The sequence below is a fragment of the Grus americana genome, chromosome 3, assembly GCF_028858705.1.
Source record: "Grus americana isolate bGruAme1 chromosome 3, bGruAme1.mat, whole genome shotgun sequence".
Lineage (NCBI taxonomy): Eukaryota > Metazoa > Chordata > Aves > Gruiformes > Gruidae > Grus > Grus americana.
In genome coordinates, this window is record NC_072854.1 from 562,051 (window position 1) to 769,377 (window position 207,327).

At 48.8% G+C, this 207,327-nt stretch overlaps 1 protein-coding gene and 1 long non-coding RNA gene across 19 annotated transcripts; one reads left to right on the forward strand and one right to left on the reverse strand.

Moving 5' to 3' along the window:
- Positions 1-1,383: 1,383 nt before the first annotated feature.
- DTNB (dystrobrevin beta) lies at positions 1,384-206,259 on the reverse strand. Of its 17 annotated transcripts, XM_054820024.1 has the most exons (22): positions 206,055-206,253; positions 205,297-205,375; positions 189,085-189,152; positions 184,509-184,589; positions 182,338-182,551; positions 177,357-177,442; positions 168,118-168,272; positions 159,998-160,103; positions 147,396-147,562; positions 136,415-136,539; positions 104,220-104,297; positions 85,738-85,827; positions 78,939-79,026; positions 65,930-66,015; positions 63,997-64,110; positions 62,047-62,143; positions 55,755-55,775; positions 18,294-18,453; positions 11,123-11,212; positions 8,018-8,071; positions 3,669-3,704; positions 1,446-1,790 (listed from the first exon to the last, which is right to left on the reverse strand). In XM_054820024.1, the coding sequence occupies exons 3-21, from the start codon at positions 189,149-189,151 to the stop codon at positions 3,700-3,702; spliced, it is 1,884 nt and encodes a 627-aa protein (XP_054675999.1). In that variant the 5' UTR covers position 189,152; positions 205,297-205,375; positions 206,055-206,253; the 3' UTR covers positions 1,446-1,790; positions 3,669-3,699. The 17 variants fall into 17 exon arrangements, with proteins under 17 accessions (XP_054676005.1, XP_054675999.1, XP_054676004.1 ...); XM_054820030.1 differs by lacking the exon at positions 11,123-11,212 and having other exon boundaries at positions 1,384-1,790; XM_054820029.1 differs by lacking the exon at positions 85,738-85,827 and having other exon boundaries at positions 1,448-1,790.
- LOC129204323 (uncharacterized) lies at positions 7,993-20,006 on the forward strand. 2 transcript variants are annotated; one of them, XR_008576332.1, is made up of 3 exons: positions 7,993-8,116; positions 16,806-16,920; positions 19,036-20,006. It is a non-coding gene; the product is annotated as an uncharacterized LOC129204323 (long non-coding RNA). The 2 variants fall into 2 exon arrangements; XR_008576333.1 differs by having other exon boundaries at positions 8,036-8,116; positions 16,803-16,920.
- Positions 206,260-207,327: the final 1,068 nt, after the last annotated feature.

Here is a 207,327-nt window from a genome sequence, read left to right on the forward strand (position 1 = left end):
AAGTCGCAGGGTGAGTAATAACAGGAGAAAAGCAGCAAACGTGACGCTCCCCGGTGATCCAGGCTTCGTGTGTAACATGCTCCCCGACGGAGACGTGTATTCATCCCGTCCCTTCCCTCCCACGGTTTGGGACCCGGGACCTCTCAGGAGGCGACGACTTCCATCCCGCCATCCCACGCGCTGCCACGGGCTCCCCCCACCGCCCCGGGCTGCCCCGCGGTGCAGCCCCTGCGCCGGCACCGCCGCCGGTGCAGACGCTCGGTCACTGGAGGATGCCCGCGGCTCTGCCGCCGGACGGGGGGGGGCTTGGCTGGGAACCCCCGGGCTCTCACCCGCGCCAGGCGCCGGGACGTCCCCCCGGCACGATGCAAACTGCCCGTCCCTCGCGCCGCCGGTCAGCAGGAGGAAGACCCCGACGCCTGCACAGCTGCAACGGCCCGCACCACGCCAGCAGGTCCCCGAGCACGGCCATCGGCAGGACATTCCTGTCTCGGCGCTCGAACCCGCCTGCAGCTGCGGCCAAAGGCGCCGCGGGTCCCAATTCAGCAAATTCATCCGAAAGCACACGGAGACGACCACGAAACCTTCCCGGTCCCCGCGGGCGCGCTGTGTTTGGCAGGCTAAAGCTAACACGCCGCACCAGGTTATCATCACTTCCCTTCCCTTCTTGACAGCTCATTCACAATATTTATATTCAGCTAAATCTGTGGCCACCACGTCTGTTTATTTTCTCTCTCCCCGAGGGCTGTAGGTACCCAGCGAGCACTTTCCGCCGAGAACCGAGGCCACGTATCGGTTCAGACAGGAAGAAAAGCTGAGGGCTGGTTTCGGGTTTTATCACTCCTTTCCATTCATCACCCTTGATAAATATTTATAGATGCATTAGGGCACTCAGCTCCTTCCACTAAAAATAACATTCCTAAGCACCAAGGGACAAAAAAAAAAAAGGAATGGAATCACTAGTGATTGGGACTGACGACAACGTTTTTGAAGCAGCTATGGCAGAAAAGGCGCGGTGAGCTGCCAGCCGCAGACTGCGCGGCTCGGCCGTTTCTCTTCGTTTTAAGCAAAACGGAACTCGGCTCCCCCGAGTGAACGCAGAGGTGCCAATCGGAGCCCAGCAGCGGTCGCCCCTGAATCCCCGAAATTTCTGGACGGTCTGGAGAGACGCGGTGCCGGGACTGCCAGTGGCCCGTCCCCGCCGCCGCCGCTCCTTCGGCCGTGCATCCCCGCACCGTGACGCCTGCTCCCGGGACCACACGCGACACGGCACGCGGCGGCAGCCAGACACCGACAGGCAGCGCAGGATTTTGGGAACTGGGTTTTTTGAAGGCAGCATCCCCTTCGTGCCACGCGCGAGGGACCCCAGGAGGCTCCGCACCCGTCCTTTCGTGCATACTGAGGGGCAGGAGTCAAGAGAAATAACCCGCTAGTGACGCGATGATGACACCGCTTGGGAGGAAATAAAGAAGATGCGTACGCTTAACAGGAGCAGGGAGTGTTCGCTTTCCTTTTTTCTTTTTTTTTTTTTTTAAACCTCCCATAAATTGCAGAGTTTGATGGGGCAATGTCTGAATACCGTTAGTAACAGATGGAGGAAAACGGGACATGCAATGGCCGAGGAGACGAGTGCCCACGGGCAGAGCCCTCGGGGTGGTTCGGAGGAAGCCGCTGTCGTCAGCAGGTGGTGGAGATCGGTCGCAGTTGCACGATGGTGAACGTATCAGCGGAAACGCGCCTCTTCCACGGGACGGGAGACGCCTCTCGGCCGTGAGCGTAGCCCTCCGTGCCTGCGCCGTGGGAAACACACAACGCGCCGTCAGCGCCCGCCGAGAGCGGAGCTCCGGCCCCGCTGTTCACGGCCCCGCTGAGCTCCTGTGCCGGGACCTCCTGAACCTGCTGGCCGGGGCTCTGCGTCTCCGGGGCCTCGGCAAGCTCCGCGTGCACCGGGCGTGCAGCGCCCGCCGCGATCTCACCCAGACCCCAGAGCTCCTCACCTCGGGCCCCAGGGGAACAGAGGAACCGGAGCTGACGCGCTTGACTCTGCAAGCCAAGGGGAGGTTGGTGCCGGGCGCTGTTCCCCAGAATTGCCGAGGTCTGGTGACAGAAAGCCCCCGACGCTGCTGCCCATCCCAGCCCCCTCCGTCGTCAGTGGGCGGCCGGAGCCCCCGGTGCGGCTTGGCCTGCCCCTGCCCCCCCCGAGGTTCAGGAGGACCCATCACAGGTCCTAGCACCACCGACGGGAACGCAAGGAACTGGAGAAGAACCGCCACTGGTTTTGGATTTTTTTCGTTCACTGACATGTCTGGTTACATTCTTTCTGGAGGATAAAGAAACCTGAAAGTAGCTCTTTTTCAGCTGTCTCTAATTCAGCGCTCGTCAGCACCGGCCCTTGGTGTTGTTGGAGGCACGGCCGGGCTTCTCGGGGAACACGGAGCTTCTCATCTCCAGATCAGCGGCTACGGGGTGACCAGGGTCAAAGCCACCCTTTTCTCCAAAGCCATTAGAGCTAAAGGGACATTAAGAAAAAGCCACACAGAGCCAGTGTAACAGCTCTCCGTTGCTGGCTTCCTCTCTAATGGTATAATTTCACTCCTTCTTGAGTTACCAGATTGCTTCCCAGATGAGGCAGGACTTGAATTTCTAATGTAAAAAACTATCACAAAAACTCCCCGGCCACTTTCGGGTTATCTCTATCCGGCACTAGAATGGCAGGGAGGCAGAAAGGGCAGAGCCCCTTTTTTTTTTTCTCCTTTGCAAACCCCCTTTAGAGGACAACCGGGCTGGTTTTGTCATGCAAAGTTGCGTCTGAGATCCATCGCGACTAATTCGTCCGGCCCGCTATCACCGCGGGCTGGGTCTGGGCTGGTAAGTTAAAGACAACGGACCTTGTCCCGTCCGCCTTCTACAGGTAACCGACCTCCCGTGCAAAGGGACAGCTCCTCCTCCTCCTCCTCCTCCAAAGAGGAAGAAGAAGGTTTCCGACCACGCCAGCCCCCGTCCCTTTCCGGCTCATTACGCGCGTGTCCGCGCCGCGTCCTTCTGCCAGGAGAAGGCTCCTTCTCCCCCCGGGAGGGGCGAAAGGTGGGCACCGCGGCTACGGCGGATACCCAGGGAGCGCACGGGGAGTGCGGACACCCGATCCGGTGCCTCCCACGGGCGGCTCGGATGGGGAAGATAGGGATCTCGGAGGCATTGTCAGCGCGGGGCCGGGGCTCGCTGCCTTCACACCGCCCCATGCTCTCCAGCCACCTGTTTGGATATCCATCTGGCGTGCCTTATTATAACTTACAGCGCAGGCTCTTTGAGGGTAGAGATCGTATTTTTAGTACATCTGGAGAGTGTCCATCACAATAAGGTCCTGTTTCCTGGCTGAGGCCTCTCGGTATAGAAGCTATACGAATAAAACAGCAGATAATGCTGCTCTCGCTGGAGTTAATGATGTTTTCCCACTGTCTGCAGCAGGAGCAAAATTGGGTCTTAACAAGAAAAAAACCGAACGTCCTTTTGAACGGTTGCGGAGCGATGGGCGGGGGGAACCTTCCTTGCGCGGCGCGGGAGATAAAGGCCAAGGGCAGGAGGTGACAGGGACCTGGTCCTCGGCATTGCAACGGTGCCCACAGAGCAGCGCTGCTGGAGAGGGCAAGAAGAAAGATACCCGTCCTTACCTGAACCGCTGCGCAGCCTGCCGTCGTCCCTCTAACCTGCAACACAGGGGAAAGGCGCGTTTAGCAAGGAGGTAACTTTATTTCCCGTAAAATGAAAAGACCCACCCGCCCCAACCTCTTCTTGCTCTAACGGGAATCTCCTCCGAGGACGGCGAACAGCTTTCCAGGCATGGGGATGAACGGCAAGTCCTGTGAAACAGCAGGCGGGTAGAGACGTGCTCCCGACCCCGCCGAATCCCAGACACGCCAGCGTCGCTGGGAGCGCCCAGTCCAACCCCCCCAGCGCAGGGCCAGCACCCCAGGCTGCTCGGGACCTCGACCCACCGGGTTTTGGGTACCCGCAACTCTGGGCAACCCGTGCAGCGTCTGACCAGCCTCACGCTAAAGACGTATTTCTTACGTTTAAACAGAATCCCCCTGAGCCCATCGCCCCTCGCCTTTCCCCTGGGTGCCGCTGAGAAGACTCTGGCTCAGTTTTCTCTACTCTGTTCCATCAGTGGTTTACACACGTTGATCCCAGCTCTTTCAGCCTCTCCTCGTGTGACAGACCCTTCAATGCCTTAATCGTTGCTATCGCTGGACTCTCTCCAGTCTGTCCGTGTCCCTCGTGGACTGGGGAGCCCGGCACTGGGCCCAGCACTCCCGGGGTGGGCCCAGCACTCCCGGGGTGGGCTCACCAGCGCTGAGCAGAGGGGCAGGATCATCCCCTCCCTCGGCTGGCAATGCTTTGCCTAAAGCAGCCCAGGACGCCACTCGTGTTCGCCGCACAGGGGCACGTCGCTGGCTCATGGTCAACTCAGTGTCCACCAGGACCCCCAGGTTCTTCCCTGCAAAGCCGCGTGCTGGTGACCTCCAGCCTGTCCTGGTGCCTGGGGTTGTTCCCAGGATTTGTTTCCCCGACATAAGAAGGACATGGAGCTGTTGGGGCCAGGCCAGAGGAGGCCACGGAGATGAGGCAAGGGCTGGAGCACCTCTGCTCTGGAGACCTCAGGCTGAGAGAGTTGGGCTGGTTCAGCCTGGAGAAGAGAAGGCTGCGGGGAGACCTTAGAGCCCCTTCCAGTCCCTGCAGGGGCTCCAGGAAAGCTGGAGAGGGGCTGGTGCCAAGGGCAGGGAGTGACAGGCCAAGGGGCATGGCCTGAAGCTGCAGGAGGGGAGATGGAGATGGGATGTGAGGCAGAAATCCTTCCCTGTGAGGGTGCTGAGGCCCTGGCACAGGGTGCCCAGAGAAGCTGGGGCTGCCCCTGGCTCCCTGGCAGTGTTCAAGGCCAGGTTGGATGGGGCTTTGGGCAAGCTGGGCTAGTGGAGGGTGTCCCTGCCCATGGCAGGGGTGGCACTGGGTGGGCTGTGGGGTCCCTGCCCACCCAAACCCGTTGGGGATTTGGTGATTCTGTGACTTTGTGCTTCTCCTTGCTGAACTACGTGAGGTTCCTGCCAGCCCGTTCCTCCGGCCTGTTGAGGTCCCTCTGGATGGCAGCACGACCTCTGGGGTATCGGCCGCTCCTCCCAGTTCGGTGTCACCTGCAAACCTGCCGGGGATGGACTCTGTCCTGCCCTCCAAGAGCAGATGGCTGCACGGACTCCAGTTCTGATCAGCACGGGCAGGTGTATTTCAAATTGGATATTTTTGTCTAACAAATTTTATGTGGCTGCAAACCACGCGCTTCCTTCCAGCAGTTTGAGAGAGCAGATGGCGGCACTTTTGTCCCTTTTCTAGCGGTTCGGGGGTTATAAAATCCAAATGGCCAACGCATGAAGGGACCAGCTCACGGAGAGTCTCATTTCAGGTGGTGCTGTCACGGGTCCACCGCGGTCACCAACAGGAACACGCCGTCTTGGAGAGGGGCAGCAGGACCACGGCAAACAGCGACTGCAGGACGCCCAAGCGGGCATCTGACCTGCAGTGACGTCTGGCACACGTGTAACGTATGGACACGTACCGCCAGGTTTCAAAAGGGGCAACACAAAGAGTGGCTGAGGCTGGCCGCACCGCCCTGGGGTGACGTCTGACGCGATGGGACGGACGCGGCTTTGCCAGCTCCCGGCTGTGCTCTTCCGTGCCAGGAAAGCCATGCAGACATCTTCTCTGGAGATGCTGCTTCATTTGTACTCCTGACCACAAAAGACACAGCCAACTCGGAGTCTTCCCGAATGATTTCATCCTGCTAAAGCCGTACCACGCCGCTGCCGCATCAAGTGCAGGAACGTCAGCCTCTCCAGCGGGGAAGCGAGTTCTGAGGTTGATTAACGGGGACGCAGAGAAATACGAAATGACTTTGTGAAGAAACTTGTGAGGAAGCCCAAGGGCGATGCTGTCCCTAGGAAACGCACGGCAGCAGCGTCCCTGTGTCTCCCTTGCCTACGCCGCTGCGGAAGCTGGGGAATACACGAGCTACGAGTAATTTTAATTCCTGTCCATGCAGGATGGGAAGAAGTAACGGGCTGAGGCTGCGGGGAGGGAGAGCTTTGCCGAGGCAGGGATGCACGCAGCGTCCCTGTGCAAAGAGCGCAGTCGGGGCAGGTGGAGCTCGGCGCGGGTACAGGGGCCGTCGGACGTGCCGCAGCGTCCCGGCCGTGGGTGCCCACGCGGGGCAGAGGGCAGGCGCTTTCCTGACGCCCGCCCAAACCCCGGAGCCGGACTCACAGTCACCACGCCTGCTCTGGGGTCCGGAGCAGCCCCGGCAGCGTGCGCGCTCTGCAGCAGCACCGCAGCTTAGGTATTGATCGGTCCTTGGGTTTTCTGCCAGATTTTTATCTCACTAACTCTGTGACATTAAGAAATCGCTTACTCCCTGGCAGAGGTGATATTTACATTCCACACGAAGGCTTTTGGACCAAGTTCTGCTTTTGGTTACACGTCTCCGTCCCCCCCCCAACTCCGATGCTGCTGCAATGAGTAACAGAGCTGAATGTGTCTTACTACGTCTCCGCTACCATACATCACATTTCAGCTCCTCGAAAATCCCCCTTTCCCTATTTCCCATGCAAGACACAATGCACATTTGGTAAAAAGCAGACGGGTCATCTGCTAAGCATCTAAACTATTTAACTGAAGAGGAATGTTCTAGGGCAAAGAGGGTCCTGTGATTTAGAGCCAATGCAGTTCTGCTTTGAAAACTCCCGTTTTAGCTGAAATCAATCTCGCTGCACTTTTTCCTACAAACTTGTAATGTCTAATAGCGATGCACTTCATCACGCAAAGTTACAACGTCTAACGGTGACGGACACGCCATCAGGACGCAGAGCGTTTCCACACTCCCGAACGCTTTGCAGAACTCGCTGGACAGGAAAACTCGGGCAGAGCAGCTCTTGCGGTGAGAAACGCGAGCCCGGTCCCTCCAGCTCAGCCAGAAGGAAAATGTGCGTACAACAGGAAAAGGATAAAAAGTTCCAGTTTGTTGATGCTGAAATTAGGTTTGGCTCAAGCGAGACAAATGCTCGGGCTGATTCAAACCTGTCCAAGTCCGCTTCTCACACTTCGGCGTAGAACGCAGAAAGCAAAAGCCGGGAGCCCCCGAGCGAGGTCCCTGCCCCAGGAGGGTCCGGGAGCTGCTTGTTTGTTCGCCCGCGCAGCGCGGCAGGAGGAGCGGCTCTCCTGCAGGCCCCTCCGACTCAACCGTACGCCGCACGGTCGTTCGCGAGCCTCGGGGCCGCGCTCCGCACCCGCGACGATCACGTCCAGCCCCGGGAATAACGCTGCTAGCACGTGGCGCGGAGCGGCTGGCACCGCGGGCAGACGTGGTCTGGGCAGGGTCAGCGTCCAGCCCTGCACACCGGGGGCCGCAGAGATGAGAGCGCCCCGTGAAACCCCGCTCGGCCACGGCACTGCCCACGGGGGTTACCACCGGCACAGCGATTCCCAACGTTTGTCCAGCCAAGGTCACAGGAGGCGGCGGCTCAGCAGATGACGGTCCCACCGCCCAGGAGCGTCGCTGGGAACCAGCCCACGCTGCGCGTCCTTTCTGACATTCATCCGAACTGGATTTCTCGCGGCACTCAAAGTGACTCCTCCTCCTCTTACGCATCCCAGAGATCCGTGCGTGACCTTTGCCGAAAGAAAAACATTCTCGAGAGCTGAATACGCACGCTGAAGAAACCCTGGCCATGACGGCATCTCGAGCCACGGCAGCTGATGGAGCGAGCGACCTGGCAGCGCGGCGATGACGGGGCGGGCAGCTAAACCTGTGCCGTGTCTGCAGGTGCCGCGGCAGCGCCGTGGGCTGCTTCCACCCGGAGCCATCCGCACCCAGAGCCCTCGCTGGCGGCTCCAAACGGAGCCGGCAAACTGAGCTCCTGCAGAGGAGCGGGTCCGAAACGCTCCACAGCTCCGAGAACGGAGTTTGTCCTCTTACCTCGGTCCTTCCCGTTCTGCATTTTTTCTGTTTCTTCGTCATCTTCTTCCTCCGCTTCAAAAAAAAAAGAAAAAAAGAAAGCAGACATGAGCCGAGGCGGTGAGAGAGGGGGTACCTGGGGAGGGCTTCTGCAGGAAGGAGAACTGGGCAGGGGTGCGGGGGGGGACGGGTGCTCGGGGCCCCCAGGGCAGCTGGACGGAAGCCACGGTGGCACGGTGCCTGCTCACCGCTGGCCGCAGAACCGTCCCCACTCCGTCCTGCTCGGACGGGTAGGGGCTGGGGAAGGGCCGCAGCCCCTCGGGCACTGCACAGTGTCCGCAGCGGGAAGGGGCCCCGGCTTTTGGGCTGAGGTCAAGCCTAAGGAGGAAATGCGGAAATGGTTTCTGGCGAGGCGAAAGCCTCAGAGGGTCCCCCCTGGCGTGGCAGCGTTTGCCCGCGCACGGCGTCCCGTGAGAACCGGCGGGGCAGAGCTGCGTAACTGGTGACCGGCTGTGCCCCCAGCGCCCGGCGCTCGTTTTACGTCCGAGAGCTGGCGGTTCGTTAAATTTAACTCCGGTGAAGTTGAAGAGCATTTCTGGCCGGGCTCGTATTTACGTAGCAGGGAGCGGGAGCAGAAGGTCACGTTGTTCTGCAGGAGGTGGCTCCTATCGCTGCGCGCGACCGCGCGGTGAGACCCGTGCCCGCGGGCAGCGGTCGTTACGAGCAGCGACACCCAGCTCCGCCCGCCCCGCAGCCCGCTGAGAGCAAAGGGAGGGGGAGACCCCCCTCAGGAACGGCACCGTTTGCAAACCCCGAAGCGTTTTGAGCTGATCTGACCAAAGGGGACCTTCCGAGCGCTCGCTCTCTGCGCCGCTCTGACAGCGGGGCCCGTGAGACGCCGGAGTCACACAACCTCTGCCCGCTCAGCGCCGGCTGCCAACGAGTCCTCGGCGTCAGCGCAGAGGAGATGACTGACAAAACCAAACGCGTGTTTGATAACGAGAGATGTGACCCGGAGCTCAGCGGTCGCTGCGGGTCCTGAACGCGCCTCCGGGTCGGCAGCGTGGCGGGGCAGGCGCGGCACGCCCGGGCGCAGTTTGACCCCGGTGGGAGTAAAACCGGCGTCGGTGCTCCCCAGGCGCAGGAGAAGGGGGACGGTCAGCGCGTCTCTGGACGCCCACCCGGGCAGGGGTGACCCTCGGCGGCGCTTCCTTCCCACGGGAATCCGTTCCCCGAGCTGGTGCGGAGGCACGGAGGCGCACGGAGGCGTGGGCGGTGCACGCACCGTGTCTCACAAAAGGCTGCAAACACAATGCCGGCAGCTATATCGGGCGAGCCCGGGGCTGGAGGAGGTGTCTGTTCTCACAGCTTACCTCCGGGACAACGGGTGTTAAACCCACCGACTCTCATCAGCTGAGGATAACTCATGCCCTTCCTAATCTACACAAACAAAATGCTTTCAGATACTCGCAAGGGAGCCTGCTTTAGTATCCGTGTATCCTCACGTAGGAGACGGTAATTAATTCCATTTTCGCTCCCCGGTGAAGCATCGCTGCTTTGCAGGCTCCCCGGCAAGCCCGAAGGGGCTGTCGGTAGCCCTCGCCCGGCTGCTGGCACGTGCCAAGCTCCGGGGGCTCTCAGAGGAGGGCAGGATTGCCGCGGGCCCCGCCGACCCGGACAGACCCTGAGCTCGGCCACGGCGCTGCGACGGCGCTCTTCTATTAAAAGCAAAAAAATAAATTACTGCAGACATCTGTTTTGGGCAGAGGGTTTGTTCAGCGGGTTTCAGCCCGGAGGGAAGCGAGCTGTGCGTCTCCAGCGTGGTGATTTATGGCAGAAACAGAGGGCCCTTCCCTGCAATGGCACCAGCGACGCTGCTGTCATACATGAAAGACTTTATTAACTCACAGCTGCCTGTGCAGCCAAGACACGGGGCTTAGGCTGGGCGAATTTACTGCTTAGCAGTAAAATATCAACCCGGTTTATAACTGCGACTTCTCCATCAAGGGCAGCGGGAACAAAAAGCCCAACTGGTTTTAACGTGGAGCTTGATAAGTTTATGGGGGGATTATATGATGCAACTACCGGATACAGCACAGGGGCTGGGGGAGGCGCGAAACGGAAACCGTGAGGTTCAGTCTGAATGCAGAATGCCCTGCTTCTTTCTCAAAAGAGAAGGCAGCCCACAAGCAAGCTGCTGGAACCCAAAATGATTGCATGCTCCATCGCCGACCAAGCTCGAGAGCCGCGGGGTGCATCCCTGGGTGGCCGGAGCCGCTCCGGTCCCATCAGGGTGTTTACCTCCACCGGCACAGTGACAAGGCACAAAGGGAATAATTATCTTTTTTTCCACATCGCTGTTTAATCCTTTGTTGCAACTGGCAACGCGCACACTCACTACACCGTTGTGGTTACGGCATCTGACGGGGATTCACCGCAGAGGAGTCTCATCTGCGCTCAAGGATCGCCCTCGCTGAGCCAGAGTTTGGGGAAAATCACTCAAAAATCTGCCCCGGCTCCGACGTCCCACGGTGGGGCTGGGAAGCGGCACTTGAGGCCAGCGCGTGGTGCGGGTCCGGCGCGCGGGGCTCTGGAGCAGCTGCTCGGCGCTGTTACGTCGATGCGTGCCGCAGCGCGGGAGCTAGACCTGAGGCTGCTTTGGGAACCGCCGCCGGTGCGGTCGGCCAGGGCTGTGTCCGCAGAGCGCTGCCTTGGCCATTGGTGGCAAAATCACGGGAAAGCCTGGTCAGAGGGTACCTGGAGCTCTCAGCGACATCAGCTATAAAAATTATTTTTTCATTTCATCACTGAAAAAGTGAACACCTAACCTCACCGTGCGCTTTAAGTAGTTTTTATAAAAAGTAAACCTAAAGACAAATCTCCCACTTGTGGCTTCAAGCTCTCCTTTTCCTGCTGCGCAGATGCGCCGCTCCGCTAGAGTCAGAGAACAGAGTGACCTCAACTCCCCCTTCCCTGCTCGCCCTGCGACACCTGGGGAAGGAGGAGGTAGAGGAGGGGAGAACGGAGGAGTGAGGCTGAGCCTGGGAAAAAAGAGGTGGGGGGGGAGAAGGTGTTTTAGGTTTTGCCTTTGATTCCCACCATCCTGCTCTTCAGGTGAACGCTTACCTGAGTGAAGCTCCTTCACCAGCGATGACATGGTGTTGGTGATGGAATCGGCCGCTACCAGCAGGTCGTTGCGGAGGTTCCTCCTCGTACCTGGGAGCAGAGCAGAGACACAAACGGCGGAATCGCACGTGCCACGCCGCCAGCGCCCGACCTCCTCGCGCCACGCCGCTCAGCCGTGCATCCCCCGCCAGCGGGGTCCCCCCTCGGGACAGAGCTGGGACGCGCAGCGGAGGGCAGGGCCCCATCGAAGCGCCTCGGTTAGCGCGATGGTGACCTGCTCGGCACCAGCCCAGTTCCGCCCGGCTGCCTGCCCGGCTGTTTGGGTCCTTAGCTATCGCGCCGCTCTCCCCCTTGACGAGGACAGCTCGTACGGCAGCTCCAGGGCAGGTGCTGCTCCCCGCACAATGGGAGTCGGTGCTGGGTGCTGGGTGCTGGGTGCTGGGTGCTGGCCGTGGCGTGGCTCGTCCATGCTCTTTGTGCAGAGTCGTCATCGCTGCCGGCTCCTCTGACGCAACCGATACGGCTGAGGTTTGAGGGGAACACAGGATGAGTTCTTGCCCCCTGCAGAGCTCCCCTCGGGCATCGCTGGAGGAAGCACTGCTCCTCCTCCTCGGCGTGCCCCGCACCCGGGGGCACAGCACCCTGCCATCACCCCCAGTCACACCGACCTGCGCGCTTCCAGCCCGGACACTCGGCCGGTTTGAGCCTCTGCCCAAGGGGCCCGCGCGCCCCGTCACCAACCCGAACACCCGCCCGGGCTCTGCAGGAAGGAGTGGGAGCAGCGAGGGGCCGCCGTCTGCAGAGCCACCCCCCACGAGCTGAGCGAGGGCAGGAGGAGCTGCCGCGCCTCGGGGACGATGCTTGCTGCCGCTTGCTGCCTCTTGCTGACGCTGGGAAGACAACGATCTTCTTCGCCATCTACTCTGGTTCGCCGTGCCGGTCCCTCCGGCGGAGCCAGCCACGTTTTTGTGGCAGAGCGTCCTGCCGACCGCAGCCCGGTTTTGCAGCACCCCCCCCGTCCCCGCCGAGCCCCTTTCCCTCCGGCACCTTTCTGCGCTGCACTGCTTCAGTTTTATTGGAGGCTTTGATGGCGCGGGGCGACGTTTGCTGCCCCGGCAGCTGGTCTGTAGCCAGTCTCTCGGGTTTTGGAGCCGACGGCCCCGAGCTGAAGCTTTGCTGGGAGCAGGTCCCCGCGAGGGTTCACTCCCCCACCTCCGCCGTCCCGTGCTGTAACTGCGCGCAGAAGGGGACTTTGGGCGGCCCGTGATCCCAAGAGGCACCAGATGTCCGCACCGGCGCAGCCTCTGGGAGCCCCGCTTTGATGGCGAGCGCCTGACAGCGCTCTAAGATCTCGGCGTTTGGGATCCCGTCCTGCCAAGGACTCCAGCGAGGGCATGAAGACAACACATGTGGAATCGCCGGAGACATCTGATGTGACATTTTGCAGCTGTACTGAACTGCAGCAATGACAACTGTACATTACACGTTTACTTTCGTTTGAAGTCGGGTGCCTCTTTCATCCCAGCCGTGCTGCTTTAATCTCCCTAATGCCGTGCTGGTTTCTGCTCCGTCCTTGGCTGGGGTGCATCCAGAGTGCCCGCTCCTACATTTTCCATATGGATTTTAGCACTGTTTGAGCCCTGCCAGAGCACGCTACCGAGCTGACCTGCTTTCCGTCAGCATCCTTCTCCTCCGGGTTAGGTTCCCCGCTGACCAGCACCGCTCCCGAGGCAGCAGCAAGGTGCTGGGTGTTCCTGCGCGTGCACAAACAGCGTGCAATTCCCAGGGAAAAAAATGCAGATTGTGGCCGACGAGCCCGGGACCGGTGACGTAGGGGACTCCTCTGCTCCTCCTGCACCACGGAGGTTACGTCATCCGGGTCTCCAGACGTCCCGGGTCGTGTCACCGCATGTGCCAGCGAAGCACGGCCACCCCTGCCCGGCGCTACTCTGGGGAGTGAAGGTTGTAAATTCCAGCCCGTGTCTCCTGTGGGGCAGGTGAATAACGGTAACGAGCTCGTCTGGACATCTACGTGCAGAAGCCGCCCGAAGCCCCCCTGGCTGGAGGCGTTCAGTTACGTTAGATTGTGAAAAGACAGAAATTTTACCCTGTTTCCTGTGTTCTCCACTCGCCTTGAATTTGTCTGATTAATATGAAATAGCACTAATTGTGCTGATTGCCTTGCTGGAAGGATCATTCCAGGAAACGTATTAGGGAGTCTGTTGGCCGTTTTTCTCTTGCGCAGGTCGTTCCGGTAGCCGAGCAAGCCATCCCTGTGGCCATCACGAGAGGAGCTCTCACCTTTCTGTGGGCAGCGGGGGCTCGTCTGCGTCTGGGAAACCCCGAGCGACCGTTTCCTTCTCTTTCAAGAGGATGAACAGCAGCACGAGTTTTCCGGTTAGGTGGTGGCCTCTGTATCTATTCCAGCCAGAATGCCATCGCCGCCTTTTATTCTGATACTGTGTGACTCCGTTCTCCCTCTGGCCAAGCGGAGGATCAAGAGATCAGCTCCGGAGGAAGCTTATCTAACCTTAAGACTATATGATCGAGATCACTGGGATTCAGGTCTTTACAGGCTTCCCTCTCTCAACGTTCCCGTGCTGACGGGGAAGCTCGCAGAAGACTCGTGCCCTGGGAGGAAGGACGAGACGTCGACATTCCTGCCCGCTGCGAGGTCACGGCAGCGAGAGGTGGAACAGCACCGAGCTCTTCGCTCCCCTTTCCTCCTCTCTCCCACCGTGACATTTGATAAGGATCTGGTGGATATGCAAAACTCAGCAAAACTAATTGAAGTGTTTTTGTTACCCCCCCCTCCCCAAACCATAAGGTAAGTGCACTGCGGGCGTTGCCTATGGATTCGTCGCTTCCGGGCAGTCACCACCACCGCCGGCACCAAGCTGCTGGGATGCGGCTGCCGCACCAGTCCTTAGCCCAGCCCCAAATAGTTTTATCCCACACCTGGTTCATCGTAACGTCTATCTGAGATGCTGTCAGGTGTTAAAAACCTAGAAAAACCAAGATTTCACTTTGGGCAATATCAACAGGTCCCGACGAAGACCAGCCCCTTACGAAGCAGTCATTCAGGTAAAAGGCATGAACGAGCCCTTGATTAATTACATCAGCTTCTGCCGGAGCCAGGAGACTGAGGAAGGCGGCTCTGATGGTTGTAAACCGTGCAGAGAGGGGTTTGCTGTGTCATGGCTTTTGCCTGTGTCTCCAAAGAAAAAACCAGATGGGTAGAGAGCAAATTTGGATGCCAAAGCAGTGCTGTAAAATGAAAAAAAATCAAGTAGGACTGTTAATGTACTACTATAATCACGCGCTCATTCCTCCTAGCAGCAGAAAGGAGATCATTTCGTCTCTTTGTGCTTTCCTAATTAAAAAAGGAAAGGGGAAAACGATGAACCAGATAGAGCAGATTTTCCCAGTAACCGGCAGGACTCATTGCGCTGCTGTTCCACTTTCCACAGCCCGGAAAAAGAAAGCCAATCTGCAAAGGGGGGAAGGAGAGGCAGCTGCCAAAGAAATCAGTTGAGAGCTCTCGGCTGTACCATCAAACTTGTTGTAGAGATGAAGAGGAGGCGACTGGACCACCCACAGCAACAGATGGAGTGTTGTGCCTCTGGTATTTGGCATCCTGCCTCCCTGGAAATGCCTGCTTCTGCTGTCGTTTCTGGAAGTGTTTAGAGAGATGAGGAGCTTGTTCCTACCGATGGGATCGGAAAAAGGCAGATCCTGCTCACGGATGAGTTGTAGATACTCGGTGTTTTCAGGCGGATGTCCTCCATCACCTGGCCTGTTCACCGGCCGAAGTTCTGGAGAACAAGTAACAGCCCTTCCCTCCGTCGAGTACGCTGGGGGCCGAGGGCTTGCAGTCCTCGCTGCAGCACTCCAGGCATTAAATGCCAATTAGAAGCATTCACCGATACTTCCTGCTCCTCCGCTCCCATTTTGCAGCCTCTTTCCTCACCTTCTTCTGGCAGCAGCCCATTTAGGCAAGGAAGATCATTCCAGAAGGATATATCCTACGAGCAGCCGAGGAACGCAAATTGTTATTTAAAGTCTGTTTGGTTTCGAGATACATCATCAGTTCTGGGAAGTTTATTTTGATGTTTTCTTTGTTTTGAAAAAGAGACTGTCCATCTGACAAAGGTATTTGACGCTAATATTCATGATCTTCCCTACGCAGAATGAGAAAACACCACCTCCGCTTTTGTGATTCCATATGATACAACTCGTCATCGTTTGAAGAAATGAGCAACTTCACCTCTGGAACAAGTCGAGGGCTCTCGTGTGCTGCGAAGGACCAACGCACAAGAGAGGCTGCAGCACCCCGGCTCTACGGCTCTGGGACTTCCCGCGGGTACCAAGCATCCGTAGGAAGAGTCGCTGCCCGTCATTGCCTGTGCATTAGGGAGAGGTGGATTTTCTGTCCTTCCTTCTTTGATTGTCAATAAGAGGACTACGAAATACGAGTGGATGTCCATCTCCAGAAACGTGGCGCATGTTCAGAAACAAGCTCTGTGTCTGCCAAGGTACCCGGGCAGACCAGGTCCTGCTGCTGTTTTTCTCACAGCTCTACATCCCAGGATATTTCTGGAGTACTAAAGATGAAGACTTCTGGACCAAAACGGGCAAAAGAGAAGGAAAGAGCGCATAAACCCCGAGTGACACCACTCCTGAGGAATACAGGCACCCGTTCCTACTGGGAATGGCTTCCTTCCCCACGAGCAGAGCTGAAGAGGTAGGACTGAGGAATAACTCATTTCCCCTGCTCTGCAGTGAGATGGTCCCTGAAGGTAAAAAATATTTGCCAAGTTTCTTGACATCAGCCTGACAGTCATGTCTTTGCTTGCCGCCTTCCAAGGTCGCCAGGTAGTCAAAGCTCTTCGGTGTTTGAGGAGGAGGCGGTGGTCTGCATTGAGCTGAACAAGTTTCCATTTCTTCGGGTTGCCTTCAAATTTTGGAGCCCTTCTTGAGCCCACAATGGCTTTGACATGGAAAAGTTTGACTTCTTTGAAATGCGTGACTGTAAAACTTTTTTTTTTTTTAAAAAGCAACAGCAGCTAAGTATAAACTCACACTACCTACAGAAGTTGGGGAATAAAAATATGTGTGTCAACTGCTGCCCTGATTTTCTACAAAGCGCGATAAGCTGTATTATTTGCAATCGGACGGCTTACCCATTTGATCCAACTGTGCCGATTTTACCGAAGAACTGGAGGACAAGGTGGACAGCGAGGAATACAGCTGAAACTACCTGGCAGTCCGGTGCTTCTCATGGCTACTTAGGGAGCGGTCGGCAGCAATGGGTTTAGGCCAGAAAGTGATATTTTTTACAAATGCTGAGGGGAGTAACAAGTAGAAAAGGTGCAAAAGAAGGAGCTCTGACTATTGCAGCAAGAAGAAGTTCATTGTCCTGTGTGTCCTGCTGCTTCTTTGTTATGGTCTTCTCCTCCTTCTCCTCCCCCTCCCTCTTCTCTCTTCTCTTCTCTTCTCTTCTCTTCTCTTCTCTTCTCTTCTCTTCTCTTCTCTTCTCTTCTCTTCTCTTCTCTTCTCTTCTCTTCTCTTCTCTCTCCTCTCCTCTCCTCTCCTCTCCTCTCCTCTCCTCTCCTCTCCTCTCCTCTCCTCTCCTCTCCTCCATCCATTTCTCACGTTTAGCACTTTTTCTTCTCCCCAGCAGATCGACTGAGCTCTTCAGCAGATGTGCACAGCCACCAACCGCTATGTTAGAGCAGCCTTCACCAAGTTCTGCTGCAAAATTTCAGCTTCCTTTCTGTCTCATTACCAGCAGAGAGGTGAGTAGCTGTTAGATAAATATTTTGCATAAGAGGACTGCTTGCTTTCCTGCTTTTGGTCATTAAACTGCTTTTTTCCACCAATTTTCTTTTCCTTCCAATTTTCCTCTTGGAAATCATAGCACAGTTCAACCACCAGAATTGTAAACATGACTAGTTTTTAAAATCACAGAATCACAGAATCACAGAATATCCTGAGTTGGAAGGGACCCATAAGGATCATCGAGTCCAACTCCTGGCTCCACCCAGGACCAGCCAAATCAGAGCATATGACTGAGAGCGTTATCCAGACGCTTCTTGAACTCAGTCAAGCTCGGTGCTGTGACCACTTCCCTGGGGAGCCTGTTCCAGTGCCCGACCACCCTCTCGGTGAAGAACCTTTTCCTGATACCCAACCTAAACCTCCCCGTCACAGCTTCATTCCGTTCCCTCGGGTTCGGTCACTGGTCACCACAGGGAGATCAGCGCCTGCCCCTTCACTCTCCCTTGTGGTGTCCCCATCTTTGGTGCCCTCCTTTGGACACTCTCCAATAGGTTTATGTCCTTTTTGTGCTGTGGTGCCCAAGCCTGCACGCAGTACTTGAGGTGAGGCTGCACCAGTGCAGTGTTGAGTGGGACAATCCCTTCCCTAGACCGGCTAGCGATGCCGTGCTTGATGCACCCCAGGGTACGGTTGGCCTTCCTGGCAGCCTGGCTACACTCTTGACTCACGTTCAACTTGCTGTCGGCCAAGACCCCCAAGTGCCTTTCAGCACGGCTGCTCTCCAGCGTCTCATGGCCCAGTCTGTGTGTACAGCCAGGGTTGCCCCTTCCCAGGCGCAGAATCCGGCACTTGCCCTTGTTAAACCTCACGCGGGTGGTGATTGCCCAGATCTGAACTGAATGCTTGCCTGTTACATTGCTTGCGGGCGTAACTTTCTGGGAGGGAAGATCCCTTCCTTGGAGGGAAGATCATGATCACAGAAATCATTTCATTAAGTTGTAAAGGTTAAAAATGTGCCCCTGATCTCTTTGGTCTAGAGCACAGGAAAGGGGTTCACAATTATTGGTGCGTTATGCTTCTGCTGTACATCGAATCCCAGAGCCCCCAACGGGTTTAGGTGGGCAGGGACCTCCCAGCCCACCCAGTGCCACCCCTGCCATGGGCAGGGACACCCTCCACTAGCCCAGGTTGCCCAAAGCCCCATCCAACCTGGCCTTGAACCCTGCCAGGGAGCCAGGGGCAGCCCCAGCTTCTCTGGGCACCCTGTGCCAGGGCCTCAGCACCCTCACAGGGAAGAATTTCTTCCTTCTATCTAGTCTGAATCTCCCCTCTTTTCCGGGAAGATGGCAGGACTAACCCCAGGTGTGGTTCTGCTCAGTGTGACACTCACCTTGTGTGAAAGCTTCCTGCACGTCTCCCCCGACGCCTGCGAGCGAGTCCTGTGGGACGTGAGTTGGGGTAGAGCCGGCGGAGGTGGATCTGACGGGCATGGGCATGGGGCGGCCGGCTCCGTGGGTGGGCGAGGAGTGTGCCGAGCCCACTGCTTGCGCCTGCACGGGAGACACGAGACACAGTTTCCAAATTTTTTACTTTTTTTTTTTTGTTTTTGGGTCAATGTCTAAAAATAATACTGGAAAAAAAAATGCATAAGGAAAGACGCTTCACCAAAACACTCTCAATTTGAGTAATACGTGATGCATGATCGGTAGATGTCGTGGGAGGACCCCGCGGCGGTGGCGCAGCGCATCACGCGTCGGGCACCCAAGGTTGGGCCGCACGTGGTGCTCACAGCTGCGCTGCCTCTGGCGCAGGATCTGACCCACGGCTTCCGTACCATACGCTCACCGTGCCACCGGCCAGACGTCAACCTGGACAAACCCCGGGGGGGCACGGGGCGACCTCCCTGGCCCTGGGCTCCCGTCAGCGCTTGGCACCTGCCCGTCCTTCCCGCAGGACGCAGTGAGGAGACCCCCACAGCTCCGCGGTGCCACCGAGGCTCTGCTGAAGGTCCATCCCCTTCTCTCATTTATTTTTACATATTTCATATGTTTTTATATATTTTATATATTTGTGTTCATTACTAAAATAGTGATTTTTTTACATTTTTTTATTTATTTTACATTCTCTTCCAGCCAAACCCGCCCCATCTCTGTCGTGCCGCTCCAAGATCCTCACGAGCAGCTTCTGCATCGCGGGTGCCGGTGCCTTGCTAGAGAAAACTTCCGGAGCTGCCCTACGGCTCTCCACGGACGGCGAGTGATGGTCCCAAGGGTCGTTTAGGTGCTGCCTATGGACTCAAAGTCTGCCGAATTTCATAGCGAATCACAAACAAATAAAAAATATTTTTTTCTCTGTGGTTTGAAGGTTCAGAGAAAACTGTTTTAATATTCACTCGGGCAAAACTCCCGCTGGCTTCAAAGACGACGCTGCCCAGCAAAGCGTCCGGAGCACAACGGAGGTTAGGCACTGGAGCGATGAGCAGGGAAAGGAGAGGCACCGACGAACGTGCGCGGGGCAGATCAATCGAGGAGACTACGGACGTGCGCTTATTGGCTCCGTGTTTTCAAAAAAATCATCCCACTTCAGTACTCGGCACGCGGTGCCAGCAGCAGAGCGAGCAAGGCGGCGTTCATCACGCGATGCACCTCGCCGTGGCTGAGGACGTCTGCAGGGAGCCCGGGTGCTCAGGGCAGGGGGGCTGCACAGCCCGGCCGGGCCCCTCGTCCCCGGGAGCCGCTCGCTCCCCCGCGTCCATCCTCGCCGCCCGGGAGCGAAGACGTCACCCTTCCCCGAGCATCGGCCATTATTTACGAGTGCTCTGAATGGGCACAGGGCTACTTCCTTGTTCATAATCTGGTTATTCTCTGCAGCCACTCGTGCCTTTCAACAGCCTCTGAGCCCTCTGGCTCAATTACAGAGTTATTAGTGATTAGAACCCTTTGCCAGCAAGGGTTTATGATCTGCGACTGTATATATATATGTAAGCACGGTCCCTGTGCTGCCCTTGATTAAAGGAAAGCTACTTATAAATAATTGCACACTGAGGGCATTAAAACCGTACAACCCCTCCGAGCAAATACCTGGTTTGTTTGTGCCATTTGCTTTGTCGTCTTTTTTTAAGCCTGTTCATCGTTTGCTCCCTTTGACGTGCATCAGTTACCGGGGCAACCCGGCCGGCGCAGCGGTGATGCTGCACAGTGACACCGCTGGCACCCTGCGCAGCCGGTCCTCGCGCTGCCGCAGGGCGCAGCATCCGCGGCCGACACGTTTCAGCCAGGTCACATCGAGCGCTGCCCTGCTGCAAGGTGCTGCTCCCCCCCGGAGCACCCAGGACCGGGATGCTGCTCGGGACCGCGTGGGGACGGCCGCAGCTCCTGGCTGGTGCCTGTCTCCCTGCCAGCCCGAAGTTGATATTCTTATTAATATGGAAACCTGGTCATATGTAAAATTGTCATTTTGAAACTGTGTTAATAATAGGGGGATTTAAAGAAGTGAGTAAAATATTCTTGTGACAGGGGTGTCTGCAGGGGAGAGGGCTGCAGGAGGGACACGGCATCTTTCGAAGGCAGAAGCATTAGAAAACGCACATGCCGCACCAGCAACTTCACTTCCCTGCACCGAAACCTCAAATAAAACCTTAAAAAAAGACCTGAAAATGCACAGAAACAGGCGGGAGTGACTGAATTTGCATAAATTTGTGGCAAAAGATGCATGCCCACCGCTCAGTGCTCCCAGTCCGGCACGTGGGACGTGACACGGTGAAACCGGCAGCGTCCCCCCATCCATCCCGTGGCTTCGGCTCGGAAGAGCCGGCTCATTCCCTCTCCTCCTCCCAGACTGCGTCAGCCTCGGCTGAGACGAGGAAAAACCAGCGTAAATAAGACTGCAGGCCAGGAGGGAAGGCAGCGCTAACACACAGCAGAGGCCGCTGAGCCGCAGCTCCCCTCTCCCCAGGAGGGAGGCAGAGGAGGGTGGGGGGATATTTTACGTTTGGCAGCTCGGTGCCCAGGTTGCACCTTGCGCCGCGGCGCCGCGGCACGTGTTCCGGCTATAACCACCCGAGGCCACAGACGGGGGCAGCTGCGAGAGGGATTCCAAACGAGAAGCCGCCTGGAGACGTTGTGATTGGAAAAGCGAGAGTTCAAGCAATGCAGCCAGACCTCACCGCCGGCCTCCTCGCCCCAAAACACACACAACACACGAGGGGACAGATTTTACCCTGGGCGGCAAACGCGACCATCCCACCCATCCCCACATCTGGCCCACGGCGGGTTTTGCAGATGTGCTCGCTCCTTGGACCAAGGGCAGCCCCCGGGCCCCAGAGACGCCCTCGCCGCTGGGCTGGCAGCAACAGCCGGGAGAGCAGCACCGGGGCACCGCCGCGCACAGGAGACTTCACCCCGGGGAGGGGGACGACACCTTTGAGACATGCTGCCTACGTTGATATTCTTAGAGTAAGTGCCCAACCACTTGCATTATTTTTTTTTAATTTTTTTTTAACTGCTGGGCACGCAGATGGGCCGTGCCGATTTGCATACTGCAGCCAGCGGAGCAGAGGGGCTGGGAATGTCCCTCGTCCGCGCGATGACACGGTTCCTGGAAACCGTAGTGATTTTGAGAACAGCTCGTGAGGTCACACACGGACGACGTATCTCGACAGGGAGCAGTTACAGGGCAGAGCTGCGTCTCCCCGCCGCCCCTTCCCCGTGCACGCTCAGCGGCCCGTGCTCAGCGGCCCCAGGCGATGCACCCCACGGCGCTCGGTAGCTGAAGGAGGATCTGAAAGTTCTCGGTTCAGTGAAGACTTGAAAATCACCTTCACAAGAAACACGCGCCGCCCCAGACTGCCTGCTGGGAAGGCGGCTGCTGCTCAGCGCCGCAGGGCTGCGGACCCCAGGCTGCCGGTGCTCCCGCAGCGGCACGGGGACCGGCACCGGTGGGCTGGCCCCAGCCAGCAGCCAAGCACCCCCCCAGCCGCCCGTGCACTCCCCACCCGTGGGACGGGGGACAGAATGGAAAAGCAAAAGCAAGAAAAACTCGTGGGTTCACCTGGGGTGGACTTCCTAGGCAAGGAGAGCTGAACGAAAAAGCAGCTCCTGGCCACCACCGACACTAAACCTCCCTGGGCAGCATCTACCAAAAGACAGGTCTGAGCCGCCCCTGCGCGCGCGCTGCATCTGCAGGCTGGCGGGGGCTGTCACAAAGCCCCCCCAAGTTTACGTCTCTAGGAGGAAAGAAAGAATCTAATCTCCTTGTGGGCGATTGCCTGGGAGATCTCTGTGCGGCCACGGTCCGCATCAATTGGCCGTATTTTTCATGAGTGGAGACGACACCTGAGCAGGTCCAGAATGGGACAGAGGGCCTGGGCTGAACGAAAAGCTGAAGAGCTTTGGGATGACGAGTCCTTTCTGCTTGTGGCAGGACCTGACACAGACCGAGCGCTGGTGGAGCTTTCCCAGGCCCACTCAGAAACCAGGCATCCAAGAAAAGTTGCGACCATCACCGCAGAACCTCAAACCCAGAAGCAGCACCGACATCACGGACGCGACGGACGGAAGCCTTGGGAGGGGAAGGAAGAAAGCTCGAGTCCAAAGCAGACGTGTAACGATGCATTTGCGGAACTACAAGCCAACAAGTGTCCATTCGACCTCAGCAACAACCTCCGGAACGTGTGGGGTGTTCGCTGCTGCACGCGGGCTGGGCGAGACTTTCCAACCGTGCTCTGCAGGTCATGCTGGAGCAGAACCTACGGCTGCCTCCGGCGGGCAGAGATACTCCAGCGCCAGCGGGCACAGCAACCAACACCCGTGGGAGAGGGACCGGTGCTGTTCAGGCTCAGGGCTGCATGTGGTTCTCTAGCACCTGGTAATATCTGGTTTTGTCTAACTCCAGATAAAATAAAATATCTATTTTACATATTGATCTGGCTTCTTGTACTTTATACGGCATAGTCTTTACATGTTTGCACGTTTTTCCTCTGCGCCGAATGATGAGTCCTGTGGAAAAATGATGCACGTGGAAAAATGGTGTATGACCTCTGGCTGTGATGCAGATACATACAGAAAGCAGAAATAAGAACGTATGAGCTGGCGTTTCCTAACTGTCGACACTGTCTGTACCACCCCTCAGCCCACGGCTCTCAGGCAGCGCGTTGCCCGTGGGACCCCGATGGCATCTGCAGCCACGAGGAACCCGGAGGGTGACCCAAAGCAGGATGCTTGAGGACACGAGAAAAAGCCACAGGCACCGACGGTGACGACGAGCCTCACCGACAGCCGGGCTCACGCTGCACAGCACGAAACCAGCCCTGTCCTAGAAAGCACTTTATCTGCTGAGAAAGCAAGAAAGACACCTGGGGCGGCCGCGCAGGGAGCGGCGCAGAGCCCTGCCAGCAAAGGCAGCCAGCACCCGACCCACGGGTGCCACGGCGCAGTGCCGGGGCTCGGCCGGGGCAAAGGAAGCCGTGGGAGGATGCGGCGGGTGTAGCTGTGCCTCTGCAGCCGGCGGAGGTGAACCGGGACGGCCCGGAGGCAGCTGGCGACCGTTAATGGGTACGCTGGGGATGGACGGCTCCAGAGGCTGAACCAGACGGCATCGCCGGGGCGGGGGGTGTCAATAAATCACTCTCGCAACCTTCCCTCTCCAACGGCTGAAGGCAAAGGGAGTGACGGAAGGAATGATGCAAGGGCCAAGAAATGCCGGAGCTGAGGCTGGCCCTCCGGTTTCCGAAGCTGCTGAAGGGAGCCCGTGCTGGGGCTGTTGTTCCGGCGGCTCCGTTCCCCAGCACGGGCACGTGCTTCTGCAGCTCTGCCGGGTAAAGAGATGGGTCCAGCGAGGAGCCGTGCGTGGCCGCCGCCGCCGCCGAGCTCACAGGACGGGAAACTCCGGGATGCCTTTTGTAAACAGAGCAGAGGCAGATTTGAACAGGTTTGTAAACTCCTCCTGGCTCCGCTGGAGTTGCAGCCTTACAAAATCCTGGGAATTATTGGCTCAATTGCCCTGGAAACTGCACTGGGGAGGACACAGAAGACGGATTTCCATTTAGAAAAACAGTGAAGGGAACCTCTGACCCAGCTCCTGAAATGTTTGGGAGCTGACTTCGATTTATTGGCCCCAGCTTATCAAGTCTTGTATACAAGAGTTCTGAGGTTTAACCTAAAAATCTTTAATATTTCCTGAAGAAAAGAGGCAGAGCTCTGGCCTGTGCATCAAAACCACTTCAACACAAGTACAGGAAGCCGGGACCGCAATAGCATTTAGCAGGTACACGAAATATTCTTGCACCATCACCTTCCTCATCCCGGCTGCTTAACTGGAGATCCCCCACCTCCCTGGTGACCTGCTGCCAAATTTTCTACCATCACCACTGGCAGAGGAGAGTTTTAAAGGAGAACAGGATGAAACAAGCATCGAAAAATTCAGGTTGGAAGGAGCCTCAGAGGGTGTCCAGTCCAACCTCCTCTACTGAGCAAGGTCAACTTCAAAGTGTTGCTCAGGGTCGTCTTCTGCTGATCTTTGAAAATCCCCCAAAAGGGAGATCCCACCCCCGCTCTGGGCAGCCCACTCCAGACTTTAACCACTCTCATAGAATTTCTGTCCACACCCAGCCAGAACCCCCCGGTCAATGTGTGGCCATCTCCTCTTGCTTTCTCCATGCACCTCCAGGAAGACCCTGGCTCTGCTTTCTCCTCAGTCGCCCATTAGGAGACAGAAGATTACAGCTGGATTTCCCTTTTGCTCCTCTTCTCCAGGCTGAACACAACCAGCTCGTACGTCGCCCTGACTAGAGGGTTTTGTAGGACATGGACATTAGGAAAAACTTCTCCATGGGGAGGTCCACCTAGGGAAGAACAACCCCAAGCACCAGGACAGGGTGGGGGTGACCTGCTGGGAAGCAGCGCTGCGGAGAAGGGCCTGGACGTCCTGGTGGACACCAAGCTCTCCATGACCAGCGGTGTGCTCTCGTGGCCAAGGCGGCCAACGGTGTCCTGGGGTGCATGGAGAAGAGCGTGGCCAGCAGGTCGAGGGAGGTTCTCCTCCCCCTCTGCTCTGCTCTGCCCTGCTGAGGCCACATCTGGAGTTCTGTGTCCAGTGCTGGGCTCCCCAGTTCCAGACAGACTGGGAACTACTGGGGAGAGTCCAGCGGAGGGCTGTGAGGATGAGGAGGGGCCTGGAGCATCTCTGGTATGAGGAGAGGCTGAGAGAGCTGGGGCTGGTTAGCCTGGAGAAGAGAAGGCTGAGAGGGGATCTGATCCACACTTATCAATAGCTAAAGGGTGGGGGTCAAGAGGACGGGGCCAGACTCTTCTCAGTGGTGCCCAGTGACAGGACAAGGGGCAACGGGCACCAACTGGAACATGGGAAGCTCCATCTGAACATGAGGAAAAACTTCTTCACTGTGAGGGTGACCGAGCCCTGGGACAGGCTGCCCAGAGAGGTTGTGGAGTCTCCTTCTCTGGAGAGATTCAAAACTCACCTGGACACGATCCTGTGCGACCTGCTCTGGGTGATCCTGCTCTGGCAGGGGGTTGGACGAGATGATCTCCAGAGGTCCCTTCCAACCCCTGCCAGTCTGGGATTCTGTGAATCTGTGAAGTTGTCAGAGAGGTGAGGGACCTCCATCCTTAGAGGTTTTCAAGGCTTGCCTACATGATGCCAGAACTAACTTCATCTGGGGCCAGCAGCAGCCCTGCTTCAAGCAGAAAGTTGAGCTAAAGATCCCCAGAAGGCCCTACATCTCTACGATCTACAGACGTTTACTGAGAAACCAAGAAACCAAGAAACCTTGCTTTGCAAGAAATATACATTGATTTTAATGCATTTTATTATGTAGCATATTCCTATGAATAGACTAAAATAAAAGGGATCTTGCATCCATATAAAACCATAGAGCTAACAGATTTTAGGTAAGTGACTTAGACAAGTAAACATCTCATCATGCCCAAAATAACTAACTCCGGAAAATATGGCAGAAACAGAATATGAGCACACGGCCTACAACTCTCGTTTTTTGTTCTGCATCTTTGCTGCAGGAGATGAAGCAAGCCAGAGGATGTCAAACGGCATCCAAGAAAAAGCAGAGGTCTTCATTAGAAAGTGAAATGGCCTTGGGTTTTTCATCTGCATATCACGCACATGCAATGTCTGATTCACATTTACCATGCTTCCCCTTGTCTTTACTCAAGAATGATGAGATGGCTCTTGAGCCCGGCTTCCTCACATCAAGGATCGCGGGGCTCAAGCTGAAGAGCTTTTATAAAATTCACTGTACGTAACTGGAGCTCTGCTCCATGCTGCAGGGGCTCTCTTGGAAACAAAAGCCCCTCTCTTCTCGCCCAGGTGTTCTCCCCCTGGCACGGGCTGGGGGGGCAACACTGAACCGAGCCCCCCCCCGGAGCCGACACTGCCCTTGGCTTTCTCTGTGGCTTCTTCAGCCCCGCAGACCCCCTGTATCCCCATGTTTCCAAACAACATTGACACCAGCCCGCTCGAACGGGCAGAGTAACCTCTGCTGATGTTATCGCACGTACCGTGACCACAAAATATCATGTAGCAGGGAAGAAAAAATATGCTTTCTGCATATTTCACCAAAAACCCTGTCAAGTAGGAAATCAGGTTATTCTTTGCATGGATGTATAGGTCATCCGTCTAGCCTACATCATCTGTGTTTAAAATTTCATGCATACGTACAGCCCAAAAGCCGCAGTGCCCTTGCATTCCTCTGCTCATTTTGGGGCTGAGCCAACTCAATAAACAGCATCGAGGAGCCCGAAAACAACGACCAGCGACACTCCTTGCACTGAGGTTAATTCTATTTAGAAACATCTTGAAATATTGGGGAAATTTATGAGTCCCGAAGAGTGCAAATATTTTACTGTGCAGAATATGATGGAGAACCGCAGGCAGGTTGGGCAGACAGCGATCCTCGGCCAGCAAACGCTCAAACCAACCAACAAACCCTGAAATTTTTAATGACGAGGGATAAATGACAGAAACACAGCGGATGTTGGACATGTTGGTTTTGCTGAAAACGGGCCTCGCGAAATAACACTTGATTTCCTTCCCTGAGAAGATTATGAGTTTTATTGACGAGGATAATTACCGAGAAATAATATCCTTCATAAGGCATTTGATTTAGTAATGTGTGACTTTCTGATGAAAAAAGCGAGCCGTAGGCAGCAGCAGCAAAGCGCGCTCTGCACGGATTAAGCAGAAGATGACTGTCAAAACCTGTACCACCCAAGGGCTCGTCTCACTGAAGGTGATTTGGTCTTCAGAGCAACGCGTTGCCCAAGTCCTGCCTGACCGCCCCAGCCACAGCCATGTGCCACGCAACTCCTCCTCCACCCTGACCACTCGCTGGCATCATTTTCCCTGTTTTTTTTTGCAGTTTTCGTGCACACTTCAATGTCCTGCCTGTTCCCTGCCGCTGGAGCGAGAGCAATCCCTTTGTGGGCACGGACATACCCAGCGTGGATGTGGAGCACCTCTTCCACTAGAGTCTATCGTAGAACCAACGGGAAACTTTGCACTATTGCCACTGAAGTCACAAAAATAACTTGTGTTTCCTGTCATTTCAGGCACTTTTTCCGCACTGAAGAATTATGGAGGCTGCTGTTTACCACGGTGAGGTGCAGGGGAAGGACGTTACTTGCTGTCACAGAAATGAACAGGATCGTAGGAAAACGAAGCTGGAAGAAAACACCTCATCCGCCCCTGTGCACCACAGCTGGACCCGCTCTTCATAATCCTCTCCTGACAGATGTTTATCTGACACGCTCTTAAAAACCTCTTCAAGCAGATTTTCCTAAAGTCTAAACCAAACTCCCTGATGAAACTTTCAGCAAGCGGAGCCCGCGGCATGGCCCAGCCCCGCGGGGCAAGGACAGCAGCTCTTCCCTCCTCCGTGCAGCGACCCTTCTGTGTCTGGAGCCTTCTAAACCTGCTCTCATCCTCTCTTCTCTGGTAAACCACTCTGGTCCTTCAGCCCTGCCGGGAGAGCCAGCGGTTCGGCCAAGATGAGCTTCCTCACCGTCCTCCTTGGGACTTGCCGCATCTTTTCGGAGAGCTGGAGCCCAGAAGTGGACCTCCTGGTTCAGGTGGGACCGCAGCGAGGGGCGGTGGAGTAGGAGCCTGGTTTGTGGGTCCAGTGAACCCCAAAGCCATCTCTAGTCTTTTTTGTTTTTTTAATCCCATTGACTCACATTTGCTTTGTGATCGGCCCCGGCCCCCGGTGCTTCTCTGCAGAATGACTATCCTTCCAGCTGCTCCGTGTTTCGTATTTGCTTAGCTGATTTTTCCCGCATACGTGCTGCATACGTTCCTTTGTACATACTGACATCCAATTTTTTCCCCCCTCCAAATATTCCTGCAACTTTTCAGGATGATTTTCAATTCTCATCCCCTTCCCTAAAGCCCCAGCAACCTCCTCCTGCTTGATGTCAAGAGCAAATCCAAGTCCCTTGCAGGAAGGCTGAACAGTAATTAATTCAGAACAGAAATAATGAACTACAGAGGAATTTCAATTTACACGTCTTTCTATTTTAACAGAAAGCCCTTGACAACTGATCTGGGAGAAAACTTTCCCAACCAAATTTATAACTGCTTTGCATGAGGCTCATCTAGCCTACGCTGCTCCGGCTCTACGGAGGAAAATAGGAGTTTGCTCTGGAGTCGGTCTGCAAAGGGGAACTACACGGGGGATGCTCACCGTTTGCTGCCGTTTCCTAATACACACGTATCTGAATTGCTTTAACCTGTGACAGAAACTGGAATGCCGTTAAGCCGGTTTGGCGTAAGACGGTTTGGTCTTGTCCTTACAGCTTTCACGGACACATCGGGTAGGTGCTGGAAGCAGACGACACAAGTGCACAACAACCGCGCAGCTCGCAGGTACCAAATCCTATTTTCCGGGACACCACGGGAGCCGTCCTCCCGTTCCTGCCCGCAGCCCCTCGTGCAACTCAATATCGCGACTGCAGTCACCGGGGCTGTAACTTCCCCGCGAGGTTTTTCTCCAGAATTTGGGTCTGCATCGCCATGTTGCGGTTTTTCCTTTTTGCTAGTAATTTAAAAATTATTTATGTTAACCAGAAACGGAGGAAAAAAATCCTTTCAGTGCTGCAAATGAAACTACTGCTGCCTCTGCCTGAATAATTCCAGCTCGATCGAAGCGTGTGCTAAAAATAATTCAACCCCCTCTCCGCAAATACTCTTTGAGGGAAATACTTAGAAAATAAGGTCACTAAATCAGATCCCCACCAATCGGTCCTGTTGACCTTATTCTTGTAGGAAAATTAAATTTCACTGTCCTCCGCGGCACGTCAGCCAGGGCTATCGGCTCCAACAGGCCTCACGCTGCCCGCCGCCCCTCTCCAACAACAGCCACCTCCAGGAACACGTGAAAGGCTTTTTAGCTGGGAAGGCTAACAACCTCTCTGAGGCGTTAATAAAATCCCCCGAGCAAAACCCAGCGCAGGGCTGTTCTCAGGGAAACAGAGGGAGAGAGGCACGATGCCCGCCCCCCCGGCCCCCCCGGCCCCCCATCCCCAGTTTCCCCCCACCCCGGTCTCCCCGGTCCCCCGGCACGGGCGGCAGCTGGGGAGCAGCTGGTTTGCGGGGACAAGGACGTCCGTCCCGGTGCAGCCTGTTTGAACACATCGCACACTGCACACGCTGCGCCGAAACGGGGACAGAAAAGTGCTCTGCGCGGACGGAGCGCTGCTGGCACCCCGACTTCTGTCTGTGTCCCTGGGCATCTGTCTATAGAAAATAAACATCGGTGTTTATACAGAGGGCTTGCGTGGGCCTGCCGGGGGGTACGTTACAAATATACAACCGCCGGCCTCCGAGGCCGGGCTGCGCTGGTTTGGATCCCCGGCGACGCTGGGCCTGTCGGCCATGCCGACGCAGTGATGGCGACTGTGCAGCCCCGTGGCGCGGTGCAGGGGCCGGGCCGGGTTGGCAGGATTATTAGACAGCACATCGCCCGTCGCACCGAAAGGTTTGCGTTTAATTGTTCAAAATGACATAATTAGATTAGGTACACAAACGCACCTCGCGATACTGCGTGGGCTGTGCGACGGGCAATCTGGCGGGGAGGCTGAGCGTGCCGGGGGGGCACGCAGAGGGGAGGAGAGGGGGCCAAGACCGCGCACGGAGCGGCTTTTGTTTTTCAACCCCAGTGTTAATTAACAACTAGTTTGCTCAGGAAGAAGGTGGCTCTGCCATCCCCAGCGCAGCTCCAGCCCTCGCCGCAGGTGAGAGCCGTGCACCGGGCTGGGGGCTGCAGGGACCGACACCGCCGGGCTGCAGCGCAGCTACCATCGTTAGCGCTAAATTAAAACCGCTTCGCCAGAGACCCCGCTCCCATCCCCAGGGCTGGGCCCAGCAGTGCCCCGGGAGCCGCGGAGCCTCCAGCGCAGCCAGCAGCTGCGGCAGCTGGGCAGGGCCCGGCGCGTCCTTTTGCCAAACTGGGAGACATCTCGCCTCGGCGCTATTCCCACCGCCGGCCTGGCAGCCGGCTTGTATTACTCAGCTCTTTTTACACTTTGCTTCTTCAGCTTTGATTCTAACGCAGGGATAACCCGTGGCTTCAGGACAGCTATTTTATGCAGCTTCGCTGTCACCACTCTGGGAGGTGAGCGTTTGCCCATCGGACCTGGGCAGCTGCTTCGTGGCACTGCCGAAGGCACCGGCCGTGCAGGCAGCCCTGCCTGCCCTGCCTTCCCTGCCTGCCCTGCCTCCTCCTGCACAGCAGGCAGGGCTGGTCCTTTAGTGGAGCCATGCACAGCCCCTGCAGAATTAAACACCATGTCTTACAAAGGAGAAGAGCGACGAGGACGATTCTCCCTGAATTACAACAGAGAAAATGGAGGGGGGGGCAGAAGAGAGAGCTCCACTTGACTTTTCCGTTGGTCAAATTTAGAAGGATCCATGTTTTCCAGCAGCCCAATCCTGTTATTGGTACAACAAAGCAGCCGATGTGATCTGTATTGGCAGCTCCTGCCTTTTTTGGAGCGGTTACTGTCCTGAGGATACCCTCCCTACGCTTTGCTATCATTTGGCTTTTTCGGGGGGGGGGGGGGGAAGCAAAAAGGAAAAAAAAAGAGCAAAAAAGCAAAAAGCACCTTGTGCTGCCTGTGCTGCCTGGCTGCCGAGGAGCCCAGCCGCCGCTCTGAGACCCCCCCAGAAGCAGGTCTGCTCCGTCTGCAGCGCCAGCGAGTGCGAGATAGCTGTTTGAACTCCTCCATTCATGAAACGCTGTTTGTTTTCATTCCTCTCTATCCCCCCAGCTGTGGGATATAGAGCAGGGATCAGGAAACAATAAAATCTCGGTTACCACACAGAATGCCTCCTTCTCCCTAGCTCCTTTCAAAGCCTGACATTTTTGCTTTCATCCGCCATTTCCACAGTTATGGGGCATGTGCGGGGCCTCATGTGGGAATCCCGTAACTGCGCTCAATATGGACCAGATTGCTCCCCCAGCATCCAGCATCGCCCCCACGCCGCCCTGCCCTCTCCCTTGCAGCAGTTCCCAGGACTCCTACAGTTTCCATTCCCACCCGATTCCCCACCGACTTGTATTACAAAGACTAAAAGCAAGTGTTATCTTTCAAAATTATTCGAGATTTCTTTTCAGGCTTCTTAGCTGGCACTTTTATCCCTTTAACCCATCGGCATCGCTGACGTGGCTGGCAAGCTTTCCGCGGCGTCTCTGGAGGCGAGCAGAGCGGCTGCGGTGCAGGAGGGCTGGAGGAGCTGCCCCGCGCCCCGTCCTGCGGCATCGGGGCAGAGCAGAACGTCTTAATTCTGGGAGCACCCAGACCGACCCCTGCAGCTACCCTCTGCGGTGCTGGCTCTGGGTTTCTCTGGTCTGCAGACACTACCAGGGGACACGTGAAGTGCCTCGGGTCCAACTTCCTTCCCATTAAAAAAAAGGCCACAAAGGTTCGCCGGAGCTGAGAAGGCAGATCTGCACTACCAGAAGTACGAAGGTGACCTGTAACTCTGACTTTCAGCACGGTTACACCGCGGCAGCAGTGTAGGGACAATACACCCATCGGACGCGGCAGAGAGGCCATCTCCCTAGAAAACACCAACAGCTCGTGTCGGGAACTCGTGCCCCGCAGAGCAGGTTGCTGCCAGCACACCTCTTGCCGCTCTGGCTCCACACCGGTCACTCCACGCACACGCGGCCTGATCAAAGTGTCTCTCCTCATCTGTGGCTACGTACGAGCGGGCGGCCATGGACCAGCCCGAGCGCTCCAACACAGTGTCACCGCCGAGCCGCGGGAGGCTGCAATAGTCAGCATGTTGTAGCACAACGACACTCGTCTGGCTTCCCAAGGACAAGTCCCTTCTCCCTCCGCAGAGGCGGGTCTGTGTTGCTTGTGGTGGCTCCCGGGCAGGATGCAGGTACCACCATGATGGAAGGCACCCAGTGAAAGAGCTTATGGGGTAAGAACCAGAACTAATGGGTCTCTGAACAGATCCAGCCCTTAAAGTCACTGATGAAATTCTTCCTTGGTAAAAAGAGCAGGAAGCTAAACAGAGAGTATATAAACAAGTTTGCACATGAACTTCTGAGCAGGCAAGGGCATGTGACTTGCAAGAAAGTTGGACAGGGACCATAGCTCTGTCTAAATGCATGACAGCTATTGACAACAAAGTGCCTTTGTAATCCTGGATGAGCTGTGCTCCCCTTTCACAGCCCAGAAAGAAACCTTCCAAAGCCTGCAGCTTCTGGGGGCCGCCAGACAAAAAGATACACATCTAGAAGCACAGGCTTAAACACCGCATCCAAAGGATAAAGGGTTCTGGTGAGCCCGATGTGATAACCATTGCCAGAGATACAACAAAGAGAAAGATAAGGGAAACAAGCATGCCTGAAAAGATGGATTGTCGACTTGTGACCATGAGACAGAAGCGTGAAATCTTCAAGCCAGAACAGAGAGTCGTTAGACGATGCTCAGAAAATGAACTACCAAGGAATCTGCCCCAGGCACCGTGCAATAACAGGCTACAGGAGATAAACCTGGTATTTGGGTTTGTTCTCTGAAACAGTTGTCAACACAGGTCAACTAGCAAGGCAGGGTGGTGATTTGTGGCTCTATACCCCCCGTAAAAAGTGAGAAGAAAATGGGTTCTGCTGAAAGACAACCTGCAGGCTGGAGGATACGCGAGGAATTCCGCAGGGATTCATCTATTTAATATTCTAATTACGTGCACAAAAATAACTGCACTCTAATGAAACTTCCTGATGACATAAAGGTTAGGATGAATCATTAATACAGAGGCAGAGCACATGAACTGGAGGCTCAGAAGAACAGAGATGCCGTGGGGCGCACGCACGCATGGCAGAGCAAGGGGTTCTGACGCCTGGGCATACGGGTGCCCACGGGATAGGGACCAGGGGCTGGTTACCAGGCAAGTACAAGTTACTGGTTACTAACTCCAAGATAAGTACTAGTTACCAGGACAGCGCAGTCAGGCAGGTACCCCCAGGGCGCGCTCTGAAGGTATCGCCATTAATACGTCCTCACCTCTATCCCAGCATCCACAACAGGACGAGACACCCTGAAGAAAAACGCCTACGATCCGATCCGGTTAGTCCTGTTCCAGAAAGAGGAATTTGAAATGGAAAAGGAGAAAACGGGGGAGACACAAGCTCTGTTTTCCACCTTAGCAAAAGCAAAAATATTATTGGTACATAAGGACAACAGTGTTGTGAAAACTCAGATATAAAAATATGAAAAGTCCTTTGGTTATCTGAAAGTCCAAAGAAGAAGCAGAAAGCCCCAGAAATTGTGGTGAACGAGACAGTAGAAACCAATGGCGCTGACACTGGGTTCACAGAGAATTGGCAGGCTTGGCGCTTTAAAATCCAACTTTTTCCTGTTTAGGAAAGGTGAAGAACATAAAGACCAAAAGATGTGTGTGGGTGGTGGCACATCTTCTCCGATATTTTTCCTTTAGATACATCATTAACCCAGAGTTCCAGGATCTGAAATATGAGGGAGCCGTTAGGTCACCGATACGGACGAAGAGCACTCATGGAATTAAGCATCACAGCAAACGAGGGAGCATCACAGCACCCACTCGCAAAGCGCAGAAGTGAAGTTGCCTGGGTTTGGAGGATTTAAATTTGAAATGGGTCTGTGAGAGTTCCCCTAGGAACCCTGCTGGTCTTCAGAACGGTCAGAGATCACCGTTTGCTTCTACAAAGTGTGCCATACCCAACACAAGATTACCGCTTGGACTTCAAAGATGAAATAATTGGTGCTGGGGAAACCCATCGCTGTTCTGGGGCCAGGTTTTGACCTGATTGCAGCATGGTATTTCAGTGTTCAGCGCTCTGTTCTCTGAAGATACTTTTAGAGGCAGCAGGATGGATAACTTAAACCAAAGAGTCCCTGAAGAGTTGCTTGAAGAGTTTTTCGGCCTACTGATATCCATTTTTAATAAATCTTGAAGTAACAGGGAAGTTCCAGATGGTGTATTAGCATTTTCCTGGATAATATTGAAAAGGAAAAGCAGAATGGTTGGGTAGCAAAGACCAGTTAGCCTGATGTTGAAACCAGGCAAAATAATAGAAAAATCTGGTAGGAGATTCTACTAACAAAAAATTAAAGGATTGTAACTGATGACCGTTAACAGGACCTTTCACTTGGCTGGTGCGGCAAGTGGAGCCAATAACTACCGATGGTGCTACGGGTGATGATACTGGAATGGCTGAGCAAAATACTCTTAGAGACCACATTGTAAAACGGAGAGCGAGGAGGAGAAGGTGCTCACAAGAAACAAAGCCAAACAGAGGCATTAGTTAAAGATTTGAAAAGATGAGGCGACATCTACCTTCTTAGGTTATTCAAAAGATAATTAAGAGCTGACTTTACGGAGGTAGGTACATTCACAGGATGAAAATACAGAATACCAGAGATGTTTAATCTAGCAAGGAAAGGTAAAATCAAAACCCGGTGAAGCCAGATATGTACGAATCCTGGGATGGGTACAACACGTTTTTCAACAACGTGCAATGCAGCAGCAGGATTACTTGCAATGCAAACCGACGGATCCTTTGTATCATCATGTTTTCACAATAACATTAGAGACATTTCACAGAATCATAGGATCATTTTGGTTGGAAAAGCCCTTTAAGATCACCGAGTCCAACTGTTACCCTCACCCTGCCAAGCCCACCACTAACCCACGTCCCCAAGCACCACATCTCCACGTCTTTTCAATCCCTCCAGGGACGGGGACTCCAGCACTTCCCTGGGCAGCCTGTCCCAGGGCTTGACAAACCTTTGGGGGAAGACACTTTTTCCTAATATATTATTATATAATATACAGAATGGATAATATACATCATATAATATAATATAACAGAATGGACTTTTACTGGATTCAAAATCTGAATTAACCAGGTGAAATGTCCTATGATGAAAAGGACGTCAGACTAGCCAGTCAAATGGTCACTCGCTTTCGGGAGTCCGTGACCTGCTCAGACTACTGTCCAAGACAGACATTTGGGCAAGAAACTCAAGTGACACGTGGGAGCCTATAAGGGTCCATGCCAGCCTGAGCAGAAAGCCAGGAGGTAAGACCATCAACCCTTCCCTAAGGAGCACTGATACACAGCACAGCCAGAGCGAAACACTCCAGCCATGCAGGTGGTCACCCATCTTGGACAGCACGGGCTTGGGAAGGGGAGAGCAAACTCCGGTCTCATGCATTTTCTATGTCACGTATTGCCTACAATCTGATCCTTCGGAGCAGGTGTAGTGCATTAGCCTAAGAGCACCATGAAATCCATACGTGCAACACAATTTTGACATTTCTGAATACTTGAGAACCTTTGCTATGCAAATGTAAATGTCTTCTGAACATAAACGCACTCACTGAAACGTGAAGTTCCTGGCCTTGGGGAGGTTTTTGAACAAAAAAAAATGTTTTCTACATTTAGACAACACAAACTTGGAGGACTGTATAAAAAAACAGTGGGAGGGGAACAGTAGTCTTCCCAAGGAATTGAAATGTTTCACTCACTTAAAAAAGGCTTCTTTGACGATAAAACACCTGCTTCATGGAAAAGATCAATGATAAAAATGCATTAACCGGATACTGTTTCTTTCAAAAGAGGAAACGGTTTCTTACAGCACCATGCAATTACTGAAAAATCTGATTTCTCTGAGCCTGCAACTCCTGTGTTATTCCATAAAGCCATCCAGAATGGAGACTTCTCAAGTCAACGCTCTTCTTTTCGACCAAATAAACACCTGCATTTGCTTCATGGTTTGTTTCAGACTTTATCTGACCTGTCCTGACAAGAGCGTGAGATGCTCCGTATTTAAGAGCAATACGTCTCTCCAGGAAGACTTGTTCCTCTTGATGCATGCAAGGTGCCTCTTGATGCATGCAAGGTGCCCAACCATGAGAATGCTGCTCCTCCCGGGCTATTTCTTGCACTGCACTTATTTTATATGTTACTCATTACAGAGTAAGGCTATGTTGAGTCAACGAATGAATTTGCCATAGGGGAAGAAGCCCAAAGCTGGGCTCCCAGCCTCCCTGACACATTGCCCCTGCCCATCCTCGCTGCAGAAGGTGCAAGCCGAGCACCATGGATGAGGAGCCAGCAGCGTGCCTTCACAGCAAAGGCCAGCCACCTCCCGAGGTGTGCTAGCAGTCGGCAGAGCCAGAGAAGGGAGCCGTCCTCCCCTCTCTGCACGCCTGGTGGGAACAACCTGATCTAGCTGGACCTGCTCTGGGCAGGAGGCTGGACCGGGGACCTCCAGAGATCCCTCCCACCTCCAGGAGAATCATCCAGAGGAGATCTTCAGAGCCAGCTCATGAGTGAGGAGGAAGGACCATGAGCAATTTGCAGCAGGCATTGCCACTTGCCAGGAGGACTGTGTAAGTGCTACAAGTCACGGGGTGTAGACGCTCGTAAAGGGACCCACAGTGGCCATCGGGTGAAGGAGGAGAACGGTAATTCTGGTTCCAAATTGAGCCCTTGAGACTTTACTGACGTATGCAGAGGAAAAAAGGTATAGAGTCGTCCCAGGGGAAGACTGATGTGGAGTGGTGATGGAAACAATTACTAACCGCATCTGAGAATTAATCATTAATTAATGATACGGCTTCGGATGCTGAAAAAGGAGAAAACACTGGATGGATTTGCAAGGTTGTTCATCTGTTGTTTAAATCTGTGGCTCTCATGTCAGAGAGGGAGTGTAAAAGCAAGGACCTTAAAACACATGGCTCAAGGTTTGAGTTTGTTGGCAACAAGGAGAGGAAGCTACTGAAGACAGAATGTGGGCGAGGACAGAAAACTCGGGAAAATATTTAAATTCTTCACGGCTTCCATCATTTCCTGGAACACTCTCCCAATATTTTATGCGGTCCTCAAGGACACTGGAGACTGTGCTTGGGAAGTTCTGTGTTGGTGATGAACACTGCCAAGGCAGGTGTTGCCGTAGGTTAACCTGCTGCCAAAACAGCGCAGTCCTGTGCGGTGCCATGGAAATGGCTGAAAGAGGCAGGATTCAGTTAGAAATACGGGCTGGAGCCACACATACGTGTCCCAGAGCTGGCCCTGGAACAGAGGCACGCGGGCCAGCACGAGCATGGAGCACGCGAAGGCTGTGCAATACGCTGCTCGCAGGGCAGGGACTCGGAGCTGCCTGGAACGTGAAAAAAAATAATGCGTTATTCACGAGAGAGATGAGCACTCGGTCTGCAACCAACAGTGCTGACAAACTGCAGAGAGTCTCCAGGAGCTGAACTGGGAAGGTTACCATGCCTGTTAGGGCTCAAAGAGTCAAGACATAAAAGAATGGAAACAGTCCTCAAATCTTACCTTTTTGGGCTTTACGTAAAGCTTTATGCGATCAAAACCGCAAGGAGTTAACGTTGGTGGAGCACCCACTGAGTCTCCCTGCTGCTTCACGTAACTGAAGCACAGTCATCGATACCAGGGTCTGGAGATGACTTCCACAGAGTCTGCGAATGGTGACTGAGAAAAACACCGTGCTGCTTTGGTGTTCCCAAGAACTGCGCACAAAGTTTTTGCTTTTTCATCCACTCTTCCTTTGAGAAACTTTTATGTGCCAAAAATCAAAAGAGAGATGAAAACTACTCGTCAATGGACTAAGAATAGAAACTATGCGGAGAGCTGGGGGCGGCAGGACTTTTTGTGAAGTCTAGTTTTGCTTAGTGGGGCATGAGGTCATGCTGAAGTCAACAGTGGGAGGGACAGCATCTTCCAGAAAGTGATTCAGAGCAGGAGGCTGGTTTAGCCTCTGACTTGCTCTTTGGAGGACCACTGACTGCAGAGAGAGTCACAGAACCACAGAATCCCCAATGGGTTTGGGTGGGCAGGGACCTCCCAGCCCACCCAGTGCCACCCCTGCCATGGGCAGGGACACCCTCCACTAGCCCAGCTTGCCCAAAGCCCCATCCAACCTGGCCTTGAACACTGCCAGGGAGCCAGGGGCAGCCCCAGCTTCTCTGGGCAACCTGTGCCAGGGCCTCAGCACCCTCACAGGGAAGGATTTCTGCCTCACATCCCATCTCCATCTCCCCTTCTGCAGCTTCAGGCCATGCCCCTTGGCCTGTCACTCCCTGCCCTTGGCACCAGCCCCTCTCCAGCTTTCCTGGAGCCCCTGCAGGGACTGGAAGGGGCTCTAAGGTCTCCCCGCAGCCTTCTCTTCTCCAGGCTGAACCAGCCCAACTCTCTCAGCCTGAGGTCTCCAGAGCAGAGGTGCTCCAGCCCTCGCCTCATCTCCGTGGCCTCCTCTGGCCTGGCTCCAACAGCTCCATGTCCTTCTTGTGCTGGGGACCCCCGAGCTGGACGCAGCACTGCAGGGGGGTCTCAGCAGAGCGGAGCAGAGGGGCAGAATCCCCTCCCTCGACCTGCTGCTCACGCTGCTGGACACGCAGCCCAGGACACGGGTGGCTTTCTGGGCTGCCAGCGCACATTGATGGGTCATGTCCAGTTTTTCATCCACCAAGAGTGTCATGAACACCAGCTTCACCAGCTAAACTTAGTGGCTGGTAATATAGCTCGTGTTCTTTGAGAAGCACTGGCATTGTTACTGTGAGAAATGTGGAAGTTCCCAATTTCCACAGTCTCTGGTGGGTTCAGCATCTCTGCTGAGCTGTGTCTGAAGTTGCATGCTGAACTTCCTCTGCACCTTCTCACCCTGAGCTTCTCCCAGTCTAAAGACCTAAATCCTCAGAGAGTCACGCTCCGGGTCCAATTTTCAGTTGTGAAAATGGGTGTAGATGGCAAAATATCATTCCCCTCTTCCAATTAAAATGCACCAGTCCTGCTCACAGTGCTCTTATCCCTGGTAATGAGAATACAGTGAGGACCAACCTGCATTTCTCCCAGATGTGGACAGGAACGGGCTGCACTGAGACCAAGCTACAAACCTTACCTGAGAGAATAAAGGGCCAAGAAATTGCCATGTGCTGAGTATCATTCCTAAGCTCCTTGTCCTGCAACGCCTTGGATGGTCCAACCACCCGGGAACACCCCGCAGAGACCCCAGGTGATGCCCCACGGTCCAGCACAAGGACTCGCTCGGAAGGCACGTGAGCAGGACCGTGAATTGCTCCGTGCAAGGAGCTCGGCAGGGAGAGGTGCGACGGCCGAGGGCACTGAGCTCTCTTCCAGGCTCTTTTTATTCTGTCGCGTTCCTAGAGAAGGATTTGTCCCTTTTCTCTCTGCTGTCCATTTCCTAACACTCCTCCTGAAAGATGTGGAGCTGACGTGCCACAAAAACATAAGGAAAAAACCTCTCTGGCCATGAACTCTCTCGGAAAACATTACTTTTATGAAGATAGTGACCGTCACAAAAACTGAACTAGCGTAAGAGCCCAAGCGTTGGGTGCTGTGCGGCACCACTGGAGCCAACACCATCGGTCTCACTCTTCGAGCGAGACGCTGCTCAAGTCTTTGCCTTCTCCTTCCAAACGAGGTGAGTTTGCTAAATGCTGGCGATGTCTACATACAGCTGGTACACACAGCCGAAGCTCGAAGAAGAAAGATTGCGAGGAAGAAGTATCTGACCACAGACTAGCGTCTTAACAAGGGTACGGAAATGCATATTTTACTCTCAATAAACTTAAATCTAACCACTGAATAATAAAATACGCACACAGTTTGGTTCCTGTAGCTGAACGTTTTCTCTGAATAGCTGTAAAGTGGTTAAAATAGATTAAAAGATAAAGCGTTTGATGAGAAGGATACAATCCAACGAGGACCAGAGTTTCAGGAAAGCACATCTCATTGCTAACGCAACATTAAGAGTTTCTGTAGGAACTGATCAAAGTACAGTTTTTAAACCCATTTCAGGAAGACTGTGATTACGAATAAATATTTATTTTGGGACTGAGAAAAATTGCTGTGCCTTGATGAAATTTGTAGTTCTTTGGATAAATATATCTGTGCTTGATGCAGAAAGTGGAAGGCTTGCAGTGCCCCTAACTAGTCATTTCCACACTCTTTGAAGCCACGGTCTTATAAATTTTCATAGGTAAGTAGCAGCTGGTTACTTAGCAACTTTCACTACTTTTCTGAAGTGCGCTACCTATAAAATTCTCAAGGATTTGTCATCCTTTTTTAACATGCTTGGCTCTTAAAAGAAGCAATAAGAAATGCAGATGGGTTGTCTGTAAGGCGCAAGGATGCTGCAAATACTTCACAAATGAATAACCTCATCCATTTGAGTAATCAAATGATCTGTGTGTGGAGTTACTCCCCGGTGTATGCCTCCACAGGCAATGGCCTACACAACGAGCAGAAAAGCGTACGCAGATGACAGAGGAAAGAGCCAGCAAAGCCGCCTCGTCCCGCTGCGCCCGCGGCACGAACCTCATTCCTCCTCCTCCTCCTCCCCTGCCCGGCAGTACTGGTGATGATGCTTGGAGGCTTGGCAAGCGCGGCCACGCGGGCAGCATCCGCAGCGAAGGAGAGAGGACGGTGACTTACCTGCCGAAAGTGCCGGTTTGAGGCCGGCTCTCGGGGCGGGTGTTTAGGCACCGCTCCTGAACGAGATGGGACCAATCTTCTCCCGGCATGGGGCAGGTGCCCGCGTTTGCTGTGGGCTTAGACAGTGAGCAACGGGAAGGACGCTCATGGGATTCATGCTGCTCACAGGATTCACGCTGCTCACAGGATTCACGCTGGTTCAACAGCCCCTGCGAGGGCAGGAGAAGCACCGGCTCCTTTCTTCTGAGCGCGTGGTAGAGCGAATCCCATGAGCATGCTTCCTTGGACCGACAAAAAGCAAACAGGACTTACACCCTTAGTCCGAGGTGGAAGATCTACGAGATCTAAGAGAAATCTGAGGAAGCAGAATCCTCTCTAGATGGACGGGAGAAGCATCAGCTGCCACGTGAGTTTGAGATGGAAGAACTGCTCTCCCCAAGGTTGCTGAGACCCAAACCAAGGATCGCACGTTAGCAAAAGGCAGTAGGTCGCCTTACAGCTGTTGGAGGCATGTTTTTAAAAGCAAGCTCCTCATGTCCTGGCAGAGCTCCTTTGATCTTTGGAAGGAGTGGCTCGCGAGCTAATTAATAACACACAGACACGGAGTACGATGCGTCACGAGAGCCTCTGATGTGATGCTGTGGTCTTTCAGTGAGCTGCAAATAGCCACAAAAGGAAGGGAGATAATCTGGCAGGCTTAGTCCTGTCACTACAGGAGAGCGAGGCCCAGGGAACGTACGGCTTCTCTCCTCCCTCTCCGGACCTTGCTTTCCGATGGAAACCCGTGCGTGCTGATGTACCACCTTGCGTCCCGTGCGCAGAACACAGGTTGATGACTGGGGTCAAACCTAAGTGTTGTGCTTCCGATAGGAAATTTCTTGCTGATTGAGAGCAGACAAGTCCCTGCAGGTTTTGCTCCCTATGACGACAATACGAGCCGTTCTGCAAGTTTTCCAGGAGCATACATAGGAAAGTGAGAATGAGGCATACTCTGGGCATATCGCGCCCGAGCTGGAGGACAGTAAGACAAAAAGCAAGCACTACCATCCTGAACCTGAGACAGAGGCACCTTTTTTGCATCTTCTTGGGTCAAGCACCAGGACGAAAGCTTTCCTTCGTCTTTGAATGAAAAAACCACTGGGAATAAAAACTGTAGTTAGCGCCTGTGTACAGCAACAAGCAGATGCTGTTTTGTAACAGCTTCAAGGAAGAGGCACCACTTGAGAGAAGCAGCATCCTGAGAAGCACAGACTGGCGCACACACGGACACGGGAGGCAGAGGCAATGGGTTCTGCCCTTGGTGCCTGCTGCCGTGGGCAGAGCAGTGAAGTTTCTTAGATTTCATGCTCCCTCATTCTCAGACGGCTCACAAAACCAGCATCAAATCTGCGGGGCTGTCAGCTGAGCAGCATGCACCGTTGCGGATGACACAGACTGATGATCTCTGCTGTATTTTGGGTTCTTCCCTGTGGGCAGAGCAGCAGTTGCCTGCGACGCTGCGCGAGCAACTGCTGCCTTGGCTGAACCGATGGCCTGTGGGGTTTGCAGCAGGGAGCCGAGACGGCAGGCAGGCAGCGCACGGCACGTGGCAGCACACACAGTCCACCCGATAAATACCAGCTCCTTAAAGATCTAGACCTTTTCCCTCACTCCCTTTTCTAGGGAAATCCAACGCTTGCGGCCTTGACGTTCTACATCATCATTCCGTGCTGCTCTTGGTCTCAGAAACGTCTCCTGCTGTCTGACCCAGCTGCCTTCGTAGCTCCCCTGCGTCTCTCGTTACCACCTCAGAGTTATAAGAGGAAGAGAATCACCCTGCTCCGGTTTAAATAAAAGCTGGGCTTGGCTGTTGTGGTCTGGCACCTTGCGGATGGGACGCAGAAGAACTTGGGCCTTTGTCGTCACCAGCCTTTTAAAGGTGCCCTTCAGCAAACGGGTTCTGCGACACGCAGGGAGCGAGAATGGGGGTGGGATAAGATACACCAGTCCTGGCAGATGGGCTTAGCTGTCATCTCCAACCATTTGAACATGGGTGGCTTGAAGGCCAGTACAGCAGCATGGCTGAACATCATCCACATTATCGAATCTCTTAAGAGGTTTCACTGATGATGACCAGGGCCACCATCAATAGAGTCTCTAAAACTCGAAAGTTCTTCTAATAATCTTCAGTCACCTGCTGTTTTTTAGGGTAGTACAGAGCTGGGAAAGACTTTCTAGACATCAAGCCTGATCTCTTATCATGTAGAACCACGCCAAGGAATTGTGCTATAAACCTATCAAGACTTTGGCGATGGCTTCCCTGGCAGGGAGGCTGGACACGATGGAGCTCAGAGCTCCTGCCTGTTTCCTCCTGATGGCCTTTGCCTCCTGTGGTCAAAGGAGATGATGATCCCACGAGGCATTGCCTAATGTCACTGGTGACGTGTTGTCTGTGACCATTCTTGACAATGAAAGTAAGACTTTGGATCTGAAACTGATGGTGAAAATTCTTGATATCCTTGATATCGAGATGACGAACTTCTTGATCTCAGCCAGTATCGGCAGTGGGAGATTCGGGGACCAGAGGACTCCAGACTCCGACACTGAGGAAGAAGGATGTCTGAAGATACAGGCTGGGCTGGAGTGAACCTGGCTGTCAGCATCCAGCTCAGACAGGTCCAAGCCAACTACTGAGGCTGTACATCAGCGGGCGAGAGACACTGCAGAAATTTCCTTGAGAGAAATCATCGGAGCTAAGAATTTGGCAACTCGATCTCGCCAAGTGGGCAGCGCTGACCAAGGCTGCCACCACCGCGCCGACCACGCGGAGACAGGGCGTACCTGACCTCTGGATGCACAGCTCGACTTCTTTTACACACAGGAGCGTTCATAACGCTGCAACCCAACTGACAAGATTTACAACTCCTGGAATTCTGCATCTTATTTAATCTGATGAACTCATTAATGTTGTCAGAAACACAGGATTAAACTGCCAATGATCCGGAGAACTGAGGCTGCTCGAAGCAAACATGTGATGTTTTCCAATGAGTACAGACGACGGGGTTTGACTGCACCAAGGGCGCACTCCTGCTTTTATTTTTTTCAGTCCCAGGAGACTACTGGAATTCAGATCTTTCTCAAAGCAAGCACCCCCTCACCTCCACATGGTGAATTTATTTCAACAGAGAAAGGTTCAGAGAAAAGAAAATTAATTTTCACGTTAGCAGAGATCTTCCTAAACTACATTAGTTAAAATACCGAGATTTTCTATTTCGCTGCTGTTTTAATTCTTTGTGGATTTAAGCACATCTGCTTTAGGCTTGCAAAATTGTAGGGTTATTTACAGTAGTCAGACTAAATCACAAATACAATACAAGCATCTCTAAACCAAATTTGGATTACATGATGATTTTAGTAGTTAGAACAACTTTCATTTCACTTTGATAAATACAACCGCCAAGACGTTTCAGTCTGAAAGCATCATGAAAGGCTCAATCTACAGCTGGAACAGATATTTCATACAATCAGGCTCTTAGGTAAGACTATTTTGATCTAGCACGAAGGATAAATTGATTCCAGGTATGGGGTGGTTTTTTTTTTTTTTTATTTCTTTAGTACAGTGTAATATTTACACCGGTGTTTGACTATGTGAAGTATTCTGCTTTTTTGATAGTGAGGTTGTAAATATATGTTGTCGCATTGCAGTAGCCATCACTGTACAAGAGGAAGCTATCACGATAATGGCTAACATAACATCCAAGTAAGCAAATACTGAACCTCGTCTTTTCCATGGTCTTGAATTCATAATATTTCTTTAACGCTAAACAGCACTTCATCCATATTTTCTAGGTTTCTTTATCTTACTTCTAGCATGCTTCAAATCAGCTATAACTACACCCCCCCCCCCCAAAAAAAAAGTAAAGCAAAACACATAGCTGAAAGGTTTTACCCTTTCAAGGGCACCACAAATTGTCCCGTTTGGCCCCAAGCTCCACGGCCAGCAGGGAGGACACCCAGGCACCTTCCAGCCAACCTACGGACCTTCCAGCCAACCTATGGACCTTCCAGCCAACCTACAGACCTTCCAGCCAACCTATGGACCTTCCAGCCAACCTACAGACCTTCCAGCCAACCTATGGACAAGCCAGAGCAAGCTGTGCAAACATCTCCTCTTGGCTGCTTGACTTGGGACGCTTTTCAAGGATAACTGAGTCAACACCAACGTGACAACAGCAAGGTAGATGCCAAAATGCAAATCCTTTCTATAGGTGTTATGCGCTTGTCAAATCCAGGCTGGCTGGCACGTGGCTCACTGGGGCACATCATTAAATATGACTTCAGTGACACGAATGCCGGTTTGAGAGAGCACGTAGTGTCGACAATTACGGGGTTGTGTCTTCTCACAGCTCTTTCATTTGCTCCAAGCCGGAGTGCAAAAGTGTATTTGTGGGCTGGGGACATAAAGAACAAATTGGAGAGAGGCCAATAACCCAGAAGAAACTACCAACTTCAAAAAGATAAAAGTTTACAACACAGTTAGTAGAAGAGTGATTTATGCTCAAAGGGATTATTTTGTTGTATCAGACCATACCTAAACCCTTGTGCTGCATATAACATGCTTTAACAAGATGTTTCAGGACTCCCTTTGAAAAAGACAACCCTTATAAAGAGATGAGGTGGAAAAAGGGATAGCTTCTTACAAAGGAAAGGGCCAAAACGAGCAATAAAGTCTGTGTAACAGATGATGAAATGCGCCCCAAATTGCTGCCATCTGTTAGCAACCTTTGCCCAGTGAAATGAATTTCATGTGAGGTCAAGAAATCCCAAACTGCCATTTCCTCATTACTATTAACTAGGGCCAGGTGCCATATAAACCAACACTGGATCCAGATGTCCTTCATGTGGCTTTGATTACCCTTCTAGGCTTGGATAACGATAGGAGGGAAAGTATTACAGATGGACACACAGAAACACGTTTAATATTAATTTTTCTGCAATCGAATTACTGGGCATTAACAGCGTTATACACCTTCCACCCTTGCGAGTGTCTGCAGGTCAGCTATGTGGACGGTACGTACTCCTGCAAGGTGTAGAGCAGGCAGTCCTTCAGGGTGAAGTTACAGCATCTCCACTTGCAATGTGGGTTTCTGCCGTATTTATCGCGATTCTGTATGAGAAGCAATCCTTTCTACAAGTGACAGCCAAGATACAGGCAATAGCTCTCATCTGAATTTCATCAACATCTTGCTGGATAGTCTTGAATGTCTAAAAAAGCATCGGTTTTCCCTATCTCTGAAATGGACGCACTCCATTTAATATAGAAAGATGTGACAATGTATGGTTATGTAGCTTGGTTAAGATTAAAATGCCGTGGAAAAGCTAAGCATATCCCCTACTTATGGCATCAATCAGTTGTATTTGGGTGCCAACCCAGGGCTACAGCACAGTAGAAGGAATTAGTAATTGCAGAGAATTAAGCTTTATGCTGGATCGTGTCCTGAAGGAGCGTGCATGCACTGTCTGCACTTAGTTAAGCTTATTTACGTACTGGAGCAGGTCCTTGACTACAAAGTGAAGAAAACGTTGGTTTAGAAGAGTCACCACGGCTATGAAATTCAGCAGGGAAGCAATAAATATTTCACATCCTGGACTCTACAAGGATAATCATTTAACCAGTTAAAAGCCATGCTCAAAGAAAATACGGTAAAATAAATTATTCCAGAATTTTGTCTTCTAGCTTTCAGTCTTGCCAAACTCATCATCAGCATCACTTTTCTTAGGGACTAAACAAACATCAAGTAAAATTAGATCTTGCCAAAACAAATGCAAATCCTTGTAGTACATCGTCGCCAGTCATCCTAATGATATCTCCACAACGGAAACACAACATCTATAGGCTCATGAATATCTATCCCCAAATGTGGCAACAAATGCTTTGGTGGAAACATCTATGTGAAATGAAAAATACCACCGACACACCACAGCGAATTCTCATGAACAAGTGACAAAGGACAGAAACACCCACGTAGTGGGAAAATATCTTCAACCAGAAAAAAAACCCCAACCCCGCTCTGGCTTTGCACGTGAGATCTTTAATAGTGACTGATGAAATATTCCTGCAGGATAAGCCTAAGCACTGGTTCTGAATAATCACTGACTCCGGAGAGACATTGCTCCTCAGCCTTTATAACCTCCTTTCTCATCTGCCGTTACACAAACTATCCTTCTCTCTTCCTGCTCCGAAGGGGCACGTACCTTACCGCGTCCCTGCCGCTACGCCTTCCCGGCGCCACGGGTGCTCATGACCTGTCTTCTGCCAAGGGGCTTAAATGATCGACACAAAAAGATCAGTCTCGGGAACCGCATCCAGCCTCTTCCAGTTTGGATCGGTGTTTCTCAAAGATCCGATGCAAGGTCAATGAAGGTGTAGTTGCAAAAGCTTCGGGTTCCGTCTTTTTTCTAGGAACGCTGTTTTTAAGTAGGACGACTTCAGTGCTCTGATTCGTACCTTGGCCCCTCAAAAACTGCATGAACATAATTCCTGGAGCAGGGAATACTGGCAGAGGAAAAGGAATGTTTCAAGCTGGCTTTGCTGTCAAAGACAGCTTACTGTAAAGCTGAACCCTGGGCATTTGACAAATCTATCCGGGCATTTGAGAAATATTACTAAACTGCCAGGAAGGAAAATGTCTCACATCAGTGACTCGCAGAATAAAGCCGTTGTTAGTAGAGCCCAAACCGACAGCCCGTGCTCAGACACCTCTCAGACACTGTTCTGACTCTGCGGTCTCTGGGGCACCACCAGCTTCTTCATGTCAAAGATGCAGAGACCGCTCAGGTCTGGTGCTGGTCAGCACCGTCCCCATGCACCCCTACCCCCAAGGTAAGTTTAGGCTTGAAGGCACGACGCTCTTCCTGCCGCCGACTACTTTGGCACGACACGGAGACCCCGTCAACGGACGCTGCTGCATTCGCTCTGGTTGAGCCCAGCCTGGGCACCCCAAAAGTGGGTGCTGTGGGATGGTGCTTGCGATTCCAACGGGATTCTTCGTCCCAGCAGGTCAGACCCAGGCTAAGGCTGAGCAAAGCCGTAGTTTCTGCAGCAGTTCCCCCTGATCTCCACATTTATTTGCTGGGGCACACTGTGATGCCTGAGCTACGCCGCTGCTAAAGGACCCCGGGGAGCGCAGGAGCACCCCCAGACCCGCTGGAGCTACCCCGCAGCCGGCAGGACGGGCGCTGGGCCCGCGTTAGGGAGGCTGGCGCAGCACAGGGACACGGGGCTGCCTCCGCACCACCTCCCCATTGCAAGACCTGGGTTCTCCTGGCGCCCGGGGAACCCCGGGGTCACGGCGGAAATCAGGAAGAACCGGCTGTATTCACCCGTCCCGAAGAAATGTACGGATCAGGCGCTACGTTCCAGACGAAATCCAGCTCCCACACACACCTACACACGAGCTCTCTCAGAGCTGTGCCCCTCGCCCCCACGCCCCATGGCAGAGGCTCCTTTGGCACGGGACGGCCCTACGATTTCGGCAACGACCCAGGAGCCGGCAGGAACTGCAATCAAAGCGGTGTGTGAACCAGGGTCATTCCACCCGAGGGAAATGCATCTCGCCGCCCCCCGCCACCGCACGGCCGGCGAACAGCGGAGCTGCCACGGCCGGGGGCGCACGGCGTGCCTTCTCAAAGCGGGGACGGGGACGCTCCTCTCCTGTGGCCGCTGTGTTTCAAATGTATTAACATCAAAGTGGGACATCGGAAGGAGGGGGAGAACATTCTGAATATGGAAATAAGCTCTCGGGGCTCTTGGAGCGCCTCTGAGCATGTGGCACATGACCAAGCCTCGATTTTCCTTATAACCGCCCACGATAAATCTATAGGAGCTGCTGGGTGCAAGTACTGCGCGTGCTGGTGTAAACGCTACAGCAGCCTTTCATTTCTCATCCTCTTCTCACAAATAACGTGCATTAAAACAAACAAATATGCAAATAAACGGAAACCTCTAGAAGATAAAAATTGAGAAATTTTCATGCTGGGCGGCTTCTTGACAGAGGATCTGTCTAGAGAATAAACCCAAGCCCTTCAGCTGGCTGTGAAGTACCGTAGAACAAATAGGCATATTTTTACCCCGAGTCAAAAGCAAGTGTAGCCGCAATGCTTCTGCACAGAGCTTTGTTAAAAATGGTAGCGGCTTAAAAGTTGGAACTTGGCACACGTGTCCTTCTCAGCCAAGGCAGAACTTGGAAGACAAGAAACCGAACAAACTCCTGCCTGTTTCTAGCTGTGCAATCCAAAATGTGATTAAGTAGGGAGGAATGCGATTCAGGGAAGGCATGAATGGAGCGGGCGCTCTGCGGGGACGGGTCTGCGTTACGGCTGTTACCTCTTCATGGGACAGCGGGAGACAGGAAAAAAACCACACTTCTCCCTGACAACTTTCTCAACTGCTATTTTGGAAAATATCTCTGGTTACTACAATTCAGGATTAAAAACATCTACGTGCTCACTGCTGTTTTAGTCTGACAGCACTCACTCCCTCGTGCTGCTGGTGCGCCCTCGTCCCAAAACGGGACAGGACGCCTGGATCCGCTCTGGGCTGACAGCAGCAGCCCACCAGGTCCCCAGCAGAGCACCACGAGAGGCTCTCGCACCTCCTCCTCGCCCCCCCTGCCAGCACCAGGTTAATGCAAAGCCACCAGACCCGGCCGCTGCAGGGCTGCGTTTATTCGGGAAGGCTCCGGGCTCAGACTCCTGCAGCGTTTGGCCTCCGCCGTCCGCCGGACACGGCACTAGAACGAAAAGCAGCAACCCGCTTTGCTCTTTGGCTGACCGAGCTCTGCCCGCCGAGCGTGGCACAGATGGCAAGGGGTGGCCGGGAGGGCGGCATGAGCTGGGGACACTCGCTAACGCGCCGCTAGCGCGGGGAGAGGGATTTGCTTTCTCTTCAGATGGAAACCAGGTCTTCTGCAGACACCAGCTCCACACCTCAGTCGGCATTTCCCTGCACTCATCCCGTTGCGGTAGGACCACCACCACGTGACTCGGGGATTTGTCTCTTACCTGACGCTCGGCCACCGCAGGACGGTGTGATCCATCAGAGCAAACAGACTTCCAAGGAAGTAATCCTGATGCATATCCACGGCTACTCCCTGCCAAACCTTCCTCCCTGTATCCCAAAACGTCATCTGCTAGGGGCAGTGCTGCCAGCTAAAGAGCGGGGTAAGGTCGTCTTCACCTCCAACACCCGAGGTCAGCACAGACCCAGCTGAAATGTCTACTAACAGATAAGCTCCATAGGTACGGAGGGCTGGTTCCCTACACGACTCCAAATCTTTAACATCTAAATGGCTCTTTCAGGAGCCTTCCTAGGTTTGATTTCCTCCCGGAGGCCCAGGAACATGGCGCTCAGTGTGGAGGCACCAACTCAAAAGCTTATTCTAAAGCTATGTCTGTCCACATCAGGGAGTTGAACCATACGCAGGAGTGTTTCTGGCACTGGAACAAGATAATTTACAGTATCTAAGTGTTAGCGTGCTCTCTGTGTGACACACTTCAGCTAGCACATTCCCCAGCGGTTCCCAGGCACACCGTTCCCAATGCTGCATGCAGCCACCAGGTCTTGGAGGCTAAGAGAACCCGCTGCCACGGAGGCAGGCGTCTCCATCTCCGTTGCTCTCGGCATCAGAGAATTTTTCCGTGTGCATTTACTAGCACGGGCAGAGCCTACATGCCATAATACTTGTCTGCTTAACCAGAGAAGGCATTCAAGGCTGCTGGCATGGCGGGTAACCAGATTTGGTCCTTAAATTTATCCTGAATAGGCGGTTTTGTCTTATTCTACATTATGCTACTTGGGCTGTCCACTCCCACCCTCCAGGAGGTGGGCTTCCACTTCAGGGAAGTTTTTCAGTATAAACGAATGCCACCCAAGCAAGTTGGGTCATATCGGCTATAGAGCCGGCAGACACAACCCAGCAGCGCTGCGAGTTTGCTAATCACCAGCACAGACCAAAGGCATACCCTGCAGGTGAAGGAGGCCATGCAGCGTAAGGCGGCAGCTGACTTGCAGTGTTGAGGCGTTAGGAGGAATTCTTCATATTTTTGTTAAAATGCATCGGTACGCGATGGTGGGAGTCACCCAGACGTGCGTCAGTGATCCACTCTGACCTTTAGCTGATGCAAAGCTGGATGCAGGTCTGAACAGCACTCTCAGATTCGGATATCAACATGATGAGACTTCTTCGGGTGTTACAGGGCTCTTCAGGGTCAGGAGTTCCCCACCTGCAGGTTTCTACACCTCTGGGGAAGGGACGCAGGTATCACCCTGGCCTGTTGTCTGGGCTCAGCTTTGCTACAGCCATCGGTTAAGAAGGTTGACCTCATGAAGGTGTGTGCACTGCTGCCCTTGCACTTCTCAAGCTGACTGAAAGGCATCCTCTGCACACTCTGAATCATCTGAACGATGGAAGGACAACGGGAACTCCTGACTCCCTCTCTGCCGGGTTAAGGAGCCACCCTCCCACAATTTCCATGCCTTCACGAGGATTGTTGGGTGAGACCGTGTCCACTTGTGCTGACTGGTAACATAACCTCAAAATTCATGAGCCCAGTCTGCTCTGCTATGTCGTATGGTTCCCACCATCTTCTGAAAGGAAAAGATTTCCATTCCAGTGGTTAAACACTCCCATGTGAGCTCCTCTGCTGCGAAGCCATTTCTGTGCCTGTTTGGCATTAGAGAAGTTCTCTCGTGTTGCAGCACGAGTGCTTGATGCTCTTCTGGATTTGTTGTATGAATTGTACTACACGCCAAAGACATCGTACATGTGATGTACATCTTTGTGAATTCCTTTAACGTTCTTCTGAATATTGAACAGTACAGCTCCAATGGCTGTTCATTTGACTATAAACCAAAGAGGTTTTAATATTTAGCAGATTATTTAAGCCTCTCACCAGCTGTGACATGAAAATAAATTAGGATATGTGCTAGCAAAGATCTTTATTAGCTGGGGCACAACAATCTTAGCAGTCAGTTGTCACACCGTTTTCTGTAGGCACTTGGTGGTAACCTCAGCAGTCAAATAACTTTTTAGCCTCCCAGGAGCAGCAAAGAAAGACCCCTACTCAATGCTTACACATGCAATCACTCTGGCTGCAAATGCCTGGACAAACTGCCCCTCCGGGTTAAGTGTCTTGCTGCACCAGGTGGAATGCTGGCTCATGACGACAGTCAAGCCATTCAAAATGGCCACGTCAACCCCGGCACCTTCAGCCCCTGGAATACAGCGTGTGTTGTCTCAGTTACACGCAGAATGAACGAGATGGCTTTTTGTTCAGGAAGCCTTTTTTGCTGGCCAAGCGACTTGCTTGAACACAGCCAGAAAAGCCGATCCTCTTTGACCCATCCCTGTAAATCTTACTAGCCGCGTGGAGAAGGCAGAACGGGACCTGTGGCTTTAGCAGTGAAGGGAGCTCAGAAATTCCTAACGTGGATGCTGATGCTACTGCTACGATGTGCTGCCAGTCCTGACCAGTGACTGCTATTCTGCCCGTCACTCACTTTAACCCTTCTTGTAAACTCATGACGTCACCACATAATCAGTCCATCTCGTCAAGGGTTGAGATGATCGTCACTTTAGATCACTACGGCACTTGGGCATTCTCTTCCACAGGACCCAGATGGTGCTCCACATTTTCCCTCATACGTGGTCCTGCTGTTTCTGGCCTAGTCTGTAGACCTTTGTGAGGTACTAACCAGACTAGGCTCTTCTCCTCTACCTGCTTTTTCCAAGGTGCATACTTGTGGACCCAAGGATGGGGCTGGCTGAGCACACAGTAAACTGTACCCTCTTCTAGCTGCTGTAGGGTTTTATACACATGTAGAGGAAGATGCGAGTCTAGAGCCACCAAAACTGGTAGAGGTTCTAAAGAACAGTGGGATGTTTGATGATATTTTTAAAGTTCTTCAGTTGGCTGTGTTTCTTCAGCCCACACTCTCACAGACATTCGGCCCTTTATTCAAGTATTCCTGTTATTGGAGTACATGGATGACCATGAAGTCCTGAAGACATCTGGAAGCCAGTGTATGGTCCAATGAGTTCTTCTGGACTTCATGCTGCAGATATGCCGTTACCTCCCTTCCAGAACGGCGCCCAAACCAATACAGTGTGTGATGTGTAGGATTGTTATCAGCCACATCAGTCCAGATGGAGACCAGTTACCAGTGCTGTGCCTCAAGGTTTGATACAGGAGCCAGTTACTGTTTAACGTCTTCAGTAGTGGCCTAGATGACAGGACAGCATGCACCCTCAGCAAGTTCACAGACAACGCAAAACTGGGAGGAGTGGTTGATACACCAGATGGTTGTGCTGCCATTCAGAGGGACCTTGAAACGCTGGAGAAATGGGCAGACAGGGATCTCATCAAATTCAACACAGGGTGCAAAGTCCTGTTCCTGGGAAGGAATAACCCTGTGCATCAAGTGCACTCTGGGGGCTGACTGGCTGGAAAGCAGCTTGGCAGAAAAAGACCTTGGGGTCCCGCAGAGAAGCTGAACATGAACCAGCAATGTACCCTTCAACAGCATCCGGGGCTGTGTTGGAAAGAGTGTTGGCAGCAGGTCCAGGGAGGGGATCCTTCCTCAACTCAGCACTGGTAAGGCTGCACCTAGAGTGTTGGGTTCGGTTCTGGACAACCCAGTCCAAGAAAGATTTGGAGCAAGACTGGAGCAAGTCCAAGGAAGAGCCCAAAAAAGAAGATTAAGGAACCAGCGTACCTGCCGTACGAGGAGAGGCTGAAGGAGCTGGGACTGTTTAGCTTCAAGAAGAGAAGGCTCAGGAGGATCTTATCAATGCATACAACTCCCTAATGGAAGAAAGTAAAGAAAACAGAGCCAGACCCTTCGCAACGGTATCCAATGAAAGGCCCGGAGGCAAGGGAATAGAAATACAGGCACAAATGGAAATTTAGGAAATTCCATTTAAAAATAAAGAAAAAAACTCTCCTATGGTGAAGCACTAGAACCTGTTGCCCAGAGAGGTTGAGGAGTCTCCATCTTTGGAGATACTCAAAACACAATGGGACAAATTCCTGAGGAGCCTGCTCTTGTTGACCCTGCTTTGAGCATGGGGGGGGGTGGATGAGCTGATTTCCAGCGGTGCCTTTCCACCTCAGCTGTTTTGTGATTTCTGGTGCTTCTCAGGCAAGTGGAGCACTGTATCCTGGGATTTCAGCTTTTTCAGGCTGCACCTTTACAGTTTAGAGGAGAGCAATCTCAAGCTGCTTCAGTCCATGCAAATGTAAGGAAGTTTTAATTCCTACAGATCAGGTTGGTCAAAATCTGCCACCTTGAGTTTCAAATCCTTTTTGGCTCATTCATCATTGATTCCAACAGAATGGGACTGGGCAGCAAAATGATGTGTCCACATTATCTTAGCAGTCAATTTTGGCTCTCTCATCCTCCTACTAACATAGTGTTCCAGGGAAAGAAGGGAGGTAAAATCAGGCAAATTCTTCCTTTGATCTCCTATTCACCATTCTTCTCCATCCACAATCAAGACGAACATCAGAGTGCAGGAAAACCAAGCTAAAATAATGCTGCATTTCCACGCAGGTGATTATTCCTAGCAATGATGCTGGGTAAGAGAATGACATACGGTACAGCATTCCACTTGCACAGTTAGAAGTCAGAGGACAGGGACAGTGGAGGCTTGGTTGCTTTCCTTCCTCCAGGAAATTCCTTGACGATCGCTGCCACATGCTGCAATCTGGTCCCTTCACTACGCCAAGGAATTTCTGCAAGGTGCCTTAGCAAAGCCGGGGATAAATCTTCACCAGCAGCATCGGTTAAAGATGAACTGGGCTCCAACAGAAGATGCATACTTATCACCATCTTCTTTTTAAATCGACGACAGAACTTTAATAAAAGGCCATCCAGGAGCCACCAAAAGCCAATTTCAGCACATGCAGCACCAAAGCATTTTCAGCAATAGAAGTTATCCAGAAACATATATTATTTCCTTACAGAAAATAAGGCACCAGAATTTCCAATCCATGTATCCAATATCCAATTTAGGTGTCTGATAAACAACATGTAAAAAACCCCCAACAATGGGAAACACAGGATTAATCTTCATTAAAGCTTTGTCTATAAAGACAATCACGTTCGAAAACACTGAAAATTTGTTCTGTTGGAGAGAAGATATTGAACATCTGGCTATTTCTGAGAAAAGCAAAAGGGCTCCCTCTGGAGTGGATATTGAAATCAACACAGGAATCCGATTTTAATAGACGGGCAGAGAAAATGAAAATCAGTAACAAAGCAAATGCATTCTTGTCTCTTGTTAGTTTACTCATCCTCTTTACAATGAACGTACTGGGACTAATTCAAGGAGACTCTATCATGATTGAATGATATGGATCCATGCCCAGAATATTAAGTCATTAATTAGTTTTCATGCATGGACTTGTATGTGGCAAGGAGGCAAATGAAAGGATTCCTGAAGAGACAAGAAAGCTTTCTTAGCATGGAAAACACCCCAAAGAACCTCCAACAAAATAGATTATGAAGCCAGCTGAGAATCCACATGTTCAGCCCTGGATGATCATGCACAATTCTATAAAAACCTAATGAAAACAGCCACGGGTTGTGTACCCACGGCAATAAACTTAATTGGAAAGGGAGAGAGGAACAGCTTTAAGGACACACACACAAACATGCTCTACTGGAAACCGATGAGGGCTGCTTTCAAATTTACAAGTGCGAAAGACCCCGCGTTCCCGTGGTTTATTTGCATCCAAGCCAATTAACAGAAAATTGTTTTCATGCAGAAAGAAAAGAGTTAGATCACCTACAAATTGAAGTCAACTTACTGCCTGCTTTTGCTCTTCTTCCTATAAGGGTTGGCAAAAGAAAAGAGTGAAGAGAGAAACAGGATAGATTAATTATCATATGAAAAGGAAACACAAGCACACAAAATACGCAACAGACCCACTGGAGGAACAGAACATGGCAAACTGCAGAAACATCTGCAGACACCAAAGGGAACAAGGAGGACGGATGTGAGAGCTGCGGTGGGAAAGCAAAGGTGTCATTCCCTCCATTCCCAAAAGAAGTCTCTCGTCTAAAATGGCCCTCGGCTTTGGTGAAAGTCAGATACACAGGATGGCTCTCACGGTACGGGTATCTTGGGTGTAGGACAGGATATCCAGTGGATATCTTTTACACAGAACCTTTCCTGGCTTCCCTTCCTGCCCCGGACTCAGAAATGCCTCTCTAGATGCCCTCAAGGCAAGAAATACCCGACTACCGTCCTCCAGTGCCTGGGAACACCACCTGGAGCGTGCAACACGAACCTGGAGACCCAGGCTGCCGCAGCCCGAGAGGCGAAACATCACCTTTTCGTCAGAGAGTGCCTGGTAGCACCGGGCCCGCAGGGACCTCCGCAGACGGGATTCCAAAGGGCAAATTAACGAGTGGCAATCCACCAGGTCTGGGAGGGGAGGGGAGAGGCTGGGGGGCAAGAGCAGCAAAGATGCGGAGTAAGGGACAAGATGCAGAGAAAACAATTCCCTAGCTGCAACGCAACGTTTGTCAGGATCACTATTAATTTGGAAGCCCCAAAAAAAGATGAAATATGGATGAATTTATCCTCTTTTAGAGCAGAGAAACGTATGCTGTGATCCTGCTGGGCCAGCGGGGCCACATTCTGACTTCAACGATACAGCCTTCCTGGGAATGAGCAAAATATCCCATAGTGGAGAGCTGCTTTCATAATTCAAAAGTTTTCAGAGATTTGTCCTCGCATATCTAACGACCATGGCGAGTCCTACGTGCTGTTCTGTCTGCTCGGTTGTGTGGAGGAGCACGGCAGTCGTGGTGCGGGTAGCAATGCCGTGCATGACAAGTAAGGCCGGCAGCGTGTTTTTGATGACTCTCACATGCCGAGAGCGCAATTACAGCTTTTTCAGGGTAACAGCGTGTGTCCCGTTCGATGCCGGCTTGGCACGGACCACCAGTGCAGAGGGCAGCAGGACCATTGGTAAGCACGTCTCCCCAGAAATTCAGGTCATGGGATTAAAATTCATGGAATAAAAGCTCCTTCTGGCTTTGAAATCCATGAACCTGTCTATCCACCTTCCCTCATTTATTTCCCGTCCGAGTGGGATTCACCTCAACCTGTCCCTTAGTTCAGAGCAGCTTCTTCTCACCGAGCGCTGCAGTAAAAGCTGTTTTCCCAACTGCGCTGAGGGCGCTACGGAGATATCTGGGAGCGACTGCAGAGAATTCACATTTCTCAGCACATACTTTTGTTTTTTTCTCCCAAGACTTGGGGTTCTTTCAGGCGAGTGTTTCGGCACTGATGCAGGGTACGGCTCCACCGAACCACGGCTCCACATCCGCTGCGGGGGCCGGCGCTGCCCCCCCGCACCCCACGTTCCCAGTTGTTCCTCTGACCAGCACTGGGACTCGCAGGAGCAGATGGGGAGCCAGGTCAGGGAAAAGATCTTAAATGATCTCCACTCTACAAAAAAAGTTTTTACTTTGAAAAATGAGGCTTTAGCATTAACTACAGATGTGAAGGAAAAAAAAAAATCTCTGGAGGCGTGGAGCTTTGCTAGAAGGACTGAGCAGTTATTAGATAAATCATCAAATCGGCTGGTGAGGAAATTACCGCTGAGGAAATGGAAGAAGTGAAATGGGATCCGTCTGCTGAATATCCGCGGAGCTGCAAGCAAAAGCCCTGCAAGAGGGCAGACAGTCATCGCTGCGGACTGCTGATAGGAGAGTGCCAGCTCATGGCACGAGGTGTGTTACGGAAGGCTTCGGGAAAGAAGGGAAAGCTAAGCCAACGGCCTGGGTGAGGAAAAGGAGATAAAAAATGTTGGAAGAAAGTCACTGACGACAGTACTGACGGGCTGTGGCCACCGATCAGCCCAGACGGACGGGCTGCCTCTCGTCCGCGAGGGGCTTTGTAGAATCATGGAATCCCCGACGGGTTTGGGTGGGCAGGGACCTCCCAGCCCACCCAGTGCCACCCCTGCCATGGGCAGGGACACCCTCCACTAGCCCAGCTTGCCCAAAGCCCCATCCAACCTGGCCCTGAACGCTTCCTGATCTGCTCCATCTGCTTCACTAAGGGCTGGCTGGAGCGGCCAGGAGGAGACAAGATCAGTAGCCAACGGGGAGCTTGACGGTGGCCACTGCAGCGGCCCCATGGACTCAGAGGCTACAGGACTAAACCAGCTTGTGCAAGGGCCTGTTCTCCGGCACGATCCGCACACGTCTGTGCTGCTAAAATCCCTTATCACCCCAATCGGGGTGGCCTTATCCACACTGCCCCCCGGGAACGGGTCTGGGCACCAGATGACCCGGGGTGGTGGTTGGAGATGGTTTGGGAAAGCGCCGGTCGCCCTGATCCAAAGGCACGTCGGCATCCGCAGCAGCAGCAGAGCAGGCAGGCGGGTGCCCATCCAAGGACAGAGACAGCCGGCGTCTCGCAGCGCCAGAAGATACCAACAACAGCGCTTTGTGCAGAGCTGAACGACCACAACTTCTCCTTCGGGGACCACCACCGACAGATTCCTGTAACCGAACCCCCCGACAGGGTGTCAACACACGTTGGCAACGAGATGTGGAAGGACACTCGATGCAAAACTCAACCTCAACTCTAAATTGCAACGGCGTGGGTAGGTCACTGCGCGGGCTAATGAACATCAGAGCAGGACACTGACCATGGGGTTTTGATCACCTCCGCACTGGCAACCCAAATCGTGGAGGGCTCTTCTCTGCTCCGAGGCCAACTATCACAGCACGGCTCGCCATCGGAAAATGGATGAACTTCCCGAGAACAATTTTCCTCTCTCTCCTCTTTTTTACAGAGGGAGCTGAGGTACCAAACTTTGGGATAACCAAGGTTAGGTAAGCTGAATCCAGCTCCAACTGGTGAAACGAAGGCAGCATTAAAAATGTAAAAAATACCGCACAAGAAAATGGAAAAAACCATAAAAGCTTAACAGCCGATGTAAATTATAAATGAAAATTTGTGAAGTGTACCAAATGATGAGAGAAGCTAAAACCTTGCAGGAAAAATTCGCATCTGGCAGGGCTAAAACCACCAAAAAGGAGACTTTGAAATGAAGACAAATACCAGAAACAAAACAGAGCCTAGAGGTGGTGCATCCTGCTTCTTGATAATGGCGGTAAAATTCTTCACACGGGAAGGGGAATTAGGATTTCGGTTCTGTTTGACTAACAGCACTTTCCCCTTGCAGTTTCTATCGGCAAACAGTGCAGTACTTTCTGCTAATAATGAGAGAAGGTGTTTAAAAGTATCTACTCGAAATACTGTTTTAGGTCAGCGGGCCTGGGTAGCTCGCGGCCGGGATTCTTACAACAATTACCCGAGGGGTCACCCGGTCCGGCGAAGGCAATTTCTAACAGATCCTGGAGCACCCAGGGCTGGAGGGTGCTGTGTGGCACTCGTACTCAGCAAGGGAGGTAGGACAACGTAAATAAGCACAAACGTCCTACCCTGCCGTTAACTCGTTCGGAGTAACAGAAATGCTGATACAAGACCCAATAATACGTAATACGCAAAGCATTGTAACGTCACAGAAAAGAGGTCCTGCCAAATAAATCTGATTTTGTTATTTGAATGTATTACAGGTTGGGCTTCTAGAGGAACCGCACGGATGTAACACATTTTCATATCTGCAGTTCCTTTAGAGGCCAAACCTGTAATGCACTGTCATTAACCAGTTCGCACTATGCAAAATAAATAAAGCACCTGACACGAGCACGATCTGGATAACTGGCAGCTTTCAAAGAGCACTCGCCGGTGCGGAAAGGCACAAAAAGGAAAACGGTGATGAAGAGCAATGAAACTCCTCCTGTAACTCCTGCGCAGTGCTGCTAAGATTCAGAGAAGAATTCAACATACAGTTTGTTTTTTCCCCAATTTAAAAAATGGTCTTAAAAATCTGGAGAAGGCAAAGAAATCAACCGTAAGAAGTACTGAAGTGCGGGACTGTGAGAAGCTCAGAAAAGCTCCACCTGTTTAACTGATTTAAAAGAGAAGATTGAGAAGTGCCTTCACTGAGATGAGTAAGTATCTGCGTAGGAAAAAGCCAGGGGTGCTAAAGTACTCCTTAATTTAATGGAGGCAGAACCCCGCGTACCAGAGCCAATGGGCGTAAACTGAAGCTAAATACATTAACTGAAAATGAGGCATAAATTTTTAACTGTGCAAGCAAATTTGCATTGGCAGTGATTTTTCCATTTTTGATTTCTTCAGCTCAAGAACAGATGTCTTTCTGGAAGATGCTTTAACCAAGGAGAAGCTGCCAGGCTCCACGGAAAGCTCCTGAGGGGAGACGCAAAGACCCAGATTGTGCGACGTGCGGAACCGGATGACTCCAACAGCCACCGGCTCACAGGTAATTCAGGCTGGAAGGGACCTCAGGTGGTCTCAAGTCCAGCCCCCTACTCAGAACAGGGTCGACTTAATCTCAGACCAGGTTGCTTAGAGCCTGATCCAGTCGGGTCTTGAAAACCTTGAAGGCTGGAGATGGCACCACCTCTCCGGTCCCTGCTCCACCGCTTGAGCATCCTCACGGGGAACAAGTTTCTCCTTATGTCCAGTTCTATCTGTCCTTACAGCCTGTAAACAGTTTTGTTGTACAGGGTCAGAGCAGGGCATTGAGAAAGACGGTCCACCTGGCCTTCAAGGCTTTCGAGATGGAAGAGCGGAAAGTCAGGCCAGCTGACAGAACTGAGATGACAGTGTTCACACCCTGCTGAGATGACAGCATTCGCATCAGCTCGTGCCTGGGAGAATTAACTTGTGAAGGCTTGCGAGTGCTTTGAAAATAATAAGGGCTACGGAAAATCTCCCGTCAGAGCTCGTCACCACGTTAAAGCAGATATCCAAATGATTTTGTTATAAAGAGCCTCCTCAAGCGTGTGCGAGAAAACCGCTCAGACTGTGGCCAGCTGACCCACAAGGAATCACACTTTCTGACGCAACAACTTTTTTACTTTCCTCGATCCGTAATTCAGTTTCAGATGTCCGTTTTCAGAGATATCACACCCCAACTTACAAAGGTTCCGGCTCTGAAGAAATCAAAGGGAATTTAGCAAGTGATGGTCTTCAATATTTCTAGCAGACAGACACTGAGAGGCTGAAGAGGAACACGTTACAGCGTGCAGAACCACCGAGTTAACCCCCAGCCTCCCAGCTGCGAACGCTGACCACGTGCCACGTGCCCACGAAACAGTCCAGGCGCCTCAGGAGGGCATCTGGCCACAGCCTCTGGGCTGCGCCTTCCTGCTCCAGCACGCAAGCCTCACCTGCAGAGCGACCGCGCTTTAGGTGTACAGGCGATGCCAGTTCATTATCGCTGTCAAGTGCAGACAAGCTCTACGTTTCTCTGGAGCTATGAAGATGTGCCCAGGGCTGATCTATAGACCCCGCGCTGCTCCTGTCACGCCAGCGCTGCGATCTCTCTCCCGCGGCTTCCGTTGCCCGCCCTACCTTTGTCGCATCTTGTCTTAGATCAAAAAACCTTTGAGCAAGGGCAATGTTCTGCCGCTCGCTTTACAGAGAGACTCTTGTCCCATTTAAAGAACCGAAAGAAGAAACTCATAATAATATTTCATCAACCATGAGCTCACCTCTAGCAGGACTCTATCTCACCAGAGATCCAGACAACATCTATCACAGAGCACAGCCAACACCATCACGCTCAAGCGAAGCCCCAGACAGGGCCGGGCTGGTGCAACGTTCCCTGGTGACACACGGCACCGCGTCACGGGGAGTTGCGTTCCGCACTGCAGCAACTGCGGCTTCCAGTTTGTTTTCCAGCTAAGGCTGGAAGAGCTGCCCGCAGCTGATTACCAAATCTAATCCCTCACGAAAGCCTTCCGCCTCTTCCGGGCTCTTGGCACTTTCGCCAAAGCGGCAGCACGCGAACCCGAGAACCCATTAGCCAGCTGCACCGACGCAGAGCCAGCACGGAGACGACGGTTTTGCAAATTCCTCCTGTTCCTCGTGGAGTATTTATAACGGTACGGCCGCGCAGCAGGAAGGTCAGAGCAGCGACAGCGCATTCCCGACCCGGGGAAGAGAAGGATGCTCTGCGTCTCTGGCAGGACATGGCTTACTTTGAGCAGTTTCATCAGCCCTTCGAGCTGCACCATCAGTTCTCTTCTGCTTTCTTGCAGTGCAGACATCCTCTGTTCCAGTTCATCCTTCCTCTGTCTGTTCAAGGGACATGAAAGAAAGAGTCAGAAAATAAACTTTGGGTACTTCAAAACCACTTCAGGAATTTCACCCCTATAAGTCTTTGGTTTTCATCACTCCCCCCTGCTTCCAATTTAACAAAACAGAGCAAAGCACAGTGCAATGTCCGTGAAACCTATATTTAACAATCAGGCTTTTCACGTAAAATCCAGAAACCTGCACTCAGCACCTTTGCAAGAGCACAGCGTTTTGAGAAAAGCCGCCCAATTTTCTCTTCCTTTTAAGAACTCTTTCACCGTCAGACCCAGCATCCTGCAGCGCTTTCAGAGAAGGAAGAACGAACTACGGGAGGAAAGGCAGAAGGAAAAAAAAAAAAACCACAAAGAGGAGAAAAGGCTGCAGATGTTTGGGAGGGAAAAGCTATCACCCGTCTGGACGGAGCCTCGGCAGAGCTATTTCTGTCCACCAATGCGACGTATAATCTTTGACATATTTGCTGTGCCAGAACCCAGGTACCAAGAAAAGGAGACAAGAAGTGACCTTCCCCTTCCTTGGCATCAGGAAACCACGGTATCCCTACAGATGCCTGTCTGTGAGATATTTAAGGAAATATGACTGTTTGGTTTTATTTTATATTTTAAAAAATAAGTGACTAGCATAAGGAGAAATTCAGTGATGAACCACGAAGTTCGGTATCTTATATGATTTAAGAAACGTTGGGCCCCACAAATCCCAATCATAAATAATGATAAATAACTGTAAGAAAAACCCCCACCCAGATTAGAAAGGCTTATTTGTTCATCTACAGTTATTTTTGTGGACATCACAATGTCTTAATCCAAAGTTAAAGGCACCACATATGACATGCAACCTCCTTTTTCTCCACCTCTTTGCATAACATTTTGTGTAACATCTGTGGGTATCTTCTGCATCCTCTCCAGCTTTTTAAACGTAATTACACGTAGCTGTGCAAAGTGTATAGCTAGAAAATCTATGAGCTATTATCATTAGGTAACAGAATGAAAAGTATCAGCGAGATACCAAAATGTACTATAATGCAGCAGATTCTATACGAAAAAGCAACGAAAGAAGTCGAAAGCCTTCGATTCTGCAATCGGGGCTGGCTGATAGCTCGCGGACGCTGCCTGCAGTTGCAGCAGCTCCATCCCAGAGCAGCGGAGCTCCTGGAAAACCTTTAGCCACGAGTTCACCCCAACGCACGACACACAACGCAGTTTGCAAAGAGCTGCTGCTGCCAAGAGCTTGAATTTTAGAACCTACTTTAGGTTACGGATGGCATTTGTGAAGGTTGAGCTCTGAATTAACTAGTAATAGAAGACGAAATAAAATATAGCCAGAGAATGCCCTTGTGACCACCCAACTATAACCACTTTATTCCATAAATACTGACAATTTTTCCCTGTCACTTCAAAATGCAAACTTAATCAAGGAGGCTGTGAAGAGTGTTCTCCAACCCTGGATGTATGTCTGACTACCTGCAGGTATGAACCCAGGGAGTTTCACTGACTAATCACATAACTGACATTCACCTTCACTCCGCTCCTTTGGCCAATAAATGGCGAGCGGTTAACGCCATTTCTGCTAGTTTTTCCTATCGGCTTCCTCTTTACAGACAGTTTTCCAAACTATACAAATAGGATTAATTTTAAGAGACATTTTTAATTACTTCGAAATCCCCTGAAAGAAAAGGCAAATTGCAATATGCTGTCAGTCTTCAGACTTCAGCATCTGAAGGTAACGGCGTGAGGTCACCGAAGCTTCGCTGGCGTTACCCTCCGCCCAGCACCAGCCTGCGCCACGGAGCAGCCCCGCGGCCCCCAACGCGCACGAGCTGTAGAGGGTTCTTTTACCGTAGAAGCCTGAGTTCGGCCAACAAAGTTGGGTTCTGCTGGGCTTTCTCAGGGGTGGGTTGAGAGGCTTGTTCATGTTCCAGCCTGAGCCGCTGAATTTCTTGGAGTATCTCTCTACAGAAACGACAGAGGGAAGATTGAAGAGGAAAAAGGTCAGCGGCCGCACTGCTCTGAAACACTGTCGTAGCCCTTCGAGCGCTTTCTGTCGCTCTGCAGCTTAAGCACAGCGGTTTTGTTCACGTATGACTGGCACAGATTGAAAACCGAGAGAGGTCAGTTAGCGCCGTCCTGTGAATTGCTGTAACACACAAAGAGACTTCGTTACTTAATAAGCAGCATGAAATCGCTCATGTGCCGCACGCTGGCAACGTCTCCCCAAAACCCTTCCTGCAGAGTGGGCTCGGCGGCTGCTCCACGAGGAAACGGTTCCACTGTCAGCACCAGCCGCATTGCACACGCCGTGGGGAGGGCTCTGCAGCTGCATCCGCAGCTCTGCCAGCGCCGCTTAGCCTCCCGCTCACCTTTCCAAGGGCTCTGGCAGGGCAGCAGGAATAAGGAAAATAACAGCTCATAGTAAGAGAGACAAAAGTCCCGAGGTCTCGCAGAGGGAAGGCGATCAGCCAGCAGCCCAGTGAAAGGCGCTGCGTTCTGCGTAGCCGGGGGCGAGGGAACGCAGCACTGATGGCCAAGGACTCGCTTCTTGCAATGGAAATGAAATCCTTCTGAGAGTGAAGATTATGATCTCTAATTCTCCCTCCCCTGCTCTTGTTTAAAACTGCTGAGCTGCTCTCCCTGCAAGGGTTCATACCAGCACCGACCGAGATCTCCCTTATCTGTCATCTCCACGAATAATTTCAAATACCTGCCAGGTCTCTCGGTAGCGTATTGAAGCTACGGTGCCTACATGCTGCAAGGATGGAGCTGTTCCCGTGCTCTCCAGGAACTGGTTCTCCTCCAAACGAACCTGAATTTGTACCGGCTGTGCTGAAGGTGCCTTGGCAAGGGGCCGGGCAGGCGGCGAGCTCAGGCACGCCAGCTGAGCTGCAGCTGGAGCACAGGGAGACCCACGCACGGCTGCGGAGCCAGCACGTCATCGGGCACCCGGAGAGGCTCCGTGGGCAGCCGAGGGCCTGCCTGTGTCCTGCAGCACACGGGGTTTGCAGCCCCTCAACGGCTTGGTCTTTGGAGCAGCACCCTCTTGGCTTCTCTCCGCCAGAGAAACACGAGCTCAAAGGTGGGTGCTGAAGAAGCAGGCAAGTGCAAACGCAATACTGTAATAAACCCAGGGCGATCTCTTCTTAACAGTCCCTCTGGAGCAAGAAAAAGAATTGAATGGTTTGGGTGGGCAGGGACCTCCCAGCCCACCCAGTGCCACCCCTGCCATGGGCAGGGACACCCTCCACTAGCCCAGGTTGCCCAAAGCCCCATCCAACCTGGCCTTGAACACTGCCAGGGAGCCAGGGGCAGCCACCTCCTATTTCTACTCCCAGTTTCTTCAGACTGTTTTGTCTCCCAGCAGAAGGAAAATCCCACTCCTTCTTCTCAAGCCGGCTTTACCCACCAGCTTTTCGAGCCACTCGCTCCAGCACGGCGCAGCTGCTTTATCTTCCTGCTGCCACCTGGACGCCTCGCCCTGCCGCGAGAAGTTTGCGGGGTCTGCAGGCGGCAGAAGGAGACGGCAACGCAGCTCCTGACGCCCAGCGGCAGTTAAGATGGTTTTAAGAAGGTCAGAGAAGACAATCAACGTGCTCCCTGGGGAATAAGGGCCCCGCAGCCGCAGCCGCGCTGAGCTAAGGGTTAACGAGGCAGCTACACCTTTCACTGACCAGGAAAACAATCTGGTTAATCCAACACAAAAGGATAAAACCAGCAAAGCACGCGGACTCCTCGGATGTTGTTCCCAAAACAATACTGATCAAAGCTCGCTTTTTACCTGTTCTTGTTCTCCAGCTCTGCTATCAGCTGTCTTTGCTGTTTATTGGCATCAAAGCTGAAACCCAGGTCTGTTGGCGGGCGAGGCTGTGGATGAGGAACAGAGAAAAATTAGACAAGATATTCACGACCCGTGAGCACACATGACGCAGTTTGGCTCCGGCCCCGTATTTCCTGAATGCCGTGGTACGATGCCCACAGCCCAGGCTGCGAAACCCCGAGAACAGCGGTGCTGAGACGGACCGCGGGGCACATCGGGATGTGGTTTTACACCTGACCTGCTCTGATCTCAGGGCGGGTGGCTGCTGAAAGGGTGACCGGGCTCAGCATCCTCGCTATCTGTCTGAAGAATTTATTTGCCTTTTTTTTTTTTTAAAGACCTTCAGAAAAAAAATCCACATCCCTGTCTGTTCCTAAAGCACCGACAGGCTTCCCTGGGAAGAGATGGAGTTACACCCGCATCAAAAAGCCTTTAGTGAAACCTTGACCTTCCCCTATGTCGGCTAGTGAAGAAAAGTTAGAATAACTTCTAGCTTATGGACCAGATTATTCACAGACATTACACGAAGCAAGGTCGCTGCCTCTGGAAAACCAAATTAATTCCAACCCCTCAAAAGCATCACTTTGGGAGGCTGCTGAAGAGCTGCATTTTCCCAGTGAGTCCCGACCTTGGTGATCCCTGTGCTCGGCACTTTTCATCGGCAGCCAGCACCTCTGCTGAGGAAAGGGCTGGGCACTCAAACGGGGGCCTGAAGTTTCTGGGAGAACCTGCGGGCAGCTGGGCTGGGTGGTGAAGAAGCCGGTTCCATGGACCAAGAGGGAGAGGGAAAAGAATGACAGATGCTGCTTAGGTCTCGTATGAATCCAAGCCACCCTTCTGGCCATCAGACACAAGAAGTTGTCCACTCGGAGCTGGGGAGACATCTTTTATTGTGGACAGGTCTGCCTGAGGAAGGAGACGGTTTGGAGGGTCTCCTTCTAACACCAGGTCATTACTGACTCACAGAACGGTTGAGGTTGGAAGGGACCGTGGGGCCTACCCAGAGCTGGTGGCCCAGGACCGTGTCCAGGCGGCTTCCGAGTATCTCCAAGGTGGGAGACTCCACAACCTCCCTGGGCGACCTGTGCCAGAGCTCAGGTACCCTCGCCCTGAGGAGCATGTCCTGGGGTTCAGAGGGACCCTCCCGGCTCCAGCGTGTGCCCGTGGCCCCCGGCCCCGTCCCTGGGCACCACTGGAAGAGCCTGGCTCCTCTGCTTCATCCCCTCCCCGCAGGCGCTGCCAGCCATGGATTCCATCCCCCTGAGCTGCTCTGCTCCAGGCTGAGCCGTCCCAGCTCCCTCAGCCTTTCCCCACAGCAGAGATGCTCCAGTCCCCACGTCAGATTTCCTTATTCTGGGGGTCTTGGGCCCCGTGCAGAGAGGGTGTGTTCATACGGGTAGCGCAGATGATGAAGGCCACGGTGCCTCTGCCTCTGACCGTGTACTTGAGACGTGGGTTGTCTTCTGACACAGCAGAGCACGTCTGTGCTCTCCTTCTGCCTTTTTGTTTTCAGCTGACCTCAAGATTGCAGAGATTTTTACCACAACATTTTCAGAAGGACCTCAGATTGGGATCCTGGTTTGAGAAGACACTTTCACAACCATTTTCGGAAACTATGTGGTAGAAAACCAGCAGTCAGATGGAAGAGCTTGGTACCCATCAGTGCTCCTGGAGACAGGGTGGAGAGTGACAGATCCAGGACGAATGGGACAGACACTGCTAGGCTTTCAGTTTTATTCTGCTGTGGAGATCTGGAGCCAACCCTGACTGGATTTAGGCCTGAACTGCAGATAGCACTTCTCTTCTTTGGGCAAAACCCACATGGTGGGTGGGCTTGCTCAAGGTAAATGAGCCTTGCTTGCAAGACATGCCTACAAGCTGGTCTTCTGCGTCCTCCTGGGTGATCTGACGGACTCTTCAGCAGTCTCCTAATGATGGGGAAATTGCCTGTGCAAAAAACTGCTTGGTAAGACAAGTCCCAGGCAAGAAGAAACAAAATATCTTGGGAGATAAACAGTGTGAAAAATAAAAATAAATCAACCCAGAAACCGAAGTGCAGAAACACAATTTGTTGCAGCAGGGTCAGAAACCCTCCTCTTCCCCCCAGGCAGCGGGAGGAGCTGATGGTGCAGGGTGGGCTCTGCTCTCCCATCGAGGAATGGGGCTGGTGTGGGTGAGGAGCTGGGATGGACCTGCCAGTACAGCCAAGTATAGCGGTAGGTATCTCATCTCATCTCATCTCATATCATCTCATCTCATCTCATCTCATCTCATCTCATCTCATCTCATCTCATCTCATCTCATCTCATCTCATCCAACGTTCAGGGCAGGTGCACTGTGTAGGCACCACCACCACCACCACTCTTTCCATCTTGGGGTGACCTGAACAGTCTCACCGTAGGTAACACTGATCGGACCTACTGGTCCCCCAAAGCCGAGGTCCATGGTCTCTCCCTGCATCCTGGTACAATCAGCCATGGGGACAAGTGCAGGTGACGTGTTTCACCTGTGGGGCTCTTGGGGCTCCAGCCAAAGCACATGAACCTTTGCTCTGCTGCAAAGTAGGACTCTGCCTATGAAAACACAACCTTGTCCTTAATCTCTTTCTTCAGAAATCATGTCCAAAGCCTGAAATCACCCTCATGACCTAAAGTACTCGAGTCCTCAGAAGCAAAGACAACACTGCGGAGAACTTAGAGGAGACACATCCCTCATGCTGCTCACTTTCAAACATCGCTAGTCACGAGGTCTTTTGGAAACTGTGCCTATTTTGTATGACAATTCAATGTTCTCTTATTTGTTCTATTGCTTTCAAGAGTCTCTTTAATTTTTTATCGTAACTCAGAGTCACAGAGTTGTCGTGGCTGGAAAGGCCCTTTTGAGATGGTCTCATCCAAAACCCCTGCTCAAAGCAATGTCAACTACAGTGGGTTGCTCAGGACACATTGTCCAGCTGAGTTTTGGATACCTCCAAGGATGAAGACTCCACAACCTGCTGGGGTGACCTGTTCTAGTGTTTGAGCACTTACATCATAAGAAAGTTTTTTTTTCTTTTGTTTAAATGGAAGTGAGCTACTGCCCGTTGCCTCTTGTTCTGTCATGGCACCACTGAAGAGAGTCTGACTCCATCGTCTTACTTGCAACCATCATACATTAAATCACAAAAAGACCCCAAACGAGTCTTCTCACGGTTAAACAAGCCCAGAAAAAAAAAAAAATCAGGCTGCTGATTCGCCACCAACATCTAAATCTTCCAGGTTCTTAAACTTAAAAGGCACCTGATGCTCAGCCTGAAAGTTTGCCAAGGGAACGCCTACACCGGTGGAATACAAAGCACCAGGCAGAGGAATTTGATCACCCGTATTGTTAGAGATTTAGTATGGCCCCTGCCTTATTTTTAGCCCAGACTAACTAGCTCTCTCAAGCAATTCTCAGCATGGTTTGGGATTTACCCTAAGCCGAGAACTATCTGCAGCAGATGGTTTGTATGCAGCTGCACTGCTCTGGAGGGTGGGAGCGCTCAGTGTTATCGATGTGGGCACCAGAAGTTTTTAAGAACTGCTGTACATAAGGTCTAGGTGTCTATCACACGCTCAGCCAGCGAGAAGTAGCACTTACCTCTCCCTAATCCATCCAATGGGCACTCAGGAGGAGAGGTATCTAAACTCTTCCAGATCCACAAGTGAACCAAAGAGTCACCTGAGACAGCACTGAGCCTGCTGAAAACACCAGAGGTACGTGTCTAACTGCCAGCGCGCTTGTCCAGGAAATACGTGAGACCGGCCCCAGGCGATCCTGACCTGGCATGGGAAATAAGACGCAGCTCCTGTGCCGCACGCCCAACGAACAGGCGTCCTGGGAGGCAGCAGGCTCCATCCCTCCCGCAAAGCCCAGCCGCAGGCAGCAGTGCTGGTCGGGATGCAGCCCGGGAATTCTGGTTCGTGCTGTCTGGGTTAGGCTTTATAAAAAATATCCAATGGTGGTCTAGTATTAAAAACATTAGCTGTCCAGGACATGGAATCTACAGCCCTGGGGTGAAAACTCTGATTAGAAAAGAGAAAACAGACTGAAGACAACAGAGACTGAGGTTTCGAGTAGCCGGGGTATGAGGAAATTCATCAGAGGACTTAGATCTTAAATAAACCTGAGGCAATCTCAGAGTTTCTGTGCTCATCTCCGAACGCACTAAGTTTTGTAAGGTGGCACTCCAGATGCGGCTATCCATAAAGCTTACACCTAGAAATAATGCGAGAAGGAACTAACGACTCCAGACATTAACCTCAGCTCTTGAGGAAAAAAAAACAAAATAAAACCACTTGCAAATACTTAGAAGACAAAGTAATAGTCTACATGGAGTTCTAAAGAACAAATCATGCCAAAGCAAACTACTTTCCTTCCATAGTAAAAAAATTAAATCCTATGTGTAGGAGAGAAATGTGTTTATATTGCATTTTTGCCTGGCTTTTCTAGCAGCTCAAGCATTGCCTTTATTTCAAACTGGTTTTTTCTCCAACTACAAAAGCCTGGTAGTCTTACACAGCACGATTGTGCAGCATTTGTACAAAATCTGACGTTCTGTCCACAAAACCACACCTGAGTTCCAGGCATCCAGCGTGCTGGGCATCTGTATTCGCTTCTTCTCACAAATGGAAAGTTATTTAAGAAACGGAAAAATTCGTATCCGTTACTTTGCTCACAGGATCAGTAGCCTTAATCTTTCCTTGACTGATCCTTGATCAGTAATCCCCCAAGTGCCTTTACAGCCTTGCTGGGAGATGGAACTATTTTCTCTGTGACAGGCAAGTATCTTGCTGTAGCCTGTGCAAAAGTGCAGCGTCACGATGAAAGAGTTTACAACGGACACCCGGAGTTGAAGAAGTTTGTCGCTACCTTTCTCAAGCCACGATGACTGCAGGCTGTTTTACTGAGTAGACAGTTTAACGAACCCCGGTCCATCTGTCGCAGCAATCTCAGGATGCCCTCATCTTCTGCAACATCAGATTTCATGGGTCAGAGGAAGTATTACTCAGGGTAAAAGGATTCTGAGAACAACTGAGAAGCTGGTGGACACGGCGTGGGACTTGTTATAGATCTAAGAGTTTCACATGGGTATCGCATTACCTCTTGTGCACGTATTTCAAATGCATCTTCTAAATATGACTATTAGGAGATAATTATAAAGTATGAGGTATCATTCACATGTGCAGATACCACTCTGGGCTTCAGGTTGGGCGTTGGCGGGACAGCCAGACTGTATTTCTTCAGGGAATGACCTCCTCCGGAACACAGGGAAGGAAATCTAACTGTAGTCACTGCTCTCATTTCTGCCCAGCATTTTATTAACACCAAATTCTTACTGTCGTCACCTTTGGAAGAGTTTCAGGTATGTGCTATAGGATTACGATGGCAGATGCTATTCTTCTCGTAAATCCAGGAGGCAGAACTCATTAGAGCATTTGCGTGCTGCTATTGACCTCCATGAGAGGTACCTGTCCTCTCGGTGAAGTTGTATGTGGTAAGTTATACGTAACCTCTGTGCTTAAAATAAAAAACCCGACCCAAACCATTGATTTACTAGTCAGCACTCTTAGATTTGCACTCCATCTTACCCGACAGGTATGAACGACTTGTGTCTTCCAAGATTTATTACTACAATTCCTTTCTTTAAAAAGCCCAGCAGTTTCAGCTCCCTACCTGCTCAGCAGCACTGAACACCAGGGACACATCCCCCTTCTGCTCAACTCTTGCAAACGCTTTCTACTACAGAGAGCAAACACCCGGTGGGAGACACCAGCATGAGAGGTGGGGCCTTCAAAGTTACTACAAAAAACCTCCACAAACCTCATTTTTCCATGTGCAAGAGAAAATGAAGAGAGTTTATATTGTTTTTTGTCCTCTGAAGCTTTCCTTCTCAGTAAGGAGTAAATACCTTGGGAAGAGAATAGTTCTACTACGGCACAGAAGCATCGTGGAGATCTTTTCTTGGCCCTGTTGGATGCAGCTCCCAATTTTCTGACAACAATGTCCTATGACCAAACCCCAAACATTACAGATCCCTACAGAAACAACCTACAGAGTTTGTTCAGGGTGAAGCGTTTGGACGTATGGTGGAGCTTGAAAAGAAAAAGGACTTTTTGGCACAGTCACTTGTAGCGTAGGTCTCTCGTTTTATACCAAACAGCAGCGAGACCAAAGCCGAAGCTTTTCGAGTTGAGGACTAACATTGTAAAAGTTAAAATGTTAAAAGAAGTTTAAAAGCCAAGCAAACTCTCCAGCACGGCTGAAGGTGTGGTTGCCATTGTCTTCTGCTTTCCCGGTGCTCAGCAGGAATGCCGAAACCTCAACGGTTTTGAGAAGATCGTCCATGTGGCAAGCCCCATCTCGGTCAGAAAATTCATAAGACGATGATCATAAAATCTACTTTAAATCCTTAATATCCCCTAGGAACAGTAAAACCTGCTAGCACTGTAATTTAGTTTTCCTCTGAACAGGCCATTAAACTTGAGAGAGTGCCATGCTGGAACTCCAAGTCAGACTGGTATTTGTAATAAGGAGCCTTCAGACCTCACCTACGGTACACCTGGTTTTTTGAGTGACAGCAGAGGATTTAACGACAGCTTAATCGAGCTCCCAGGAGGCCAGTTTGCGAGCACACTCCTCCATCACCCTGATTTGGAAGAAACTGTCCAAGAACTGTAAAGCTTGCGTCTCACAGGCATCAGATTCCAGGCTCCTTGGTGCGAGGGCCTCGTGGTGTCATGGAAAGATGGACCAGTACTTCACCTGCCCACCTCTGTGATATCACAGTCTTCTTTATGATCGACAGACAAAGAAGAGGAGGAAACAAATAACAAAACTGGTTCATATAACTACTGTATCCAGGAGAAGAAGCCAAGAACCAAGCTGCAGATTTATCCTGCAAACAGGAAATCTGGTTTACTTGCTCTTTATGTAAAAAATACTTGTGAAATAATGCTTAATGCCTAAAAGAAAAATTACATGAAGGGAATATTACAAATATTATTTAGGTTGTAGGTACAGGAGCTTTAATTAGATGAGATGATGATAGGCTTTTAGCAGTGCTTCATGTAGAGGGAAGAAGAGCAACCACACACTCTTTTCAAAAAAGACCAACGTGGGCAAGAACCTAATTATCGTAACTCATCCACATAACTCAACCTAATTATCCACTCATCCATAACTGAATATTATCTCATATTTATTAGGTGCTCGTGCTTCTCCTACCACCAAGGCTGCACAGGTCAGCAGAGTCCTGCCAAGAGTGCACGGTCCCTGAGGACCTCTGCTCCGGCCGAGGCCACCGGCTCCTGCCTGCCACGGTGGGTCACCCTCCATCAGAAGTCAGCGGGGAGCAGCAGGCACGTCTGGCTCACGGACCAGGCACCGACCTGTGCTCGTACGAACCAACCTGCTGAGGTGCATCAGCAGAAATTGAGGAGGACCTGGGAGAGTGCTGCCAGCGGGAAATGGGGAAAGGGAGCTGAGGGAGAGCAGCTGGGAGAGGAGGTGAAGGAGGTTTTGGCTTGGAGAAAGGGAGGTGTAGGACATCGATAACAGAGGGCCTAGGGTTGCTTTATATACATATGCCCGTATATACATACGCTCCCCTAAAACACAGGTAACCACCCCTCCTCTCCAAAGTACGCAGCCACCTGATCTGCGGGATCGCCCGTACTCACGTAAGAGGGCAGTACTGAGGTGGGCTCTGGTATCTGTCTGGAAGGGACAGATTTTGGAAGGGACAGAGGGGGGTGGCACACAGGAGATCATTTCCAGCCCCCGCCTTTACCGAAAAGCTGCCGCTGGATAGGAAGTACCGGATTTTTTCTTACCTCAGACTGAGATTTTGGACAGATCAGCAGAGGGAGACAACAGATGAAGCTGTGATCTTGAAAGTTGTGATTTAAACGAAGTTTGGCTTGCTTTCCATTCATTTCCTCACTTTATTCATCTAATCTCCTCCTGCTTTTCTCTCTCGCTTTCTAGCTGACCGGTCTGGCAGAGCCAGCCAGCAGTTACCGTAACGCACAGCACTCTGCTGTGGCCAAGCTGGCAGGCCAAGCGTAGCCCTGAGCAACTCAAATGCAATAAAAGGGATTTTGTCTTCCGACGACCGGCTCGAAGAAAACAAGAGTAGCCCAGTCAGAGCTCGCTGGAGCGAACACAGACGGAGCTGCTGTCGAGCAGTGGGTAATTGCACCAGTTGCGTGCCATCCGCCCCGCCTGCGCCACCAAGCAACTCGCGCGTACCAAGTGACAAACGATGCATTCTCCTTTCTTCTCCTCCCTCCCCAGTTCTTCTTCTTCTTTAAGAAGAAACAGACTTGGATTTCAGGAATTAACTCTGAGATCTGCCTCAAATTATTTCGTCCCAGTAAGACTTCAAGCAAAGGCATTTCCCCTAAAAATGTCAACGGAATGTATTTGCATTCATATGGCGAGAGGCATTTGTTATTGCAACCAGCCTGCAGAAGGCAGTTCTAGCAGTTTGTCTAATCTAAAAAAAGCAGAAACTGATGGACCGAGTCGGATCCATGGCCACGAAGGCCAATGTACAGTTTCCAGCAGTGACCACTGCCAGCGACTTCAAAGGAAAGAGTAAGGAACTTGGCATCAGGCTGTTGTAGTGTGGCCAGTCCGTATCTGGGATCCTCTTCTAGCAGTTAGAGCATGTCAAAAAATAAAGCACATTACACCCGAGAGGCAGGGCTGGAGAGGACATCAAGAAAGAATTTTGTTCACATCAACCTCTGTCAAGTATTCCCAGCAGACACTGGTCTATCTTGCCTCTAAAGTCTCCATTGACAAATATTCCAGAACTCCTTTACGGTGCTTTGTTTCAATTCTCCACTTTCATTAAGGTCCAGATTTGTAGAAAAATAGAGGTGGGAAGGGACCTCTGGAGGTCCATGCACCGCTCAAAGCAGGCCCAATTCACAGCAGGTCGCTCAAGAACCTGTTCAGTTGAGCTCTGAATGTTTCCAAGATTCCAGTTCTTCTCTGGACAACCTCTTGGACAACAATATTTGACCATTATCGTGGTGAAAAAGTTTTTCTTAATATATAGTTGGAATTTCCCTTCTTGCAACTTCTCATCTGTTGCTTCTTGTCCTTTTGCTGTGCATCTCTGTGGCGGGTTGACCTCGGCCGGCCAACGGGCACCCATATGTCTGGGCTCATCAGGTAGCTGCAGACAGCGGTAAGATCCCCGCTTTGCTTTCTCTTCTCCATCCTGAACACGCCCGGCTCCCAGCTTCTCCTCGTATGTCGTGTGCTACAGCCACCAGCCATCCCAGTGGTCTCTGCCGGGCTTGCGCCGACACGTGCACGTCTCTCCTGCGCTGCGGAGCCCCGAAGCAGACGCAGTACTGCTGCCGCGGGCTCACCAGCTCTGAACGGAGGAGGAAAGTCGCGTCCGTTGGACAGGGACCCTCCCTCTGCCGGCTGCCCTCTCACCGGAGATGGGCTGCTTTGCTGCGCGGGCACGCTCCTGCTCCTGCTGTCCACCAGGATGCCCGGGTCCTCGCCTGCTGAGCTGCCTGCTAGCCCCTGCGTGCAGGACTGGCGTGGGGATGCGTGCGACTTCGTCGTAACTGTCAGCTCGTGTCTCCAGCCTGGCAAGGCCTCTCACGCAGCTGCGGTGACCGACCGACACCTGGTACCTGTTGTAGAAGTTCCTGTACACGGATTTTGAACTGCTCTGACTCCAACGTCTCTGCTATAAAGAGCCACGCCGTGAGGCGCCTTCGGCGGCAAAGGCTGATGCAAACAACGCGTTGGGCTCCTTTGCTATGGTCTTTTCATTCCTGACCTGGGCACCAAAACCTCTTACTGATTCCCTAGTTAGATTCCTACTTCTGATGGTATTGAAAATCTTTTTACCAGAGACTTCAGCATCGCTTGTGAAGTGCTCGTCAAAGTCTTTTCCTGCCTCTGAATCTCCTGTTAACATTTAACCAGCCGTGTTTATAGCCTTTCTTTTTCTCTGCATTTGGGCAAGCTCTGCATTTCTTTAGTGCCATCCTTTCCTTGGGACATCCTCACTGACCCATGAAAAGAGGTTTTGTATGGTTTTGTTTTCTTTTTCGGTTTTGACACACAGATCTCCTGAGCCGCTAACACAGGATTTTAACAGCCCCCAGGCAGCTTACAGGCCTCCTGCTTTGTGCACTGATCCTTCTAGGATTTTTTCTAATTGTTTCAATTTTTGCATAGTTCCCTTTCTGGAAACGGAATACCCGCACACTGGATTTACTCGGCGTGCTCTCTCCTGCTGTTGAAGGTAAGGGTGCGACGGTTACCGCTACGGACCAGCTGGCACCGTTCACACCACTCAAACTTGTCCTGCACCATCCAGGACCAAACCCAGGACGGCACCTTTTCTGTGGATTCTAAAACTAGTGGCTCCAAGAAGCATCGCTGATTGCATTCCAACGTGTTTCCACGTCTCCCTCTGAAAAGGCGTTGATTTAGTCGCTATGTGGCTACCTGAAATCTCCCACTGTTACTTACCTGTCCAAAATTCGCGGCTTGTCTCACCTCACGTAACATTTCCTCATCACTACTATTTCTTTTCTATTAGCAAGAATTTGGAATTTCCACCCACAAGGATTCTGCAGTTCTTCTCTTTTTCCATGATATTTTTACACTGTTAAACTGTGTATTTCCCTTCTGTACGACACCGTTCCCTTGCCTGCACATCCTACTGCGTCATCCCCGTCATGCTGGAGCCTGGCCACCACATTCTCCACGAGCATCTTTCTCCTGCTGGATCTCTGAGATGTGTATTTATTGCATTGGGGTTTTCATGTTCCCCATTTTAATTCCATATGGGAAGAAAAAAATTGTTCCTTTTTTCCTGTTTGTTTGTTTTGAATTTCCCAGCCTCTAATTTCCTCCCGTCGCTGTGTTTTAACCCTCAGAAGCGAGCCCTGCAGACACGGCACGCCGTCCCAGAGCTCAGCGGGATGTTCCTGCACCAAGTTGCAATGGCCAACTTGGACACCAGTCATACCAAGTGCTGGCTTGGGAAGGGGGATCTCCCGTTGGCAAGCAATAATTAGAACCTGCCATGAAGCAGAGCCTTCGGAAGGGGGCCTTTCAACTCAGATTCCTTCAGAACATGAAAAATATCGCCATTTCAGCTGATTAGTGGTAGGACTGTGAATAACCAGCGGACCCAGTGAATAACCTTTAGATTCCTTGCTGCTGGGCTTCGGTCGCAATGGAAACACACTATTATTAGGCTGACATCCTTTCTCTACCACACTTCAGTCCCTGGCGGCCCTTTGACATCTACCCTACGACGTAACTTAATTGATGAAAAGAAAGCAGTAATTTGTCAAAGGTCTTTGGAAAGTCTCAAGAAACTCTAACCGCTGCTTTCTTTCCATCCAACTAAGCCGCTTCATTTTTGACCTCTTTCCGAACTACGAAGTACACACAAACAGGGTGAGGTGATTTACAGATTTTTAAACGATCGGGTTCTTTCAGAACCAATATTGTGACTCTCCAGTTTTCATAATGCTTCTTTGTTACTACCAGAAAAAGTCAAGGCATGAGTAAGAATTCTTCCACCATCTTCCAGAGGGAAACTGATTCAGCACTTAGCATCTCAACAACTTCCATTTTATACGAAGATTACATAGAAATCCCCTCCTTTTCCATCTAAACCAGAAAGTTTGCACTGGTTTCCTTTAATATTTCAACATGAACGTAGTTCCAGAGAACTGAATAACTTCTTCAGAAATGCAAATATACTATTTGACAGAGCTAATGGGAACTGACAGTTAAAAACCTTTAAAAAGCATGGTTCTTTTTTCCTGAAGTTTTACAGAAGGGCAGTATCTGGTCACACGCGTGTGACAAAACCAGATCACTGGTTGAACGCACACTGAAGGAAATTGTGAGGACGCACGAGCCCACCTCGCTGGGGAGGGACTCGACAGTATTTCTACAACAAATACGTAATGAAAAGGTGATGAGGACACTGTCGTTAAGCGTCACTAGCCACGCTAACGGGTGGCAGGGCACACATTCTGCCGTAGTGCTGAGATACGTAGGAGAGGTCCCTGCTGCTGCTGGAGGCTGTGGAAGGCCAGGACTATATCTGAAACGGCGTATGGATAATAACGTTTTGCAATAGCGATCCCGTAGAGCGGCAACGAGGGGCGACGGCGCGCTCTGTCCGGCGTCGTTCCCAGGCCGAAGGACCTTGGGCAGACAGCAAGCGTAGCCGCGTTTCTGAACACGTGTGAGGCAGCGGACTGGGCGGAAATGCTGTAAAATGGCAGCCGAAACTGGAGGGAGATCCCCCCGCTCGGGAAGGAGGAAGGTTTTTCCTGCAAACGCTGCTCTCCGTTGGTACGGACAGCGCAGCAGACAGACAGGTACCTCCCCAGCCAGCCAGCCCGCAATTATTCCATCGAATTTCAGTCAACTCTTAATTGCCACGATCTCCTGTAGCAATTTGCTCTTAAAGCGGCATTTATTTCTACCAATTTAAAAGCGGGTGTTTCCTTTAGTTTCTTCTATTATAAGAGACTGCAAACATAAAAAAGACCTTCCTGTCTCTCTCTCAGGCTCCTTCCCTCTGGAAAAAATATATTCCACAACATTTGTCCCATGGCTTGTTTTCCTCAGGTATCTACATATTTATCTCTTCTCTAGACTAAGTAGGACTAATCTGCTTATTCTCTTGCCTCCTCTGACCTCGTTTCTAATAATTCGTGTTGTCGTTTCCCGTTTCCCTGCTCTTCCCCCGCTGCCCGAGAACGCAGCATATTTCTGCTGAAAATGAGGAAAGCGTGCTGCTCTCGCATCAGCTGAATAAACAAAACCCAACAATTTCACGCAGCTATTAGCAGTGAGCTACTAATTAGACTCCGGAAACCTCCCCCCCCACCTTCCCTATAGCACGGTCGGTAAAGAGGGATGAATATTCACTTACTGCATTTCCAGCTTCGGCAGCCAGCCGGGCGGCGTATCTGGCAATCAGCCGGTGCTCCTCGTCCAGCCTGCCGGGGCTGTCCAGGACGCTGCCGGGGAAAAGCCAAAACACCCCGTCAATATCCGCCGCCTCTCAATATTACTCATACCGGGGGCTGACAGGGAAAAGGATGTATTATTGCAAAGAGACAGTCATGGGAAGTAGAAGAGTCACGCTGGAAATAATCTAGATCATTCCCTTTTTCGTTCCGCTTCCGAAGGGGGGACTGCTCTCAAGGCTTCCTGCCCAGTAGCGTTTTCTCCAGGATTCACATATTCCAGTGTGAAATGATTAAAACAATTTGTTTTCCACGATTCATAGCTACATATCATTACGAACAAGTGTAATTTGCTTCTGAGGAGCTTTTCCGCAAAACCCTTTTGGTTTACTCAAGGTAAAAAGGGGGCAAATAGGTGAATGATGGAGAAGAGTTTTGTCCTCAGGAGATGTAGGACGACAAGTGTCAAAGTCAGGATGACTTCCAGGAGGAAGAGCGGGGGGAACCATGCTGACCTGAGAACGGACTCTGTCCCTGAACAGCATCAACTTAAACGCAAATAGTGCTTTGGAAGTCAGCCTGACTTACACCTGACTTACTACTGCCTTACAACACCCGAACGTACAAGACGTGGTAATTCGAGGCTTGGTCCTTCCCACCTCAGCTAGCAGAGGATGCAACAGCTCCAGCTGCCTGGCACTGCCTCACGCACACAGCCGGCGGCTGTCCTGGAAGTCTTGCTGGAAGGGTATTAAAACTATCGCCGATAATCATCAGCAACAGTGACAGCACCACGAGGTGAGAGAAGAAAGGGACGCTGAGCTGTGAAACAGGAGAAGTAGAGACAGCGAAGGCGACAGACCCCACGATCAGGGCGTGAAGGGCAACACCGGGAGCTTCCTCATGTTAAACACCAGCACCGTCCCCTCTGCGCGTGTTAATCATTAACGTGATTAATCCAGTCTGGCAATCAGTTTCCAGCCTTCACAAATAATTGTCTTTTCAACTAGAAACACGGGGGGGACAAACGATGGCTTGCAAGCTGTGTTAATTGGAACCAGCCAACGCTAAGGTCTAGCACCAGCTCAGCGTCGGTGCCACAGCGGCCGTGCCACAAAGAATCGGCAGGGAAAGCCAAATGAAAGAGCAACTTTTGAAGTCAACATCCAACCCAATTTTTCAATAGCTGCTTGTTGTCTCACTGCCGCACAAAGATTTCTCACCACGGTCTCCCTTTGCAAGGGAAGCCACCGAATCGGTTAGTTAAACCAGGCCATCACTAACCGAAACCAGCCAGGATTAGTGTGGAAACGAGCAAAGCGCTTCACGTTGCAACGCAGCCTTCCTAGCGCCATCCTTCGTGTTCTGCGGGGACTCACAGACACGTCGGCTGCGGCAGAGAACACAGCGCTGCGCCCGCACGTGCTTACGGTGGCGCTCGGCATCGGGACCACGCCACGGGCGGTAGCACAGAACGAGACACGTGCCTCGTGCACAGCAAACACTACTTTTAGTCCATGTTACCACCTCACAAGATAATTTACATTTCTTTAAGCTTAATTTCACAGAGTTCTGTTTACATTATTTAAATTTCACAGATTTATGTTTACCTTATCTAAAGAATCATCGAATCCCCGACTGGTTTGGGTGGGCAGGGACCTCCCAGCCCACCCAGTGCCACCCCTGCCATGGGCAGGGACACCCTCCACTAGCCCAGCTTGCCCAAAGCCCCATCCAACCTGGCCTTGAACACTGCCAGGGAGCCGGGGCAGCCCCAGCTTCTCTGGGCACCCTGTGCCAGGGCCTCAGCACCCTCACAGGGAAGGATTTCTGCCTCACATCCCATCTCCATCTCCCCTCCTGCAGCTTCAGGCCATGCCCCTTGGCCTGTCACTCCCTGCCCTTGGCACCAGCCCCTCTCCAGCTTTCCTGGAGCCCCTTTGGGGACTGGAAGGGGCTCGAAGGTCTCCCCGCAGCCTTCTCTTCTCCAGGCTGAACCAGCCCAACTCTCTCAGCCTGAGGTCTCCAGAGCAGAGGTGCTCCAGCCCTCGCCTCATCTCCGTGGCCTCCTCTGGCCTGGCTCCAACAGCTCCATGTCCTTCTTGTGCTGGGGACCCCCGAGCTGGACGCAGTACTGCAGGGGGGTCTCAGCAGAGCGGAGCAGAGGGGCAGAATCCCCTCCCTCGACCTGCTGCTCACACTGCTGGACACGCAGCCCAGGACACGGGTGGCTTTCTGGGCTGCCAGCGCACCCCCAGCAAGTTTCCTGATGACACCGAGCTGTGTGGTGGGTCGACACGCTGGAGGGCAGGGATGCCATCCAGAGGGACCTGGAGAGGCTGGAGAGGTGGGACCGTGTGAACCTCATGGCATTCAAGTACATCTCAACACCCTCCTGTGTATTCCTTAATATAAACCAGTTTGAACAAATGAACCACTGCTGCAACCTACAGCTCTGCTGCATTAACAGAGAGGGCTTTAAACACAACCTACAAAACACCACAGAATTATTTACTTCGCTTCACGAAGAAAAACTCACTTCTTTGTGGTTTTAATTTCTGTGGAGACATTGCAAAGGATTCCTACCCTGAACACCCTCCCTTGAGAGGAGCCCAGCAGAGCTCCTGCTCCTTGGGGACAGCAGCAGATGTGAACCGTGAACCTTCCCCCTGCTCACCAAGTCCTGTCGGTACCCAGTGCTGCCTGTGCGAAAGGTCCCGGGGCCAGAGCCAGCACACAAACTAGAGGACAGCACTGCGAGAAGAACAGGAAGGGCAGCGGGGGAAGAATAAGCCTGGCTCAAGCCCAGAGCTCAGAAGGGAGGAGGGTACGGGAGTGGGAGTTCGGAGATCGTCACAGCAGCAGCAGCGTTTTGGAAAGGCAATAGTCTAGATTTCCCTATCTTAGAAATACGGTGCCAGGCGGTTGGGTCCCTTCTGGCAGCGCCGTGCCATCATCCAGCACCGGTTAGTCAATCCGTGACTCTCCCTCTTCTCCCTTTGGCGATGCGGGTGGTGGGTGACACACGGGCAGCACGGGTGGGAAGGTCTGAGCTGGGGGGCTCTGACACGCGCAAGGAAGCGTCATCCGCGGGACAGCCCGGGTCTGCGGCAGAGGCACCCAGACGGTGAGACAGCACCGAGCTGCTCGGAGCCACACAGGATGAGCACCCCGAGGCGGGGCGGGGGGGCAGCAGGGTGGAGTGATGCTGATCTTCAGGTGTCGATGGAAGCATTTGAGATGATGCGATAAGCACGTACAGCAGGTATTGCTTGGGCGGTCACCCCGGCCTGACCCACGGAAAGGGATGTTGGCAGCCTCTGCCCTCCGTGGCCGTGCTGGCACAAGTGTCGGGGCAAGGCGGCGAGGCAGCGAAGGAAATGGAGTTGGCTTAGGACTGGCCCGACAGAACAATAACGTGCTTTCTGCCAGCTCAGCGGGCGGCTGTGCAAACCCAGCGTGTGCTAACACAAAGGCAAGAGCACCGGCAGGATGAACGGGGCGGGGGGCAAGGGGAAAAATGGGCACCCTGCGCTTACGCTGGCTCGAGGCTCTCGTGAACCCACGCCCAGCAAAACGGGGGCAAACAGCGCAGTCGGAAAAGAGAAAGGCGAGACACCGGTGCCCTTTGTCAAATACTAACACAAAAATGAGCTTGGACAACCAAAGTGTAGGCTAGAGACGAGTCAAGGATGTAAGAGAAGATGATACAGTGTGGGGGGAGGTTTGAGATCTTCGGCTCCTTCCAAAACTGCTGAGGAATTCACGATGCTGCGGAGTGGCAGAGGACAGCAACAGAAGGCACGGCTTGTTCTTCAGCACCGACCTCAGAGGCCACACGTCCAGGTGTCACCTGATGGCGAGCCAAGAGTAGGGACCTTGGGGATGGAATAGCTTTAAGAAAAAGGACTTTTTTCCTTTCGTTCTCCTTTAAAACCAGCAGTGCTGCAGACAACGGCAGTTTCAGAGAGTCAGGAATTCAAAGGGCACCAAATCAGACCAGCCAAGCAGCTAACCACCCATCCAGCCACCTAGATCAACCCACCAAAAGTGAAACACATAAATCCGGTGGCCAGTTGTCTTCCGCAGGAAATGCAGAGTACGTAATACATAAAAGTAATGACACTCCGGGTAGGGCTACTTAATTTTTCTGGTGAAAAGTGGAGCTGAAATAGAGGCGTCGTGGGGAGTGGGGACAAGCAGGCTGGCTGAATGATGGGGAACGTGAGTTATGAATGCTGAGCTTAAGAAATATGTAACGAACAACCGTCCAAGTAATACAGCATAACTCGTCAGCTCCGTAAGCTTTCTAACCCTATACGGCATAACTTGCTCCACTCCGCAGCTGTCTTTGCCTGCAGCACATCCTTTAGGGTGGGGATTTTCTATTATTTCTTTGAAAAGCACTTAACCAATTTCACTTGCTACCACAATAATACAATAGGCAAAAAAAAAAAAAGAAAAATATGTTAGTGTAAGATAACTGAAGTCCACTGAGCTCTGTTTGCTGTATTTCTTATGTATTTGGATGGATTTTTTTGTTGGAGGACATCAGTGAATTAAATAATTCTTAATATGACAAAAAAATCTCAGGGATCCAGCTAGCCACGGCTTACGGGGTCTCAAAGTTTGGCTTAAAGCATGAAAAGATACTGGGTGACAAAGAGCAAAGGTATGAGATTGGAAGTGGAAGAAAGATAAATTAAAATTTGAAGTAGGGCTCTTTTAAATAGTAATTGCAATTAATCACTGGGACATACTGTCAGTGAAATGAGTGGCTTCTCCATCATGGTCTTCTCCAAAAGCTGTATCTTTAGAGAAACAAGGTATTAGGTTCAGCCCAGGAATGAATAGGATAGGGTAGAATAAGAGCAGAGCGGAGCAGAGCGGAGCAGAGCAGAGTAGAACAAAACAGAAAAGACCAGACCAGACCAGACTAGAATGTCTCCGTTGGAAGGCACCTACAATGGTCATCTAATGTCACACCAGGGCTGACCAAAAGTTAAAGCATGTTAAGGGCATTGTCCAACTGCCTCTGAAATGTCCAGCTGCCTGGCCACCGGTGGGGGACGGCAGAGCAGATGCTCCGACGGTCTCTCCGGGTCCCTGACGGGCGAGGGGCCGTGCGGGGCGTAAGAGGCGCAGCTGGCCCAGAGCAGTCCTGGCCCTCGCCTCCAGCGGCAGCCAAGAGCAGGCGCAAACAGGGGACCGGAAGAGAGAAAGCCAGCGGTGGTCACTACAGGAAATGCCGTCCCTAAGCGAGATTTACTGTTATTGCCATCAGCCAGAAACAGAGCCGGTCGGCAAGGGCGGGCTGGAGCACACCGGGGGTCTCTGCACGGCCGCCAAAAGCAGAAGGGCACAGCGACGTGGGAGATGGGGCTGAGGGGGGAAGGGCAAAAGAAGTGGCAACAGAGCGCAGATTCCATCGCGCTCTCGTGCTGACCTGGAAGACACTCCCATGGACAAGGAAAATAGGATTGAAATGAGTTTCTTTGCGTTTGGTTCCTTCTAGGAGGCCGCCGTTCCTGTGGGAACACTGCCAAGGGACTTTTTTAAATTGGAGGACCTCTCCTCCAACTGGTTGTAACATGGCAGCTATGAGCTACGCACAGTATTTCGATCTGTCATATACTCTTCAAGATGCACTCCTTTGTATCTCAAAATCCTGTGATTACAGTAATTGAGTGAAGGCGAGAGTCTGAAATTCCTCGGGGTTTATTGCCTTGTGGACAACATTACAGGCTTGCAGCTCATAGCAGGTGACGGCAGACAACAGCGATTCACCGCCAAGGAAAAAACCCGACTTTGCCCAGAGATCCAGACAGCCAGGATGCACTTCAGCAACACAGCACTGGAATACAAATTTCTGCGTGACAGAGGGATGAAACAGGACTCTCAAATGTTATTCAGAGGATGACAACACGGCTGGAGCAAGGCCTTTACAGATAGCCTCCAGACCACTGAACCTCCTTTTCCTTTCCAGCGCAGCTCTGGCTCTGTAAAGGCACGATTTAATTAGGTCCAAAAGTGGAATACGGAAAACCTCCCGGCTACGTCCTGTGAGGAAATGGGAGAGCTGTGTTTTGGGGCTTTAGGGTAAAATTTCTCTATGTAGACACAGGCATGAAATATAAATGCGCACAAATACTAAAGCTGAGATAAAAGAAACTAATTCTTCAAAGCATTAACACTTTTTCGGAAAGGCACAGAAAGAAACAGTCGTATGAAGCAGGTCATGTCGATGGGATGGACAGAGCTTGCGCAGTAGCCCAGGTAACAAAGATGGTGACAGGATGGGACATCGGTCTGCGACGAGAGGTGAAGGCAATAAGGAGAAAGAAGGACAGAGCTACAGGATGATGCTGGCACAAGAACTGGTGGCATGAGCTGGCTGTGAAAAAACTTAAGGTGGAAATCAGACAGTTTCCTCCCAGTGAAAAGAGATTCCAGAATGGTCATGGAGAGAAAAATTCTCTAACCTGTTTGGGATGATGTTGCCCAGTTGATGTAAGGGATTCTGTAACGCAGTGACTGCAACAGGGCGGGACGGGACACAAACTGCCCCCGGCGTTTCCCCATACCCGCGTGTGCAAGCGCGCCCACGTATCTCTGCATTTTCAGAGGATTTTGGAGAACGCTAAATCCATTTCCCTCTATTCGCCAACGGAGGCCAAATACCTTTGACTGGAACGTGACTCCCCAGAGGAAGCAGCGTTACCGCGCCCGTCCCTGCTCCAGGAACGCTCTCCTAACACTAACCGTGCACCGCTCTGCAGCCGGCTCACATAGGTTGCTATGAGTGCATGCTCGTCCGCTAATCGGCTGGCAGCGTCCACGCCGCACTGTAACCTAGGAGCAACGAAGGCAAAAGAGAGCAAACAAAACATAACATAAATACAAAGCAAATAACTGATGAATGTTAACGAAACAAACAGTTACAAATTAAAACAAACAGATGAGTAATTAAAAATGTAAATAAGTTTTGGTCACATGGAAAGGATACCTCCTGGAGCCGAAGGTCAAACCACAGCTTAGGGCAACACCGGGGTATGTAAGCACGTGGAGCTTCCCGAGGCTGCCGTCACTCCGGGAGAGTGGGACCGCCCCGAGCCACGCGATGGGAAGCATCAGGCGGCCCCGAGCCTTCCACCGGGATCCGCCGTCCTCAGGGAGCCGCAGGGAACAGCGGGCTGAGCCGCACCGTGCCGGGGCACCGCAGCCTCCAGCCCGAGCAGAACCTCCCCCCCTGCTCCAAACCCTCCAGACCCCCCCGGCCACGCTGGGCGCCAGTTCCATCACCAAATCTAAACCCAGAGCTGACAGCGTCCAGTCTCTTCTCTGCCTCCCACACACAGGGCCACCAAACAGAAATACGAGGAAGGAGGGAAGGAACTGAAAGATGAGCGGCTGGGCTCGGCAGAACTGCCCTCCGACAGGGGTTCATGAAACGCCGCAGGGTTTGTTTGGAGGACTCATAAAGACACTGTAATTTTGAATATTTCTATGAATAGAAATTAAATGCGAGAAACATTTGTCAGAAGTAATCCCACAGATATAACTATTTGTCTACGTGGTGCAATTAAAACCTGCTGGTTTCTACCCCGCTTGCGACAACAGCGCCTCAGAACCCCCGAGAGAATACAGCCAAACGGCTCGTTTTACGCCCTGGCGCTGCGCACGCGGGCAGCACCTTTCCCCTCCGGCCCAGAGGAGAGGTGCGGTGCGGCTGCTGCGCTGGGTCTCCGCATCCGCGCCACGCTCTGCCTGCGGGTCCCCCGCGGTGGGCGCGTGGAGAGAAAGCACCGCGCTCTGCCGGGGGACGGGGAGTCCCGTGCAGGTCTGAGGTCAGAGCGTTACCTAGGAATACATCTCGAACGTGCATCACCACTGTTCTACTGTAATACGTATTTCTTCCTAAAACGCGGGTGTCCCAGCAATCCCGTTTTCCATTCCTCTGTCAGGTGTTCGAGTCGCTCTTTCAGTCTATAAACCGCAGCGAACTCCTCCTCCACACACGTCCAGGAAATATTTGCTTTTATAAAAATGGCATTTCTTGCTTTCAGCATCAATGTACTGATACTACGACAACAGAATTCACGTCTTTCAGACATACGAGCTCTTTTCTTCTCTGTTATGTGCAGCAACATGTCAGAGAAGTCTGCCAGAAGCAGAATAAGAGCTTATAAAAAATATACCCACGTCAGCCCCTCCGGGCAACGAGCAACCTTTGTAATCGTGGGTTTGTAATAAGGAAGAGGCTTAACATTAACCACCGCGCGGAAGAATTTTTAAGCAATCTACGCTTCGTGAAGCCCGACTACTGGCAAGTGCTGAAAAGCTTGGTTTTAGCCGTGCCTTACAGCCGGCCCATTGCTGCGGCCACGATTAAGATTCCAGGAGCTTTTTCATTATAACTCATCACACACGCTCTTTTGAAAGGGAAAAAGCCCACCAGAAATGACCACGCTCGTAACTCGAAATGGCAATAGCTTTGACAATGATTAGCGTTCCTGGTTTTGGAAGGCAAATGAGCGTTAAACGAACGTGAGCCTGACCGCCACTCCTAGCACGTAGCTGATCTCCCATTCACATTCCTGAGCCCAGGGAAGCTTGCCGAATGGTGCTCCAGCACATCGCGCAGCAGCCTCCAAACCTCCGAAAATCGCAAAATGCAGAGCGGAGGTGGGTGCTGACAACCCCCGTCCTCTCTGCCTGCTCCCGGGATGGCACTAGGACAGCAGGAACCGCCGTGTGGATCCGTCAGCTGCAGCGGGAGGGAGTTGCGGACAGCGTGGAGACACGGTCAGACCAAGGCTTTTGGTTACAGGAGAGCTGGAGGAAGGCTCACCGGGGGGAAGCCCTCTGCCCCGATGAATCCATCACCAAGAGAAGCGGATGGATCCTGGGAAGAGTTGAGCGCTGTGTTTGCTGCTCAGCTGCAGCGTACAGGTATGGTCTCACCTAAGCGCGGTGGGCAGGAGAAAGCGCAGGGCTCAGTTCTGCGCCTTGCACCGGGGCATTGTAAAAGTCTCGTAGGTACGCGCGCTGCTTTCATAGAGCAAAAGTAGTATTAAAATATAAAAGCTAGTGGAGCCAATCCTGATCTGCAAACCCCACATAAACACAGGCTTCGAGGTTCAAAAAGGATGAAACCGTGCCCGCTGCCCCAGGAGCTCCCTGGCTGAACGTGCCGCTCTTTGCAAACGGCAGCCTGCGCTGGTCCCCGAAGCAGAGCCTTCACGGCAGCGCTCAGCACGCAAAGTCACGCTGCCCCGTACCTTTCACTCGCGTTTCCAAAGGGCCTGTCTTTCACCGAATTCAGCTCCTCTGGGAAAGCCTGGGATAACTACGGACAAGCTTGATTCTTCGGAAACGGTGTCAGTGGAAAACCTCCCGAATGTCTGTAGTGCAACTGGTGCTCGTTCAAAGCAGCCGTGCCACGCGAAGCAGCAGTGCGGATGGCAAACAGCAGAAGCCATACGAGACAGAGCTAGCGACAGGGTGGGAAAAGAAACCACAAACCTAGTGTATATACCTCAATCTTACCTGAGCTGGGATCGCTGGGCTGAGCTGGGATCACTGGGCTGAGCTGGGAGTGCTGGGCTGAGCTGGGATTGCTGGGCTGAGCTGGGATCACTGGGCTGAGCTGGGAGTGCTGGGCTGAGCTGGGAGTGCTGGGCTGAGCTGGGATCACTGGGCTGAGCTGGGATTGCTGGGCTGAGCTGGGAGTGCTGGGCTGAGCTGGGATCACTGGGCTGAGCTGGGATCACTGGGCTGAGCTGGGATCACCACCTCCCAGCTTCTCACCTCTCCCCATCGCACCCCAAGGCTGCTGACTCGTCTCCTTCCCTCTCCCCGCCTCATCCAGGGATGTCACACCTCATAATTCTGTATTCACTTGCTTTCGGATGTTTAAACCTTTCTAATCCTCTACCTCTACATTTCGGGTGTTCAGAGGTTTAAGCGCAGTCACTCTGTATTTCGGAAGGCTGTTAGCTACCCTTGTATTAAAAACGTTCTGAGCATTCCGTTTCCTGGGCCGAGCAGAGCCCTGCAGCACCTCCGTCCATCAGAGCCCAGCTCCGTCCTCCCGCAGCACCCCGGCTCTTTGCCGAAGGACATCCCGCCCGAGCCGAGCTTCCCCCGGCCCTGCTGCACCACACGACCGTGACACAGCTCTCGGTCACTGGCCACCGGGTTACGGCTCCCAAGGACACCTCATCGTCCTCTGTCCTGATTAGAACAAATGCTCCTCTCCGGCCTTGATAAATGCAGCTCTGACCCTCTCTTCTCTATTCTTCCTTTTCCCAGTGCATCACTTCTACGTCAGAAGGCAATTCTGGAGTCGCCCCAGCCACTCGTGAATTTGGACAGCATTTGCTAAATAATTTGAAGCAAAATGAAAATAACAAAAACTTAGGAATCGCTTCTCCATATTGCTCCAGCCATATTGCTAGTGAACGTTTGGTCTCCTGTTGAAGTTGTTTCATCCAACACACTTAGATACACTCTTTAAAGAAAATCCGAACGGCTCTAGGGTTTGGTAATTAATTTACTAGAACTGTGACGTGGGAAGGACGTCCAGAGGTCTCCAGCCCACCCTCTCCTCAAAGGGGGGGTCAATCGGATGAGATAGGAGATGTTTTCTTAAACCATCCTTAGACCTGCCGTTCCCACCACTCATCTCAAACTTCTGTGGCTGAGAACTAAACCTGGGGCTTCCCCTCCCCGCTCCCCAGGCGGACCCCGAGCCCCGGGGCTCGCCGCAGGAGCTCCGCCACAGCAGACGACTCCCCTTCTTGAGTTGTCACTACCATCGGCTGCTCGCGGACCGGCAGCGCGCCTACCGCCTTCTCCGTATCTGCTGGCCAAAAGCTGACTCAGCACATCGGGCGGAAGCCACCGCTGCTGACTCACCGAGCTCCTGGTGCTACCAACCCCAGTCACATTTTCATCTCCTTTTTGTGGGAAGTTTGTCGATTCGCATTCAGCTCCCAACCCGCTGCAGCTCCCCAGAGACTTGTCAGCAACAGGCCCGTCTAGTCGGTCGTTCTCTACTCCTTTACGCATGCATTGTATTTTCTTTCCCGTTGCCCAAAGCTGCTTTATTAATTTCAGGACTGTTCTGAATGAGACACTTGTCCTCTGGAGGATGCCCAGCACCTCCCTTGCATAGCGTCGGTATGAAATGTCTGTACGCGCGTTCCCTACTTCATCGTGCAAGCTGCCAAGGACTAAACCGCCTAACGCGGAACCGGGAGTGGACCCTGCGGGATCCCACCTGACGCGCGCTCCCTCTTTGCTAGGAAAATATTGATATTTTCTTCCTCTGACCGTAATTTTTCAACTGGTGTTGCACCCACATAACAGCAGCTTCAACCAGTCCACGTTTACCTGGTTTATTTATGAAAACACCATATGGGATAGTGTCAAAGCTTTATGAGTCAATAGCGTTTGAATTAGTGCCTCCCCCTCTTCACGAGGCCGCCCACCCAGGCAGAACCACCCAACTTCCATTCGCTGACACGACTGGTTCTCGACACAGCTATGTCAGCTATTTTTACCCCCTACCCCTCTACGTGGGTACGGACCGATTGTTTCATAACGTGTGCAGGCACCTGAAGGTACCCCTTCCACTTTCAGACATATATTTCGGCAAAAATACTTCTCCGTACAGCCTGGGAGCAGAGAAACGGCGACGTCGTCTCTTGACCCCACAATGTCAACCCTCTCTTGGCTTTTTTTCCACGATTAAACCGCAAGCGTACAGGTGAAGGGCGGCCGGCTGGTGGGGCAGGGACACCGCGGGGCGGTTCTGCTGCACCTCTCTGGAAATGCCTTTAAAACCTAAGGTCTGGGAAAGTTTTTGTCGAAAAAATGCCTTTAGAAAGCGACTTTCTATTCAGCCGGCACTCTGAGTCATATCGACACCTTCCAAGAAGATGCGTAGGCGTCCTCAGCTTGGCTTGAGTTCCGACAGCGGTCACACACACCGCTGAGGGCTTGTTTCCTTCTGCTTTTAAAAAAAATGAATATATCCCTGGTAGAGAAACTCAGAATTATACTATAACCACAGAATCTTTCAGTTTGCAGAAGGTGGCATCAGGGACAAAGAACCACCTTCTCCCTCCCGAGTGAGCCACATGCTGCAACCGAATTCTTCAAAGCAGCATTAAAATGTCATTTTATAGTACGTTTCCCCACCCTTTTCATACAACAACGGCCACCGCAGGCCAAATCAGGTTACGCCATGCGAAGCGCTAGTGAAAAGACAGCGAGAAAGAAGGCTAACCGTGCTGCTTCCGAGGGACGGAGGGAAGCAGTGAAGTGGGGACAGAAAAGCGAGGTCACCGCTCCTCGTGCCGCTTCTCGGCGGTCATGGCTGGAGGTCGGGTCTGGGTGCCCAGCCGTGCCGGCGGCTCCAACGCGCGACTGCGGCGCAGGGAGAAATGGGCTCTGAAAGGTTCCTTGGCTCCTGCCCCAGAACTTACACACTAAGACGTGGCTCTGCAGCTTTATAAGCAACTCAATAAATTACTAAGGTATTTAAATGGTGCTTTCGGTGTCTGAAACTAATTTCTGTTCTGAAAATCTACCAGGAAAGCTGACTGAAATAGAGAGTTTATTTAAAAACCTGTAATTTACAGCAAGAAATCCCTGCAAATTTCTATTATGCTGGCTCACAACTTTGTAAATCATTACAGAATTGCACTCTGCTGCTCTGGCTACTGAGAAGGGAAAGAACTCTTGAAAGAGTTGCCAGGACATAATCTAGAGGGATCTCTTGTTTTCTGTCACGTTACTTTCCCCCATCGTTCATTTAAATAGATGTGGAGGTCAAAAAGGATAATTACCACCATTCTCTGCATCATACAGCCTCTGAAACGCAGCACGGCAATTCCTGGCTGAAAGCCGTGCTTGTGCCTGACCCGCGGCGCTCTGCTCAGGCAGCGATGGAATCCGGCCGAGAGACGTGAAGTCGCGGGGAAGCCACCGCGTCCCTTCGACACCACGAACCACCCTTTGGTTTCTCCCGACCCCCACCTCCAGCTGCCATGTGCGGGAGAGGCGACGGGGCGTACATCCACGCCGAACGTCACACGATGTAATTACGCAGTCCAACAGCAGCCGCGTGCCGGGTGGTCGTCATTGAAGCAGAGAACACAGGGCAAAACGCGATCTTGTACCACCTGAACGTAAAGCAGACACGGGACGGGGGAAGCCAAGCGGCTGCGGGAGGACAGCAGCGATAAGAGCTGGCTGAGTAGGGATGCTGCTGTCAAGTTACTTGAAAAAAAATCAAAATCTTAATCAGGAAACTTATACCAAATATGTGGAAGAGCACGTGGAAGCGTAAAAACAGACGACTCGAGCAAAATGAAAGTATGGGCATCACAGTGCTGCCAGGAGACGGAGGGAGGGGATGATCCTGCCCCTCTGCTCAGCGCTGGTGAGCCCACCCTGGGAGTGCTGGGCCCAGTGCCAGGCTCCCCAGTCCACGAGGGACACGGACAGACTGGAGAGAGTCCAGCGAGGGGCCACCGAGATGCCGAAGGCCTGGAGCATCTCTGCTGTGGGGAAAGGCTGAGGGAGCTGGGACGGCTCAGCCTGGAGCAGAGCAGCTCAGGGGGATGGAATCCATGGCTGGCAGCGCCTGCGGGGAGGGGATGAAGCAGAGGAGCCAGGCTCTTCCAGTGGTGCCCAGGGACGGGGCCGGGGGCCACGGGCACCACGTGAGAAATTCCATCTGAACGCAAAATACGCATTTTTACTACGAGGGTGGTCGAGGGTGGTCAAACACTGGCAGAGGTCACCCAGAGAGGTTGTGGAGTCTCCACCTGTGGAGATGTTAAAACCCAACTGGACACGGTCCTGGGTGACCTCCTCTACCTGACCCTGCTTGAGCCAGGCTTGGATGAGCCGATCTCAGGAGGTTCCTTCCAACCTCACCCAGTCTGGGATTTCTGTGACTGCGTAATATAAATATTGAGGTGAACTAGGCTGACAAATCTTGGAGCAGGTAGCTAGGGGAAAAAAACATGTAGGCAAAATGAATCATAGAATCATAGAATCTTTAAGCTTGGAAAACACCTCTAAGATCAAGTCCAACCGTCAAACCAGCACCACCATGTCTACTAAACCGTGTTCCGAAGTGCCACGTCTACACGTTTTTTGAACACCTCCAGGGATGGTGACTCCATCACCTCTCTGGGCATCCTGTTCCAATGCCTGACCACTCTTTCAGTGATGCAATTTTTCCTAATCTCCAATCTGAACCTCCCCTGACACAACTTGAGACCATTTCCTCTTGTCCTTTTGCCAGTTACTTGGCAGAAGAGACCAACACCCACCTCACTACAACCTCCTTTAGGTAGCTGTAGAGAGCAATAAGAGTATGAAGTTAATGGAGTAAAAAAGAGAATGGAGCAAAAAAGAACTGAAGAAGGAACAAAGTGTTTGAAAGCGATGAGAAAGGTGATTGCGAGCATATCCAAATCCTGAGAGTGCAGCGCTCTGGGGTGCTGCTGATGGACAGTCCCGCTGCCATGCCCGTCCTGCCTGGCATGGTGCTTCACCACCACCGCTCAGCCGGACCCGGCAGCCCCGTGACAGCAGTTAGACTGCACTGCTCTTACGGGAAACGCATCATGAACCGGAGGGAGGAAGAACTGGAAGGAAGGAGACAGATTCCTTCGGCGGCAGCATACAAGATCAACTGAAGCAGCACTACTGGAGAAAGGAGAAAACTGCAGGAAAGGTGAAAGTAGCCGAGGTGAGAAGCGGTGTAAAGGTCGACCAACGCCAACACAGCAGAGATGGGTTAGAAGATACCATTAAAGCAGCACCAGGACTAAGCACAGCTGTCCTGCCCGCAGGTCCCGTGTCTCCTGTTCCCACCCAGCAGCACCACGAGACGCTTGCTGAGGGCAGGATGAGGCTGCAGAGCACGGTGCCTGCAAACCCTCCCAGGTCTGCATTAGCCCCAGGGCAGCTGCATGCCAACACCCTTCACATCCAGGTTCGAAACCCAAGATTTCTATTTTAATCAGATGTTTTCCTCCTGATCTTGAATCTTCTAGCCACTTAAGAGCAGTGTCTAAATGTCCCAACCATTCCCCTTGCTGATGCCTTCTGACCATTTTTTCCTCCCCATCAAACTCTCCACGCTCTCACCTAATGCATCTTCCTCAACCTGCATCCCACAGACTTGTACACGGAGGATTTTAAACCACAGGTTAAAAAAAAAATACCTATAGGCATCTAGATATCAGTTTAAACCCCTAGATATTTGGTTTGAAATTATCAGGTTGATTCATTATGCTGACCCTTGTCCTCACCCTTCCTCCCTCCTTGCCATCCCTTTCTCTTTCACCTTGTTATAAAGTATTGTCACATCTTCACTGAGCACGGTTATAGGTGAGCTGGGATCTCCCTTGCCTCTAGACAAAGAGATACTTTTATCCCTTTTCTAGGAGAAAGTCTATTTTGGTATCATGTAGGCATATTTAAGGTATTATGGTGCAAACGTGCCTGACCACCCCGGCCGCATCTATCCCAGCGATGCCCCCAGTCCACCCAGGCTCATGCTATTGAACTCTCTTCCCCAAAAGCTTTTTGTGGCTGAAACTACAGCTAAAATGGATCTAGGATCTCTAGAGGTCACAGAGGTCTAAGGGGCAGAATATAAGAAAATGAATGTACTCCACCTGTGTCAAAGAAAAACAGCGGAGCGGACAGTAACAGTAGTTTCAGTCACTTTCAGGTGGAATTGGTGACTGGACAGCTAGAAGGAAATGTCAGAGAGATGAATGTGGACATGGGAACAAAGGAGAAAAAAGGCACATTGGAAATTGTCAGAAGATAAATTAAGCTAGCCAAGCAAATAAAAATCACCTTGGGTTTACAGAACTTAAAAAAACCCCAGAAAGGACAGCATTGATGCCGTAGATATGAAATCTGCGGGTGCAGAGCTGATGGCAGAGGAGAGTTCCCAGAGGTCTGACCAAAAGGCTGGGAACTGCCCTGACGTGCCTACGTTTGCCAGCCCCGAGCAGGGCAGGACTCGGGGGGCAATCAGCAGCACTGGAGACGGCCAAGGTAGACAAGGACAAACAAAAATCAAGGCAGGAAGAGTACGAAGGACTACAAAGAGCAGATAATCAGTGACTTAGGAGCAGAAGACTGAAAAAAAATCCAAGTTAGTGGAAATAAAACCTCTCAGATAGGAAACCAGAAGGGTTTTGGATGTCGTCTAGGCAGGTGACATCATATCCCTTTCAAGTGCAGTTCTTAAGTTGCAAATAACTTTGTCTGTAGGCTGTAAGAACACGTTTCACCTGACCAAACGTAATGTCTGTAGCCTCCGGGCTCCTTAGCTGCAGAGACCAGAAAAAAAGAATGCATCATTTTGTTGTATTACAGGTAGCAAACACGGTGACTGCTTTCATCGGCTGTTGGCAAGGACTTCTATTTTAAAGACCCTTCTCAGTCCGAGGGCAATTATGGGGCTATAATGGCGACAGAGACAGATACGAGCCTTTAGGGAAAAACAGAGAAGGATCCGTCTGTCTGTTCACACAGTATATACATTACCAACACCGAAATACAATGCATTTCAATTCTGACGTGGATCTGCAATGTGAGAGATGCTGCACAACCTACAGACTGACCACGGCTGCTGAGAAACCAAGTGTGTTTAAAGAGGGCAATACTCGTCGTTAGCCTAATTGAGGACAGGCTGTCTTTGGGAACAGAGTTACTGAAAGAACAGCACACACTGACCACAGCAGGAGGAAAAAAACCCTAGTCCTGAAGTAATTTAAGATAAATCAGCTAAACCAAATAACATTTACTGGGCCTGGCCTAGCCTTACAGAAGAGACATAATCATCTCCATTTATTGAGAAAGGCGCGTTGGCTGTAAAGATCAGAGAAATCCTGTGTGTTGTTGTATCATAGGTAACAAATGCAGGCAAGGGTGCATTGAAATTGCCCCAATAAACGTACGGAACATCTGTCTGCCACGTCCGACACAACGCTATCAAATGCGAACATGCCATTGAATCAGTCGGGGTTTTTCGTCTGGAAACTTACATTTTGCAAGATGAAAAATATCAAAATGTCAATGTTACATATGTGAATGTGAACCCCCCCCCCCCCCCAGCTGCGCGTGGCCATAGCTACGCTTCTGTTCCCACAACTCCCTGCTTACTAGAAAAAAACTTTCTCTGACCTCATTCTGTCCACAGCATTTCAGAGACGACAGAAAGTTCCCTGCCTCGTGCAACGTGCAGTTACTGAAATGCTGGGATCTGAGGAGTTCATTGTCCCTCTGGATATTTGCCCACCGAAAGCAGAGGATGAGGAGGCTGGAAATGCTGGAGGTTCCTCCGAGAGATGTGCACGGACTGAAGAGGAGCGTTGGCGAGGGCTCCTCTGGTTTGTTTGTTTTTCACTTTTTAGTTCACCAAAAAAGTGAGCTCAGGCATGAAAATCCTGTTCGTCCAGCTCAGTCTTATTCCCAACAAACAGTTGTCAAAGGGAGATTATTTCTGTGTTTTTAACAGCAGGAAATCACAAAAAGAGGTTTCCATCCTGCTCTGCCGCCGCTGAATGGTGGCATTCACTGTGTCCTGGAAGAGCGAGAAGCTCGACAGTGCAGCTGGCCCCCGTCCTGCCCTTGTGCAACGCATGGAGGGAACCATCATGAGGATCATCACACCCCAGAATCCCCGACTGGTTTGGGTGGGCAGGGACCTCCCAGCCCACCCAGTGCCACCCCTGCCATGGGCAGGGACACCCTCCACTAGCCCAGCTTGCCCAAAGCCCCATCCAACCTGGCCTTGAACACTGCCAGGGAGCCAGGGGCAGCCCCAGCTTCTCTGGGCAACCTGTGCCAGGGCCTCAGCACCCTCACAGGGAAGGATTTCTGCCTCACATCCCATCTCCATCTCCCCTCCTGCAGCTTCAGGCCATGCCCCTTGGCCTGTCCCTCCCTGCCCTTGGCACCAGCCCCTCTCCAGCTTTCCTGGAGCCCCTGCAGGGACTGGAAGGGGCTCGAAGGTCTCCCCGCAGCCTTCTCTTCTCCAGGCTGAACCAGCCCAACTCTCTCAGCCTGAGGTCTCCAGAGCAGAGGTGCTCCAGCCCTCGCCTCATCTCCGTGGCCTCCTCTGGCCTGGCTCCAACAGCTCCATGTCCTTCTTGTGCTGGGGACCCCCGAGCTGGACGCAGCACTGCAGGGGGGTCTCAGCAGAGCGGAGCAGAGGGGCAGACCCCCCTCCCTCGACCTGCTGGTGACAGCCTTTCTTCCCCCGGGACGCCCCAGACCGAGGACGGCCTGCTCTGCGGCTGGGAGCCAGACCGGTGCCTCGGTTTCTCAAGGCCAGAGCTGTCAAGCAGAAGCTAGAGAAGTCTCTCGTTGTCCCACAGCAGCAGTTACTGATTTCAGGCTCTCTTCCGTGCGTCTTGTGGATGCGCTCTGGCTTAACTGTTTTTTGCAGAGGTCAGTATGGAGCCGCGGCCCACGGCTGGGCTCTGCACTAGCTCCGGTTGCGTGGAAGCCTGGGGACGACGCAGGAAACCCGTGTGCCTCCCAGAGAGACCCACACCCTCCCCGTGCCCACCGTGACAAACAGGTTACAACTGGAACAAGGCCGGTCTTCACAAATAATCTAGTGCAATTCACTATTATGACTAAATTCCTTCTCTTATTAAAAACTTAACTAGGAAACACATGAAAAAGGCTTTTTAAGCCATATACATTAATCTGTATGGACTTCCACTGAGGTTCTGCGTTAGCTATACTACCCAGACAGCTATATCTATATCTATATCTATATCTATATCTATATCTATATCTATATCTATATCTATAGGAAACCCTGTGAACAGCAACTTCCTAATAGTATGTGGATGCAATTAAAAAATTGCAGCAGCAATTCTCTTTTTCCAACAAAATCAAGTACAGGTATCCATGTACTATCCCTTCCAACTGCACCTTCCAATAAATTTGCTCCAACTTTTGGGGAAAGGAAGCAAAGCAAAACAAAAACCTGACTCTTGGATTAATCTACCGGTGGAAGCTGAAATATTTTAGCGTGAAGGAAGAAAGTTTGATGAAGGTAGGAAGAAATGTAAAATGCTCTTCAGAAGGCTTTAGGCAGGACACTACCTTTGGCTCATACTCTAATATCACTACCACAGAAATCAAATCTATTTCTGGCAAATGCCATTGTGCTTTGCTGACACCCGTTCATTCTTCTTCAGCTCTGAGGACACTGAAAGAGGGGCCGAGCCCTATCCTTCCTGTTTGCAGGACGAATTCGGTGTCCACAGACAGGCAAACAGGTAACCTCTAACGTATTCATCCATCATTTATTCCAGGTGTATAAAATACAGTCAATTTTAGGAAAAAATTTGGCTTTCAAAAAGAAGCCAAGGCACTGAGAGGTGGCCAGTTTGAGCAGCTTCAGCACATTAAAATGCGGCTCTGAGCCCTGTTTGGCTCACACAAAGCAACCGCAGCGACCCTGCCGTCTTTATCTCCCACCGCTGAGATGCGGTGGTGCCTCCGGCCAGGGAAGCGAGGCCTCAGTTTGAGTCAGTGATGATCTTCTACATCACGGATTAACCTAGAGCGATAGGAATAAATCTTGGGGAAAACACTGCAATCAGACATATATGAACTGGCAAAACAGAAATATAAGAAGTTTTCAAAGGGGGAAAACCCGTTTCTCCTCTATCATTGACTACGACACCTGTACATTTTCCAGATTTACAGGAACGGAGGACACAAAGACATCGCAGATGCGCGCTCCTACGCCCCTGGCAAACTCGATGACACACGAACCGACAATGCGTATTCAGTGGCTCAGCGCACCGAACGTCTCACGATACTTGGAAACAGTACACCCTGCGTGGACGGGCGTATGCTGAGACAAATACAAGCTCTTTCAGGCTGAGGCAAGAGCCAAGGCTTCACCTTCCGCACCTTTCACCTTCCGCGCCTGCTCTAAACGCCCAGACTCTGTAACCGTCTGGCCCGGCCGCTTGCAGAGGCTGTGCAGAAGTCAGTGGACCTTGCGATGCCCTTCCACGCAAGGCTAAAAACCCTGCTGCTGGATGGATTTCCATGTGTAAGTATTTGTAACCTAGCAATCAAGCCACATCTCTACCTTCCCTAATAAACTGAACAGATAATGCTCCTTCAGCATCACATTTCCAGCTTGTAGATTTTTCTGTCGCTCTGCTTTAATTAATTTTGCAGTGTTTCCGTATTCTTTTTGAAATATGTATTCTTGACCTGAGCCAAAGTTTTAGCAGTATCAAGTAACACCTGGTAAGCAGCATTTCTTTGGTATGCGTGGACACGGCCTGATTAAGATAAACTATGCTACTTCAGAAGTGCCTTTCAGTGTAGTTCAGCTCAGTAACGCCAGCAGGTAAGCCCTGCAGAGACGGAAACAGTTTGGATCACACAACTGCTATAGTCTGAAATGGCTTTCACCGATCGCTCCTTGTAGAACCTCAGCTGAGCAGGGAAGCTCTGATGAAGACCTGTATTTCTCATTATTCTGTGATTAAAACCAAACCAACCCTGGTCAGACTTGGGCAGGCGTACGTAGCCACCACGCCTAGACATTTTGCAAAGAACACAGGCACTAAGCAGGGTCTGAATGACAATACCTTTCGAGAGATGTGTTTGGGTCCCACTGCGAGCCTCAGGTAGATCCCCAGGGGCCTGTTGAGTGGTTATGGAGGAGTATGCGTTCTGCAAGCTGAGAGCCTGAGGAGCTGGAATGATGGAGGCAAACATTACTACCTGAGCCTGAGGAGCCTGTCCATTCCCCCCAGGTCCAGGAAAAGCTAAATACCCCCTTCCTTCTCTGGAATAAGCAAGTATAGAGAGAAGAAGCCTCCTCCCACGAACTCTTGCAGAATCTGCTAGATGAAGTAACCTTGCCTAACAGAATTCTGAAAGTGGGATCCTCGAAGAGGGATGAGCCAGGACCTTGGTAAGAGGCAGGTACTAATACGGGTACGGCACTCACAGACGATGGCATCTACCACGTATTTGCCGCCTGTGAATTCTCACGATGCCTGACGGAAGATGACACTTGAAAGTAAGATGATTTCGGCTTTCTAGAGATGCGTTCTGGCCTGGTCTAGTGCCACTCCACATTCTGTGAACGTCTCGCCTCTCACGAAGAGCAAACTGTGCACAAAGAATGACACCAATGATCATTTTGCAGAATCAGGTCGTTTCTTTGGTGTTTATTCCATGTTTATTCCATCTTCTTTTCTTAGCCTTTGCTGGGGATGGTACCTGTAAAGTATATGTGCTATAGAGGTCTTCATCCTGAGTCACCTCAGTGCAGCCTTTGAATCGCTGAGGAAACAACTTATTTATCAGAGTACAGAAAAGTTCTGTGCTTTCAAATGGGAAGCCATCAATAGTTACTTGCATATTTTTCACAATACGAGCTGCTTGCAATCAACTGTGACCAAGGATCGGCCCCAACAGCTGAAGTAGCCTATCTTGCCATTTTTGTTACCATCCAGGCTTTCTTGATAATCTCACTCAGATCCCTTCTGCAGATGTAATGAGGTCTGAGTTAGCAAATGATAACTGATTCTCACGAGGAACTTTTTAAGCAAATCTTGGCAGCTGACAGTTGTAGGGTGCGTAGAGGCAGATGACATGCCCTAAGTCCAAACAGGTCTAATTTCTCAAATCTTTATTTCTGAATTATCATCAGTCTACCTGATCTTGTCTTGGACAACAGACAGAAGAGAGACCTTGCTCCTTTATAAATACAAGAATGCTCCAAGCCAAAGGGTGTTGCTGATTCTAAAGCCCTGTTGCCGATTCTATCCTGTCCTCATTGGTCAAAATACTAATCATGGTAGCACTGTGGAAAAGCTATTTATGTTTCCCTTGACCACTGCAGTTTCTACATCCAATATTTCTGGTATTCTTGTGATCCGCTCCGGATCTATGTATATCCCTGCCCACATCAGAGAAGAGAGAGACTTCTTTAGTTGCGTGCCTTTGGGACAGTCTCTGCTCACAAGAGGTAGGTGAATCCCCGCAATTCACACAAGCAGAAGAATATGGGACTGGAACACCAAAGTGGGCTCAGATTTGACTATTAGGTGTGGTTCTGGTCATCCTGCACCAAAAAGAAATGTTGAAAGAAGAAGAGGTTGTGACAAGGACAACGAGCTTCATCCAAATTACAGATTACTTTCTGTGCAAGGAAAAATTAAGTAGATGAAGACTCAGGCTAGAAGCAGGTGGGATATATACAACCTTCAATAGCACAAAGGTGGTGAATGTTAGAACAAAAAAGGAAGAGCTTTCTTAAACAGCTCATAGTTGTAGGACTCACTTGTGGATGCTGGATTTACGAAGCAGTGGTCTCTCTATATACTGCAAATCGGGAAGTAAACTGATGAGGGCTGCAAGATGGGAGCAAGTGCAAAAACCAAGAGCAAAATTTGCCTTACTGATTTGACTTAATGACTTGCTGCTTATAATCCTAGCTAAGTATCTGCTACTTGTCATCATGGGTGACAGGATACAATATCGGCATGAAACTCTTGTACCCTTAAAACCCCTGGCAATGTAGAGGTCTTGTCATAATCTAATTAGTGTTACCATTCAACACTACTTTACCTTCTAATACCTACTTACCATAAGCTGTCGATTTTCTTTCCCTTCCTTATCCCATACAAAAATGCTGTTCTACTATTCCTCATCTCAGCAGTGTATTGTAAGGTCTACATGGCCAAGAAAACAAGTTGAAGGGTCAAGTCGTAATATCCAGCCCTCTTCTTATTTTGGACTAGTGCCTGATACGGTATTTTCCCAGCATTTTCTATGGCGTCCCCCTTCTGCAATTAAGGGAATAGGTAGGCTAGGCCCTGCCTGCAGAAGAACAGAAGCATTACTGGCAGATTATGATCTAAAAGATGTATCCTGAATGAGTTTCTGGATGTTGACGTGGAAAAAAAAAAAAGTGTTCCCTTAGGTACAATGTACTTAAGGATCAAAACTGGTACTTGGCAATAAAGCCAATACTTGTTTCATTTTCTCATTTGCTCTTCTAGCAGTACAGTATTTGTTCCCGTGTGCTTGAACTACATCAGCAACTGAAAAGCGTACCTGTGGAGGATTGCTTCACCTCCTCCATCAGAGACCATCCTGCAGAACGCTCACTGCTAAGCTTATATTTTGCGTGAGTCTGTCTCTTGGCGTTATGCAAAACAAAAAAAGCAGAGATACTTGCTGGGGATAAACTCAAGTTTCACTCTGTCCTCTTCTTCTAGATCAGACATGATATTTATAGGTAACACAGTAGACACAATCTGAGAAAGAAAGGAATCGCCAGGTGGAAAGAAGCAGAGGAAGGAACAGTTCCTGGGACTCCATTATTCCCTGAGACAAAAAGGCACCTATCGCCCACTGACCAGCACAGAAACTCTTCATGTACTGGCAAGAGGTGGAACACTGGTGAGCCAGAACACGACCGGGTGGCACCAGGAAGCTCAACCTACCAGACAGGTGAGATGGTCTTGATGACTGTGGAATTAGAGATTTTTTAAATGTAAATTATCCAGTTTGGATTAAGCTTGGGAAAAACCAGTTAAATAAAGCAGTAGAAACTACGGAACTAGGTGATCACTACCCAAATTAACTGTTGCTCCTGAGCCAGAACTGACCGAGGGTTGTACCATTCCATTCTGTAAGACCTTTTATGCAGGAGGAGGAGGAGGCTGCAGGAGAACCTTGCAGACTTTGCTACTCAGGCAATGTTTCAAGCTTGTGAGCACAGAGGACGTGTGCCTACAGCAGGATCTTCTCTGACAGAGATTTGAAGACGATTGTTGTCTGCACTACAGCAAACAAATTTGGACCCCCAACAGAGGTTAAAAGCAGAGACAAAGAAAAAGACCTTGCCCATAAGGTTGCTTGCAACTCAATAAACGAGAAGATGTTACGGGTCATGTGCTTAAGGACTGCCTACGTGCATACTCTGTAAAGCACTGCCTTTGGCAATCATCTGCTCTCTCAGCCTCTTCGCTTCTAATTCAGCAAAAGGTGTATTGCACAGAATAAGAAGCATTTCATAGAACCACAGAACAGCCCAGGTTGGAAGGGACCTCACAAGATCATCTGGTCCAGCCTTTGGTGGGAAAGGTAGCCTAGATAAGATTATCTAGCACCTTGTCTAATTGCATCTTGAAAGCCTCCAGTGATGGGGACTCCACCACATCCCACATCTGAAGTCATACAGCATACCGTATATTGTGCAGTGTGTGTAGCCACTACAGGGGACAATTCATAGACAGACTTTGAAATAATTTTAATGTAGCCAGTTCAAACCTGCATACACAACCGATTTTTTTTTGGTCTTGGAAAGTAGAAGGAAAGTACATGGGTTTTGCTTAGTTCCGTTTGAAGGACTGCTGCTGAAAACGAGGGCTCTGGCTTGCCTCTTGAGTACCACCTTGTCACTGCAATAGTGACAGTTCAGTCTCATTCCTCGCAAGGAACATTTATTCATTCACAGCTTTGGACAAGTGAAGGCTCCAGTGAACCACCTTGCTATTCTCCCTAGCATATCTTAACAAGAAAGAAAAGTGCAAATACTGGAGTCAACTAGTTTTTTGCATGTTTACATACGTACATCCATACAATAATTTACATATGTACAGCTCAGTAAATGTACCCCCAAATTCGACTCAAACCTAAATGCCTCCAGTAGCCATGGGCAACTTGAAAGAACTTTGGCAGCTCAACTGTGTTTGGCGTGGAGAACAAGCGTTGGCAACGGCACGGCAGTATACGCGTGATGTGAAATGTCTCCAGCAGAACGGAATTACTCTCCTTTGTAAGCAGAGGAGCCTATGATACAACAAGACCAGCCTTTCTCAGAACAGCTTGGGAAGTAATGCTCTATTTAAAAAGAAAAACAATCTCTTCAGCGCTCTTTAGATATTTCTTCAGTCATGCTCATGTAATAAATAAGATCTATTCCAATAAAAGAAAATCACTCTTCAGAGAGAACAAAACGAAGCACTGCAAACAACCCCTTATATGACGAATGCTGCGTAGCCACTTTCAAGTGGCAGTGTTACCTGAAATCTATTAGAAGAGTCCTAGTGATACAAAATCCATACTCTGCATTTTTTTACCTCTCACAGAAATAAACAACCGGTACAGTACGGCACGCATACCTTTTTGTTGGCGTAGGTGCTCCAGAGGACATGTGGGTCACCATGGTGTCGTTCATGTTAGCCAGAGGCCGAGGAGGACTGAAACAGAAATGTTCCTTCCAGTTAGAGATCGAACAAACGGAAAAGGAAACAACCCAACACTAGGGAAAGGACATCACCGCGCTCGGGGACAGCGTCGTGTCCCAGCAGCAGCAGCAGCAGAAATTGCTTTGCCCAACGGTCCTCGAAGAGCTTGGTCTACTCTAGTCTACTTGCTTCTCACAATTCATGTGTTACACTGAAATGAAGATAAAACTAATGTTTCTGATCACTTAACTGACCTTTGGCATTGTCTAGTGGTTCAAGCAAGGAACCATTCAAATTAGGGCAATTATTTGAAATGTTCAAAGAAATTAGGCAAAGATTTGTCATAACGAGCAATCATTCATACAACCACCACATACACCATCCGTTTGGTTTTTATTTTAGTAAGTTAAAGTGAGCTGGAAAAACCAAATCGATAGAGCCTCGTGCTCCTTGCTGCCCCAGGAAATACACCCCTGGACTGATGCTCCCATTATTTGGATTTTCAAACCGGAAAGTTTCCTACTGCCACGGCCACCCGGGCTCCGTGTGCTTGTGGCTGTGCGGGGCGTGGGAGGACATGGGACGTCCCCAGATAGCTCTGCCGGTGGATCCGAGCCGTGGGGAGACGACAACTACAGCAGCTGCCATCACAGAATCAATATTTGCCTACGTTCACCCTCCAGTGATATCCAAATACATCCACCATCCTTTAAAATGCGACTTGCAAAAACGTGCAGGGCTGTCTGTGCGCAGACGAAAGCTCGATTTGCACATCAGACAACGCAGGACTCGTGCGGTCCTAACGGAGAGGGATGCCACGCTTCCCTGCGTACCTTCCTGGAACACGGATTCAATTCTTCACAGGTTTGTCTTTGCCACCAGCTTAGCATTCTCTTTTGGTAAGGCTTACTGCAGCTAATACTGAAATTAATTCTTGCCAACTTCAGCCGTCTACGGCGCGACGGTGCAGAAGGCGTTGGGCAGCTTTTGCCTCCCCTGACATTGCCAGCGCGGCCGCGCGGGGCCGGCTCCTCGGCCGGGCGCGTGAACGCTAGAATCGCCTTCAGACTCACTAGCTTACTTCAGTCGACAGCTTTCAGAGCCCGGTAATCCGCAGAATCAACCAACCAGTAAAAAAAAATCACCTGGGTGTCAAACATACAAATCACAAGGAATATATTCCCTGTAGGTCTTACTGCGTTCCTTCTCATGGAGGGTTTGGGTGCAAAGCACTGCAGCTCTCAGTCCTCGTTCAGGACAGGTTTGCCCAGAAATAATTGTGCTGCGTGTTTTATGTTAATGTTCTAAATGTAACATTATGCCAAGAAATGACTTGCTCATTAGATATTTAATGAACGTGTTCCTTTGGAAAAGGAACTTCTTGCTGTATGAAAAAGCAGAAATAGGATTATAACGGGCTGGAAAGCTGACGGACGTGCCACGCCGTGGTACATTTGGAAGCCATTAATTTTGCTAGTGAAAATACAAACACATCCTGTGGTAACGAGCAGTTAATTAACAGCAGTTTCCCTCTGCCCCTCTATCTCCCTACTTACTTCTTCCCGACTGCCTGTGAGGAACGCTCTGTCCACGTCTCCACTGCAAAACTCCTTTTTCCCTAAAGATTTGCTTGGCAGCGTTGCATTCTCCTGCCACGCACGCTTAGACGCGGTGTGCACCGCGCTCCTAGACACAACAAATGCCACCTCGGTGCTCCTCAGAATGGCACGGGAAGGGGAATTAAACGAACCGTACGGCATTGCATGTCGGTGGAAGGGATGAAGCAAGGTCCCAGCAAAGTGCTTCGGAGACACGGCAGCCCAGGCGCGCGCCCTTTAACGACGGCATGGCGGGCATACGGAACGTATAGACCAAGAGGACAGCACGCATATACAGTCCACGGGATGTATACAACAGGCAGCATGAGTTTTCACAGAATTAATTTTACTTTAAACAACAAATTTTACATGAGACCACATTTTCCATTATCCCACAGAAGTTCTCCCACGTGGGTCTACTATTTTAAGTCAAGGATAACTCTTTATTTTATTACAGTATTGCTTTTATATGACTCTTCTAATAAGAAGATGGATGTAATTCCCCATTTGCAATCTGGTTTTAGTATCACTACGAGACATTTCCACAGGCTCGGTCCAGTTCTGTAAATACCAGTGTCCTCAACTTTCCAGCTAAATCCTCGCTGACAGTGATAAAGGCAAAGAAAAAAATTAAATACGAACATCTGGTTAAAAGATTTCTAATTGCACAATTTCGTCTTCTTTATTACGCACAAGAAAGCCTTTCCCAGTCCAGAGAATTTCTGGAGGCCATTGATACATTTTTGGGGAATATCTTTTCAAAAAACCGTAACTCTGTCAAGATGGCACTATAGTTTCTTGTGTAACCGTGACAGAAAAATCCCATTGTTCCTGAAATCAGGAGGATGCTGTAACCGTGTCCACTGGAGAGGTAAGAGCTGCTTTAATAAACCTGGGACTTTCTGTGCAGGTCACCCTTATCTACCAAAACTTCTAGTTTTGGAATTCCCCCCCTGGGGATGCTCATGATAGTTGGCATCTGCTACAACCTATTGACATAACAGAAAAAATGACAAATGTTCTTGAATCAGCTTTTCTGCCCCTGTGATGATCCCACCAGAAAACATGACTATGGGATGCCTGCGGCGGGAGGAACCCCAGACCATCGCTGGCAGAGACGGTAAAACAGCTAAGGGACATCCACGTACAGCACAAACAGCTTGCGACTTTCCTGCAAAACTTTTGTTTTGCTCGGTTAAAGTTTTCAGGTTTAACTTATCTGGCACTTCAGGTGTATTTAACCAGCCTAGGCTGCTCCTGGGGAGAAACGTGCCGAAAATAAGCAGTGAAATAACAGAAATCTTTCAGACACCGGGGAGCTGGGACAAACGTGGCAGCCATAGCAGCTGAGGAATCAGACTCCTCAGATTCTCTTTTTTCACGACGCCCACAAAAAGCGACATTAGCCCAGCGGCTGGGAGGCCAGAGCTCCGCCTGAGCCGGGGCGTAAATCAAGACGTCGGCAATCTTTACTCCCATGCCACACGGGAGCTCCCAGGTGTATATCGCATAAACCTTTAGTAGCTTGAGAAACACGAGAGTGTCCTTTGCAACACTAAAGTGCTGCTTTTACTTCCTTCACTGCCGCTGAGCACTGCAGTAGGTGCAAGCCCGTTCAGCCACCACGTCGGAAACTCCTACGACTATTCCTACAACCAGACCTGGAAATAACTGAGGAAATAACAGCACCGGCGGTTCAAAGGGCCGGGACTCGTCTTACACTTGCGCTGGGGAGAAGCACCTAGCGGTGGCGTGCTCCTCTGGCCAGGGATAGGGAGGAGAAAACGCTCAGCTTTGGGTACTTGGGTTAACCCTGGGTTTCACCAGGGACTGCACGCTCGTCACGAACCCGAGCATCGCGCGGCCCTGGAGGTGCTGTCAGCACACGGAGGTGGAGAGGGCTTGAGAGTCCTCTGCGTTCAGCACAGATCTGGGGCGGAAGGAGTAAAGGCTTGACAGAGTGACCCATCCGGTTTGAAGCTACGTCATCACCTGGAAGCCATTTTAAACAATTTACTCACCCGCACAATTTTTTTAAATATTTTTTTTACACAGATGTCATAAACTTAATTCTGAAGCTAAAACACCTTAAATCATCTTTATAGAAGGTATCACAGGTTTGAGCTTTCCAGCCCAGGCACTTATCTTCCTTTATTTTTTCAGAACATATTTATGAATGAATATTACCTCCGTCTCTTCTGCCATGACCAACTCCCTCGCTACGTGTCCACTTTTGGCTACTACTGGAAACAAGACATTGGACCGAACATCCTTAGTCCCAGGATGGATGATATTCTGTTCTTAGATTTCCCCATCATCTTCCTAAACACGTCAACAAGCTTTTATGGGTAATTGCCATAATTCCAATAAAATCAGCAAAGATCTTGACTGCTCTCTACCTCTAGTATTTACTCTTACTAACTACTGTCTCCTACCTGTAGTAAAACCTATGAGATCCAGATGTAACTGCAGGTGCTCTCACATCTGTTCTCAGTAACCTTGTCTAAGTATGAGAGTAACCTTGTCTGAAAATGAGAAATAAGTAGATTAGTCACTGCTTTTTGTGTCAACAGTCTTCCTAAGCAGGAAAATCAATCATTGCACATTCTCAGGAAAAGCACAATTAAACCTTGGTCTGATGACTTGCTTGTCTTCTTTCAGACTTGGTTGATGAAGGTCCAGAACAAATCCAGGACAATTCTGCGACCTCAGAAGTCTAAAAACTCAATAAGTAAAAGGAACTAAGTCTTGAGACTTTTTGCTGCGCTGGACAATCAGCCTGTAAAGGGACTTTTGCAAAAAAGCCACAGTAAACAAAATTTACCCAACCGCCTTCCGCTCTAAACACTTCTCGTGGCTGAGATTGCTGACGTGCAGCAAAGCAACATGATTTATTTGCTTCCATCAGAGCACAGAGCCTCGGAAAATGCAGAGCTCAGGAAAAGCAACCTGCTCTTGAGGGTTAGGGGCTGTCACAGCAGCCAATTGAAAAAAAAGGAAAATAGAAAAAAGAAAGAATGCGCTGTCGGTCGGATCTGGAATTGATGAGTCTGAAGTCGATGACTGACACTTGAAATTCTGAAATTTGAGAAATTTCAGGAAGGACAATGAAGCAGGGTCTGAAGGGTCCCGAGCCAGGTAAGGATTTCCAGCAGCAGAAGTTAAAAGCGTACCCGTGGCAAACGTGTAACGGATAACATTTCCTGCCTTTACCCAGCGTTTGGGGAGTAACAACCAGTGTGTACATCACACACAACAAAAAGGCAGTATTTTTCAGGTGCACCGATCAGCACTGTCATAAATGCCAGTGTTGCTTTAATTATATAATAATGCCTGGAATTAAGCTATGTTTTAATTAGGGATGGAATTAATGGGGATCATGGAATCCCCGATGGGTTTGGGTGGGCAGGGACCTCAGAGCCCACCCAGTGCCACCCCTGCCACGGGCAGGGACACCCTCCACTAGCCCAGGTTGATGATAACTGCACGACATCCGTCAGCCTTTTTTGTCATTTTTTTCTAAAACTGTAGCTATTGCATTTATACAGATACAAACTGAACAGCTATATATTTGCTAACTTTATAGCTGAGTTTTGCTCTATAATCCAAAAAGTTCTCAACTGGTATGATTTTATAACATACGCTATTCTCAGTCCCTTTGGCGCTGCTTAGGAGCCCCGCTCACAGGTCGGGCTGTTTCTTTGTGCAAAGACAATTACAAAGATTACAACTAAAACCAGACAGACACGAGAAGGTGGCCACAAACCGAAGGCAGACAGCTATATTAGATATATGAAACTGAAAAATCATACTGATGTTACATCTCACTGCAGAGAGCGGTTGACCATAGTCTATTATTATTATTATTATTTTTTTTTTTTTTTACAGGCATGCTGATGGACTTTTAAGGGGCGATCTAGAGGAAAACAGATAGTTTTGTGGGTGTTTGTAGGTAAAGGCTAACAGCAACCACTGCTAGGTGCCAGGCAGGCTGGTGTCGCAGGTAGCACACAGCGTAGTCAAGACCTTGATATCACAAGAGAGATTTGTATGAAGTTAAACAGAGGGGCTCTAACAAAGGAATAGCAACCGCATCCCCAGGGAATCCTAGTTCTGATTATTAACTGAAAAACCCCACCATAAATGATAATTAACGGCTGATGAAACGTAGGTGCGAACGGACCCTCCCAGCTGGCACGGCAGTCTGCTCGCTTGTCTGCGACACGGAGCCCAGGGCAGCGGGACGCCTCTCCCGGGAGCCGCTCCGCTTCTCGTACAGCGGCTCAGGAAGCGCCGGTCATCCGAACTCATTAGCGCCGTTCGTTCCTAACGCCACACACGAGTAACGCTGTTCTGCTTAGCGCTCCCCTCCAGGTGAGACAGGCGTTGGCTACAAAGCGCAGCCTGATTTAATATAACTCTTGCTTTGTACCGCACGGCAAAGAAATGCCCGAACAGCCACCTGGAAGTCCGGTGGGAGACTCCCACGAACCATGTACAAACGGATCTCTCTCTGTTGTACCAGGAAGGATTCAAAGCAACAGAAGCGTGACCTGCTTTTCTCACATCTTACACCTGGAAGGACTATGTCCATACCTTTTGATAACAGCACAATGACGTTACGTGCTCCGCCTTAGCTTTGGTTCTCAGGAGACCAAAAAGATTCCTCCGAAGAATACTGACGACTGAAGTTACACGCAGTAAGCACAGTCCTGTCTGTTAGCAGTGCCACCCAGAAAGACAAATGCTGTGATGGTTGGAAGTGACAGAAGCAAGGCTGTGCCCCCAGACCCACAGTGCTTCCTTCCTGTTATGGCAGCTGATTTAATAAAAGAGATGACCTCTCCCTCGCCCCTCTTTGGAAAACAAAGCCACTTGCTGGTAACCCCAGGTGGGTAACTCCATATACAAGGTTTTGATTAGTTAAACGTAAGGTTGCAAAACCACACTTTGCTCAATACATGCACACATCAATACGACACATCACAGACACCGTCAGTCAAATCACGACGCTGTCCTTCCTCAACTTCCATGCTTTGGCAATCTGTACATCGTGGCGCACATCAAACTTGTACTGCCACTCGCTCAAGGAATGCTGTTGGGTTTGGGGTGGAAGCACACACTAAACTCTCATGAGCCAACAACTCACTTACCAGAAGGACATTGAGGTGCTGGAGCTTGTCCAGAGAAGGGCAACCAAGTGGGGCAGGGTCTGGAGCACAAGTGTGATGGGAGCGGCTGAGGGACCTGGGGGTGTTGAGCCTGGAGAACAGGAGGCTGAGGGGAGACCTGGGCGCTCTCTACAACTACCTGGAAGGAGGGTGCAGCCAGGTGGGGTCGGTCTCTTCTCCCAAGGAACAAGCGATAGGACAAGAGGGAACGGCCTCAAGTTGTGCCAGGGGAGGTTTAGGTTGGAGATGAGGAGAAATGTCTTCCCCCAAAGGGTTGTCAAGCCCTGGGACAGGCTGCCCAGGGAAGTGGTGGAGTCCCCATCCCTGGAGGGATTGAAAAGACGTGGAGCTGTGGTGCTTGGGGACGTGGGTTAGTGGTGGGCTTGGCAGGGTGAGGTTAATGGTTGGACTTGGTGATCTTAAAGGTCTTTTCCAACCTCGACGATTCTATGAACTGCATCCATATCTGAGGCCATGTCGCTGAGGACACTACACCAGTTTATCACACTAACCAGAGCTCAGGCCAAATTCCAGTAATCCTGGACTACTACGTACTGCTATCGCAAACTCACAACAACCTAAATACTGGGGGCATGAGCACGCTGTGGTATTCTACGTCGAGGACTGTGTGCATGTGAAGTTGTTACTTCTCCCAACACTATCACCTCACATCTCAAAGTGCAGACGTGGACAGAGCCCATTCTCCTGCCCGTCTCCCTCCCTTACTTTGCAAGCTTAGTGCTAACACTGATGGGAACGTACATCGCTGCACTTACAGTCACCAGCTCAAGCCACGCTAGGACTTGTGCTCCAGCACGTTGTGGCAGAAACCACTCGTTTTCCATGGGATCCTCTGCAGCACTGCTCTTCGCTTCTTAATGCACCACTTGGCTGAGGACCTTCAGGACCAGTGCTCCCTCCTTGTCCTTGCTTCACACAATGCCAAACCACAAATGGCCCACCACTGACTTAATGATGGTCCTACTATTGCAGAAGGACTGAGAAAAGACTCGGCAGCGATTTCTGGTCATCGGCAGGCTGGGATGGCTCCTGAAGGGGAGTTCTCAGGGTGGGGACATGTATCGCAGCTCCAGTTACGTAGGGTTTGTGTGCGAGGACTGGCAGTTCTAGACCAGGTCAACTAGAAAGGGCAGTCTAATGTGGAAGAATCCCGTTGAGACACCGACCTGGAAGAGGCAATGGCAATTCTGGTACCTCCGCAAGAAGAGAGAGTGTTTTACCGAGACGTATGAACAGATTATCTTGTCCCTTCATTGTCCGGATGCAAATAAGGATGAGGCAATATCCCTTCTAAAGGAGGCTGACGTTACCACCAGGAGCTGGCTATCATATTGCTACTACCCTGTGGCACATCAGTGTGGTGACTGCCTCTCAGTTAATGCAGTTATAGTACTGATTTATGAGAAACCGGGACCTTTTCACAGATGATAACTAGTACATTTAACGAAGCAGGGAATGTGGTTTTGATACTCAGAAACTTGCTGGTTTGTTTGCCAGAAGGAGCAGGTGCACGTTTCATTCCGAATGGCTGTTGCTCTGTCGTTATGCATAGACTGGTAGGTTCATCAACACCAGTAAAGGCATTATTACGCTCGATGCTGGGATGATATGTCATTTATTTTACTGGGACACCATGGACATTATTCATACCAAAGATGATTAGTGGGTTGCCTGTGCTTCCTGTTATTCTAGCAGGTCTTGTTTATCTTTAAGATGACGAGATACAGGATCCATTGCTACTGTTTTGTTTTTAAGCTTCCTTTCCAGCCAATTTTACTCTATAATAATCCAAAAGCCAAAGGAGGACATACTCTTCCAGGCTAGTGTATAAAGGAGATTTTGAGGAGATTGATTAAAGGAGATTGACTAAAGCAGGGGCTGGTGCCAAGGGCAGGGAGTGCCAGGCCAAGGGGCATGGCCTGAAGCTGCAGGAGGGGAGATGGAGATGGGCTGTGAGGCAGAAATCCTTCCCTGTGAGGGTGCTGAGGCCCTGGCACAGGGTGCCCAGAGAAGCTGGGGCTGCTCCTGGCTCCCTGGCAGTGTTCAAGGCCAGGTTGGATGGGGCTTTGGGCAAGCTGGGCTAGTGGAGGGTGTCCCTGCCCATGGCAGGGGTGGCACTGGGTGGGCTGGGAGGTCCCTGCCCACCCAAACCCGTCGGGCGTTCTGGGATTCGTTGTTTCGCTAGCTGACTGACGACCCTCCCCAGCAGTGGCCAAGAAGACAGATACAGCGACAAACACCTGAAATGCACTTAGCCTGAGAATCTCACCACTTCTCCTGTTTGAAATCCTCCCATCTGTCACAAACAAGACCAGCTTTGGTACACGTTCAGCGCAGTGCAAGGACACGGGGTGGCTCTAAGGAGAACAGTGTCCCTCCCCTCCCTGGTAAGATGCCAGACACTGCAATAGGACAACAAGGCACAAGACACAAGTGTGAAAAGAAAGCGTTTCCAGGCCATCGAGGTCCAGTGTCAGCAGCTGTACAAGTCTACTTGCTCTGGCAAGGTGATCGTTGGATCTAAATGACCAGAAGGAAGGGTGGAGTGGGGGGAGAAAGTTCAAGGGAGCAAGGGAACGGTTAGTGTCCTCCCCCAGTGAAAGAGGATAAAGCCATTTCACCACATGCAAAATGCTCTATATTGATAATACAATTGAAATCTCCCCCCACCTTGCATTGCAAATTCTCCAAAACCAGTAATAAAACTGGGAGATACCCTTTACCGAGTCAAAGATTCAGAGCCCACTCCAGCATGCCTCAGTTTCGAACTGTTCCTACGGTTTACGTCCCGCAAATCTTCAAGAAGGTAGTTTGATGGCCTGATCCAGAGCCAGTTTGGCCCCACTTACATTAGTAAATGAAAGAGTGCCAGGGAGTCCTCCAACGTCCCGGAACGGGATCATCTGCACGTTTTAATTGTCAGCAGACCCGAGCGCAGTTTTGGCCTGGGTCGAATAGCTCTCTCCCAGACAATCCCTGGGAGCAGTTTGGGAGTTAGCAGGAGCCAGGAATGACTCCAGCAAGCAGTTCAGATGTGGCCAGACTCTTCTGGAAGGTGAGAAAGATGAACAGCATGGATGTGACGGTTCAGAGCCAGCTGGCTTCACTGGCAAAGAACGGTCCCAGGCACATTCAAATTAACAGTATACGCAGCACTGGGACTTGATCGAAGGCTTATTCCTTTGACTTTGCATCTTCAGTTCTTCCTCTGATATCAAAGCCACACAGCATTTAATCAGGAATCATCGAATCCCCGACGGGTTTGGGTGGGCAGGGACCTCCCAGCCCACCCAGTGCCACCCCTGCCATGGGCAGGGACACCCTCCACTAGCCCAGCTTGCCCAAAGCCCCATCCAACCTGGCCTTGAACACTGCCAGGGAGCCAGGGGCAGCCACAGCTTCTCTGGGCACCCTGTGCCAGGGCCTCAGCACCCTCACAGGGAAGGATTTCTGCCTCACATCCCATCTCCACCTCCCCTCTTTTAGTATAAAGCCATTCCCTCTTGTCCTGTCACTCCCTGCCCTGAATCTGCCAGAGGATGGTGTTTGATCAGCAGCAATGATCCAGGCAAAACCCCGGCATCGGTGGTGGCAGCCAGGGAACTCACAATCACGAGTTCACCGATGATTTTTGGCACTGCTTGACTACCCTGCCCCCAGCATCTTGAAGCTGGTTCCTGCAATTGGGTATTTCAGACGACAGAATCGCTAAGGTTGGAAGGCACCTCTTGAGATGACCCAGTCCAATGTCCCTGCCCCAGCTGGACCAGCCAGAGCCAGTTGCCCAGTTGGGTTCCCAGTATCTCCAAGGATGGAGACCCCACCACCCCTCTGAGCAGGCGATGCCAGTGTTCACCTACCCTCACATACCTCATCCCGAATCAGGCAGCCTTTCCTTTTTACACCAGAGGTTTTGATCAGTCTGCGCTGGGGTGATCTGCAGAACCAGAGCAGGCTGCACCACGGTACTCACCAGCATCACAGGACCTGGACTCGATGATCCCTATGGGTCCCTTCCAACTCGAGATATTCCATGATTCTAGGATTATAAACCCACACTTGCTCAGGAGGCAAGTGGTGAGCAAGCAGCTGGGAAGACCAGAACAGAGAAGGCTCGTGCACTTCGCAATGGCCTTTCAGGCCTGACTTCACACCAGCACTGGCTATCGTCTAACCAAACCAGGTCCAGGTTAAAGCACGTCTAAAAGCGAAAGCTTTAACCCACGCTAGGCAAGAGAACATGCTTTCAAAGAACACGCTGGGACGTACTGCAGAGCTCGTGTGCAAACGGGAAGGACGCTGGGGCGGTAACGGGCTGACCGCGATACCGACGTTCGTTACGTGAAAGGAGGAGGGAGCAGAAGGGGTAGTGAGGAATGCTGCGGGGCACTGAAGCTTCACGTGGCTTCAGCAGCAGCCCACAGCACTACTTCTCAGTAAGATTAGGTGAAAATGCTTTCAGGCTTCTTTTTTAAACATCGTCCTTGCTATTCCACTCCACGTGCCTGACGAGCCCAACAACTACCTGAAACAATTCTGGAAGTTAATTGTGTCAGATGCCTCCTGGCTTTGCAATCCATCAGCTCCGACGTTAGTGGGTCACACCACACGCTTGGAAACAGGGAGCCTTCTCTCCAATGTTCTCTCTGCCGAACAAATTTGTTCTACTCTTTAAGCGGGTGATTCTTTTACTGTTATTTGCTGCGTGAACTCTTATCCTCTAATTACTCAAAAACTATCATTAAGTAGGCGGAAAAAAAGAATGACTTCTTTTGTACAGCGTATTATATATAACCAAAACCATAACTAAGGCCCATTATTTATTACTCAAATCTAAATAATGATCTCCTGCTGCCTCTTTCCTCTGACTACGTGCCTGAGTAAGCAGAAGGTAAGATCAATACGTCTGTTCAATAGGAGGCACGGGAGGCAGACCCATGAAGAAAAGGAGAACCTATTTAAAAATGCAATAGCTGATAACGAAAAATAAAAGTTCACACCAGAAAGCAAAGAAGGGGGTGCTAGAATCACCCCTTTTCACACAGAATTAACAGGCTGGGGACACAAATAGACTTCGTCTTGGGAACATGACTGCAAAGGGCACGAGGGTTCACGGCAGTCGCCGAGCACATCCCTGGGGAGATGCTGCAGCGAAACAGCCACAGGCGATAGCCCCGTGCAGGGGTAGGAGGGCACCTTCTGGGGCCGCGGGGCTTTCTGCTGCATTCGGCTCTCTAAGGATAGGAGCGGAATTACACTCAGGTTCAGGAACCACAGCTCAAGAGGGAGGCTGGAAAGCAGAGAACCACGGAACAACCGAAAGCTGGAACACACGCCTTCCACAGAGAGAATCGGAGTTCCAAACCTCCTACTTAGCAGACAATTATGTGGTGATCTGATGGCAACCTACGTACAAATTTGACTTATTTCTAATAAACCCAAACTGCAGTAGACGAGCAAAGACGTAACAAACCCCAAAGAGCAGAAAGTGCAAGGACCAAAGTGCAGCCAAGCACAAGAACTGCTCCTACGGCTCCGGCACCCTCTTCCTGCCGGAAACTTTAATGCTTCTTATAAAATACCTGAGCTTTTTGTTTTGCACAGGAAGTAAAACAAAGAGATCTTCTGATCTCGGTAGTATTTGTGGTTCAGGTTAAATATCTGCGGTGATTCACTCGGACTTCATGAATTAGGAAATAATTGTAGTGACATCTGTGTCTATGCTTTGAGCGCCTTTGCCCAAAAACGTGTGGGAAAAGCCTCGCAGCAGGAAAAGTTCTGGAAACATTTGCTTGCCATGTATCTGTGTGATTTCTTACAAGGACTGAAGACAAACCTACGGCGCAAAACCCCCATCGGACACAAAGGTAAGAATTCCCAGCCAAACGCAAGAGGTGAAAGATGTAAATTCAGGATCAGGCTTTGGCAGCAGCCGCGTCCTCCCACGGCTCCCAGCCAGCCGGGAGACGCTGCGGGGAGCGGGTCCCTCCAAAATGACCTGGCATGGAATACACCGCTCGGTGTTTCCCCACCACACTGCATGTTCTCCTCATGTAACGTACTGCCCGACAAGTTCTCAGAAAAGACCGCATTTGCACAGGCACAAGGCAGGGTGTGAACGACGCAGTGAGAAGATGCTGCAGAGCACACGAACCATCCCTCAGAAAGAAACCCGCTGGATTTTGAGAAGGGTTTGCTCTTTTTTCTTTGGGGCTTTTCTTTCCTTTGCACCATCCACGCATCAAAACCCCACGGCCAGGGCCGCGGCCGCTTGCAGCCCTCGTCACCGCACAGAGCTCCCCGAGAGCAGCTCTGGGCAGAGCCAAGCAGCCGGAGGGCTCAGCGCCTTGGGCAGCCGCGTTTGGACCCGCACCGTGCACGGCTCGGCGGGCCGGGAGGATCTGGCCCGAGGTTTCTGATTCCTCCTGGCAGGAGGACTTCGGGGGCGATATTTCAAACTGCTGACTGCAATCCAGCCGCAGGCTGGAAACGGAGCTGGAACACTGCTTGCGCCTAGAAACCAGAGGCGGCTTTCTGGCTACTTTTGCAGGAGAATATTTGATAATAGAAAATATTTTTTTTTAGAGGTACTATGCACAAACCAGAAATACATGAAATCTTTCCTTTGTGGGTTTTGTGGGTTTTTTTAATCTTGGGTAGGAGTCTGGATTAAGAAACAAGAAACCTCCTCCTCCCTCCTTATAAAGGAAGGGAGGAGGTGAAGGATGGAAAGCAGCAAGCGATAGGACAAGAGGGAACGGCCTCAAGTTGTGCCAGGGGAGGTTTAGGTTGGAGATGAGGAGAAATGTCTTCCCCCAAAGGGTTGTCAAGCCCTGGGACAGGCTGCCCAGGGAAGTGGTGGAGTCCCCATCCCTGGAGGGATTGAAAAGATGTGGAGATGTGGTGCTTGGGGACGTGGGTTAGTGGTGGGCTTGGCAGGGTGAGGGTAACAGTTGGACTCGGTGATCTTAAAGGGCTTTTCCAACCAAAATGATTCTGTGATTCTATAAATAATTTAAAAGTCTTACTCTGCTTTACATTCAGGAACCCCACATAATTAAAATATGCTGCTACAATGAGAAAAGTTTAAAGAGAGTAGAATTGTTGGAGTTCTATTTCTATTCTGAAACTATTTCAGATTCAATTTCTTCCGTTTCAAATAAAAAGGGCATTCTGAGCACAGGCAGGACGTGGAACCAAAGCACCTCAGTTTTGTCCGGTCTGTGCTCTTGCACGGAGCCCAGTTCTACGTGTAGGGAGAGTGGCACAACGGTTTCCTCCAGCGAGTGTGTGCGACTGCTGCGCTGTCAGTGGTGCACGAGCCGCGGCAGAGCACGGCTCTCGCAAGAGTACGGGGAGTGAAGGGCTATAACCTCGTATTTCTGAGGAAGTGAGCAGATACAGCTGTGCCGGCACTGGAAGCTGTGAGAACACGAACGGAGCAACAAAGCTGAGGGCACGGACTTGGAGAACACGACGCTGTGCTGCCTTGGTGGAAACGAGCAGGTCGTGCACAGGACACACCAGAAACAAACAGACTCTGCGCTGGAAACAGACATTCGAACCCGCGGCAAATTTACCCCCGATTCATCCAAAGGAAATTTGCTGCTGCTGGACCAGAGCTGAATTGCGCTGGGGGATGACACCGTGCAGCTCTTCCAAAAACCAGTTGCCTTGACTTTGCCACAGGCGATGAACCCGCGTCCTCAGGAGCAGCCCCCGCGCAGGTGCCAAGACTTCGTACAGCTGCGGTCCGGCTAAAACCACACCGGCTTCGGGCTCCCCAGCAAGCGTAGGTACGGCCACAGGGCAACGAAAACCTCCTGCCACCTCTTACCTCACCGCTATTCTGCTCGAGGGCTCCTCTCCTCTCCTCTCCTCTCCTCTCCTCTCCTCTCCTCTCCTCTCCTCTCCTCTCCTCTCCTCTCCTCTCCTCTCCTCTCCTCGGGGAGCCAGGGCGAGCAGCTAGTCAGGGTCAGCCTTGAGCTTTGCTGTCACCTGCGAGATGCCCCAGTAAATTCCCCAAAAACTCCAGCAAAAAGCAGGAAACGCTTACCCGTTATTTCTACTGTTAAATAAAAAAGAAAGTCTGCTTAAAGTCCAAGTGCACTTTCGGTAAGGAAAAGAGATGTAAAGGTTTCTGGTACTCGGTCTCTTTTCTGAGCAGGGAACCCACCCCAGACCACAAACGGGGGTAACGTGCCTTTACGGGACACGCCAACCAGTTAATTGTGCGGCTGAGCCAAACGCGGGAATGGAAACGCGTCGTGGCTGTCCTGAACGGCCACGAACCAGCGGAAAAGCCTCTGCGGCCCCGACCCGCCTTCAGCATTGCTCAAACATTTCTAAAGAAGCGTTGCATTGTAATTAAAATCGCGTGCACGGCTGCAGTTTCAGGAAGGCACCGAACTCCTACTCTGCACAACTTTTGTAAAATTCCAGGCACAAGAACCGTCAGCAGCTCCTCACTGCGCTACCTTCTGACAGCGCATTTGCGACAAAAAAATCAGGAATTGTTTAAAAATAGCTGCTGACACTTCTCCAACGAGAGCGCCAAGGGCAAACACATCCAGGGGTATGCTGAGCCAACGGGGTTTTTCCTATCAAAAGGGAACACAACAGCCGTAGTATTAAACTGGATCTCACCACCCCGTTCCGGTGCAAATCATGGGAGCAACTTCCAAGAGAATTTGCATGTATGGATTACAGACTAGTTACTCCTTTGTTCTCTCTGTTATTGTTAACAGTAGAAAATAGGCAATTCCTGTTCTTATACTATTCAAGAGTGGGTTTTTATTTGTGGACTAGGAATGAGAAATGTGCTCTCTGCTTCCCTTTGAAATTTTGAGCAAAGTTTTCTACGTGCCTTTATGCAGCTTTTACATCTGGTTTTTTTACCGTGACTAATTTTCCTAATGCCACTGAGTAGTGAACCAGCCAAAAGCTCTCTTGATGCAAAGGAAGGCAGAAAAAATAATTAACGATGTATAATCCAACAACGATTTAGGTTAAAGGCATATAATCCAAACAGAGCAGCCTAAACATTTGCCAAAGGGAACCATTTTAAATGCGTTTGGATTACGCAGTTTTGTTCCCCGACCTGAGTCGTTCCGAACGCCGGGCTAACGGCCCCCGTCGCTGAGCCGGGCTTTGCGCTGCCCTGCGCCCCGCGAGGGCACCCACAGCTTTCATCTTTTCGCTCTGTCCTCTGGAAAACTGCAGCTTTGGCTATTTTAGCAGCAGGAATGACGAACGGGCTATTTCGATTTTACAGGGTTTGTGGCAATTTAAAAACTAGTTGAAGGTGTTTGCTTCTGTTAAGATGATCAGAAACAAATGAGACATGCTAAGGAGTTAAAACCCATCACAAACCTGAAAGTATATACGGATATGTGAGATTTTACAAAAAGATGAGTACTGAGGAAAAGAAATCTCTGAGCACTATAATAACACCTAGAGAAAGGTATACAATCTATTGTTTCTGAGCAATTTTAAAATGAAGTCTTCACTGGTTTTTTACATAATAGCCAGTTTATTTGTATGCAACATCTCTAACAAAACCATTAGAGCATTCTTCAGCTGGCTGCTCTCTCTGGCACGTAAACGGAATAGCAGCAACTGTTCAGAGACGCCGACACAAAAATGAGTTCGTTATTATGCCTATTTATTTCCAGTAATTCGCAATACGCGTATTACTTACCATGACAAAACGTCACGGTCGGTTCAGCTGTTTCCCACTAACACGTCACACGGGTCCGAAGGACCGATTACTAACAGTTCCCAGGGTAAACGAGACCTCAGGTGAGGCATCGCTTCCGAATGACTTTGTTCTTGCCCTGTTCAGCAATGACTCACAGGGAAGATGGAACCGAAGCATTCGGGAAGTTCCCGGCTCCGGGCTGAGCAGTACGACATCCCGCGCCGCGCCGCTCTCGGAGCCGTTCCTACGGTCTGCTTACAACAGCCAGAAACAAATAAACCCTGACAGCACGGCCGCGCTGCCGCTCCGCGCCGGCAGCATCCCTCTCGCTGTCCCCGAGAGCCCCCCCCGGCCCCCCCAAAGCCCGGGGTTACGTTCCAAATACCATTCAGCAGTTCCCTCCGCCTTAGCGACGCGCTCCTGCATCCCGACAGCACGCAAAAACCCGGCAAACGCTTTCAGGCTAAAGCAGCGAGACGGCGAGGAATGCAAATCCAGCAAACCTTTGTGGTCCTGGCGAACGCCCCTCCGGTCCTCCACCGAGCTGGCATCCCGACGCGCGGCATCCCGACGCGCGGCACGGCGCCGTCTCTAAGGAAACGGAGCCGCCACGTGACCCGGCATCTCCTGGGCGCAAGGTACGTTGTCCCACAAAATGTTTTCAGCTCGGCCAAGGGTGAATTGTCCAGCTACAAAAGGACTGGGGATTTTTTAATTTTTTTTTTTCTCTAATCTAACCCATTTTGAGCTGCGTGAAGGCGAGGGGGCAGACACCCCTATCAGCCAGAATGCGCGCCGACGCGTGCGCAAAGTTTTTTAACAAACAAGCAACACTTTACATTCCACTACATTCTTCCCCTCGAATAAATGAATATAAAAGTGTAAAACTTGCTCTTCAAAATGCAATGCTCATCAAGAGAAGCACAAACCCGTAAGAGAGGAAAGGTGGCAGCGAGGTGGCAGCGCTGGCTCCGAGGGGTGTCGTGGCTCTGACGGGGCCGCTCCAGCCACCCAACGTCCCGCCTGGACGCAAGAGAGGGGGGAACAGTTCCTCTCCTTTGTAAAAATTCTGGGTCCCTAATTATTTGCCATATAAACATCGGTGATTTTAAAGTCTTCAGACTTCTCTGCAACGCAGAGCAGCGATGGAAATCGAAAAGGAAGGAAGGAACAGAGATAAAGACCGACGAGAATATAAGCACAGATCTAACCAGCGTACATGCAGTAAAACGCAAACTCCTGCACGTTTTCAACTAAAAGAAAAAATAATATACGGTTCATAAATTGTAAGTATAATAAAGATTGTTCCACCATGTAATCTGAATTCCTGCATATAAAAAACAAACAAAAAAAAATTTAAATTTCACCCACTTACTCCGGCATTGAGACAAGTTATTTAGGTCTGTCTAAAGCCTGATTTCAACAAGTTTGGATCTAAGGCATCAAAGAGAAAAAGTCACAACAACTTCCCTTAGCGGTTTGTTCCATTACTATCTGCATCATAAAAAGCAGATTCTTAACTGAAATTTGTTTGGCTTCAGCATCAATAGTTTGAGCATTAAAAAAAAGTCTCAGCTCCTTTTTCATGTATAAAAGGAATTCTAACTAATGCTCCGTATTCCGTCCCAGAACAGCAGCATTATTTCTGGAACCGTGACGGTGAAATAACTATTATAAGGTGTTAAATTATTGTTAAAGAAATATTGACGATGTCCCGTAACTCGACGATAGAACATAGTACCTGTACGATATCGCATTGCCAAGGGATGGGTGAGAGCTGCTTACTAATGCCGTCAAAAGATCGTTACAAGACTGATGTACCATATGAACAAGAAAGAATTCAAAATAAAACCCCCAGAATTATAATCCCCCCACGTGGAGGTTCCCATTCCTTTTGCTGGAGAACATCATAAGAACCTCCCGCCAGCCTGAAATCAAGAGATTTCTCTCAGCCAGCAAAGAACGCACGTACTCACAGCCTGCCGCGGAACAAACAAAAAGAATTCAAACCAAAGAAAAATCTTGTTCCGCCAGGGAGAATACGGACGGCTGCAGCCCAGAGGAGTCCATCACGCAAGGCTGGCTGCTCCGAGCTCTGCAATCGCAGCAGCGGCCAAAACAGGAACAGAAAAGCCCACGGCACCCGTCGATCCCCTGGACGGGGCGGGAGGGACGGCGGTCCCAGGAGGGACGGCGTTGGGTGGCGAGCTGCTCCGCGTTCAGCCAGACCAACGCCTTCCCTACGTACAGCAGCTCAACGATTCGAGAACCAAACGTCAGGAAATCGGCCCCGTCCTCCAGGACTGGCTGCCTCTCCAGCAGAGCACGCCAACCTGGGAAGAATCCCTCTCCCGGCGAGAGATGCTGAGCCCTCGTGCGGAGGCGGCTCTGGGAGGGAATTTCAGCTCAGTCTGTTCAGAAAAGGCGCCTGGGGTATCAGTTAAATCAAACCGCCCATGCGGAGGTGCCTGAACGCGTTTTAATTCCGAAGGAGCGATGATCAAGACGACTACAGAAAATACAGACCCGTGCCTCGCTCACCGGGAGACGAAGGGAAATTCTGTGGAGCAGGTGGCGTGTTCAAACGCAAAACCTAGCAGAACACCAAAATCAAGGGGAATACGCGTTTCAAACGTGTTTAGCTTTATAGCCCTTTTATATAAAAAAAGATGTAATCTGTCTTCTGTTATACATCTTTACATTTTTAAAATGTACATTTATGCAATTTTGGTAAAAACTGCCTATAACGTGACAGAAGCAGACACCGCTCCTCAGCAGTGACAGAACGAGCATGAAAGTTAAAAATAAGCCATCGTATTCCAGCAAAAACCATTCACACCACGCGCTTATGCAGATCGTAGGAAAATACAGCAAGTTTCAAAAAATGCCAAAAGATGAAAACAACGGGATGCCGAGACCTCACAACCGCGTGCAAGCATCTAACCAAGGGCGATAACAAAGATGCGCTTTTCAGCGTCCCGCATCACCTTCTTAGGTCACGGCGGCACCAGCGCAAGCGCAGAAGGACGCTCGCCGAGCTGGACGCGGGCGGGATCCCCGCAGCGGAGCTCTGGCCGGGGATTTGCAGCGGGTGGTGCAGAGCTGGCGTTTGCACACCCCAAACGAGCGCGCTCGACCGTGGCGGGGGAACCTCGAGCTCTTCAGGCCGATGGACGTGGGCAGACGGGTCCGCGCCCCGCGGGAGGCTGGCTGCCTGCCGCTATTCATCACGCGGGCCAGCAGAAACGGCGGCCGTGAAGGATGGCGACTGGAATCGCTTCCAGCACAAAGGGTCAGAGGAGAAAAGCAAGCGGGCGACGCTGAGCTGTGAACTCGTGCACGCACCCCGCGCAGACTCACCTGTGCGGACACACGTCGGTGCAAGGAGAAAACCCCTGAGGTGCCAAGGCAGCAGGCTCTTCCCCCTCCTGCTCTGGGAACCAGAGCGCATTCGCTGACAATAATTTACACGCCGCAGGTTCGGGATGCTGAACCCTGCGCAGGAGGAACCTCCTCGTCCTCCCCACCCCAGCCCAGGAGGAACTCGGGTCTGTCCTTTCCTGCGGCCACCGAGAGCGGCACCGAGGGATGCGGGGTGCTGCCGACCCCCAAACACGCTGCCCCAGGCGGGACGGGACGGCAGAGCTGGGGTTTGCAGGGGGGAACGGGCGCTCCCCCAGCCCTGCCCCACCGAGCCCGGGTGGGAGGGAACCCTCACCCCCCCACTGCCCGTCCCTGCAAGGTGCCTGCAGGAAGCGCGCAGGACATTTCCCTGCCACGGCCGGAGCAGCACCCGGCTCTGCCAAGGGGCTGGCGCGGTACAGGGAGCGCACACGTGCTTTCAACTTCCTTTTCTAGGGGAAAAGCGTCCTGAATGCTGGCGATCCCAAACTGGGAGGAGAGGCCGACAGAGCAGGAGGCTGCGCTGCCATTCAGCGAGACCTGGACAGGCTGGAGAGTTGGGCGGAGAGGAACCCAATGGAATTCAACAAGGGCAAGGGTAGGGTCCTGCACCCAGGGAGGAATAACCCCAGCACCAGGACAGGGTGGGGGTGACCTGCTGGGAAGCAGCGCTGCGGAGAAGGGCCTGGACGTCCTGGTGGACACCAAGCTCTCCATGACCAGCGGTGTGCCCTCGTGGCCAAGGCGGCCAACGGTGTCCTGGGGTGCATGGAGAAGAGCGTGGCCAGCAGGTCGAGGGAGGTTCTCCTCCCCCTCTGCTCTGCCCTGCCCTGCTGAGGCCACATCTGGAGTTCTGTGTCCAGCTCTGGGCTCCCCAGTTCCAGACAGACTGGGAACTACTGGGGAGAGTCCAGCGGAGGGCTGCGAGGATGGTGAGGGGCCTGGAGCATCTCTGGTGTGAGGAAAGGCTGAGAGAGCTGGGGCTGGTTAGCCTGGAGAAGAGAAGCCTGAGAGGGGATCTGATCCACACTTATCAATAGCTAAAGGGTGGGGGTCAAGAGGACGGGGCCAGACTCTTCTCAGTGGTGCCCAGTGACAGGACAAGGGGCAACGGGCACAAACTGGAACACAGGAAGTTCCATCTGAACATGAGGAAAAACTTCTTCACTGTGAGGGTGACCGAGCCCTGGGACAGGCTGCCCAGAGAGGTTGTGGAGTCTCCTTCTCTGGAGAGATTCAAAAGCCGCCTGGACATGATCCTGTGCGACCTGCTCTGGGTGATCCTGCTCTAGCAGGGGGTTGGACGAGATGATCTCCAGAGGTCCCTTCCAACCCCTACCAGTCTGGGATTCTGTGGGGTTCTGTCAGCCCCAGAAAACGCCCCAGCGCTGGCAGCTGTCATCTCACAGCCACAACAGTCTCCTGGAGCAGCATCTGCTCAGCCGTCCGGCACAGCCACGTCCCCGCTGCGGCACAGGCATGGCTTCAGACACCCCGTCCGGCAGAGGCAGCGCTCGGGGGGCTGCTCCTCAGAGCCAGCTCCTGCCGCTTCGCCCGACGCTGGAGGCTTCGACATCTCCCTCGTGCAACCTCAGGGGTCGGATGCTGCAGCGACGGCTCCAGCTCTGGCTGCTCACCCCGAGCCTCCCGCGTTCCGAACCACCTTTGAGCCGTGCTGCCGGTCCGAAGTGCTGCACGCCACTGCTGCTGTGCCAGGCGCTGCCGAGCTCAGATGCTGGAATTTGCCATAAAGTTTGTGGTTTACTGCTACAAAACGGCCTGTTTGAAAATATGGTCTATATAACATCAACAAAGTCTTTTACAATGGATTAAGGACTGTTAGATCTCAAAAACATCTGTCAGTTAGTAATCTTTGAAATGAAATGATCCTAGCGAGTACTGTAAAAGATTTGAGACTTAATTACAGGTTCAAAGTACACAGAAAATGAGCCTCGATAAGCTGTATTTTAAGACTTTGTTTTGATATTATACTGTATTTAAATACGGCCAAACGTAAAATTATACATCTAGGACATAAAAAAGCAGCCTAGATGCAGGGAAGAGCACTCTGTTTCCAAAAGCAGTGACTACGAAAAGGGATTAGAGACCTTCGCCTGGGCAGGTAAGGCAGTCTGCTGGAAGCAGAGCTAACCTGGTCCTTGACCATGTCGGGGGAAATGTGGTTAGGGACAGAAAGAAAAACAAAACAGGAGCGGGAAACGGAACATAGTTTAAGAGAAAAAAAATTGAAATAACCCAGAAATATTAGACAGAAAGACAGACTAGCCATTCAAACTGCTATTTGAGAAACTGCATTTACAACCGCTGGAAATCAGGAGTGAGCGCTTTTATGGAGGATAACCTTTCCCAAACACAAATTACTGGGCTCACTGCAGAAGGGAGGTGGTGACGTTTAGTGATCAATGAGATACACGTCAGACTGGGTGATTTAATGTTTTCTGACCTTAACTTCTATAAAAAGTCATCTTTGATATATGTTTGCAATAAATACTGGCAACCTAAGCGTATTTCTCCTTCATTTCCTTTGTGTTCAACGAGATTTTACTTAATATATTGAAGCAGCTGATTTGGATCGGGAACCCTTGATTCCAAGAGAAGGGATCTGTGCTTTCCTGGAGGTTTTGGAGGCCACAGAGCTCCTACAGGAAGGGTTTCCAACAAACGCCCCTAACTGGAAGAAGACCTGCGATCTGTTTGCAGTTATCACTCCCGTTCATCAGTTGGACAGCCAAGCCCCGCATCAAGGAAGAAGGAGAATAAAAAGAGAATTGCTGATCAGACAGTCTCTGCTCCGGTCCCAGGGAGGTGCTTTCAGCAGCAAAGCATTCCGTGACATTTCACAAAGCCGTTCTCCAGCAGACACCAGCAGCAGCGGGGACATCCCACCTCCTCCCTTTGGGATGAGCTTATGGACCCCAGCGCTGACCCCCCTCCACCGCAGAACTCACCATGACGCTCTGCCGTTTGCTCCCCTAACCTCTGGCGCTTCTCAGTACATCCAAAGACCTTTTTTCCATTCCCACAGTAACTTCATTCTTTAATAGCCTTTGACAAATTATCCTTTCAAAGGCTTTCTGAAAATCCAAATACACGAAATCCACTGGATCCCCTTTGTCCCTGGTCCTCCATCGAGGACCGTCACTCTCACAGAAGTCCAGTCACTGAGCCAGGCTGGACCGATTTGTGTGAGAGGGGCTGGAAACCCTCAGCAATCACAGCTGTCATGTACAAAGCTTATCCTAAAAGAGGGTGGGGTTGGGCTCCTGAGGGTTTCCACGCAGGAAACAATAGTGAAGCATTTTGGTTTGCTCTATAATTTATTGCTGTTACGTACAGTTAACCAAAATTCAACACGACGCTATTTTTCTTGCCAGGAGTATTGGGTTTTGAGATATTTCAAACAGAGCAGTTTAGAAGGACAACCATGGCAAGTAATGCACAAGACATTAACTTGATAGCCAAAGAACCCGCGGTAGCCGCAGCGGAACGATGCCCAGGGACAGGCCACGACACCCGAATGCAGTGGCCAGCACTGCCGATGTTGGGTGCTCTCCCTTCTCCTCCCGGGGAAAGGGCTGACGAGAGCATCCGTCTCCTCCGAGCCGCGTGAGCACCCCTGGTGCACCGTACCTCAGACAACGAGGTGTCTCGGCACCTCTGAACCTCAGAGCTTATCTGCAACTGCGAGAAGAATCGATTTCCACCAAAAGCAGACTCACTACCTTAGCTAACGATGTTTTAGCCCCACTGGTAACCACTGTGGAGGCAACGGGCAGCCTGGGCTAAGCAGCAGGCAGTTGTGTAAAGCTATCAGGTTTTGATTTCCACTGTCGTCCCCATGTCGGCCAAGCTCTTCAGCAGAGCTGTCCATAGCAGCGGCAGGCGATGAAGGGGTATGGCTTGTGACAGGTCATCGCTCCCTCCAGCGCTTTGAGCTGAAGCAACGCAAGAGACCCAAGTCATCGCTGCCTCAGGAAGTCTTTGGGGCAAAAGGCAGGGACACTCAATAAATAGGTGTTTAGTGGTCAAACAGGAGAAAACTTCTGGCCACGTAGACCTGCGGGTCCAGAAACCCCTTTGTAACCTGCAAACCAGAATTCTCACCGTAACTCTTCACAAAGACCTTACAAAACCTATCGTCACGTGCAAAGGCCGACCTTTCGCATGTTATCATGGTGCGCTGGGTTTCGCTGGGACAGAGTCAACGTGCACAGGGAGCTGGGAGGGGACACACAGCTGACCAAACCAGCCAAAGGGCTACTCCACGGCACGCGGCGGCACGCGCAGTCTCTGCGGGGGAAGAGCCGCCGCTCGGGGCATGGGGATCCGGACAGCGAGCGAACTGCACTGTGTGTCACCCGCTTTCTCAGGCCTGTTGTTGTTCTTCCCTCTCCCTTTGCTGTCCCAGGGAACTGCCCTTACCCCAACCCACCAGTTTTACCTTTTTTTTTTTCCTCCGTTCTCCTCCCCACCGCACCGGGGGAGGAGGGGCGAGCGAGGGGCGCGCGGTGCTCAGCTGCCGGCTGGGGCTGAACCACGACGCACTGCAAAAGTTTCTGGGAGGAAATATGTTCCGTGTCAAACCCGAATCTCCTCCCAAATCAGTCATAGCGCTGCTGGCAGAGAACGAAACGGTGACTGCGATCTCTCGGAGGAAGCGGGCGGTGCAGAACCGTGCTCCATTTTAAATTCAGCAATTTCTGCCCTTCTCAAAGGGTTAAACCGATTGTCTTGGTCTTTTGAACTCAGGTAAATCTGCAAAGTGACCTTTCGCTAGAAACAGCATCTAATTCACATTCTAACTTAATGGGACATGCAAATAAATTAGCGTAAGGGGGAAGAACAAGAAGTCAGTCCGTAGGCAGTTTCCCTCATTCAGCCCCCACTGCTACACCGCTCTGCCACCGTAAAGAGAAATTGTACTTTGCTGACAGCCGGGGCACGGCTGCACGCACTCTGTGCGGTATATACAATATATACGCTGCTAGCATGTGTCGGCCACATCCTCTTCTATGCAGACAGAGCAGAGTATTTCCCCCCGTTCACTGTACTGAAGTAAATATTAGCAATAACAGTAAATATCCCAGCTTCCCTTCGGGGGGGGGGGGGCAAACTTCTACATGGAGATTATCACTCCCTTACGATATTGGCCTCGCCTGAGCACAAGGAAAGCACAGTAACGTAAGCACCAACGGCCCCCAACTTTATTTTGGTCAGCCCCGGCAGCAGGAGCGTGAACGCTTGGCGAGTCCCTGCAAATGCCCCCTCATCCCATTTTCACTCCCCCGCTGAAGGCTTAAAGAAGCGTCTCCAGCCCTCTACGATAAAGTTGATTTGAAGTAACCCATTGTCCTTTATCTCTCCAAGGCCTCACGCATTCATCACCCAGAGAGCCTCGCGGCATTTGCTCCCTTCCCGTGAGCCACCGGCTGCTCGTCGGCTGCCAGGGGCCTCGGCGCAGCTCGTTAGCACAAACCCACCTCCGCTGGCGTCACGCCGAGCCCCCCAGGCTGCGAAGGGGAACGGCTGTGGAGGGGACACGCGCCACGTTCTGCCGCCTCGCCCGTGACGACACGGATTTCTCACAGCAAGGAGAGAGGAGCGGCTCAGGGCAGCAGCATCGGTGCCGTAGCCGAGCGCGACGCAGCTTGTCCGTCACCGCAGCGGCGGCCGCGCCACCGAGGACGGCTGTGTCCAGCTACAGCGCGACAACACCCCGGCGCTGCCGTGGTTACTGCGGGACGGTACGGGCAGCGGTAGCGCCTGCCGGCGTGCTTATTGCCATTAAGAAATGGCGATTCACGTCCTTGTGCAGCAGGGTTGTGCCACCGAAAGGACCCATCTCCGAGAACATCTTAAAATAAAGGCTTCAACGGGAGGGCGTCGCGTGGGATGGGGCCAGGGCCAGGGGCCAGCCATCAAGTTATAACCTGAAATAACCCTGCAGTGCAGGAAAACTTTAAATGATTTCCCCCAGGCAAAACGATCCATGTCAAATACAATCTCACCTTTATCAACTATAAACTAAGAAGAGTTTTTTAATGCCTGTTCCATCATATAGACTGTAATTCCTTAAAAAAGGGGAGCCTTTGGAGCCTGCGGGTTCCAGCAATCCTATTCAGAAAGCCAACTCCAAAGAGGATGATTCACGCAGAATTACTCCAGAGCAGCCAGGAAGCTCCCACCTACACGCAGCTTACAGCCTGGAGGAGGATGCAGGGAGAGGTAAGGGGAAGAGCAGCAGAATACACCAAAATAGCAGGATTTCCACTGTTTCTATTACTGACCCCGCACGGCTGCAGGAATGCAGGTAAAGTGAGGGAGAGGCAGTTTCAGGAACACTTATTTCTGGAAATGTAAGTAAAGCAAATCCATCATTGCCTTATGGAGCGTACGTACGGTGCTCTAGCAGCGGATTCTGAAAAATTCCTGACTCTGAGACCACATTAAAATTTTTGCATGCGTTTTTCACATAGAATCATAGGATCATAGACTCACAGAATCGTCGAGGTTGGAAAAGCCCTTTAAGATCACCGAGTCCAACCATTAACCTCACCCTGCCAAGCCCACCACTAACCCACGTCCCCAAGCACCACAGCTCCACGTCTTTTCAATCCCTCCAGGGATGGGGACTCCACCACTTCCCTGGGCAGCCTGTCCCAGGGCTTGACAAACCTTTGGGGGAAGACATTTCTCCTCATCTCCAACCTAAACCTCCCCTGGCACAACTTGAGGCCGTTCCCTCTTGTCCTATCGCTTGTTCCTTGGGAGAAGAGACCGACCCCACCTGGCTGCACCCTCCTTCCAGGTAGTTGCAGAGAGCGACCAGGTCTCCCCTCAGCCTCCTGTTCTCCAGGCTCAACACCCCCAGGTCCCTCAGCCGCTCCCATCAGACTTGTGCTCCAGACCTTGCCCCACTTGGTTGCCCTTCTCTGGAGAAATAAATCGCCCATAAAGCTATAAGGAAATGCTGCAATAATTGAGCTTCTGTCAAACACAGAACATAAGACTGACTGGAATTCCTACTTCATTTAAAAAACACTCTCCTCTTGGTTTTAAAGATTCAGTGGTGGACATTCCACCACCGCTTTTGATTTTGGTAATCTAGTCTAACAAATATTTGCTTATATTCACTATTAAAAACATATTTCTTACTTTTATTCTGAATTTGTCTAGCTTCAACTTCTGGTCTGTGCCTTTTGTTAAGCCTATCTGCTAAAGCTCCCTGGGATTATCTTGAGTTTCTCTAGGATAGATATTTTTAGAAATATCAAATCATTCCTTAACCTCTGTGCGTTACACTTACATTACTTGAGTCTTTGGATGTAAAGCTATGCATCTTCCCGTATCTATTTCCAGTCCTTTAATCGCTTTCATGCACCTTCTCAAAGCCTTTGGTCTCTCCGCATTTGCCGCGAGCGTGGGTGCTGCAACTGCAGCGTTTTCCGACCGGGAGGCTGCCACCACCACGCACAAGGGTAAACTCTCCCCTTCGCCCTCTCAGACCCCGTCAGCATCCTCGGTTACAAAATTGTCCCGAAAACGCCCCTTCGGCCAAGTGCATCCCACGAGCTCCAAAGATTTGAGTCACCCTGCCCAGCACACCGTGCTTTCAATCTTCCTCATTCCTCCGGTATTTTTCTCACTTGCCTACCTGGCCTATGAGTAGTGCCTTTGTACGTTCTCCTGCTCACGAAGACGAGTGTTAATAGCGCAGAAGCTAGGCTCGATCTCCGCAGGACGCCGCTTGAAAACACACCCTGCCCGCGACCTCCCTTCTGCCGTTACTTTGAGGACAACGAGCCAAACAATTTTTTCCTGACCTGCTGCATATGTGCTGTACTGATTACTGTTTTCTAAATTATTCCATGCTCATAATAAATGCATTATGCCAACAGTATCGCTTTATTAATCAAAACCAATCTCATTAAAAAAGATACAAACTGAGTCTGAGTACACCAAACTGCCAAAAGCCGACGCTTGACTGGCATGAGTTACCTTTTTATTTACTGATCAACGAAACAGCTTATCTACTGCTCAGTTACTTCATTCGCCACCAAAGTCATGTCGGTAAACATAACACGTCAGAGGTTGCCCTGTTTGACTTCATTCCTCGCCTCCCCAACGCCTTGAAAAAAGAAATGAGATCACAGGGATCTTCTTCCCGTGCTCTGGGAACGTCCCAATGCTCCAAGCCATATCAACCCTCAGCAGCAAGGGTCCAAATGAAGAAATTCTTTCAAAATGCAGTTTGGACTCAAAACGTGGGCGGTGCAATTCAGCATCCTTTTGGATTGTCTCTGGAAGGAAAGCATCTCACCATCAGCACGTCGCACAACTGCTGTCCCCCTGCCACAGCACAACCTGAAAACTATTCTCAAATAACTTTGAAACCATTAGTTTACTTTCTTTGCTACCAATTTCTGTCTTTTCCCCTTCCCTTGACAAGTACAGTTGGTTTTTCTTCCCTTCCAAACCTTGTTTTCCCCGGGACATTTGGCCAAGTATTCTTAAACTGTTCCTAGTTATTAATATTTTTACGTTCACATTATTTCCTCAGCTGAAGTTGATTTTAGCTTTGTGAGACAGTCTCCTCTAAAGCATTTTTAGATGCTGATGTGCACCTTGGTTACATGAAAAAACGACGATCAAGTCATGATCACCGACCCCTAAATAACGTCCCACTGTGGCCCTGAGCAATTCCTCTCTATAAGTCGAGTTCAATTAAAGAATCTCCACTGGCTACGTCACCTTTCACACTGAAAAACTGTCGCGAGGGGGTTGTGTGTCTTTTTTGTAGGTTTTTTATTTATTTATTTCAATGGTATCGCTTACACAGAAAACCCCAAAAGTCTTACATCACTTGTATAAAAACCCCAGTAGGTCATTTCAGTCCCGTGTCCATTTCATCTTCATGTGATTTAGTGCTCAGTGTAAATCACCTACTCACATTATTTTTACACCAGACCACTATCTGTTGTTCCCGCAGTCATCCTTGTAGCATTAGGCACTATCAGGATTTCCCAATATTTTGGCTTCTTAGGGCATTTTTTTTTTTTTAATTAGCTAAGGCTGGCAGCACAGAGCAGATGTCTCTGAGCTGTTGTGCTGCTGCCGAGAGTGGCTGGGCAGTGGTCCTGGTCACTGCAGAAGGTGCCGTGCCGTGTCCTGCCTGGTTGCCGTTGGCATCCCCTGCCCACCTTCCCGCAGCGAGCCCCTCTCCCAGCTGGCTCCCGCCGCTGCTGTGGCACGCAGAGTCCCAGAATCCCAGACTGGTTGGGGTGGGAAGGGACCTCTGGAGATCATCTCGTCCAACCCCCTGCCAGAGCAGGATCACCCAGAGCAGGTCACACAGGATCACGTCCAGGTGGGTTTGGAATCTCTCCAGAGAAGGAGACTCCACAACCTCTCTGGGCAGCCTGTCCCAGGGCTCGGTCACCCTCACAGTGAAGAAGTTTCTCCTCATGTTCAGATGGAACTTCCCGTGTTCCAGTTTGTGCCCATTGCCCCTTGTCCTGTCACTGGGCACCACTGAGAAGAGTCTGGCCCCGTCCTCTTGACCCCCACCCTTTAGATATTGATAAGTGTGGATCAGATCCCCTCTCAGCCTTCTCTTCTCCAGGCTAACCAGCCCCAGCTCTTGCAGCCTCTCCTCACACCAGAGATGCTCCAGGCCCCTCCTCATCCTCGCAGCCCTCCGCTGGACTCTCCCCAGTAGTTCCCAGTCTGTCTGGAACTGGGGAGCCCAGCACTGGACACAGAACTCCAGATGTGGCCTCACCAGGGCAGAGCAGAGCAGAGCAGAGGGGGAGGAGAACCTCCCTCGACCTGCTGGCCACGCTCTTCTCCATGCACCCCAGGACACCGTTGGCCGCCTTGGCCACGAGGGCACACCGCTGGTCATGGAGAGCTTGGTGTCCACCAGGACGTCCAGGCCCTTCTCCGCAGCGCTGCTTCCCAGCAGGTCACCCCCACCCTGTCCTGGTGCTGGGGTTATTCCTCCCTGGGTGCAGGACCCTACACTTGCCCTTGTTGAATTCCATTGGGTTCCTCTCCGCCCAACTCTCCAGCCTGTCCAGGTCTCAGAAAAAACGCAATGCCATGCTTGCCAGTCAAGGTACGGTCTGCTACCGGTTGGAAGCAAAAAGCAGCTTGGAGGCACTTCTCTACCAGCCCCTTCTGTGGGTCGTGTATTACAAATACAACCACAAAACCAAGCCGCCCGCTCTTGCCTTTACCATTTCCTTGTCTAGCTGAGGGCTGAAACTGGTTTGATCCATTAACAAATTAATGAGTCCTAGCAAAACAAAGAAGTAATTCATCAAACTTTGTAATCTCTGTCAGAGGTAAAACTTTGGCTCGTAGTTGGGGGATCGGTTCCCGCAGCCTTCCTTCAGGCAGGCAGTCACGCTACCACTGCTGTCATTATTTCCATACGCTCTACTTATGCAATTACATAGTCTGTTATTTTTTGTAGAAGTATTACATTGTAAACTACTCATTTTCTCTTGGGAATGTTAGTGTGCTTCAACATGAAAGCGGCACAGAGGAAAATCTAAGAAAAACGTGAACGGATTCATGATCTGATAAGATTCTAAACACGAAATTGTTTTCCGTGAGGCTGAGCAGCAGCCTCACTACAGAAAACCCGGATTTAAGCTAAGTGACAGGCGCCACAACACATCCCGGCCAAGGCGGGGAGATAATTCTGTGGACAACGCACAATCTTGTCCCTGAGGGTCTGATGAGCCGCTCATTTAGGAGAACATAGACTTCAGCTCGGAGTTGAACAGTAGCATGACAGACTAGTATTTTTTAAAATTTAAGTGCAATTTCACAGAGAAAATCAGAACAACTCTATTCCATTAAATCAGATCAGCTCCCCTCGCTCTAGCAAGCATTATAAAAGCCGGTAAATACTCAGTGATGCGAGGCCTGGAAAAAACAATCACACCGCTAAGCAGAAACGGGGAAAGCCCAGAGCTCTGCTCTCCAGGAGTCTGGCACTGCAACGACTCTGCCGTGCCGTTACGGACCTTCTCTGCTTTTCACAAAAGAAAGCCACCCGCGTGTTTTACCGCACTCCGTCAGGCTTTACAATTCTCACCTTGCCAACACTTTGACAAGCTAGCCTCCAGCTTTTCCTTAATGACTGCGCAAGCGTCCAAAGGAGCGCGCCGAAGAGCCGGTCAGCGGAAATGGCAGGGCGCTAGGAGAGGTCGCGGCAGCGCATCCCAGCACCGACCCGCCCCGCGGTACCAGGCACCTCGCTTCTCCATTCGGGGACTGCGACAGAGGCAATGCTTCAAGGAGAATCTGGTATTGCTGACGTCTTTAAAAGAGCATCAGCTCCACTTCCTCGCAGAACTGCAAGTTACTCAATACTCACGAAAATAGGAGTGCTCCATTTTATATAAATGATATCTCTTTGCTTTGCTCCTCTCTCCTTGCTCTTCTCTATAGCACGTGCTTAAATTCAGATATATGCAAAGACCGAAACTTCTTCTCGGCTCTGTAGCACATTAAAGCAGACCTATTTGGAGGTGTAGGTTATTATACACATCCAGTAACAGAATTTGTTTGGGGTTTTTTTGTCTCGGGCTTCACTTTTGATGTGGAAACTGGCAAACAGGGAAGCAGGCTGATTCCAAGTCTGTTCAAACCGACACCAGTACAACGGTGTTTCATGAAAATCATTCCATCGGTTCGACAATAAGGTCAGAATGAAAGGGTGACACAATGCCACTGAGCAGAAGAACCCAAACCAGTGAGACCAGTAAGAACACAAAATCAATGCTCCCAGGCAACAGCAACAAGCTAAACCCCACTACTGCTAATAGCAGGCAACACTAACTTGCAAGTAAATACGTTTAACATTAAAATCATAGAAACAAAACAATTGACAATAAGTGAGAAAATAGCCAGATCCAATACAGTGAAGTGCAAAAGGTAAGACTCGTTAGTACTTTGACACGCTAATGGATCCAAGGAGAATATATAGTCAGGCCTTAGTCTAACTGCATATAAACAAGATATTCTTACAAAACAATACGTTTCAAATCATTTTTCTGAGAAACACTTGTAACAGTTACAGCATTGCAACTTCATAATTCTAAGGGCTCCTTTCTGCTGGCCTCTTCCAAAGGCAAACACGGCCAGAAATACCTTGCTTCGTATCACTGATGAAGCGGAAGACAGATTAAAATAGATACTCACACTATATGTGCAAGATCGAGTGGCTTTTCTGGCTGCTCGGGAAATACAGGACGAGGTGGTTCTCTACTTGGTACACAACCCAGTGATTTACTAATTGCATGGCTCAGCTTCTTCGCAGGAGATTTCTGTTTTTGAAAAGAATGACAAAAATGAGTTGACTATTACCAAGAGCAGGGTAGTAAGTGCAATCAGATAACAGAGAGGTGTGGAGAGATGCACAGCACTAGAATATTCAGAAATGTCCGGTGACGTTATACCGCACCAGCACCGCTCCCATTTCCATCGATGGCAACCAGTAGAAAGGTGCCGCTATGCCCCTCCCTCGGGCCTTTGCAGAGGCAACTGGTTTCCAAAGACAACTTCCACATTTTTTGTTCATCATGGGCAAAGCCAAGGTGAAAGCCAGTGCTGAGACAGACACGAATGACCCGTTTCTTTACTCTTTTTCCCAAATTCACTTGGCTGTGCTAACGAACCCCACAGGAGCAGCTATCCTGGGATCGCCAAGGAATGGAGAGCTGGCCTGAGTCATGCGCTTACACGTGCTTTAAGTCCAACGTTGACCTACAGAATGGCATCTTAAGTCGTGATTCCATCCACTGAACCCGGCGCAGTGACGTGGGAGGCCGGGTAACGCTTTTATGAGAGCTCAGGACTAACCTGGCAGCTCTGTTTTTCTGATCTAACTCACTCAACAACCATGTATGTGTAACCTAGGGGCTACTTACTCCTATGTCATGTTTTTACTACTCCTGTAAGACATTCCAGAGCAGAATTAGGACCAATTCTCAAGGCACATTGAAATTAAAATGCAGATGAACACTGATTTAATTAGGAGGCAAGGCTACTCAGGATGGGAGTTACACATATAGCTACAGTTAATATAAACTAGTAACTAGCAATTACTAACAATTACTATCAATTACTAACAATGAAATAAACAATTAGTAATTAGCAAAGCAGTGAGAATCTTCAACTCTGGGCCTCTTGCCTTAGCAAGAAAAGCTTTTTGAGAGGAGAACCTGTGTGTGAGGAAGTTGTTTCCCCGTAGATTTACATGGTTTGTAGTATCATGGAATCCCTGACGGGTTTGGGTGGGCAGGGACCTCCCAGCCCACCCAGTGCCACCCCTGCCATGGGCAGGGACACCCTCCACTAGCCCAGCTTGCCCAAAGCCCCATCCAACCTGGCCTTGAACACTGCCAGGGAGCCAGGGGCAGCCCCAGCTTCTCTGGGCACCCTGTGCCAGGGCCTCAGCACCCTCACAGGGAAGGATTTCTGCCTCACATCCCATCTCCATCTCCCCTCCTGCAGCTTCAGGCCATGCCCCTTGGCCTGTCACTCCCTGCCCTTGGCACCAGCCCCTCTCCAGCTTTCCTGGAGCCCCTGCAGGGACTGGAAGGGGCTCTAAGGTCTCCCCGCAGCCTTCTCTTCTCCAGGCTGAACCAGCCCAACTCTCTCAGCCTGAGGTCTCCATAGCAGAGGTGCTCCAGCCCTCGCCTCATCTCCGTGGCCTCCTCTGGCCTGGCTCCAACAGCTCCATGTCCTTCTTGTGCTGGGGACCCCCGAGCTGGACGCAGCGCTGCAGGGGGGTCTCAGCAGAGCGGAGCAGAGGGGCAGAATCCCCTCCCTCGACCTGCTGCTCACACTGCTGGACACGCAGCCCAGGACACGGGTGGCTTTCTGGGCTGCCAGCGCACGTTGCCGGCTCATGGTGAGCTTCTCGTCCCCCAACAGCCCAAGTCCTTCTCCTCAGGGCTGCTCTCCATCCATTCCCTGCCCAGCCTGGAGTTGTGCTTGGGATTGCCCCGACCCACGTGCAGGACCTTGCCCTTGGTCTGGTTGAACTTGATGTGGTTCGCACGGGTCCACCTCTCCGGCCTGTCCAGGTCCCTCTGGATGGCATCCCTTCCCTCCAGCGTGTTGACCCACCGCACAGCTTGGTGTCATCAGCAAACTTGCTGAGTAGGTTGGGATGCATTTTGAGTATAAAGTAAAATACTAATATCAATAGGAAAACAATTAAAAAAAGAGAAAAATTCCTTTCAAATTAGAAAAGAAAGATGAGCTGGATGCCCGTGAGAATATATTAGGGTGGCTGGTTCTTAACTGAAGTTTTATTATCCTCCTTCAATTACCTTACAACTCAAAGTCAATGCTAACTGAGAACTCTAAAAACCATGAAGGAAGACTGCCTCTGAATTCGTGATGAATGTAGTCTTGGGCAAAAAATAATTCCTCATGATCATATTCTTCCCTGGAGTACATGTCAGAGAAGATTCAAGTGGTAGCTACAGTCAAAGTCCAGTCACACGCCTCCATCAGCACCTAACACTGCTTTACAGCGTGCACTCTGGCCTGGTTACCATATTGAGACCATATCATTTCACAAATTAAACCGATTATTAAACCTAATTCCTTCCAGATTCTGGAATTCTTATTCGTCAGCCCACAGACCCAACCTGCGAAGCAGCGGAATGCGTGACGGCCACGGAGAGCAAGCCATCTCACCGCCTTCAGGTACCAGGCGGAACGGGCAATTCCTCTTCCCAGTACGTTATCTTTGGCGCTTGCAGACAGAGACTCTCGGCCCTATCAAAGTACCACCGCAAAAACCTTGTGACAGCTGTAAGATTCTTACCTCCTCTCACCACGAAGGGCTGCAGTAGATAATTAACTCCTTCAGGTGAGTCCCCGTAGGGAGCTCTGTAAAAGAGCATGTTCAGAAGCGCTTCAGCTTACTAATTCACTAAACGTAAGTGCTAAAAAGACTTACTGATGGGAAGCTGATGGGTTTCTTTTTTCACTTTTTTTAACGTGTTGACAAAACCTGGTAGATTGCAATCAGTGGATGATCCTTGCAAACAGTGTTGGGATGCGTGGCGCTTTCACTATGAAAGGTTCTACAGATGATCAGCAGCCTTTAATTATTTTAAAATCCTACAAAAACCACAATCCAATCCTTATAGTGCTTCTTACTAAGTCCACAGTAAAATTTAAATTACGCATACAAATGTGATGATACCTAAAGTAAAATTCTAGTTTTCCTAAATTAATTTTTCTACATGTTGAAAATTTCCACATTTATTTCCCTCTCAACTTGTTCTCCACTTCTCCTTTTAGAGTATTTCCTACTTTACTCTGTTCCCCATTCATCTTTCGGTTTCTGCACAGACCATCTATTCTCAGCGTGCCTTTTCCGTGACCTCCTCTTTGCAGTATTTTTAGGCTATTTTAAAGGTTTTTTCCATTGTGGTAACAAACACTATATCCTCTTGTGCTACGCCGCCATTTATTTTGTCAAACAAATGCAGTGCTGTCTAGTATGCTGTACAATCGAGCCACTACTGCAGCTTCACTTTCTGAAAATTATAGGGGAAAGATAATTTCCATTGATCCCAACTTTTTGATAATGCTTCTCGGTGCAGCTGGCAGCAAAAAGAGCACAGCAGGCTGAATGAGCATGCTACTCACAGCAAGGATACCTCTTACAGGGATCTCGTTTCCCTGAGAAATAGCTGGGTTTTCTTTCAATTACCTGAGTTTTGCTTTAGAAATTTCTACTAAAAACCACCTCTCTTTTATCACTGTCGTTAATCTTGACCTCCTGCCTTTGATGTCGTCTGTAAGCACCTTCGCGTTCTGCAAAGATGGGGCACTCTCCCCTTCAAAAAAGCAGAAGATGCAAACGGAAAGCCCCAGAGTACCCCAAGCCTCTCATCCGCCACCGCAAACCCTCAAGTCCCCGTCACCGCGAACCTCCCCAGACAACACCATCACTTGCCCATCACTACCACTACTGTATTTTTACCATCTTCTTCCTCCCCAGCCATTCATCTTGTTTCTTCTTGACTTTAATCTACGTTTGCCAATAGCTGGGGGCAAACCGTGTTTTATGAAGTATCCGTAACTTCTGTCACAAGAGGACCTCAGTCAGTTTGCACCTTGGAGGTACTACTGCAAAATCCCTAGGAGTAAATTTCAACTCCAAATACGGAGTTAAAACTAATAAAGAATTTCAGACTTTGAAAAGGTTTCACGCATCCTAGAGTCCAATTTATGGTCTTATTTACCTTCAGCTTTAGATGGGAAAGCAGTTTGGTGTGCCTTTATTTTCAGAGACTTTCAACCACTTCACATTTCCTTCGGCTACAGAAGCATAACTGTAGAAACCAGCCAAGAACGCGCTGCTCTGCCTTCCGCTTCATCCAGACGCTCTCCTGGGAATGGCAAGCAGGCAATTCATTTTTCTTTTACTTCCTAAATGGGCACGGTACATGCCTCAGCGGGATTTGCACTGCTGTGGCCATTACATCAGTCTGATGGTAAGCGTGGTTGATGATCCAAAAAAGTCAGGCACTTAAATGAAACACGTGGTCTTTATCCGGACACGACGCTTCAGCAACCTTCCTGGACCCAGGTATTCAAGGCTTTGGTTTTCCTCCAAAATGTTGAGTCATATAGCAACCTTCTTTCCCCTGTTACTGATCATCTAATTGCCAAGGCATTCACGAAAGGCTCCTTCTCCGCATGATTCCAAGAGGTCCACGAGGCGCAGGGGTCAGTCTGGCTCCAGCAATCTGCCAGGAGCGCTTTGCAGTTCTGGGCGCATTAGCAAAGAACAACGGCAGCACTTCTTGCACAACTCCTGCTTTTCAGCACAATGCCTCTTCTTAAATTTTAGTCTTTCTGAGATTCCTTCTTCAGCAAGCCCTCTCAGCCTTTTACATATCTAGACCTATCAGCGGAGGATGCTTACCTTTTTCCCAAGTCTATCAATAAATATCCAAAAGAAACAGTTTCTGCTCCTTTCTCATCATGCACAGAATACTAAAGCTTGTGAGAAACGTTTGCCACCAGTTACTGTAAGTGTTTAAGGAATCAATGAAGCTTCTACGTAGTACCAATTGAGTACGCAGTTACCAGACATCCCAGTGGATCCCCTTCCTCTTGTGCAGGTTATCTGAGATTTACATTTCTGGGTCTCCTGTCTTCCGAAACACCTATGAAGTCCAGAGCCAGAGGCGGACTGCTGAATGAGGTACGAATCCAGATAGCCAGAACTGTTTCTATACCACCACTTCCACCACTTCCACCACCACTTTCTAGAGAACACGTTTTAATAAATTTTTCAACTGAACAAGAAATGGAGGTCAGGACAGACGAGGTGGATATTATGAAAGCTGTCTTTCTCCAGGCCCAGCACCGGCTGGCACGCACGCATCCTGCAACCACCGCGGCGGTGAGCTGCAAAACTGCATTCCTCAGCGGTGCTACTGGGGTTCAGCAGCAAACACAGGTTTCGCGATCCAAACAAGTGTCTACCTACCAGCAAGCACATCTGGCTTCTCCAGGCTCCAGAGAAAGCTCAAAAAAAAAGTAAAATAAATACTTCAGAGAGGCTGGAATGTTTGCTCTCTTTCATAATGCAGAAAGCTGAAGGAGACCCTGGCTCTGCTCTGTGCGCTCTTCAGGTGATCTGACATTCTTCTTGTCCAGCCACAAGGCGAGGTTAAATACCTTTCCTATTAACTGCTGGATCGCTTGCCCTGTGGCAATCATCCTCAGCTAGAATCAAATGCAAACCAAACACTCGGCCTTCGGTCATTTCAGTAAATGTATCATCGATACATCAGTCAAGGACTGTCCTGGATTCTACATTTTTATTTAATGAACAATCATGGGTTTATCCGACTTAGTTATAAATCAAGCCCAAACAAAATATAACTTATGTAGTGATGCCTGCATAAGTGTGCAAATAAATAAAATAAAATAAAAATAAAATAAATAGCATTCATTTTCAGCACTAGAACAACTATTCAACTGATTTTTCCCAGACATGCAGAAGGCAGAGCCAGCAGGTCGCTGCCCCGTGCGGGGCCGGGCTCTGTGCGGCAGTGAGCCACGCACACCGCTCCGCAGCCCCTTTCTGATGACGGGGGTTCGGCTCGCTAACCTGGGAGATTAGGGAAATCCTGCGAAGGGACCTCCACAAAAAACACGGCAAATGCCGAGCACGTACGCTCGTAACCAAGTTTAGACAAAACTGAGTCGTGCCTGCATTCGGACAAGCATCACCCGAGGAGTCGCCTAGATCTGCACAAACGGCCGTGGCTGAGGTATGCGCATCGAATGCAAACGGACTGACCGCCTTCTGCTGGGAAAACTAATGTTATTGATGGAAACCACTGACAAACTGTTACACGGGCAAAAGACGTGATCAGTAAAACGCAACCGTGATGTTCCATATGTTTGAGAACCCACTGCATCTGTATTGTGTGTTACCAGATCCTTTTCATTTCAGAATGGTTTAGAGATCCTGTCTCTGTCCCCCTGCCTTCCTGTCAAAGGCTACATCCGTTAAAAAAAAATAAAAGTACCTCCATCATGGAATTAAAAAGCTGGAAACTACAAACTACATTACCAAAAGTTCTCTTTGTACCTTTTTCTAATTGTCTCCTTATACATCACATCCACCTCCACCAAAAGGGTCTCGTAAACAATCGTTACGATGGGCTTAGAAATTTGTAGGTAATAAAAATGGAATTGAAACTTGGTTGGCAAGAACACTTGTTTGAAAATTGAGGTTTTAAGTTACCCGTTTCCCTCTTCCTTTCCCCCCTCCCCTCCAACATGTGCCTCATTTTACTGACATTACTTGTAATACGATAAAATACGCAGGACGCAAACACAAAGTAAGGGAGCGCATCCACCCTTCTGCCATACTGAAAATGGGTAAGCAAGCGAAAAAATAAATAAATTTCCAAGTCAGTGCCCAGAGAGCCTCCCCTCTTCTCCCAGCAGAGGAACTGTGCCGAGCAGCCGGGCAGATTAAGCAGAAAGGAGCCAATACGTGTAACGGACACACGGCAATGGCATCGCAAGGAGGAAGCTAGAGCCCCCCGTCCGCCCCCGCTCAGCAGGGAGGGCAGCTGTCACCCGGGTGTCCAGGCCTGTATCTGTCCGTGCACGAGGGCAGCGTGCCCTCTGCTGGGAAATGCCGAATTATAAAAGGATTTCTCACGTCATTTGAAACTGGGAGCCCATGTGATGGTGGAAGCCCACACGTGGACAGCAACGTGACAGGGATGCAGAGCACCCGATCCGATACCGTGGTCCCTTTCGGCTTGTTTCTGGGGGACTGAGTGAAAACGTGCTCCAAAATCTTTAATAAATTTAAGGTAGTCTAAATGGGAAATTAAATGAACCAGAAATATGAGAGATGTAATTTTGAGAGCAAAATCTGATTAACAGCTACTTACAGGATTGCTAGACTTTAACTCGGGAGATAAAAGGGTCTGCCTTTCGGTTCAGATTCAATTAGTACCCACTCTAATGACTTCTCAGCGGAAGCCACGGCTATTATCACTATAGAAACAACTCAGCATTCGTTTGGTTTGTTGATACATACTCCAAAGCCACCACCTTAAGGGTGGTTATAACAAACATTCCATTATTTACAGCAGGAAGAGCGTTCTAACTCAACCACGGTTGGTAATAAGCCAACAAACCTTATACCCCAGGGTATGAGCCTTTGGGGTAACCTGGCTCTTTTATCAGTTTACCCGGAATTTAGAGATGACAGACGCTGCTTAAGTTTAGCAGACTAAACAAAAAATAAACAAACAGAAAGAACGATGACTAATCTACACACTTTCAACATGAACAATTTGCTTTGCAGTTCTGCTGCGCGTACATAACTAAATGAATCAGTGTTTAAAGCTTTAAGAAAAACAAAATTGAAATAGCCCAGAAGGAAAAATTTGGAAAGCGTTTGAAGGTTTTTCTCCCCAAACAGGCCCCAACAAGCAGCGTGTTTGTGCAGCAAAACCTCTTTCAAAAACAGGCTTCTACCTGAACTTACATATAATCACTATAGTAATACATGTATTTATATATATATTTAAAAATCACTGTACTATGTGACTTGTAGTATCAAAAATATTATAAAAGGCACTTCAGAATTTCAGGAAAAAGAACCGCATGAAAATACTTATTATTAATGCTTATTCTGGGTCTTGGGGCTCCAAAACTCTGAAAATACACCATATGAGACTGAACTTAGAACTGGCATGATTGAAAACCCAGGAAAAATAAATTTTTTTTAATTGTATCAGAATCTCTGCTAATCTCTGCAGATCTGGTCAGCAGGAGTCTTTGGCTCTTCACTCAAGAAATTATTGTTGAGTAAACACACGAGAAGGTCATCCTACTTCAGCCGAAGCCGCACCGCTGCTGAGTAGAGTGAAAGATTTATGACGCGCATTTTGCAGTCCCGTCTTCCTTTCTAGACACCACTATAGTGTTTTCACAAGAGTCTGACGTTGCTGACGCATGTCCAGTTCATGAGCCACCGTATTCCCCAACCTGCCGTCGGCAGAACTGCTCTCCGGCCGTGCATCCTTCACGGAACTTTGTGGGTGCTTAGTCCCATCTGAGAGATTTGCTGTTTTCTGTACTGAATGGCATCTTTTTTGAAAACCTAAGTGATCCCGAATAGACACCTTCAAATTCATCCCCTCGCCTGGACGTTCTTTGTCGCTTTATCACGTTCAGCTTCGCCCCTTTACATGCAGTACGAGTCACTGGCCAACGAAGGCCGAAGCGTCCAACTGAAGACACTTCTGATTCCCTGACGGATTTCATTGTCTGCCATTTAACCACCAATACAGTCCAGATCCAAAACTAAGATTTTTTTTTTTTTTTTAAATTAAGAAAGACTAATTTTCAATTTTCATAAAATTAACATACAAGACTTGCAAAAGTTAAAAAAAGATTAAAAAAAAAATATGTGAGAGACATCTCTCTCAAAAGATTCCTCTTCCAAGCTCAGTTTGTAGGAGACAACCCAGTCTGTAATGGGGTTTTATATATCCCTGAATTTTTCAGTCCATGTAAAACACTTAGTTGCTTAACAAACCCAGCAAACGGTTAAAAAGGCTCAGAAATAAGTTTCTAGAGCTAGAACCAGAAATATTACTTCAGATGACAGGAACACAGATGCTCTTTATGATTGCCTTATTGTTTGCTGAAATCCCTTAAACTTCTCCAGTTTTGTCCTCGATTTCCATCTTTTGTCTTTGCTTGACCTTTAGATAACCTTTTGCCTCGTAATTTCATCTTTCTTTGATTTGCATTGGGACGGTGCTGAACAAGAAACGTAAATATCTCTGCCACTCCTCATGCCTTTTAGTCTTTTGGCCCACGACCAGGCCTAACTCCATCGCTGTCCCACAAATGGATTGACATAAGCACGCCCTACAACAGTGCTCCTTCCATGTCACCTCCTGCTGCAGTTCCTCACCGGTATGAGTATCTGGTTTCCGCACAAGGCAGCCAAATCTGCTGCTACTGCTAAAATTCCTTCTACAGTCTTCTGGAGCAATTGTTTTTATCTATCAATGTTTTCATTAGATATGATACTAAAGTCTACTCTCTTTCAAGGTTCCCAACTATCGTTATTTTCTTTCATACATTCCTTTTGTTCTGTAAAAATCTGTTTCCCAATACTGTTTCCAGTAATCTTCTGCTTCCAGTTCCGTGCTTTGCTGCTTCCAGTTCCGCGCTGCTCCTGTACGTGCAATTCCCCCTCCTCCTCCATGAAGAGTACGGAAGGCAACACGTCCAGAGCCACCACCCGGTCCTGATGGCAGATAATTTGAATCCTCGGCCTCCACAGCAAGGTGCCTGCACCCAGGTTGTCCAGTAGGCATGGTTCCTCGCCTGGGGCACGTCCCAGACCTTACCCTAGGAGCTGCGGGGGAGAGTGCCGCTTGGTCCCCGCGGAAGCTAGGGGTTGTCCCCACAGGCGTGCAGTTCAGATCACGCAGCAACCTGCACCGTTTCATTTACCAGCAGGTCTGAATATCCTCCTTTTCCATTATACAACTTCCTGCTCCTCCAATTCACAGCATACCTTACAATCGGTTCAATCTGTACAGCCTCAGAAGTTAATACTGACACAAAACGGGGCGACAATTCACGGATCCTAGTATGGGCACGGGCACAGCCCGCCGTCTAACCTGACTCGCTGCAAACACAGGCCGGAGGCTTCCGAAGGAAAATACCCACATTTCAGGTAGAGCTGCTATTTAGATACGGCTTTGTATTAAAAACTCCAGACTGGATTTATACACTTCAGGAGATGATGAGCTACTGGTAGTGCAGATTAAACATTCCAGAAGTTTATTACCCATGTAGTTAAAAACCGACAATACTTAGGACTGTATTTTCCTGTCTTCGTCTTCCAACTACTGAATGGTATATTAAGCCTCAATTTTCTAAATTAAACAGTAATACTATAATGGCTCTTCCTCACAAAGGTAATTACTAATTATAATCCAATCATAATTTGAACTTCTCTTTGAATAAGTAAAAGGTGGGGCTTAATCTTTTGCCATAAAATAGGTTTTTATATCTAAAATTGTCTATTATTTCTTGAGACGTGATTATCATATAGTCATTTAACTGAACATTATTTCTCATATAATTTCTTTAAGGTTTTTTAGTTAAGAGTTTTCAATGCATATATTCACAATTGCCAGGACAACGACAATACTAAATTTTTCTCTTAAAGAAATACTATCTTTAAAGATGCCACTTGGATCACATTCCTTCTAAGCACAGCATTCACGCTAACAGGTTTACCTTTCTGGGGAGGAAAGGGATTGCAACCTTTAAGTCTTGTTAAGCTAGAAGAGAGGAAAATATAAGAAAAGTGGGACTGAGGTGAAGCAGGGAAGAAAACACACGTGTTACGGCCTGTCTCGTGTGCTTTAAACAGCACTGAATACCATGACAATCATCCATAAATTAACTACATGACTTGTAGTAAAACCAGTGCAGTTTACCTATTTATACGCTTTTGCTATATGAAAACCTTTAAGAGTCCTACTGTGCAGCTCTACTATAAAAACTTTAACTTTCAGAATAAACGAGTACACAGGTGGTTGTTTCAGCATGACAAACAAAGGCGAGTTACCCAAGAGGAATGCTCCTTCATCTGATGCTGGTTGCTATGAGGACCATTTGCATGGCCACGCCAGAAACAGTTTTGACAGAGCTGGTAGTTGTGGCACTGCTGGCATCGGTACCGGAAACCCATCATGCTCTCACACCGGCAGTACGAACATTCCACGGGATGGAAGACTTGGTGGAGGTGGGAGAGGGGAAAAAAAAAGAAAAAAGAAAAGTAATAAGTGAACTTTAGGAAAAACTTGACCATCAAATCTCATTGGAGCTTCAAAACCCACCCCCAGGTTCTTAACCACTAAACCCACTCGTTATTCTGGGCAGGTCACGGATTTTGAGTGCAGAGCAGGTAATTTCGGTAAGATTAACCATAAGTGTAAGTTGATGATAACGCAGCAGTTCCATCTGACAAGTTCAGTATTTCTTCTTCAGATTCCTCCCTCCTCAGGCCCAGGAGTCTCCACAAAAGTCCAACAACACTGAGAGCACACGAGTGGACAGCGAAAGCAGAAGGGTTATATTCACACAGGTTAACTTCCGCCCAAGGAGATCACTTTGCCCTAGAGGCAGCTGGGAGAGCTTTTCGCAGAAGAGGTGACTTCAGACCACCAAACTTCCCTCGCTCTTCCCCGACTGCGAGCTGCCTCTTGCACCTCTACAGCTTAACCTGAAGAAATCCCCAACGTGCCTCTAAATCTTAACATCTCGAGAAATTGAAAACGAAATTAGGTGTGACACGCAGAGTCGCCATCAGAAGTAGGCCTAAATAAATAAACAAACGAACAAATTAATTCCCTGTTCTTCTACCCACAAACAACCAACCACAGACTCGCTCCATTTAAGAGTTAAGTCTTCAGAATGAACAAAAGAGGAAAGTGAGAAGGAGGTAAAGGAGATACCTTGCCACGTCAAATGCATCTTAAAAGGTGGAGGGTGGAAGGGTGGAGGTGAGGGCGAATTATAGGAGCAAATAGTTTAGCATTGCTGTGGGTCTAGAGCATAAGTAATTACAGACAGGTATAAATAACGCTGCTATGGAGAAAACTACAGGAAAAAAGAACAGCTCACTGGCCAACCGGCTGAAATTCCTTGATATGTCTATTACAAACCATTGAAAGATGTAAGAGTAATAATTACAGAGAGTCTGAAGTCTTGATCTACGATAAAAATGATGTAGCTGTTCTAACTGAGCCTTGGTGCAATACAGCACAAGGCAACAAGGTTAATGCAGGGAGATACGCTGCTACGGGAAGGTCTGGCCAGTTCGGCGGTGCAGAAGTGCTGGCTACCTCAAGAGCAGATGCGTGTGCCAAAAGCGTTGAAAACGCCTGGGTAACTGTTAAAGCAAAGACAACTGGAGCATTGACCGGGTCAGGAATGCCATGGATAATTAAGCCAAGACGCTCGGGTGGATGACGCTTTATTGCAGCACACTGCAACGCTGTATAAAGCAAGGACTTGGTTGTGGTAGGCGATTTCAATATACAACGCCCCATGGGAATGGCCTCCAGAGGAACTGGTGGCTTAATTCCTTTTTTTTTAATACAAAAGGTGGAGAGAGCAATGAAAAGAAAGACTTCTTGATTTGTATCAAACAGTAGAAAAGAACTGGTTGAAAAAAGATGATGACAAGCGACCTTAAGTTAACACGCCAACAGAAGAATTTGGTGAATTTTAGGAAGCAGGGGAGAGAGAACCTGACTTCGATGCAGCACATTTCAGTAAACTCATGAGAATTAGTAGGTAAGCTACAGGAAGAAACAATTCAACAGGAAAACTGAGTTAGAAGAAATGTCAGTTCCTTAAAGAAATTATGCTAAGGAAACTAGCTCAGTGCAGAGAAAAGAGCAGGCTGCAGTAAAACACTGCTGGGGCTAAAATTCAGAGCTCCTCAATAACCTAAAATTCAAAAGGAAGCCTACAGAAGCAAAAACTGAGACAAAGTACTAATGAGGGTTAAAAGAATAACTCCAATATCCAGAGACAAAGTCAGAAAAACAGAAGGAGAGAAAACGAGCAGGGGATTTAAAAGGGACATGACAAGAATTGTAATCAGGATCCTTAAAAGGGTGTGAAATTATACTTATGTAACTACTGACTTCTCACGGTGTTTTAACTTGCAGGATACATACTGGAACAAATAATAAAGGGAAGTACTGTAAGGACCTGAAGAAGAACAGAGAAACGAGCCACGGACGACATTTGCCAAATCAACGTAATGTCTTTCCACGACAGAGTAACTGACCTTGAAAACAGGAAACAGGCATCTTGTGTCATCGATTTTTCATTTTACTTCAGTAACTCTTACAAAACTGGTCTCCCATGATATTCTCATGACAGAGGGAAATACACAACAGATGAAAGGACTGTAACTTAGATGTGAATCTCATTGGAAAAAGACCAGAGAGCAGTTAATTGTCAAAATGGAAAGATCTAATGAGCAAAGGGCTTTATTCCAGGTCGCGCACTGCTCGATATTTTTCATAAACGTACTGAACGATCACCAAAAATGTCCGATTTGGGGCATCACATTTCAAGGCAGATGTGGGTTAATTATATGAAGAGAAGAAAGCGATAGAATTGTCTGAACAATATCTAGCAGGCATCTTAGCTAGGAGCAGACTGTGAGAAGGCAGCATCAGATGTGCAAGAGGTACTTACAAAAACACCGGTTCGCTCTCCAGAGCCAAACCCCCGGTACTTAAGGGTTTAAACTGCAATAAGAAAAAACTCATGCTAGAACATTAGGAAAAAACCTTTCTCACCCTAAGAATATTTAAACACTGATCTCACCCCAATGTCAAGTCCAAAGAGGCATCGAAACTTTTCGATAGAGAGAGGATTTTGAGAAGCAGTGAGGCAAATCTTTAAAGAACTTTTACATACATTCAGGTTTCCCCACCTTTTCAGAAATGCCTCTTCTCTTCCCCGCCTCCATGCATTTAGAAGATCTCCAAGATGAAAAGGGGACAAAAGGACTACAGAGTCCTGAACCAAAGAATCAAAACCTTGAAAGTGATATGCCTGATTTGGGAAAGCAGTAACAACATTCCGACAAAATACAACATGAGGCAAAATAATAATGGTGACAGCACTCAATGTTCCGCAAAGAGCATGCTCTAAAAATGCCTGGCTAAGAGAAGAGTGGGACACTCAGGATCAGAGACTGTTAGATCACGGGCAAGGTATCTGGCCATCAAGACAGAAACCAAAGAGGTGCACTTCTTGGTTTGTTTGTGGATTTTTTTTTTGTTTGGGGTTTTTGGTGGGTTTTTTTCTTTTTCTGAAAGTGACAAAGTTTAGTTATGGGTGGGAAACAAATAACTGAAGTGGAACAGCACGTTTCCTCCCAGCACCGACCCGCTCTCTTCCCCTTCCTGGCTTACTGGCAGGTGGTATGTCATGATCAAATGTAGATATTACTCTTTTCCCATTTCTTTGTTCATTTCTGAATGCTGTAAAATACGGTGTTGCAAACTTTATTTCTTTCCTCTCCTGCTCAGATGACTTTCCAGCTCCCACCTGCATAAATCCAACCGGACCGAAGTTGCCATGAAGTGGCCAAGCGAAAATGTTTTCCACGTCATTGACGTGCCCAACTCCAAGTCACACTTGAACCACCACGACCCCTCCTGCCTATGGACTGTAAGAGTTCACCTCATGCCCCGATCCATTTTTCATCTCTCCTTCCTACTCCTCCTTTCCTGCCTCTGAAATACTTCCAATCACAATGCTCATGCTTCATTTTTCTCTGCCTCAGTGATCGGAACATCTTCATTGTTGTTGGCACCTCCTCTTTTGAAGGTTTCCCTTTACGCAAGGCTCCCTGCCACATGTGGGAGTGGGAATTCCAGCTTCTTTCCACTTTTCACTGCATCCAAATCTTCAGCCTTTCCCCTTCCTGGCTGCCAGTACTCCAGACTCAAACTTCCTACTGGGTCTTTCTTGAGAGAGACAACCTGCTCCACCCCCCGTCCCGCAGCCCAGTTCCCTATGGGAAGTGCAGGAAGGGCAGGGGAAGGAAGCAGCTACAGAGACCAGGAACCCAGTTCTCCAGTCTGGCTTTTCCTCCTTTTCCTGACTCCAGATCCCATATCTATATGCAGTGAGTTTTTGCTTTCCCTTCTTTTTCTTCAACTGACACAGCCAGTGACTCTCCCTGTAGTAGATTCCCTCGCAAGTGTTCTGCCCCGCACTGTGGGACACGTCCTCCTACCTCCCATCCCACCTGACCCGTCCCAGCATCACTAACTGCTCAGACTCCTGCATCGCAGAGAAATCTCACCACAACACTAACCTCACCCATCAAAGCTGTGTCCTCTTCTCCTTTCAACTCTGCCAGCCTCCAAAATTCTCCTGGAAGTAACCTTTAACTCTCCGCTGCAACCTTAACAGTATTTTTGCCATCAGTATTCAAACCTTCAGTCATCAATCTTCAAGTCACTATTCAAATCTCCTCTCTTTTCACTCCAATTTCTTCTGTGATCAGGACATGGGACATTCTTCCAAATGAAAACCGGAACAATGTGATGTGACCTTTCTCCTCTTCTCCCCTCCTCTATCACACTATAAATCCCTCACTGATGCAAAGACCTTCTTGTGCCGTTCCTTTTTTTAGTATTATTTTCTTTAGTCTGTTCCCCTTGCTCTCCAACATCCAAATATACACATGATTTAGGTTTTCAGGTTCCAAGGACAAAAAACTTTGACCATATTTTCTTCTCTAACCCCAAGTTCCTTTGTCTCTAGGCTCACTGAATGCACGCTCACTGTCCGATGTCCCTCTCCTCCAGTCCTGATCTTCGTAAACCCCTCTGCCTCCCTCATTTCCACAGAAGCCATTCTGGCCAAATTCCCTTATTACTGTTTCCCACCCAAATGTAGGTATCTTTACCACCAATCTTTGAGCTGCAACCCCCAAATCTGACCTTCCTCCTTGTCTTGAAATCTCCATATACTGCCCTGGCTCCATGTATTCATCTTTTATATTTTGACTACAGATGCCAAAAAACGCCAGTCTTTGCTCTGTCTGGACAATGCCCTTCCCATGGGGGCATATGACTGGGGCTTCCAAAATAGGGCAGCAGCACAAATGATGGATTGCTAAAATGAAATAATGAGGAAGAGTTTTGGAGGAAAGTGCGGATCCATATTTTGGACATGTTGTTTCAAATTACCCTAATTTTAAAGATACATGAGAGAGCTAAGAGAGATGCAGGACTGAGTGATCAGAGACTGGTCTGGAACTGAGAAGCATATCCAAGTGGTCTGCTTACACACAACCGAGTATTTCTGTAGGAAGAACAGTATCAATAACAAAATGTAGATAGAACTAAGTGGGGGAAAAGAACAGAGCCTTTATTACATTGTGTAGAAGAAATTCCCAAAGACATTAAAATCTAGCAGGTAAAGGAAAACGAAAATGACAGCTGCAAAATACAAGAGAAGAGGAGATGATAAAAGTAGAGAGCTAAAGCATGATGAAGACGTCATGATTCAACATTTTCACAGAAAAATGTTGCAGGGAAAACCTGGAAAAACCCCACTGCTGAAAACCCTGGCTAAGGCAGAATTAATGTTGGGGGAGAAATGTTCTTTGAAGAACTTGCCACGACTATAAATACAGACTTCTATTTTACTATTCTGTTACACGTGGTACTCCTAGCTACATCTATAAACAAGACGTACTGCTACAAGACTTTGCCTTGTGCTAGTGGACACAGGGCAGCAATATTTGTGCACATACCCGTAACTTCTCAATTCTGTTACTCCAGCGTAAACCACATACCAAAGACACCGTTAGCTAGGAGACAAACCCCAAAAAGCCTGGTACTCCAAAGACAGCGCTCCCTACCAAGCTGTATGCACTTGTACCACAGCAATCACGCCTAGGATATAACGCACATGCCAAGCTCCAGGTTTCAACTCTGATTTCAGATTTTTCCATGGAAACTATTCAAATGAGTGGAAAGAGAACTCTTCCAGGACATTAAAATCAGTGGATAGAGGTCTGCTCAGGTGGCAGTCAGAGCAGGATTCTCCACCTTCCTATTGACTGCAGCAGGAACCTGACCTCCTCGCTCTAAATTAACAGTTGTGAATACGCCCAAATACTCTTTGGTCCTGCGTTCTGCTGCCAAATCTCTAAACAAAATCTAATCTCTGGGACTGAACATACTCTGCTCTGCTCATTGTGGTGGAACACTGCTTTACAACCTCTGATCTACAGACCACGAGGATCCGATGGACTACTTCCACGGCATCAGAGGCTATGAGGAACAGAAGTGATCTGGCACATGCTATGCAGCAGCCTATGTAGAAGAACCTTTTAAAATGATCTACGTTCCACTGGAAAGCGTAGGGACCAGCACAACAGAAGAAGACTGAAACGCGTTACAGAATTTGTACCCAGAAAAGAAATGATGGGCTTAAACCCTCACAGAACACCACCAGCGGGACACGCTCCAAGGTGCCAGCTCCGATGATGGCTCTAACCAGGGCACGGAAAACCACAAGTGTATCTCAGGACCCAGCCTAAGTTGTGCAGAGACTCTGCTGAGGAGTAGCTTCACATCTTCCTGTACGCTGTGAAAACACTACACAGAATTACCAACTTACGCTACCTAAGTTACCCCAGACAGGAGTTAACGTGCCAGGGCAGCATGGACTGAAATATCTTTGCAGAGGCTGCTTGTTGAAACGTGCTTTGAGGTGTTTGCTATCACTGGTACGTAGACACTGTGCCTCCTGGAGGGGTACCAGCCTTCCCAATTACAATGATGTCTACGGCAGTTTGTAGCTTCCTTTCCCTTTCTTTAAGGCGACCATCTGGGGAATCTAAATAGTTTACAACTGGTCTTTAAGGGCGAGAGCTCACAATCAGCAGAGTCTTCCTTAATGACAGCTTACAATTCAGGCAGTGCAGGAAATTACCTATTGCTGGTACAGAAGATTTTAATGCTACATTTTTCTTATTAAGCCTTTTTTTAACCTACTGAGAAGCCAAGGACAATGCAGACCTCCATGATCCTCCAAGATGCAGCCCTCCCAGATCCTCTAAAACAAAACCTGAAAAAGTTCTGGCTCTTGAGTATTCATAAAAACGTTGTGCCAAAATCACAATATGGAAAAAAGAGACACCAGTTTCTTGGTGGACGTCAGCGATACATTCAGAGAAGCAAATTATTTTGATCTTCTGGGAAAGGTAAAGATTTATTTGTCACAGACGGCGGCCAAAGCTTGACTTATAATACCTGGCTGAAGAGCAACTTGAGACGGTTAAAAAAAACATTATGGAAGATTTTTTAGTTGGGAACTCCTAACTAGGAACTGCATTCTCCCTACCACACATCTGGTTTTGTAAAATTGTTGTATTTCAGGTAGGATACAATCCTTACCCTAGAGAGTCTATGAGCTAGCAAAGTATTTCTACAAACGTTAATACAAGCTTAAGATAACAGCCATGGCAAGTTTAAAAGCTAGATATTCTTTTCTATATGTTTCCCTTGTTATAAATGGGAGAGGAAAACACCCATAGCCTGAAGACTTCTTCCACTTGCATTTACAAAGGATCCTATTTCTACAAAAGCCTAACTAAACAGATTAGGATGCCTGCACAAAAGCATACTGTTAGTGCGCTGCATATTAGCATGCAAATTGAGATGATGGTTCTCAAAAACCCCGCGCTGGCCTATTTGTTTAGATCAATACTAGCAATCCGTGGAGTTTATTTGATGGCTTGAGAAAGAAGATATGTTATTTTTTACCTGTAAATGCCATTTCTCCAACAAAACAAGCTCCGTTGAGAGCTTAATTGCCTTTTGCTTATATCAGAGTTGAAAAGACAACCAAGGAAACGGCAGGATTGTTTTGTGGTTTTTTTTAAAGGTGTCAACTGAGGTGTTCAAGTGCCTCTGAAGTAACTCAGCAGTGACTGCCAGAGCAATTAATGAGAATATTTACAAGCTGTGAAGGAGACAAACATCTGGTTGGGAGGAAAGGTTAAACAAAAGCACTACGCTGACAAGGGGCAATGAAAACTAACTTGCAGTGGAAATCAAGAACTGCCTCCAGAGCAAGGCTACCGTTGAACACTACATGGAAACGTGTTCAAGATGGCAGTACCAAGGACACAAACGTAAAGGATGGATCTTCAGGGACTGAGCCTGTTTTTATCAGATAAACGTTGCTTACAGACCGGTGCTGGAAGAGGAGAACTTCAGGGGATGATTTAGTGGGATTTCCATTGCAATCATACCTAGAATCACAAGATTCCTGAATAGCTGAGGCTGGAAGGGACTCTGGAGATGTGCTCAAAGCAGGGCCAGCCAGAGCAGCTATGGTCAACCTGGTGACCTTTTCTGCCAAATCATTTTCCAGGCAGTCAGCCCCAGCCACCCGTGTCCTGGGCTGCGTGTCCAGCAGTGTGAGCAGCAGGTCGAGGGAGGGGATTCTGCCCCTCTGCTCCGCTCTGCTGAGACCCCCCTGCAGCGCTGCGTCCAGCTCGGGGGTCCCCAGCACAAGAAGGACATGGAGCTGTTGGAGCCAGGCCAGAGGAGGCCACGGAGATGAGGCGAGGGCTGGAGCACCTCTGCTCTGGAGACCTCAGGCTGAGAGAGTTGGGCTGGTTCAGCCTGGAGAAGAGAAGGCTGCGGGGAGACCTTAGAGCCCCTTCCAGTCCCTGCAGGGGCTCCAGGAAAGCTGGAGAGGGGCTGGTGCCAAGGGCAGGGAGTGACAGGCCAAGGGGCATGGCCTGAAGCTGCAGGAGGGGAGATGGAGATGGAATGTGAGGCAGAAATCCTTCCCTGTGAGGGTGCTGAGGCCCTGGCACAGGTTGCCCAGAGAAGCTGGGGCTGCCCCTGGCTCCCTGGCAGTGTTCAAGGCCAGGTTGGATGGGGCTTTGGGCAAGCTGGGCTAGTGGAGGGTGTCCCTGCCCATGGCAGGGGTGGCACTGGGTGGGCTGGGAGGTCCCTGCCCACCCAAACCCGTCAGGGATTCTGTGGTCCGCCTTTATAATTTCCACTCACAAAGGTGGAAATGTTTCACGGTTCTCACAAGTTCTAGTATCAGACCACAACAGAACAGAGGTCCATCAGCTAGAGAGCCCTTCAGTGGCAACCCTAGCAACCAAGCTCCAGCATCGGGGTGGTATCCGTTACCCTCCCTATGGTGACTGCTGCTGATCTCAGCTTACCCTGGATGTGAGAACCTGTTGCTACGAAATCGCACAGTGCTGAAGCCTAGGCGCCAGCTGTAACTTAAAATGTAAACACCGACTGTACCAAATTAATTAAGGGCCTAAATCAACGTCTGAAACTTAAGCCCCTTCACTAATTGTGGAGCACTATGAAACAACTCCAGTATTTTGTCTGGGAACCTAACGCCTCAGATTTCAGCTCCAAGATCTCCGCTGGAAGATGCCAGTCCCTGCCCCATCCAGCGCTGAAGTTCCCAGCGTGCCAGGCCTGGAACAGAGCGGTCCCGCACACGGCACTGAACGGCGGCTCAGGAGCAGAACCGGAGGCAACGTCTCCAATGGCAGCAGCCCATTATCAAGTGATGGGTGAAGACTGGAGAATCTTTGTGGCCAACTCTTTCCTCCAAATCAGCGGACTGGTTTTAGCTGGCTTGTAAGGCTGACAAAAGTCTGATTGAAGGCATTAGCACAACACACCATCACACTCAAATAAAAGATGAGCCTGGTTTAAACCAGCATTGATTTCTGTTTCTTTCATGTTTTTGCCTACGTTTTGGAAAAGTTTTCAATTGAAAGCAGGGGACGGGCACTCCTGTAACCTCCCACGAGCCTTCATTTCAACAAAAATTATGGGGTTTTAATATATGCAGATAGTAAAACATACACAAGCCTTACAAAGTAACTTCATATTAATTTGACACAGAATCCACAGCAGCAGGCATTGTCAGCACAAGCTTCACATCTTCCATCTTCTGCTTTTTAAACACTGAAAATGGCCATTTAGTAGGAGATACTCAATGCAGATCTATAGCAACAATGAACTCTTGCATATGTCCTGCCCCAGACTTTAAACTGCCAAGGCTTCTGGCTTGCTTTTTCCTTAGCGGCACATCTGTAATCAGAGCTGTGTCTTCCCTCAACATTTCTTTTCCCACCACATGTCCCAGGAATCCCAAGCTCATTCCTTCTACTGTCCCCATCCTTCAAATCTGCTGTTTTTACCTTCCGTGGTCAGGCCCCCACACCAAGCCTCCCTTAACTTCTTTTCCTGTGGGGACACAATCCAGACTTGCTCTCGCCTACCAAAGCCTGCTGTGGCTCAGCACATCCCTCTGTACATCAGCTGCAATGATTTCTCATCAGCACTTTTAAGCAGAAGAACTGCTGCCTGACTCTGGAGCAAAAATACCACTTGCAACAGAATAAAAGTTTCTGAGAACAAAAAAAAAAATTGTAGTAACTTAGAGGGCTAGAACACTGGTACGAATTATCGATGGTAACATAATTCAGCAAGCAGCTTGGGAGGGAGCTGTAGAACAGGCTGATAAGAATTAGAAACATATTTTTAATGCCACAAACATTAAAAGTTATCCTATCAAGTTATCTGAACACTAAACCTACGTGTAACAACTCCTGCGTGTAACGTAGGATTAAATCTGGTTGGCAGAAGAAATGAATGGGGAGAATCTCAGGCTGCTTGGAAGAAAGCGTCAGAAAAAGGGGCACTTGTGCACCTGCTCCCAGTGCAGATGGCTGGACTGGGACCTGCACATGATGGAGCAGCCATATCGCACAGCGGGGGTGAGGGGAGCTGTCAGATAATATAGGAATGCACGCACTAATCTCTAAGGATGGTATTATTCTGGGTATCTAGTAATTTCCTCCAGGTACCTTCAAGCAGAAAAAAAGATGAGACTATGGATTACCTCCAGATCTTTCCAGTGTTGCACTTCTGTCCAAACACTATGTTTAAACATTCTACCCTTGCCTAAGCTCTGTGCGATTCTATCCTGACCTGTAATTCATATAAACAGTTTTACTGCCTGTTTCCTTACTGTATTTATTCCACAGTGTGCTTTCCTTGAAGAACAATTTTATAAGGATAAGAGGATAAAGGAAGAAGAAGAAAGCAAGAAGTCCTTCCCTTCTGTTAGTGCAGCCTGTCCCGTAAGCGTGGCAAAGACACCCCAGTACTGTAGTTTACCCGACATTTTAACCAGATCAACCGCCTCACCTTTTTGCTAAGTTTTCCCATAAGATTTGTCTGTGTAAAATTGCTTCCCTCAAAATTCTTTTAAAAAATCACTTTTTCAATGAGACCCTCGGTTACCAGGAAACATCTGTAAACACATAGAGCAACTGGGAAATTCACCTTCTCTTCTGCTGCAATGAAGAAGAAAAGGCCCACTGAGCACCGCAGCTCCCATCTCGTTCACTGCTGAGCAAACGCAGATTAAATTCACAACCAGATACGCTTTGCAAGAGGATCAGGAGGAGACAACGAAACAAATGCCAAAACCCAGCATATCTAAACCACAGCAATACTTAACCACGTCACAGGCATAAATGTCAAGAAACAGAGAATGGAATATAAATCATGAAACTCAGCTAGAGCCAGGCTGCCAAGCTGTGCCTGTAACCAGCCAGGCAAAGCCAAGGGCCCAGAGCTTATCTACCTGGGTTTTAAACGGGAGAAGTCTGCACACCGTGAAAGGACTATAAATGCATTCAGCGGAAGAAGCAGCAGCAACTAGAAGGGCAGGGGTTTTGAAGGATGGTAACATGATTTTACTCTTTGGGAAGGAAACAGAAGATGAAGTTTAGTTTATGGGTGAAGGGAAAAAAAAGGTGTTTGTTTTTTTTTTCTAGAACCGACATACAAAACATCATACACATATACTGTGTGCAACCGTACAATAAATTAAACACACCACTTTTTTGGCCACTGAAAAAAACAAATAGTTTCGATACATGTGCACCACCTTCTGCAGGAAACCTTTTTCTTCCCTGAACTCCATAAAGCCCCCTCAGCCAGATGACTTTTTCATCACTCCTTCTCACTGTTAATCTTCACTTTTCCATCCCTTATTGCTCCTTAAATACTTTCCATAGGCAGGAAACCCCGGACATTTTAGCTAAGAAAAGGTCTGGAAGTGAGAGGAGCCGAGTATCTAGCTCCCATAGTGAGCACTGAAGTGCCTCGTGTGCTCAAACGCCGCTCAGGACAGCCATTTGAACATGTACCAAAATCTCTGGGAGTTAGCACTTGAAAGCGTACGTTAAAGCATTGTTCAAGTGAAGGTTTTTAAAAGTTGCAGAATAAACATGAACATTTAGAGAATATCATTTTTCTGCTGCTTTTTTTATCATCTTCCACTACTAGCAATGCTAGAACTCTCAAACTAATCCTGTTTTGCATTGTTGCTGATGATTTCATAAAGTCAGTCTTTATCCCAGAAGCACAGAACGCTTTTCACTCCAACAAAAGTCTGGGCTTAAATGCTCTGGAACTAAGACCGCGGGAAGGATGAAGGCATTAAGTGCTTTGTTACGTGAGAAAGGACAAGGTATTTACACATGTTGAACAGAAACCCTGCTCTGACTAGATGTTTCAAACAAGAAAATATTCCATTTACCATTTTCAACATGGGCAAGTCTGTGCATGAGAGGCAGCCACACAAGGCACTGAGGAGGTGGATCAGCCATCAATGTGTCTAAAAACATGTTTAGCATGACCTTTTTCTGCAAAGAAAAGAGAAATAGAACTTAATTATAAGAAAAAAAATCAATTTTATATACCAAAAACTACTTCAGTCTTAAAATCTCTCTATGACTCAAATTCTGTCTACCGGGAATATTTCATCTGCTATAAAGAGATAAAAATCACAACTTCTTTGCTCAGGGAGTTTCCATCTATGTTAGGCAAACAGTAACACCACAAAGAAGGTAGTGGTATAGACGTGATATGATCATGCACAAATCAACGATAAACAGACAACAGAAAGCTCCAAGAAACGGAGGACCGGCCGGTCGGGATTGGCTCCCGAGTTGCAGTTAGAGATTCTTGCTTTGAAGAGGGATACAACACGTGGGAGCGGAGGTTCTTTAACAAGGGAGAAAACGTTATTTCAAACATACAGACAGCACTGAAAAAAGCAGACACACAGAAAAGTGTTATGACAACAAATATTAATACACAATCCATGCAGTAAATGGGGTTTTTTTAAAGGTAAAATAAGAATAGTGGGAGGGGGAGAACTAGGCTAAGTCAATAAAAATGCAATTGAGGTGAAATCATTAGGAGAAGGAAGTCAGGCATGTTTAGGGTAACATTTTCTACGATTTCAAATTCAAGCGAGCAAGAGAAAATGCCTGCTGCAAATACAAACAGATAGGGAGCGCTGGTAAGAAAACCAGCTAAGGCTGTTACGGGTGCAGAAAGAGAATATGTTGGCTGTTGCATACAATCGGCTCGACGCTTCAGAACTTCTGACAGGCAGAAGAGCAGCCGGCACGTTCTTCTCACCTCAGCGTACGGCAGCGCTGCTCCGCAGAGCGTCCTCGCCGGGGAGGGGACGCAGAGCTGGAGGAGAAGCCAGCCTGCTGTTCTCACGGCTGTGAACTCATCGTAGCTTTCACTTGTGACTACCGGGCCAAAAATTAAGGTCTGGTTTTGTTGGTCGTGGGTTGTTTGGCTGTTTGGGGGCTTTTTTGTTTGGTTTTTTTTTAATTAAAGAGAAGGTTTATATTTAAAGCATCAATATTTTCGTGATTAGTGGCAAATGTATACATCAAATACCTCTGCAGCTAACTACCCTGGAGAGATAAAACGGAATTATAATCATCTATCCCAGTTACCATTAAGGAAAGTTCTAAGAAATATTTAATCTTACTTCTTCCAGCTTTTATAAGGTGTCCTTGTTCCGGTCTCTCTGCTTAGTAAATGAAAAGCTTTTCCCGAGTTGTTAACTGCTGCTCCACGAGAGCCCAAGGATTTCCTTTGCCAGACACCACGCCAGAGGCACGACCTGGGCTGGACCGAAGGCACGGGTCCCGCCTGCCCTCCCAAAGCCACGCCATCCTCCAGGCTGCCAGCGGCGACACACAGCCAGCCTACCTCCCCTCTCTTTGGGGGAAGAAATCCAAACTCTTTTAACAGACCCACGCCTCGGTAAGGCCGTGAAACACTCCCAATGTGCTGAACCAAGCCTTCCGACGGAAGAGAAGCACAGGTTTTAACTGGGAAGGGAGCGACTGCGGCGTGCGATGTCTGCTGCCCGCGTAACCAGGAACCGCTGTGCTGCGGATGTTAAACGGCAGCAGCCTCTGTCATTGATGTGCGGACTGTACGCGTCAAATCTTTACATAATTACCTAGTCGCTTCCTTGTACAACCTTATAACAATGCCTCCAAGGTTCCCAACTTGGCCCTGGCTCTCACCTCTCATACAAGAGTAGGAAGGTTACTTCGAATAATAAATACTGCTCACAGACGGACAAGTTGTCTGGAGACAAGGCTCAGGATCCATTAGACATCACACCCATGTTTAAAAAAGGAGGGTTCTGGGAACTCCCAGTCAGCCTGACCTCCATGCCTGTTAAGATCTGGAGCAGATCCTCCTGGAAAACACGCTGAAACTTATGGAGGACGGAGGTGATGAGAGACAGCCAGCATGGCTGCATGAAGGACGACTCACGCCTGATTAATCTAGTGGCCTTCTGTGATGTGACTGCATCCATGGACAAGAGCAGAGCTACGAGGGCACGTACCTGGACTTCTGTAAGGCCTTTGATACCGTCCACCACAACATTCTGGCCACTACATTGGAGAGATACGAGCCTGACAGATGGACTGTTAGATGGATCAGGAATTGGCTGGATGGCCACAGCCAAAGAGTTCCAGTCAATGGCTCAATGTTCAAGTAGAAACCAGTAATGAGTGGCATCCCTCGGCGGTCTGTACTGGGACCGGTACTGTTCAATGTCTTAATCACTGACATAGACAGTGGGATTGAGTGCACCCTTGGCAAGGCCATGGGCAAGGTCCTGCACGTGGGTCGGGGCAATCCCAAGCACAACTCCAGGCTGGGCAGGGAATGGATGGAGAGCAGCCCTGAGCAGAAGGACTTGGGCTGTTGGGGGACGAGAAGCTCACCATGAGCCGGCAACGTGCGCTGGCAGCCCAGAAAGCCACCCGTGTCCTGGGCTGCGTGTCCAGCAGCGTGAGCAGCAGGTCGAGGGAGGGGATTCTGCCCCTCTGCTCCGCTCTGCTGAGACCCCCCTGCAGTGCTGCGTCCAGCTCGGGGGTCCCCAGCACAAGAAGGACATGGAGCTGTTGGAGCCAGGCCAGAGGAGGCCACGGAGATGAGGCGAGGGCTGGAGCACCTCTGCTCTGGAGACCTCAGGCTGAGAGAGTTGGGCTGGTTCAGCCTGGAGAAGAGAAGGCTGCGGGGAGACCTTATTGTGGCCTTTCAATACTTAAAGGGGGCTCCTAAAACAAATGGAGAAGATTTTTTACTGGGACCTGTAGCGACAGGACAAGGGGCAATGTTTTTAAATGGAAAGAGTGTAGGTTTAGCTTGGACATGAGGAAGACTTTTTTTTTCATGCTGAAGGTGGTTTGACACTGGCACGGGCTGCCCAGAGAGGTGGTAGATGCCCCATCCCTTGAAACATTCAAGGTCAGGTTGGACTGGGCTCTGAGCAACCTGATCTAGCTGAAGATGTCCCTGCCCATGGCAGGGAGTTGGACTAGATGATCTTCAGAGGTCCCTTCCCACCCAAACCATTCTGTGATTCGATGACTCTATGATTAGACAGTGATATATGATACTCACAGTGGCAGAAGAACCTTAACCTAGCAGGAGAGCTTCTTTTTGCTACAGATAAGGATGTTACTCAAAGAAAAAGACTGGTTCCCTTTAAGCAGTGAGAACCTTATGAGTTGTCAAAGCCCGTGTATGGAGTGATGCAACTTCCACGTAATTCACCAGAGGGCAGTAGGGACACAGGCTTTGGGGTTTTTCCACCCATACAGGTGGGATGTTTTGCAACCAACTGACCAAAAAGACTCACGTAGCGTTATCAGTACTGCACCTTGTCTGTCTGGGCATAGGCATTCCCGGTAATGGCTGAGCTGACAGGAAAGCAGACAGCAGTCGCCGCCTCCTGGAAATTACAAACGTGTCAGAGAAGGAGCCTAGGTAAAGCCCTTTCTTGTAACTGGTCTAGCATTTCCTACTGGGTTTGGAACCCAACCATGGAGCAACCACAGAAACATCGCTCGGTCACCATTCGTGATGCAAAATGCATCAAACAATCTGATGGCAGGTTCCAAATTCCAAGAACAGAAACTGAAAATTAGTAATTATGAAGGCACCACCAGTCAGGAGGGTCAAATGCTCCCCAGGAGAACAAACACATTTCTGCATAGATCCTCTCGGTAATCACCTGCTTACTCTCTATCCTACTGTAATAATTGTTTATACCAATTGCTGTTAGCATACCCACTTGTTTAATAGCTCTGCAGGCTCAGATCTTCTCGCAGGCGGGTGCAGTGGCAGGTTATACCAATGCTATTCTTATACCGAGAAGAATACCACAGGCTTGCTTCAACAGCAACAACTCAGCCAGTTTTATTGTTACGCTGCCAACGTGCTTGTTTCAACAAGATGTTAATGCATGTATTTCCCCACAAAATACTGGCAGAAAACCACATCCCCTGAGCCAACACAAAGATATGTGATTTTTAACTCTACAGTGATCAAAACAAGTTACACCAGCCTAAGCAGCTGGTCTTAGACCCCACCTGTATCCCTAACTGTCCTGCAACTCGTGCTTTAATTGCAACTCTGGAGTATACTCACACCGCCCTTTATTCACAAGACCATCCTCTCCTCAATAACTATATCCTTATCTCACTTTGACAAGACCGCACACCCTGACCCTCCTTCTGACCCTGTGAAGCTTGGGCAGCCGGTTCAGCTATCAGCCATACCATCCATGACGCCTAAGCCCGGCGATGCTTTAGCAAAGCTTTTACATGAGCAAGGTACGCGCAAGTCAACGCCTCTCTAGGCCTGCTCGTGTAGTTTGTGCTGCTGAGTTTCAACAGGATCACGTGCAGTTTGACCCCACAGAAGCCAAGCTCCTGGCTCCCAAGTCTCTGAAGCGAACTTCTCAGCTCACACTGCAATTAAACTGCTCCGTAAACGAGGGATGAAGTGGACACACCTCTGCAATGACAGGACAGGCTGTGATACGAACACAGACAGATTCTGACTAAGGCAGGGAATGTCATGGTGATCCAACGTCTCTGACAAATAGATGGACTGTAGCCAAGTGAACAAAAGTCTTAAGAAAAGTATGACATGATATCCTACATCTGCGGAAGCCCCCACTTGACCCAGAATAGTAAATTATTACTGGAAGCTCTTTATACATCTGGAAGCCATCACAAAGAATGCGGCTCTTGCCAAAAGCATCCCAACAAACTCCATTTTGTGTAGGCAACAAATTTGAATTATTCCATCTGTGACCCAAGAAATGAAACCGAGTTGTGGCATGTATACAATCCCTGACACTTTGCCTATCCGCCCTTTCACCACTCAGACAGCAGTAAATTATTAGCCTTTTGCGCCTCAAAGAAGTGGCTCCAGAACCAGGACCTCCATGAAGAGCCAGGAACCACAGCTGGCCAGGAAGGATTTGTCTCTTGGTAGTTTAAGTAACATGAGGGAACGTTCCTGGCACTAAAACTCAAGCAGGCATGCTTTTGTGTTATTAAACCTGTGCCTGGTTTAACCACTCACTCTCTCAAATGATTCCAGCATCCAGATCAGGTGTTAATATCAGCTAGGAATCATTTTCAATAAACAGTTTCCACGTAACCACCCTGCTTGAGGGAATAAGAGAGTTTAATAGCATGGATGTGGTTAGACCATTCCAGTCAGCGTTAGGACCACAGAACAGCTTAAGGCACTGTTTAGTTAACTACTACAGATGTAGCTTAGATGTCCGTCATGTCGATGCCAAAGTCTGAAACCCCACAGCTTTACCAATGCCATCTGGAGAGAATTGCAGCAAAATGATAGGCTGTAAAAGAGGAATATCACAGAAGTACCTCTGGGAAGCTTATTTTCAGATCTGAGAGGTATAAGAAAATAGAATGAAATCTAAGATTATCCATCTACTTCCCAGGACCTGTTTGTTTCTGTTTTCAAATAAATGAAAGAACTGTCTTGGGGTACAGTGTATATCTGGATTAATTAAGAAAACATTACCACTCCCTACAAACCTGGCCTTACGCTAGGGATTTTGTTTTGCTGAATAAAACTAGAGCAAAGGAACTTCTAAAAGTGAATCAATATGAAGAATTAGCTTCATGGGAGCCAAAGTCAAAGAGTGCTAAGACATGCTGCAGGCAAGCCACGCGCAAATTATAGAATTGTAGAATCATTTAGGTTGGAAAAGCCCTTTAAGATCATCAAGTCCAACCATTAACCTCATCCTGCCAAGCCCACCACTAACCCATGTCCCCAAGCACCACATCTCCACGTCTTTTCAATCCCTCCAGGGATGGGGACTCCACCACTTCCCTGGGCAGCCTGTCCCAGGGCTTGACAACCCTTTGGGGGAAGACATTTCTCCTCATCTCCAACCTAAACCTCCCCTGGCACAACTTGAGGCCGTTCCCTCTTGTCCTATCGCTTGTTCCTTGGGAGAAGAGACCGACCCCACCTGGCTGCACCCTCCTTCCAGGTAGTTGTAGAGAGTGACCAGGTCTCCCCTCAGCCTCCTGTTCTCCAGGCTCAACACCCCCAGGTCCCTCAGCCGCTCCCATCAGACTTGTGCTCCAGACCCTGCACCACTTGGTTGCCCTTCTCTGGACACGCTCCAGCACCTCAATGTCCTTCTTGGAGTGAGGGGCCCAACACTGAACTCAGCACTTGAGGTGTGACCTCACCAGAGCTGAGTACAGGGGGACAATCACTGCCCTGGTCCTGCTGGCCACACTAGTTCTGGTACAAGCCAAGATGCTGTTGGCCACCTTGGCCACCTGGGCACACTGCTGGCTCATATTCACAGGCAGTTACTTTACCTCACTTGGCCACCAGGCGAGATTTGCATCAAGTGTCTTGGAAATCTCAGTCAACTGTCAAAATCTAACTAGCTACACTAGCCTCTCTTTATGGGTAAGAGAGAAATGGTCGCTTCCAGAGTGTGGGCTTCCAACAAAACCAAACCCCCATCCCCTTTGCAGACAGTTGTTCAGCCTGGAGAAGAGAAGGCTGCGGGGAGACCTTAGAGCCCCTTCCAGTCCCTGCAGGGGCTCCAGGAAAGCTGGAGAGGGGCTGGTGCCAAGGGCAGGGAGTGACAGGCCAAGGGGCATGGCCTGAAGCTGCAGGAGGGGAGATGGAGATGGGATGTGAGGCAGAAATCCTTCCCTGTGAGGGTGCTGAGGCCCTGGCACAGGGTGCCCAGAGAAGCTGGGGCTGCCCCTGGCTCCCTGGCAGGGTTCAAGGCCAGGTTGGATGGGGCTTTGGGCAAGCTGGGCTAGTGGAGGGTGTCCCTGCCCATGGCAGGGGTGGCACTGGGTGGGCTGGGAGGTCCCTGCCCACCCAAACCCGTTGGGGATTCTGTGGTTCTATGAAAGAGCACGTAGAGCTTAGCGTGCGACGTCTGACCTCTCCAGCTCGTAGGCTGAAGTTCTGCATTCAACAGCAGTGCCACAAACACGAGACTTGACTGATCGCATCAGTTTCCCTACGTGCGCAATCAGCTTGCCCTGACGTAGCAGAAAGGGTGGCATGTCCGTGGGAACAAGTGTGGCCCACAAATGCCTCAGCCAGTATGGAAACAGAGGGAAAAAAATTTCTTAATTACACTATTAGTAAAACAAAACTCTGTTCTCAGTAACTCACAGATGAGCTGGAGTCCCCATCGTTTCCTAAATCAAAGGCTGTTTCCTACTGTGTTGTATTTGATGTATAGTGATTGCTAATTAAATTTAGCAAAAGTGACTATAGTTTCTAAATCTATACATTTCAGAAATATTTTCTCCAGAACACAATCATGACCAGAGTCTAAACATTTAATTTTAGGCCTAAGATTATCTAGGTTCATGTTTACAGTTGATTTAAGGACTATTTATACTATTTACACTATCTCAAATTAGAAACAATTCCTTGGAACAATTAAATCACAACTAAAACGTGTAAAGAAATTAAAAAAAGCTCTTTTAAGATCATGACTACATCACCTACTTCAAACATTACATGTAATGGAAATATTTAGGAAAAAACAGCTATACCAGTAAGCATAACAGTGAAGTTGATTTAAAAATAAACTATGCGTACACAACATATTTATTTTGTTCAGATCCAGCCAACTAGCAAGTGATTTGTTGAAACTAATACTCTTAACACACTGAGAAAGCTTAACAGAAAAATCAAAGGAGAGTAGTAAAAATGCTGTGTTTCGTGTTTAAGACTTAAATAGGTCACCCTCGCTGTTCTTCCGACGGGGAACAGAAGCGCCCCTTTAGGGAGGGGGACCAGACTAAAACTGTGCAAAATCCTTTAATTGCCTAAAACCTAGACATACCATTTTAAATTATCCAGACTGTCTTAAAAGTGCTTGTACAGCATGTATTCCCCACCCCCTCCCTCCAAACCCCGACAAACTCCAACCAGCTTTTTCAGAAGAAAGCGCTACAGGAGCAAGCAACACCGAAATCCTGTGGGGTTAACTCTTACTTGTTGTGGGAAACAGGTCCGTACAGAATGCTCTGTGTATCCAAAAGAAGGCCCCTCAAACACAGCTGTTGGAAGTTTTAGAACTTCTTTCAAAAACTGATCAAACTTTGTAAATATCATTAGTCCATTTGAATCTGATATTTGTGAGAAAATATCTGTAAGAAAAATATAATAAAACCCTACAGTAAATACATGCTTACTACAGAAAAGGAAAAAAAAATATTTCAACCCATTTAAACCCCAAGAAACTTATGCTTTTTTTTTTGTTTTATTCTGAACATAATTTCTTATCATTTGCCACCAAGATAAAATTTATAAACAAATGTATTCGAACATGCTACGATACAAATCTTCCTGTTTCCTCCATCCCGTCTCACCCAGTCTGGAGAAAAGATTCTGCCAGTGCATTAACTGTAACAGGGAGCAAGCAGAACTTGGAGGCATTCTGAAAGTTACAGAACATTACATCTTCGTGATTACGGCTTCGAAATAGAACCACATAAAATCCTTTGAGAAGTCTCCTACAATTAAAGAAAAGCCGTAAGAATCACAAAGTCAAAACTGGCAAAACTCCTGGTCGATCTGGGGCACGTCGACGGCCTCTTGAGTTCAAGCGATGGCGTCAGAAGTAAAGCAGCCAGAAACTGGGGTGCAGCGAGCTCCATCTCCGAGGCAAAACCCGCGAGCCGAGCAGCTGAGCGGGATGGGGAAGGGAAACCGGATCTAATCTGCTCTCAGAGCTGCCGCGCGCGCTGCAGAGCCACAATAGGAGCTTTTGTCTCTATGCAAGGAAAATGTTTGTGATGAGACGAGGTATGCTTTTTGAGCAGCTACGCGGGGCGAACTGTATTTCTGAAACCAAAAGGAGATCAAGCAAGACGTTGAGCGATCTGGTGCACACGTGGAAAGAGGAAGGTAGGGAGGGTCCCGGAAGGCGGCGGGGAGGAGGGCAGCTTTGCCGGTGGGCTCTCTCCCACACCACGCTCCTGGCCTCGGCCACGCGGATGGAGGGACGTGTCCCCAGCCTCCCGCTCTGGAGCCCTCTGCCCCCTTACTGCACAGGGCCCAGCGCCTCCAGCCCCTCACTCCGGCCATTCCACGCGACCAACCCAAAGCTCGCACGTCTCCGGGAAGGTAAAAATACAGGAGCAGCTGTGTAGATAGCACTGTAAGAAAATGATGTCTTATCAAATATTAGGAGAGCTGCATACAGATAAAGCAAAAATGTCTTTGGAGAAGACAAATCTCTCAAATAGCAAAACTGGGTCTCTGATCTACTTGCAGAGTCAGATTACTCGATAGAGGAAGATTTCTCTAATAAGAGCACTAATATTAGTAAGACCAATCATTTTCCAAGATGTGACAGATATCAGAATTCTTCACTAAACAGCCACTGAATCATCTATGAGGTTATTTAAGACACCATCAGTAATTAAACATCAAAAAGGATACGTTGACAGGAAATAAGTGATCAAAACTAGGTCCGTTAAAAAAAACCCAACCTATTTCAGAAAGGCGTATTTTGAGTAAACTAGAGAACTTGTTCCAATGTCCTGAATGAACGAGCTCATGAAGAAGCCTGCAACATCTAAGTTAAGGGTGATAAAGCCATCTGGAATTTGTATCCCTGGCTAAACGGACAAGCCTGAAGTGAAGGTCTGAAGCCCTTGTTGAATAATCTTTCAAGGCACATTAAGGGGGAAGAGGAGGAGAGTGAAAAGATAAATGGGGGTCGAGGGGAAAAGTCAGGCTCCAAACGCACGCCAATGAAAAGAAAACAACTAAAACTCATTAGAGAGCCGACCTTCTGGAACTCTAATCCCTCTAGATCAGAATCACTCCGGAACTGCACACGCACAGACCCTGAAGGGCTAGGAATGAATCTGCCCAGGTGGGACCGGTAGAACATGACAGTACTTGTATTTAAAAAAGGACAGAAATCTTCTGGGTAAATAGAGTCTAGTAATCTGCACTCAACGGTATGCAAGATCTAAACCATTTTAAGGAGAAAGTTAATTAAAGCTATGGAAATAAATTGAAAATGAGATAAAATAGAACAGGCTATATCAAGGGTAAATTAAAAAACAAAGCAAACCCCACTAACCTCTATCTTGCAGTCAGAAAAAAAAGTGGGTTTATAGTCAAAGTAAAGTTGAACTCATTTATGCCGGAAACTTCCACATGGGAAATCACCAGTGAAATTGGAAAAGACAAAGATTAGTAGGATAGAATTATACAGTTGCCTGCCCTTTTAAAGGGCAGTCCATTACTCTCAAAGAGAAAACCTCACACTAAACAGCGGCTAACAGCGTCATTCGCCAGGGTCACACCAGGCACGTGCTAATGCCGTTTCCTGACGACAAGGTACGATACTTTAATTCTCACACAACGTTTCAGTTCAAAGCTACTACGCTATATTATTTTTTTTAAACCAGAAAGAATCAAAAATTTAGAACTACAAAACACACTGCTCAGTCGCCATATACCAGCGTAAAACGGTACTTGTGCAACTCGCCATTTCCTATTTTCAAAGGTTGTAGTAAAACTTTTACATTAATTCCAGAGCTCCTCATATCATCTGTTAAACCTGCCCAACGGTTCCCCCGAGCGCCTCTTTTCGGCTGTTTAGAACTGCCAAACTGACTGCGCTGTGTTTCCCATCAAGGCATTTGCCTGCTGCTTTGTACGGCTCCAGCTGAAGGCTCCACCGTTTCTCCGGGTGAGAGAAACGCAAAGCAACAAAACCCCGGCACCCGCATTTTCCAGGGTCTTGACCTCGAGCGTACCCTCCATCTCCATGAAATTGTCAACTCTTATCATACAAATTCATAAAATATTTCTTAAATCCTAGGTTTAATATCAGTAAAAGCCAAAAAAAATGAATTCAATAGATGAATTAGTTTGACTGTGCTTTTTGGGGTGGTGTGTGTGCAGGTTTTTTGGCATTAATCCCAAGTATGCATTAAGGTCAAAAGGACAATCCAAGGGAATACAGGCCAGTCAGCCCCACTGCGGTTCCTGGGAAAATCATGGAGCAAATCCTCCTGGCACATATTCCTGGGCACAGGAAAGGAAAGGTGACTGGGATCCGGCAGTACAGATCTGCCAAGCCTAAATCACTCCTGGCCAGCTGGATTCTCTTCTGCGATAAGATGACAGAATTTGTAGGTATCACCTCAACTCGAGCAAGGCTTTTTGCTTCTTATTTCCCCACAACATTCCAGTATTCCCCCTGGGATGTCACAGTCTGCATGGGTGAACAACCAGATGGGCAAGCAGCTGGTTGGAAGATCAGCCTTGGGGGCCAGTGGATAATGGGTCAAATTCTAAGCAGAGGCTTCTGCTGGAGCCTGTCCTGAGGCACGTCCTGCTCAACGTGTCTGTCGGTGATCTGGGAGGTGCCAGAGCGCACTCCTGTCGAGTTTGCAGACGATGCCAAGTTGAGAGGACCAGGTGATACCCCTGAGGGCAAGGGCTGCCATCCAGCAGGACCGAGACCAGCTGGAGGAGTGGGCTGGCAGGAACCGTATGAAGTTCAGAAAGGACGAACGCAAAGTCCTGCCCGTGGGAAGGAAGAGACTCCGACAGCGATCCAGGCTGGGGACCTGGAAAGGTCCTTGTGGGTTTTGAGGTCACAAGCTGACCGTGAGCCAGCCGCGCACTCTGGCAGCAAAGGTGGCCAACACCATCCCGGGCTGTACGAACAGCAGCTCGGCTACGAGAAGGAAGTGATTATCCTCCTCCTCTCAGCACTTGTTAGACCTCTGCTAGATACTGGGTCCAGTTTTGGGACCCCCCCAGAATCAGAGAGTTGTTGAGAATCACAGAATATGAAAGACACAGAAGAGGAAAGAAACTGAAGCGAGCTCTGTAGAGGGCTACAAGGATGGTCAGCATGCTGGAGCTCTTATCCTGCAAGGACAGGCTGAGGAAAGAGTCATCATTCAGCCTGGAGAGGGTAAGACACTGAGAAGGCCTAATTCCACCACCCAAACACCAACAAGGAGATTATGAAGATGCTTTTGGAGGAAAATTTAGTGATTGGAGTTTGAGAGCTAGGTATCAGAGAGGTCATAAGTCTGGGACACATACTGGAGAGACCAGAGGACCTGAGAGGCTCCAAGGACCAGCGAGTCAACAGAGGAGCATCTAAGGCCAGTCACTGGAGGGATCCATATCGTACAGGCACGTGCATACATGTACATATTTATGCCACTGACAGGCTTTCATCCTGATCAGGCAGAGGAGGGGACAGAACCAGGTCACTGGTGCTGTTCAAGTTCACACGGGTGTTTGCTGTCTGCGTTGATCCGTTCCTACTGGGAACCACTGGTGGGCTGGGGACACGACATGCAGCAGCCTTACCTCTGTCAGACCAGCAGGTGTTGTGGCAACTCCTGACATTTGGTATAAACAAATGAGATGTAAGAAAGCCTGTATAAAATCACGCACTGAGCCCGTTCAGTGTGAGGAGACGTGACACCACAACAAACCACATATTACTACTACTACTGCTGCTTTGGTCCACTGATTAGGACCAGGACAAATAAGTCCCCTTTCACCTCTACTCCTCCAAAAAACCAAAATACCCTCTCCCCAAAATCAAAACCTCACAATCGGGCTAATTCAGCTACAGCAGATTAACCTTCAGGACCCTTATTACATGAAACGTGGTATTTAGCATACATTCTTGTCTGAATTTTTGGGGTGAACTTCAGTAAGCACTGAAGGCTCGTCAGAGCCAGATGGCAAGAGGAAAATGGAGGTAGTGAGGCGAGGGAGCCAAGGAGTGCCGCACAGGTAGAGCCAGTCGTTAGCGAAGTCAGACAGCCCGTAAAATGAGCAGGATGGAGCCCTGAGTTACTTGAAGTTCTGTTTGCAGTTTACTGGAAGGAAGCACTAATTACTTCACAATGAATCTGCTCGAATGCCAAAGTGAAGTCACCCGAACCCACAAAATTTGACATTTTTATACAACATTTCTTGGGCTTAAAAAGTTACGACAAAAATCATAGAGTCCACAGCAGCAGGCTGGGTTTACAACTCCTACCTTGCACACGACATAAATGAACTCCTTTGCAAGGAGTGTCGTGTCTCAGGAAATAATCTTTTCCAGAGACAGCAAAGTGGTATCGTTGGACAACTCCCACTTCATACGTGCTGCCAGACACTGTATGGACTGAAAAATGCTCCATTTGTTCACACTTCAGGATTTAAAAAACATAAGCCTGTACCTATGCAAGTATAGAGACCAAGTTACTATCGTTCCCATAAATTATGAGATGAGGGGAAAAACATGTACCACTTTGAGGATTTGCAGAAAGCCTGGCGTGCCAGCTGAGCCAGAGCTGACAGCCTGCTTAGGAACGGGAGCGGAGGTGGGAGCAGGGGAACAAGTAAATTGGAAACAGAAGAAGTTCAGTGATGAAATGGGTCAGTAATCAGAGAGACAGGTGGGAGAGACAGGAAAGGGGAAAAAAACCACAAGACAGCACATTCATAACCATCAGAAGAAGAAATAAAGACTACGAGAACAGCTGAGGCAGATCAGATCACAGGTCTGTTTATCCCAGCAGCAGATGGCTCGGGCAAGCACGTTCCCCAGAACATTCCTCCGCTCGCTGAGAGCGTCTCTGCACTCAGCAGCCTTTGCTGAATTTGCCTTCGGTTCAATTGGTTCAAGGAGTAACTGAGTGGTGCAGATGTTTGATGCCGACACCATCCTTTGGTGAAGTTTAAAGAAGAACTGGGTTTTGTTGTTTGAGTCCGTCACTGCTAATGTCAGTTACTGCCCTGTAGTCCCGGCACTGGACGGGGAAAGGAGCAGCTGCTGTCCATTCACCACCAACACGCTGCTCGGGATTTTGGAGAACACCATCCTTTCACCACCGTTTTTCTTTCCAGGTTGAAGAGTCCTGCTCTATCTAGCTGTTCTCTACCTTTGATGATCTTTGTTGTTCTCAGAAAAGACGTATCAGAGCTGGAAAGGGCAGCGTACCAGACGGGGCTTCTAGAGCAGCACTTGTTCAAAGCATAAAGACCCCACGGAGTTACACAGTGCCTTTACCTCTCCGCTTTGCTCTTCACGTCCTTCCCCTCTGTAACATTTCATGGTTTTAAGCCATGACTAAACAGAGCATCAACACCTTCACAGAAGTATAACTCCAAGATCTCTCATCTGAGCAACAAGAGCTTTCTCAGCTCACCTTCCCATGCATGACACTTCCCCCTCCAGCGTGCACCGCTCTACACACGCTCACACCGACTTTCACCTATCATTTTATTTCACAGTTACTCAGCGTTGTCAGATGGTACTACAACTCTTCAGTCTATTTTAGCTTTTACTACACTGATTTACTTTGTATCAAATCGTCACCTTTCACTGTATTTTTCCAGCTCGTTTGTGACAGTGTTAAAATCAGTTTAGGTCCAGCATTATCCACCAGTCCCAATATACAAAAAGGATCTTTATTGCTCTCTTTCGGTTCCTTTTAGCCAATCTTCCACCTGCGCAAAGACCCCAAGCGTTTGATTAAGGGACCTTCTCAAATGCCTTTCAGAAATCCAAGAAGTCTGTATCCCCTCCCAAACCTCACACGACATTTTCTTCCTCCCATTCCCTTCCCCCTCAGAAAGTTTTCAGAAGACAGGTAACCAACAGTTAATCGTTCAGCTATTTCATTACTTCCTATTATTCCCCTAACAATACGACCCACTTCCTCTCTTCTCTCTGCCCTCAGGTTTACAAGATCCCACCATCCCACATCTCCGATTTTCTCCCACATCCCACAGAAAGCTGTCCTATGACCTTGTCTGAAACGTCAACAATTCTACCCTGGTTTAGAGAAACATTTCCCCTCCTGCACAGATTTCCTATACTCCTAAAATCTCATCCCAAATCAGCTAAAATCCCCTTTTCCTGGCCAATTTTGTTAACCGCGCTCTGAGACTCCGTGTAACCTTGCACATGGCACCGTCAGCATTTGAGACTCTTAGTGCGGCGGTTCCAGCCTTTAACCTTCTCTCCAACAAAGCGGAGACAACAACGACCGCACGAGGGGACAGAGGAGCGTCCGCGGCAGATGCTGCGCGTGAAGAAAGTGCTGTGACCGTACAAAGCAGTGGCAAATCACCGTTACCGTTACAGTTATGGATAAAGAAACGCTTCCTCCTCAGTTGACTCGTAAGGTATTATACCTAACAGAAAAACAAAAAAACCCCTCACCAAAAGCAGGTTTTAAATAGGTGTGGTCAGCAGTTAGTACTCTGCCATGAGTGGAACTGAGTTTCAACACTGAATTAAAAAAGACAGAAGCGCTTCTGTCCAAACCACATCGAATACAAAGTCACGTGCTCTTTGAAAATGATGCTCCACATCCAAAGAGAAGTGCACCAAGAAAAAAGGGGCAGCAGATACTGGGGGAAAGACCCCAGAAATGCAACGCAAACTGAAGGTCAGCTGACAAGGTACAAGAAAGAATAAGTGAAAGGCATGACACCAGAATATGACAAAGCTGTAAGAAGCAGCACTATTCTGTGAAAGCAGTCAAAAGCGTTTCCTCCAATGTGTATGCACATCAGTTAAGAATTTTTTTTTAAATAATGTCAGTTAAGAATTTTCATAAAGAAGAAAGTTACAGTGGCAAAGGAAATAGGAGCCAATAGAATAAGAAAAAGAAAAAGGAAGCTTCAAGTGCTATGAAGAAAATCAGACATGATGAAAAGACAGAGAGGGAGCAGGACATTAAATGCACAGATTTTAAACTTTGAGACTGGACACACTTGTTAAACAGGACTATTAAATGAGGTGTCCTTAGGGTGAGAGCGTCTTAACTGGCCACCTTCTGAATCAGTGACTTGAGGCTTAATATAACCTCCAGAACGATAACCAGGTCTCTGTCTGAAAACATCCAAAGTTAGCTGATTCCTGTAACATTTAATTCCAGTGGTTAATTGCCTTTTCCACTAAAAGGAAAGCACTGTCTTGCTACTTCCAGAAATAATGCTCCTTTTCTGTCCCAGGCTTATGCTGAACTGCTCATCTCCTGTAACCTCCTCAAATCTTGTCCTAATTAAACCCAAAATGTAATCTTTTCCTGAGGAGATAGAGCTTCTAGCTTCTTCTCCCACTATTTCATCTTGCGTATTTTATAGAGGGAATGCAGTTGTTAAAAATGCTTAAGAAGTCTTAATATCCTCTGTCATACATTCCTGTCCCCTTCACTTAACACTAATCTTTGGTCACTCGCAGCTTTGTTTTTAATTGGAGAGTTTTATAGTTACTACCAGATATAAAAAATGGCATTTCCTGGTACTGAAACCTGTGCAGCCTTAATATTAAATATGTGCATGCAAAGATTTCTCACTAGCTATTTTTCAGACCTTGTCACGTAATTTAATTCAGCACACTAGCATTTCACGTTGTGAGTTTTAAAGCAAATACCATAAAGAAGCTTAATGATGCAGAAAAGTCTAAAGAATTCTTTACTGTGAATGACAACCATAGAGCTGAGGAGGAATGAATTATTACAAGATAACTTTTTGAAAGGGAATTTAGGGTCAGGTGAAAATGAGAAGACCTGAACAGTAAGCCTGGCACTGACAGTAAGATTAACTTCCCAACTTTTCAGGGTGGAAATGAAAAGAAAAAACACCCCTAAGAACAGTACGCCTTGCCACTAAGAAAGATGAAGGAACAGGAATTGCTACTAAAGGACAAACCCAATGTTTATGGATATCACTGATTCTCTACTGAGACAGCAGAAGGCTCATAGAAACAAGAAAAAAAGGAAGTAAGATTGATGAAACGAGAATAAAAAAAGGATTAAAAAAATAAGAACTGAGAAGCTGGAATTACAGAATGAGAAGATGCAGAGAGCGCCTCAGATGAAGCAGAAGATATACAAAAGTCCTCCAACATCCTCAAAACAGAGGAAACGGCAACAAATTTCCCATTACTATCAGAAAAATCAGACCTGAAGTTTTACACTGAAAGAAGCGCCCAGGTTTCTGAACAAACGCACGCCTTGCAAAGCCTGCTCGGTGCCACACTCGATGCTCTGTGGCCAGCAGGCGGCAGCTGTAACAAACCCAGCGACACAGCAAGCCTCCTTTCCCTGTAAACATCGCTAAATAAGCAAAAAAGTTAGCTTCCAGAACTCAATACAATAAAACATATGCGGCCAGTAGTGAAAACACAGTATTTCAGAGAACAGTTTGATTTGCTTGAAAATACTTACATCTTAGTTTGTCCAGTATTTTACCGCCACACATTGTTGCTAACATAGCTTTCACGGAAAATACCGTCAGCTTCCCATGGCCCTCACTGTGAAAAAAAATACATGGTAAGTATTACTACAGAGCATGAGAAGTAACAAAAATACTTGAGGCCTAGGAAGGAGATGCATAAATGCCCTCCATTAACTACTAAGCTCTGCCACAGCTATTAAATATAACATTAAAACAGTGTTAACACTAGCATTTTTAGCATACTGGAAGAGTTAACAAGTGTCTAATCACAAATCAGATTTTCTTGCAGAATTATGAAAAATGCACCGATAAAGAGACTATGATTTGTCTTGTTCACCCCATAACTGTCCTATAAAAAAGTAATGTGCTCATTTATTTTTTCCACTAAAATATATTTGTTCACCATAAAACATCTCATTTTTTCCTCCGCTACCCTTTGTCAGTTACTTTAAATTTTTACTCCTTGATTTAAACTCTGATGTTCAAATACACATTTCATTCCAAAAATAGTACAGTAATTGACAGCTAACGGAGAAGTTGTACAATATCCCGAATACACCACCCAGAAGAGGAACAATGTGAACAACGGTTTAGTCCAATTTAATAAAGCTGCTGTGCTATCAGAACAGACGGCACACTTGGAGAATTTGTTTTCTAATACCAGTGAGAGAAAATGAATTTGTCTCTATGGAAAGTACAAAAAAGCCCATTCAGCCCTGTATGATACGTAGAAACAGCTACGAGCGTTACCCCCGTCACGGAACGCAAGATACGGATGAAATGATGGGGGAAGCAAGTCACACAGAACAAGGCTCGCTGCATTAAAGCGCAGCAGATACCAGCAACAGTTTCTCCCGGTTCAGGGCTGGCCCGGTGTGGCTATCTCAGTGTAAATCCACTGTTACCGTGAAGGTGGTTGAACCTTGGTTTAGCGGTGCGTAGGGCAAAAGATCCGTGTGTAAACGTGGGTAAGAGCTGTTGGAATTCTGAGCAACTTATTGCCAAACAAAAATATACTGAGCTGTTATCCTTAACTATGAGCAGCAACAGTGGTACAGACTGATAAACCACCAAGAAAGTTAAAGTCCCATATAAAAGGAGAAAAAGAACTAAAATACATTCCAGTAACTGTAATTAAATGTATTGGACAGATAATTCATACTGTTGTAGGAAATACGATGATGGGGGAAATACACGATGAATGTTAGAAGAAGTCTAAAAAAAATCCAGAATACTTCTCAGTGGAAACGAGAGGCATATTTAACATTTGCACTTGGACAACTAGCACTTGGAAAGTGTTAAGAGTAAAATTATTTGAAGTAACTATTGGGTCATGGCATTGAAGTAGTGACAAGGTCTGACGTCCACAGCAGATGAGTAACCAGGTGGAGACATCTGGAAGTAACCAGATAACTTTTTTCCCCTTTCACACTCAGAGTTGATATGCAAATATTACCTTCTGGGAACATTTCACACTCTACGGTGAGGTGAAGGCTCTCAACCTTTCTCAGGCTGAGAAGTACCTGAAACATAACAGACTATTTCTCTAATAAAGACGCAGAACGCCTTTCAGATATTCCCTCTACAGAAGAGAGGCAACCTCTCCTAGAGCTACAGCTGCAGGAGGATCTGTGAAGAGGAATGGCATTCAAAGGCCATCACCTCCGTGATATCCAGTACCCTTTTAACTGCTGGTTAAAGAAACTAAACAAAGGGAGAAAACTAAACACATTAGATACTTATTTCAAGCTATATAAAGGCTATAGAGTTAACAACAAGGAAAAGATCTCAGCTATCCAACTTTGTTGCTGTCTTTTCTCTTAAATAGCTTTCTCAAAAGTGTAAGTTGGCACACCCCCTGTGTGTAAAAAAAAAAAAAAAAAGTAAGACTTGATGAGATCTGAAATTGGTTGTCTGAAAAGTTCATCCTCTTCAAGCCCTGACCTCCACTTTCATCTGAGCAATCTTAGTAGCTAATTCGAATTTCCTTAAGTTACAGTCTCAGCCCCCTCCCCCTTTTCTTTTTAACAGACATTCATTTTCTCACAAAACAGAGTTCAGCTTTGAATTCATTTCCAGAAAAAACCAAGCAACCGAAGCCATCAATACCTACTCACAGGACACAATCTTATTCTTGCAAAGATACCTCATGGTGCCTTAGACATTAGGCCTGCTTCTGCTGACATCGTTTATTTGTAAAGCAGCCAAACCAAACCCCAAAACTCCTGCCCCTGCAATCTGGCAGAGGTGTAGTTATTAAGCGACTTGCCCAAACCCATTTTTGTACCAATGCCATTCAACCTGCTGAACTCCCTATCAGAAGGAAGAAGGGCAAAACTTTTGATATGATTTTGAAACTCCTATGACAACCAGGAGTTCTCAGGACTGGAAACAGAACTGGGGGACTTGTTTAAAACAGACGGGGCTTGCGTTCCCGAGGCTTCTTCCAGTTGCCTGAAGAAAGCCTGATCCTCCACGTCCTCCTCACCAGGCGGTCCGCAGCAGACTCCCGCAGCAGCGATGGCCACGGCCATCTGCCCACTAATCCCGACTCAAGCTCCCAGCTGGCTGACCATCCGTCCCAGGCAGAGCTCCGTGCGCTCCAGCTGCTCTCCGACGTAAAGAGTGACTCCCCCTTGTCTCTGTCCCCCCCAGGGAACCCACCGCAGCAGTCCAGTTGTGCCAGCTCTCCCACCGCGTCCTCGCTCGAGGAATCAGTCCTCTCATTCCTCCTGTTTGCTCGCGCAAGCCTGTGCAGCTACTGCAGAGAGGCACCCGGTCACGATGACCTCCCAGAAAAGGCACGAGAGCTTTCTGCATAACGCTGACCTGTAGGCATTTCCTTACGCATACACATATGCCCTTCCAGCTCTGCCGTGCCTCCTCACCGCATCGTCCACACTTTGCTTGCCAACTCACTTCCTCACTTGCTTCTTGGTCATCCTCTCCCTCCCCCTTATTGCACGCTGCTTCATTAGCAGCGTATACTGTGGTTTGGTACCTACAATTTCAAAAGAAAAAAGTTGGAACAACTAAACCCACTGTTAAATTAAATGTGATTTCTAGAAGTGAAATAAAAACCTGACTGCTCTGACACAGTCAAGTGGGGTCAGGGAAGGAGCCGTTACTCTGGGGTGCCAGGGACTTTGGAATGCCAGGAGAGGCTACTGGAAAACCAGACCAGGAGTGAACTGTCAAACAGCCATGCAAAGCTCTGGGGGAGAAGGCAGCGAAGAACATCACACCACAGCCGTCCCTCCTCACAACTCACCACTGAATGCGGTACGAGCCATCATTTCTGCACCGTCACCAGTGCTGTTCTGTGGGTCCCAGCACCGTGAGGTTCATTGTGAGCCTTTTTCACACTTAGCTGACATAAGGGCTGACTTAAGTATTTCCGGGGGAAGATGCTAGTCGAATCTCCGATTCCTGTACCTCTGTGGTGGAATGCTAATGACTGTGACGTTACCACCAGCACCACGCTGTGAGGAGCTATGGCACTGTGTGCATTCTAGCAACCACACAGCTACCCCAATGATGCAACCCCAGCACAGACGTGTACTGTTTTTAAAAATAACTGTCTGCCATGTTGATGAACTCCTGGAGAGGGAGCCTCAGCCCTGCCTCTCCTCTTATTCTTGGTTCTCCCACTGCACGCCAGCAGCGCAGCATCCCAGCTTCTCTCGGTCCCACGTGCCAGACAGAGGAAGCTGAAGAGAAGCTGTCGCACTGTGCTGGGATCGAGCGTGCTGCTTGGGTCCCAGAGAGGCAGAACTGGGGGTAGTGGGGGAGAAAAACCTATCTCTAAATAAAGTCTCCATCTTTTGAGCTAGCTCCCCAAAACATGACCATTTCTATTTTTAAATTCTGTATTTTCTAGTGTGATCTGTCTCCAAATAACTAAACCCATCGGCTAACCCTTACAACTCGGCTCACAACTAACACCAAATCAGAACTAAACAGAAGAATACACATTTGACTCTGCTACCATAGCAGTCTTCCTGCTCCGAGCTTTGTGTTGTTTTCATCTGTCCATAGTGAGGCAGGGATTGTTCTGAAGTCTTGGACTTTTTTAGGGGGAAAATCCTAGCTTCTGTTTGGTGACAATAAGAAGGATCAAAGTCTGGACATTACAAACAGAACAACTATTTGGCTTATTCAGAGCTGCAGATTGTCCTGGGTAAAACCCCTCCATCTCTGTGACAGTGTCCTGGCCACAAGCAGTTCTCCACTGCTAGGAAAGAGGGCAAAAGCAGAAGAAAGATAAGACTGAAATAACAGCTGACTGTGAGAAAGAGAAGACAAAAAGTAAGACGTGCTAAACAACAGCAAAAGGTTTGCAGTTGCTACTCAGAGAACCCAGAGGCACATCTACTCAAGAAGATTAGCAGACCGAACCCTGAAGACAGACACTGCAAAAGAAACTCATAAGACTGGACACAAGAAAATGCCTAGACAGTGCCCTGAACAAGAAATCAAGCTGCTTCCAGGCAAGAAATGAGAATTAGCCTTTATGGGGTCACAGCATGTTAGAATGGGATGCAAGCTGACAAACAAGGTAGCATTACAACATGGTCTTGTTGATCAAGATTCAGTAAAACACTTCCACTTTTTACACCAGTGCTATACCACCATGAGGTTAACATTATGTTCTATCACAGGCTGCAGAACAGAATTTCACTTCATCTGCAGTTCAGATACACGGCTTACAGCAGTCTGCAAGTTCCAGAAGGCACTAACTCATCTTTCAAAGAAAGCCATTTTTAAGACAAAGCGTTGCTGCTGTGGCAATGTAAATCTCTGCAGGCACTACCATGATATTAAATATAGGTGTGTATGTGCAACACACAATTTCATGAACTTGAGAAATAGCATGCGGACAGTCCGTCAGAGACGTGTGCGGTTGTTGGCTGCATTCATCTAACTAAAAGAGAAAATTAGTTTAAGAATACAACTAGAGGAGTTACTAGCCTGTCATATGCTGCTATCATGAAGTTGAGGAGGAGGCTGATGGATTGCTCTACACTGATTTGGTGAGTAGAAGGAAGGCGTTTGTTTAGCTGGTAGTAGATGGATGAAATGATTGTTTCTAGTCGAGACACGTTGATCTCTGTGTTATGATCCAAAGTGTTAAGGCCATTATCTCGGAAGGCTTCAATCATATTCCAGATATCAACAAGATGAACTAAAAATAAAGGAAAAAAAATTAACTTCTATACTGTAACGCATGCAAGCTTACTTTTATGGTACTGTTTCTGAATACTATGTTAGCTTTTATTTTGGAATGAACAGTTACTCATTTGTACTCAAAGTGAGAGACAGACTCTTGATATTCATACTCATAGTTCGTGTCAGCTAGTTTAAAGTAACAGAGCAGTGCCCAGACATTTTGCTTGCCTTTTATTCCACCCTTCAACACCTGGCTGCTCTGACAGAAAAACTTCATATAGGAGAAAAGCGATCTTCCATCATCATGCAGCGCGTTTTAGCAGAGTTAGATATTTTCATTTCAGAAAGACATCAGCCATATTCTAAATCCACTACAAATTGGTTACAATAATTCTGAACATCCTCAGGCTGACTAGTAGTTCAGTATTGAAGGAGGAACTTGATGTTCCAGTTAAACTATGACTGTTTCCAATTGATCCAGTTGCCAAGTCCAGAGCATAATGCTTTGTAAACATAGGGCTGGAACTCCAAAGCGTTTCCCTAAATTATCCTGTCATATCCTAGCGCATATCTAACAAGCGTTAACAACTTAGAGAAAAAGTTTTCCAAAACCACAGTTAAGTGATCTGCAGAACCACATTAAATAGTATTTTAAATGTTTCAAAGCGTGAAAGGTATGCATGACAATGGGAGAGAACATCTAAGGATTGACAGTAATCCAGCAGGCCAAACTGGACGTGATCCAACAGTTACAAAGGACAGACTCATTTGCTAACTTCACAACTTTTCTTATCTTCCTTAACTTATAAAAGAGGGTCTGAAGTAACAGTGTGATCTTTAACTTTTCTTACATAAAACCCATCTTTATTTCTCACATAGAGCCCAGACAAGGATAAAAGCCGCACTACCTATTCACACCAAGCATATGCCCCCGGATCACCGTGTGGTCCAGACAAAGACCACAAGTGTGCAGCCTCATCTATACATACACGTACGGTAAAGGTTATCCGAGGCATATGCATGGCATCAGTGAACTGGGCCCAAAGGGTGCAATGCACTATAATTAGCATTTCTTAATACCTCTCTACTGTTAGGAGAGATCTTTAATTCAAAAGCATGAATTACAGACAAGAACTAAGACTTCTGCACAGGAATGAAAAAGTTGCAAGCCACCCATCGATACTGCCACAACAGCCCTAAGACACACACGTCCCAGGGTCAGCTGCACGACGGAGGAGCTACGGTTTGCAGTGCGTAGCTGCACGTGTGCTCTGCAGGAGTTCTCACGCGTTCTCAGCTGTTCTCCTGTCCTCTTCCACATCACCCAGTAACTCCACTGCACTGGGAGGAGGGACCTATTCCTGCGCACATTAGTCTGTTCCGCTCTTTGCTCTGCCCAATTCAACACCAGGAGCAGAATGCAAAGTAGCATCACCTATTCACCTTCAGATGAATCTTTGCTTTGGTGAGCTATCCAAGGCCAGAGGACCATGGAAGAGAATGAGAAAACTTACACTGACTAGTACAGTACTAGTAAGGAACTTTGAGAATTCTGTCCGGTTGCTACGTTACAGATACGCCGCCCTGACCGGATCCAGGCACTTCCATTCTGCATCACCAAGCTCATTCCTGTGCCCAGCTGCCAGGCGCTCTGCGGAACACCCTGATGGAACGGGAGCTCAAACAGCTTGAGGCTGCCTGCATCCAACACTTCGGGCAACTGAGATACGTCAGGCTGGCCCGTGCATTTTTTAGAAGCGTTAAATAATAAAACTGAAGATACTATACAGTATTGGGCAAAGATCACTGCCTCTTTTTAACTGGATATTTAATCTCTGTTTACTTTAAGTAACAACTACCACTGTGTGATAAAATATTTGTTTCTCTTGCTATACTTAAAATTCACACGGGTAAAATATTTGGAACAATCATGCATGAGAAAGTTTTGAAGATAAAGAGTAATTATAACTTACGATTACATCTTTTTTGTACAAACCGCAGTTTACAGGCTGTTCGATACGTTGAAAGTCTGATGACATCAAAATTCTGTGCTCCTATGAATAAAAAAAAGTTTGTGTTTTTCTTTCCTCTATAACATTCAGCTTATCTGACAGAATTACTTCAAAAAATGGTATGAGTGTTTCTTCACATACATCACCTTTGTCATACGAAAACGACAAAGATTTTTATTAGGTATCTCATGGTAAAGCGATTTCCAGCAGTGGATTATAAACTGACCTAGGTTTGAGACTGATACGAGTACCTTGGAAGGAAGGAAGAATTAAGCAGTGAGTGGTAAGGAAGAGGATTGCGCTGATGTTGGAAGACGTGCAAACAAAGATAAGAGACAAAGAAAAGGGGGGTTGCGACTCCTACCACCAGGAGCACGCTTCTGGTCTCCCAAATAGACCCAAATCATGTAAGAAGCAGGAGAAAAAGCATAGAAGAAAAAATATCTTATCTCACCAACAACCTCCCACTTCAAGATGTGTAAGCGGTATACCTTCAAACAATACCACGTCACGAAAGATTCGAATGCCATCATCTATCACTAGTCCGTACCGCATCTACCAGACCCAGCAATTCTCTGAACATTACAAACCTGAGCAATTTCAGAAAGTTGTGTTAACCCTCTGCCAAACAGATCTGCGCACCTCCTATACTGATCAAATAAGATGATAAATGATGTGGGGGTGATAAATGTTTAAAGTCTAGTATTGATCATTTCTAATTTGGAAGCGGCCAACAAATCAAGTCTTGAAAATCCCATTAATGGTAAATCAAAATGCCTTTTAAATGGCTCACATGTCGACAGCATTAGCAGCTACGTCCTATAATCAATACAATTCCAAGGTGTAGTCTGAAACAATCCAGTTGTCGTGGGCAATGGCACAGATGCACATGGCTCCTGCGCCTCTTGTTTTCTCACGGGAGTGCAGAAAAGCAGAATCTGCTGCAATCTTTCATACTTCTCTCAAAAGCCAGAGCCTAGATGAGTAGAGAACTGAGAAACGGGGATAACCGTGACTTACAAAATCCAGACTTCTAAAAGATACTTAAAAACAAAACCAAAAAACCAAACCCACATCCTCCTGAAGAAGGCATCTGATTGCTATATTGGGAGGTCTTGCTCAAAGGTGGTAACTTATTCCCTCCTACATTCTGAATTCAGAAACCAACTTGCAAATACCTCACTTGAATTACCTTTCTGTATGCACCCCTGACTCACAGTCGCAAATATAAGGAAGAAAGTATTCTTGTCTTTTCAGTATTTCATTACAATTTCACAAATACAATGCCAAAGTATCTGCTTGTTCTTAGAGACCTACGTACTGTGCCTGGAACGTGACACACAAGGAACATTGCTCTCCATCACTGATGTGGAACATGAGGTGCAAAAGGCTGTCATAAGATCAGGGAGGAGGCTGACGGATTTCCCAATCCAAGGCTCCCCATGACAGCTCACCTAAGAGCAGCACTAGACCAGCCAACATCTGAGGAGCGTTCTGCTCGATACTATGGTGCAACAAACTCAGCTGGATTATTTCACACTATCTTCTTTAGAAAACCAGTCTCTGACATATTTCAGGGAAGTGCTTGGCCAGGTAATGTAAACTGGAGTATTCAGATTAGGACCAATTCTCAAGGCACATTGGAATTAAAATGCAGATGAACACTGATTTAATTAGGAGGCAAGGCTACTCAGGATGGGAGTTACACATATAGCTACAGTTAATATAAATTAGTAACTAGCAATTACTAACAATTACTATCAATTACTAACAATGAAATAAACAATTAGTAATTAGCAAAGCAGTGAGAATCTTCAACTCTGGGCCTCTTGCCTTAGCAAGAAAAGCTTTTTGAGAGGAGAACCTGTGTGTGAGGAAGTTGTTTCCCCGTAGATTTACATGGTTTGTAGTATCGTGGAATCCCTGACGGGTTTGGGTGGGCAGGGACCTCAGAGCCCACCCAGTGCCACCCCTGCCATGGGCAGGGACACCCTCCACTAGCCCAGCTTGCCCAAAGCCCCATCCAACCTGGCCTTGAACACTGCCAGGGAGCCAGGGGCAGCCCCAGCTTCTCTGGGCAACCTGTGCCAGGGCCTCAGCACCCTCACAGGGAAGAATTTCTTCCTTCTATCTAGTCTGAATCTCCCCTCTTTCAGTTTAATCTACCCTTATTCAAAACTGAATTAAGGTGCATACTTCTATCTTTCAAACCACAGAAAGCACTTCCTCAGTGCTTGTGAAGTATCTTCACAAGATGCATTGTCTATATAAAATATATCTATAAAATATACACGTGTGTGTATATATACACACACATATAAAAGGTCATTTAATAGCCACATGCTAAAACAAAACCAAAAAGTTGCCCGTTTTCTGTTCTTGTCTTCCTGTGCCAGATTACCACAAAAGCTTCAATAAGGTCATTCTTCTAACCTATCTGAAGACAAATGGGATGTGTTTTCAAGGCAGTCCATACAGCTCAGAATCATAGAACAGCTGAGGCTGCAAGGGACTGCTGGAGATCATCCAGTCCAACCTCCCTGCTCAAGCAGGGTCAGCTACAGCAATTTGTCCACGACTCTGTTCAGTCATAGAATCATAGAATCTTAAGGTTGGAAAAGACCTCTAAGATCATCAAGTCCAACCGTCAACCCCACACCACTATGTCTACTAAACCGTGTTCCGAAGTGCCACGTCTACATGTTTTTTGAACACCTCCAGGGATGGTGACTCCACCACCTCTCTGGGCAGCCTGTTCCAACGCCTGACCAAGAAGAGTTTTGAATATCTGCAAGGATGGAGACTCTACAACTTTGCTTGGCAACGTCTCCGAGTGCCCAATCACCCTTACAGTAAAAACGTTTTGTCTCGCATTCAGATGGAATTTGCTGTGTTTCAGTTTGTGCCCATTGCCTTGTATCCTGCCACTGGGCCGAGAAAAGTCTGGCTCCACCTTCTTTACACCCTTCCATAAGGCAAACTCCATATGCATTCTGCAGTTCAGAGAAATTAGAATAGCTTGCCCAGATTTCTTGCCTGTTAGACAGCTCCGTATGTACTACAAACCCAACAAACACCTCCTTGGGTAGTACATCCAAGGTGGGCGAGTGCCAAGGTCTACGCTTTTCTCACATGAGCAATCATCTAAACACTTCAGCAAATTTCTATGTTGACCGACAACAAATGGTCACTGAAAGCATCAATTTCACACATCACACATCTATGCTCTACATGAAGCTCACCTAGGAAGGAAAACATTTCTGTGTTCACTTTTAGAGTGAAACGTTCCACCACAGGACAGGTGAAGTTGAAGACCTTCTATTTCTCATACTGGTGCTAAAGAGCCTTGCACAGAAAGGCAGGTCAGAATGTCTGTACACCAGCACTTTCACTGGCAACGAACAGCAAGAACCGCAGCTCCAAAGAGAGACACCTTGTATAAAGAGAATCAGAAGTCTGAATATTTTAACAATTTGGCCAAAGCTAAAAACTAGCAAGTCAATTGCTGAACTAAATGATCACAATCTGAGTACAACACTTTTAAGTGACGGGAGAAATGTAATATTCTGATGCGCCGGTGACAGCGTTTCTTGTGGAGAAGTACTATCGTCATTTCACAAGGTTCTAACGAGATTTCATCCGGGATACCACATACAACTCAAGTGAACCTGAATGGAGGCAGAGAAGAGCAGGAGACAAGGTGTACAGCAGGGTGACTACAGGAGTTAGCTTGTGCCATATGCTGAACAAGCCAACAAGGCACATGACTATAAACTCAAATGCAGAGCAAGGTGGGAAGGTGGGGAGAAATACTGTCCCAGACAGGCCTCAGATGAGAGGAAGCAGATATAAATTAGCCAGAAATGAAACTGTTCCTGAAATTGTAAGATACATACAACCAAAGAAAGAATGTTACTCTGGAATTCCTCCAACAAAATAGCACAAATACACGATTTGTTTTAAGACAGACCTTCATCAGCCTGTGATTGGCATTACAGGATATGCTTGCCTAGCCTAGGAGTTTCATTCAGTCCTGTGTTCCCGTAGGAAAGTGAAATAACATGATGACATACAAACATACAATCTTTTACTTCTAACTGCACATATCTTTTTAAAAGGCTACGTCTCATTCCTTCAAATTATATTATCTCTGGACAGACATTTGATTTCCAGTAACAATTACAACCTTTCTTTCAGAGAACGGTCCTGTACAAAAACAACGCCCAAACCCCTCAAATGGTGATCTGTCTGCTGTCACTATTTATTTTAATAGTTGTCCACAAACTTTAGATATTACCATAGATAAGAAATGTGAATATTGCTTAAAAAAGGAGCTTCACAAAACCTAGAAATGAATGAGCTTGTAGGCAGTTGTGACCCACCTCTTGCACTCTCCTCCCGACCAGCACCCAGGATGCTTTTCGCTAGATGAGGGAATGGTCTTGTGGAAATGAGGGGTAAATGATCTGGTAAAACTATCAAAGTGAAGCTCTCAGTAAAGAATAAATGACATCATGTCTTCAAATTTCTTACTTACTCATTTCCATGAAGAGCTGTCTCTTCTCTGCCATTGTCCTCCTCCTCTTCCCACTCTCCTCAATCATTCTGAAGACAAAAATTGCAAACACTGTTTGTGCTGGCATTTCTGTTACGAGAGCAACTTACTGTGAACAACATTATTTTACCCCTCAACTGAAACAGCTTGAGTATATTTGGTAAATGAAAAGACGAGTAGAAAGACATCTCTTCATAACCATCACATTCCATAACAGAGATGCACTGTAGACTTGTCAATACCTTTGAAAGCTGTGCACAGTACAGGAAACATTAAGAAATCCTTCCCTGTGAGGGTGCTGAGGCCCTGGCACAGGGTGCCCAGAGAAGCTGGGGCTGCCCCTGGCTCCCTGGCAGTGTTCAAGGCCAGGTTGGATGGGGCTTTGGGCAAGCTGGGCTAGTGGAGGGTGTCCCTGCCCATGGCAGGGGTGGCACTGGGTGGGCTGGGAGGTCCCTGCCCACCCAAACCCGTCAGGGATTCATTTAACTTTGAAACCTGATGCCTGAGGTTAAATTATATTTGTCAGAGAAGTAAAGATCTTAAATATAATTAAGGTTGAAAGAAAAAAAAAGTCTAGTTTGGTCACACAGGCCTCGCTTTCTTAGGACAGGAGATTAAAGAAGTGACAGCGACATAGTGGAAGGCATAGGGACAGTTTAGAACCTCTTACAGCTTACTTCACCATGCAGTCCTAAAAGACATGCTAAATTTCAGTCAACTCCAGCCAAAAAAATAAAAGCTACTTAATTCAGTATCAGTGTAAAATTTCACTTAAAATTACTACATTGTATTATTCTTTTGTTACCAGGTTCAACAACTCATTAAATATGTTTTTTAAATTTAAAAAAAAAAAAAAAAACCCAAACAATTTTTCCACAATTACACCAGAATCTAATTCAAAGGGAATTAGTCAGCTCACCCGCATGCAACATGGCAGGACAGATTTCATTGGGTTTAAATGTCAACCAAGGAAAAGAAAGTCGTGTCTTGGCACTCAAGATACACTCTCTGATTAACAGTTCCCTCAGCAGTTGTCCATTGCCTGTTAATTATTCTCTGGTGAAGATCTCACAACACACACTCATCTGAAAAGCCACCAAAACCTTTTTCCTTAACTGTTCATAAAAGGAAAATAAGTGTATGGTGGTATAAAGTAATCTGCAAATACATTTTATTTCTTTATTTTCTCCTACTTCAGAAAACCATAGACTCAGAACCAATGTGCTTCTGTATTTTATTTTTTTTAAAGGAAAAAACCTCAATGGCATTTTTGCGATATGTAAAAGTTCCTCTTTTTTCCAGCTTCCTAAAATAAATTCAGTTTATTAAGTTAAATAAATACATGCAAACGGAGTGTCTTATCTTCTCAACCAAGGTTCCCCACAATGCATTATCTCGAGCTGTACTTCGCTGTAGACTGACGCAGGCGTTCAAAGAGCCGGGCACGGGGAAGCTGCCCCTGCGATTCATTTTGTTCCCTCCGCTCCAAAGTTCCAGCTATCCTCATACACTGCCCCAAGCGTAAGAGGTTTTGGAACTAACGACTGTTCCCTTTACTTCCTCATCACATAAAACATGCACGTCACCTTGAAGAATGCCAGTTAGCTTTATTTCGAGTGCTAGCGCCTCTCTAAATTCCACAGCAGATGGACTCCAAGGGGTAGATTAGTTATTTGATCTTTTAAATTGTTTTTAGTAGAGTCTATTTTATCAAGACATAAGGGACAATACCACTTGAATCTTCTGCACCACCAAAAAAATAACCCTGACAATATCAGATCTTCTTGTCCTTGGGCTTTGGGTGCACATGTCCCTCACTCCACCTTCCTAACCCTCTCTTTCCAAGCCAATCTCATTTTTCTGCAAAGCTGGAACCAGTCCCCGGGGAACTCGTCTCACATCAGAGCAGCAGGATAGAGCGATACTAGACATACCGTAACTGCCACTTCTCCCAGCAATCACCTGCCGGAGCCCCTGATTCCAGCTAAACCCACGAGACAGGCTTCCTGCCCAGCTTTCATGAACGGCACAGAGACGTGCTACCAACCCGCAAGAAACAGCGTACGGCAGGGCCAGACGCTGCCATTCACCACCAGCACCCAGAGCCCGTGCAGGCAGCACAGACGGGGCCGAGGCAAGGACCAGAGGCAGAGATGAAGCAGGGGGTGAGACTAATGCTGCGTATGAAGGGCTGCAGTTAGTTTTGCTGCTGTTGGGCGACACGTACATTTAAAGCCCTGATATTATCATGGCATCAATCTCTTTCCTTACAGACACTTTATGGTTTACATGTGTCAGGATTTGGGTTTTTTAAGAGGTCATTCAAGCTGCATGGACCATGGTCAGAGAACACTATCATACATAATTCATAGCTAAATAGGTTAGATTGACCAAGATATACACTTCTAAAATTTTATAGGAGCTAGCATTACCCCTCATGCTCTCTGGAAAGCAAATGAGTGAATTATCTGTTCAGCAATGTCCTTGAAATGAGATCTGAATAGTAAACTGGTCTCTCTGTGATTACGAAGTGCTGCAGGGACACACTGACGAAGCCTGATTAACCCATAGCTCAGGAATTATCTTGTACAGATTTTTCAGGTATGGTCTCAGGAAAACCATGTCCTAAGGAATGTTGTGTCAGGTCCTCCTCCAAGTCTCTTGCCTTTCTTGAAGGAAGCAAAAGATTTTCAGTTTTTATTAGATGAACAGTTCAACAATCCTGTTCCTGCTCACCAGAAAAAAAAAAATAATCAAATGTTACTATTTAGATTCACAAGCTCTCCTTGCTGATTCTTTCCTGCTGTTATCTGTGAGGGGGCAAACAGCTAGGAAATGATCTTTCTGGGCCAGAGTTACACATTCTAATGACAGAGTGGAGAGAGAAAAGACAAGCTGGCAGGTATTTGGAAAAGTTGTGGAAATTACATTAGTCATATGAGATCTATTAGAATAATTGACAATCTCATTTTTACAGCCTGAACAATCGGATACAGAAGGATCCCTTACTGATGAAGCTGGGAAGAAGAAAGATGGGAAGCCTATATTCACCTTCGCACTTAAACTGATCTCAAGTTCAAAACAGGAATGAACTAAAACCAGAATAAATGCAGTTATGCTAAGGATGCAAATTGCAGTGCTCAACATCACAAAACAAGAAAGGTAAACTGCAGTTTGTCCTGCACTGGGTTTTGGTTTGGTTGTTTGATGGGGGTGGGGCGTTTGGTTTTCTGGTGGGGATTTTTTTGTTTGTTTGCTTTTAGTTTGTTTGCTTAACATTTATGGCACAATGCATGAGAAAAGTGCCAAGAAGCACGCATGGATTGAAAGGACAAGGCAGACAAAAATTCTCAAGCAAGATGCTCACTCACAATGGACATATGTGGAGAAAAAACACTCAAATATATTTATGTACCAAGAGAGGACAATGTGAATGCACTGGGGATTCTCCAGTAGCACACTACGCGTTTACAGAGGTACTTATGAGGCTTGTTTTCATCCAGTTTTGTCCTTTACATTGCGTGATGAGCTGCTTCTAAACGCTTGGTATCTACTTCATCATTCTTCAAAACCCCGACAGATTGGCAATGCTTGGGATAAGCGGTATACACAGACCAAAGCCTGTCTCAGAGACCAGCACTGTGGTTTTGTGCTCATTCTTTAGCACGTGCTACCATTTTAGTATGTGCTAACTATTGCACGTTGGGAGAAATGTCTTCCCCCAAAGGGTTGTCAAGCCCTGGGACAGGCTGCCCAGGGAAGTGGTGGAGTCCCCATCCCTGGAGGGATTGAAAAGACGTGGAGATGTGGTGCTTGGGGACATGGGTTAGTGGTGGGCTTGGCAGGGTGAGGTTAATGGTTGGACTTGGTGATCTTAAAGGTCTTTTCCAACCAAAACGATTCTGTGACTCTATGTTATGTCTTTGCTAGTTCAGCTTCTACCTCCCTCGATCCTTCAGTTTGCAGCATCCTCGTGGCTCTTGGGCCTCTCACGCTTATTGCAAAGTTCTACTAAGAGAATACCAGCATGTTACTGGGCCAAATCCAGCTTGCCAATGCAATATCACGTCTCCAAAAGGAACCCAAAGCAGATGCTCACGGAAGAATACAAGAATGGGGCAGACATACAGCGAATCTTCCCCAGAACTTTTTAGTTTGCAGTGCCAAGACTTCCTGAACCAAAGTGATTCTTCATATTTAGTAACCATCAACAGCTTTCCCCCCACAAGTCTGTGTGTTTGTCCTTTTAGTGCCCATAAACTTTTGACATTCACAACACTCTGCAGCAAGAATTCCTGAGCATGAAACCCACATCACCTCCCTGGATTTTTCTGCACCTCCCTCCTCCTATCAGATTCACAAGCCTCCTAATTCTTCTGCCAAGAGATACAGAACAATCAATCACTATCCACCCTCTCCACGACATTCATGATTTTACAGATCTCCAACATATCTTCTCTCCAGCTGCCTCTCTTCCACATTAAGGGATCTCAGCTTATTTTGTCATTCCTTGTACTGAAAGCACTTTGTGCTCCTCCGAGTCCAAAGCAAAACATGCGTACCAGGAAAGCCAAGCAGCCAAGGAAAGGTCAAACCAAGAGCGGTGACTAAAGCAATTAATGGGCATGTAACCAGGAAAAGCCTAGGATGGAAAACCACAACAAACTGCACAAGGAGGTGGGAAGCAAAGATGAGCGGGGATCACGGCTTTGCTCAGGAATGACTGGAACGGCCGTGAGCAGCAACACAGAACACACAGATCGTTATTTGACTTGGACAAACTGAAAGATGAGAGGTAAGGATCAAATTGCTACAGACAGCAGAAAAAACAGCTTTTCCAAAATAAAGTAACTATGAATTTAACTTTTCCTCTATCCATGAAATATAATAAGGAAATGCATTTCATTTTCCCGTAGCTTTTGGCACATGGAGGTACCTGCTACCTGAAGGTGCAAACTGGCACATGAAGACCCATGTAGGAATCAATGTGGACTCAGAAGATGAAGTTAGCAGGGAGTTTTAATATAAAACTACCCTAAGTATTAATCAGACTTTTATAACAGTAAACACTATCTTAGTGCATGTATTTGAAGGGGAACAGCCAAGACTGAAAGGGAAATGTTAAATCTTAACTTCAGTGTTTCTTTAAGGACGGTCTTAAACTGCATACACAAATACCGAGAATGCCAGGCAGTTTTCTGTGGTTTTGGCCACAGTACTAAATGCCCAACCTCCAGCCAGCCTGAGACTTTCTACTGCTAGACAGTACAATTATTTTCTATAGACTGGGCCTAATGATTTTTTATTTCTTCCCTTACGCTTCCTGCCACCTATCTTCAAGTGCCTCAAAGGTAAAGTTCATCAAATGAGCCTACACATTAAGATACCAAGACTTGGGATGAGTAGTAGATTAAAGAATCTGCTTTCTTCCTTCCCCAACTCTGAATCGCCACTGAACCTCAGAGTAATTACACAGAAGAGCGAGGTTCCCCAAAAGGTCCTTGCAGCAAAGTAAGTCTCACTTGCCAGCAAAGATACTTCAACTTGCTGAAAGCCAAGCACTTTGAGATCCAGGCAATACTTCCTGCTATTTGTATAAAGCTAGAAATCAAAAACCTTTGAATTTCACAGAAAACTCTAAAAACATTTCTAATTAGATTCAGAGATGTTATACCTTAATTATTCTGAAAAGGCTGGATTTTGCTTTTAAGGTCAGGGTTAAAATTGTAGTACCAAGTTTTGTCTTCTCCATGGTTTTTCTGTATGAGCAAGAAACCTGCAAAATTCCGTTCTGCCCTCTTGGAAATTTGCAGGGGTGTGGGTTTTGTTTATTTTAAATAGAAACATAAGAATGACCATACTGTGTCAGACCAAAAGAATGGTTCCTCATCATCTTTCTGCTTCTTTTAGACTCATTACTGGCTGCTTCCATTTCATGCTTCCTCCTGCCTTCACCCATTTCTGTATCAGACATGAACAATCCTCAGACATCATCTCTTTTCTAGGCAGAACCTGCAGACTAGCTGTTTCTTGCACAGAAATCACTCACACTTATGACTGATCTTTATCATCTTCTGCTGTCCCTTTTCTTGTTCCATCATCTGCTGTCAGAGATGAAGGAGAAACAGAAGAGAGTATTCAACATGAAGGCACACTGCTGCTTTATACAACAGCGGTAACAACGTTCTTGTCTTCTTTTTTAAAAGACTCTTAATAATCTTAATAGAACATTGAGAATATTTATTAAGCTTTTTTTTGCTGTTGACCATGACTGGGCATTGGGCTGAAGCTGTCGCAGCACTATACTAAAGCATGAGAATAGTGTTCCTGGGGACAGCTCAGAGCCTGGGTGCAGACATATAAATCTAGGACTGCCTGTTTATCCTCTTCCTTCTCTCAGCCCTTCATTTGCACAACTTTACGTGCCTCTACAATAAAAGAGGAGATGAAATTTGATTGCTAACAGAGTCCTTCTAACCTTAAGAATTGCCTTGCATTTTTAGCATGACCTCCTTCCTTCAGCAGACCCCTCGCTGCTCACCCTCTGGATGCTTACCGTTTGCGATACACTGCTGTTGGTGACTGTGACAGAGGTAACCTGGGGATGGTGAGACTTCCCAGGAATCAATTTCTGACTCTTTAGCTACATTTGCCTTCTGCCCAAAAACCTTGCTCAGAGTAGAAAGAGATGTTTTTCTTACCTCTACCCTATCCTGAGGCATTCTTAGCAGTCTGATAATGTGTTAGTCTAGTTTTCTTTTGCTTTCCCTTTCCCCACCCCAGTGTTTTCCAAATTAGAAATCTATATTGTGTGATACAAAACAAACCTATTTTCTCTCTTGCTGCTAAAAAGACACAGAAGTCACGGTCAAAGTAAATACTATACTCACAACTGAATCAAAATAAAAATCAGAGGTCTACAGATTGCTTCAAGTGCTAAGTAGGACTAGCAGATTTTTCAAAACATATGGAATTGGTGCACACATAAATAACTGAATAACACCACTAGAATTTAATTTCTTTAGCTTTAATAACACTCATTTCTACCAAAGGCTGAAACTTCCAGTGCTTACAGAAATATGCCTGGGCACTATCTATCTGTATCACCACTGGTCTTTTTAGAGAGGAAACCCTAAAATCTGATAAAGATGTGAATTTCACACTCAGAGGTGCTTCACCATGAACATCCTGTTTTGCTATTCTAGTAAAAGCAGTATCATCAAATAACTCTGCTTCCACTCACGGTGATGTGACAGCGAGTCTACATGGTCTGTCCTGGATGATCTTCATAGGTATTTCTTCCTCAAAAAGCCTTTTGTAAACTTTAGCAATCCAGAGAGGACACTTGCATTACAACAGCTCTTGCTTCACTTAAGGACAGGACTAAGAGTAGGTTCAACCTACTGCATTTTTTCCTAAAGGCTGTTAAAACCAACTGCAGTTGAATTTGCATGCCAGATCCAATCTCTTCTGGCTGGACATCTCCCAAAGTTTCAAGGATTCTGATAAGCTTGGAGAGCTGGAAGTAAGTGCGAGTTCCACAGGTTTTGGTCTTCCCATCAGTTCTTGCTCTGATGGCCTGGGCTAAATTTACACTCACCACCTAAGGTGGAAGTACAGAAAACTTGCAGGAGAGCGCACAAGTGCTCTGCTCAAGTCTGACTCAGTGAAATACAGAATTTCCTCCCTGCAGTGACAGAACAGTGCTTGAATTTAGAGTAAGAATGGTGCTGGTTGCACAGAATACGGTTCTGCTTTATGTCAAGAGGCAACAACTTTGTTTAAGGAAGAAAATCTGAAATCAGTCAGCTGAACCCAGTATTGGCAAAGAGTTTATCTTTTATGTGCCAGAGAAGTCAGTATAGGTACTAATACTGACTGCAGTCTACAGGTCTTAGCAGTCAAGTATGCTCAAGCTGAAATCAGAAATGAAAATTTAAGAGTCAAGGATATTGCTGCAGCCAGCACTGACAATGTGCAGATTGCCTTTGCTGATTTAACTTCAGAGAACTGAAAGGAAGCTGCAACCTGCTCCAATTTCAACTAGTTCTGTCGCAACGTGTGTGCTCAACTCACTTTTCTGAATATTCAGATTAGAGGCTAAGGTTGTTGGAAATTAAAGATATAGTAATATTATAATGATAATTTATTTTACTTACACATAAGCGTGTACATATATCTGTATGTCTATATACATATACAAAAAAGGAATTTTTTTTTTTTTTTACTGTAATGGGAAGACTAGCCTCAAGTCCCATGGGAGGTTTTAGTTCGAGATGCTATTCTTTAAATTCATAATGTTGAGAATCAGCAGGGAATTATCTGCACTGCAGTAAAATATTCACTAAAGAAACATAGTTTAATTATTATTAATATTAGGGGAAAAATCGTTAAATGCTAACAGTTATTTGTATACACTTGTTGCAAAGTACCGTTCACCTTAGAGCACAAAAATTGTGTAAGATACAGTACCTTACAAAACTACAGCTGAGTATGTTTGATGCAACCTTCTAAAAGTTTACCACTTCCCTTTATCCATGCACCTCCTCGCTCTTTCAATAGTTACACTAACACTGTTTGACTGCTTCAAGGGGAAGCTCTACGACAGAGTTAATAGAAAAGCTCATTTGTAACTTTCATACCAATAAATGTGGAGAATTCTACAGTCGGTCACCATCTAAAATATCTCCAACAGCACCATAAACTCTAACATTTCTCTTAAATTCTCTCTTGGCTTTTTTTCCTTTTCCTGTTTATATTCCCTTCTGTTTCGCAGTTCTCCCTTACCTTTCAAAGCGCTCTCCCACACCCACAACACGTGCATGCGTTCTGTAGGTACACCTGGCTGGATAAAAACCAACAATAGACATAAAAAGTAAAGCCTAAGGACTGTTTTGCCCTTGACTTGCTGTAACAGGCTCAGCCACCGATACCTCTGGACCACACGTTTCTGTGGTGCTTATCACGCCTGGGGCTGTTAGGCCAATACTACAGGACCTATCTTAAAAGGTTTCGCTCTTCTTGGAGCTCATCAGCTGTAGGTAACGGCCTAAATAAGCAGCTTTTCCTCTTCAAATGGAAGGAAGGAGACAGACTGTGTCATTAATCTCAGCTGATACAGCAGCCTTTATATTCTTGCACTAACTGCAGCCACCATCTAAGAAGTCACAGTTCTATTCTTCCCCCACTGCTATTATATTGACTTCCTACCAGTCAGAGACTATAAACTTGAACTTCATCATTTGGGTTCTATATCTGCAATTTCAGGTGCTTACTGCTTTTTGATTAATTTAGTCACTAAATCAGTTAATTAGCTAGAGTTCTGGGTTTGGGGTTTGTTTTTGTTTTTGTTTTTTTTTTTTTCTTTAAAGTCAATTTTGGTTTATTTTGTATTTCCACCTTTAAGATATATTCCAAAGGAAATTCCAATCTTATGATTTGATATCCATTTCCAGACATTGGTTTGTGTTAAAATGCAGCCTCATCAGCCAAACAGAACAACACAGAAATACAAGTTAATTTATGATTTATTAAATTTTGTTTGTTCAGATTCTTGATGGTGCATTTTACTAGCAGAAATAATATTTGAGATCACTGATAAGACTGCAGTTGCTGCATGAGGGTAAAATTGTGCTTATACCTATTTATGTTCAGAAATAACTTATAATTAAAAAAAATAATCAGAATACCAGTTTGGGGCATATGTTGATCTTAAATGTACTTGATACACAGTGAAGGAAGTTTAGTAACTTTATGCCGATTCTCTAATCAGAAGGAAAGCGTCTTCACGGGTGGTTCAAAGTAAAGCTTTCCCTTCTTCTTGGTTCGCTCACTTTTAAAGCTCTGACCGAACCTGTCATTGAGATGAAGATATTGAATAAAAATTCAGGGCCCATTTGTACATGCAGAAAAAGTTATTGCTCTCACATCTGGTTTAGCACTTCAGTCATTTGTTCTGGGCTGCTTCTAGTAGCATAGTTTCCTAAAACTTAAAGGTCTAGATCTCTCACAGATTTTTAAGATAAAGCTTTGTCTTACAAGTATTAGACTCAAATGCTTGCAGAAGATCTTTACAAGTCAAAACTGACTTCAGTCTAGAAGGGCATAAGTGAAAAAACCACTAGACTAAGACCAAGAGAATGGACTGTAGCTTTGCAGTGAAATTCTACACAAGTCAGTGGTTCTTAAATAAATACAGTGGATCAAAAGCTACTCTTAAAGAGGATTTTGCAAAAACATGCACGTATTATACAGTAAACTTCCCTGAAAATGAATGGGCAATCAAGTGGTTTAGGAAAAAAAAAAAAATTAGTACTGAGATCTCACATTTCCCTACTCTGTGCCTTGCCACTTCTGTTGAAACAGTAAGATTTTTTTTGAGGCGTAAAATGCCATCTGTTTGATTTGCACAGGACATTGCATGCAGCAACACATCCTCAGCCGGTCCTTACTGCTTTAATTTACTGTTATGGAAAACAACCACAGCATTGGTCTGAGCCCCGGTATGAGATCAGCAATCTTATCTTCCCACCCCGTGAGAAACTGATAAAGATTTTACTAGATACGAGTTAAACAAAGATGGAACAAGTAACAATATTTAATTATGGGTTTCTTTCAAAAGCTTTTAACACTATTTTAAAAACAAGATCCAGATTACCTTAAGACAAAATAGAAAAATTCAAATCCGGGGAGAGTTCCAATCCATCTGAATTACCGTAACACACCCCAATTTCATTTCACATACATAACTATTTGTTCAGTGCCCAGAACAGAAGGAAATCCCTGCCCTAGGTCAGATGCAAGACTACAGATGGGTGGAGGAGACTGACAGTAGGCACCCTATGTTAGTCCCTACTTCTTGGGAAATTTAAGTCACAAAAGCAAAGAAAGCTTTAAAAAGAATATTACATGGTAGTATTTTAGGTATTTATCAATATGTACTCATTTTTAGTAAACAGGGAATTGCTAAGCATGGGGAACAGGAAAACTGCAAGTTATTAAGGATGACACTGTCTGTTTAAACACATATTGCATAGTGAGATCTGTTTTCCAGCAAACTAAAGAGAGGATGCATAGAAGTCAGGACAAAGTGCCTAGAATATAAAAATGCTTTTCTTGAATAACCAGACAACTATCACAAACTCTGATTTTTCTTTATTGCCCAAAAGTCTGAGGAATAGAAATGGGTTTTCTGAAGTTAAAAGTAACATCTATACATAAGATTTACCATTAGCCTGCAAACAAGAGCAAATTTAGCAGTTAAAATTGTTTCCTTGAAATAAAGCAGTGTTAATGTTAGATAAGATAAATGAAATATGACACCGTGGTTTTCAAGCAATAAGAAGTTGGAGACGTCCTAATTACTAGCTTAACCTCTCCCTCGCAGGAAGGGAAGACTCATCTTTATAACACTGGAAGGGATTTCTGCACAACCTGTGCTGCCTAGCTTTTCCAATGTGAATCGTACAAAACCCTTTCCAGCCATTTTAATCTGCAGGTTCCCAGAACTGCTTACTGGAGCACAAGACAGAACTCTAAAATTGCCTCTTCACCAAAACGAAAAATTTATTAGGAAATGTTTTGAGTTACATTTTTGCCCTTTTCTCTGTTAACCTAGATGAACAGATCGAGCACGAACAGAGTAATGTTCACCAGCAGGAGAACTTACGTAAGTGAACACTGACGGAATGCAAACTAACCCTGATCGCCGGCTAGCAGGTGACAGCACAGAGTATAAACAATCCTCTCCTCCCAATCCATCCACATCAGTAGAAGGTAATACCACCTTCAGGACCTGTCATCACCTCTAGTTCTCCATTGCTTGCTACCATCTTCCCCAATCAACAGGGTAATCCATGCAGGACCTTCCCTTCCCACCTCACTTCAGGTGCAATCAGCTTAGATTAAAAGTTTCAGCACATCAGAAAAAGTTTGCACAAACAGCACCTTTATCATCTCTACAGGTGTGCCAAATTCCAGTCAAAGGGGTTGTGACAAACACCTGGAAACATGAATTATTTTCACGATCACAACTGAATTGGGGGGAAAAAAGCTTACTCAATTTTAATTCTTTACATAATGGTAATTTTATCTCCTACATAAACCTGAAATGTGAAATCATCCTCACCAGCTTCACAAGTCTACAAAGTTATAATTTTAAGTGCTAGAAGTTAAAAGGTAGTAAGAGTACAGAATAAGGAATTTCCCTTAATCTAAATTTAAAAGTATATCTGCCATTTGCCACAGTCAATGGGAAAGTGAACACACATATAATCCCAGGTAACCTTAATTTTGTCTGAGCTGCCAGAAACATACAATACCTTCTTAAAAAATTTGGCTGTACCCAAACTAGTAGTTAAAAAACCACCAGCGCCTCCCTACCGCCTCTGTATTTCCTTTGATGTGATCATTCTATTAAAATATAAATAAATAAAAGAATAACACACAATAATTAAAAGATAACATTCCATAAGCACTGCAAAAAAAATGTAGTATAAATAAACAAACTCAAAGAATACTGTTGTGCTTTCTACGGGGCGTTCTGCCCGTCCCCGCAGCACCTCTCTCCCTGCCCACACAGCCAGGCTGCTCCACTGCGCAATCCCAGTTAAGCCTCTCAGGCTTGCTCATATTGCACAGTAGTAAAAAAAACGAAACCACAATTTGGTTGCATCCACTAGGTAACCAGGGCGAGAAATGTTTTAACATGCATACTTAGTAGCGCTCCTACTTCCAAATAATTTGCTGTCTGCTCTGCTATACAACCTGTAGGATCACAATCACATAGGAAGTTAACTGACACTACTACCCAGTCAAATTTTCTTAATGTTTACTGTTGCTTTGAGTTTCTTCTCATAATCTATTTTGCTGCTATAAAAAACTGACCTACAAGCATGAACACAGAATACATTACAGTGCAACTAGAAACTTCATCCCTTCCCGGCCTCCCATCTAACTTCTCTTTGCAGACTACATTCAAAAAATCCCTTTTAGAATATTTGATTCTCAACATTCAGCGCTACACCTCTTCTACTGCTGTTCCCATGTACATGCCTGTAACGCATGCAGATCTCAGCTTCTTTTCTAATCATCCACAATTCCACAACATTCCAAATATTTGACCAACTGTGGACACAAACGAAGTTTCTTCTTTTGTTAAGAACGGAAAAACAAAATAAGCCAATTGTAAAATTTTAATTGATCATGCTTGCCATTGTCTTCTGTAAAACTAAGAGCTTTTATCCTTAGCTTTGTCACTTTTCCTGTTTAAAAAAAAAAAAAAAAAAAAGTAAATTAGGGACCAGGCTCCCTCACTGCATTATGGCAAAACACTCTTTTCACTCCTCCACCCTTTAAATGAAGTAAAGCTGCACTTGAAAGTGGCAAGATTGATAAAGACTAAAAAATCTCACACCTGCAGTCAGTAACTACTTCCAGTAGAGTTATTAAGATTTTAAGTGTTTTGTAACTACAGTACACACTTTATACGTCCAATCTTTTAAAAATTTAGATATGAATTGCTACCTGCTGTCATAATTTCATTCATTTCCAAAGAGATACAATTGGCCAAATAAAATTCCTCAACAACTATCACATTACAAGGTCTCCTACCATTTCTTCCAGATTTAGGCTGCCTAAAAATCTTAATTGGTGTAAGTACTTTTATATATCTGTATTACCTAAGCAGAGCTGAGAAGTTAAAATACTTTCATTCCTTCTAGTAGTCCTTGAAAGCACACAGGACTGGAAAGACCCATGAGATTATTTAAGTTTAGCCACAGTTTATCAGTAGAAACTTGATTAAACACTAAACCAAACATATACAATACAATCATGATTTCTTCTCCCTCATGCTCAAGGGAAAAATATTAACTTAATACAAATATTGTATAAAAAAATATTAACTTAATACAAATATTGTGAATTCAAATCCTTATCACCAGATAACATAACCCTGCCACTGCAAAGTTAAAAAAAAAAAAAGTAGCAATGAGAGACAATGGTAAGAGAATCAGGCTGTGCTGGGAACAGAATGCTGAAAGCCAACCCTTCCCACCTACTGGGAAACTCTCTCTGTTTCTACCAGGTGATGTGTCCACACCACAGACTACTATGTCTGAGCTAAGAGAATTATTTACCTTTCCTTTTGAAATAAGTTCTAGGAAATTGTTTGCAGAGTGCCTTATTTCAATACATCATTTAGGTTCTATAAAAGCTTGTAACGGACCAGCCAAGCAAAGCCAGACTGAAGTATGCAGACCAAGTATGTGCTGGGCACTGTGGTTCATGTGCCAACTCATCCCCAAGTCGCTGTTTCAACTTCAAGACTTGATTTTCTCCCCCTTCAAAAACTGTCAACTTGCACAACACACCACAGATAACATACAGCCATGGCTACAAAGAACCGTAAGCTGTCACTCCTAATGCCACCCTGAGGTACCCAGTGTGTAATATAATTAAACTGATGGAAAAATTATGCCACTATGATATTGCAAAAGCCCTTGTTCTTGCATTACAGCTTCTTCTTACATGATGAATGGTATAGAAAACTTAAATTCTTAAAATTTATATTATTATCGAAACATCCAGGTTCTGTAATAAACCAAAAGCCTGCATGTATTAGCTGCAACATAGACATCATAAAGGAACTTACTGTTCCAAATAACCTACAGCCTAAGACAAGAAGCAGCCTGCTGCAAAGAAACAGGGAGTTTGAGACAATACCGACACAGCTTCTGTATTCATCACAACACAAACTTCAGTGACTGATGAGGGGGGTGCCACAAGGCGCTTACACAGAGGTCACGGAGGTCTACTGGATGTGCCCTCTTAACTGTGAGATCATGTAACAAGTGAGCACCAAACTGGCACCCCAAACACCGGAGTGGGGAGCTCCCTTCTTGGTGCTGAACAAGACCTCAGCGGCAGATTGGGGATGCATCATCCAACAGCTACAAAAGACAGACAATAATCCTATGTATGACAATGATAAGAAGCAGAAACCCAAAGAAGATTTCAACAGGACAAGGCAATGACCTAAGCAAGCCACCTCTGGAGTAGCATCTTGGACAGATGAAAGCACAGCAAGAATGTAAGGGTCAAAGGAAAGATGTTGCTGCTAACACGACATGAATTGACTAGTCTGGAAAAGAACTTCAGAAAAGACAAGTGTAGGCCACGGACAGCCTTCGCAAAACGTGTATGTTCTGGTGAGACAGGTCACTGCTCGATCTGCCCCTACACAGCCAACAGCCATTCATTCTCCTCTCCAGCTTCCCTAAGAAGGGAGTCTCCAGGTCAGCAGCACGCTTGCCCTTTTATCTAAACTCCCCATTAATCCAAAATATCCTTTGGAGAAGAGGAAACACAAAAAGCAACAGTCTTAATTAATCCAATGCTTTTGGGTTACCTCCTCTCCTTCGGGTGTACTTTATGATATCATCTAGCAGTATAGGATCATCTACACTTAGCAGGGAAAAGAAAGGGGGGGAGGAGGAAAAAAACCAAAAGAAAAACCCCTCAATTCTTCAGCATTTCCCAACTTTTCAAAGCTGGAACTGAGACTTCTAACTTTTTGAACCCCTGGTTCAGGCACGTGGAATGTTTTGTCACTGGGCAGCCACACTAGACGGAGCATCAGACTACACAGTCAGATTTAGGAACCAGAATAAGAAAAGAAAACTGAAAGTACAAAGCATTTTTAAATGGCAGTAATGCACAACTACCGACCAAACTCTAACTTTAATAACTCAGATTCTATTAGACCTGCATTTCAAGCAGCACAGAAACAACTTTCAAAGTATCCTTGTGCTGTCCAGCCCAATCTCGGTGGCTCACCAGTCTCCTCTGAAAGAAGAAATCACTGTGCTGGTGCTCTGCATACTGCTAAGGGTCTCCTAGGTCTCCACAAGGATATCTATCAGCTTCACCTTCCCCAGCTGAGGGATCTGTCACACAAAAACGTAATTGTGTGGGGTTTTTTTAAATACAGGATTGCATCCCGCAAAGGAATATTTTTACATATCCAACGCTTCACGTAAAATGCAGCTATCACTACTTCATACTGGAAGTTTGTCATAAATGAAAAGTGTCAATATCAGTTATGTGAGTGTGAACAAACACGTAACTAGAAGTGGTTACACAATACAAGGGTTTAAGTTCAATACCACAGGTAGTCACAACAGATCACGTTACCTGAATCACACTGAGAAGTCTCTCAGGGCAACTTCCACTTTCCCAAGCTCAGTTCCTTCTTCAAACATGTAAAGACAATCTAAAGAGAGGGGGGGAGGGGGGAAACAAGGGGTTTTCTTTACAAGAAAGACATGGTTTTCCACAGAAAAATAACAACTCCCCCCCTATTTTGCAGTTACAACTATGACTGCACCGCTTTTGCCCTGATTTGCATCTCCTGTTAATTACAAAGAAATGAAGGCTGCAGATTCCGCGTCTATGCGAGCATCTGTCTGCTACAAGACGAAACGACAAGCACCGCCAAAATCACCCGGGTGCCAGGGCCGCTCCCGCTGCCAGCCGACAGGCCCCACAACCAGAGCACCGAGGACGGAGCGTGGGGCAGGTAAACCCGCCAGCCTCTCTCCAAGGTAGCTGGGGCCGACGCGGCAGCGCAGCTCTCCTCCCTCCCAGGCCTCCCGCAGAGCGCTCCGCTCGACACTTCCTCCGCGCCAGGCCCGGAGCCCGGCAAACCCCGCCACCGCACCCGAGGCTCCCGGGGCTGAGGCGAGGGGCTCCGGCTTGGCGCTGCCGCCGAGACCTTACGGGCAAGAGCGGCGCGTCCCGGGCCCGCCCGTCCCTGCCCGGGCAGCGGCGGAGCAGGGCCGCCGTCCTCCCCACAAGGCCCCGCACCCTCCCAGCCCGCGGGCGGCAGCGGTGCTCGCAGAGGGCCCGCCTCGGCCCCGCCAGCGCCTGCCTCCGTCCCGCCGAGCACGCACCTCTCCCGGGGGCGGCGGGCGGGGTGGGGGAAAGGGGGGGTCCCGGGGCTGCCCAGGCGCGGGACACACCGTCCGAGGGGGCTCCGGCCGCCGCTCACCGCCAACACCGCCGCCGGCTCCACGGCCACGGCCGGCCGAACGCCTCAGCCTCCCCGCTCCAACGGTCCCCAGCCGCCTCGCGGCACCCAGCCAATCCGAGCACGCCTCCGCAGGGGCGCGCGCACTCTCGCCAATCTGAGCCCGCGCCCTCCTCACCCCCTCCGCCGCCGTCAGCCAATCGGCAGCCCATCCCTCCAGCCCCGCCCCCTCCCGCCCCGTGCGACGCCGCCTGGCCGCCAATCACGAGGCGGATCCTTCTCCGACGGCGTACGTGCGTGCGCTCACCCCGTGCCCTCCCCTTTCCCCTCAGCCAATCGGCAGCCGAGGCCGTGCGGCGCCAGCGCGCGCTCTCCTTGCGCTAACGGGCCCTTGAAGCGCTCGTGCTCTCCAGCCAATCAGCGGCCAGCTCCGCCTCGCACGCTCCCGTCTCCGCCACAAGCGCGCGCCGCCGCCTTTTCGGAGCGTCCCCGCCTGAGGGCCCGGCCGCAGCGCGCAGGCGCAGTGCGCCCCCTGAGGGGACGGCCCGGCCCGGGGCAGCCTGCCGCGCCTCTGGAGCTGTGCGGGGCGGGGGCGGCCTCTTAAAGCCGTGTAAGCGTCTGGAGGTAACGGCGGGAACCCAGCTCCGAGCCTGAGGGCGGCCCTAGAGTGGGGCAGAGGAAGGCCCGGCTCTCTGTGGCGTTGCTGTGACTCCAGAAAGCTCGCTGTGCTGCGTACACACGTACACACATCTGCGTGCATGAAAGCTCCGCACAGCCAGGCGGTCTGGTGCCGCTCGGCACATGCCGCTACGTGCTGAGTTGTGGCCGGCTTTGGTTCACGGGAGCGTTGGTGAGCTTCAGGGTTGGGCTGGGGCTCGGCCTCAGGAAAGGCCCCGGGGGGGCGGTGAGGGTGCGGGACGGAACCTGCAGCACTCAGCCCGCAGCCAGCCCCCCAGCAGCCATCGCCAGAGCAGGCTGCGGGATCCCCCGCTGGCGGCCGGACACTGGTGCAGTGCCTTGGCTCTGTCAGTCTGTCTTGTCATTGTGCCTTCAACAGCCTTCCTGGGCTGGGAGGGCAGCTCTGGCTTGCAAGGAGCTGCGCACTTCAAGGATGTGTCACTTGTACACCAGGGCAGCCTTCTGAAAGCGCCCTGCTGTGTCTCACGGCTTCCCCCGCCAGAGGAACTGCAAGCTTT

Bases quoted from the DNA above. Each gene is read 5' to 3' on its own strand.
- DTNB (XM_054820017.1), bottom strand. From the start codon at position 189,151: ATGATTGAGGAGAGTGGGAAGAGGAGGAGGACAATGGCAGAGAAGAGA. The intron at 177,443-182,337 runs GCTAGTAACTCC...TTTTTTTCACAG, and splicing joins ATGATAGCAGCATATGACAG to TGAGGGCCATGGGAAGCTGA. The intron at 136,540-147,395 runs GTAACTCGCCTT...TTTCAAAAACAG, and splicing joins TGAAGGAGCATTCCTCTTGG to AAATCTCCTGCGAAGAAGCT.